Source organism: Dryobates pubescens, chromosome 13 (assembly GCF_014839835.1).
Source record: "Dryobates pubescens isolate bDryPub1 chromosome 13, bDryPub1.pri, whole genome shotgun sequence".
Lineage (NCBI taxonomy): Eukaryota > Metazoa > Chordata > Aves > Piciformes > Picidae > Dryobates > Dryobates pubescens.
In genome coordinates this window covers 10504905-10714669 of record NC_071624.1, presented here as the reverse complement: position 1 = coordinate 10714669, position 209765 = coordinate 10504905, and the positions used below count along the sequence as shown (strand labels likewise).

Below are 209765 nucleotides of genomic sequence, written 5' to 3'. Positions count from 1 at the left end.
AGTTTCCTAGTGACTGGGGGGCTCAGTGCTCACAGGGCCTGTGTGGGATGCTTTAGCCCCTAAGAAACATAGTATTTGGTAAGGGGTTTCAAATGATTAGCATGGCAGGCTGCAATGCCTCGCACTGCACCGAAGATGCGCACATCGCTCTGGACATCAGGTCACCCTTTGACAAAGCTGCTGAGGAACCACACACATTGCCCAGCATGACCAGGTGGGGAGGTGACCAGAACGATGCAGGAGATTTCCCCTCCACTTGTGTTGGAAAAAAATATTTCAGATCAAGGCAGGTTAAAACCCAAACAGAAAGTGAAGCTAGCAAGAACGTTAATGTGATGGATAGGATTTCAACAGCGCTGGTTTAGTATCTTCAATTAGGGGTTTTTTAATTAGTATTATTTTGGGGGGGGGGGGGAAAGGTGGAGTATTTTTTCCCTTGGGGAAAAAGAAAAGAAGGAAGAAAAGAAAAAAAGAAAAAGAGTCAGGGATTTTCTCCTTCAAATTTTCTGTAATGGGGGACAGGCCAACACAAGTTACAGCTGCATGAAGTTCAACCCCTGTTATCAAACTCTGCAGGTTACGATTGCGAGCTGCTGTTTTTTGTCTAGATAACAGAAACAGTTGTTCTTTGGAGGCAAAGAAATTTCCTTTCTTTGAGCCCTGCTGGGAAGGAAAGAAACTTCATTCCCCATGTGCCCACTGCAGCCACAGCCTTCTCTTTCTTTTTATTTTTTAAAACAAATTAATTCCCCCAGGAATTGCTTCCCAAACTCTACACCCATGTCTTCAGTCTGCAAGGTCAGTTTCTACAGCTGGCTCCAACAGCCACTGCAATTCCCTGCCCTCTTCCCAATTAACTCTATATATTTTAGTTTTATTTTTTAAATAAGGGGCAAAAAAAAATATTGATAATAAAAATGTGATTGGAAACTGTTGTGATCTCCAAAAAAAATGGAGAAATGAAGTAAAACATTCCTGTCAGGAATCACGGGAACTCATTTCCTTAGAACAGAGCTCTGTGTGTTTGGATGCACTGCATGGGCAGTAAAGTCTTCAGGTCCTTCTGCTTAGCCAAGGTAAACCAAAAGATCTTGGAGGTCTTTACACAGCAGACAAGTGGTGAAGTTGCTGCTGCTTTGGGGGTGCCAGCTCCAGGAGCGCCTGGACAGTCACAGCTACCTGTGTCAAACCCTTCTCTTCTAAAATATGTAGAGGCAAACATAATTGCTCCTGAATGGGGAACAAAACAAAGACAGAAACAAAATGGATGAAAAACACTCAACTGAAAACAAAACAAAACAAAAAAAAAACTTAAGCAAAAGGTGACTGAAATATGAAATGTTATGGACAGCCAGCACACACACAGGTATGAAATGAAAACTCCTGCTTGTGACTAAAGAACCGTGAACATGACTGCTCAAAGGAGGAGGCCTTGGGGTAATCCTCCTGCTTCTTTGTGAGAAAATCACACAAGAGTTTGAGAAAGGACTGTGGGAGAGATGGGGAAGAGCCAACTGTCCTCTGCCCACACTGCAATGGCAGCAGTTTGTGAAACCACGAGCAGATGAACTTAGGGAAGGGGAAAGCTTTGCTTCAATACGATGAAGCTGCTACAACACTGAGAAGGAGAGGAACCAAGGCTTCCTTTCCCAAACACAGCTGCCTTTTTGAGGAGTCCTCATGCAGCAAGCCTGCTTCACTATGTAATGAGGCAAGACCTGCTTTAAAGCCAAGAATGCAATACTAGTGTGTGCTATGGAAACTGTGTAACAAGCCTAAGAGAACACACCAGGCTTAGAAGCAATTCTCATCTCAGGAGACACGCTGCCTAGCTGAAGTCCTTCTGTCTGTACATATTCATTACAAAAAGTCCTTGGAAGGCACAATAAAGCAGAAAGCTGTTTTATGGAAGAAAAGGGGGAAAAAAAACCCAACCCAAGTCTTGCTTCTAAGTATGGCTGAAATAACCTGGATCAGACATGTAGGAAATGTCATTTCTGCTGTCCAAGGCAATGAGAAATCGACAGTGTGTTTGTAGGCAAGTGAACATCCTGTGTGATGTGCGAGTCTCTGCTGCCTCTTTACCTTCCAGAAGCACCCCTGCTCAGCAGGCTACCTCAGAACCAGGCTAAGGAGTAAGAGTAACACGCAAGATGCAAAAAGAGGTTTCAAAGTGTTTATTAATAATTGTGCTATTCTCAGATTAAGATGGATTTAAAGCCTCATCCTACGTAAGTCCTTGGCACATCCTGGCCATCCTCACTCCACATCAGTCAGGATACATGTCCAACAGTTCCCTGGGTCTGTACAAAAGAACCCAAGTCTGTCCCTCCTAAAGAACTACATGTTTTTCACATGTTATTTCCACAGCAACCTGTATTTCTCCACTCTTTGAACCTTTACTGATTGCTGATGTTAAAGAACTCCTTCAGCATAAACAGTGGCAGCCAATGCTCCTCCCGCAAAGCTCAGAGCGGGGAGAAAACCAATGAACCCAGCCTGAAAAATGCTCCCAGCAAGCCATCTGATCAGGCTGAGCTATACATTATTCTTCCAGCAAGTTTGTTCCTTTGAAAGAAGTGTGCTTTTGGAGAAAACCCTTGTAAACTTGAGCAAATATGCCTTATCTTTTTTTCTTATGTATGCATACAGATAAGGGGCAAAGCTTTGGAATGACTCCATACCACAGTCATGACAAACAACATTGACAGACTGGAAGGCACTGTTAGTGTAAAACCCCTTGCAGCTTTTATCACAGTGTTCATTAGAAGAGATTAAGAAACATAGGAACTGAGTTCATTTTAGTCCATACCAGTAAGCAGTGCAAAAAAAAAAAACCACCAAAGCTTCTTCAAAAATAAAGCCATCTACCCTAGCCAAAGGTCCCCTCTTTCCTTGATCATGCTGTGTGTGATCTGGAAAGAGAGCATGAGCTCCTCTACTTGCTCCTTTGTCACTCACTTTCAGTTCCAAGAACTCGTGAGATCCATGTACACGTAACACATTTTTACTGGTAGTGACCACATTCACAACTAAACTCCTGTGTGTCTTAAACTGTGCTTCAGAGCTGTGCCCAGGTTGAGGCTGGAATGCTAACACCACTCCAGCCTGGCTCCCAAGCCATGCACTGTATTTTCAGATACAACAGAAAGATACTGAAAACACGTTTGGAACAGATGTTTGATTTAACACTTACCTGTCACTGGTCTCTGAGCAGAGTTCCTGAACTGATCTACACTCTGAGGAGACATGGTCTTTTGCACATCTTATGGGGAGTGTCCTGAAGTTCAGAGGTGTCCCTGAGACATTAAAGCATTAAAGCACCAGGATGCTTTTCCTGGGGAGGGAAAAGCTTTGAAGCTTATGGAAGACTACCTGAGTTTAGTGAAACAGTGAAGAGTGATCATGCAGCCAGGACTTAGGCTCTGAAATTCTTTAGCATCTGACAGTATCCTTAAGATTTTTTTGTCTTCTGTGCAGAAAACTGCTTTCAAAGCTGTTGAAGGGCTCAATTTCTCAGAAAATTTCCTGCTTTATCTGTTATGAAGCTCAAGGAGCTCAGGATTCACTGACAGTGATTTTAAAGAGCCTGACTCAAAGTAATACACCAGAGTCTACAAGCAGGAGAAATCAAATACTCTCAGAAGCAGGACAAGGGACTGAGGGTAAGAAGATAAATATCAGTTATGAAGTCCTGTAGACAAAACTTACCAGACCATGTCTCCTAAGACTGTGAGATCTCATCAAGAACACTGACAATGAAAACAAAACCACTTTGCAGTGTTTAACATTTTTCATCAGATAATCCTTAAGCATTTTACCAATGTGGGTGCAATTCCCACCGTACAGAAGAGGAAACTGAGGCACAACCTGACCAGGCAGTTTTCCCAGCACTGTATTCATACACCTGTGTGTCCTAATCCCAGTCCCTTGCTCTAGCCCACACTCAGCACTTCCTCCCTTCTAGAAGCATGATAGCTGCTACATATGACACAGCAAATACAAATGTGAATCATGTCACAGATAGTCGTGTGGCTGCACCCATGTGTTTGCTCATCGTACTTGTCACCTCTGTTCCATCAGTGGGAAAGAAATCACTTCATACACACAGTCTTGTAAAAACCAAACTCCTTTCCCAAGCACCAGAGTGATGGAGGGAGGAAGTGGCACCACTATCCTTCCGCTAGAGAAAAAAGACCCAGCGATAGAACATACAGAGCGTTAGCATTAGAGTACAGTAAAACACCACAAAGCCCCAGAGCTGAATGGAAAGGGAGACAAGACTGGATTCTTCTGAATCTGTCCCCAGGGAAAGAAGAGTCTCAACTGTTCTTTTAACGCTGAGGTTTAGCTGAAGAATGTCAGAAGGGGAACAAAGATTGTCCTGTCCAGAATGTGTGAGCAGGAAGGGAAAACAGACAGAAAAAAAAAGGTCAGTCAGTTAGCCATAGCAACATCCATGAAGCAGTCAGTCATCAGACATCTCAGATAAAACCTACATGCTCCAGAAGTGTTGTCTCACAGCTGGTTAATTCTCACAGAGGAATTTGCAAGACTCCCATTGCACAAAACTCACTTAATGCAAATGTTTAGTGAGGTGCCTGTCACCTGTACAGCTTAAACGTGTAACAGTCTCTGTTGTGAAAGACACAGCAGTTTACACATGCCTTAGTGAAAAACATTTCTCTCCAGAGGAAATGAAGAGGTTTCTGAGATGCTGCTGGCACTGACTACTCACCAAAGCTAAGTCTGCACATATATCTTAGTTAAGGAAAACAGTAGACAAGGGATTATTTATGTATAACCGATGCTTGAATGCAGTATCCTGCAGAAACATCTATTACTAATTACAAGTTTAAATGCTCTGTAAGTACTCCCACTGTGCATATTTTCCCTCCCTTTCACACAGGCAACTGCTGTAAATCAGTGAAATCTAGATGCACATATCAGTCTGTCCAACTGTTGGGTGCTTTTGATCCAAGGGCTTTAACTAGCCAAGTCCTACAGAAAGAGCTGTTCCATTGTGGTGCCTGTACCTGGTGTTTTCTAAAAGCAGCCTTCCTCTTAGCAGGTATGTCTACATAGATCCATACTTTCAGAAAGCCTTTTATTTCTGTAACTAGAATTGAAATGAAAAGAAATATCTGCAAGCATCTTTTCAAGAAAAATATACTAGGCTGCCATGCCATTCTTGCCTGCCATGCCATTCTTGCCTGCAGGTATCTCACGCTCACATCTCAGTAGGTATGTAATGGAGACACGTGAGAACAACTTTGGAGGTCAGGTGGGGTTATTCCACTAAGTTTTCCCAGAGCCACTGTCCTTGTGGCTCTTTCACATTAAAGTAACAGATATGAGAAAACCAAGAGGGTCCTGGACAGTAGGTGTAGTAAATGTAGCAGAGTGAGGCTACAAGGGACTTAAATCTTGAGTGGCTTTTTTGTTTGGATGCTTTTAAACATGAATCCTTTCAGTGATCTGGACCTGTACTGCAGTCCCATAACAATCACATCTGCACATTTGAGGGAGCTATAACTAGGAAGGCTGGGATGGAATTGAACAGTCTCAAGCTGCGCCAGGGGAGGTTTAGACTCGAGGTGAGGAGAAAGTTCTTCACCGAGCGAGTCGTTCGTCATTGGAATGTGCTGCCCAGGGAGGCGGTGGAGTCACCATCCCTGGAGGTGTTCATGAGGGGACTGGACGTGGCACTTGGTGCCATGGTCTAGTCATGAGGTCTGTGGTGACAGGTTGGACTAGATGATCCTCGAGGTCTCTTCCAACCTTAGTTATACTATGTACTGTGAACAGTTTTGCCCCACCAAAATGATACTGTGCAGTTCAGCAGAGGGTTAAAGGCTGAAAAAACAATGACCTGTAACTCCCTACCACCTTCTAAGACAATTCACTGCTGAGTCATGAAACTGGCAGGCAGCTCAACAGCTCTGCTACCCTAAAATCCCAGTGCTTCAAATGCCTGCAAGTGAAGTTACCTAAACCACCAAAAAATAACTGCATGACTGACTCAGGAACATTGCTTTTAGAGAGAGCTGGGAAAGGAGTCACCAGGTCTACCTTTCCCTTTCACAACACAAAAGAAAGAAAACAGCACCTACAACAGAAACACTGATGCTTAGCAGTGTGAGAAACCAAATCAATTAATGCACTAGAAGAAAAATTAAGAAAAACATGACACATATCAAAACTATTTGTACTGACACAGCTGCTGAGTAAGACAAAGTAGAAAGGACAGGACAGCATAAAAGTGCAACTGGACTCAGAGGGACTATTTTTTAATGTTCCCACTTCCTGGCTCTTCTGCAGGTTTCACAAGAGGACAAGGAATACCAGAAAAAGATAGACTCTACCACTGGTACATAACAAAGGAATTAGGATCTATGCAAAGATAGCTACCATGAGAGAAAGGCCACAAGTACTGTGAATTGTTGGTAAGGCAGTAAAGACATTCATGTAAGAGAATCATTCTGAAAGAACGTGAAAAGCTTTGGGATAAAAATAACACATGCAAAAGGCCATCCAAATTTTAACCACTTTTTAGCTGCCAAATATCTAATATCGAGAAGATGTAATTGTTTGTATAGAATAGCTTGCAATTACAAAGGCAAGACTCAAACTGCAAGAGCTGTTATGAATTTGAGGCTCAACAATAAACGAATCAGACCTCTGATAAACTACCTCTGACTTCATTTTGCTCTGGAAGACAATGCAAGGTCACGTCTGATCTGCAAGACACAGCTTATACCTGAACCTTCTAAGCATTTAATCATCTGGTTTTCAGCCAGTCTTTCAAAGAGGGTTTCATTTGCTGCAGCATCATACAAAACTGCACCTGAAACATGGTATCAGGGTAGCTGAAATACGTACCTGAGGCACTCCAATCCTTCTGCAGGCTTCCAAGAAGTTCTCCACGTTCCGTCTGCACTTTGCCATCGTAAGCTTAGGCTGCAAGGAAGCAAAGGAGACAGGCACAGTGTGTTCTTAACTGGCAGGATTTTAAAAGATTATTAGATTTTTTTTTTTTAAATTTAGACAGTTTTTTAGAAATAAAATGTCTTTGCCAAATAACACATTAGACTGCTACAAGCTTGTCTAACTGAAAGCAGGCTCTGGTAGAGTTTGCTCTTTATAAAAGCAAGCACAAATTTCAAAGCCGTGTCACGAAAAGCTGAATGTTTTCAAGAAAAGGCAGTACTAAGCTGGGTGATATTTACCTACAAGGTGTTATATAAAACCAGCCAGCACTTTAGTGACTGCAGTATGGCCACAACAACAAAAAGAAGGTATGTTTTGAACAAAACACACATGCACGGCTGCCACGCTGCGATTTCAGAGCAATTCTGTGATACGAAGTAATGTGCAGTCTGTTCTGGATTACTGATCCATAACTGTGTAAACATCAAACCATATTTCAATTAGCAAAAAGAGAGGGGGGAAAAAAGGAAAAAAAGAAAGGTCAGATGAAACCAGACAAAAATGGGAGAAAACTGAAGCTTGCTGCTTGCAAGCCTCTTGTAGACGTGTCTGACGTAGCTGTTTGAACGGCACTCGGTGGCATCTTTTTCAAGCAAGCTTTTTTCCTACAGTTAGCTTTTACACCTCTACACAGACAGACACCACAGCACAGGCTCTGTCTTGGTCCTGTCCTAAAGACTGAGAGAACTGGGGCTGTGTAGTCCTGAGAAGGTTGAGAGGGGATCTTATTAATGTCTATAAATATCTGAAGGGTGGGTGTCAAGTCTCTTCCTGGGGGTGCCCAGTAAGAGGACAAGGAACAACAGGTCCAGGCTGGCACACAGGAAGTTCCACCTCAGCATGAGGAGAAACTTTAACAGGCTCTCCAGAGAGGTTGTGGAATCTCCTTCTCTGGAGACTTTCAAACCCCACCTGGATGCATTCCTGTGTGCCCTGCCCTAAGTGATCCTGCTGTGGCAGCAGGTGGTACTAGATGATCTCTAGAGGTTCCTTTCAAGCCCTAACACACTATGAATCTTGAGGCTTATTCTTTTCTGGTTAGAGACTCAAGTTTCTGCTCCTCTGAACAAGCTACCCACAGCAGTGGGTAGCAGCTTTTATGGGTTCAGAATTTTTCTGTAAGGTTTGAAGCTTCTTCTGCTCTGTCCCTGCAATGTGCCATATTTCCCTACCAAGACAGCAGGTTAAAAAAGACTAGTGCTGAGTTCTTTCTAGCAAAGGAAAGAGGGAATATAAAGATGATCTTGTGACTGAAAGAGTTGGGGCTGTTCAGTCTGGAGAAGAGAAGGCTCCGAGGTGACCTAATTGTGGCCTTCCAGTATCTGAAGGGGGCCTACAAGAAGGCTGGGGAGGGACTTCTCAGGATATCAGGTAGTGATAGGACTAGCGGGAATGGAATGAAGCTGAAGCTGGAGGTGGGGAGATTCAGACTGGACGTGAAGAGGAAGTTCTTCACCGTGAGAGTGGTGAAGCCCTAGAATGGGTTGCCCCGGGAGGTGGTTGAGGCCCCGTCCCTGGAGGTGTTTAAGACCAGGCTGGATGAGGCTCTGGCCAGCCTGATCTAGTGTGGGGTGTCCCTGCCCATGGCAGGGGGTTTGGAACTAGATGATCCTTGTGGTCCCTTCCAACCCTGACTGATACTATGATACTATGACTGAGGGACGACATGACGACTCTTCTGCTCCTGGAGCTGTGCAGCTAAGGGCTGCCTCTTCCTTGGGATTTATATGACAACATCCTGATTTAATTCCTAACACAGAACATTCAACAGTACACAGATCCAGGCCACTGAAAGGACATTCTCAATGATGTAAGACTACTGAATAGCAGCTGTGGGTCTTTTCCCTTCACCATTCTACAGCCTGCCTGAAAAGCTGGCACAGCCAGTTAAGCTGTTCTCAAAATAATGAAGAGATCTGCCAGTTCACAGCAAGCCCAAGGGAGAAGAACCCACAATGTTAGAGTAGGCAGCCCTCTAAGTGCCAGTTGAAATTCCAACCAACACCGACTGCTTCCAAAATAAGGCAAAGAAAACTCAACATAAATGTTTCAATCCCTTCTCCCAGGAAAAATCTTCATTTTTTCCTCTACCCTTATACAATTTAAAGGTGCATCACAAGCAAGCTGCCTGCTGATAAGACTTCAAGGAGATGACTCTAAATATTTTTGCTGAACTTTCTAACTTTCACAAATGCAGGTTAGATCTTTCAGTACTTCACAGTTCTTGAATTTTCTCTAATTCTGTGCTTTCCCTACAGGATATGCAGTAATGCACCCTGAACCAGACCACCTTCAGTGCTTTCCAGAAACACTTCAGTTAGGCAGGGTCAGAGAAACAGCTTCAGACATTTTCAGAATTCTCTGGGAATTTCCTTCCTTGCTCTGAACAGTCCCCAGATACAACCACCCTTGTTCCTGTTATCACAGAGGTGTGACTGGATTTGTTTTGTTCCGCCAGATGCTGCTCTCCAAGTAGCTCAAGTGTGCTTTGCTACAATTCCTGAGCAGAAGAATTTGCAGGGCTGTGAAGTGGATGGGAATTAACTTGGCTTCCCTGACTGTTTCCAGTAGTGTATGTGTAGTGGCATCCTAAACATTGTGGAGAATGCTGTTTTTCACTACTATCTGTTTTCCTGAACTTCTAAGGTATTTTGATCTTTTGAAGCGTGCTGTTTAATTTCTCATGCTGAATTGTCCTCTTAGCCTACTTTTCAAGTTAACACAGGCAAGACTGGAAAATGCTAACATTTTCTTACAATCTGTGGTTAAAACCAGCTTCACTGAAATGAAACAAACCCAAGCATCATTTCCTTTCATGACATTATAGACCTTTTCCAGGCAGAACAGCTGGCCAGTTTTTGTCATGTACATTCACAGGGGAGACCGCTGAATTGAGCGCTTGTCTGGACTGCAGGACTTTGTTGGGTGTAAATTGGGACACCTATAAAATGCTATCAATTATTGCATACTTACAACAGCAGGTGAGGGGACATGAATGCTGGGAACAGACCGAGGACGCACATGATTAGCTAAATGGCACAGAACAACACCATCGGTGAGAGCGGCTCCAAGGTCACTGGGCAGTGACACTTTCAACCGGGATTCGATATTCTGCAGACAAATGAACATGGACACACCAAACATAAGAGCTGGCTTCCTCCAGCTGTTCCATTCTGTAGAACATTTTTCTAAGAGGCAGAGAGCTTGTATCACAACTCTGTTCAGCCTCATGGCATGGCCAAACAGCTTTTGGAGTCACATCAAGGAAAGCTCTGCACAGTACTGTGGGCCAAGGCTGACCACACTCCAGGAGCAACTGAGTTCAGTGATGAACAGTTTGCATTGTACAGCACAGGGGACTAGGAACAGTATTCCTAATCTTACATACCCTCAGAGAATGGTTGAGACACAGCAAGTGAAAATAATTGTCTTTGTGGGTTGGAGGACAACAGAGTTAACAGAAGACAAGACAACATTTTTGCCTGCAAAGAAAAACCTGAACTACTTGGCACAGTTTTTAATAAATGAGGTAGTTAGCCTCTGTGCAAGAGAATGAAAATTGAATTCAGGCTTTTAACCTTATTTCAAACACCAAGTTCTTATGCTGAATCTAAATTGTTTTTCTTGGTAATTGATTAAAAAAAAAAGAGATTTAGGCTTAGCTGGGGAAGAGAACAAGAGAGACTACACACAAAGCATTCTGAGATAAGAGAAGAGAAGCTACTCAAACAGCACTGAGTTTTGAGTTGGTTTAGGGTAACTTTCTCCTTTGCCAAAATTTACAAAGAGAAGGAATTCTCTCTGTCCATCTGAGTTATACTTGTGGCTTTTAAAAGCAGTTTTAACAAGTAGGAGCTCTTATTTCTTGGTAAAGTTCAAACAATCAATTAGAACACCTCAAGGAAACCCTTCACACTCTCCAGAAACAAGTCTGGAGCAAAGCAGTGCAGTACCTTAATGCCATGTGGCATTTTCAATGTTGATTATTGTCATTGTACCTGGGGCACAAACCAGGAGCGTGGTGGCCCTGAACAGACAAAAAGCACAAGCATAAGGAATATTTGTATCTCAGATGTTCTGCAGTATAGAATAGAGTTAACCAGGCTGGAAAAGATCATCAAGTCCAACCTATCAATAGATGGATCCAGAGCACACAAGGGAGCCATGCTGTCAGCATGACTGGCAGTAGTCTCTGTACTCCATCTGCTTTTCTGTGGGCTTTACAGCAAAGAGGAGTTTTTAAAAAGAGATTAAAAGGAAGCTAGGGAGGCAGCTTGCCAGGGAGGCCCTTGCAAGTGTGGAGGCTGATAAGGACAAAAGGAAGCACAAAATAATTTTAAAAGCAGGTATCACCAGTCACTTGGAAGCAAGAGCCAGCACAGTTTATTTTACAGAACTGGAAGCTGATCTTATCCACTACAAAACCCAAAGTGAACACCACCGTATCCCTCTGAAAGAAAGAATCACTTAGACTGTGCAACTTTTGGTCAATTGTGCACCATAATGGTTCAGTGAAACTGGCCCAAAACACAAGGAGAGACTTAGCAGGGTGCATTTATTAAGATGTCCAGGTGCTGGCTCCCAGCAGCACTTACCTTACGCAGCTGCTCTATTAGCTCCAGCTCCTCCTCTCGCTGTTTGGAGTTCTGTCTTACTCTAGGGTCTGCAGAATCATTAGCAGGAGACAAGGCACGGGTAGAAGATGAAGTAACAGCTGAAAAAGGAGCAGGAAGGAAGGAAGGAAAATCACTAAGCATGGTTTGACTGATTGTCCTTCACTGCTGAGCTACACAAGGACACACAGGGTTCCAGAATGGGCACAGTGCATGCCTTCTCACTAATCTTTCTTTCATTTGATGATTAATCCAATTAACGATCTACTAGTCTAAGTGAGGTGTCCTGTAACACATTTTCCTTCCTGTTTGGATTCTGTTCTTTGTTGGATAATAACCAGTCACAAAGGAGGACCAAGTTTTGCCAGATGAATATGTTAGAACAGTTCAGTGTTCCCACAGAAACTGGAGTTTTGTTAGCTGCTCCTGTCCAAGTATCAAGATGCCCTCATCAGCTGTTGAAGGCTTTTGTGGCATTTCCTCACTATCTTTTCCAGGTTTTCTTTTGGAAGTGCAAATTTCCACATTTCCACAAGAAAGACAAAAGAAGAGCTGACAGCTCTAAATAACAAATTGGGTATTCTCAAACTATTTAATGCCATCTACCTACATGGGGAACTCTAAAAGTAATTTGATGATAATGAGCTGAAGTAACAGAATGGTGCAAAACCTAGGAAAGCAGAGGTTAATATAACACAGAAAAACTAGCTGATGACTGAGCTATAAAACCTACCTTTCTTTGCTTCATCCCTGACAGCTGCTGCTCGGAAAAGGAAACTCTCAGGTCGCTGGGAAGGGTTTCTATAGGAAGGCGGGGCTGCATGGCCAGGATATGAAGGGGAAAGGTGGACTAAACAAATGTGGAAAGGCACAGGAAAGGAAAGGAGGAAGGAAATGGTTAGAGTTTAAACAGGAAATGGGTTCAGCAATGTGATAATTAAAAAGAACAAACCAAAAATTTTAACATAATAATGACAAAATGAATTACAGCCATGCATGACAAAAGCGCAGAGCAGGAAAAGGCACTTCCAAGGACACTTGCATGCAAAGCACATTCCACATACCAACTCCAGCAACTGTTCTGACTGTTGCTGAATGCATCTGTGTGCCAAAGCCTGTAGGGAAGGCCTAAGCCAGCTAAACCCTAGCTCTGCCTGAAGACATGCTTCACTCGTGTTGTCGCTTGCCTGACGTGTTTCTACGGGGCCCCAAACAACTGGGGGAATTCTCAAACACACAAGAGATGGGAACATGTGCTCCCTTTTCTTCATTGTACAAAATAAGCAAGCAGGCATTTTGATCTTCCTTTTCAGAAACTTCTTCCTTTCCCTGTTACCTGTCTGAGTGGTAGGTGAGCCAGGGGAGATGGTAGATCTGTCATCACTCTGTGGACAAAGAAAGCAGAAAAGTGTAAATGGTCCCAGTCTGGAAAAGCTGTGACTATGTTCTAATTTGCTGTGTTCTAGAGAAAGGCTTCATCCATCTAAATGTGTTTCAGAAAAAAACAGAAATGTGAAGACAGACAGAATGCTGGTCCCCAAGCCTCATCTCTGCAGAAAGTGAGTTTTTCTTCTGCAGAAATGACAAATGGTGGGATTGAAATTATTTTTTGAAAGAAAAAGAATGATGAAGCTGCACTGACTGTGCAGTGACAGATCTCTGCTTACTCTGCCTCCCAACCATAACTTCCAAAGTATTCTTTGCAAAGAGGACAGAAAAACAGACATGGAAATAACATGCAGGACTTGCATTACAGCAGCACTGGTAAGGATACACCACCTCTTTGACACCTGTGCTAATGCAATGCTGCTGTTCACCAAATGTCACTGTCCCCAGAGAAACCCACTGTGCTTACAGAGAGTAGTAATTTCTTGTAATGAATGCATCCAGTATAGCAGTTTCCAGAGGAGGAAGAAACATAGGGTATCTGTATTCAAAAGGAAGCTGGTAAAGAATACAACAAGAGCACTTTTGATGAACTTGGTCAAGAGCAAATGATCTTGCACGGAAAAAGCAACATCAAAGACAACCAAGAAACCCTTGGAGCAGAGGCTGATTACCATGTTTCGATAGCTGAGGCCACCTGTAGACACAGCCTAAAGCTAAGATGAGGTAATATCTACTACAGTTTAATCAGGTAAATTGGATTCATACCCTACCTGAACTTTTGCTTAGAAGCTGACAGACTAACACCTGTTAAAACAGATGTGTGGATCCAAGAGTTTTTTGTTGCTTTACTGGTGAATGATAATAGCAAGAGATACCTTGACAGGACTGAAGGTAGAGGCATTAGGCAGGGTAGTAGCAGAGCTTTCTTGATTCAACCCTGAGAGTGACTAAAGGCAGAAAGAAAAAAAAAAGAAAGGGAAAAGAAGGCAGAAGCAGTATTAGCAAATAGCTGACAGCTCATGCACAAAGGTGGAATGCAGTAGACAAGGTAAAAAGGAAGAGGTGATCATGATCACATTCTCAGAGACACTCAACAGGCAACAGACTTGCTGAATTACAGCTAAAGCCTTCCTGTCCTCCTAAACTTTTCAGCTAATGAGCTTGGGAGGTGAATTTTTCCTTTTACACACAACACAATGACACCAAAAGCAGAATTAAGAACAAAGTGAGGTAGAAGCTTCTTTAGTAACAACCAATGTAACACCCAATGTAACAACTACACCATCAAGACAAAAGGAAATTTTACCCAACAACAGTTCATTCTGAGCCACCATTCAGAAAAAATTAACTTTTATTTTACTCTTTCACCTATCTTGTGTATTTTTAGTAAGTTATTTTCCTATCAACTATGTGAAATCAAAGAAACCCACAGCTTTGTATCTGCCACAAATACCTAATGCTGGTCCCTGTGAATTATGCACAAAGGTGCACAAACCTGGGGTAGGTGTCAGTGTGAAGTTTTAGGGTGCTGTCATAAATAAAATGCAGCCAATGTCAATTATAACCAATATCATAAACCACCCAAATAAACAACTTTTCATGCCCACAGAACAGGAGCTTCAGCATGCCAACCTGTTGCTGACAGGTGGATCTAGAAGGCTAAATAAAAACACTACCATTTGAGGACTGAGTGGCTCAAGAATGAAACTATCACTTTCTGAAAACCACATTCAAACAGCAAAGTGACAGTTCAGCACAGGAAAAGAACACCAAATGACACCTAGAAAACTCTACAGATGTGGATGACACACTTGGGAGTGTTAGTATATAAGATGATTCGCCATTGTTCTGCCACTTCAGAACAGGACAGCCAGGAAGGGCTATAAAGGACAGAAAGGCAGGCCTTAAATACAAATATCTTAAGGTGTTACACAGATGTAACAGCTGATCCTCAAGACAGCCTATTTCTCCACAGCAAGGTAGAGCAAAATAAAAAAGAGGGAGTTTCTTTTTTGGTTGTTTTAAAGAGTTTAAAGATATCACTTAATCAAAACATTAGCTAGTATATGAGCACAGTAAAATAAATCAGAAGTAGGTGGTCTGTAAAATTAGCATAACTATTTATTCCTGTATCAAAAGAGCAAGACAGCCTTGACACAGACTAACAAGAAGTCGTCACAATCCACGTACCCAGCAGTGGGCGAAGGGAGGGGGAACACGGCACACCACAGTGTAGGACAATCACAACAGCAGCACACTGCATGCTCTTCACCTGTTTGCGAGTCCCTGGCCTTCTCTTAATGGTATTGGTGTTACTGTCAATCTCAAACACAAACAGAGGCTCAAAGCCATTCTGTCAGGGACAGCAAGGAGAGAGAGGGAAGAAAGGAAGAAGTAAGGCAAAGACTGTAAGAAAAGGTAGCCACGATAAAAAAGGAGCCAGGATTCTGCAGTTGAGACTTAAAACACCCTACTGCACGTGCTGCACTTGGCCTCTGGGCTAGCACTGAAGTCCGAGATGTCTCCCTGTGCCAGAGACAGGGACTGCCAAACCAGAGTCCAGCCAGAACTCTGCACAAACCAAATAAGGATATTTTAAGCAAATATGATTATTAAATATTTGAATACACAAATGTATGCCAACAGTCTGGGAGAGAACTTCTGGGTACAAGATAGCATAATTCAAGTCCTGATTACTTTACCCATACCATTATTATTTGTAACACACTGGAGCCTCAAAGCCTTAACTCAAAATATTTCAGAGATCCCTTGTGCTAACACTAACACGATGGCCTCAAGCCATGTTTGAGGACAGAACAAGAGAACACGAGGCAATGAAAGGAGCACAAGGCAACAATGACACAAAGGTTATGAAAGGAAGAGGTCACACCAGCTGCCTGATGCTTAGCAAATATGTCACAGGCTTCACAAGAGGGAAAGTGAGCAGCAGCTTGGAGGAATTATTATTTTTTTCATTTTCTGCCTTCCATAGTACTCACTTCGTAAGGGGCAGCATGGGAGAAAACAGTAAGATATTTGGGGGAAAATGTGATTCATAAGCAATCACATCTGAAATCATTAGCCAAATATTAAGCCTTGACACTATCTCAACAAGTAATCTGAATTTTGATGAACAGCATCACCCTTCTGAGAACAGCAAGCAGGATACGACCAATATAAAACTTGGGAGGTATACAGCACATCTTCTCAGAGGGGCCACTGATTACATTTCTCCAGCAATGTTTTGGTTAGTCTGGCTGTTACAAGTCAACAGAGAGAAATGCACCACAGCCAGAAATGGAATACTGCAGGCAAACTCCACTTTGCATCTAATCCCAGGTATGTAGTAGAAACATACAGCTAAATAGATCTATTAACATTCACAGAAAGAACGGGCAGTTATTTTGTGAGTTAGACTGTCCTGAGATTGTTTACAAACAAAAGGAAGCAGAGTAACCTGCGCAATGTGAATGCCTTTTAAACCGTGATAAAAGACAACAAGGGGAAGACCAAAAGAATTATGGAGGTTAACACCACAGATTTTTTTGTTCAAGCAGTAACAATACTACAGGAACATAGTACAATAAAAGCAAGCTCACTTGCTGTCTAACTATGCATTAGATTTACTCCTTTAAAAAATATTTTCTCTAGATTCAAGTGGAAAAACATTGTTTGGAGCAAAATAAAAGTGAGTGTTCTGCTTAGAGAGCTCTGACCTAATGAGGAAACTGCTGAATGAAAGGGTTTTTTTCACTCTACCTTTTTACCTCTATTGAATAGAATAGAATAGACCAGGTTGGAACAGACCTTCAAGATCATCACGTCCAACCCATCAACCAATCCAACACCACCTAAACAACTAAACCATGGCACCAAGCACCCCATCAAGTCTCCTCCTGAACACCTCCAATGATGGTGACTCCACCACCTCCCCAGGCAGCCCATTCCAATGGGCAATCACTCTCTCTGTATAGAACTTCTTCCTAACATCCAGCCTAAACCTCCCCTGGCGCAACCTGAGACTGTGTCCTCTTGTTCTGGTGCTGGCTGCCTGAGAGAAGAGACCAACATCTGCCTGTCTACAACCTCCCTTCAGGTAGTTGTAGAAAGCAATAAGGTCACCCCTGAGTCTCCTCTTCTCCAGGCTAAGCAACCCCAGCTCCCTCAGTCTCTCCTCGTAGGGCTTGTGCTCCAAATCCCTCACCAACTTCATTGCCCTTCTCTGGACACGCTCCAGCAAGTCAACATCCTTCCTAAACTGAGGGGCCCAGAACTGGACACAGTAATCAAGATGTGGCCTAACCAGTGCAGTGTACAGGGGGAGAATGACCTCCCTGATCCTGCTGGCCACACGGTTCCTGATGCAGGCCAGGATGCCATTGGCCCTCTTAGCTGTCTGGGCACACTGCATGCTCATGTTCAGCCTACCATTGACCAGCACCCCCAGGTCCCTCTCTGCCTGGCCGCTCTCCAGCCACTCTGACCCCAGCCTGTAGCACTGCAAGGGGTTGTTGTGGCCAATGTGCAGAACCCAGCACTTGGATGTGTTCAATCTCATGCAGTTGGATTCTGCCCATCTGTCCAGCCTGTCATATTCTCCTCTCTTGTCACAAGTGTTACTCTCAGGCCATAAAGCTAGAATAATCAGTGGGAAAACTAGAACTTGTTTTTTTTAAACTAACCTATTTGCAAGATCCAGTGTACAAAAGCTTTGAAGGCATGATGTGCACTACTGCATGTAGTCTTTAAGCGGAGAGAGAAAGAGAGAGGAAACTATGTAAGTGGAAAGTGTGTATTAAAAACTGCTATTAATGAAAAGAAAGGCAGAGAAGAAACTATGTAAGTGGAAACTGTGTGCTAAAAACTGCTATTAATAAAAAGAATTTTGACATGAAATGCCTCTGGACTTTGGTGGATGAAAAGTCACCTGCAGAAATTATGGCTTTGACATTTAGCTAGGTCTAAGGAGAAGGAAAATGTCACATGAAATGCAAGAGGATATAAAAAGGCAGCAGTAATTTCAACTCATATGATAGACCTTTCTTTCAAAGCAAACTAATAAACATTTCCTTATTGTTGAGCAAGTTTTTGCTGTACAAAACATGTTTGTGGAAACTAAAGTGCTACAAATGCACGAGCTTAATGTTTCAGTTGAAATAATTGCCAGAAACAGCTGTTCTGGCATATGTCATCATTAGACACAGTGTGTATTTCCACTACCATGTAGTGCTGCAAATCATACTTCAGCAGTTTGAAAAACAAAACCCCACAGTATTTCATATACTATAGTTTAGTGTTGCTGGAAAATAGCAAGGAATCAAAAGAAACATGAAGAGAGAAACGATTGCTTTCAAATCTAGTTCAGTCCTCCTCTACCAGCCTGGCCACTTTTTTGTGAAGTGCAAAGATGCAACGTGGTTGAAGACACAAAGGAAACCAACAGTGATGGAAGCCAGTTTCAAGATAGTTTCTGAAAATTCTGTCAGGTAAGGCAACATTCTATGTATTGATTTACAACACAAGTCACAGGATCACCCAACCCAACAGAAGAGGAGGGCTGCTTAAAGGTATCTTCATAATACATTTCAAAGATGAAATCACTGAGTATCAGAGCTCACTACTATTCTCCTGTTTCTCATTATCTAAATATGAAAGCACATTTCAATATGCTAATTGATTGTGATTTCTCTAAACACTAAATCTGTACTGTAACAAGCTTTCCTTCTCTCCCACATATTGCTAGTCATGTGAAAGCAAGAAAACCAAAAGGTCTGAATAAAGAGACAGGAGGTATCATGATCAACATGTTCTGGAGAGAGACATTCTAAACACAGAGCACTGCCTAAATAAAATTTAAGCAGCTGTGGAAGCACATATATTAAGAAAATACATCCCAGGCATGCAATCATGCAACAGCAGGCAAACCAAGTGTGTTTTTCTTTATAAACATGGATTATTGCATTATTTATATTATTTAACTATGCTACATGGCTAAGATGCCATCAGGGAAGAAATAGCATAAAACATGAATTAAGTATTTTAATGTTTTTATTCTTGCTAAGTGTTCAAAATAATTACTTTTAAGACAGCTTCATCAATGAGCACTAGAAAGGCATGAGGAGTATTTAATGAATTGTAATATTCACATGTAGAGCAATTTCTGCCTGAGCTGTGATAGAGTAACCAAGATAGTAAGCATTTCTAACCAGCATGTGCAGGACACAGACAAGTTAATGCAGAAGGCTGTACTCAATACATGAAATTGCTTACTTGACACTGAAGAGCACATCAATTAAGAAGCAAGCTGAAGAGAGAAGAAATCAAAGCAGAACAACTAGGGCTGACATTTTAATTTTGGAAGCTGTTCTTTACTCTCAGTTCTTTTCTTCTGCTCTCAGCAAAAGCTAAGCTTGGATTGTTTTGTGGAAAGCCATCGCTATAATATTAACAAATGGCTGACAGTACAACTACTAACATACTGCTGAAGTTCACAGCTAAGCCTCTTTTCAAAGAAGGTGGTCATGTTTTATGCTATTTAGATTAGCTCCAGAAGAGTTGGTCTAATCTGAGACAATCACAGCATGTTATTTCTACGCTCTAGAGTCTGCCACATAAAAAGGCCGTTGCGTGCAGGATCTTACCACTAACAAGGCACTATCATCAGTATGCTGAGACCTTCTGGATGGAAAGGGACACTGGGAGGTGGGAGAGATGGAGTAATGTCAGAAACACACAGAATGTCAGAAACACACAGTATGTGAACAGACAGACATTTTGGAACATGTACTGCTTGTTTATAGCATTGTGAGGCTTTTTTGTTTGAAACCCCATAATGTAACCGTAGGACTATATAGCCACATGACCCATGGATTACAGTGCATTTGTATTACTTAAGGAAACAATTACTCTGCTTTCTGCTCTGTCTCAAGCAAATACAGACAACTATGTATTCACTTTTCTTACTGTGGTAGAACAAAGGATCCTTTAAAAGCATAAATTAAGAACAGAAGGACATTAAGAAAGAAAAGGAGCAAAAACTATTTCAATTACCCCATCTTTCAGTAATTTTGTAGCAAAAAAAAAAAAGCTAGCTGGAAAATGCTGCTAGAGAACTATTTATATTCATTATATCATTAAAAGTTTTGATCCGATTAACACTGCCAAGCGAATTATCTTTCCCTGGAGGAAAGTGGGGATGGGCATGCAGTGGAAGAGCTATTACTATGCAGAAATCCGATGCAGAGAGTGAACAGATGTCACTGGCTCAGCTCTGTATGTTCTAGAACACTAAGCCTTCTAATGATTGGTGTTCCCTACTGACTTACTGGGTTTGATTATAAAAACTACACCGCAATAAAACTGTTAAGGATTACTTTCCCGATGGCCCTCAAAATTCTCATGCTTGATTTTTCTGGGAAAACTGGTGAGCTAGTGGTAGGAAACTTGGAGAAAACTGATCAGTGAAGGATGATTACAATGCAGTACCTTGTCTGAATACTCCTGTTTGAAAGTAAACTGTAACTGCTCACAAGGAGCATTTTAAAAACAGAATATGAAATGTATTTTCTGTATAGAACATAGAAAACATACAACAGACAATAAAACACCAAACTCAGACAGGCAGGCTACACGAACAGAAGGAAATATTTGACTGGTCCCACAAGCATAAAAATCCTACACCAAGGCTTAATAATTCAGTGTGAAAAAGCTACATAATAACCCAGACCTGAAGAATTCTCCACAATCAGGAAAGTATCTCTGGTGGTTAAGAGCTAAGCATTCACGTGCTGTCATCTCTAGTCATACTCCTATGAGACTCTTACCTCACTATCCAGAGGACTTTGCTTCTGAGGACTTAAGGATGCTTTTTGCTATAGGGAAAGAAAGAAAAAGGAAAGATCTATTTAAAAGAATGTGACAGAGAAACAAAAGCTCCAGAAAAACCTGCATGATTTAGAAGTGTTTTAAAAGACAAGTCTGATTTTTTAAATAAAGCATGCATTGGGGAAATTGCAAATTTCCACCCAGGTGAAACTTCATTGATATGATTAGTAAAAAAACCCCAACTTTTATTCCATACAAAACCAACCAAACAACATTAAAATTGGTTTTGCTTATTAAAGACGCATAATAAACCCAAGGGAGGAATTTCACTGCTGAGAGTAAAGCGCTTATGAATAACAAAGGCAACAGAATAAAAAGACCAAAAAACAACACATGCAAAACCAAACCCCCAAAGGGCTCATTAATGAACAAAATGCATCCTGAAATCTTTAACTGAAAGTCTGAGCTGAATCTTTAATACAAACATCTTTTCTACAAAATGTAGCCAGGGGCCTGAGATCAGGCTTTTCATCAGCACCAACTAATTTCAGGCAGCTAAAAATCTTCTTCTAAACTAACTATATACATTACATAAATAAATGCAATAAAGCAATCTCTTCCTCTATGTAGACCACCCTAATCCCAAAATACTAACTGCAGCATTTCTTAAATTTGTGTAGGTCACAGTAAACAGTAAAATAAATTTAAGTCAACCAGCACATAAACAAGATTGCACACTAAGCAAGCAGACTACTTTGCAGTTCGTATTTTGTTTATAGGCAGTGAAAGAGCAAGCAGAGACACAGTGCCCACAGAGTTTCTGACACACTATAAATCTGCACTTGTGCTTTATCTGGAAGTAAATTTATGCACCATAAAAAACACCAAAATGCTGCCTCCTCTGCCAAATCTATCTTCAAACTTAAATTGCCTCTATGCCATCTCCAATAAAGACCCCTTCTTTTTCATACCAATCCCATCACCCTGATGCAAATAAATAGTTGAGAGAATGAGGTGGACTATTTACAGTAAAAACAGGGGGTCTTTGAAACAATCATATTTTGGGTAAATCTCTTCCATGTTCCCCCCCCCAGTTCCAGTTTTGCCTGTTAAGATACAGCACCAACCTAAATGTTACTTCTCTATTTCCTTTGTAAAGTGCCGCGCATGCCCAGGAGTGTAATGCACAACTGTTAGTGATTTTGGCAATTAAATTTCTTTAAGGGATTCAGAAAATAAGAAATACCAAGTAGGCACTAAAAGGAGGTACCTTAACAAAGTCAAGGACAGCTTCTCTCTGAATCTGTTTTGTCCTCATCCTCTCCTCCTCGTACTGAAGTGCTGCTAGCTGGGCCTCCCGACGGGTACGCTCGATGTGCTTGCGGTGCAGCTCGGAATCTGTATTAGGCACCTGGAACAAAGAGTGCACCAGGCTGTGAAGACAGAGCTACACAGGGTAAGCCAGATGGATTCTGAGAAACAATCCATGTCTTACAGCTAACATTAGTTTGGTTTCGTGTCAAACTCATCCAAAAGAAAAAAAATAGTTGAGTTCAATGTATTACCTGACTGTGGTGACTTGACAGAGAGAGAAAGTAAGGTGAATCGGCCAGGGGTCTGACAAATGGAGAAACAGAGATTTGGTTAAGATTCAAAGTATACTTAAATGTTCATACATGAGTTGTTAGCGACATACTAATCTCATCAAATCAGAAGAGGAACTGTTTAGTAAGCAAAGCTGTTAAACCAACTGCTGTGATAACAATTTAACTCATTTTACTGGATAGATTCCCTGCATTTTTATCTCTTCTGAAGTGTGATAGTATTTTTCTACAGCTCAGGATGTACCAATGGGATTGTATGTTTGGCCTATTACACTGACATACTCAGTACTTTATACTTGTTCTGTAAGAGCTAGTTAAGTAACCAATGCAGGAACTTTTCAGATGATCCCCATTTAGAGGGCCAATTGGCTACTATGGTTATGTGGGGGAGGAATAAATAAAATAAGTCAGTAGAAACTATAAATTTCTTTTCCCTACCTCTCTGTCCTGTCCACATAACTCCTTAGTACTTGGTGATGCTCTCTGTCCTGCACCAAATTTAGAGTTTCAGGTCTTCGTAATTCCTCAGTATCCCTGCGGGTAAACACCAGGTGGAAGGGGAATTCGCCACTGAAACTACTGTCAGATGAATTCTCCTCTAGATTACAACTGCTTCTTCTAAGAATAAATGTCTAGACAATTAGCTTCTGTTAACCACAAAGGCAAAATGTAGGATGACTGAAGAAATCATGTGATGATTCCAAATCAGATCATAACTACTGCAGTTCTTAATGAAATAAATATAACTTGCTCAAATATAACTTGCAGTGATTTCAAAATACACAAAGATGTAATCTCTCTTTGAAGACTATATTCTGATTACTGTAGGGCTTATTCTGCTCTGGAAAGAGAAGAATTATTTCTAAACATTAGCACTTTCTGACACATTCAGAACAAACCTGCTCACTTCACCTATTAAGTGAAGACCTCCTAGCCATCACCAACAAGCCCATTACACAGAGTCACAAGGTACATGTTCATCATATCAGCAGCAGAAACTCTGCAGTCAGTTCTTTGCTAGAAGACAGCTGCTAGCACTGAAACAATTCCCAAGGTCCACAGTTCACAGTACATTCCCTGCCATGTTGCTGTCTAGAAAGGAAGTTGATGGAAATGGAGTAGCTGATTCTTGACAGCTTAAACTTTGCAACCTTTGCTCTTTGGGGCAGCTACGGAATAGAGACACACTATGTGCCAGTCCTGTTGCTTGTGGGTAGACTTACTACCTATTCTGCACAGAGAAGCTTAAGAGATGTGGGGACCTTCACACCTACACTACAGGTCTCTTCTGTTACTTAAAGGAGCACTGATGCACATGACAAATCCATTACTGTGCATTATGGACAGGACTGGACTCATCTGAGAGTACCAAGAAGTATATTCAGACCAGAGGACATGCAGCTTTGTAACATCAGGAATGCACCACGGTCTGTTCAGAGGCACAAACTGTATTTAGAGAACTGAATCAACTAATCTAAGCACTCTGGAGATGAAGTCTGCATTACATCCAGCTCTAAGAGTTTTAATGGCTTCAGCATGCTGCAGAAAAAAACAAAGAGGCTGCCTGCCAAGGCATTTGCAGAGGATTATTGTGGAAGCAGTTTACAGCTTGTGGTTGCCACAAATGAAATATTTGACTAATACAAGCCTAAAATATAAAAACCCCTACTCATTGTCATATGGCTGTTTGTTACAAAATTTTGAAGGCAGTAAGAATATGACCTGGTTTTAGTGCCTCATTAAGGATTTCATTCTGCTGCAGCGTAACATGAACAAGGTACAATTAGATTATTGATTAACTACCTCCACATGAAGATCCACTGCCATCCTTAAGTTAAATTTTGAAAGCACTGGACACCTTGCTGAACTACAATTTCCTTTATCACCCAAATCTGTCTATATAAACAGCAACTTTCTCCTGGCTAATGAGCATTCTCTTATTTCCTTCAGACATGTCATGGAATCTGGTGTTTGTAAAGTCTAATTATTTCCACGTTGCCCACAAATGCTCAAATAGAAAAACAAAACCAAGAACACCCTCTTTATCTGGGGAGAACACGTTAGACTGCTGCACTCTTTTATGCTTTACCTGTAGACACTACAGGATAAGGAATGCTGAAATATGCTGAAGGAGTTACCCTCCTGATATATATGTATCAGTACAGCTACTGTATCTGCATGTTTACTGCACATTTCAAAATACCTGTCAAAAGGTTGCTGTAACTTGGGAAAAACATTCAATATCTAATTTTCTCTTTCAGTACTATTTCAGAATGTCATCAAGAATGACTTTCTACTGACAGAACAAGTAATGACATACAACAGCTAGCAGTTGTCTGTCTTCTTTTTTCTTTTTTAAACATTCCTAGTACAATGGAGCTGGTTTTCTGCTGAGTCCTTGCACATTCCCTTTCACTCCACAGAACACTGAAATGCTTCAGTGACATACTAAGGGCAAGTGTTGAGAGGACAGAGCCAGGCTCTTCTCGGTGATGTCCAGTGGGTAGGACAAGGGGCAATGGGTGGAGCCTAGGAGGTTCCACATGAACAGAAGGAAAACTTTTTTCTCTGTGAGGGTGACAAAACACTGGAACAGACTTCCCAGAGAGGTTGTGGAGTCTCTTTCTCTGATGGCATTCAAAACCTGCCTGGATGATTTCTGTGTAACCTACTCTAGGTGATCCTGCTCTGGCAGAGGGCTTGGACTGGATGATCTTCCAAGCCCTACCATTCTGTGATTCTGTAATTTTGATTTTAATTCCATTAACAAGCAGCTATCCATGTACTTATCTTCCATGCTTTTAACTTGACACCCAAAAGTCTTTTCTCAAACCTAACCACCTCATTTGTATTCTGACACATATTTTAGGGATAAGCATTCCCTCTGATAAGCCCAGTGATCACCACAGAGTACAGACACAGCTCCAAAAGTCTACTCTGTTCAACTAAGCAATCTCTTTCTGTCATTGACTCCCATTATTTCCCTTCCTCCCCTCATGTAAGCTCATAGTTATGGTAGAGAAAAAGACATTTTAAATTACACTCTCACAGAAGTACAGTCACCAAGAATATGACCTTACAGCACATCAGACACTCCATAGTAACTTTCTTCATACTTCTAAACCTGCACTACACTTATCCCTTCTGTCCATTGTGTAATATAGCTTAAGTCAGCTATTTAATGAATACACAAATTAACAGTGAAAAGCAGATACTAAATCCATTTAAAAAAACTTCACTGTGGCAGATTTCTTCAACCAACCAGTTGAAAGCTGAGCACTGGCCTAGAAGAGCCACGTCTTTTTGTCACTGTCATTATTAGAACACAAACTGCTAATCTGCAGCAGTAATTCCTTTATAGAGTGCCATGCACATTTCTGGTGAAGCTACAGAAAAATGTCTTTTTCTAAATACATCCAGTAAAAATCTGCTCTGCATTCATCATGAAACTGGATAAAACTACCATGACTGCAAATTCTTACCTGTTTTGATGCAAATATCGTTTTGCATCCTCTGTTCTCTGAGCTTCTCTGTTGGACACAGGCTTCACTGGTGAGCTCTAAGCAAAATAACAGAGAAAATGCATTTATTACCTTATTCAGAAAACTGTACATTAATGTCAAAGAATGTCTTTGTAGAGCAACATTTGTAATGGCTGGTATTCAAAATACCTGACAGAGAACCAAAGAACACAACTCGGGGACGTCCATTTCCAACTAGGCAAGCACACTGTTATTTTTACCTCCAATTTAAACAAACTTCAGTTTCAAGATTAAATATGCCTACTCACATACTGTTAAGAACGGTGCAGAGAAGTCCATGTAGGCAGAAAATAATTAATGTCACTTAGAAGACATGTAGAGTTAAGCTCCAAAGAACGTATACACAAGTGTACAGCAACATAGTCTGGATTCACAGACATAGAAGATACAATAGCTGATGGTCTTTTGTGATGCCCTAAACACAGGTGACAGAGGGACTAAGAAAGCAAGACATGGGATGAATGAGAACAGCTTAAGACTTTAATTTGAGCTATGAAATCATTTATCCCATTGGGAACAGAGACATATTGCCCTTGGCATTATGTAAAACTCACTGACATCCATCAATGTCAGAAAATGGAAACCTTTTAAGATTAACTTGCCAATTTTCACTCGTGCCTGTGTGCACATTGCTATATGGCAGACAGTTAGCCTTCCTGAGTAGCAGACAGAGTGTTTGGGATTGCCTTTTTAAAGAAACTGCTGCTCCAGTTAAAAGCAAACAGTTTAATTACCAGGACTAGATAGCTTTTTTGGATGTTGATTAATGAGTCCTTGGGTTGCACTGCTAACAGTTGCCTTTTCTGAGCTTTGTTTTGGTATCTGTGCTGCAGGCAGCATCAGCTTTTGTGATTTGATATTGAACTTACGGGGTCTGCAAAAGGAACGCACCTCTTGGGTATCTGTGGCACTGATTTCAAACACAGTAAAAGGCAAGATAAAGGGGACAAAATCAGGACCAGGCTCCTACACAAATGCTGATGATCCACTTTTAAAAAATTTCTTCATGAAAAATTACAGTAACGTTCCTGGAGTCACTGCCCTTCTGTGCCTGGACATCATTTGGATACACTAAGCAATTAATAAAAGCCACTATCATGAAGATAGTATATGCTAAGCTTGCCTTATTCAATTTTGTGGGTGTTTTGGTGGTTAAGCAACAGGACAATGTCCAGAGTTACATCTGCTTCTAGACAGAAGAAACAAAGCTGTCCAGAGAACTTTCTAACCTGTCTAGCAATAATTTTACTTACTGTTCATGCAACCATATACTTTTCATGCCAGGTTTATCTGAAACTATGGATGGCAGGTTTTGCTCACAGCACTGTCTATATACATATACAAGTCTGTACCTAGAGCTCCAGAGCCTTGCTGCACAGGAAGAGAGAAAGAAATCCTTCTGAGCAAAGCGCAGGCTTCCTGAGGAGTCTGAATATTTAAATTAACTTAAACCTAAAGGGATGCTTGAGACATTGAGTTTAATGACAAATAACTTGTAACCAACACGAACAGCCAAATCAGGTGACTTGCAAAATTTCTGTACTAAATCTTTAGGCTGGTGGCAATTAACATTTTTCCCTTGAGAAAGGCAGTATACATTCAGTACTATCAAATAAATGCCAACAAATTTCTAGATATCACCAATTACCAGCTGGAAGCACCAACTTTGATGTTTTTTTGAAGACAGAACTCCTCTGGGAAGAAAAAGATAAAATTATCCTCATATAAGCCTAAAGCACAAGTGTGCAAGAACCCATGACAGGAAAAGAGTCATCCACATATCCTAAAGGGCAGTTGGGAGCAACTTAACCCTCCAGCCCCAACAAAAGCACAACACTGTGCTCTTCCTCTTCAGATTTTTTTTTTTTAAGAAATAAAGAAATCCCAACAAAGCAGCATTAATTTCATCACAAACACTCTCCTGGGGTGTATGAACGTAACTAATGTAAGTAAAAGCACCACCTCATTAGAGATTCGCCGCTGGTCAATATATGCCATGAACTGTGAGCTGAGGCTGTCTGAGTCCATGCACTTGGGTTGCCTCACCTCTTCCTCCTCCTCTTCTGTGGCACAGCTATCAATATAGTCGATCTGATCGAGATCGTGTTCCACTTGACACACATACACAAAGAGAACACCCATAATTAGATAACCTCCAGGAGCGGAAAGAGCTCAACAAACAAAGTAATGTCAGGCACTGAGGCTCGATTGCTCTTCTTCCATCTGGGAAAGCTCAAGACTAAAAGCTCTTGAATTTTGCCAGGCTCACTGACATTCATTAAAAATCAGATTTTGAAATGATAAAAAATTATGCTTTTTTAAAAACAATGAGAAACATGTATCAAGCATGTAGTTTTATATTGCTGGCTGCAGACACTTACTCAGTGCCTGAAAAAGTACAGCAAACATCTTACTTCCCCCCCCTGTCCCCCAATACCAAAAGCTATCAAAATCTGTCAGCTACAAAGACTGTACAATGATTTGTGTACATTGAGTAATTTCTTTTGGTTCTAGAGTTCACTTGTCAGAAAAATTAGAATGGATATGACAAGATACTTCTACTGTTTTTACTACTGCAACAAAACAGGGCAGGATGTCTAAATCATCTGGATTTCAATGCAATAAATATAAGAAGTGTATGTGAAAATAATGAAGGACAGAACAGAAAGGAACAAAATCCCTCTAAGACAATATAAAAGCATCTGCAATTCTCTTTTAAAAAGAGGAATGAAAAAAAAAGACATGAGAGCAAGAAATGGCACAGTTTGGCTAGCATTGATTTTCCCTTGTGTGGGTGATGTTATGTAGGGCAATTCTTCCACTTGTCACTGCTCTGCCCAGGGATTCTGAGTGTCATGACATTGAGCAAACTGCCCTGGTGAAAAATGCTCTGCTGGGCATGCTCCTTTTTTGAGCCCTAGAGCTTTCTTTCTCTCCCAAAACTTGCTCCAGACTCTCTTGCAGACATTCTTTTTCTACTCCCCCACCCCTTTCCTGCTTGTCTAAAACAGAGCTCTCTTTGCTTCACCACACAATCTAGCAACTGTTACTGGCAAAACCACCTCCTCTGCTACCACAACCATCCAAAACAGCATTCCTATGTACTTTGGCTTCATTAAATCTTCATCTTAGTTTCCAATCTTAAAAAAATCCTCACAAACCAAACAAAACCAAAAAACCCTCCTTCTTTCCAGTCTTCCTTATTAAACTTAAATGATAATAATACAGTATAGGGTGAAAGACATTAGTATCACTGTAAAGACAGCGCATTACTGACAGCCACATACTATGGCTTGTGTCCCTCTCGGATACTCCCACTCATGAACTGACTGTGCTCCATCTTAAAAGACTGGTAAGGCAGTTTGAAATCTCTGGTGTACAAAACCCAAAGAACAAAATAAAGTTAGTCTTGGAAGAGGAGCTGGCAGCACTACCTGTTATTAAGGTTTCCCAGAGCTTACCATGACACAATGTCTTCAATTCTTCTAACTGTGCCTGAATGTAACTGTTTAACCTGATTTTTTTTTTGTCCAGTAGTGTGTAAAAGAGTCTGAGTCAATAAAAAAAATCTCAGATATTTCTAGAAGGTAGAATGAAGCAAAATATTGTGGCATGGATGAATAAGACCAAGAAGGTATCAGAAGATGAAGAGAGGGAGAAAGAGGGAAAAGAGAAGAAAAAGTCAAAGTTGGGAACAGAAGATTAAAAGTAGCTGGAAAGAATAATGCTCAGATAGGTAATATGAATTGTAGACATCAGGGGAAATAGAAAACAGGGAGCAACAGAGAAAGAAAAAAACCTAAAATATATGGGGATGAGATCTAATAATTAGTGCAGAAAGAAGCAGGAATGACTGAAAAGAAAACAAACCTGGAAGAATGCTAAAACTGGAACATACAAACAAAAGAGACAGTAGCAGTAGCAAATTATTGTAAATTAAATGGAGAAGCACTGTAGACAGATCAAGAAACATGGAAAGTGCTATCATCTCTTGAACAAATATGAGGGTGCTACTGAAAGACTGCAGGACACTCAACAGAGAAACTGCAAGAACAGCAATGTCACTGAAAAATACCAGTGCCTCCTAGATGATTTGCACATTGAGATCAAAATCCAAGAGTACTGAAAAAGGCACTTTGGCTACTTGGAAATATGATAAATTGCTCATCCTGTTCCAATGGCAGTCAGCACAGAGCACTGAATTTATTACTGCTGTAAATTTCCCCAGCAGCTCAAACACCAAAATTCCATGCACCAAAATTCAAGATTCCAAAACACCTTTTAAAGCAGTTGGACTTTAACAGAGCACATACACAGAGGATGACATCCTAAATAATCCTAATTCAGATGCTATCTGATTTTGCCTTGTAGCATCCTGAACGCAACAGTGCTTTTACACTGTTTGACACAACGCTGGGTTTGTGCAGTTTGACCCAGATCTTTCTCTTTAGGCAACCTGCTTCTTATAGGAAATATTCTGGCAATGTAATACTGATGCCAACAAATATTGTTAGCCAAAGATCACTATTTACCTCCCCCATTAGTTACAACTGTGCTCCCTCGGTTTTCCTGATACTGGCTCTCTCTTCGCAGTCTCTGTTCTTTAGTGATCTCTGCCACACGTAAAGGAAGATCTGAGAACTCATCTGTTGGCTTTCAAAAACAAACAGTGAAGTTGAGTAACATTTGTCTTCAAAAGATCATCTTGTAAGCTACTACCTCTTGATTTCTGGTTTTACTTTAGTTGCCCTGGTTTGCATCTACAAAACATGAACTTAAAGCAAAATACAGCTATAGTGTGTTGTTCTAAAAGAATACGTATTTAAGCTTTCTTACAACAATCAACAGCTTGCCTACAGTTCTCTCTGCAGTATCTACAAGGGCTCAAAACCATTCCAGAATAGAAGCTCCTAGGACTCTCACAAAACCTACCTAGGAATGCAAATGGCCATACAGAGCATAGCTCACTGAAACACTTTAGGTTTTGGCTACTGCCTTGTTCCAAGAGGGAAAAGGAGTTTCTCCCCAGGAAGAGCAAGTGACAGTCTCCTTGCTGAGAGAGCCCATTTTCCTGCTTCCAAATGGCAAACAGATTTTAGCATTTGAAACAAGCCAGGAGGAAAGATGACAAAAATTTCCATCTCATTTTTGAAGCTTAATTTTCATGTTCAGATTTATTCTACTGAAACAAGTACTCATGAGTAATTGCAGTTGACTCAACACTGCAATAAGATACAGCTAGAAGCCTTTTTAAAATTGAGGAACCTCATCTTTTTCAACTTTTATGCTCCAGCAAATTAAGATCATGCACTGTTTTATGCTTCTCACTATTTCTAACTTTCCAACCCATATAAAATCAAACTTTTCTTCAATAAAGCAGCAAATGATTTTGGCACAATGCAACCTGTATATGCATTGAACATGTCACCTACTGAATATGCTTCCAGATATTTACTTATTAGTTCTGTTTCCTGCACAATAAAGCTCCTCAAAAATAAAGCTGCAGCACTTACTTCGTTCCCTGACCATCTTTTGTCTCCACTGTCCACGCTATTGAAGCCAGAATCAAGCGCTCCGTAGGGACGGCCAGAATAGAGTTCCTCATGGCTGTGAAACACAGAGTTTTAGTTACTCTAACACCACCAAAAGCTTCCCAGCTACTACAGAACAAAAGCTACCAAACACAGTTGCAGCATGTTCACAAGGTCAGCGTATCAGAAAGCATCATACTGCACTGGCACATGCTTACAACCACACTTGTCAGTCAGTTGCCCACCTGCCACCACCCAGTGCTGAGAGCTAACCTGCTGCAAAGTATATATCTTGAAATATTTCCCAAGCAGAAATTATGACCAAAAAAACCCCCAAACCAACCAACCAACCCACCTGCAAAGTGGTCTCTTCACTGCTTAGTAAGTCAAACTTTCATTTTCTGCTGCTCATTTGTTTTGGTTCAAAAACCCTGTCCCACAAACTTTTTTGTAAGTAAGGATAAACCTACACAAAAGTACTAAAAATATAGACAATAGCTCTACACAAAAGTAAGCAGAATGCATCACACAACCATCTTCTACCTCACAGTTACCTAAGAAACTGTGCAGTAAGGTGGACAGTATTTCAAATGCTTCATAATATCATAAATATAGAGGCACAGTTTCCATCTACAGAGCCTGATTTTTTTAATGACATGTCTAGACAAAGGTTTTAGGTATGTGCCTAGTGCTACAATACACAACCAAACAGGCACACAGCTCTAACCTTCTGGGCCTAGAATGTATGTAATTCAGCAGTAGAGCCATCACAGTACAGCCATCACAGATGTCAAGCCTGGCAACTGTTGCAGATATCTACAGTAAAAGAGACAATGGGACTTGTCTGATCCACTGCAGATGGCATTTCACAATGGCTCAACTGTCCTGCTGGCACTCGATGCCCCAGGGAGAACTGCAACAGTAATTACTACATAATACACAAGGAAGAATGAGTTTCAGGAAGCTAATTGCTTCACCCCATTACAACTGCATTGCAGGTCATTTTCTTGCTAGTACTGTGCTCAAGTTGTTGGGTCTTCTGAAATCCCTCTTTTGGCAAATATTTATTTTCAGTTTACTCATTATTATAATCATAACTGACTCAGCACCACGTGTGTGCACAGGACTTTGTAGAAGAGTGACAGGTTATTATCCTGGGCACTTTTGTTTTTCAGATGTACATAAACCAGCAAAAAATAAGAGGAAGGATGGAAGGCTACAGATGAGAAACATGAGGCTATACAGCTGCTTCTATGCAGATGTACAACACAAGATAAGCTCTTCTATTGGCATGGAGTTTTGATTAACTCAGAAGAATTCCATCTTTATGGCCCTGCATTTGAACAGCAAGATCATCTGTGGAAAGAAAATCCAACTCTGTTCTTTTGGGTGGGGAAGAAAAGGGAATCACTATGAAATTGTCCAGTGCAGTTAGCTAGCTGTTGACTTCAATCAGTGACAATAAAACCACACTTACACTAACAGTTCACAGGACTTAAATACTGGATTTAAAACAGGTCAGAGAAAAGAAGAATCTACAGTGTAATTCCACTGTAATTGTATCAGTATTTTTTGGAATCTCCTGAGAACCCTGGAGACATTCAGTGCTGATGAAAAATCACTCAGTCCCTCATGCAAATTCTTCTTCATGAATCTGATTCATGATTGTGAGGCCCTTTGATTTGTGTTTTATTGCTGCTAAGACAGCACTACATCCTTGAGCAATTTACTCCTCCACACCATATTACCACCTTCCAAGCTGACTGAAGTAATTTTCACATGTATTTAGTTTTGTACTTCACTGGCTCCTTTTTTTTTTGCATCATGTAACAGAAATAAATCTTAACTTCTGCTTTTCTCCAGAATCATAATTTAGCAGCTGATAGGGCTGCCTGCTCCAACATTTGTGTTACAAAGCAAAGCGATAGTGCCAAATGAAAGCTTGCCAAAAATAACAGCTTATTAATGGGGTGGAGATCAGCATTTACACCTGTGGTTTGAGGACAGCAGTTAGAAAATTCTGTACAAAAGGTTAAAAATGACAGCAAGGATATACTTCAGTATGTGTGTGGAAAACATTAAGAGATGTTATATACTGAATACCTGTTAACAACATGAGAGTGTGCCCCTGTGCGACGAAGACACCAACGCTCTCTTCTTACTGCACATCAACTAACCCTGACTGCCTTTAATAGCATACTGCCCAAGTTTTCTTCTGAACACCTCCTTGCTTCTTATGCAGTGGTACTTTGTTAGAATGCACCATCAGACAACACAAAGGATATTCCTTCAAAGCCACCTCCACCAATGCACTGACTAAAGAACAATCTCAGGATCTACTTTGTTTAGAAGACTCAGGCAACTGACAAAATTTTCATGAACATCACCAAAGCTGTTCCAAACTTACCATGATCCAAATCCCATGGGTCTCCTGTCATAATCAGGCAAGTCTGGAGCTATCTTGCATGCTTCTATGTTCAGGTATTTAAATATATGAATTTTTCCTTTTATACATATCTTAAAAAATAAAAGCAAGCATAATTTGACAATGTGTTTTCAAGGTACTCTGCAGGCATTTACATTGAGAATAATAAATGAGCACATTTATATCAGCTAATGTGTTTTTTCTTCTAATCTCACTGCACTTTGTAGAAACAGCTACAGTGGAGCATCACAGGATGCCTGTGATAGACAGATGGAAGCTGTCCTCCCAGTACATCTGGTCTGCATGCATCTTTGTCAGCTGGATGCTGAAATTTCCTCATGCAAACAAGACATAAGCATTTACAAGTGCTAGAATTTATACCCTTGGCATCCAAACTGATGCATCCCACCCATGCCCAGCTTTCAATGGCAGTGGCAGACTGCCAAAGCAAGCTCAAATTTGAAGTGAATGAAGCCAGTAACAGCTGCCTTTGCTTTCAAAAGGGAGGCAAAACTGCACTGAAACTACAGGTCTTGGCAAGTGCCATTCTTGAATCAGAAGCTGCACACAGTACAACCTGTAAAACTCAAAGGCTTATATACCCAGGTTAAGAATCAAGTTAGTCACTAACCACACTGCAATTTCTAGCTCAAAGGCCAACCTGAGCACTCTTCTGCAAGGTAAACCAGCACACAGTACCACAGATACCTCAGTCAAAATTTTGACATTGAAGAGGCACAGAATCAGTCTTGCCTAACAGAGCTTCCTCCCTCCAACACTGAGACAACTGTTGAGATAACATTAGTACAATGCTAATGGTGGAATTTTTATTAACACCCCATAGGCAAGATCACCAATACAGTAACCTAAGAGAAGGAAAAGGGTTTTTTTCCCTAGCTATGTTGTATATTTAACACTTTTAGACAATACAATTAAAGATCTTAAATAAAGTTTGCAAGATACTCCTATAGCTTCTAACTTCATTCTGCTCTCTTTAGGTGAGCTGGTCACCCAAATTCCTAGCTGCATTTACCTGTGCAGGGGGTGACTGGAGAGGGTTGTTCTCTAACATGATGGTCTGCAGATGTCTGAGGTTCCTATAACAAACTGGTATTGTTGTTATTTTGTTGCAGGAGAAATCTAATCGAATCAAAGGCAACTCAGCAAGCTCTGCAGAGAAACACACCATTTACAAGATTAAAAGAGTGCAAAAGAAAAAAAGGGCAAGAGTATAAAAAAAATACATGCTTCTAGTTCTCAGGTGAAGAAAAAAGGCACTGAAAGTGCTTGAAGTTTGTGCTGCTATAACTGACAGCCTTTATCTCACCTTCAGGTAAACGCACCAAATTATTTCTTCTGACATTTAGGTCTCTCAAGGATTCCAAATTGCCAATCTGTGGAGGTATTGTCTGTATTTCATTACAGCTCACATCCTATAAAGCAAGAGTTCAAGAATGAGTTATCACTAACTGGGAAGTCTCCGTTAACTAAAATATACAGCACTTCATTTAGGAACTGAAAGAAAAAAGACAACTATTTATGCAACACCTCAGACCCTTGCATTCATTAAATCTCACTGCTAAGATGAAGCACAATTCTCAGTTTAAATACAAGAGCAAACAAAGCCTTTAAAAGATTAAGTATTCAGATATAGGAGTTTATTTCACATTACCTCCATCAAATTATTCCATATTATTTAAGACAGGGCAACTTGCTACGTAAAAAAGGGTTTTGCCAGAAACTAACACACCAAGAGCTCTAATCCCACCCAGCCTTCCTTTCAAAAACAGCTAAGGCTCTTAGCTAAACTGACATGGATCATTTACTCTCCCATGCAAAGCATCTTTCCCTCACACAAACTTTTTAAAAAAGATGACTATTTCAAACTCTTTTTATAGAATCATAGAATCAATAAGGTTGGAAAAGACCTCAGAGATCATCAAGTCTAACCTATCACCCAACACCTCATGACTAACTAAACCATAGCTTCAAGGGCCACATCCAATCCCTTTTTGAACACCTTCAGGGACAGTGACTCCACCACCTCCCTGGGCAGCACATTCCAATGGCAAATAACTCTTTCTGTGAAGAACTTTCTCTTCACCTTGAGCCTAAACTTCCCCTGGTGCAGCTTGAGACTGTGTCCTCTTGTTCTGGTGCTGGTTGCCTGGGAGAAGAGACCAACCCCATCCTGGCTACAACCTCCCTTCAGGTAGTTGTAGAGAGCAATAAGGTCTCCCCTGAGCCTCCTCTTCTCCAGGCTAAACAACCCCAGCTCCCTCAGCCTCTCCTCACAGGGCTTGTGCTCGAGACCTCTCACCACCCTCGTTGCCCTTCTCTGGAGTTCAAGAGTCTCAATGTCCTTCTTAAATTGAGGGGCCCAGAACTGGACACAGGACTCAAGGTGTGGCCTAGCCAGTGCAGAGTACAGGGCCAGAATTACTTCCCTGCTCCTGCTGGCCACACTATTTCTGATGCAGGCCAGGATGCCATTGGCCTTCTTGGCCACCTGGGCACACTGCTGGCTCATGTTCAGCCAGGTGTCAACCAGTACCCCCAGGTCTCTTTCTACCTGGCAGCTCTCCAACCACTCTGTCCCCAGCCTGCAGCACTGCATGGGGTTGTTGTGACCAAAGTGCAGCACCAGGCACTTGGACTTGTTGAATGTCATCATGTTGAACTCTGCCCATCTGTCCAGCCTGTCAAGATCCCTCTGGAGAGCCCTTCTCCCTCTAACAGATCAACTCCTGCTCCCAACTTGGTGTCATCTGCAAATTTACTAATGGTGGACTCAAGGCCCTCATCCAGATCACCAATAAAGATACTGACTAGGATTGGGCCCAGCACTGATCCCTGGGGGACACCACTAGTGACTCGCCTCCAGCTGGATGTGGCACCATTCACCACCACTCTCTGGGCTCAGCCCTCCAGCCAGTTCCTAACCCAGCTCAGAATGCTGCTGTCCAAGCCATGGGCTGACAGCTTGGCCAGGAGTTTGCTGTGGGGAATGGTGTCAAAGGCCTTGCTGAAGTCCAGGTAGACTACATCCACAGGCCTCCCCACATCCACTAGTTGGGTCACCTGATCATAGGAGGAGCTCATGTTGGTCAGGCAAGACCTGCTCTTCCTAAATCCATGTTGGCTAGGCTGATCCCTTGGCTGCCCTGCAGGTGTGCTGTGATTGTCCCCGAGAGGATCTTCTCCATAATCTTTCCTGGCACTGAAGACAGGCCTGTAGTTTGCAGGTTCATCCATCTGACCCTTCTTGTGGATAGGCATCACACTGGCCAGTTTCCAGTCATCTGGGACCTCTCTGGTGAGCCAGGACTGTTGCATGGTTTAGTTGATTAGGCGGGTTGGATGATAGGTTGGACACAATGATCTTGAAGGTCTGTTCCAACCTGGTTTATTCTATTCTATTCTATCTGTAAATGATGGAGAGTGGCTTGGTCAGCTCATGTGCCATCTCTCTCAGTACCCTAGGCTGGATCCCATCTGGTCCCATGGACTTGTGAGCATCAAAATGGCTCAGCAAGTCCCCAACTACTTCCTCATGAATTTCAGTTCAGGAGGCCAGTTATCCTGAAGTCCTCCTCCCTTACTGTTGAAAATGGAGGCACCTCATCCTGCTCCATAGCACCTCTATACAAAGTCAAAATATAGCTGGGGGAAATATTATAGCAGATAGTCTTCCTCAAGCTAAGAAGAGATTTAAAGAACTTGCCATTGCATGCAAGTCACTGGTTTACAATCACAAAGTTCTTAGCAGCATGAAAACCCAGATGTTCATCTTGCACATGCCCAGATAGCATCCTAATTACTGCATTATTTTGATCAGAAGCACCTCCAAACCTATTAAGCATATCAATTAAAAATTCAAGACTGAACAGGAATAGTTAAGAAGTCAGTGTATACTCACAAGCTCTGTCAGCTGTCTGAGCTGTCCAATTTCTTCAGGTATTGAAACCAACTTGTTATTACTTGCTATCAAGACTTTCAGTGGTAGACTGCAGAGGTGTACTGGCAACGTTGAAAGCTGGTTTCGACTTTATGGAAAGAGAAATACCCCAACATCATCAGAACCCTAGCGAGAAGTCATCTCACATTTCAACACAATGAAAGATGTACAGAAAGCACTCTCCATTTAGATGATTAACTCAGTTTTCACATAATTACTATAAAAGTAGTTCCATGGAGTCACTCTTCATTACTTGCTTTATGTATTTGTGTGTGAACAAACTCTGAATATCAAGTACCAAGCTTCGTCAGATACTTTCAAACTCATTGGAGGGGAGTATGGTAGTTTCAGTTTCTTTCAGGTGCTTCTGGTAACTGGCCACTCTCTGTCACCATGACTATGTCTGAACAGAGAGGAAAAGCCTTTCTGATGGTGCAGGTCAGCACAGACAAAATGCCACAAGTTACTGCTTACTGAAAATGTACAGTATATTTCTAAGTGAAGTCATGAGGATCAAGAATCTTGGCATGATGGACCTTACTATTCCAAAATCCAGTCTTAGACATCTGATAATTAACTACTTTAAAGCAAAAATGAGATCCTAGGACTGGACTGTAATCTCAGATAAGAATAACCAGGCAGGATGAGGATGGATTGTAAACCAGAAAGATTCTCTTTAGGAATAAAACACAACAAGGAGCAGTGAGTAGATAATTAGAAAGTTCTTAGGATCTTTAAAAAAGCCTTAATCATATATTGACATTCAGCAAAATATACTGCTATAGTTTTTCATGACTGAAATCCAAATTTCCCTGCTATGAAAGCAAGAGGGGAAAAAAACCCAAGAGCTCTGAACCAACAGAGCAGGTTTTAAAGGATAATAATTGGACTGCACCCACTAGAGATCATAGCAATAGGAAACTCATACCTGATTCACATCCCATTCCTGCAATTCTCACCAGCAATACAAAAAGAAAATAAAGAAACACAACCCTACTAAACTGGCAAAAGTATAACAGCAGAAGGAAACAGCCTGAAGTTTTTCTTGATTAATATCTTCGCTGATCTGCAGTGAGGAACTTTCCACACCTCTTCAAAGCTCTTCTACAAATGGAGGATGCTGTTCACAGTTAAATTTCAACAACAGGCTCGATTGCAGCAATTAGCTGGCAGAGCAGTGTTAATGCCTGAGAAGGATATTTGAAAGCCACCAGTACACTGGTACATGAAATTCTGTAAGCCTTATTCAGCTGTTGAGAGCTGAATTGAAAAGACTGTACAAAAACTCCATCATCTGTTTCAGTCCATATGCCTGCATTTCACATGAGAGCTACTGGAATTTATTTTAGGATTCCTTTAAGATGGAATTAGCTTTCTTCTTCATACTTCACTTCTAGAAGCTGCTTCTTAATTCTTCCTTGATCCACCCAAGTGGGAAAGACTGGTTCAGGCTGCTTTGATCCAATGTCACAGAACATAGCAGCATGGTAATCACACCCCATGTTAGAATTACTTAAAGATGCATCAAAATTTATAAACCTAGGCTAGTGATGCTAAAGCAAAGTTTCTGAGACAATCATTACCTGATATTTAGAAATGTTAAAGACTGCAAGTTCAAAACTGCCTCTGGGATATATCGAATGCAGTTCTGGTACAAATTAAGACTCTCAAGGGAGACGAAGTGACATGCTTCTGCTGGGAGCTCTGACAGTCTGTTCCGTGACAAATCTGAAGGGAGGGAAAAAAAGAAACACTCAGTAAAGCTATCTTAAAACTTCACAAGGGCAAGTATTGTCTGCTTATTTGCTGTCACACAGTGGGAACAGTTGGACAGGAATCAAGTTTCATCATTTTGAAGTGACACAAAAAAATAAATCGGCGTTTTGAAATCTTACAGCCACAATGAGAAAAAGAGAGCTAGATGCTACACTCCTTTCAGAGTCACACTTTCATATTCCCAACTCTTTTCTGCTTAGAGAAAACTAGTTTGTGATGCTCAAAGCCCAGCTTCAAATCTGTGTTCTAAGACCATCTTTAGATTATGGAGTTAGTACTGGGTGGGCAGTGTGGTAATGAAAAGAAATGAGAAACACTTCTCTCCCAGCCTCTAAGGTACTCTCTGCTACATGGAAATCCCAGCTCCTAATTTCTGTGTAAAATATACACACACATTTATAGGTAATTTTTCCAAGAGGGGAAACATGAGGCACACACCTTTGACAAGCCTTCTATACTTTAGCCAAAGCATTCCTTCCTGCAGAGAGATTCCAGATCAAGCCTGTAGCCTCAACCAGGCAACGGAAGGATTTTCAATAGTCTTCCCAGCTGCAGACAAATGCTCTGCCTGCTGCTAGCAGTAAGTTTTACTGCTTCTTTGTGACCCTGTATTTCTTGCAAGAAAAAGTTTAACCAAAACAACTATCAAATGTCTGTATTTGAAGAATCAATATTTTCCTTAGCCGGCCGCAATCCAACTATCAGTATAAACCATCCATCAGTACTATGCTCCTTCAAGAGTAAAAGTTGCCTTGTGATAGATAATGCAGTTGCAAAGGGCTCTTTTTTTTTCTTTAAAGGTCAAGGAAAGCTCTTGCTTATAAATGCTAAGGGACTGTTCTCACTAACAGCTCCTTCTTCCTAACAGACTCAACTCTCGCTTCTGGCAGGAGTTATGCTCACATCAGGAGTACTTTGTGTCAGCGGAGAGTTCCTATAGAGACACTGCCTGCTTAATAAACCGAAGCTTCGCTTTCCCATGAAGAGAGGGCAGTCACTAACTGTAAAAGCCCATCCGACCTGAACTGGTGTCATGAATTACTGAAAACAAAAAATAATTTAATTGCTGTCTTCTTTGTTTGGAATCTCAATGACTCCTCATCAGCTTAAGAGGATAAAAGCCCCCACTGAAAAGCATACACAATAAACTGACATAGTAATTTCTGTATCTTAATTCCATGAAGGAGCCATCCAATACAGATTACAATTTAAAGCTGCCAATGCAGACAGGCTTTGTGTCTCAACTTGCCTCTCCTCCCTTCCCCTCTTGTTGTTGTCTTTTAAAAGGGAGGTTTCTCCATAGTAGTTAAGTCCTTCATAGAGATACCCCGCCTACCACAGCTCCAATGCATGCTGGAGCTGACTCTAGCTCTACCTCAACGCTTAGAACACGGCATGAGCTACTACAGATATGGAACCAGTAATTTAGAATCTTGAGTTCAAAGAATTTCTGTGAAAAGCTTTGCAGAGAAAAATCACAGAATCACAGAACGTTAAAGGCTGGAAGGGACCTTGAAAGATCACAAACTCAGTTAAGCCTTTCTGATTTCACTTGAACATCATCCAAGTCCAACCCCCCTGCCAGAGCAGGATCACCTATACCAGATCACACAGGAACACATCCAAGCGGAACACATCCAAGCAGGTTTTGGATACCTCTAGAGAGGGAGACTCCACAACCCCCCTAGCCAGCCTCCAGATGCATTGTAATGTACAAGTGGGAAGGAACTGCATTATGCAATTCACAGGCATGACTGAAGCTAACCATAGCAGAGGCTATGGTGGACACTACAATGTTCAGCAGATAATTCAAGGTGCACACAGCTAATAAAAGACCCCATAAAAATCATGGGAACTTCTAATCCATGGACACAAAAAGGAAGCAAGGAACATAACAACATTCCTTCTCTGTTCAGCAATAAGTATTAATTAAGAATTAGTAAAAAATGGCACACTAAGTGCTTCTTTCCAGCTTGCATCAGGCTCAAGCATGACTTCAGCTTAAACTTAACCAAACTGGATTTTGAAAACCAACACTAAATGTTTCTTATCAGCTCTAACAGTGGGAGCTAAACCTACAAAAGAATAGAAGTTGTCAGCATTGTCTGCATTGAGTATGTAGAATTGTTTCATTGCCTTATGACAGAAAACAGTTCCAGATCTCTGCCCTTCCTATTTTTTGTGAGACTTTTCCCCCCACCACTCTTTTTCTTTTCTCCAAAGTAAACCCTGCATCTACAGATTGCTAAAAGCAATTTTCATAAATATTGTGATGTTACCACACACTAATCCACATAAAACATAAGATAAATGCATGAAATGCAAAGAATCCATCCATTGTGATGGATCCCACTTTCTGTGACTGCCAACCCTGAAGTTTTCTTACCTCTGTTGCTTGTCCCAGGCTCTTTGTATTGTCAGTTTGTGGGAAACTGATCAGAATACATTTGTTCTGATCACCTCACCACACAGCCCCACAAACCCTATGCCAGAAATAGGGAAAACTGAGGATGCAGGCAGCAGAGTCCCTTGTTCTGATGGCGGGGATCAGTTTTGCTAAGCGGAAATACCTAATGATTGGGATTGATCAGAACCTGCAGATAATAAAGGAGTCTATGTCATTGTGTATGTCTTGCAGAGTCACAAAATGCACTATCCCAGGAACTCCATGCAATGGACACTTAGTTTGCAGAAGCCATGTCTCGTAATACACTACTTTGTCTACTGCAGTAGGTTTAAACACGATAATAGTGCTAGAACTACGCAACAATGCCATGTCCAAAACTGCAACATTCCCTCCTTTGCCAACATTGTTCTAAAATGTCACAGGAGAAGAGCTTTTTCCAAACAAGCATATACTGCCACAACACAAATGATGCATCCCACAAACCTCTAATAACCTCAGGCAATTATAGTATTTGTAATCACTGAAGTGATCTGTGATACAGTTTGCCACAAGGTTTCACAGTACAGTAGCACGTCAACATGTAGGAAAGGCAGAAGAATGCAAATTGTGACAAGAGAAAAGCAAGGGCACACACTAGCATCCTTCAACACACATCTTGACTCCTCCTTCACACAGCTGTGCTGGCAAAGCCTGTTTGAACACTACACATTCTAAGAAAGTGGGGTGGGTTGAAATTCCCTCCCCCACCCCCCCAACATTAACTTTGCCAGACCAGCCCAGCTGGAAGGTTTTTCCTCTTTACACGCAGTAGTGATTTATTTACATTTGGCTACTTTTCTGCTCAAGATCTGTGAAATTTTTTAAAGGCATAGCTGAAAACTACCCCACAAAGAAATAGGCTTCCCAAGTAAACAGACATTTTTCTGGCAGAAGAGTCACAAAGAAAAAAAAGTTTCTTTCAAATCTTCCTTGGAAAGGCTTTAAGCATAAACATGAGAAATCTCAGTTGCTTTTTGTTTCACTTTATCTCACCAAAGAACACTTCAAAACCTGGTGTTTACATACTGTGCAGACCATAAGGCATGGAATAGTCAAGAACTTTACATATTCTGAGCAATGGTTTAGTGTTTCTAAAGACTGATTTCCTGCAAAATAACTTTAAAACTAAAATACACTTGTTTAAACAACAAATGAGCTCACAGCACGATAGAAGAGAAATACCAAAGCTGGGCAGGAGCAACCACTGAATTTTTCCACACTTTCCTCAACTGACAGTGATTCTTTAAAACCTGGCGTTTCTGTTTAGCAGTAGAAAGTCAGTGGAAAGCAGATTAAATCAGTTGTGATGCTGCAGTATAGTCTCTTAAATCATTCACAGTGGATCTAACTAATTACAAATGTGGCTATTAAGTTTGCAGCATTTTTACTCCCATGATGGCCATGAGAATGCCATCCTAGAGATGGCATCCATGACTTCATGTGCTTGAATGTAAAGCTAGGAGGGAGGGCCTGCCAGGACCATAACAAAGGCAGGAGCTAGAAAAAAAAGACTAAGCTACACTGTAAAGCAAGAACACCTTAAGATTTCGACAGAAGCACTATATGGTAAAATACAATGTGAATTCTGAACCTGCAAATTAACTTCTTCAGGTTACATGAAAGCCCTGCCCCAATCCTCTGCAAACCTCCAACAAGTATTTCAATCTCCAGGATCCCCAAGAGTTGGTGACATTTTCGATTTTGGCCAAATTCTTGGGAACCTTCACCTACTCTGGACAGTGGTCCTCAAACAAGATCAGAACTGGGGCAGAGAGTACAGCAGTCATTCTATGAAACAATTCAACAACTCCATCCTCCTCCCCACATTCTTCCCCAAAAACATCTGAATGAAAGTAACAGCTCTAAAACAAACAAGGAAAGAAAAGAGCACTACAGTGACTGGGTTCTGTATCTACACAGATGCCACCTCACACTCTGATGCTTTTCCAAAATCAGAGTGAGGTAAAGGAATGAAAATGAAAATATTTTATTGAAACTATCTTGCCAATGAAGACCTCAGTGATATTCTGCTATCACATGCACTTTAACAACCAGAAAAAGGTGTTGCAGTGCAGATTATTGTGCAGACTAAAATTTGTACAAAGTCTTCTGCGTGTCAGAAAACAATGATAAAATGTTGCAGAGATATGAAACTTCCATTTTTTTTTACCACTATTATAGTGTTAACCAAGAAGCAATTGAGAACTGTCAAATCAAGCAAAAAGTAATCAAGACGATGCAATTATTACTTTAATAGATGCCTGTGCATACCCTTGCTGCTTGACACACCATTCACTGCAAACAGGAGACAACTGATTCTCCCCCAAAAGCACAGTGCATTTTCTCTATGAATAAGAAGGGTGAAATATAGCTATAATAATTTGAACTAAGATTGACTTGCTTGTGTTCACATTTCTGGGGTTGAAATTACTGTTAACAGAAACCTGCTTTAAAAAAAGGCTCTCTCAGCCTTACTAAAAATGGATGTGTTTCCTTGAGAGCAAGATCGTGGAATTTTGGCAAAGGGGAAGTGTTCTTTGGAACTAAGCTCTTTGTGAAAGATAAAAAAAGCCAACAGTTCAAATACAAAATGAAGTCTCAGAGCGGAGTCAGCTCACTGACCTTTTCCAACTTAATTGGGATTCTGCTCAGAGAGCCAGCAAACCCAACGGTAAATGCGACTCGAGAACACACTGCGTTTCAAACTGCATCATTTGGCATGAAATGTAAACCCTTCCTGCTCAAAGAGGAACGTTCCTCTAACACCAAATATTAGCAGGGCTGCGTTCACACATCTTTAAACTTCAGCTGGTACACAAATTGTCCCCAAAGGGAAGTCCCTGATGCATAAAGATGCACCCATTTAAGTTATGGGGTACTCGAACCTACCACATACGCTATAAAGAGAGGGAACTGCAGCTCAACTGTTGCTGGCACTCAAAGCAGCTGCACAGTGGTGAATTCCCATTCATCATGAGATGCTAATATGATCAGTCCCTTAATCCTGTTGCGATGGGGATACGGCTTCTGCTCTCATTCCAATTAACTATGACAATGAAAGCCAGCTCTAGGCCTGGACTGTGCTACAAAATTTTGTTGATAAAAATCTGCTCTTTTTCCACCAGAGACCTGCATGTGTTCCCCACACACTTTTAATTAATTTTATTTCTTCTTAAATCAAAACCAGCAAAAGCCTAGATTTCTGGCTGCCTATTCAAACCCAAATGTCAGCAACCACCGTAACACCCGCTGGCAAAACACTAACGCAAGAGAGACTGTGGCACTGTGTCAGCAGCTGTAAACTGTGGGCTCCCACCCATGATGTCTGCTATAACAATCCAGTTGCAGCTGTCTGACATCAGCCACCAACGTACTGCAGTGATGCAACAGTACTGGTATCTCTGATGTGAATTCTGATGGTGACAGTGGCTGCTATATACTGCCCTCAACCAGTGCAAGAAAACATTCTGCTTTCCCTAAAACTCCGAAGCAGGCAGTGTAATTCAAAAGCATATTCACTATTTTCTGCTTATACCTGACAAATCCAAGACACAATAGCTTGCAGCTTACAGACAAAAGTGTATTTTCATGTAGATAATTCAATAAGATATTTGTGTGTCCAGGAGGCTGACAGCCAATACAGTGACAGAAGGCAAAAGGCAGCATGAACTGCTGCTGTAAGAGGACGAGTGCAGCTGTTCAAGGAGAAATACGTTACATACCTGGAACTGTGTAAACAGACTTTTCTTTTTTCATATACACATCTTAAAGATCAGAAGCAAGCTCCACAGTTTCACAGTGATAAGAACAAAACCACAATTACACTGAAGATTATCCTTGAAATAGCTGATGTAATCTGGCAGATATGGAAAGTGGCTTACAGGAGCTACTCATTTGCAACTCCTGCTCAGGGAGAGTCAGGCTGCTCCCTGGAAATTAACTGCTTAGGTTACAGGCACCCTTCAGATAACATCATTAAACAGACCTTTAGAGGAACTCCATGCCATTGGATTACTCAGTTAAGACATTTAGCACCAACTCTATTAGAACAATTACTCACTTTTCCAAGAGTATTTGAAGCACATTGTTATAAACCTTCACTGTGATTTTTGTTAGCTGTTCATTCTGCTAGCCAAATAAATTCATGCTCATTGATCCCGCTTTTAAGCAGCAGTTTGTTTCACCCTCCAAAAACTTCAGAGATTGAAACAAAAAAATCTGAGAAGAGCAATGCTGATATTTAGGAAATATGCTCACAAATCTACTAAAAGAAAATTAATAAAATGAAAGCATATAACTAAGCAGATGTGCTACTGGTGTCACTGTAATGACTCTTCTTGTACCAGAACACATCACAGAAGATTGCCTCTGTGAATAATTCTGATGCTGTTTGGTCTCTGTATGCAGTACTTGGGAATGTTTCATTTCCAAGCACTGAAACCATTGGTGTCCTCAGAGCTTCACTTCACACCTGGAGGATTTCCTGACATAGAAGGGGTCATTCTACCTCTTCCTGCCTGCTGTGATAGAACACTACCACTTTTGTCATACACTAATTTAAAACAAACCTCAGAAGTGTCATCTCCTGAATCATCTTCTACTTGCTAGTCCTGTCTAACCTCTATTTTTCCCAACTATTTACCCACATATCTAAGATAACTTGATAGGTTTATAAGAAGTGTAAGGTGAAAGAGGTGGCATTTACTGACCTGAGATGAGGCTGCTCCCTTTTTGTTTTACCTAGGTAATGCACTCTGCTGATGCGATAGCACGGCTGCCCAAGCTGGCACACTTGACTAACAGGCATGATGAAGACTGTTTTCACCTACATTACTTTTGCAGCCCTGTCATGAAATACATCCCCCCAGTTTCTAGTTTCAATTTCCAGTATTTCATGGCCAAACCTAATTTTTCTCCATGTGATCTGTCCTTGACACGCTTACGGCATTTCAATTCTCAGCACACCCATTCTTGACATGTACAATCACATTCCTCCTTAGCAGCAGCACTAGCAGCATCAAATTGTCTTTCAACCATTTCCATGGACTAGCATTCTGTAACCAAGAATCTCCAACCTGCTGGTTTTGCAACATGAATGGGCTGTGATTTCTGCAGTTACAGAGGAAGAGGCAAAGATCAGTGGTTTCTTTCAAATGTCAGCTTAGTGGTGCTGTGCCTGGAACGCAGACCTGCTTACTGCCAATGCCTGCCTCACCAACCTGAGACTGTAACTGCACAGCACACAAAACAAACAGAAAGCTTACACTCTGCTCTGCAATCAGCCCTCTAGACTTCCTGCCTTGTGTGATGAAGACAAGGTTTGCAGTATGCTTTTAACCCAAACTACTTCAGCCTGTCCCTTGTAAAACCTGTTTCAAACCATTCTCAAATCATGGTCAGACTTCAGATGTGTGGATCACAGGTTCACACACACTATTTCTTCTGGCCACACTTTTATTTTAGAGCATTTTTTAATACAAAGTTTCCTGCCAAAGTTTAAAAAACAAAACAAAACAAAAAAAAAACCAACCAAGAAAAAGCCACAAACTCCTTGCCTGAAGCAATTTTAATGAAGCAATTGAACTATTTTAATGAAGCAATTTAACTATGGCCAAAGCATTTACCTTTTCCTTCAACACTTAGACTATCAAATGAAACCTGGCAAGTCACACAAGGGAGTTTTGCAGAATCTGCCTTCCAAATTATTTGAATGACACTAAGTTTTTTCAGCAGGCAGTTGTCCCTTCAGTTCTTCTCCATTAACACATCATGTAAACCCAAGGAATGAATCAAGCAAAACACTCTGAGTGTTTTACTTGGTCTCTGCAACATTCATTCTTCTCTGTTAAGACTAGCAAAAAAATCTATGTATAAAGACCTGCAAGAACTTTAATTACACTATATAATAAAACTCAGTCATACCTGGGATCAAAGAGGAAAACTGAAGATTCTAAGCACCAACTCCCATTCTCCCTCTCTTTTTTTTCCCCTCTTTCCACATGATTTTAATGCATATATGCTGTGGTTTAGCCTTCTCTTTTACACATGAATGAACACCTCACAGGTGCCACCATAAACTAAACACAGATGAATTTTTCAGTCCTGTACTTCATGTCAGCTGCTGTACAGTCCCTGACAAAAAATGCACATTCCCAACAAAAGCACAATTTTCTCACAGGAGCAGATCATAAGGGTACCACATGGAGACGAGAAACACTCTAATCAGACTAATAATTTGGAATACAGTGACACTTCCTCTGAACATATAATTTCATTTTCCTTTTGCAAGGAATAATATTGCTTGTTTAATAAAATTTAAAACCCACCCCAAAACAGTGGGAACTGCACAAACACCACTATACAGTTGGTTTCGTGTAATAACTGGAGAATAGGCAAGAGTGACAAGTTCCAGTCATTGCAAGGAACTGAGAACTAATATTCTTTCTATTCCAGTTGCTTTTCCTCTAGTTGACAGTAGGAAAATCAGAAGCCTAAATGAACCAAGTTTATGCTGAGTGTCATTTATTCATTTTTCAGTGTAGACCTTGGCTTCACAGTCAGCCACCCTAAGCCAGTGAAGAGAACAACTGCTTACTGGCCATGTGTTATCCCCTTCCCTTGCACCAGCACCCCTGCTTGCACAGCCACACACAGCCAGTAAGGTCTCGTTACTGAGAATAAACCCTGCAAAAAAACCCCAAAGCCACAAATAGTTTTCAGCCCTTCTGAAGCATGATCTGATTCATGCTGCAGTTGTATAATCTGTAACATCAATGTAAGGGTGAGGATGAGAATGTGTGACTGCTTGTGCAGAGAAGTGAACCATGACTTTTTAAAAGCAGATGGGATTTGGACTAGCTGGTTAATAATAACTGTGAAACTGCACTTTTTTTTTGGTTTCTTAACACACACACACACTTGCAATAAAACACCAAGTTCTTTTCAGAGAAGCAAATACAGGGTTGCAATCAGGGATTTATTCCCAAGTTTTGCTCATTACAGATGTGTACCTGCGTACAAAGCATGAATGCTGTGAGGATGGCACACAGTGGTGCAAAACAAGCTCTTCAGGAATGAGATGAAACCACCCTTCAGATGAGCAGAGAGCAACATTCAGTGGCTTGCAGCCGAAAGAAGTCAGATGATCTACCAGCTGGGCCGTATGACGGGTCAGTAAACAACTAGACAGGCTATGGACAGAATACAAACTTCAACTCATGTGCTGCTACAGCAGAGATGATGCAGACTGGAACGATTAATCTATGTTTAAAAATAAGGATTCATTCTAACTCCTTCCTTTTAACCTTTGGGATTAAAGAAATTTTTAAGTATGCTCTGCTTCCAATTTCTGGTAGATACCACCACAGCCCCTCCAGCCTCCTCCCCAGTCTCATCTCTTCCAGCAATTTCATACCCTTTCCTCACTAAACTTAAGCATCCAGCCAAAAGCATAAACGTGATTCTTTTTCAAACAGCTCCAAAACAAAGTCAAACAAACTGAAGTAAGTGAAAGTTGGAGAAGCAGCGTTGCAAGAGAACTCCAGCTCACCATGTCCGGTTAAATTGGGGAAGTTCAGTCCCTCACTGACAAGCTGCATTGTGCATTCTTCTGGGTTTTTATGCAATACATACACATAATATTTATCTCCAGGGAAAGCAGCCTTTGGACTACACCTACAAAGTCAGTAAGGCAGTATGTACCCCATCATTGACAAACCTGGTTGAAGGAGGCTATTTTGATTTGACCTAAACCTACTTTGTGTTGACTTAAAAAAGAGTCAAATCATATCAGAGCATGAAACCTCTACTTCTAGTCTTTTATATTAGTTTAACCAAGAGTGTTTAAAATTACATCTGATAGCTTTGGAGATACATCCCCTGGGATCCAACTCCACTGGTGTAAAGTTATCCCCTCCATTGGATACTCCTCAACAGCCCTTTGCTGTAAGCCACTGATTTTGCAATGCTTTTGTGAGCATTTCCCAACTCACATCAGGCAAAAAAAATGCACTCAAGTTAGATCACATGATTTCTAAAGTTGTTCAAACCACTCTTGCAAGTTTTGCCTGAAGCTAACTTGAGGAGGATTTACATGAGCTGCATCTCTAGGGCAGTGACTTCCTTTGGCAGCTCAGTTTCCTTAAAGTAGCTGCTCTCTGCACACTGACAAACAAGTTGCAGCCTTGGCTTTACAAAAAGATTCAGAAAAAGGCAGGGAGGAAGGGACAAAACTACCTCTGATAGGAAATCTTTAATCAGGATTTTCTAAGCAGACATTATTTCTAATTGAATCAGAGCAAAGTCCTCACTATTTGAGCATTCTGTTTTCTCCTAGCATTAAGCACCCACCTCAACTAAAATAAGAGAGACAAAGCTCATTCTGTAAAAGTTTTTCTGCAACACCACCATTTAGAATTATTACATGGTTCAGATTTGCTGCTTTTATTCAGGCCCTCAGTCCCAACATACACAACATGAGATTTACTTCTCCTAGCTGTTTTTATTTCTAAAACATCTGCTTTTCTCAGTGCCCATGCTCAGCATCATGGAGAATGAATACTGGTATAAAAGGGCATACTCCCACCAAAAGCATTAGTACTTTACACTATTTTTGCTTCCCATAAGCCTGAGCTGGTCTTGTCCCATATTATTCCGGAAAGATCTATTTCCCTTCCACAGATTCTCTTCCTCAATCAGGAAACAATTTCTCATTTTCTTTTACGTCTCCTCACTTCCCTATGAATACTTCAAGACAACTGATAACTTAAGACTGGAGTGCAACTTCTCACTTTCAGAGTGGCACAACTAACTTTGTTGTCACTTCATGACTTACAGCAACTTTTTCTTAGGGATCAGGATCAGCACCGAGGAGAGGTGAATTTATGCACAGACATAGGAATGAGTGTGGCAAAGGGCTGCAACTTCTTCATCCTGCTGTGACAGTGTCTCCTGAAAATACACTCAAGCTTCATTAAACTACAGTTGAAGACATCCCTTTGCAGGCTCAAGCTAGAATACTGAATCCAAAAGTCAAGTCACTTAATATTGCATGCTTTTTCATCTTGATTTTAATTGAAAAGCTTGCTACTGTCATTGTAAAACTTGTCCTCACAAAATGGTAAGCTGTATTAAAAAATATACTTCAGCACAGGCCACAATGCAAGCTGCCACCTCTAGAAGAGGGTTGAGTTAGTGCTGTACTGTGAAGACAGAGAAGGCTCCATGTGCTGTGTGGTGACTCTTCCTTAATTCTGCAAGTTTAAAGAAATGTTTTTTTTCTCATGGTCCAGAGACTGGCCAATAAACACTCAGAGGGCTTTGAAGTCTTCAAACCCATTACCAACTCTTTCAATTCAATTTCTCTCACCTTGAGCACTTTATGTACACCTACTGTGATCTTAAACCACCCTCAACAATCTGTTCATGGCTATCAAGAGTTCTACCTGAAGAGACTATCAGTGAGGAAGACTGCATGTTACTGTCACTTTGCTTAATGCTCTGCTCTGGCTTTCATCTGCACCAGTGAAAGATCTGATATATTGCTGATATATTCAGCAACTACAATGGCTCTGCAACTAAGCCATTGCTTCGGGAAGGAGACCAGGCACAGAAAAAAGGCAGGAATAGATCAAGTCATGAGGGCTGGAAATGTGAAATAGAACCAACAAAGACTTTGTGTTTCCATCATTCATTTACTTATTTTAAAGAAAAAGCTAGCAAAGACTTAATTCATCTTAATATTGTACATAAAGTTTTCCAAGTCTTTTCACATATTTCACCTTGTGTAACAGCTACAATTTACCTGGTATCACATTAGTTTTACATATTCTCCTTCATTCATTTCACTGCTCAAAATATATTACCTCACTCCCCTTTTCTTCCACAGACTGCTTAAGTAGAACGATATATTAAAGGCAGCAAGGACACACCAAAAACATTTCAGCTGTGAGTACATTTCAGAAGGTCTTAAGTGTGGTGTTAGAAACAAACCAGCTCAAACCAGAACTGAACATTAAAAGCTCCTAAAAAGCAAAGTGTGTAATTTCTCATAAAAAGCTAATTACTTTCAGAGGAAGGCAAGCACCTCTATAAAATTTCATGCCTGTAATTACTGCATTTCTCTGAGGCTCTTAACAGAGTGCCTCCATATTTACAGCACTTACAGACAGCTTCACCAGACTACACAGTAAGGTCACCAAGGATGTCTCATACCATCGCAGACAGTAATCTGTCTTCAGCGGAATGGTACTTTATTGAAGAGAAAAGTCAATAAAGTCTGACAGTCAAATGTCCTATACTCTTTTAACAACTCCTTGAGGCCATCTCTCATGCTGACATCATCCTTAACAAAAAAAACTCTGTTACACTTTACACAAGCAGCTCTGCAATTTTCAATGGGACGATTATTGCCAAAATTCTAGAAGAAGAGCTGGAGTCTTACCAAGTCATCTGAGCAGGACAAGGCATTTTAGCATCAAGAAATAAAACAACAGTATAGGGTATGCATGGAAAATATCCCATATCAGACACAGAAAACAGCCAAATGGGAAGATAAATTACAGCAATTGCCAAAACATGTTCATAATATGAAATAATTTTTGAATTATAGGAAATAAATTTTGAAACTGGAAACCGTAAGTCACCTTCAGTCAAGAATACACCATGCAGACATTAGCAGGGATCAAGGACTCCAGTTCTGTGTCCAGTTCTGGGCCCCTCAGTTTAGGAAGGACATCGAGACACTTGAACGTGTCCAGAGAAGGGCAACAAGGCTGGTGAGAGGCCTTGAGCACAAGCCCTATGAGGAGAGGCTGAGGGAGCTGGGATTGTTTAGCCTGGAGAAGAGAAGGATCAGAGGTGACCTCATTGCCCTCTACAACTACCTGAAAGGTGGTTGTAGACAGGAGGGGGTTGGTCTCTTCTCCCAGGCAACCAGCACCAGAACAAGGGGACACAGTCTCAAGTTGTGCCAGGGGAGGTTTAGACTCGAGGTGAGGAAAAAGTTCTTCACTGAGCGAGTCATTTGTCATTGGAATGGGCTGCCCAGGGAGGTGGTGGAGTCGCCGTCCCTGGAGGTGTTCAAGGGGAGATTGGACGTGGCACTTGGTGCCATGATCTAGTTGTGAGGTCTGTTGGAACAGGTTGGACTTGATGATCCTTGGGGTCTCTTCCAACCTTAGTTACTGTGATACTGTGATAACAGGAGGTCACAATTTCATGCATCTTCACTTTTCAAAAAGCTAAGCTTGCTAAAACCTAGTAGAATAGCTATCAAAATGATTGTTACATTCTCAAATTCATATTTGAGATTAATTGCTTTAAAAAAAACACAACCCAAAACATTATGAAACCCTGGCAGCAAATACACAAAAGAAAATCCAAACTAATCTGACTACAACTGAGAATAGGTGTTTGGTTTTTTTTTTTTCCAAAACCATACCAAGCCTATCCCTATTCAGTAAAATGCTTAAGTCAAGGTTTAACAGTAAACATTGCTCTTAAGAAGGCACGATTGAAATTAATCTCAACATGCAGTAGTCACTTTGAAAGTCTTTAGCTGGTTGGCTCTGTGCCTCCTGCTCCTGAAAAACATTAGTTTTGTGCATGTGACAACTCCATCTATACCACATGGAGGAGGACAAAACTATTTTTTTTGCCTTGCTAGAATAATTGACAAACACTGAGCTACAGAAGAAAAGCTGTGTGGTGACTGCCTACACTGCACACCAGTGACAATTCTACTTCCAGAGATCTCCATTATTCCATCTTCTAATGCATATTTTAACTGCTAATAGTTTTAAAGCTCTCCATACACATGAAACCATATTAACAAACAAACAAACAGGTTCATTTGCAGATGTGCAAAAAATCCAAATGGGAAAATCTCAAAGTTGCAGAGAAACTGCTTCACACATGGACACAAACATGACACTCGAAATGTATGAAGGAACACCACGCTCCCCAGCAACAAGACACCCAGCCTTCTGCCCACTGCTTATGAAATACTTGACTGTCATCCAGCAGAGCAGGGTTTCATTTTACAGGACTGCTTCACCAAGTCAGCAGAGAGGGGAAGTGTGCAGTAAATTAACTCATCCCCACAAACCTTCCGGATGAAGTTTCTTCACATAGAAAAGCGATTACCCAACTAAACAAGTTAACCTAACAAAAGTCTAAATCAAAGTCATGGTTTCATTTTAAAACAAAAGACATTTTAAAAAGCTTTGAAAACGGAGCTAGAACTATTGTCAGGTTCTAAGTCCAAGTGCAAACCTTTGGGTCTGTTATATTTTCCCTTTAAAAATTATGAACATTGTTAAAAATAGACATTTAGTAGTTGTTCAAACCATTTATCTTTCCCAAAGCCTCATGAGGATAACAGGCTTGGGCATAGAAGATGGACAACAGTCTTCCATTTCAGTGAAAGAGCAGATTCCAACCTAAGCCACTCTATGATAAAGTAGTAGTTCCTAGAACTTTCAGAAGTCTGCATAGAGGAGTGAGGAGGTATGAGCGAAGGGCTTTGACGCAGCAAGGGTTCTGGATTGCTCAAGAGTCCTGAAATTACACATTTGATTTTTCACTGAACAGCAAAGAATAAGCCAATGAATCAAATACAGCAAAATGGAAACTTTACCCAATTGGCCCTGATATGTACATTTTAAAAGATGTTATCAAAATGGCAGAACACGACAAGATTAATTTAGCTTCGGTATAAATATGCAACTGGTGAAAAAGAAGCAGTAAGGATAGGAAAATGTGAGTCAAGCAGGATATTTAAAGTTTACATAAAAAGAAAAGTAATGATAAAGCACTAACCATCATGATGGTACTCAATAGCTCTCTTGCCTTCAAAGTAATATTGATCTCATTACAAAATGATGAAGATAATCTCTCCCAATATAACTAGAAGCACAGAAATGCATCTATACTTCTAACATAAAATAAAACTCTTCAGGCTCCTATTAAGCAAGAAAGAGAAACTTAAGAAGTCTCACCATAAAATATATTTGAACATAAAACTATTTTAGTTTATATTTTACCTCATAATATTTAACATTCTTTCCAAACAAGAATTCCCCCATTTCTATTAAACTACAACTACAGCCAAATAAGGAACAGAGAGCAGACCTGTGACATCACAGAAAAGCAGAGTAAGACAGCAAGAGTGGCAGCAATTGTAAGACAGGATGCCATAAACTGATCACAAATTTGGTAAATGAAAATTTGTCACTGGAGTTTGACATTCCCGGAAAAAGTCAACACCAACAACACAGCACCAACAACACTCTTAGAATCATAGAATCAATAAGGTTGGAAAAGACCTCAGAGATCATCAAGTCCAACCTGTCAGCCAACACCTCCTGACTAATTAAACCATGGCTTCAAGTGTCACATCCAATCCCCTCTTGAACACCTCCAAGGATGGTGTCCCAGCAGCAACATCCCTAAGTATCTATTGTCCACTATATGAAACTTGAGGGCTTTGGAAGAAACAAGCAAAACAAAGCATCCACCACAGCAAACAACATAGGTGGAGATCTCTTTACAACCATCAGCATCCTCCTAAGGTGTGGAGGGAGCTTCTCTGCCACTCAGTTCTTGGCTTTTGCATCCTTGTGCTGATGTGGCAGTGGCCCACACGAGCTTCTACACAGCTCAGCATCAGGACAGTGCTGAACAAGCAGATCCTGATGCCCCCCCACCATTTATCACATTATCTGTGCAAGTCAGGTCAGTCTGAAGCCCCTGGCTGCAGGCCCTGAGGACTCTTCTTTCCCAAAAGCTACACAAAACTTGTGTCACCTGGAAAGTAACATAAAGAAAAACACTCAAATAGCTGGAGTGAAATAAAGCTTATTACAGTGAAGTGATACTGGTGCTAGAAATGGGGAGCAAAATGCAAGTTATGTTTCCAATTTAATATGCACACACATTTGTATTGGACTTGTGTTCTTTAATCTTATTTCTCATCACGGAAGATGCTACCTGCCAGAGTCAGGCTGACTCTGGTTTATGAATCAAGCTCTCCAGGATACCACAAACTAGTTTTGCTTATCAAAAAGGATGTCACCAGCTTTCTAATTGTTAACTACCCCAGCTCCTCCTAAGTAACATCATCACTGCACAACATGCAATTTAGTAAGATTAAATAATGTAGTGACATAACTTTAAATCAAGTGGCATAGAAATAAAATACAAAGGTATATGAAAAAAAAAACACTTTCAACAAATTGTCTATTAAAAAAAACCCCTCCTTAAACAAGTTGTTGTCCTTATGGCAAGATAAAACCTGAAATGACATTCAACTCAATTCTTCCAAGTAAGGTGGGTGGTTTATGATTTCTTTTGTTTTCCTCCTCTCTTTGTAGAGAGCAAACTGCCTTTTCTTGCTTTAAAATTACAGGAGTTTGCCTGAGAAGTAAAACACCACATTCCATAAATGCCTATGACACAAGCATGTATTACTGTGTAAACAGCAAGGAAGCAGGATGTACCAAACAAATTAGAGAAAGTAAGATGTGAAGTGATGGGAAACTCAGTAGTAAAAGGATTTAAGGTCAAACTCGGAGAATCAAATGGAAATAGAATAGGCTAATCTAAATAGCATGATTTAGGTATGAACATTTTTTCTTCTCATATGACCAAAAACCAGACACCAGTGTTCAGCAGACTGAAACATCCCTAGCTGCAAAAAAATCAGAAGCATAAACTGCTTCTCCAGAAGTGAAGTGCCAGCCATGTCAGCATGCAGACAGATCCTCTCTGCCTCTGGTACTGCATTGCATCAGTGCTATGAAGACAAAATCCTCATAATTCTAACTCAGGTCTTCTTGTTTGGTTGGTTTTATAATCCCCAACAACTGTCAACTGTCAGGTACATTTCTCTTTACCATACTGAGAAAGCCCCAGAGACATACTGTAGTCATTCTCAGGAAGAGGAAATCCCTTCCCCAAAACAGAGGGGACACCACCTCATTCAAGTTATCCCACAATCTGCTCTTATGGCTTGCAATGCTGCTTCTACAACACCCTTCTATTTCCATTCATTAGGTATTCAACATGGTTAAGAGGTGAAGATAACTGCATCATATGGAAAGGGCACTGTCAGGTATGAAAAAAATCATCCTATTTCTGTCTGTAAATCCAGTTAGATAGAAATAATAACAGCAGTTATTAAAACCACAAAACTATTGTTTTCCATTGAAATACTGTGACTTTGGAAGGCACTCTGCCAACAATTGCATTACTGGTGGAAACAGGGAAACAGGTATTTTTGCCCCCCCCTTTTTTTTTAATCACATCCAAAGAGGAAAAATCTGGTTCAAGAACAATGAATAAGAAATAAATAATATTTTGGCTTTATTTAACTCTAAAAAGTTATGTAAATAGTTGTCATGAGTTGAGTTGAGAATCTGCTGCTATTATTTAATTCAAAACCATCCTGCCCCAAGCCAGCTTCAAAACGGAAGTGCTGACTGGAACAAAGTATTATGGGGCCTGAAGTTCAGATTGCAACATGGGAGGCTTGCTGTTTCAGTTGCTGCTTCTGGGTCCCAGATTTTGGGTGTTGGGTGTCTTTTCCTTGGGGCTGGTGGCAGAACAGGTGGGTGTTGGCTAGTTCACTGGTTTTCTGCTTTATGCCTCTGCTTTTCTGCATTTTGCTGGGCTTTTTCTGCAAACAGGCTAAGCCAATTGTGCATTACCTCATTTACAGTAAACTTTATCTCAACCCAGAGGGGTTTTCTTGGTGCATTACTTACCCTCACTTCTGTGTTGAAGGGAAACTGAAGGGTTAACCCCTTACAGTTGGCTAGTTTCAAAACAACATGTTATTGAAATGGAACTTCCACAGACTTACTTCTTAACCACTTTCTGAAGCAGCACTACAGGGACTGTGAATAGAAGTTTTATTGCAGGACCATTGACACAGAGAACATTAGAAGACACAGTTCCCATTTTAGGATGTATTTATGAAAGCAGAGATGGCAGATGGTTAAAAGATTACATCTGCATCGCTCAGTTACATAACTCACACCAAACTCATGTGCACTAGAAATATGCAGAGGGGAAAGCCCACCACTTCTCTTGTGCCTTCCCTCTTCCAGGTGCTGTGTACTCTCTAACTACCAGCAGTGAACACAACTCACCTGTTCCCTAGCACTAACTTGAATAGAATGTTATGGTGCAGAAAAAAGTTAAACTCAAGAAAAACATATGGAGCATGTTAATTTCATAAGGCAGAGAGATTTCTGGCAAGGAAATCTCAGTTCTAAGATTTATTTTATTAGTACTCAAATACTTTGGTCTAGAAGAAATTCTATGAACTGGAAGAGATTTCTGCATTCCTGTGCTTTGAAAAAAGAAAGTGTTTTCAAGGAGAAAAGAAACTACCAAGACAGATTGAACAGTATCAGGGTGAGGGGTAGTCCCCATGAAAATTACCTTGACCATGTTCAGAATGAAAAGTTCATATTAAATCACCAGTGAAGGGTACTAACAATGAAGCTTCCAGGCTTTCCTTCTCACACTATAACTTCTAATGGTAATTGTCACAAATTTCTGACATACAGGCAGCCCTGAATGATGGGGACGTGATTTGCACAGCAGAACTGAGCCATGCAGTGTATGATACCTGAGTACTTTGACACATTTATAGTTCAAACCATCAGTCTGCTGTTTTAGCAGAGATGGGTGCCAAAGATAATCTTTTTTTCACCCTGCTAAGCGCAAATCTACCCATCCCTTGGCAAGTCAGCAGAACCAAGGGAAGTGGCAGATATTTTATGGCTCATAACCACATTCAGCTGTGTCCCTCTATAACAACATTAATTTCATAGCTGAGCTCAGAGCCAATATAATGCCAAGCACCTAACAGTCCTCCTATTATTGTCCTCAATGACTCTCTCACTCCTGGAAAACAGTGTGTATGACACCAACTGAAAAAACAGCTCAAGTCTTGGTCTGTGACTGATCCTAGAAGTTATACATGAGGCCATCAATAACAACGAATTCTCAGGCAGTTTAAATTACTACCTGTCTCATTATCACCCTAAAATTAATGTTCTCCTTAGATTTAAAAGGAATCTTCTACCATATGCTGACATCAGTTATTCCTCCTTTTAATCATGCTAACAACTTGGATGAGATGACAGGGCATGGCACTGAAAGAAGCATTTGAGACAGAGGGCAAGATTAACCAGGAAAGAAGAAAAGGTTAAGATATGGAGCTGGGACGAAGGAGATAAGGCTTGGGGGCAGAAGAGACAGAACTGAGATAACATATTGCTGGGGATGAGACATGTGATGTGAACACAGGAAGAAACCCCAACCTGGTAGACCACAGCCCCCTCAAGAACATGAAGCACAGAACCCAAGACCTGCATGTCTCACATTCCCTCTGCCCTCAAACATCTGTACAACTCAGAGGCAGAGCATCCCACTCTACAGACAGGTCCCAGGGAATGACAACCTACTGCTATCTTATTAGCTCAAGTGAGGGACCTGATGGGCATGAAGATCTGAACTGTGCTAATGAGTCATATGGATACCAACGTGATTCCACTTAACTAAATCTAGAAATTCACCCCAAATTTAGAATCTGTGTTAGGAAAGTAATCTGGAAAAGGCACTGACCTTCTGTACAAAGAAAACTCAGTTAAAGAGTAACACTTAATCACATGGGCAGTACTCTTTAATCAATGATGCCCACGTAACTTTCTTTGTTTCCTGTACATATCTACTGCCCACAGGTCTTTAAGAACTACACAGCATTTTTCATTCCTCTTCAAGATTTTTCTGTTTAGATAGATTTTTCTTCAGGCAAGATGAAGTTACTGGAAGAATCAGAACCAATCACAGTAACAGCCTTATGCAAGAAACTTGCTGAAAAAAACATTAGGCAAAAAGCAGAGAATTAGAGAAAGGGAAAAAGAGCTGAGCAACCTGAAAGCTGGTGAACTATGCTTTGGAAAAAGATATTGCAGCCTGTCAGTGATACATATTTCCTTTGTAATAGTAAGCAAAATGTTCTAAAATAATTTCCCCAAAGGTAGTAATTAGTCACATATTTAATTTTTTCTAGATGTTAACCTTGATTCCCAGTACTCCTGAGGAGTCACCAAAGCAACTGAACTTACTAAGACCTGCATTTAAATTGATGAAACAAATTCAATGTGTAATATCTTGGCTGCCTAGAATTTCAGGCTCTAATTGTTTTGGTACCCCAAAGTAACAAATGCTTTCAAACTTTGTATGATTCCAAGCTTCATATATATAAAATGCAGTAACATTACCTTGCTTCACTTCAGAGATTACATGAAAAATGGTGTTTGAAACCTTTCCAATAGTAAGGAGCAATACTCAAAAGCCCATGGCAACAATAACCCATTTCTGTATTCAGAGCTAAGTTGCAACAATAAGCAGAATAAAGAGACTAAAATTCACATGGGTCATTGAACACTGGGGGAGGGGGGAGCTACTGAATAGATGCTTGCTAATCCCACTGCCCTCTGCACAGAGCAGACTATGGTTAAACCCCAGCAGTCAACACCTGGGGTGCACAGCAAGTTGGGTTTTTCAGGCATATCCTCATTTTGGAGTGCACATTTATAGAAGATTACCACTGTAAATTATTTAAGCTTTCAAATCAGCAACATTAACAGCTAGGAAACAACAAAGATTGTCTGGGCTCTGTTAGTGAGAGCTGTAGTGTACAGTGTAGAATTAGAAGTAAGGCTGAAGTGTAAAGGCTGAAGTATAAGACTAGTGGGGCAGTTCTGAGGACTTCCAAGTGAAAACCAAAGCCTTCTTCCTGCATATATAGAAAAGTACCAACTTCAAACAATTCTACAAAGAAAAGACCACAAGTTACTACCCTTGGTGTCTACTCTATAATACAGAGAACCAAAGCAGCGTTTTAGACTCTTATCAGTGCATTGCAGTTAACTGCCAAGACACCTTTAACAGGAATGGGTTTTCAGCCCTCCAGTTTGCAGAGGGGGGCACAGCAGCTAAAGAAGATAGCAGAGCACATAGCCCATGACTTCAGTTAAAGACACAACTCCAATCTATTCAACTAATATCACTACTATCCAATGTTTGACTAACATCATGAGATGCAAGCCTCATTAGCTATTAAAGAATCCCTGAACTGAGTTACACCCTTTTTGTTAGCTACTATTTAATTTTTAACACATGCTATACAATTTGCAGTGTTTGTTGTAACCAATTCTTTACTGCTGCTGCTTCTACTGAAGAAATTAATTGTCTGCTACATGCCAAAGCTAAACTGAAACCATCAGCTTAAAATTACTTGCATAAAATGAAGTATTTTGCCAAATTAAAGCACAAGATCCAAATGTGTTGGCAGTAAAGCTTCACTGAATGCAAGGCAGCTCTACAAGACATACTTGGAAAAAACCCCAGCTCCTAGGCTCACTCACTCAAAGCCTACATACAACATGGTTTTACAGAAAATAATTAGTAAATTCACAAACAGGTCAGTGGTAAAAGGTTACAAAACAGAGTTAAGGTGGGATTGCACAATTGATGCAACTCAATTTAAGTGTACATATCTGCCAAAACAGAGCCTCTCATTCTCATCACCCCATACAGTCTTTCTACCCTGAGTGCTGGCACTCACACCTACATGAAAAGTGTAGCGAGCTGTCCAAGGATTTGATCCAGCTAGTTGCTGGCTGTTTTCAGACAGACAAGTATGAAACAGCTTGCTGGAAGGCAATATGACTGCTGGTGTTGACTGCGCAGCACGAGATGAAGACAGAACTTCCCCTTTTGGCGTCAGCATAGAACTTAGACCCCATTAGGCTGTGTATTTACAACTGACTTCAGGGAGTGCTGAACCAGTAACAAATTGGCCACCTGCAAGCACAGGTATAGCCACAGAAGAAGAGGGCTGGAAACATCATGAGAGAAACAAAGACAGTTCTTTTTTTCCTACAGCCTGACCACATGGCTCAATATATTCAGCCATCAATCCCTCTCCTCTTCACTTTTTATGTAGTTACAGTTATGTCTAAAAATATAACTAAGACTGTGCATGTAGTCAGGACAGTATTGAAAAAAAACCCAGTCTGGTCATGATGATGGAAGTGGAAGACTGATAGGGAAGTAACTAGCAACACATGCAACACTTTTAAGAGTATACTGGTAGTAGAGCTTTGATTGTGGGACCTTTTTTTTGTGGTGGTTGTTGTTTTAAAAGATTAACTTGCTAAACAAAGGCATTTTAAATGTCACCTATTACTTCTACTGCAACATGGATTAGAGACTATAAGCTCAGTCTTCACTTTCTCAGCTGTTATAAAACATTAGGCAAAAAGATTGTGACAGGAACTGTTTAGCATTACTGCAGACCTCTGTCTCCAAAACTCAACCCAACCCATTCAACAAAAACTATGAACTATGACAGTTTACAGTTCTCCACATTTTGAGGGTAACAAAAAAAAAGCAAGACAATTGATCTCTATTCACCACTTGCCAAAGCATCACTCTCAGATAATTCCATTAGCCTCAATTGAAAATTGCCAGTATTTATGCACAGAGCATGTGAGATCAAGGCTAGTAACCAAAACATAACAAGAAACAAAAAAAAGAGGGAGGAACAATCAAATTATAGAGGGACTGACACAAGCAAGAGCTCAGACCAAAAAAATGCCATTGAATGGAACAAGCTAGAGTTTGGGGAAAGATTCTCATCCCTAACCCTTCTCCTCACCCCTACAACTACCAGAAACTCTGATAAACAAAGTGTTGGGGTTTAACACTGAAGCTTTAGATAATCTAAGTATCAACACCACAAACTCCTTCTGACAAACAGTCTGTGATATGAACAAAGAACAATCCCATTTCTTTCCAAATTATCTTAAGGATGATAACAAAACTACTTTTAAGACAGGGTAACACAGAAGTTATTTTTTCAAAGTGTTGTTTAATTTCAGGGTGACTTGGGATTCTGCTGTTGTGGTTTTCATTACAAATGTTTGTAATATATGGCCACCACTGTATGAACCATAGTGTACTTCAAGCTGTTTTTACATTTCATCAGGTAATACCAACTAAAAGAAAAGAAAAATACCTGTGAGAGCTCTTACTGCAGAACACTCATTGTCACTGTAGTCCTTCTAAAGGCATGCAAGGCTTTAGTATACAGAAATTTTATTAACAGATTTTACTATTTCTGCAGAGAGCTGCTATGAACAAAACTACAGAAATACCTTATTGGCAAAGTCATTCAGAAGAAGGTAACAGACATTTTTTCCTTCATTTTCAGAGTCTTGCTATCCTTTGTCATTATTAATATATTCAAGAAACAAGACATAGTATGGAGCATGTAATTATCTTACCAGCTGATTTCCATACAACAACCATTTCTTTTATTGCACAAACCCACACAGTCCTTTAAAAAGGGAGCCAGTGAGTGGTTTAGGTAGTTAGAGCTGTCACAGAGAGAGGGTTTGACAAATAACTTTTCTGCTCGGTGTATGCTTAAGGCCACTGGGAGGGCTGTCAAATAATGACATCAGAGTCTACGTTAACACTGGCAAAACGCAACTATGCTTCCTTTCATACTGAACTCATTTCATAGACTTTCCTTTTCCTATTGCCTGGTTGAGAACAAGATTGGAATGAACAAATGGGTTGTAATTCAACCAGGGAAAAATGGAGATGGATAATGCAGGTTAAACGAAAGAGTATGAAAACAAGAAAGGGTGAACCACATCCTTTCTTTGCTAATGCAGAAACTTGCTCATTCATTATCAATGAACTTAGTAAGCTTGAGTCACTTCCTAAAATTCCATTAAGTTCTAAGGGATGAGCATAAAGAATAACTGCTTTTCCCTCTTTCAGTATCTGAGTTGTTACTACACTGCATTTCTTGTACATGAGCCATCCTGCACACATGACAAAGTTACAGAGACTACTGCATCACACACTGTGGGGAGCTGCTTTCCTCCTAATCCATTCCAAAGCTCTCAAGCATAGGCTGTTCACATCTCCAATTTGATTTTATATTGATTTTATATTATGTGATCTTCATTCCATTCAAACTACAAAATAACCAGAAACTTGTTTTTACTTCAGGGCCTGCTGAAGTTAGTTGTTCAGTTCTGAGAATAACCTTGAACAATGATCTTGGTTTAAAAAGCCACCTGTGGGTCTTCACCAGCCAGAAAGCAGCAGCGCTCACAGGCCCCTGGGGCTCTGACATTAGTAGAGAATTCCTTTTACAGTGAAAAGTGTAATTACTGAGGCACATGATCAATGAGGAACTTAATTTTTTTCCAATAACACCTAACAGAAATGTATTAACATCCAAAATCAAAATGCAGCAATGGTTTGGTTTTAGGTAGTCCTGTGAGAAGCAGGGAGTTGACTCAATAATCTTGATGTGTCCTTTCCAAATTGAGATATTCTATGAGCTGTTTATCAAATATCATTCCAAAAGGTACCCTTGACAGAAACTTGGCTCTGATGGTTGTTTAGTGAGTCGTTAAGAAAGGTACCTAGACGCTGTTACAGCTTGAGCAGCAGGGTTTGTATTACTGTCAACTGTGAACCCCTAAAAGAACCAAAGAAATGGGATCTTCCCATTGATGTAATGCTTGAAAACGTACTTATGGGTGACATCTACTTAAAAAGACTCCCCACTCACTCATCATCAACCTCAAAATGTGCCGAGAGCACCCAACCAAACCAACAGCCTCAAGCTGCGCCAGGGGAGGTTTAGGCTGGATGTTAGGAAGAAATTCTTCATAGAGAGAGCGACTGGCCATTGGAATGGGCTGCCCAGGGAGGTGGTGGAGTTGCCATCACTGGAGGTGTTTAGGAGGACACTTGATGGGGTGCTTGGTGCCATGGTTTAATATTGGATGATGGACACTATGATCTCGAAGGTCTCTTCCAACCTGGTTTATTCTATTCTATTCTAACTTGATTAAGCAACTAATCTCCAAGGCCCTGATCCTACTGACCTGCTTTGCTGGCTCATCTGTGTTAACCACAGCTTCCAGGCAAGGCCACTGACTCTGTTAAGGCTTAAGGCTACCCTAGGCGCTGGGTGTCTAGCACCATAGTTACACAAACAAGGAATGTGATTCACTCCCACCTCTTCAGCACTGATGCAGTTACAGCGACACGCAATTATTTTTATTACTGCAAGAATAAGAATGAGCTATACCAGTATAGCATGATTCACACTAGAAAAGTGTCTATTCTGGTGCATGAAAAGGAGTGAGATCTGCATACCCTCTTTTTTTTTTTAAGTCTCACAGTTTGGGAGTAATTCCAAATGGATTTTTTAATGAAACTCCACACATACATGCCCCACCTGAGGTGATCTGAGTCTCTGCAGCACAGTTTGCACGAAGGCACTTGAAGTCTACAGTCAAGCAGGTTTATTTAAGGTGTTTAAATGTTTATAACACCTAACACATTTAGATGTTATACCACATTACATGTGTCTACCCCATACAAAAGAATTGGAAGCTCCACAAGAAAGGAAACTTACGTAGGGAAAGAAGTGGATTAAATTTGTAGTTGAGCACTTAGCTAAAAAGTATGGGTCAGAAATACATAGTTTTGTTTCTTCCCCCCCGCCCCAACTGCCCAGCCTTATTCAAAACAAAAAGTCATAGAAAAGATCACCCTAAAAGCAGGCAAAGGACGAAGTAATTCACAGCAGCCTTTGAAACAGAAGATTTAAACAGAATGTGTGGGTGTCCCAAATAAGCTTTGCTTCTTACAACTTAAGAACAGTTCTATCTTTTTTTTTTCCCCCTGAGGTTCATTGTGATGATAAATGCACAAAAGTGTATGGCATGCACTGCCACCTATTAGCATTTAATGCTTCTTGAACAACTACAATGCAAATATTCATCACAATAGATGGGAACCTTGGCGGAAACAAGAATTCCCACAAATTGTTTAAGAGTACAGTATATGAATAGTATCATAAACAAAAAGCCCAAATCCCTCACAAATGTGTATGCTGCATTTGCTTTCAGATTAGCCCACCACACATTCATTGTGCAACTGAATTTGAACAAACAAACAAGAAAATCATACCCTAATGAGAAGTGTTTTCTATTTATGGAGGTGTTTGAGACAAAGCACATTTGTCTCAAGCTTTGCTTAGTGTTTTTGTGTACTAGTGACAGATTTCTGAGTAAGTAGAACGTCACAGGACAGCATAAGGTTAGACAATTTTAAAGAAGGTTCCATTTGGAATCATTTAACTAAGAGTGTATCAACACACTTACTAACAAACAGGGTCACTTTTTTTAAAGTGATATTTGGAGTTCATTTCTAAGCTACAGTTGAACACAGAACACTAGAAAAATCTAAATGACTGCACAGGAAGTAATCAAAGCTCCAAACAAAGGGCATGCTGGCACCTTTTAAAAATTACTTTTACTTGACCTACACAACTAGACAGTCAAAACAAACATTACCTAAATTTGCTCTATATAATACATTAAGAAAGCTTCCACATCCTGTACAGGCTCTCATCATTTCCCACGTCTCATCCAGTCAATACAGTAATCTGTAAACATGCTTCACAGCAGTGTTTTTGCTTATGACTGAAGTGCTTACAGGACAAGCATACATTTTCAGTCTACTCCCGTGAAGATGTATTTGAGGGGCAGAGGGAAAAAAACAGCCCTACTGATTCCTATTCCTTGTGAAGTGTTTCTTAAAAATTCTTAAGGTTTTTATCCACGGAATACGGGGGGGGGGGGGGGGGGGGGGGCGGTAAAGACAAGAGACATAGTTCTGTTCACAGTACCTTTCCTATCTTGCTGACAGGCAGCCTCTTCTGACAGGCTGCCAGAAATTACAGTAATAAAAGCATAATAAGCACAATCACTAAGTTGGTTTCAGCGTGTGCACACCTGACAGCCCTTTGTGGAAAGATGGTTTCCTCTGTCGACAGCACAAGATGAGAGGCGGTGAGGGTGCATGCATACACACTCACACCAGAACAAGAACAAGCCTGGCTAAAAACCACATCATTGAGCAGCAGTACCGAGAAAAGCCTCATAACTCTTTTTAAAACAGCCTCCAAGAAGGGACACATCTCTACAGTGGATACGACGAAGAAACAAAACAAACCTACAAATCAAAAGATCTAATCGGCCAGACTCAGGACGGGCAGAGGAAGGAGGAGTACCCTGCAGCAGCTCCTCCATCCTGCCTCGCAGCCGCGGAGAGGAAGGGCGGAGAGCGAAGGGAGGAGGCGAAAGCTCCAAGCAGAAACGGCCCAAGCGAAGAAACAGGCCAAGCATCGCCTCTGGTGAAGAGAAATCCCCCTCTACACCCACACAAACACTCCTCGATAGTAATACAGGGGACCTCCCAAACATGCACTGAGGAATTTCCTCCACTTCGCGCACCCAGCTTCAATTTGCTGAAGAGACAGCAAATCGATCACTTAGCAGGGGTCCTGCTGTCCTCCCCTCCTACCGCCGCTTCCAGCACCCCCGGGAGGGGGAGGACAGGCAGCCCCCCCAGGCCGTCTCTGATGGGGAGCTGCCAGACCCCGTCACAGCAGCCAGCCCCAGCCTCGAGGCGGTGGTGAGGGCAGGGCAAGGCGTTTCCCCGACTCCCCTTCCCCGCTGTCTCGCGCAACCCCCGCTCAACGCCGCGACCCTCACCGGCCTGGGTGGTGTCGCTGAGGTCGTGGTTGGCGGCGCTGGCCCGCGGGTAGTCGCGAAGCTTCCTGCCGCTCAAACTGAGGGTTCCGCTGGCCGCCGCTTCTTCTAAGGCTCGGTCTAAGGAACGGCTCCACGAACCCGGGCCTGACGGACCGGGTGGTGGAGGACAAGCCGCTGCATTCCCCGCCGGCATCACAGCAGAGCCGCCCTCCGGCGCCCCTAGCACCGCGGCCGCCATTTCCCCCCCTCCGCAGCAGCCCGCCGCTGCCGCTCGTCCGGCTTAGGCACCACCGCGCAGGCGCAGGGAAGCCCGGGGCTGGCAGGGAGCGCGCCTGCGCTAGCCTTGACAGGCCGCGCACTGCGCATGCGCTTCCGCCCTCCTGCGGGCACAGAGCGCCCCGAAACATCCTACTTTTGAGTCTCATTTCAACACCTGCCTGGGCTAATCCGGCGTGCAAGGGCGCCCGCCTCCCATGAACATGGCCATTAATGCCTGTACACCGTCTGAAATGCAGAGAAACTGTAGTTCACTCGCTAGAGTGGGATGCTGGACTGGCTGCTCAGTGTTGCTGTGTGCATGTCAGACCCGCTCCAGCAACAAACGACGGAGACCACGCACAGAACTGGGAAAGCAGCAGATCCTCCTCACTTTCTTCCTCCATCAGTCCCTAAAAGGTCGCACTCTTTACAACGTCCGCATAAACTCCAGTCTTGCACCGATCCACTGCTGCTGCTAGAGCTGCGGCGTGTCCGAGCACTGCCTGAAGCTGGCCACCCTACAGCCATGAGCTAGTAGCAAAGAACTAAGGCTGCAGGTGCCACAATACTCCCCATACTGAACACCTTATCAAATAGATTTACACTCTGTTTTTTTCCTGCACCACCAATTAACAGTGCCTCCTGCCAGCACCACACAGGAAAACACAACCACAATCATTTATCAGGGCTTTCAAGCCAATCCTGTAACACAAGGTTTAGCTTGCAGCGGCTTCTCACTAGCAACACACGTCACAGCCACAAGAAAACCATTGCTTGGGCTCACAGCAAGGGATCTGGTACTATAATCACACAAACCACTAAATTAGACAGTGTTACAGAAATTAATGGCTAACACATTTAAATGCAAGTGACCTTATACAGTGCTGCTTGAAGGGGTGCTTCATTTTCAGGACAGTAAGACAAGCAAAGAATACAAACCCTCTTTAGTCTGCTTGTTGATATATTATTCAGAACATTTAATAATTTAATCATTAAGAACCTCTTAAAGGGTATAAAGAAAATAACCACACAACCAAAATCCTGCCCAGGTGGTTATCACATGAACAAGACACTATGAAACCTTTAACTTTTTATTAAAAAAAAAAAAATTAACAGCTTCAGAATAGATCAAATGTACTAACTTCTCCAAAAAATACCAAAAGGTACAGTGTAAAGCATCTTCTCATTAAATACAAACTAGCATTTTTTTGATGCATTGCATCAATGTTTTGCATCTATGTTGATGCAAAAGAAATTTTTTTTGTTTTTCTTTTTCTTTTTGTTGCATCCTGGCACATGGAAAATGTATACACTGAAACAGGATGACTGACAACACTACCTACTCAAATCCTAACAGTGGGACATCTTTTTCCCCCCAAAAAAATTTCTCCTAGTAATTAAGAAAACAAACCACCTTAACATCATTATGGTCAGATTGCTTCTGCTAAGGTATATTTTTCAACATTAAAAATAATGGTTTAAGTACTATAGTTTAAAACTGCTATACAAACAAAAGCCCTTCTACTGTCCAATGCTCTTCAAAGTTGAAGTTCCCATGTAAATGCTAGTTAACTTGGAATTTAAGATAAAAATGGAAGGAAACCATCTCTGTAACAAGTCAAATGTAAATTCTTCAAGAACAATAAAAGGAAGTAAATCCACTTCAAATACCATAAACGTTTCTGGATGCAGCAAGGCAATCATTCTTTTACCTGACTGTACATAAATTTCATTGCTAAAGAACAGTGCAAGTTCCAATTCCTGGTCTGGAAGCAATTCTGAACAGGTGCCTCAGTTTCAGCAAGCCTATAAATCCAGATTAAGGATGCCCCAGTTATTACCAACCTGCAGATTCCAATGCACAAAAATAAGTGACTATATGCTCCTGCTTAATGCTTTATGCTGGCAAACTAAGGCCTTTCCTCTAGCAATGGTCACCAGTTTCAGCCAATGCCAAGATGTTTAACCACTGCTGACTAGCATCACATTTTACCTCTCTTTGGTATACACAAACAAGTGTCATTAGATTGCTTGCCTCTGGCTGTTGTTGAGATCCAGAGGAAACTCTGTGGGGCAAAGTATGCAAGATGAAGATCCTGTGTCTGGGAGGGTAAGGGACTCTACCATGCCAGTGACTTCCTTGTGAACTGTTGTATTTATTCCTATGAAACTATTCAAAAATGTTAAGTTATTGCATTAAGTTTGTGAAAAAAATTCAAGAAAGATGATAAAAGTCTATGAAAAATCAGCAGTGACATACTCCATTTACAGAGGAGGAAGATGAACTTGAGATATCTGCAACATAAATGACTCTCATACTGCCTGTGCAGCTGTCCTCCCAATATGATCTGGACCACTTTTAAGGATAAGAGTAGAATAGTCTCCCATCCCAATTATGTATTTGGGGGTCTCAGCTAACAGCTTTATTTGAGAAAGCAAGGATGCAAAACACTTAAGTTTTTGAGAGAGGAAAAAAAAAATAAAATGGACCTTCAAAAGCACGAAGAAGTTACAACCAATGCTCCCATGAAAAATGCCACTACGTGATTACCAATGTACCCGTGGACTGAGGCTCTGTGCCAACTGCAGTCCAAAGGAAAGTTTGTAGGCGGTCCCTAAAAACCCTAGAAAGGGGTTTGTAATGAAACACACAACCTCTACCATAACAGAGAAGAAAAGAACAGGTACTGAACACTCCTAAACAAGGAACCTCCAACTTTTAAAACTCCTATTTGTGTTTGTGTTGCCAGATGACTCAAAACTCAGTATTTGTCATCAGCTGGGCCACAGATTCTTTTCCAACCTGGTGATGGTGCCAGTCCAGCAGATTACTTTCCCCACTATTCCCTCTCTCTGGGCAACATCTTTTACCATTCAAAGTGAAAGTAACAAAGACAGATAGCTTTGCCACCATCTTAGCAAGAAGTCTTGAAAAATTTCAGTGATGGATGTTGTATTCCTCTGCCCACTTGTATCTCAGTTTCTCAGGTAGTTAGGAATGGTGCTCAAGTCCATCTGTCAGGCTACCCCACTGTTACAAAACGGCTTCCTTTGTTCTGGGCCAGCGCTGTTCTTTGCTCCTTCAGGATCCCAAAACGTTCGTTCAATGTCATCCCTGTCTGAAAAAGAAAGTAGTTTCACCACAGATGTAAAAGATGTCAGGTTAATTTAACTAAAATGAAATAATGGAGACAAGGATAATTTTTTCTTCTCTCTGTATCATCACTTGACTTCCTAACTGCTTCCCTGGGATTTTTTTTAAGGCAGCGGTCTAACTACATTTCCTAATTTCCCACACCATTTGAAAATCAGATTGGCCTCTACATCATGAGCCAGCATTTCTCAGAATGCAGTAAGAACACATGGTACACAATGTCAAGATTGGTAATCTGCACAAAATATTGCACGTTAACTGAGAACAGACTGAAAAAGGGAACTTTCGTTACGCTCATTTCCCCATAGAACTTCAACAGAAGCAGCACTTTAACTGTGTTAATGCAGAATGCTTTCTACTCCATCCAGCCAAGGAAGTAGACTGGAGCCCAAAAGTTCAGTTAATTTCACAACATAGTAGCAGACTATTTTTGATATACTGCTTACTCACAGAAGGACCAAATCCAGACTGATGCAGTGAGTCCATGTAGTTTTCTACAGCTGGCACAGCAGCTAACTCTTTCACCTTGTAAGAACTCCCTCAATTCCTGCACCACGTTGCCTGCTTCCAAACTTGTGAAAAATTACTCATCTTTCAAGCCTTTACATCATCACATTTGACTTTTTTCCCCCAGATGCATAACAAAAGTTGCCTTATTGATTTAATTGCCAGGGTTCCATGTAGGTTACACCACCGAAAGAAGCTCATCTCTGCATTACGCACAGTTGCTGATTCAAGCACAGCAGGAAGACCAGAAGGCTTTTAGAAATCTTAGACATTTAAAATTCCATTTAAAGCATGTGGGCACACAGGACATGAACTAGAGGAACAGGAACAGTGAGTCTAGTTACTTGCTTGAAGTTACACAGCAAGTTAGAGAAAGAACTGGAAGTAGAAACAAGTAGTAGTCACTAGTTCCCTCTTTCTGTCACTAGTGAGTATAGAAGGAAAGTGGTTGGTCACTGACTTTCATGTGGTTTGAAATTACCTCCACCTTAAGGAAAGAAAATGCATTTACCTGTTTTCCAACACTATTAATATCAAACTGCAATGGAACTCCTTTGGGAATCTTCTTCTCTTCAGGTTGGTCCCTCTTCATCAGAAATGGTGGCACGGGAGTACGAGTTAATCGCAATTTCTGGGAACTGTGAAAGAACAAATGTTACAAAGGACACAGTGAATACATGGTTTATGCAGTAAATCCTTAATGCTGATAGAGGTATGGACTTTTAATCAAGCCATTTGATCATGCTGGATGAATAGCTAGAGGGCACAAACTCAAGAAGGTAAAAGTCAGGCAGAACTACAGAAGGGTAGCGTTGGTTACTGCTATCAGTTAACGTGTCCTAACAGGAAGCAATCTTACCTCTCAATCCTACTGACAAATGCATAATTTGCAGTTAATTACTTCTATACATACAAAATGTAAAAATTGGTACAGATAAAATGCTACTAATGGAAAAAGCTACACAAAAGACTTTTAAAATAAAATACCTCATGAAACAACTGTACTATCAACCTCCCAAAGACCAATAGAGCAATGCTCTCTTCAAGCACAACTCTCTCAGTATCTGAGTGATTTGCCATTGGAATGGGCTGCCCAGGGAGGTGGAGTCACCATCACTGGAAGTGTTTAAAGTAAGACTGGATGAGGCACTTAGTGCCATGGTTTAGTTGATTAGATGGTGTTGGGTGATAGGTTGAACTGGATGATCTCAAAGGTCTTTTCCAATCTGGTTAATTCTGTATTCTTTAGGAATCTGGGAGGAGCTATCACCACCTCAACATTCATTCACTTTCATTCAGACAGGTGAGGAAAACAGCTGCAATATTGTCTGATTTGGAAGAGAGAGAACGGGAAAATCTTTCAGTCCACCAGTCAGCTCTCTAAACCATATCAAACTCCTGACAGGGATATACCTTGTGAAATCCAGCTGTAAATATGATTCAGACGTAATTCAGAAACACTCAGGGGACAGATTAAAAGGTTTTCAGGAGAAGCTGTGACCTTGAGGGCACTTGAAATATTACCTGCAAGCATCTTGGCTAAATGCCTCAGAACAGTGATTTCAGCTACATTAAAAACCATTTCAGAACTTTTTTTGAAAACTCACATGGGGGTTATGATTGCTCCTGGGTTATCAATGGACACGGTCAGAATCCCTCCGCTTGTGGTGGAAGTTCGCCATCTAGTTTGAAAACACACAAATCATAAAAGCACTCCAGACATTTAAGTCAGGGTACCTCTAAAAGTCTGTCAAAAAGACACTGGCTAGTAAAGAATGGACAACCTTTCAGAATACTGGCCAGTAAGAAGAGCACATGCAGTTAATCTACAAGAAGCCTGGCTATTGATTCTGGTGTCTTTTACATTATCTAAACCTACTCAGGTGAGCACTAGATCACATGTTGGTAAGGTGCTCCAGGACTACAGCACGGAGTCAAATGTTTACTTTTAAAAACAGTTTCCTTGCCACAGATGGGGCCAAAATGGTTCTCACAGCGTATCAGAGATGACAGCACACGGGTCTGTCACATACTCTGCTTACTCAGCTTGTTGTGTTACCAACAAGCTACCTTGTGACCTGCCTTGCTTATTTCCAAACTGCCTCACAGACAAAATGGAAGTCACATCAAGAGCTCAGGAGAACATCGGCACTTGAATTTTTCTTCCAGTCTATGCAGTATTCATGAGTGGTAGAGATCAGTCTGATCCTCTCAAGTTACTACCTTCCCCTAATTCCTGCAAGCATCTTATGCAAATGAACTTCTCTTGGTTAAATCAAAAAATACTTTAGGACATAACTGAGAATAGGGGGAAGATGACTGTCTCTCAGTTAACATGCCTCAATTCAACAGGCATAGTCAGGAAGCCATACTAAAACCAGAATCATCTGAGTAACTAGCCTGCAGTATTCCAAATTAAATACTTACTGGCGAGTTCTCTTTACTGTCTGGTTATCAAGATCATCTGCTGACTGCACTTGGGCCTGCACCTGAAAAGACACCAACACAGACAGTGGATTTGAATACTGTTTCAATTTCCGTTGTAGCAGCTGGAAATAGAGAAGTTCAAACCCAGAAGTTTAAAGCTGTTTGTACACTCTGCACAAATAGCATTGTACTTTCAGATTGACTTCAAAGATAACTATCCTATTACATTTTTAAGACATTGGAAAGAAATTATTTTAAGGACAAAAAACCTGTCCATTTCAGTAACTTAACCAATAAAGAGATGGAAACATTTTAGAGGATTATGTCAGCAAACATGCTCTTTACTGAGACAGACTAAAAATATTACCAGGCCAGCAAGAAAAAAAAATGGCCAGTACCTAATCTGATCATTGCTAACATACATAATATTCAACATCACCAAGTCCCACCACTGTTTTAAAGGACTTTGGCTTTCTTGTTCTTCCTCCTGTCTGTAACTGCAATCCAGGTGGATGGAAGACAGCAACTACCTACAGTCACTCTGACGGCAGATGTAGAATGAAGGCATGAATGAAAACTGAGAACACCACTACCATTCACTGCACACTCTCTATACTATTGATCTTACTCAAAATAACTAAAAAAATTAAAAATAAATCCATAATTAGCTAAAAGAAATAACTCCAAAATTACTAGGAAAACAAACCTCAAAGAACAAAAACCAAACCATAATCTTATTCTGAACCCTGTTTCTGCACTGCGCAGCAATCAGAAGTTGGCTTTGAGTATAGAAGAGTACTTTCCAACATCTATTTTTCACAGAAGACTGGCTAGCTTGCAATTACCCTCAAACACCCTGACAAGCTCCCTGCTGCTCAGAACAGCCCAGACACACTGAAAGAGGAAGGTACAGTAACTGAAGAGGACAAGTACATTTCCCTGGAAGAACCTGTGCCCACTTCCCAGCCCACCTGAAGTTTCTACTCAGATCAGACATTCAAAACCAATTCATTAATATCAGTGTTACAGGTTAGCTTACAACGTGTGGCACAGCTTTGCTGTCATTTTCTTACCTTCAGGCCCCTTCTAAACAGGAAAGTTGCTTGACGAGTGTCTTTCTGCTGATTTAGCTTGTTTCCAATTCTGGCAAAAGCAGATGGCACATTATTCCTGTAATATTTATTAAAATATAGTTATCAAAGGCTCTGCAGACAACATCTGGGAAAGAAAGGTGCCCAAGACATCCCTAAGGACATTGGCAGTGCTGCCTCTGAGGCTGATCACTTTGGTTACAATGAGCTTCTCATCTACTAGGAACAAAACACTACTCCTAAGTGGACATGGATGACTAGCACTCCCATGGCACAGGGTTATTAATTCTGGTTTTTTACTTTTCTCGGTATCCTTCAGCACTTAAATGTTGCTGATTAGACGAAAAGGAGCAGTCCTGATATGTATAAAGAATTTTTGCTTACAGTTTCCATAGCAGAGTCACACAGTGAAAATCTTCATTGTGTGGGTTAGTTAAGATGCCGTTCACAACAAGCAAGTTAATTTCAGCATATACAGAACATGCAATAGCTTCCACGAGACTGCAGATGGCGCCAGCTCCCACAATGTACTTCGTTTAGAAAGTTCACTAAACCAGGGCGGTCACTTCAAAGCATGTTGGTCACCTCCACATAAGCTGCCTTTGTTTTGAATGAAGGCAGAATACCAGGTGTTCACAGACAAAGGTACTTCTTGAGTGCTCTACGAGGTAATAAATATCTGGCTTTGTATCAAGACCATGTTTATCTCATGCTTGGCTTCCAGATTAAAGGAACTCCATAAACAATGGTCTCAACCATTTTACTGTGGCCAGTAGCTACTGTCTAATCCTGGCTCAGCCCTGTCAAACAAGACTCACTATGGAAAGCTGTCAAGAAGAGTTCAGAAAGCAAGAGCTGGTATTTTACCTTCTGTTTAGTGGGGCAGGCCTCCTGAGGGCTGGAGCTTGTTTTCTCTGCATTTCAGATTGCCTCTGCAGGTTTGTTTTCTTTTTCAAAACTGGGTAATTCCTCTGTGCATTCTTAAAACAGAACAAATATTTATAGCATAGAGCTACACTGTACACAGACTAACACTTCTCCTTCAATTTCCATTTACAAACTGCATGTAGAATATATTTGGCTTTGCCTACCTTTCACAGCCTAGCATAATTTGAAAACACCTTCTACACTCCTATATCCCCTTGTTATGAGGAAAACAAAACCAACCAACCAACCAGCAGAGTTTAGCACTTACTTTTTGATTGCTGCACCTCCCTAAAACTGACAGAATGCACGCTCCAGGCCTTTAAAATAACTCCTCTTCACAAATCAGAAAGCAATCCCCATTCTGCAATACCAAATGAGATGGAGCAGACAGCAATGCACTGGAGGAGAGTGGAAGAGGAGGGCTGCTGATGGGAGTTAGGAGGTTTGCAAAAACTTCCATTTCTGTAACAGGCACATGCTTAACACCTGCATGTCAGCTGAATCACTGGCTTGTAAGGAAGAAATGGAAAGGCAAGAACTCCTGGTAACTGCGCTTTTTTTTGTAATACCACAGCAACCACCTCCATACTTGCACAGAATATACTTCTGTACTTCAATTTTCATGACTGACAACCCAATTAAGTGTTAAAAAACCTTTCAAACCTAGTCCTTAGCCACCCCCCTAGAAACAAATGAGAACACAGATAACACATCCCCAATTTAATAAAAGGCTGTACCAGATGTCTCCATTTTCTATTCTGGTAGCATTGCTCTGAAACCATCATGTGTCACTTTTTTAACCTGTTCTTACATGAACCACTAGAATTGCATCACTTACCTTCTCACTCAGTGGCTGTCTGTTCAGAGGGCTAATTCCTTTGTGTGAACCCACTGCTTTCTTGGCTGCCAAGCCAGTTATAACTCCATAAGGATGCTTCTTCCCTGCTACCTTCTTTCTGCGTCCCAAACGATTTTTACCATAACCTGCAACAAGCACAAAGAGTTCAACAGTTTTCATTGATTTGAGATGGTATGCAGGCCACACACGTTATTTGGCTGCACACTTCAAGCCTTAGAGTAGAAGCTATCATCAGAGTTCAAGACAATCTGGTCATTCAATGCAATGACCACCAGAGGCAGAACAAGAGGGCAACAAATCTGGGGAGGGGTTTGGAGCACAAGCCCTCTGAGGAGAGGCTGAGGGAGCTGGAGTTGCTTAGCCTGGAGAGGAGAAGGCTCAGGGCAGACCTTATTGCTGTCTACAACTACCTGAAGGGAGGTTGTAGCCAGGTGGGGGTTGGTCTCTTCTCCCAGGCAACCAGCACCAGAACAAGAGGACACAGTCTCAAGCTGCACCAGGGGAGGTTTAGGCTGGATGTCAGGAAGAAGTTCTTCACAGAAAAAGTGGTTGGCCATTGGAATGTGCTGCCCAGGGAGGTGGTGGAGTCCCCATTACTGGAGGTGTTCAGGAAGACACTGGATGGGGTGCTTGGTGCCATGGTTTAGATGATTAGTGTTGGATGATGGGTTGGACGCAATGATCTCAAAGGTCTCTTCCAACCTGGTTTATTCTATTCTATTCAGCTATTTTAGAAGGTCTAGCCCAAGTCCTAGTACTAGAACATAATCAGCTTCTCCCACAAATTGGTTTTACTCTAGTTCATTGCACTAATTTCTGTTGAAAATTTGTCATTTGACATGTCTACTAGGACAACGTCAGAGTCATTCTGGCATAGCATGACTACCAAATTAGTCCAAAATGGAACTTCATCAAGTGCTGAATAATAAAAAAGCAAAACAAACCAAACAATACCTGCTCCCTGCTCATTCAGCAAACTTTAAATTACCAACCTAATTCACAGAAATGAAAAAGGCAACTTCAAAGCTTACTTATTCAGATCAGTGGTTCCCAAGATATGACTTAAGGAAAAGGAACCTAGCAACTGTCCCACAAAACTGTATTAAACAGCATATGAATCACATTTAGAAGTGTTTTCAATTAGAAGTCTGCATGGCAGTCTGGATGTAACTGAGAACTGAAAGCAGCCTTTGAATATAAAAGGCTTGGAGTCTGAGGTCTGTAGTATAAACATCTCAAATCTCCAGTTACAAGGGTTTGGGTAGCCCAGTCTGGAGCCATTTAGCTTTGTGCTATGAATATACACCATGCTTCTGTTTTACCCTCAAGAATCATTCCCTCTAGAATCTCAGGCTGAAAGATAAACTTAAGACTAAAGACTGAGCTCTACAGCAGCAGACACATCTGGTTTTGACGTATCCAACTTCACAGCATTGATAATAAACCTGTGCGTCTTCATGAGGCAGGAGCCATCACATGAGGAAAGCCATCCATCACAACCCAGCTTAGATAAATCTGCCATGGAGAAACTCCTACATATCCATGTTTTGTGTATGGTTAGCAAATGCTCTTCTTTTCAAATAGAAAAGCTGAGAAAAGCAGTTACTTAGGCTGAAAGAGACCTCACAAGCCCTCTGGCCCAACCCATGCACAAATAAAGGACACCCTCAAAGCTAGCTCAGGCTGCACAGGGTTTTGTGAAGTGACATTCTGTTTATCACCAAGGACAACTTTTATTTAAATGAACAAAGTTCTTCTCTCTGTTTCTCCCTGCAAAAGCTACAAAGATCCCAGCTCAAGCTCCTCGCTTCTTTACAGAGAGTTTGGCAGCCACTTCTAAACCCACAAGGGATTGAATGCTGTTGATCATCTGTGGTTTCCATAGCTGACCACATACAACAGAGGATCTGCCACTTACCAGAGTAACTTCAATGACAATAAAGCAACAATAAATATATTGGTCACAAGCTACTAGTAACTAAAATTCTCAGAACTATTTAATGATACCTTATGCCAAAAAAAAACCCAACATAAAGAAGTTTGTGTGGACTTGTATAGGAGGGAGCAGTTAAAGCTATTCAGAATGTTTCAACATGTCAGGAAACTGGCAATTTTGCAAAAAAACTGGTTGCTTTTCCTAGAAGTGGAACCACGAGGAGGGAAAGTTCCAAGAGAGAGAAGGAACTGCCAAAACAATTCCATGTAGAGTGTGTAATTACCTGCAGCTTAAGGTCCTCCTAAAATTTTAAATTCTAATACTTGTTTCTTATGTGCCCTTTAGATCATAAACAACTGCTGTCATAAACAGAATCCTACCTGTTTGATAACCTACTACTTAAATTCACTTACTCTTCACCTGCACAAATATTCTCACACTTGAACTGACTGGTGTATTTCCCTGCACTGTCACCATTTTACTGAGGATGTACCAGTAACACTGTCATGCTGGTACAGAGGGAGAAACTCATCTGAGCCCTGGGCAACATGATCCCCAAAGACATTTGTGCCTAAGATACTACAACAAACATTAACCAAGACAAAGACAAAATGGGGATCACTGTGAATACAACACGTGTATTTGTTTTAAATGAATGCTGCCAAACAAGAAATTGCCTGTACAAACTTAAACACCTCTTCAGCTTGTATTGAGGTGGGAAGCTTTCTGCTTAGAGAGTATTTTCCTGTATTTTGATCATCCAGTGCTAAAAATGTATTTTTCAAAACCAAATGTAAGCAAAACCAGCCTATACTTCCATGAAGTGCTGGTTATATACTGGACTAAAACCTGGAAACCATTTCAGAATGTGACTCCCATTCATCAAGAAAAACCTAAGAGATACTCAGGGGGTCTACAGTAAAGTACCTGCTGTGCATTTCTTTCTTCACTCTCTGCCTACATAGTTTTCCCCCCTTCTGCGTTCCATCGTGAAAGCATTGCCTTAAGAAAGCTGACATGGTACTTCTTTTGCACCCCAAGCTCTTAACAAGAAAAGCCAACTCAGACACAGCCCTATCTATACATACCAGAGCCAGCAGTACAATCTGTAGTAATGGCTATTCTGGGAAGGCCTATTAGGAGAACTCGGCCTAGGAAATATAAATACGCTGCCTCTTTTGCTCAGAGCGCTGACCCCCTGGCATGGCCCCCACACTTCCTACTGCACAGGCTTTGCCATGAGGACTCCTTCCATCTGTGTCTGAGAAGGAACAAAATATCCACACAATTTCCAAAACTGAAGAAAACCAGAAAGTAAGCAAATCCTTTCTTGAGACAGAGTCCTTCCAGCACCTAAGCTCCCTGTTGGCCAAACACATCAATTACTTTCACACACTGCACCAGAAACAAACCCAAGCATACATGGAGCACATAGAAATGAAGTCTAATCAAAACTGCATTTCAGCTAAAGGAACAAACAAACAAAAGGCACAACCCACATGATGTTTGGCATACAGACCTTTCTGCTGCTGGATTCCCCACTTGGCACCTGGTGTCCTGAACTGTCGAGTTCGATTCTGCTGAAGTCCCCTTTTCATTTTGGGGGAATACTGTTTTCTCTCTTCTTTCTTGTTCAGTTTAATTATATCATCTGTAAGAAGAAAACAGAATTTCACACACTGCAGATATATTCTTGTTCTGAAGGAAAAAACCTGGCAGCTTGAAGTGTTGGGAAACAGACCAGTTAATCTTGCAAAGCTACCAAAGACAAGCTAAGATTCCAGAAACATTATTGCCATAAAACACCCAATCCCTGTAAGTCTTACAACACTTTATAATATAATGCCCTAGCAGAAGAGAAGCAGTTGCATAAATCCAGAAAATCCAAGAGGCTTGAAAGATGTCATTTAGCTCAGCACTAAATTTTAAATGGAATGCTTCCATTAGTCTGTGTATACCATTAAAGGTAATTCCATCTCACTCCTAGACTTTGTAGATTCTAGACAAAGCATAATTTCAAGTCTTGGTCCTTCTGTCCTAACCTAAGAAAAATCACATTGAGAACTCAGCCTATAGGTTCACCAAGGCTGAGATAATAGAAAAAATTTTAAAAGGAAGACTCTTCTCCCCAGCTACCTGCAATCCAAAGCAATCACCTTATTTATGACCCAGGGAAACAAGGCTGAACAAATTATTAATTGGTTTAAGAATATCTGTAAGGTAATAAACTGATGAAAATTGAACAGCAGGTCTGTCAGGTGCAAATCATCCCACACCATTTTGATTTCCTTCACTGATGTGGCAGCTGGCTCAGGAGGTAAGAGTAAAGCAACAGATGTGGCAGGCTTTCATTTGGCTGTTAGCTTGTTTACAAAAACACCATAAGGGAGAATGTCAGATTATGTTTATGACATCTACATCTTGAAAGCACAACTGATAAAAACCATATGTTTCAACAGGGTGCTACCACAAATGTGGACATCCATTTAAGAGAGTTCAAATGGACTTGGACAGGGTAGAACAGAGAAAACAAGCAACAACAAAATAAACTTTAAAAAAAAGCACAACATTGTTATCCAGTGTTTTATATGCTGCTGAAGTAAAGCTAAATAAGCTTATTTTGCTATGACACAGATCACTCAGGGTTTGACTTCTACAGAATCTTCTTTACTAAAGGGATCATTCCTAGAGAAAGGGTTCCCAAATGATCCTTGTCACATGACAAAAGAAACCAAGGCCACTTCAAAATGGTACACAGCTCTAAAATAGCAGAAATGATCACTACCAACAGCAGTACTCAACCAGGAGCATTATCTGAATGCAGAACATGCAATTACGTGTAATGGCTTCTTCCACTCCTACGTGCCTGTGGCACAAACCCACCAGGTTTAGAGAGCACAGATCCTTGCTTCACAGTTCATCTGATCCATCTCAAATCCCATTTTTTTGCAAGTTACTTGTTGCTGCACAAAGGGTTACAAGATTGTAGCTGAAGAGCTTAAGTTTCAGCTATTCTTTTATTGGGAGAAAGGAAGGTTATCTGGGACTTTATGCACTTGGTTAGCTGAGACACACTGAAGCATTCTCCTATCTTGCCTAAGACCAGAGATCAAACCAATGAACAAAATAGCAAAATAATCTGGGAACTTTACCAAACTGAAAGCTTAGCTTCAGGTGAGTTGCACATAACACATTAGTAACAAAAATAAGTGTAATCTTTATTACTACATGAGAAAATACTCAACATTAACACCTAGATCTTAAGATTTCGTAAATGATGTTGTGTCACTTAGATATATCTATACCTCTCACAACAGATGTGGGATTGGAGATGTGGGATCTCTGTCGACATCAGACCACACAGCTTTGACCTGGGAACAGTAGCTGTGGAGAACTCATGCAAGTTACCCTTGCACCTAAACAAGTTGAGGGACACTCCCACTCTCAGCAGCTTCTTAAACAATACATCACCATGACACCGCAACAGTTCTTAGCAAGCTGCTTTGGTCAACTTCCAGAACACCTAGTAGTGGCTAACCAGAAGATTAATTTGGCCAAGAAACATTAGAGTCTATGAAAATACAACTAGTCACTCAGAATCATTAACTCTATTAATCTTGGTAACCTTGGAAACAAAGATTCAGTGTGCTAAAGCAAAAATAGATGTATAGGTTTAGAAGAATGCTGCAAAGCTAGAGTCCACATCCAGACAAACTCTAAATGCTATTTCACAACTTATCTCCTTTGCCAAAACAAAGACCACCACTGGATTATTTACAGAAAGGAAAAAGGAATAAATTCTATTATTTCAAAGTGGTCTACAAAGGCCAAGTCTACAGTCAACATCCTAGTTCATATAATGATAAAGCTTTTTGAAGCAAGTCTCCTGATAGTACCTACCTATCATGTTCTGGTAGGATCACAGAGCAGTCTTGGAGTGTACAAAACCAGTTTGTTTTGTTTTCTTTTTTAAACTAAACTGGAAGATGCACTTAAGGAATGTACCAAATATGTCCTCAGCTGGTAAGTGGTCTCTATGTAGAGGACCAGAAAGAGAACTGATTGGAGACACCCCTTTGAGAGATACGTATATATAGAGAGAGAGAGCGTGGATGTCGTCAGATACACTTCAGACACAGCTCTGCAGATCTGTAATGAGGCTGTGCAACTCCCCAACACACACAACCAATAGGAAGATAGGAAAGAGATAAGATTGTCACAGGAAACTACGTGGTGGAGACGGCATCACGCTTGATCTGACTGGTGAAAGTACTGCAGAGAAGTTACAAAGGCGACTTACCATTACCAGCTTCCAAATCTCGTATGAGGAAAGGCAAGGCCGGCTGTGCAGCAGCCAAACCACTTCTACTCTTGCAATTACAAGCCATGGGACGCTCCCCAAGGTCCACACAGCAAAAGGCCCAGGCACTGACTGATGCTAAACGCAGGCAGCGCTCCGGTCTTCGGCCTGTCCGGACACCCAGATGAACAAAGGGGACCCTCCCCGCTAAACTCGGGTCCTCCCTAGTCAAGGGCAGCACATCCCCAGCCCAAGCCCCTAGGAGTCCAGCTGCTCCCGGGGACACAGCCAGGCCTCGCCTCCCGTCGGCATCAGGACGGCCCCACAGGGCCGCCGCGCTCCGGCCCTCCTACCCTGGATCGACTTGGCGCACACTGTCCCCTACGGCCCTATGGGTTCCGCTCGCGCAGGGGCCCGGCAAAGCACATTGGTTCCTTCCGCCCCTCCCCCGCTACCGCTTGGTTCAGCCCGCGCCCCTCTACCCTTTCCCCCACAACGGCGGGCCCGAGGCGCTCCCCTCACCGAGGGACATGTCGATCTTCTCCAGGCTGTCGCTGCTGCCGTTGCGGGCTCCCGATGCGACCGAGGAGCCCGAAGGCGGGGCCGCAGCCCCGAAGGCGCCCATAGCTCCCCGCAGGACCACCGCTGCCTCCCCTCAGCGAGCCGACCCACGGGCTGCACGCATGCGCAAAATGCGGCTGCGCACGCGTCGCAGCGTTCCACCGCCCCTGCGCTCGCACCGGGCTCATGCGCAGCAGCCACTCCCCGGACGCCTGCGCTGAAACGCTGCCGCCCCTCTCCTATCCCCCCGCCCGGAAGCTGGCGCGCCGCCCTCTGCTGGATGGGAGGAGCAGGTACAGCGCGGGTGGGTGGGGGGCGTCCCGGCGCTAGCCCTCTCCCCTGTTTCCCCGTGTCGCGTTTGGAACCGTCGCTCCCGGTGCCTGCACGGCTGCAGCGGCAGACAGGGTGCCGCGGGGCCCACCCTTGAGGCACAGAATTCTAGAATGTTTTGGGGTGGAAGGGACCTTTAAAGGCTACGTAGGCCAGCCCCTCTGCACTGCGCGGGGACATCTTCAGCCAGGTCGCTTATAGCCCGAGCCTGAGTTTCCAGGAATGGGGAACCTACCACCTTTCTGGGCAACCTGTGCCAATGTTTCACCACCCCCACTGTAAAAAGTTTCTTCCTTCTGTCTAGTGTAAATCTTGCTATTTACCCTTGTCCTGTGGCAACAGACCCTGGTAAAACATCTGTCCCCATCCTTTTCATAGAAACCTTTACTGAAAGGGCTCCCTGGAGCTTTCTCCAACCTGAACCCCAATTCTCTCAGGCTTTCCTCATAGGAGAGGTGAGGGCCTCCCTGCCACCTTGATCTGGGCACTGGGGATGAGCTGGGGAGTGGCAGGGGGTGCTGCAAAGCCAGGCTGCGGGTGATGGCAGGTGCAGCACGGCCGGGGGCTTGGGGCATCGTTGTGCCACAGGGTGTGAGGTCATGGGCTGCATGGGGAGCTGGTGAAGTGCTGAGATGTCGCAGGGTAGCGGAAGGGTGTTTGGCTCACGAGGTGCATTCGTCTGTGACTCCAGGGCAATTAAGAGAAACAGCCTGTTCTGGAAACAGCCAAACCGACACAGGCTGGTTTCTAGCAGAATTATGTTTCCAAATGTCACATGGCAGGGTTCAACACAGGTTAGGCTTAAAATTACTGCTTCAAGACAGAACAGTGTGACTACTGACATTCTGTTTTGTTTGGGTACTTTCCAGAGTTGTTATCTTCTCCAGCTTTTGGTCAGAATCACAGGATTCAGAAAGGAAAATAATTTGGGTTTTGAACAGGGAATCTGGTGAAGCCTTTTTTTACCTGTGTATTTGCAGTCCTTGGAGCTGTTGGTGGGTCAGCAGTACACCCATACTTAGTGGTTAGCTGTCTGATGCTAAGAAAATCATGAAAAGGCTGGGGTCTCCCTGGTTTTTTTTCACAGCAGCACCTCCTCTTTTTTATTGGCACTCTGTTTATTAAAATTTAAGAGTGGTATTTATTCTTTGAGATCTCTAGATCTTGCTCATAGTTGGTTCAAATTGGTCAGTGACTTCCAGGGTTTGTAAAGGAAGAAGCAGATGGGCAGACAATGTAATCACAGAGCCTGGGCTCCCTTCAGAACCCAGGCAGCAAATGCTGAGGAAAATCCAGATTGATTTGTCCTGCTCATTGGGTATTACAGTCCACGTGTCCTTGAGTGTCCTTCAGGAGCTGTACTGAGGCTGCCATTTGAAAGCTGACTTATCTCACCCTTGGCTTTCAGCAGGCTTTACAACATGACCAAAGGACAACTTGTTTGAGAGTTTGACAGGGAGCACCGAACCAAGACTCCAGGGACTATGTTGCAAATGCCCTTGGGCAGGAATAGATAATTCCATACACACGACCTTACATACAATCTTTTCCTTGCAGTAGGAATGCTCCCACATTTCACTAACTGCCCACATACACCATGTGCTTGTTTGCTAAAACAGATACTCTGGCGCCTGTGATACCCTAAGCACTCGGTACCCAGCTCACTCCTCACATCTGCAGTCCCTGGCATGGTTCTGTCCTGCGCACCTGCACCTCAGTACTGTTCAGGCCTTTGCCCCGTCACCTCAGAACTGCAGATCTTTCTGGGACAAAGAAGCAAGAATGGGAGGAGAGACTTAAGGCTTTCTGGCCTCTGTCCTGTCCTGTACTACAGTCTGCTGATGAGGCTTTGTTCTCTCCATTTACACTTTTCATGCATCTCCTCCCTGTTAAAATAAGGCAAATAACATGCTTCTGGGTGTTCCTCTTGCTGCTCTCTACTGTCTAGAAGGGAATGGCTCAGTTATTGCCATAGGACACCTCCACCTAGGGAGAGACATTCCCTTCAAGCAGGAAGAGCTCATGACTGCAGTGTTGGAGGCTGAATTCCACTCTGTTTTCTTCTCTGTGTTGTCCATGTGTAGTGTAAGTTCAGAAATGGAGTCCTGGAGACACAGGTATGATAATGTAACTTGAGATTCTGAAAGTCAGGCTGCATTTCTAAAGTGAAGCTGGTATCACCAGATTACCAATACTGATAATGGAGATGTCAAAAGATGTTTGTTTTTTCTTTTTTAAACATTACACCAGATTCCTGTGATGTCACAGGGTACAGCTCCATCTGGTGACTCTGTCACACTGATAAACAAATGTTCTGTTTCTCCAAAACAAATATGCTAAGTGTAAAGGTGGCAGATGCTGCCTGCTCTCACGACAGGTGGAAATCAGACAAAACCCTGATTGTTCCACATCCATGGGTTGTGTTTATTATCCAAACAGGACACCAGCTGTCTGCTGCTCAGCACAACCAGGCAAGGAGTATTTTACTTCTGTGTTCAAAATGGCTGAAATGCTGCAGGGATCATATAAATCACCACACATGCAAACATCAGCTCTTGGTTTCCTGTCTGTCTGTTAGGCTTGGTTCAGCATTTATCCAGTATAACTGCAGTGGCAGTTATATAGCATTAGTACTTTAACTGTATAAAGTACTGCATGACTGTTGGGTTTATTGCTTTAAGAATAGCAGCATAGAACCCTATTCCCCCAAATGCTGCTTTAGTACTGCACTCACACATGGAAAGTGTCAAGGTCAAGGAGTATATCTTCATGTGTGCAGCACCAGTGAGCAGCATATATTTGTCACTAACAGTCACAGGAAGTTTCCACTGTGCAAACAACTACCTTTGATTTCTGAAGCAACAAGCATCTCTGGAGAGATATCTGGGTTTTGTCTCCTATAATAACTTGTCACTGACTGTTCTCAGTCTGATGACAGCAGCATCACTTTTTCCAAGTTTCATTTAACTGCTTTTAAGTGGAACATACATACTATTCTGTAATATTTTTCACATCTTCCTTAGTCTGGGCAATGGAACAGAAACCTCTTTCCACTGCTCTGCCTCTGCTGGTATGTTCAGTGCATGAGTTGTTTCTCAGGGACATCCTGTTTGCTTGTTTTCCTTTTCATCACAATTTGCTCATCACCTCCAATGCACATTTGGCAAGGGGTTATCTCAGCAATTACTGCGGTTTTACACTGTGGTGCAGCTAAGCCTCAGTGCAAACACTTTACTCAGAGGGCTTACAGTAATCCAGTTGGCAACTCAACTGTTGCACACTGAGAACAGTGCATTGCTGAGGGGTCCTACAATAGTCAGAGACATGCTCTTGTGTGTATGTACCTACAAGGGTGTGTCATGGGTTGAGGCTGGGCTAGTCACTAAATGCATGACAAATGATCTCAATTAACCTCTCTTCTCTTCTCAGAAGGGTAAGGGAAAAGAAATAAGGAAGAGAGAAGCTTGTGGGCTAGAAAAAAAAGGGTAAAACAGCAACAACAAAAATGTAAGAAAATTGTGTAAGATATGAAGATTGGTACAAAACCAATAGTGAAATCCCCTGATGATGATGCCACCACCAATGCTGTGGGCAGGCACTGGGGAAGCCCCTGACTGTATGGAAAACAAACTGGATTCAGGAACTCAGGGTTTGGGATTGAAGGTAGAGGAACAGCCAGCAGTGTGCCCAGGTGGCCAAGCTGGCCAATGGCATCCTGGCCTGTATTAGGAATAGTGTGGCCAGCAGGAGCAGGGAGGTCATTGTGCCCCTGTACTCTGCATTGGTTAGGCCACACCTTGAGTACTGTGTCCAGTTCTGGGCCCCTCAGTTTAAGAAGAACATCGAGACACTTGAACATGTCCAGAGAAGGGCAACAAGGCTGGGGAGAGGCCTTGAGCACAGCCCTATGAGGAGAGGCTGAGGGAGCTGGGGTTGCTTAGCCTGGAGAAGAGAAGGATCAGGGGTGACCTCATTGCCCTCTACAACTACCTGAAAGGTGGTTGTAGCCAGGAAGGGGTTGGTCTCTTCTCCCAGGCAACCAGCACCAGAACAAGGGGACACAGTCTCAAGCTGTGCCAGGGGAGGTTTAGACTCAAAGTGAGGAAAAAGTTCTGCACTGAGCGAGTCATTAGTCATTGGAATGTGCTGCCCAGGGAGGTGGTGGAGTCACCATCCCTGGAGGTGTTCAAGAGGAGACTGGACGTGGCACTTGGTGCCATGGTCTAGTCATGAGGTCTGTGGAGACAGGTTGGACTTCATGATCCTTGGGGTCTCTTCCAGCCTTAGCTATACTGTGATACTGTGATACTGTAACAGAGTCCTCCTTGGGCCCTGCCCATTGAAGAGGGCTTGACCCTTTATATGAAGTATGATGTACATGGAATGGAATTGGATGGAATAGAGTATCTTATCTTATTGGTCATGTTTGGGTCAGCTGTCCCCACTGCTCCTCCCCACAGGTGTGACTTTTTTTACTTACGACCTTTCACTTCCAGCACTCCAACATCGTACACAAGGTTTAGCAGTGACCTTGGGTTTATAGCTTTTCTGCATACCAATCCTTGGTAGTAACTACAGCCATCAAGCGTTTATCACTTTTAGAAGCAGACACTGTCTACAAATATACGCTGCTGCAGTCACTTACAAGAGACCGAGCTGAAAAGCACAATCACTGAACAGAGAATTTGTTCTGTTCCAGCTCAAACAAGGACAGGGCGATGGCGGGCTTGAGGCTGCAACAACGGGGCCCTCCTCACCCAGCCCCGCTGTCTGACGAGAAACCTTACCTAGTAATGCAGCCAGGCATTTCGCCTCCAAGAGGGCAACTGCGCTGTGCAAAGGCGGAGAGCGCGGAGCCCCAGGACGGGCACCCGGTGCCCGTGCGGTGCACGCCGGGATCTGTGGTTCGTCCGCGGCCGCCCAGCATGTGCAGGCAGCCGCAGAGCACGCCGGGAGTTGTAGTTGGCGGCGGCGGGGAGGGCCCTCGGCCCCACGTGACGGTGGGGTGGTGGCAGCGGGCGGTGGCGGCGGTGGCGGGGCCGCGCGCGCCCCGGGATGGAGGTCGGGCCCCGCGACGGGCGCGCGGAAAGCAGGTGGGGCGGCGAACGGGGGCCTGGCACGGCGCGGAGGGGGTGTGGGTGTACCGGGGGACGGGGCCCGCCTGGGCACGGCGGTGCGCGGTGGGCACGGCACGCAGCGCTGCGGGGGAGGATGTGTGCCCTGGCACCGGCGGCGAGACACGCGTGGGGCAGGGCGCTGTGTCTGCACAGGGGGATGCACGCGTGGGATAGCGAGGTGTCTGGGGAGGGACACGGCAGCGAGCACGGAATGCGAGTGCAAGGACACGGGTGGCAGCAGTGCTGGGGTGCGCTGGGGATGCCGGGATGGCCATGTGCTGCGTGGGTGGGTGTGGGAGCGGGTGTGCCCACTCATTACCCGAGCACAGCTACATGGTACCTGGGGTTGATCTGGGAGGAAGCAAACCCCCGCGTGCCAGTGGGGATCAATGCTTGCAGAGCACACCACCAGCTGCCATCCCTTTGGTCCCTCGTGGGGAGGAAGCTCGTGGTGAGCATGGCAATGAGAGCGGCATGTGGCCATCGCCCACCTGGGGCCAGTGCATCACTCTGCTTTCCCTGCCCTTGGACGAGTGTCTTGGCCACTGGAGTGGGGGTGACAGCCACAGACGTGTGTCTGCAGTACCTGGTGCTCGGTCTTCTCTATGGTGGACAGCAACTCTCCGTCTGCTGTGGCCAAGACAGCAGCTCCAAGCCTGCACCTTGCATACGTTATGCTTAAGGCCAAAGACACCCTGCCTGGACACTGCTGCCATTCTGGTGGTTTTTCTGCTTTTGGATGATGCCTGCCTACTATTCTTCTGGTGGTTGGCAGCATTGTACCTCCTAGGTGCTGAAAAGAAATCTTCAGCTTCTCTTAGTTTCTGCAGGCAAGGCCCTGTGCCTGCACGTGGCTGGTGGTGAGAATGGCTGTGCTGTGGTGGCCTTGCCTGCGTGGTCTTCATTTGTGCTTTAGGCCTGGTTTTCCTTGCTAGCACTTATGAAAGCAGCAGAGGTTGTTCCCTGGAGCTGTTTTGATGATGAGTCCTGTTTACTTCAGGTTTTTGCATGTCCTCAGCGTCTGCTTTGTGCTTCAGTTTTACCCTGGCACACACAAGTGCAGGGTGGATGTTGGATGGAAACTAGAGTGTTGGCTGTGGAGGAGGGAGCAGCTGGAACTTGATATGGGAGAGAAGCATTCCTTATCTTAGAGGCTCAGATAGCTGCTCTTATTCCTGCTGGGCAATGTCAGCTGAGCAAATGTTACCGGTGCTTTTAAAGCTATAGTGCAAGTTTGGGGTGTCTTTTGATCTACATGGTGGGAGCTGTTCTCCCTCTTTAGCTAATGCTTCAGACCCAGCAGTTTCAGAAAAGCAGAAGGAATGGGCTGCATTCACATCTTTTTCCAGAATCATCTTTGCATTTTCTTGCCTTTGCAAGTGCAAGTCCTGCAGTACCAGACTCTACCATCCTGTGACTAATAAGGCTGACATGCTCCCCCAGGAATGAGAAAGACATCATCCTCCCCAGGTGCTGACACAGGAAGGGGCTTGCTTGTTCTCCTGGCTGTCACTGATGCATTGGGGAGGATCCTGGCAGGGGTCCTGCACAGCCTTGTTGTCCTTTGTGCAAACGGACATTTAAATTCCCATTTTAATTCCCAGCGAGGTGCCACTTTGCTATAGGTTGTGCCCATAACTGATAGTGGTAGGTAGAGGTCACTGGATCCATCTTCCCAAGGATCATGGGAAACCTAGAAGCAAAGGTTATTTTGCTGAAGTCCATCCTTCTGCTGGCACAGGAGACGAAAATGAGGATCTTGTGCTGGGGTTTGCTGTCTGTCTTCCTAAGCAGCAGGTCTGAAATGCATCTGGGAGCACTGGCTGTAACACCAGCGTCGATTGAGCCCTGTCAGGAAGGTCAGGGCCCTTGTTCTGCCGGGCAGAGCGTGGGGCTTCTGGCTCCTCGGCACAGCAGGAGGGTGGTGTGGAGGACACAGCAGTTCCAAGGTGAGCAGAGAGGCTGTTGGCCAGCCAGGACAGGTTAACCAAAAGGTCTCAGCTCTGACACCAGCAAGGCTTCCAGGGACAGCAGGACAAGAGGAGGGTCCCTAAGGGGAACCTGTGCTGAGAGAGGTGTAGGAAGGTTAGCAGCTAGTCCCAGGGAGGTGAGCTTCTTTGGGGGTCTGCTCTGTCTGTTGCTGCCTCTGGCTACCTGTGTGCTTATTGCAGACAAGTCTTGTGCAGACTGAAGCCCAGTGGACACTATCATGGGTCTACAGGTTGTGGTCTTATGCTTGTGGGAGGCTTTGCAAGGAGGAGCAGGTAAAACTATCTGCCATGCTGGGAGAAGGCTGAAAACCTGTTTTCTTCCTCATCCTTTGCCAGTGCAGAGCAAGAGTGCTCCAGCAAGCAGCAGCTCTGAGCTGCATTTACCGGGGAAGCCTTTTGTGATTGTGCCCTTTGGTTTATACTGGTACAAGCCACTCTGTGTTTTATTTTCCTAGCCAGCCTGCTCAGTTCTCCCTGCCCAGGCTCTGCAGGGCTGACCTTTTAGGCTGGCAGAGCTCTTTTGACTTCCTCTGCCTCATCAGCCACTCCCCATGACTGCAGATGCATTATATGAAGCCTGCCTTTCTTTTAATCCCTTTTCCCAGCAGTGCTGAGCCTGCTGGAGGAGCAGGCAGAGAGGAGCTCAGGGAAGGAGCTGCTGGTTGTCTGGGAGACCCAGGAACAGCGAGGCGGGAGCAGGCTGTGCGCAGCAGCAGGTTACGCAGTGCCTTCGGAATCTGCAGGAGGAACTGACTGGCATCATGGGGATGTCCTTGGAGGTGTGATGGAAGTCCTTCCACGACCTCAGCATCCTCAGCTCGACCTCTTTAATGTGCTAAGAAGGATCGAGACTCCTGCAGGTAGAGGACAGGATTCAAGACGCCATTTCTAGCCGGATGCCTCCTGCGCAGCGCAGGGAGGCACACATCAGATGTTTGCAAGAAAGATGAGCTGCCTTTTTTTCTTTCATTCTTTCTTTCTCAATACTACCTAAGTGTGTGATTCTGTTTTGGAAAGTAACTAGGGCTTGGTTTTATTTTAAATGAAGAAGTTCACCTGAGTCAGCAGCATGGCTCCCTGCCTCTGCTGTGAGTCACCTTTGCTGACTTGGACCAAGAGAAGTTCCTGCCCTTGCTGGCATGGAGGGGCTGAGAAAGCCTTGGGAGAGCAAGTGTTGTTTTCTTTTCATTGTCAGCAGCAGCAGCATTAAGCCATTCCTTGCTCCAAGGCTGGGTTTAGTCTTTTATCACTCCAGTGCAAGAGGTTCAGTTATATTTGGGACAGTTCCTAACAGCAGGTTGATGTTGCTGCACCTGAAGATAGATTCTGGGGTGCTGAAGCAAGGAGACCATGCAGTGAGTTTATGGAACTGGTGGTTAAAATTAGGGACTGCATCAGAAGCTGTCTTTAAGGAGGAAGGGGGATGCAGATGAATTCTCTGATCTACTTCACCAGTGATGGCCTCTGCAAACAACCTTGGCCCTCCTGGCTGGGGGAACCAGATCTACTAGAGCAGGAGAGCAGAAGCACATGTGCTTCTTGCAGGGGAAGCTCCGCTCATGTACTGTGACCTCTATGAGGCACATTGCTCCCTTTGCCCTTCCTGTAACTTGAGGTGTTTTTGTGATGTGATATGAATTTGCCTTTCCCCATGTCAGGCTTTCTTTAGCATTAGCAAAGGAGAATTCTCTTTATTCAGGAAAAAACAAGTACATTTCTCAACACTGCTCTGAACACCTGCTGAAACAGGGAACTTGAGAGCAGCTGGGACTTATGCTTTCTCCATCCCTCCTGGCAGCCCAAGCTTTGGCTCTGTCAATGGGAAGGGAGCAAACCTTGCTGATAGTTCAGGGTTAAGCCATGAACCTAGGCAAAGCTGAAATGTGGTTGGCTGTGCTCTCCTGAGTTCCCTGCCAACTGCATGGGTCTTAATTTCTTCAGCCTTGTGTCACTGTATGCTCATCAGTGGGCACCATGTTCCAGCCCAGAAACAGCTGGGGTTTGGGTGCCAGTAGGATCATCATTGTCTTACAGGGATTTGATTGACTTTTGTTTGCTTCTGCATCACATCTGCAAATTGTGCTGCTCATTCCCTATGTGCTTCTGAGTTCCAGATTTTAATATTTTGAGTTATTTTATTTGAGGATTGATTAACCTTCGTTTCCCTGTGTTAGGAGGCAGCTGTAATGCCAATCCGTTGGATCACAGATTCCTGCCTCTGGGGAGATGCACAACTCCTTCAGTGTGACAGTTCATTTGGAAGGGCACATCTGTGGCTGTCCTACCCCACATCCTTGTGTGCATCACCTGCTTTTATAGCATAAAACAACATGGGAGGGAGCTCCCCTGACTCAGTGACTTGGAAGATCAATGGCGTGGCTGAACTTTCACTTGCATTTCCTAACTCTGTTAGAAATAGCTTAGGGAGGAGCTGCTGGAGTTTTGAGCTCAGTGGTTGCAGATGCTCTTTGGTCAAGGACTGGTGGTGATGATCCCCAGATAACATGGCTCTGGCTGACTGCTGCCACAGTCCACATCCATGGATGCCCAGAGTGGTGTCACCAGTCCCTGATGCAAGGTCCCAGTGACAGAAAAAGCCTGTAAATTCAGAAGAGCTGGATCAGTTTCTGTGTCTCCCCAAGTCATATCTTCTGGAAGCTGCCTTTGATTCCTGTCTGTGCTTCCTTCAGTCTCTCCTGAGATCAAGTCCTGATTGCATGTTAGTCTAAGTATGTCATAAACATGTATGTACTTCCCTATGCAGCTCTGGTTTAGAGCTCCTGTGCTGTCAGGGTGACAGGCTTTACTGGTGGGATGGGTTGGCTTCTGTGTGGTTTAAGCTTAGGTGGGCACTGAAAGCGGTGACGTTACCCCAGGGAGACCTCACAAAGGGAGTGGATGGGCAGCTTGAAGTAGGGCTGATATTTGATGATCTGCTTGTTCAATCCATTTTGGTTATAGCAAACAAATCTCAAAAAGAGAGTATTGGCAAGAAAAGCTTGGCTCTAAATGCCAAGATCATGTTAGTTTTTAGTGTCCTTCTCTGTGCTGCAGAAGTGTGCAGCTCATCCACAAGGCATGAAGATGAAGCAGCTTTAAAAAGTACTAGTTGTTTGATAATTTTTTCCCCTTTTTTAAACTTTTCCTTTCTTTTTTTTTAGCTGTGGGAGTGATTATCAGCTGAAAAACTGTGGCTTGTTCTTGCTAGTTGAAAGGCTGGACTTCCATTCTAGGCTGTCACCTCAGGTGCTTTTGTTACAAACCCTGCAGTGATGGAGGTTTTTGGTTTTACACCCCAAAATAAACCTTGCAACATTCCTTTTGCATGTGAAGGAGTGGCTCCAATCTGAATACATGTTTCTGACAGCTGCAGTTCTGCTGGCAGTGCTGTCAAGCAGCTTAGCTGCGGACCTCAGTCATCCAAAGCTTCCTTCCCCAAAATTGCTTTTGCTTGGGCAGATGACATTCTCTCTGCACTGTCAATCCCACTTGATGGCAGGTAATGGTGGTTTCTTGCTGTGTGCAGGGTAGCTGAGGGGGATGACATTGATGAGAAATGCTGTGCAAGCTCTGGAGTACAGCTGCAGTTTGCATTTAGCTCATGTCTGCTTTTGCAAGAAAGACAGCTTGTGCCTGCAGCAGCTGCAGAGAGCAGCTGTACAGACAAGAGCTGCAGACTAAGCTACCAGCCTTGGGGTGGAGCCACCTCTGCAGCTTGACAGTGCTGAGGTGCTCGATGTGGTGGGCACTGCTTGAGGAATGTGTCTCCCTGTAAATGCAGGTGCAGTGTGGTAGACATCATGCCTTTTGTATGTGGTGGACACATTGCCTTACAGATGCTGTGCTCCTGGTGGGCTGCTGCTCTGAGCAGTCTCTGATGGAGCATGAGAGTGAAGCAAGCAAGAGGCCAGCTGTCCTCCAGCTTTATAAACAAGTGGTATATTGCAGGAACTATCAGTCTTTGTTCTGGCTGTCTCCTGAGGCCACACTGGTGTTGCCTACCAGTCATCAGAATAACCATTACTGTATGGCCTCATTCATGTCCACAAACCATGCATGGTAGACCACAGGGAGGTGTAAAGTCCTTAGCTCACCGTTGCTAGCTTCTGGACTACCAAAGATTTCAGCCTGACCAGGGTTTCCTTGGAGAGTGCAACACCACAGTGGTGTTGTGCAGCTCCTCTTGCTGCATATCTGATATAACTTGTTGTGTTCTTCTGCAGGAAGGAGCATTGGAAGCTGCTGGGCAACCTGAAGACCACAGTGGAAGGTTTGGTGTCCACCAGCAACCCAAATGTCTGGTCCAAGTATGGTGGCTTGGAACGGCTCTGCAGAGACATGCACAGCATCCTCTACCACGGGCTCATCCATGATAAGGTAGGACTCTGTCCTGCCAGCACTGTTGCTTGTCTGGAGCAGCATTGGTGCCTGTCACGAGCTGGTAGTGTGGTCCTGCTGCATCTTGCTTCAGTGCTCATAGCATGGAGTGGGCACAGTGCTTGTAGCAGTGTGGGAAATGATCGAAGCAGGGACTGAGCTTGCCTGACAAGGGCTGTGGTTGTCAGAGGGTGTTTTCTTTCTGTCTCATCCACTTTCAGGGTGGCTTGGCTAAGTACCTGTACCCCTGTGCTGAGGCTGGCCTCGCTCTCCTTTCTTCTTGCTGCAGCCAAGTGACTGATTTGCATTTGCAATGAGTCAGCCTCGTATTGTTTGCCCTTGGAGAAGTCCCCAGCAAGCTCTGGCAAGAGGAACCTTGCGTCTTTGCAGTTTCTGGTTAGCTGTGTTAGTAACAGGAGCTGGCAGCCAAATCCATGCTCTGTGTGAATGGGATATCTCTTTCCAGGCTCTCATTGTGCTTTGCAATAGCTCACCCAGCCATTCATCCTTCCATGCCTGCCTGGAAGAATTTTTCTCTCCCACTTGTGTTTGGAGCCCTGAAGATCTCCCGTTCAGCTTGCAATTACCAGCACGATTAATTCACAGGGGAAAGCTGAAGCATGTCTGCAGGGTGTGCCTGGGGCCAAGCTTCCCATTGGTGGCTCTGCCACTCAGAGAGAGATGCAGAGGAACCCCAGGCAGCTTGCTTGGGCCAGCTGGATCTAGGAGCAGGCTTATAAGCCTCCAGGAAACCCCAGGCTTGCAGCTTATCCCATCAGGGTGCTTTGCTCTTTGGATCTGTTGAGTTTGCAGTCAGCATTCATTACGGTGCTGCTCTGTTCCTGCTAGTCCTCAGTGGTATGAGCCAGAGACCTTCTTTGGAAGATCCACAGAGGAAGAACCTACCTTTTATATGTGAGGAGTGCTGTGCTCCCTTCTGGTAGTCATGCTATCAATAGGCTTCAGGAGGTGAGATTTAAATGATTTCTCTTTGTCTATTGATAAGAGTTCATGCCAGACCTGCAAAGCCAGGACCATGTATTGCTTTCCTCCGTGCTTCCACTATAGGCAAAGGCAGCTCTTTCAATTAGAAATGTCTCTACTACTTGGGCACATGTGACACCAACTGAGCAGTAAAAGCTGCAAAGAAAGGCCTGTGAAAATGCAGCTTCCTATGAACAGTTTTCTCATAGTTGCTCCAGTGAAACACTTTCTTTTACTTACTATTTTCTTACCATCTTTTTGTCCTGCAACTGGGAATAAATAAACAAAATTGTAGAATCATAGAATCAATAAGGTTGGAAAAGACCTCAGAGATCATCAAGTCCAACCTGTCACCCAAGACCTCATGACTACTAAACCATGGCATCAAGTGCCATGTCCAACCCCCTCTTGAACACCTCCAGGGACAGTGACTCCACCACCTCCCTGGGCAGCACATTCCAATGGCTAACAACTCTCTCAGTGAAGAACTTTCTCCTCACCTCGAGCCTCAACCTCCCTGGTGCAGTTTGAGACCGTGTCCTCTTGTTCTGGTGCTGGGAGAAGAGACCAACCCCCTCCTGGCTACAACCACCCTTCAGGTAGTTGTAGAGAGCAATAAGGTCTGCCCTGAGCCTCTTCTTCTCCTTGCTAAACAATCCCAGCTCCCTCAGCCTCTCCTCATAGGGCTTGTGCTCGAGGCCTCTCCCCAGCCTCATTGCTCTTAAAAGTTAGGAAAAAATCATATGCAGGTGTTAAGAGAATTAGGGTAAGATGTTTTTAAACTTTTGAATTAATTTTATTGATTTGTCTAGAAAACTCCAATTCAATCTAGAGGACTGAAACTGCCAGGGTAGTTCTCTAGTTTTAAAAAAGTCAAACCACCATCCCCCCACCCCAAACAAGTAAACCACAAAACAGAACCCATTCCTCTGATGCTTGTGAAAGAGGAAACACAGATGGAAGAAAAAAACCAATCAGTCTTTTGGTCAAGAGAGACATTTTTGGGCTGTGCTTACACCCAGTAGTGTGGTGAGGGAAACAACAACTCTGCTGCAGTTAGTTTTTAACAGGAAGAATAACTAAGAGCAAAATAAATCATTGTCTGAGTAATGCTGAGGCAAGAAGCTGGTAGAGATGCAGTGCCAAATCTCTTACCTGGGGCATGCAGCTGTGCTGGGGCCCTTGGTGCTGGCTTGCATCAGTAGACAGCAATGGTTGCTGGGTTTGGTGGGATGTGTTTGCACGTTGCCCTTTGTGTCCCCTCACTGAGGTCTGACTCTGCAATGCTGAAACATCAGGACTCTCCTTCAGATCCTGGCTCCAGCAGGGAAGGAAATGGTGACGTGGGAACTTGGTCAACCTTGAACTTGGCAGACCTGCAGTTGGTCTTTAGGTTCCTTATTGCACTGCAGCAAGGATGTGAGACCTTCATGCTTTGTGTCCTGTCCCAAGACCTCTGCTGTCTTTGCAGTGTGGGATCCTAGCTGGTGGAAGAAGAAAAGCTCAGGGAGTGTGTTATCTGGACACTTGTAGGCTGACCACAACTGAGAGGTCACTGTGGGAGAGGCAGGAAACAATTTATCTACATCATTTCAGTGTTTTTTGCGAAGGTCCTGTGATCTACCAATCTGTGTTGTACACTTGCTTTGTTTCTCTTCTATAAAGCAGTGCTGCTCTTCCTGTGTCTGCTTTCTGGCCCATCTTGCCAGGTTTAGGGGTTGCCTTCTTGTAGTGAGGGGCTAATGGGGGGTGTTGTCACTGAACTGGGGCTTGAGTGGTGGTATCTAACTGTGTGTGTCCTGCACAGGTGTGCTGCAGACAGAAGGATTATTGGCAGTTTGTGAAGGACATTTGCTGGCTGAGTCCTGGCTCTGCTCATCACCTGGAGAAGGTAGGTTCCAGTGGGGTGGCCTTGGGTGCCCAGTGGGGAGAGGAGAAGGCAGCTGGGCTGCAAGCCTCACTGGTGGGATGGTGTCACCTTGGCTGTTAGCCTGCCATAGATAAAGCAGCTCTATGGCTCACGGTGGCTGAAGCAGTCATGTGTTTGTGTACAAGTCACATCCTGGGAGCTCAGCATGGCCTGGGCTGAGACAATTGGCTGCTTATTTCTTACAGTTTTCAGCTCAGCTGGCATCACCAAGGGAACCAGCACAAGCAGCCCTTGTGTGTGCACAGGGTGATTCATGTGTCTGTGTAAATTTCTCTAAGTCTGGGCTGTCCCATTTCTGGGTTGTGCCTTGACCATGCATTTGGTTCTTCCATTCCTGGCTCGTGCTAACTGCTGGCACACAGGATCACTCCTGGTCATCCACTGCCCTGTGCTCATCTGTGGGCCCTGCCACGGGTGGGTGCAAGGGCCTGACCCCTGGTGGTTCCTCCATCCAGCCTGATGCTGCAGGGAGACAAGGTGTGACTCCTGCAGCAGCTCAGGCGTTGCTGTAACCTTCCCCAGTAAATGTGTCAGCAAGAACATGACCATCACTGTCGGGGTCAGGTTGGGTTTGGGAGTGTGGGGTCCCTCTGGGTCAGGGGTGAGGCACGTGGGCAGGAAAGCATGCAGGAGAAATTCAGAGTGTTGGTGGCTGACAGAGGACTTTGGTTGCTGGTTGACCTTTGAAGTGTTGTTCCTGCCTGGTGCTTTGGCCTCCCTGGTGGCTGGGCAGCTGCTGGGATGTATCCTGCTGCTGCTGCTGCTGGTGACGGTCAGAAGAAAGCTGCCAGGGGTAACCAAAGCTGTGCAGCGGAACAATCCCTGCTCTCCTGCTTGCCTCTGTGTGCCCTAACCTGTGCCTGGTGTCCCTTTCCAGTTCATCAGCCTGCAGGAGAGCAGACAGCCTGACCCAGAGGGCCCAGGGGACCAGGCCATCGCACAGCTGTGGCTGCAGCACAGCTTGCAGTGCCACTGCCTGTCAGTGCAGCTGAGACCACTCCTGGGGAACCGGCAATACATCAAGAAATTCTACTCAGGTAAAGAGAAATGGGCCCTTTCCTTCTGGTAGGAAATACCTAGCTGGTGGCATTTTCAAGCCACATGTGAGTGAGGGGAGCCAGCAGTAAATGTGGTTTGCATGTGAGCAACTAGTGCTGTCAGACCGTGCAGGTGAGAGGGACCCCCCTGAGCAGAGGTTTTCTCTCCCCAGACACTGCCTTCCTGCTCAGTGACGCCCACGTCACAGCCATGCTGCAGTGCCTGGAGGCTGTTGAGCAGAACAACCCCAGGCTTCTGGCTCAGATCGACACCTCCATGGTGAGTTGTGACTCCAGCTTTACATCTGCCTCTCCCCAGACACTGACTGGCTGCAGCTGCTTCTGTGAGGTCTCATTCAGGGCATGTGGAACTCTTGGACAAGGAGCTGGACATGAACTAGCCAAAGAAGTTCCAAGAGGGGAGGCGAGTGGTGAACTGGTCCCTACACTGCCTCTGTGAGCCTGGCAGGGCTCAGGGTAGGGGAGGTGACTCTGTGGAGCCTGTAGTGGGATGGCTTCATTCTGGCAGGCATTTAGGAATTGAATATGAGGACCTGAGGACCAGTTCCACGTAAGAGGCACCTCTAAAGCCCTCTCTTAACAGTCCAAGGCTTCAGGGCCAGGAAGCAGGGCTGCCTGGTTGTGATGGGCAGTCATGGTCAGAGTGGACAAGTAGTACCCCAGGACACCTGCCTGCCTGCTTCTGCTGGTGATGCTAATGAACACCCATGCAGCCCCACACTATATGCCTCCTCCCCAGAAGAAGGGAACAGCTGCACAGAGCTCCTCAGAGAAGAGCAATTAATGAGGCTTTGCTAAATGGGGTCTGTGTTCTTTCAGCTGGCTGGCACGTCACTACCATCCCTGTGTGCCTCAGATCTTCCTGCTGGGACAAGAGAGATGTGTGACCACAACACTGAAGGATATGAGAGCCATCTGCCTGGGGTGCTGGGCTGCCAGGATCGTTCCATTGAGAGCCTGGTAATTTCTCCATGAGCCTGCTGTGTAGCTGTGAACAGAGAGCTGCATCCCTTCTGCAGGTGCTCCCTGTTCTCCTGCCCCTAGAGCTGCTGCATCTTTTGCTGGCTGGTGGCCAGGCACTTGCAGGTCCATTTCATTCTGTTCTCCTTTGACACTTAGCCCCATAAATGCTGATTTATTAATGATGCCGCCTCTCTTCAGCTTACCAGGAAGAATGATGGTCCAGCACTAGTGACCAAGAGCCAGAGCCTGACTGCCCTCCCTGCATCTCCATATGTCACTGCTGCAGGCTGTACACAGCAGCGCTGTTTTGGATCCTTCTCCAGCCTCCACCATCTAGCCTGCTCTGGCCTCTCAGGTAATGAGGGTGGGCTGAGAAGCTCAAGATAGACCCAGAAAAGACTGCCTTTTTCCCCCCTGCTTTTGGATTCAGTGTTAATGGGTGTCAAAAAATGTCTGCTGGTGATGGGAGGGAGATCTCTGGCCTTTGCCCATGGTGGGAGGAGACATGCCAGTGTGAAGCCACAAGCTTACTACTATAGTCTGGTCTGCTTCTACCAAGGTATGTGACAACCTGCTTCTGCCTTTGTCCAGACAGGAGACCAGCAAGTTCCTCTGTCAGTTCCAGTGCCAGCCAGCCCCAGGACTGCTGTCCATCCAGCCAGACCTCCTCCTTCAGTGAGGGCAGGTCCCCTCTGGAGCAGCCTGGCTCTGTCAACCACTTCCACATTCCTTCACCCAAAGACCCCTTCTCTCCAGCCAGTGAGATGAGCTCCAGCACCACCAGCCAGAGCGAGGACACTTGGACAGGGAGCCAGGATGATCCGCAGAGCGACGCCAACGATGGCCCAGAGTACCTGGCCATTGGGAACTTGGGGCGCCGGGGCCGGGCGTGCAGCAGTGCCAGTACCAACAGCACCAAGAGCAGTAGCTCCAAACTCTTCTCCTCCAGCAGCTCCCAGAAGCTGGACTCTGTCTCATCCCTAGGGGAGCAGGGGGCAAGTGGAGGTGAAGGCAGAGGCCTGAGCTTGTTGCGGCGGTCCAGCTTCTCGGAGGGACAGTCGTCGGCTCCGCAGGGCCTTCCCAGGAAGAGCCACGTGCGCTCACACTCCGACACCAACGTGGCCTCGGGGAAGCTGCACGGTAATGGGGCAGCTCTTGAGCCGTGGCTTTGGGGTGTGGGAGTCTTTGGTACTGGGAGGCTGATGCTGGCCACTGCTTTGACTCCATGGATCAGGTCAATGAGGGGAACGGTGGGTGAGCAGTTGGGAAATTTGGTGTAGCCTTAGCTTTCTCTGCTCTGCAGTGGAGGGATGGGCAAACATCTTGCTTCCCAGAATGCCCAGGGCTGCTCTAGTGTTGGTATTGACAGATTGTACCAAAAACCTAGAAAATGGCAGTGATGCTGTGGATTAGCTGTCCTGCTTCCTCTCTAGCCTTGCCTGGCTGGGGCATGGAGTCATGGCAGGGCACTGGGCTGGGGTCATGGTACTGATAATCTGCTGAGTTCTTCTGTGCTCTTGAGTGGGTGAATGCATGTTTTGGGAGCAGTGGGGTATGAGGGGACAACCAGCTTGTGGGAGTCGGCCCCACCAGTGCTGCCTTCATGGGAGAAGTGGAGGTCCCTGCTGAATAGTAACCAGTCTGTTTCTTTTCTCTCCCTTAACGCTGCCCTTCTCCTCCTCTGTCTGCTCAGGAGGCCTCAGGGATATCACCATTATAATAGAAGATCCAGTGGCAGGTTTGGGAGCCAGTGCAACAGCCCTTCATTAGTAATCATTGCATCAAGTTCAGGATTTTCATCAACCCTTTAGTGTCCATTTAGAAAACAAACAAAAAAATTCTTTCTTCTCTATGTCCCAGCTGGTGCTTTGAAGCATAGTCAGGTTTGTGCATGCAACCTGCCTGAAGCTTGTTTTTGGCAGCAGTGGGTCAGACCCAGAAGGGTGTCCCAGTTCCCCTGCATGGTGTTAGGGAGTGCTCATCACCGAGTCTCTGAACTGTGTCCCCTGCCCTTCCCTCTACCCCTCTAATTCAGGAGCCAGGAGAGGTTTTTGTATCACACCTCAAGCAAGTAAGGGCTGGCAGCAGGTGTGGGCTTGAACATCTTATTTTTCTTTTTCATTTAGTACATCTGTGGCACAAGAAAGTTTGATGTTGGCTGAGTTCAGCTGTATGCCAACCAGTTTTGGTTGAACCCACAGCCAGGACTCCTGGGTGCTCTTCTGAGCTTGAGGCAGGTCTCCTCATGAGCAGAAGTGCTGGGGTGCTGTCATTCCTTTCCCTCCTATGCATAAAGAGTCAGCAGCTCAAAAAACTGTGTGGTTCTCTTTTACATCTGTTCAACAGTGGCACTGGATTTGTCGAGCTCACATCTGGGTGATGTGGGCACTCATGCTGGGAAGTCTCCTTCCTGGAGGTGGTGGGCATTCAGACAGATGTGTCCAGCCCCATGTCCTCCTCCAGCACAGGATACTGAGGGCTCACTTTAACCCTTCAGCAGCAGGTTGTGTTGCACATGGCATCCCCCAGGCTGGTGATCACAGGGTGGTTTCTGTGCTGTTTCTCAGCAGGGTTGAGGTAGCTGCAGGATACCCTGTGAGGCTGCAGTAAGTAGCTGTGAGACCCTCTCACCCTGACAGGTCTTTGTCCCTCAGTCAGTAGGGTGGGTTGGTCCCAACCCCCATCCTGTTGGCTGCTGCTTCATATTCTTGGCAGAGAGAAGCTGGGTTTGGTAGGCTCAGGAGGCTCCAGCCATATCAAGGTTGTGGCACAAAGCTAGGAGCAGAGAGGAATAGGAGGCTGAGAGGATGGAGTTGCCCGTCTGTTGTGCTTGGAGTATCAGCTGATGCCTGCTCTGTGTCCACACCTGTATGCTCCTGTTCTGCTCCAGTTGAGTTTTCAGTCTCCTTCATCAGTCCTCTGTCACTCAGCTGCTCTGTCCAGGTGCTCCCTGGGGCTGTGGCTCTCTGTAGAACACCAGTCCTTGTTGATCTGTCAGGTCAGCTCCTGGCAGTCTCTGCCAGCTAAGCCTGGCAGGGAGTTGCACCTCAGTGTGTGGGGGGGGTAGAGCCCTGCCCACAGCTTGTGTAGGTCACCTTGAGCACTGGAGCCCAGACTCCGGGTAGTGTGCGGTGAGCATTTGCTTTTCATTCAGCAGGGGCATGTCCTTTAGTTGCCTCTTTCTGCTGTTAAGGCTGCATTGCAGGGCTGGGAGCCCCACAGATCCCTCAGAGGCTCAGATTTCTTGTTCCCTGACTGGAGCCTGGAGCATAACTCTTCCCTTGGAGGTGCTCCAGCAAGAACAGGCTGGCAGGGGCACTTGTTGGAGCCTGTTGTATCCCACAGATCTGTTAGGGAGTAAAGAGAGGAAGGCCTGAGACTCAACTGCTCTATGACTTTCATGAGCTGCTTTCCCCTTCTCCTCTCCTGCCTGAAATACCCTTCAAGTTTTTCCCCTTCTGGGCTTGTCCTCAGCCATGGCATGGAACGGGAAGATGTCCCTCCTTGCTTTTCATCCATTTGTGCCTGCCTGTGTGATGCTGAGACCCTTTCATTTCATCCTGTGTAATGGCTGGCCACCTCTGGGATACTGATGGGTGCCTGGGGTCATCTTCCCTTCCAGAGTCCCATGGCGATCCGGGTGGAGGGAGAGGGCCAGGGTCTGCTTCCATACAGAGCAGTGAACTGAGCACACCAAGCTCCCTCTACATGGAGTATGGTGAGTACAGCCAGCCTCAGCAGGGATGCTTGCTACTGGGCAAGCTCCTTCATCAGCTGCAGTGGCCTCAGCTTCTGGCATGGGCTTATGGGATGCTGGTTGGGCACTGGCAGGGTTTGTTAGCATGGGGACAGCAGCAGGTCCCTCCCTCATGTTGGTCCCTCCCTCATGTTTGCCTCTTGCTTTTCTAGACTCTGGACAGTATCTCAGCTCGGGAGAAGGGATGTTCAGAAGACCCTCAGAAGGGCAGTCCCTCATCAGCTACCTCTCAGAGCAGGACTTTGGCAGCTGTGCAGACCTGGAGAAGGTGAGAAAGACAGCAGCAGCCTGTGGGTATTGGAGAATGTATTTTACTACAGAGTCAGTGATGCTTTCTTTTGTAGTGAAGATAATCCCATAGTATTTGCTGCTCTAGAGTTGTGCACAGAACTTCAAGGTTGAGCTCCTCAGTGGTGTCTAGTAGCCAGGATCTGCCCATCCAGCAGTTTTGCCACATGTGGGGCTCCTCAGGGGCATGTGCTGACTCCCGAGGTCAATGTCTTACACATCCCCTTCATAGGATGCCACTTGTGTTTTGTGAGCATTCTGGAGCTCAAGAAGGCTTTAGTTTCTAGATCCTCATAGGTCAGGTTTTATGGGGTCAACAGGGATGAAGATCTTTTCTGCCATCTTCCATGAGTAATAAACTCTTCCCTGCAACAGGTAGGGAACAAGATTTTACCAAGTCTTCCTTGTTTCTTCATGGTATGGCCGTGAATACTTTTGCTCTTGCCTTGCAGGAGAATGCCCACTTCAGCATCTCAGAGTCCCTGATTGCTGCCATTGAGCTGATGAAGTGCAACATGATGAGCCGGCAGCTGGAGGAGGAGGAGGAGGACAGTGACAAGGAGATCCAGGAGCTCAAACAGAAGATCCGCATTCGACGCCAGCAGATCCGTACCAGGCACCTGTTCCCTGCCTGCCAGGAGATGGGCTCAGACAGTGGGTGATGTGTTTTGGGCTCATCAGCTAGTGGGATGTGGGGTTTCTGTCTGTTGCCTGTCCTCATTGCATCCTACCTTCTTGCCTGCTCGTGGGAAAACAATCATATTGCTGCCAAGGTGCTGCAGAGGTTTGTGAAAGTGCTGCTCTGGAAGACCCTAACAAGCCTGATGCTGTACATTGGTGACACTTGTGCACTGCTGGGGCTGTGATAGGGAATGTGATTTCATTTTGAGCCCATAGTGGTTTCTGTCCTTCACCTACATCCCTCCCTGCCCTGGCCATACCTGGCTATCAGCATCTCCCTTAGCTATCAGTGACCCTTCAGACCACTTCCATTGATGGGCTGGCTGTGTTGCATTTCTCTCAGGTCTTGTGGCAACAGACAGCGAGTCCCAGTTCAGCTCCCACGGCTCCATGCGGCTCTCTGACTCTGGCTCTGCGGAGGATGTGGAAGAATACGAGATCCGAGGTAGGAGGGGACGGCAAGAAGTGTCAGCTTCTTGCATAGAGACAGACCTCTCCTTTGTGTGCTTGTGTTGAGGTCAGTCCTGCTGAAGAAGAGCATGTCCCTCTGGCCTTCAGGATGGCATTTCCCAAACAAATGGCTGAATTATGAGTGGGAGCAGAGCAACCAGTTTCCCTCATATGGTGGCATGACTTTCTTTTCAAATCCTCTGTAACCCTCTAGCATTCATTGCCTCTGGCTGGTAGGTGGTTTCCTTTTCACTCTCTGGTCCACATAGCAGCTGCTACAATTAGAAAGAGATGGGAGAGCTGCCATCCTACTCTCCTTCTCCCCAGGCAGAGGGAGCCATAGCTCTCACCACTTGACTCTTGAGTGGCAGTGGTGGGCACTGTAATACCTGCAGTCTTTGCTCCTGGCAGTTTGGGTGACTGAGCTTATTGCCCACAGGAGACCTCTGTGGGTCTCTGGCTGTTCCTTCCCTTTAGAGCAATGTTCGTCCTCCAAGGTGGATGACTTACTTCTCAGCAACATTTCCATTTCACTGACTTTAAAAAGAAGATGGAGCAGTCCAGTCTTCAGCTATAAATCTCCTGTCTCTTGATTGGTTACAACAAAGCTCTCCTTGCAGTCCTTGAGGGCTAGATTTTGGTCTCGGCTTTGAAGCCCACAGAGTGGTGTGTGAGTTCAGCTGTGGGCTTCTGTCACACGAGTGCTGCTCTTGTATTATGCCCTTTCTGTTCGGCCTGGCTGAAACACTGAAGCCAACTGTTTTGTCATCACCATGTTATGCAGATGGTAACGATGGATCTAGCCTGATTCAAATGTCCAAGAACGGCCTCTCAGTGTCAATGGCTTCCTTGTTCTCAGGTAGTACCCCACGCTGCTCCCCTGCGTGTGTGTGCAAGGCGTGTGTGTGCATGTGCACACTCCTCTGAAATCTGCCTGACTGGGGAACTGTGAACAGATGTCAGTGAGAAAGGCTGTGGCAGGATGATAGGGCAGGATGCAGCAGGGAGGAGGCAGAGGAGCACTGCTGCGGGCTCCGTCCCTCAGGGTTTTGTCGTGCAGTATTTTGGATAGCGCAAGTGCCTGTCGTGGTGAAGAGCCTATCTTACCTGGGGTAGGGTTTGGCAGGCCGATGGCACAGCTTTGTAGCTCTGTAGCTACTCAAGGCTGAGCCTGTGCTGTCTGAGGGCAGAGTCATCTACAGTGTGGGACCAAGCCTCCAGCCCAGGTGCCTTGGGGAGTATTTTCCTGCTCGGTTTAGCAGAGCTGGCCTCACATAGCTCTGATACAAACCATGGCCAACCCTTCTCTTCCTGCTCAGACTTGACTTGAATCTTTCCAGAAAGCAATCCTGGAGGGAGAAGTAGTGAGAGAAGACAGGGCACAGACAGTTTATTCACCCTGGAGGCCTTGGGCACTGGGATCAGATGCAGCCAGGTCTTGCTTGGTATTTTTATTGTTTACAGTACTACTACATAATCCTTCTGGTCTGCTGTCCATGTTTAAATAACCTTCATGTGCTCCCTGTTTGCTGTAGCAGGGGAACAGCCTGCGTGGGCAGCTGCTGATCTGCCAGGTGTTCAGCATCAGCATGTTGCTCCTGCTGGCCCTTGGAGCTTCCCAGTCAGTCCTGTCATGTCCTGTCTTTACAGCCCAGAGGTTTAATCTGGAGGGCAGGGTGGGGGTGTTCATCCTGGCCTGAAGCTGACATATGGGGGCTTGTGTGATGTCCTTGGGTTTGGGGGCTGCTCACAAGCTTCCTGAGGACTATTCCACCTGGTGACAGCATTGGCAGCTTCAAGGGAGTGTCTGCAGCGAAGGCTGGGGAGCAAGTGGTGGCAGGATCCCACTGCTAGACTCCACAGGAACCTGGTGCCAGATTTGGCTCCCTCTGCCACCCCTGGGACAGTGCCAGTGCCTGAACACGCTGGCTCTGCCTCCCTGTAACACTTGGCCCACACTGTGCTATGTGTGCCCTGCTGGCTGCTGGTGTTGTGGCGTAGGAGCATGCAGCACCTTCCTGCCAGAGCCAAAGGCATATGGTTGATGCCTGGCCAGGGTCTGATGGGTTCTGTGCAAGTTTGTGTAGCTGGTCTGCTTGGGATGGAGGACTCAAGCTCAAGTTGCCTCTCCCAGCCAAGACTGGGTCTGGGGAACTGCAAGCCTGTGCTTGAGGATAGTGTGGTCACTGCAGACTCAATTCCTAGAGCTCCCCAGAGGTACACACCAGGAGACCTGCGGGGCTGAAGGTTGTGGCACTGGCCTCTCTCCTGACCTGACCTGTAGTACTTTTGCCTTGTATGTTCTCCTTCCCTTTTTGGGAGTCTGTCTTCTTTGGAGCAGGGTTTCTGCCTGCTTCTGCCTGCTTTGTACTGCTGGAAGAGGCTCCTGTCCCAAGGTCCTTCCACTGTTGTGATTAATTCCTTGTCAGGGTTTAACCTGCTGGATTGAAAGAAAAACTAAGGTTCCGCTGGGTTTTATCTGGTACCTGAGGCTGGCACCAAGGAAGGATGAGAGGCAGCCTAGGGCTGTTGGGAAGCTGCTGGAGAGGTGGAGGGAGGCTGCTGGCCTGCTCTCTGCATGGATACTGACATGTCTCTGGAGTGCTGGGCTTAGGCTGGCAGCCCTGGCTGTGCAGTCACTGACAGACTGTGGAACAGCAACCCCACCTGATCTTACAGGCTGTGGTCAGGTTGAGAGAAGGGCTCTCCATCCCACTGCTAATCCCCTGCAGCACCTATACTGTATGTAGAGACCTACCAAACCTTCTTGCTAACCTTGCTCTCTGACCCTCCTAGCTTCTGTGTGTCTGTTTCAGGCCATGTCACTGCTAGGTCTTGGTGTGTGACCTCTAAAGCAGCCACTTGTTTCCCCAGGCTCACTGTTTTCACAGCATCCCACCGTGTCCTTCCCTTAGAACTGGCAGGTGGCTTGAGTAGACCTCACCTCTCCTTGGTGCTCTGTGCCACTGGTAGAAGTTACTGCTGTAGTTCACATGCTTTTGAGCAGCTTGATGAGTTTTAAAGTGAAGCTTTGATCCCCTGCCCTGCCCCATCTACCTTGTCTGTTTGTGATTCAGATGCAGACATCAAGAGGAACCCAGACTCCAGCAGGAAGTCCTTTTTCTCCTCGGAGTCCATGTACGTCTTCAACTCGTGGCAAGATATTTTGGTACCAAGTTCCCCTTCCTGCCCAACTCTGTTCTTCCACATGCACCAGCTGCTGCTTTGCACTGGAGTGGACCTCTCTTCCCTTACTTAGTGGGGCACTGAGTCCTAGTCTTAAAGGACAGCAGCACCTGGGATAATGAGAATATTCATGTGAGGTACATATGATATGGTCAGGAGTCAGGAGAGATGCCTACACCTCCTAGTAGGTAAGAGACTGGGGAGACAAGCTGGCACAACCCAGAGCATCTAGACTGGCTGCTGGCTTGCAGCGGGCTCTGAGCCTCCCCTGCCTCCTCCCCTCTCAGCAGAGATGGCCTGTTAGGTTATGTGGTACTGCTACATTTTCTCCAACCCATGCTGCTGGACTGTCACCCGGAGGTGGAATTGCTGGCACACAGCACGGCCCACAGACTGCGCAGTGCAGTCAGCAGCTTAACCCTGAAGTGCTCAGTCCTTTCTCGGTACTGCCCTGGGGCAGGGAGGTGGGGGCAGTGGGGAGGTGAATCACAGCCTGCTCTGTTAATGCTCTAAAAGCAAACCCCTTTTGGGATGCAGGGACGCCCCCTGCTCGTTGAGTGATACAAAGCTGTGTCCATGCTTGGCAGCCTGGGTCTGTTTGTACTAGGAGAGAAGTTATTTCTGGCTCACACAGACACTGTCTCTTGCTTTGCAGCTTCCCCTGCAAACAGGCACATTTGTAAAATCTGTGTTGCCTGCCTTTCTAAACAGTTGCTGTGCCATTAGCTAGCTTTGCCTGGGGGCAGCTGCAAAGACAGAAATCCACCCATTTTAAGCCTGTGCAGAAATAAGGTAGTAGAGCTGAAGGGAGCATCTTTGGTTTACCCTGGGACCAGCACTGGGTTGTGAGGATGAAACAGCTGTGAGACCCAGTACTAACCACTCCATTTGCTGTCTAGATCCCACTCCTTTCTCAATTCCAACTCGGCGGAGGCTGTGGCCATGGGCTTGCTGAAGCAGTTTGAGGGCATGCAGCTCCCAGCTGCCTCTGAATTGGAATGGCTGGTCCCTGAGCATGACGCCCCACAAAAGGTAAGGGTGTGAGTCCCCAGTCACAGATTGCATTTGCTCTTCCCCCAACCCCTGGCTTCTGCCCACTGCCAAGAGGCTTTGCTAGTTCTGGTAATCCTTCTGTGGAGCTGGAGGAGGGGGGTTGTCCAGGCTCTGGAATTGGATGCAGCAGAGCAGGGCTCTGCCACCTCAGCCTTATACAGCAGAGTGCCTCGATTCCTGAGGACATCCCTTGTCCATCCCCTGTTCAGCTGGAGCAGCAGCTTGGTGCCTGGCAGTTTTCCAGAGGGTTGCAGCTGCATGTTCCTGGCAGTCCAGCGAGGTGCATTGCCTTCGGGGTAGCAGGCAGGGAACTGATGTTCTTGCCTGCATCTCCCAGCTCCTGCCCATCCCTGACTCTCTGCCCATCTCTCCTGATGATGGAGAGCATGCTGACATCTACAAGCTGAGGATTCGGGTGCGTGGAAACCTGGAGTGGGCCCCACCGCGACCGCAGATCATCTTCAACGTTCACCCAGCCCCGACGTAAGGACCTGTGCACCTGAGGGCTCCCTGGGGACCTGCCCTTTCCAACTTTTTTCCATCAAAACTAAGGCTGATTATCCTCTCCTTCCCACTGGATTGCTGGGGCTTCTTTGCTCTGAGCCTGGTAAATCTGCAGTGGTCACCATCAACAGCTGGTGCTGTGAGATCAAGCCAGTGCCTGATGCTAGTGCCTTTGGTGTGTACCTGGGCACAACAAGGCTTTTCCCTTTGGGTTTGTTGTCCACACTCAAGTGGCACAGCATGTGGCCACTCTGCCATCCAGACCTGTGCCAGTGCCTGTATTCTGGTGCCAGGTGCCATCAGGGCTGGACTCATGCATGTTTCTTGTCTCTGAGCAGGAGGAAGGTGGCCGTGGCCAAGCAGAATTACCGATGTGCAGGCTGTGGCATCCGAACCGATCCTGGTAAGTGCTGGGACCCTGACCCATAGCTGCAGAGTGGGGAAGACCCTGCAGACAAGTGGGAAGAGATGTAGTAGGTGGGTAGTGGCAGAGCTCAGCTCAGCCTCATAAGGAAATGATGCACTACCTCTGCCAGCTCTGCCTGTGCATTGGTGTGCAATACCCACAGAGGAGCCTTCTTTAGAAGATCATGGGGCAGGTAGAGACAAAGAGCAGGCAGCTTGTCCTTTGGAGAGCATTTCAGACATTGACTCTTCTAAGGCAAAGTCATCTGTTGGGGTCCTAAAGCTCCCACAGGTTCTGCTGTAGTTACAGCTGCAGAAGTTTTTGACCAGCCACCTTTCCTGAATGTGTAGGTAGATGTGGCTGTGTGAAACTGGACCCTGGTCCCAAATGCCTCTGCGGCTGGCAGGAGGCTTGCAGACCCCAGGGGCTGGATTTGGTACCAGAAAGGCAGGCTGGCTCGCATGTTGGAAGTGCTGAGCAGCACTGGGAGTCCAATGCGTTTGGGCAGAGCTTGTGCCTCTAGTGACCTCCCTGTCTGCCTGGCTCTGGCCAGATTACATCAAGCGGCTGCGGTACTGCGAGTACCTGGGGAAGTATTTCTGCCAGTGCTGCCACGAGAACGCGCAGATGGTCATTCCCAGCCGCATCCTGCGCAAGTGGGACTTCAGCAAGTACTGCGTCAGCAACTTCTCCAAAGACCTGCTGAGCAAGATCTGGAGTGACCCCCTCTTCAACGTGCAGGATATTAATCCTGCCCTCTACAGGAAAGTGAAGTCTCTCAACCAAGTGTGGGTAAGACCCTTTCCACGCCTTCCTGAGTGGGGTTTGGGTCAGGAGGGTGAGCTGTGTTCCAGGGAAGCCAGGGAGAAGCAGGTATTTCCGGGTTTGAGGCATACAACCTCAGCACCATGGGTTTCCAGTTATGTCCTGTTCTTTGTCCAGTAACGTAGGAATGTCAAAAGGAATTTCTGCCTGGTGTCCAGCTGGGCTTTGGTTTATCTCCTGGAGCATGTGACAATGGTTGCGCTGGCTTTGCCCTGTGTGGTGCAAACATTTTGGTGGCAAGGGAGCAGCAGCCGTTCCATCAGTGCAGGAAATGGGACAGACCTGCTTGGACAAGGACTGTGCTCTGTGTTCTGATTCTCCTGTCCCCTCTTCCTCTCCAGCTGCTGAGGATCCAGCTTTTCCACATGAAGAACATGTTTAAGACATGCCGGCTAGCTAAAGAGTGAGTCCTGGGCTGTGGGAAGAAGCTGTTTTCTGGTCCTGCATCTGTCCTGTGGCAATTTGCACTGAGGATCTGTGTGGTCTGGGCAATGAGCAACAGGGGCAGAGGGAAATGGAGGAGGAGAGAAAGCAGAAGCAGTGCAGAGATGGGGCTTCAGTGGGGTGCTTTGCTCTGAGCTCTGTTTTCTTTGTCCTTGGCAGTATCCTGGACTCCTTCGATGCAGTGCCTGGCCACTTGACAGAAGATTTGCACCTCTACTCACTGAGTGACCTCAGTGCCACAAAGAAGGGGGACCTGGTGCCTCGCCTGACAGAGCTCCTGAAGGCAGGCAGCCTGCATGTCGAGAAATGCATGGTAAGGCTTTCTCAACTGCCTCCTGCATGGCTCCCCCACCTCGGGAGCAGGCTTTGCTGCACATAAAACTGATGGAAAGTCCTTTGACATGCAGGGCAGCCACCAAATTAACTGCTTCAGTGGTAGCTTCTCCTGCCTGCTCCACAGAATGCCTACCCCACACATCTGGGATGTTTATTACTCCATTTTGGCTCTTCTACACATGCCAATTATGCCTTGCTGTGCTCCATGCTGGCAAGGGGCTGTACCACATCGAGCAGGGCACCACATCCTGCTGTCTCATTCTGCTTTACCTCCTGCCCTACTTGCTAGGGAGATGAGCATTTAGCTGCTTTGTCCCCTCACCTTTTCTCCTTTCAGCTGTGCCAAGCCAAAGGCTTCATCTGTGAGTTCTGCCAGAATGAGAGCGACATCATCTTCCCCTTTGAGCTCAACAAGTGCAGGACATGCGAAGGTGAGATGGAGAGAAACAGGGAGAGGACAGACCCTGGGGCCACCAAGGTCTGCCTGCATTTTGGTATTTGTGCTAGAGAGAGGTACAGAGCCAGAGCTAGCCAGACCAGTATGCCTCTGTGCACAGCCTGTCTGCCACACATTATCTCAGCAGCAGATCAGCATTCTAACTGTGTTTGGTGAGAGCGGCTGGTGTGGAGGAGCATGTAGGTCCCTTCCTGACCACACTGTGTGCTGCTTGTCCTGGCAGCAGCGGGCAGCTGGGTTGTGACTGCAGCAGTTTGGTGTCTGGGAGCCCTGGCTTCCCTTCTACTGTGGCTACAAGACAGGCTGCAGCCTGCATACAGCTCTCTTGCTTCTACTTGGATAGTTGGAGCTGACCTTGTAGAGCAGGGAGGGACAAAGGTTTTGTTTCTGTGCCTGTTCTGCCTGCCAGGAAATCCCCAGGCCCCTTCAAGACTCATCCTTGATAATGACCAGTATTAATGGCCAAGCAGCACTTGTCCCTGCAGCTTGGGACCAACCTATGAACTGGCTTGAAATGGCTCTTGACAGCATGCAAGCCTTGGTTTGGCAGGACCAATGCCAGAAAAAACCTGGTGCAGAGTCATTATTTTCTTGGGGAATGAGGAAAGTTTGGGGAGGGACCTCATGCAGAGCAGGAAACCTCCCACCTGTACTCCCACAGGCTTTGCAAGCCACTGCAGGGACTCTGCAGCATGACTTCCTGCTGATTCCAGGATGGTGCTGGACCCCCACTTCTGGGGCTTGTTCTGCCATGGCATTGGATTGAAATATCTATGTGGACAAGCCCCTGGAGTGCAGTCAGGCATCCTGGGTCAGCCTCTACCAGCTCTCATACATGCTCTCCCCCACAGAGTGCAAAGCCTGCTACCACAAAGCCTGCTTCAGGTCCAGCCACTGTCCCCGCTGTGAGCGGCTGCAGGCCCGGAGGGAGCTGCTGGCCAAGCAGAGCATGGAGTCCTATGTCTCGGACTATGAAGACGAGCTGGAGCAGCCAGAGGTGGTGGCAGCCACATGAGCATGTGGCAGCAGAGGAGCAGATTGTGGCTTTATGTGTGGCCTTTGTCACCAGAGCCTGAGCCACGCAGACTGGAGATGAGAACTGTCGAGAGGCCTGGAGTGCTGTCTCAAAGGGATCTGTTTTCCCCTGCGCAGTAGTGCTGAGCTGGGGAAGGGGCAGCTTCCATCATCCAGGTCTGCTCCAGGTACTGCTCGCACTCCCCAGTGCCTTTGGGGAAAAGTGGCTGCTTCTGCCTCTCCTGCAGGCAAAACAGGGGCCTTTTCCAAGCAGTTGTTCAAGCTGGACCAGGCAGGGCTTTGCTGCCTGTTCCCATTCCCTGCTCCTTGGCAGGGTCCCTTGGGGAGTGGCTGGCACTTTCTGTTCATCAGCTGGATACTGAGGAGCTCTTGCCATGACTGCTTCCTGGAGGTGGAGTTGGCTCTCGAGTCTCCCATACTCTGTCCTGCTGCTGGGGGTTGTGTACATGGAGGGAGGGTAGGGGGGTTGGGGTTGATTGTACATTTAACAGCTTCCTTTCCCAAATCTGTCTTGCAACACTACCAGAGAGCAGTTGGTCTCACCCCAGGAGCAGAGGTGGCAGTGGTGGAAATGCCAGATTCTGCCTCTCCCTCCCATGCCATCCGTGCTGAGCTGCTTTCCTTGCCCTCTGCCTGCAGCCTAGTGCTGCTGGCCTTTTGGCAGAAGGAGATCCCCTGGCCAGAGGATGCAGTAAGTGAGGCTTCCAACCCCTCTTCCACCTTGTGCTGCTGGTAATCCTCTCATGGGGGAAGATGTCCTCTTCTAAGGATGACATGGGACCTCACTCTGGTGGCATCAGGATCCGCCTTGTATGTGGCTGCTTTCTACCTGAGACCTATTGGGATGCAGGTGAAGGCTTAGCCCTCCCACTGCATACCCCGAGCCTCTGTCTCAGTTTGTCCTTTTAGGCTGAGCTTCTGTGGTTTTAATCTGCTGGATTTGATTTTATTTTTTTATTGCAGTTCTTTGTGTTTGTTTTGTTTGTTTGTTTTTTAACTGTGTGTTCCCCTTGCCAAGGAGGTGCTGCTTGAAATGCCTCTTTAGGGGACATGTGCTCTGCTTGGGACCTGTATGAAACCTCCAGGGTTGTCCTGCTCTTGATTATTCACCCATGGATGGAACAGGCGTTTGCCAGGTGTCCCCTGTCACAGCAGGTCTGCTCCCCTTGGGGGAGGGTTCTCTGAGCCAGGCAAAGCATTGATGCTTCCTGGCTGTGGTGCAGTGGGTGGCGAGACAGCTTGCTTGCAATAAGGGAGTGAGAGAAGGGTTTGGCACTGGGGTTGGTCCAGCACAGAGCTGCCTGCCACAACCAGGTCCACAGGGTCAGACCTGGCAGCACAAAGTGAGCTTTGTGCCCTAGGGCTAGTGGTCTGTGAAGGAGGTGCCTCTGTGTCACCAGGGGATACTTTAGCCCATGGCACAGGTGAGTGTTCAGCAACACCTTAGCATGAGTGGGATGTGGGGTGGCAGTGGGGCGTTGGGAAGGAGGATGTGGCCTGCGTAAGTGCGAGAGGGACCCGGGAGCAGAAGGCCAGCTAGGGGCAATGGCTCTTGCAGCACGCTCTGGCTTGAGGCTGGGATGTGACCCCTCATGGGCCATCCTTGTGAGGCTGGCAGGGTTGAGGTGGGGGAGAGGCTGGGAGCATTAGAGGTGGCTGCAGGCCTCACTGATGGGGGCCAGGATGGTGCTCTGCAGCATCTCTTGCCTGCTCTGCAGCATCCTGACAAACCCAGGTCCAGCCTAGGAAATGGGATTTAACTTCCCTCGCACTCCCCTGGGGTTTTTGCTTCCTCTTGTCTTGCTTCTCCTTCTTTTTCCCCAGGATAGCAGCTGCTCTCCTGCTTGCTATCTGCCTGCAAGCTCTGGGGCAGCCAGATGCTGGTCCACCTTGGTCTTGCCACTCCCTAACCCCAAGCCAAGCCCTCCCACTGCGGCCCAGAGCTGCCACCTGCTTCCCTGGAGCTGTCTCCCCATCACACCTCCATCCACCCTGTTTTGTTTGAAGCACTTTAATGTCATGGGACAGCATCTGAGAGGCTGCTCATGTCCCTTTCTAGAAGCACTGAGTACAGAGAAGAGGGAAGGGATTTTGGCTCATTTGTGGTTTCCGTCCTTTGCTGTGGACTTTGTCTGGAAGCAGCAGGACCTGCAAACCCAGCAGAGATCTCCAGGGCAGGGTTCTGCCCAGCACTGACCACTTCAAGGAACACTGGAACTAGCTAAGGCAGTGAGCTCTTTGCAAGGGAGAGCAAGGGGCTGCCCTGGCCACCCCCTGGAGCCCTCCCCACGGGACTGTTGCTCAGCGTAGCAACAAAAATGCCGTCCCTAATAAACTGACTTAATGAGGGGCTTGATTGTGTTATCATTTCAGGTGGGGTAATGCTGTGTACCACCCCATGGGGTCAGTGCTGCAGTACCTGCTGGGCCCTGGGGCAGGGAGCAGGATGCATGAGCTGATGGCAGGGGGCACTGGGGGACAACTTGGGCAACTGGTAATACATTGTCAGTTGTCACTGGGAGTGGGTTATTGTCACCAGCCCTTGACTAATCCATCTGTTTTGTGGCCTCCCACTTTGAACTGCCCCCTGGACTCAGAGCAGGAGATACAAGCCACTGAGTAACACCTGGCCCCTTCCTAAGCCTGCCCTTTGCTGCTGGCAGAGGGGCCCAGGGGCATGGCCTTGGCTTCCCTAGCCCTGCTTGCATCCCTGGTGCAATGAGCCTGGCTCTCCCCTTGTAGCAGCGCTATGCATCACCCCATAAACACCATGGACACAGGAGATATGAACTGCAGACTTTAAAACAGCTGTTGATGGATGCATGTGCAAGTACAGCACAGCACTGGCTCTGCATGGAGTGAAGCAGAGCTGCCTTGCAGGCAGCACAGCAGGACAAGACAGTTTCTGGAGGGGTTTCCCCAGAAAAGTCCTGCTCAGCCTAAATCTAAGCTGTGGTTAGCAGCAGCTATGGTGGCTTAGGCTTACTCCTGAGCATGGTGGTTATAGAAAAGGTTTCTAGCAGGCATGGGCATGCTGAGGGTGGGCTGGGCTTTCACAGTCACCAGCAAATCCATGACAACAGGAGGGTCCTGCATGGCCCTGTTGGGGTCCAGCATCTGCCTCACCAGGGCAGCTTGAGAAGAGGGTGAGGGCAGAGGAAAGAGACCTGCAGAACCCTAGGGCTTGCTGCCATTACAGCGAGCCCTCCAGCAGCGCCCAGGTGATCCCTGGCTGGCATCTAAAGTGCAAGCTGGCACCCTGGCCAAGGCATGTCTTGCACCCAGCTTGGGAGGGCACAAGCAATCTCCAAAGAGGCTGTGCCTGTCACTGGGAGGGTGTGCAGGGGGCGTAGCGACGCTCGAACTGGCCCACGTCAAACTTGCGCTTGCAGCCGGCGTAGTTCATGTATCGGATCTTGCCAAAGACAGCCCGCTCTGCCCAGCCCTGGTCATGTATGCCACAGATGGACCACAGGCAGCCTGCCAAGCATGGGCATGGAGTGTCAGCTCGCCCCCTTGCTCAGAGGCATCCAGAGAGCAAAGTAGGATGGGCTGGAGAATGGGCTGAGTTGTCTGTAATGAGTGCTCCCCCATCCCACTGTGGCTTTGGCCATCAGTGACAGGACACCTCCCCACTCTGTACCCCAGCCCTGCAGCTTACCTACATATCCATTGGGGTCCCTCCCATCCAGCTCATAGCGGTCATTGAGGTAGATGGCAAACTGCAGGGCCTCCTCGGGGGAGCGAGTCCACTCCAGGATCTTCTTGGCCCAGTACATCCGCAGGAAGCCGTGCATCTTGCCCTCTCGGACCATTTGGAGCTGGGGGAAAGGGGACAGCCACAGGGGTCAGTCTCTGCCAGCTCACCTCTGGCCCCCCAGTAGAGGCTCAGCGTTTTGCAAATGAGATATGGTGCACTACCTGGGCAGCGTTCCAGAGTGGGTCATGTGTGGTCCCATGCTCCAGCTCCTCTAATGTGTAGAGAAAAGGCCTCTTGTCTTTGCTGTGGAGCTTCAGTGTAGTTTGTGCCCAGTCATGGGCACCTGTGAGCAAGAGAGGTGAGGAGCAATACTGAGCAACCTGCTCCTACAGAGCCCTGAGGCAGGGTTGGAGAATCAACCGAGGGCACCATGCCCTAGAGGCACAAGACTTGAAGAGAGCATCCACCAGCTCCTGTCCTGCCTCCAAAAGGTACTGAGTGATGGCACATTAGTGCCCCCACAGCCCCTCTCCTAGCAGAAATGGGATTGCCAAGTTGAGGTGACAAGCTGGTCCCCGGGCTGGTCCCCAGTGGTGCCCATTCAATCCAGGACATTACCTTGCACACTGTCGTAGTTCTCATTGTAGTAGCAGAAGTTTTCAGCCAGCTCCCGCCGCACCACAGCCTCCTCCACAAACACATCCACTGACTCCTTGTACTTGTCCCGGTGCTTCTGCACCTCCAAGATGGCTCTCTGGGTGGAAACCTGGCCTGGGGACAGGGGAAGGGCACAAATCAGGCTGCCAGTCCAAGCTACTGTGCTTGGTCCTGCTGCAAAGCAAGAAGCCTGGGATGCTCACCAAAGTGGAACCACGGGGAGAGGTTGCTGAGTGCTGCCTTGTTGGGGTCGTTCCGGTGGGAGCCAAAGGATTCCAGCCTCTCTGTGATGAAGGACTGCAGCACAGCCAGCCCTGCAGCTGTGCCAGGAGTTGCCCACTCCACCTCCTTTACAGTGTGGTCCACCTGCAAGCTGGAATAACAGACCTCCCAAGCGATGGGCTGGGTGGCCACCAAGCTGTGTGAGTGCATTTGCAGATGCTTTGCAGCCAGGGCTGCCCTGAGTGTTATGGCCCCAACCAGTGAGTCCCCAGCTCATGCCAGCCTTCTCTTAACCAGCCCTGCATAGCAGAGATGTGGGGATTGAATGAAGTGGGAACCTCCCTTCCCCAGGGCAACCCTACCTCCACACCACCTGCATATGACCTTAGACAGGATACTGTCCCTATGCCCTGCCAGCTGTGAAACTCTCTGGGTCTGCTGACAAGTGGGTGTGGAGGTGTCTCCTGCTGGTACCTGTGCCAAGCAGGAGGAGGTATATGGATGACGAATGATGGGAGGGAACTCGGTGAGGAACTCGGGGAGTTGAGCGTGGATCTTGCCCCGGATGGTCCTGGCGCTGTACTCCTGCTTGGGGGAAGCAACCCAGCAGGGCACGATGTTGTGGGCATCAACCTAAGAAGTAAAGCCGTGGAGGGTATGAGCAAGGAGAAGCAAACCGTCCCAATGACATGGCACTCGTGCTGCCTGTTCAGGTCACTACAGCACACCTCTGCAGACATGAAACACAGGAGACAAATTTCCCCCATGTCTCATCAGCCAGAGTTTTCCCTACCCAGAGTGTGAGCACCCACCTGGGCAAATGGCACATCTTCTGGCAACCTCTCTCTGACATCCTCCACCCACTGCCGAGGAAGGCGGAGCGGGCAGAAGTCTGTCACCAGCCCACCCACGCCATGCTCCACCACAAAAGTGGGCAGCACATCCTTGGCATAGCCCAGCAGCAAGTGGAAGGGGATGTTCAGCTCTGCACACTCCTGTGGCAAGGGGGAAAAAGTTATGGGATGGTTCATGCCTCAGCAGTCCACATCCCACCTCCATGTGCTGAAGAGATGGATGTGCTCCCTCCCTTCTCCCAGAGCTCTGTTCCACCCACTGTGGACATCCATGCAGCAGCTGTACCTTGGCCACCTCCTGCAGGCCCCTCAGCATGAAACTGTAGTGGCGGATGGTGGCATCCAGGAATTTGGGCACCAGGCAGAAGCAGACATGCAGGGGCAGCTCCTGTTTGAGAGCCAGGCGCTGGGCATAGAGGAAAGCCCAGTTATCTGGGGAGAAAGCACACGGGGCAGAGCTGGCAGGGGATGCTTTGCTGAAGGGGTGGAGATGGAGTTTCACAAAAGGAATACCCCACAGAGCCCCCCGCAGAGGAGAGAGCAGTCCCAGGGCCCACCATGGGAAGGGACCGAGGCTTCTGCCATCCGTGGAAGCTCTGCTTCCTGGCCCACTCCACCAGCTGGTTCACACCTTGCACACGCTGGTCCCGGGACATCCAGTAAAGGATGCAGTGGGCATTCTCCTTCAGATCCGAGCCCTGCGAGACCAGGCGAACCCGCTTTTTGTTGTACTTGAATTCTCGCACGGACGGGGCCACCCTCCTCCGGGCCTCCTGCACCGCCCCATCTTCCTCCTTCCTCCAAGACACGAGTGGAGCCCTCGCGGGCTCGGCCTTGCGCTTCCCGAGCCCCCGCTTCATCCTCAGGACAGCCCGGAGCAGCTGTAAGGGGAAACCAGACCCTGCTGAGCTCCCGGAGCCCTGCCCATCCCAGTCTCCGGTCACTCCAGATACCAGGGGATGCGGGTACCCTGCTGGCTCTGGTCCCTGGGCCGCTCCTGGTCCCCGATTCCCAGTCCTCTCCTGAAGCCTGGGGGATGCCGCTACCCTGTCCGCCGTGGTCCTCGGTCCTCTCCCAGTGCGTGGGGATGCCAGCGCCGTCCCCAGCCCTTACCCAGCAGCCACGCGTCTCTTTCCCGCTGTTACACAAGCTGGGGGTGTGGCCGGGAGGGGGCCTCCCCAAAAGGGGCGCGGTTCCAGCACCCGACACCGCCCCCTCCGCAAGAGGTCTGGGCTGCGCTCAGGGCGAAACACCGGCTCCAGGGAGGGGTGGCAGTGCCCGCCCATGCCACCCCTCCCTGCCTCCTGGAACGAGGAAGAGTCTTCCGACACTTTCAGCCGTCACTCGGCAGCCTAACTCCCCACTGGCATCATTCCCTCGCCCCGTGTCCCCGGGTGCAGGGCCCTCCCCAGGTGGGCAGTGGAGGTGCTGGCTCTGGACATGGCTGGGCAGAGAGGAGCTGGGCTGCTCCTTCCTCTGCTGCTGCTGAGCCTTGACGTGCTGGATCTCGCGCTGGGTAAGGGCTAAGCAGAATGTGGTGCTGTTCATGTGGTGCTGTTCATGTGGTGGGTGGGGAGTGGGGAGCATCCCCAGGGTGGTGGGTGGCCCTGGAGTGGCTTCACCCATAGACTGTGGGTGCTGTTCACTCTCTTGACATCTCAGCCCTTTCCCATTGAACAAACAAGGTTGCTCTTTGCAACACAGGAGTGGCAAGATTGGCTTTATTTCTTTTGCCTCTCACTTGTGTCTTCATCTGAACAGAGAAGTCCTGGGTCTCAGCTGGACCCTCTTGCTAAACTTTAGTCACTGCTGGGCTCATTGCCTTTGCTATGACCTGCCTAGCAGCACCAAATGGCCCTGCCCGGACGGCAGTATCGCCAGGATGTTGTGTGCCTGAAAAACTGTGAATGATACCCTAATGTTGGCAGTTGACACTGCAAGAGCAGTGTTGAGTTGAACACGGGGAATAAACCTGAGGCTTGCACCTCCTGCAAATCTCAGGTACAGCAATGGGTCCCCTCCTTCTGCATGACTGCACATTTCTAAAGACATGCCCCTGAGCTGGGATTTGTACCTCTCTGGCCCTGCTCTGTGGGGCTGGTTCTTCTGCTCCCATTACTTGCACCCAGTGCTATCAGTTCCTGACTGTCTACAGCAGAGAGGTTTGTGTAAACTGCTGCTGCTGTGGTTCCAGCCCACCTCATGGTGACCAGTTACCCTCTCATGACCACCAGTTCCTTCAAGGCTCTTCCCTTCAGTCAGGTTTGTCTGACTTCCTCCAGGTATGGATGAAGGACTTAGCACTGGTGCCTGTGGCAATTTCTGCCCTGAGACAGGTGCCCATAGCTTTTTCCTGCTTTATCATGGTGGGGGATTTACATGCCCTGCCTTGCTGGTGATCACGTTGCCATTTGTGGTATCCAGGTGTTTGATGTATTCAGGGTGGTGAATCCCCACGGCTGATGGTCCATGGCTCATGCATAGCTCCAGGAGGTCATAGTGGTAGTGCTGTGCTGTCCTGTGCCCAGCTCAGCCATGGTCTCAGCCTTTTACTGCCCTTCCTTGCACACCTTATTCCTCCACCTCTTTGCAAGGACCACCACCACAGATGTAACAGTGACTATTACCCCAACTCTCCCTACCTCCTCTGCATTCACAGAGACCACAACACTGCTGCCTACCAGTGACTCCACCATCACAGCCACCGTTCCTCCCTTCAGCTCTGAAACCTTCACTCCAGAGGTGCCAATGGATGCTAGGGCTGCCACACCTCGGGGGAGAAGCCCAGCTGCCTCCATCACTCCAACCCCACAGGCAATGGGCAGCCCAGCCCACAGCACCTCTGGGTCTCCTGCCAACACCACGGTGGAGCCTAAGCTCACCCCAACAGGGCTGGGGCTCACCACCGGCACCCCAGCTCCAACTTTCATGGCCATGACAACCAACTGTGCTGCTGAGACGACCATCGTCACGTCTGTGGGGACAAGCACGGCCCTGTCTCTCAGCTCTTCTGGAGTGGAAATTAACCCGCTGACTGCCCCCACCTCTGCTTCTACTCCCCGGCCCTCGGTGGGCACCCCGCTTGGCACCAGCACGTCACCAGGGCCCAGCAGCTCCTCTTCTCCCACTGCTGCGGCACCGACCGCCGCTTCAGACGAGCCCTCCGCGACCCCGCCGAACACCGTAACAAACACGGAGGTACCCGGGAGGTACCCTGCATCCAGCCAGCCGGCCGAGACCAGCCCTGGTGCCGCCACCCCGGCAGCCCCCGAGACCACCGCGGGTGAGTGCAGCTCCCGTGCCCAAGCCGGGCGGGGACGGCGGCACCAAGAACCGGGCACGGAGAGGAAAGTGGGGAGGTATAGGAGGCGGGCGGGGTCTGGGGAAAGACTGGCAGCCGGGGGGGCAGGGCGAAGGAATCAGCAGCCGGGCCGGTGTGGCTGTACCCCAGGAATGTGGCTGTACCGTCGCTGTCCCCTGCCTGTGTGGCTGTATCCCAGGAGCGTGGCTGTACCTCGGGAGTGTGACTGCACCCCAGCTGTACCCTGGCTGTTGCCTGATTATGTGGCTGTACCCCACCAGTGCAACTGTACCCCAGGAATGTGACTAGCCTGGCTGTTCCCTGACTATATGACTGTCGCCCAGCAGTGTGACTGTACCCTAGGAACATGACTGTACCTCAGCAGTACTACCAGACAGCTCTGCTCCAGCAGTGCCCCTCCCTGGATGCTTGTGCCCCAGCAGTGTGACTATATCCTGGTGGTGTTTCCTGGACTTTTTACCCTAGGGCTACAATTGTACCCTGGCAATGTCCTTCTGCATATACCTGTAGCTGACACTGAAACTGTACCCTGACCCTGTGCCCCTGCCATGCATATACCCCCTGGCAGTGCCCCTGGTGTCCAGGTATGGTGGTACAGAAGCTGTAACCTGACAAAGTACCAGTACCCTGGCCTAATGCTGACAGTGTGAGAGTATCCCGGCAGAGTGCCTGTACCTCAGTGATGCCCTCCCCACATCTGTGCCCTGGCAGTGTCCCAGTGTCCCTGTGCAGCAGCAGGGTGGCTGTGCCCTGACAGTCCTCCAGCATGCCAACCCGCCTGTACCCTGGCCCAGTGCCTGCAAGCACCTCCGACTGGTCTTGACCCTGACCCCAAGACGAAGGAAGTGGCTCTGACTGTCAGCAGCATGCTTCATCCGTGACATGCTGTAACGTGGGGAAGTGATGCCTGTACAGACAGCCCAGGGGACAAACCCCGGGCTTGGAGCACGCCCTTCCTGAGCGCTGCCGATTCTCTCCCAGTTCCCCGCGCTCGGAGCAGGCTGTTGTCTCCTGAAGGCGTTGGTGCCGCAAGCCACCACCGAACGTCATCCCGTGGCAGGGTGCAGGGGTCCCTGGCAGCCTGGCTGCTTTCCTGGGCAATTTTTGCATTGTCACTGTCCCCTTGGCAGACAGAGGACCTTCTCTGCAGCCGTGGTGGCTCTGCCTGCTGCCTGTGGGGCCAGACGTGCAGTTGATGCCTGCTCGGTATCGTGCCCATCCCTGGGAGCATCTGTGTGGGGTAGAAACCCCTACTCCACTGCCAACACTTGGGGAGTAGAAGGACCCACCTGGATGCTCCTCCTCTGCTGGGTGAAGGTGACCTGGAAGCCCCAGTACTGGGGCTGCGGTGAGTGCTCGCAGCGCTGCCTGCCAGAGAGGCATCAGCTCCCACTTGCCTGGACATGGCTGGGCAGAGAGGAAGGCTACCTCTGCTCCTGCTACTGCTGACCCTTGCTGTGCCACACTTCATGCTGGGTAAGGGCTGAGTGGGATGCGATGGTCTCTGTGGGGTGGGTGGTGAGTAAGGAGTATTGTTCCCCCAGGTGCTGGGGTTCACCACCTGCAAGGGGCAGCTGTGGGGTGTAGAGAGTGAAGTGCTGTGAATGCTGTTTGCTACACAGGAAGGAGAGCTGGGCTTCCAGCTCCTCCTTTGTGTGAGGATGAGGACCTTCAGTGCAGACACCCACCTGGGCATGGGCTGGGATCAGACCTTTGTCCTTCCTCACATTATTATTTAACCAGCTGCTATTTAACCATCATCTCTGGGAGGGGGTGCCTCCTGGGGTCTTTGGGAGTTTCTAGTAAGGATGGCTGAAAGCAGCTAGTTGCTCATGGCTTGTTTCTCCATCCCCATGTGGGCAGGGCTTCATACTCACTTGGTTTGTATTGGGATCACCAAGGAATCCAGCCTGGCTTCTCAAAGCCGGAGCCTCAGAGGCACCCCTTGGCAAAGGCCCAGGCAGACAGGCTGCTTTGTGCATCTTTTTGGAGAGGGTCACAGATGCCCAGGCTTCCCCAGGGACAGCAGGCTGCCAGGCACAGAGGGTGTGCAAGCAGAGGACAGGCCCCCTGCTTCCTTCAACACCACCACCCCCATCCCGCCCTGAGCTTTCATGGGTCACTGCACGTCTCTAACTGACGCTGATCTGCAAGCTGGGATTCGTTCCTCACCGCCCCCCTCTGTGGGGCTGGCTCTCCCATTCCCATTCTTTACACCCAGCGCTATCAGTTCCTGACTATCTGCAGCAGAGAGGTTTGTGTAAACTGTTGCTGCTGCAGTTCCAGCCCGTCTCTCGGTCACCAGTTCCCGTCTCACGGTCACCAGTTCCTGCAAGGCTCTTCCTGTCAGTCGAGTCTGTCTGACTTCCTCCAGGGATGAGTGAAGGTGGTAGAACAAGTCTTAGTGCTGGCGCCTACAGGAGTTTCTGCCCTGAGACCAGCCGTGCCCACAGCTTGTTCCTGCTTTGTCAGGCTAGGGATTTATGTGCCCTGCCTTGCTCTGATGCTCGTTCAGAGATCCACATGTTTGATCCCTGCAGGATGGGGAACTGCACAAGAAAGAAACTGGCTTGCTGGAATGTGTCCAGAGAGGGGCAACAATGCTGGCAAAAGGTCTGGAGAACAGGTCTTACGAGGAGTGGCTGAGGGAACTGGGGTTGTTTAGTCTGGAGAAAAGGAGGCTGAGAGGAGACCTTATTGCTCTCTACAGCTACCTGAAAGGAGGTGGGGGTCAGTCTCTTCATCCCCAGAAACTAGTGATAGGACAAGAGGAAATGGGCTCAAGTTGCACCAGGTGAAGCCTAGACTGGATATTAGGAAAATTTTCTGTACTGATAGAGTGGCCAGGCATTGAAACAGGCTGCCCAGGGAAATGGTGGAGTCACCATCCCTGGAGGTGTTAAAAACACATGTAGACATGGCACTTCAGAGCACGGTTTAGTGGGCATGGTGGTGTTGGGTTGATGTTTGGACTTGATGATCTTAGAGGTCTTTTCCAGCCTTAACGATTCTATGACACTCCATGGCTGAAATATAGCTCTGAGTCCCTCAGGGAAGTCGTGCTGGTGGTGTTGCTGTGCTGTCCCCAGCACAGCCATGGTCTTAACCTTCCACTGCCAGCCTATGTGCACCTTATTGTCCAAGCTCTTTACAGGGACCACCGCCACATACATGACTGCAACCATGTCCTTGACTCACTCTACCTCCCCAACACCCATAGAGACCTCAACACTGCTGCCCACCACTGACTCTACCACCACAGCCATTGTCCCCTCCTCCAGACACGGAACAGGAGGCTCCAACTTGATGAGATCCAGCACATCCATAGGGAATGACAACACCTCACCTCCTATGCCTCCTTCCATCACACCAGCACTGACAGCTGCTTCAGCTGAGCCTTTGACAACCCCATCAGACACAACAGAGGACCCCAATACCAGCATGACACTCCCCAGGAGCAGCCCCACTTCTGGCCAGACAGCAGGGACCATGGCCAAGAGCACTCCTGTGATCTCCACCCCGACCCTAGGGACTACTCTGGGCACCATGACAGACCCTGTGACTCCCAGTGCAGCCACAGGTGAGTACAGCCATGAGGTGTCAAGAGGGCAGGGGCATGGCCAGGATAACAAACCCCCATGGGAATGCTGAGCTGTTGTTGGGTGGCTTTGTATAGGTGGCTTCATGTAGGTGTCTTCATTTAAACTCAGTCTGTCCCCAGCTGTAGCAGCAGCCTCCTCCATCTTTCTGCAGACAATGCTAACATAATGTTGCTTTGCCCAGGCACAGATCCCTCTTCCCCAGCCATCAACTCAACCCAGACCACAGAATTTACCCTCAGCAACCCTACAGACCTGCCAGTGACACTGCCTGTTTGCCCTACCATCACATCCAACACCAGTAAGTGCAGTGCCCCAGAGACATTTCCACCCCCCCATGCACTGGTGGCTTTGGGCTTCCAGGGGCCAGTGCAGGGGATCTTGAAGCCCCACTGCTTTTGCTGTGCTTTCAATGTGGGGGCATTTATGCTCCGTGGGACATGTGGTTTGCTGTACAGGTGGAGGGTTTTTCTCCTGAGAGTGCAGGGTGTCCATGACATGATTAACTTGGGACAGATCCTGTGTCTGTTCCAGCTATCCTGGGTGCAGGATCCACCCAAGCCTTTGGTGCAGCCCAAGATTCAAGGACAATAACCAGACACACGTTATTTGTCCCTAGGTGCATCTCACCTCTTTCTGTCGCTACGGATCAATGTCCCCCTGGACCTGGGGAACACCACGGTGCAGGAGCTGGTGTTGTCCAAGGTGAGGTGTGCCAGAAGAGGGTGCCACTTTGCATCTGCCAGCCACAGTCCAGCCAGATGGGGCAAGGCTCCAAGAGTCAGTGGGAGCGGAACAACTGGGTCTTGCACTGAATGTCACTTGGAGCCCCTTCAGATGAAGGGGAGAGCCTCCTTTAGAAGTAGTCTGGGATCGGGCCCCTCCTAGGTGGGGAGCAAGGGTAGGAGACCCTCTCTGACATGGTTTGATGATTGTCCTCTCCCTCCAGCTCCGCCAGGACCTGCAGACAGCATTCCCATGTGCTGGCTTGACGGTGGAGTGGCGAGGGCAGAGGAGGACCTGACTGCTGCTGCTTGCCCAGCTGGCACTGATGTGGACTGGCAAGCCTTCAGTTACAGCTCCTTACTCCATGGCAGTACAGCCCTTTGGGGTAACCTGTACAGCTTCCCCTTGAACCTGGGATCCCCTGTCCTTCACTGCGCACCCCCAGAGGAGCCCAAGTGGTCCCTGTGGGCTTGTGTGCCCCTGCCCCTTCCCACAGCCTGTCTGTAGAGCCTGAGTCGTCCCAGCACCCTGCCCTGCAGCAGACCTGACTCACACAGTGGGACTCTCCCACTAGTACTGCTATAAGACTGGGAGGACAGGGACCTTGCAGTGCTGGGCTTTTACCACTGGGACTGAGCTGGTTCAGCCATGAAAGTCACCCTGGGGACTGAGGATGAGAGACCTGGATCCCTCAGTTCTGTTGTGCCCAGGGCATTCAGGGGCTCGGTGATAGTGACCTCCAAAGAACTGCAACCCAGGGAAGCTATGAATGTCTTTAAGAGATGCTCCATGGCAAAAATGGGTGGCTCTGGGAAGGACACAGGAGAGGAAGAGTCCCCCTCTCCCATCTGAGCCCTATGCTGGGACCAGGCGAGCTCCTGAGCCCTACAGTGCAGAAGGTGACACCAGAGCCCAACACACCAGCTCTCCCTGGCTCATCTGCAGTGCTGCTGACAAAGGAGCACACCCGTGCAAGCATGGGCTGGGCAGCGAAGGGCAATCCCACGTTTTCTGTGGCAAAGATGATTTCTGTCCAAGCTGCCTTCCCTGGTTTTCATCTAGCAGAGGTTACCAGCCAGGAACACCAGCTGAGTCCCAAAACCTTCACAGCTCAGAGACAGGCTCAGAACTGTCCCCTCTTGGCAGGGGCTGCTGAAGATACCCTGGAGGACAGCTCGGCACCCCAACAGGCTGAGGGTCCCCCATTTGGTGCCCTCTGCCCCGTGACACCCCACAGCTGCCGGGGCAGCTGCGTGCACCGTGAGGCCGTGGCAATCCCGTAGGCTGTGCTCCTTCCCTGTGTTTTTCCAGTCCCGAGCTAAAGAGGCGGCCGCCAGCGTCTGTCCCCCTGCAGCAAAGTCATTTATTAACTGATTAATTAGCCAGATAAAATCCAACCGAAGCAATTATTAGCCTAAGCAAGTCACCTCTCTGGGAGATTGAAAACTGAAATAATTAGCAAAATAGCTGCGTCGCTTGTTGGGTTATTTGTGACTAATCCCTGCTCCTCGCTGGCAGCCTGTGCTGTCTGGTCTTGGGGAGGGCTGTGAAGGGCTGCATGGGGCTGTGGCCAAACCTCCTGGTCTCCCCCAGTTGTCACCCGTCTGGGAAGGAGCCAGCAGCAGACAGGACGAGGAAAGACACTCTGTGATCACCCAGCTGCCTGCTGGCTTGCAGGGGCTGGGAAAAGCTGGGCTGGGGGTGGGAAAAGCTGGGCTGGGGCTGGAAGCTGAGCCCGGGCTGCTCATAAGGATGCTCCACTTGGGACATCGCTTGCATCCCAGGGCTGCTCCTTTGCTAGGATGCTGCCTGGGTTTTGGGGGCTTGTTGGAGCTGTTGGCACCAAGAAAGGTCCCTTACCACCTGTACAGGGAGCTGGGGAGCAAGGCAAAGCCTGCTGGAAGGGGTCCCTATGCCGGATGCCTGGTGATACACTGGGAAAGATGTCCTTGTGCTCTGCCTACGCTGTGGAGCCAGGCCAAGAGTCCTCCCACGCTGCATCCCACTGAGCTGCTTTCTCCGGCTGTTGAATCCATAACTTCAGGCCCTGGGACATGGCCAGGGGCCAAGGCTGGGGTAATGGAGCCAAAATGCGTCACAAAGGGAGGAAAAGGTCCTGAAGTGCCGGGATGAAAAGGTGACCGGGGCACTTGCTGTCCCCTTGCCGGCACAGCTGCCTTCCACCGTGGTTGTAGGGCAACAGGGGAAGGAGATGCTTCAGTCCATCTGAGCTATCATGGTCCCAGCCTGGGAGGGAGAAGGACATGGTGGGGGGATGTGGCTTCTATGGGCATAATGGGTGCTGCCCAGGCTTTGGGGAAACGGAGTTCTGACAGGCTCCTGACACTGCCCATGCTCTCTGTGCCTGCCATCCTTCACAACGCTCACCATCACCTCATCCCATGTTTGCTCACCTGCCACAGACCCCTGGCCAGAAAACACTTGGAAGGTTGAATCCAAGTCCCACTGCTTTCCCATCCCTGAAATAATTTCTCATCCTCTTCACTATAACTCATTCCTGTCTACCAGCATTGTCCAGAGAGCAGACCCTGTTCCCAGGACTGTTAACTTCAGAGGGCCCATCATGAGCTGCTTCTCGAGTCCCTTGTGACTCAGGTGTTCCTTCCACTTTCACCCCTGCCAGTGGCCATAGCCTGGCTCCTGCTTTCCTGCAGCAGAGTGTTGCAACACACCCATCTTGCCAACTCATCCAGAACGTATGGGGTTGATGGATAACCTGGTTCCCTGCCACCACCACTCCTGAGCCCTCTCCAAATGCCCTTGCCAGGAGGCCAGAACGGTGTCAGTAGGAGATGCTGGGATCTCTGCAGGACTGGAACACCCAGCCCATTAATTCCAGGAAAGCTGATAAGGCACCATTCTTGGCCATGCTGTGCTGGATGGTGCAAAGCCCCTGGGTGCTGAGATTCATGGCATCACCCCTGTCTGCAGGCTCCTGAGGGGCTCTGATGTCTCTATGAGGCTTTCATCACTGATAACTGCAGAGATTACTGCAAGTGATAATTATCCTTGCAGGAGCTGGAGGCTTGCCAGGACCTTGGTCTCAGGTATAGCTGGTGCAGGAAGATCAAGGAAAAGCCCTTTCCCAGCATAAAAATAGGGCATGATCGGCAAGAGATGATACCCACAGGAGCTGCAGGCTTTCCTGGGAGGGAGTGCTGATACAAGAGCAGAGGGACAAACTCGGTTTGTCAGCCTCGTGACAATGCTGGAGCAGCAGCAGGGAAACAGGGCTTTGGGGGACAGCATTGGCAGGAGGCACAGGCAGGATGGTCTCCAGTAGGGCACGGCCAGGACCCGGGCTGGAACCTGTGTTATTTTCCCCCATCCCGAGAAGCATGTTTGTAACATCCCCTGTGGTTCCCACCGTGTTTTGCACCTCAAACACCACCCGGAGCAGCTCTCTCCAGCGTCAGCACATATTCCCGGTCCGGGTGGCTTTCCACAGCGATACGGCATCGTCAGCACAGGCGGGAATGACTCTCCCACGGCAAGTTTACACCCCTGTAATCCTCCATCTGCCCAGGTGCGGCTGCCGCTCAGGTGGTCTCTGGCTGGGTGATCTGATCGCGATCTGCAGCGCTGCTTGATCGGCCCCTGACGCACCGGCCGCCCCCAGCTTCGCCCCCACGCTGCCATTCCCAGAGCGCAGGCGTTCGTTTGTTCCGGACGAGCAACCCTCACCCCTGCTTTACTGCCCCTGCCCTGTGCCTGCCGGGGGTAATGCGTGGGCTTACAGAATGGGGTTTCATTGGCCGTGACTTGGTCTCCCGTGGCATGTTCCCTGTCGTTGCTGCCTAGCTGGTGGGTCAGGGTGTCACTCGGTGTGCCCTGCCACTGCCACCTGCCAAATGGAGGCCAGCTCCGGTGGGACATTGTGTACTGCTTGACACCCCTAATAACACTTTACAGGAGTCACCTGAGGGCATTTGTGGTTAAGAAGCATTTAATTGATTGCAAACCCCTGTAGTGGTGGAGGTTTGCATAATGTTGCTCTCGGGGGGGAGCTGGCAGCAGTTTTCAAGGGGAGTGGGAATTGCTACTCCAGGGGAAGGGGGAAAGTTTGAGGAGATCCAGGTGAAGTTCCCATGGAGGTGAAGTGACCCATGGAATCCCCACAGCAGGAGAGGGGGTCTAGGGCTGCATCTTCTTCTGTTCCGTGCTCTGGGGATGCTGGTCTCACCTTGCAGAGGAGCTTCCTTGTCCCATTCATCCCTTCCCAGCACACCAGCACTGCTGTGTCTATACAGAGCTGCAGGTTTAAAACTCCACTGGGGCATGCTGGGTTTCTGGATGGGGATCCCCAGTGCTTACAGTTGCAGCTGAGTGCTGGGGAGCTCAGCTGACACCCCAGGGCCTGCCCCCAGTCATACCTCTCCCTGTTTTATAACCTGTCTGTCTCCTGGGGAGGTCTTGAACTAAGTGGGGCTTGTGTTTTGCCTTGCCCCAGGCTGACACACAGCTCAGCCACTGATTTTAGTGCCTATGATGTCCTCACAGGCATGGTGGCACCAGCTGGCATTGCCCCATCATCACTACCCACTGCTCAGTGGCCTCCTCCCCTCCATGGGAAGCAGGTCTTGTGGGGTCTGTGGCTGCCATGAGGAACAGGTCCCATGGGAACTACGAGGGAGGCTGCTGTGGGTAGGAGGTCTTGTGAGGTCCGTGGGGTGGCTGCCATGCCGCTGTTACTAGTGCCATGCACTATTCAGGGATCAGTTTTGCCAGCCTGCGGTTCAGGATGCTGCGCTGGTCTGTGCCCAGGTCCCTGGGGGTAGTGAGCCTCTGCAGGGTGGCCTCTGGGTAACTATCAACTCATGCCCCAGGTGAACAGGACATCCAGGCAGGGGGAGGGCTGGGCACAAAGGAAACGGTGACAGGGACATTGGAGGAAAGCACCCGAGGCGGGAGGGGACAACGGCTGCAACCTGCCTCCTTTGGCCTATAAATAGGAGGGAGTAGGAGCAGGATTGCACCTGTAGGACTCCAGCTCTGCAGGAGTGGCAGGCAGGGACGGAGGGAGCAGCTGCTTGCTGCTCTGGCTTCCCTTTGAGCTTTCCAGTACTCTGCCTGCGTGGAGGCCTGAGGCATGGGGAGCAGAGGATGGACGCTTTCCACCTTCGTGGGATGCTGCATATGGATCCTACACGGTATGTCCAATATTTTTCTGCTAGCACATGTGCTGCCCAAGCTCTTGCAGGGCACAGCAGGCACACTTGGGGGATGCTCTTCCTTCGTGGCTGCACTGGAAACTCCTCCTATGACTAGTCCTTGCAGTACAGTGCAACCAAAGAGCTAGAAAAGTGTTTTACAGGACAGGCATCTGCTTGAGGAGCTGGCTTTAGGTGTGGACCTGTGGGAGAGGTGAGAGCCCAGCCTGGCAGCCTCCATACCCCTCCAGTAAGGGATTTGAGAGAAACCAGCTTGCAGAGCAGGGCTCCAGGGATGCTCCCATCCCTCCCATGTCCTGGGGAAGAGCAAACACCAGCGCTCTGTGTTGGGGCCCCTCTTGCACAAACTTTCCGTGAATGGGAGCTGTTGGGTAGCTGGTGCTTCCTGCTCCACATGGAAGAGTGAAGATAAAATATGGATTTGCTGGGGTGGAGTGTGCCAAACTAACCTGGGGGATTTGACAGATGCACTTTGTTTTCCCTGAGATGAGGAGGGAAGCAGCTGAGCTCCTCCGGCTAAGGGGGGTTGTGCAAAGAGCTTGTTTCAGCTGGGGAAGATGGTGAGGAAGCAGCCTTGCCAGAAAGGGGAGCGGGAGGCTGGAGGAGGATGGACCCCTTGAGGACTGGTCTGGCATAGGAGATGATGTTTATTAATGACTCCAGCACAAGCTATCCACAAGCTAACGATCTGGCGAGGCTGGAGGCACCTCTGCTGCTGGGAAATCTGTCTGCTTGGCAGGGGGAACCTGATGAACCAGAGAACCAGGATGGGAAGCAGACTGGGGCTGCCAGTCTGCGGTGAAACCCTGCTGGGTCTTGCCTTCAGGGTGCCCTTCATCTCCCTTAATTGCAGCCACCTAAAGCCAAGTGTCAGCAGATCTGCCTGGCTCCTCCTGGAGCCAGCAATGGTGGCTTGGTCTCCCTAGAGTCTCTCCTAAAAATAAGCCTGGGTGAAACATCACCTGTGGGTGCCAGTGGGTGTTGGGAGAAAAGCCTGGGATGTGGAGTGGTGTTTTCTTCTTTCAGACAACCTCCTGGATGTGGGGCAGGATTTTGGAAGCAGGAGGAGGGAGCCATAAGCAGGGCTTGATCCTAACAGCTCTTGAGTACTCCCTCCACGGTCAGGGAATCCCCAGTGCCTGCACGCAGCCAGAGGCAAGCAGAACAGGGCAGGAGCCGGCAAGATCCCAGCCCAGTTGAGGTTTAAGGAACCCACTTTAACTGTGGTGTGTCAGAAACTGTTTGCAGTCAGGAAATGTTTTGCTAAGCCCTGGCTGTCCTGTCTGCCACAGGCTTTTGGGTAAAGTGTATTTAAATGCCTCTTAGACACTCAAGAGGTGACAAAACACAAGAACCCCCCTAGGCTCTGCAGAAGCTACTGCGCTCAGGGCTGTCCTTGCAAAGAGGGCTGAGGGCTGTCCTCAGGCAGCAGCATTTCACAGATGCCCCTGGGGCTATGAACTAGGTTCACTGGGCCTCAGCTCTTCCCAGTGGCCATGCAGTACCATCCCCAACTGCAGCAGCTGCCTTTGCCTCCATGCTAGCACCAGCATCTCTCCCTGACCTGTGATGAGTTGTGTTCTTTCTCAGCCATGGCTGCTCAGCAGTAGGAGATGTGCCGTGCCACGCGGACTGCTGGCTCCTGCACTCAGTGTAACGCTTTGCTTCTTTGTGCTTCTCTGCAGGGCTTGGGGCTGCTGCTGTCCCTGTCACTACTGAGGGACCATTTGATGAAGGGACAGCTTCTTCTGTCACAGCAGAGAGTGAGTGGCCTGCTGCTCTGGTGATGGGCACTGTGGAGACAACCACTGCAGCAGCAGATGCTGAGACAGCTGAGAGCATCCTTGCTGGGAGCCTGTCAAGCCCATCCTCCCCTCCTGGTGCTGAGCTGAATGCCTTGGTGACAGTGACAAGCAAGCATGGCACCACAGCACCGACCTTGACAAATGTGACCAAGCCTCTTAACACTTCTCAGGATATTGAAAGGGATTCTGCTGCTCCTGCTGCAGCCGTGACCACTCCTGCTGTCTCCACGCAGCACCTCACTGCTACCCCAGATGCAGACCTTGACATAATAGGAGCCACTCCCAGTTCCCCACTGGGGACCACCCCTTTGTTTGCAGATGTGAAGGAGGACGTCCTCACAGCTGTGACTAGGGAAGGAGCAGAAGATCAGGACCTCACCACCAGCACAATGTCTTTCCCCACCACACCTGCTTGGGTGGCACAGCCAACTGCTGGCAGCCCCGTGGATGCTGGTGTCACTGTGTTGCCAAGCCAAGAGCTGACCCCAGCCATAGGAGCAGTTGAGGAAGGTGTAGCTCTGCCAGTGGATATCCACAGTGATGCCAGTGCCAGCTCCTTGAACCCCAGCCCTGGTGCCGGGGGGCTGCTTACAACCCAGCAGGATGGGGTGGTGAGCAGTGCCATGAGCCTCACCCCAGAGCCAACAGGAGAAAGCGGTCTGGCTGCTGAGGAAAGTCCCTTGGCTTCGGTGTCTGAAAATGTAGGAAGTGCAGTAAATGATGAATTCAGCACAGCCAGCTCATCCCACCTGCCTCTGGAGAGCCCAACAGTGTCAGGAACAGTGGGAAACCCAGGGGAGCACTCCCTCCTCCCTGGGCAGGTAGTGCTGAGCCCAGCTGCTTCCCTGGTACCGTCCAGCAGTGGTGATGTGAATGGACAGGATGCTCCTGGGGTGTCATCAGAGCCTCCTGCTTCAGCCCTGTCACCTGCAGTCAGCGAAGCACCCACAGCACCCGAGGCAACAGAAGATATGGCCACCTCACTGCTGGCCCCAGAGGTTCCCACTGAAGCACAGAGTGGCACAAGTCCTCTAGTCCCAGCCACTGCACTGCCCAGAGGTGATATGGGGGCTGTGGGTCTGGCCCAACCATCCCTGCAGCCTAGCTCATGGCAGATCCCTGCTGGAGAGCAACAACTGCTGCCATCTTCCACAGACACTCCCAGTGCTCCTGAGGCTATATACCCACCCTCAGGGGCTGGGGCCGATATCCTGCCTGCTGTTGATGGCACAGAGACACCAGCAAACCCTGACCTCGGTGCTGCACCAGGAGCAGCAGTGTCTCCATCTCTCCAGGGGTCACAGCCATGGGGGACAGCAGCTGGTGCTTCCCAGGGAGTCAGTGAACCTGACACAGACTTGAGTTCACCTTCAGATGCCTCCACTCCATCATCTTTTGCACCTGAGGGTCTGGCATGGCCCACCGCTGGGGTCCAGGGTCAGGAGGCCGAGGGTGCAGGGGACACAGCGCAGGCAGAAGGTTCAGGGAATGGCAATCTCTATGCAGATACCCAGAGTGACACAAGCCCTTCAGCCACTGGTGCTCAGCAGGATGCTGCTAACACTGGAGAACTTCCAGCTGGAGGAACAGGACCTTTGGTGAATGCTGAACTGTCCCCTCCATCAGCTCCTGGGGATGTAGCAGGAGCAACATCAGGACTGGGACAAGTGTCTCCACCTGGTCTTGCACCTCCCAGTGCTGCTGGGCTGGAGGCTGATCTTTCAGGTGTTGAAGGGCCAGGGAACCTGCCTGGTGCGTCTGCCAGTGCTCCTGGGTCTGCTTATCCACCCTCAGGGGCTGTGTCTGGGCCAGAGACACCAGCAAGCCCTGCCCTTGGTGCTGCACCAGGAGCAGCAGTGTCTTCATCTCTCCCGGGGTCACAGCCGTGGGGGACAGCAGCTGATGCTTCCCAGGGAGTCAGTGAACCTGACACAGACTTGAGTTCACCTTCAGATGCCTCCACTCCATCATCTTTTGCACCTGAGGGTCTGGCATGGCCCACCGCTGGGGTCCAGGGTCAGGAGGCCGAGGGTGCAGGGGACACAGCACAGGCAGAAGGTCCAGGGAATGGCAATCTCTATGCAGATACCCCGAGTGACACAAGCCCTTCAGCCACTGGTGCTCAGCAGGATGCTGCTAACACTGGAGAACTTCCAGCTGGAGGAACAGGACCTTTGGTGAATGCTGAACTGTCCCCTCCATCAGCTCCTGGGGATGTAGCAGGAGCAACATCAGGACTGGGACAAGTGTCTCCACCTGGTCTTGCATCTCCCAGTGCTGCTGGGCTGGAGGCTGATCTTTCAGGTGCTGAAGGGCCAGGGAACCTGCCTGGTGCGTCTGCCAGTGCTCCTGGGTCTGCTTATCCACCCTCAGGGGCTGTGTCCGGGCCAGAGACACCAGCAAGCCCTGACCTTGGTGCTGCACCAGGAGCATCTGTATCTCCAACCCCCGGGGGATCACAGCTATGGGAGACAGCAGCTGATGATCTTCAAGGAGCAGGTCTCCCTGGAGCTAATGGACCAGGCAGTGGCTCAGCAGCTTATGGATCAGCAGGAGTCCCATCATCTACCCTTGAGGACCAGCTTGATGCAAGCTTGGGACTGCCAGCGGCAGAGGGGCATGAAGACAGCACTGCAGAGCAGGCATTGGGAGGAGCAGGCAGTGGGATGAGGTTTGAGCCATCCCTGAGCCCCACTGCAGGCAGTGGGATTGCACCTGGGATGGATCAGCTACCTGGCACAGGTTCCTCGTCTGGTCCTGCCTCTCCCAGTAGCATGGTTGCATCATCCTCCCTTCCGAAGCCAGACAGTTCCAGTACCCTCACAGGAGTGGGCAGTGCTCCTGGAGCTCTGCAGCCTTCCCTGGGTGCTGAGCCTGGCGTCCCTCCTGCTGCAGGAGAAGGGGCAGGTGAAGTGCATGGTGATGGAGGGTCCCTGGGACAGTCCCAGGCTACTGCTGGACAGGAAGTGGATGTTTCAGGAGCCCTTGATGGAGAAAGGGGAGTTGTGCTGCAGTCTGGATCTTCTTCCACATCTACGGAGGGGTCTTCAACATCTGGGACAGTTGGTGACACTATTAATGGAGCACGCATTCCTGGAGCTAGTGGAGCTGGCAGTGGCTTGAGCACAAGCTTGGAGGCTGCTGGCCCTGAGCAGTCCCTTGTGTCAGCCCCCGGCATCCAGAGTGGTGCCGATCTTGGACTTTCTGATGCAAAACCGAGCCAAGACAATGTAGTGGAGCTGCCTGGAGGAGCCTCAGCTGATGGGAGACCTTCCCCTGGGGCCAGCCTGGGAGAAAGCACAGGAGCCATCATTCAGATCTCATCAGGAACGAATGTGAATGCCTCCCCTCAGGAGAGGCAGCCCCTGGTGCCGGTGGCTCCAGATGGCAGCAGTGTCTCTGACAGCACAGCCTCCTCACTGCCAGCTTCTCTACTTCCTGGGCGTGGGCTGAGCTCAGGGCTCGAATCCAACGGGAACCCCTACTCTTCCCCCAGCATCCAGAGTGGGAGCAGGTCCCTGGTGCCAGGGGCACCGGGTGGGTTGGCAGGAGATGCTGGAGGTGCTCAGACATGGTCTCTTGAAGACGAGGTGGCCTCAGGAATGCCAGCACATTCAGGAGACACGTTCCCCTACATCCCCATGTCCCCCAACACTGCCCCAGTGCTGCCTTCTGCTCCACAGAGAGACACTGCTGCAGCTGGGACATCTGCCAGCCCTGGGCTTCCCGCTCCGCTCTTGGCACGTGAGTCCATAGCACAGTCCTCTGCAGAGGGAAGGGGAGAGCTGGGGGCTGCTGTGCTGGGGGAACCTGCCCTGCCTCTGGCTCCTCACCAGCTGGGAAGCCCTGGAGTCCCCTCCAGGGATCCTAATAGCCCTGTGCCAGTGGAAGCGAGTGCTGTGCTCCCTGGAGCAACAGGGGGGCAAGGGGACATGGTTCAGCTCCTTCCCAGCACCACTGGAACTGGGGCAAGCACGGAGACTCCCAGTCGCTCTACGCTGCCAGGGGGCTCAGGGCTCCCTGGCCTTCCTGCCACCAGGATCACTGCTGGCAGCCCAGAATCAAAGACCTCAGGGCCAAGACCTGCTGGTGCCTTGTCACCCACTGCCCTGCAGCCATTCTTGGGCAGAGAGCTGACTACCATCCTGCCAAAGGGAGCCCCTGCCACAGATGGGTCAAGCCCCACCGTACCCTTCCTAGGCCAGGGGGAAGCACAGGGGAAGTCCCCAACCACTGCACGCCCAGTTGTGTCCTGCAGCCCAGCCACTGCCAGCCCAGCCCTGCCAGCCCAGCTCCCCGGGGTCAGGGAAGTGTTCACCAGGCCAGGACCAGCCACTGTCATCTCCCATGCATCGTCCCCCATGTTTCCAGCTCCACCAAGAGGGCCAGTGGCCGCTCCAACCCCGCTGCCCAGTCCCACAGGTATGTGAATGTCATGTGGTAGCCTGGGCAGGAGGAGCATATCTGACCTCCTTCCTGATGGATCATCCTGGGTGACCTTCAGTGCCCAGAGACTGAGGGGGCAATGTGGGGCCAGGACCCACGGGGGTGATGCTTAATGAGGAGCTCCTGCATATGAGCTTGCTATTTTTTTTGGCAGGCTGAGCCTCTCCAAATGCATTGTTTTATTTAACAGACAGAAATAGGGAGCTGGAGATGGTAAACATCTCTAGACAGAGCTGTGGGTGTTGAATTCCCTGCTGTCCTCCTACCACAGTCCTGTACTAGGTTCTTCCCATTCTAAGAGCAGCCCTTCACTGTGGTGCCCCAACAAGGCTGGAGCAGGAGGGGCCAGTGACTACAAAGACCATCACAATGGGTTTAGGGCAGCTATGTGCATGTCAGGCAGTGAAAGGGGTGGGAGAAAGCTCCTGCAAGGGAGGGTGACGTGCAGGATGTCTCAGGTGGCTGTTGACAGCGTCTCCCCTCCCCGGCCTCCTGCTGCCCAGGCTGTGTGAAAGAATCATTTCAGCCCTTTGAGTTTTTGGCACAGACCAAAGGCTTTGTTGTAAGTGGGCTTGGGGGTTTGGTGTTTTTTGTTTTCCAGCTGCAGCTGTGCCCCTGTATGGGTACGGAGCGAGGGAGAATGATCAAGAGTACGTGGAGAGGAGGGTGGATTTTCATTCTCCCCTTTTCAAGCCTGAGACTGGATTCCCCTTGGGGAAAACCCTGCGCGACTCTCTCTACGTGAGTCTACCTCGGCTTGACTTCCCGCTGGGCACGTGGCTGTGCCCCCAAACCCTGGGGGAGGCACTGGGAGCCAGGTGCCTGGGATGGGACCTTTGTGGGGGCAAATCAGGGGGATGCTACTGAGGTCTGTTTGCGAAAAGAAGTGACTACGTGGACATTTCAGTGGTGGCCAGTGGTAGGCTTCATTGGGCATTGCTCAAAGCGGGCTTGCAAATGGAAGGGCTGCCAGACTCACATCAGGGTGTCCCACTGGTCCTGCCCTTGCCTGATGGAAGGATCTCTCTGCTCAGTTTACAGACAATGGACAAATCATTTTCCCGGCCTCAGACAACAACATCCTCACATACCCCAATCCTCCTCCCAATGGCTTCAATGGCCATGAGGAGGTTCCCATGATTGCTGTGTTTTGGGACGATGCTGATTTCTCCAGAGGTGTTGGAACAACGTTTTACCAGGTGAGTGAAACCACCCAGGTGCATGGTTACATGAAACACCTTTTGATGATAGAATAGAATAGAATAGAATTGAATTGGATTAACAAGGTTGGAAAAGACCTTTGATATCATTGAGTCCAATCTATCACCCAACACTATCTAATCAATTAAACCATGGCACCAAGTGCCTCATCCAGGCTCTTCCTAAACACCTTCAGTGATGGTGACTCCGCCACCTCCCTGGGCAGCACATTCCAATGGCAAATCACTCTTTCTGGGAAGAAATTCCTAAGACCCAGCCTAAACCTCCCCTGGCACAGCTTGAGACTGTGTCCTCTTGTTCTGGTGCTGGTTGCCTGGGAAAATCATCACCTATTCTGTAGATGCCCCTTGAGATGTGATTGATGGAGCCCTTGAGAAGTGTTTCTGGGGTAGATCTAAGAGCCATCGGTTCTATGTGTGTCACCTCTCGAGCCCTCCAAATCCAAAGGTCTGAACCTTCAGGCACAACGCTGCATGCATGACTGCAGTCTAGACCTGTCTTCACCCTACTGGGATCTGAGGCAGATGTGGTGTACCCAATCTGCAGGAGTTCCTCACCCTTAACACAGTCAAGCCTCCATTTGTCCGTGATGTGGAAGAGAAGGTTCGGCGGTACCTGAGGTCTTCCTACTCCGCAGCCTGGACCCTGAAGATTACCTGGGAGAAAGCACCTGCCCACACAGCAAGGACAGACACCCGCAGGGTAAGGGGTGATGGAGCTCGGGGGCTTCTTGAGTTGTCAAAGAAAGCAAACACCAAAACCCAAGACCTGTGGGTGATCACCTTGTCTGTGCCTCTAACCAGTTTGGTGGAAAAGGTCAGTCTTGAAGACTTTTGCCAAAAAGAACTGGGCTGTGCCCATGTGTTGGTGGCTTTGGGTTTTTTTTGAGGGGGACATCTTTAACTGAACTCTCCCTGCTCCAAAAATCTTTCTCTTTAATGTGGTAGGGGTTTATTTTACATCAGAAACACTCTTCTTCAGAGGCATAAAACGGAGTGAATTTGAGGCTTTTCATGGAACAACATCAAAGTGCAATCATCACATTTTCCATGCAAAGTGCAAACCAGCCCAGACTGCTTTTGACTTGCACATCGAGACCTCAGCCCTGACATTCTCCAGGGAGCACTGACCCACACTCCTAGTTTTAAACCCAACAGTTTTGCTCAGTTTCTCACTTGTCCACAATGCTTCTCCCTAGACGGTCACATACCAGGCCATCCTGACCACTGATGGCTTCAGGTCCTACATCCTGATGCTGTACCAGGACGGAGGCATGCAATGGGATTACACCAAGCTTGCTGCCACCAATGTGCTCATCGGCTACACCAGGTACAGAAGGCTCAGCACCCAGCCCCTGCCTCCTCCATGAACCAGGCTGTGTCCCACCCCCAACTTTGGCTGATTTGGTCCTTCCCCTCCATGAACCATGGATTCCTCTGCAAGGCTGAAGGCAGCCCAGATGGGGTCTGCGTGCCCACATAGCCTAACACATGGGAGCCTCCAACCCAGTTTTGCCCCATTAGTGGCTGGTTTGTGTTGCAGCACCCTGACCTGACAGGCTGTGCTTGTTGTACGATCCACACATCCCTCTGCGGTCCTGGGCCCACAGGATCCTGGTGCTTTGGGTGGAAGGAGTGGGGAATAGGGGATGTTTAATGAACTTTGTACCAGTCGAGGGAAGGGATTTCCGCTGCCTGTCCGGAGCGGTCGCTTCCTGCCTCCTCGCATTACATCTCGTCCCATGCACGTCTCCAGGGTTCGCTCATTAGCTGCTTGCTGCAGCTGGGTAAGGAAAAGGTGGCTGGGACGGGAAGCGCGGGCGGCACAGGCATGTGTGTGTGCCTGCCTGCACATGATCGCTCCTGGGTTTCTGCTCCATGTTGCCTGTAAAAATACTGGAAACCGTGGAAGCTGCTCTCGGGGATCTGGAGATGTTTGTGAGTTCAGCCCACGATGCAGCAGGAGCAGCACTTCAAACCAACTGCACCCTGCAGAGAGGGAGCAGGAGGCTGGGGGAGCTGCTGCCTTTGTCCTTCTGTCCCTGGAGCTGCAATTTGGATGTAGTGGGGTCCTGCTGTCTCAGGATGAGGGTGCCTGACAGGCTGAGGCAGGGATAACTCCACCTGGGCAGAGTGATCTCTGATTTTCCTTCTTTTCCTCTGCACGCAGTGGGGATGGCTTTTACCGCAATGATGACCTGAGTAAGAGACCTCCAGCAGTTAAATATCGCCCTGATCAGTTCAGGGGCTACAACACAGGTAGTGTCACAGAGCTGGCTGTGTTCATGCAGACCCTCAGGGACTGGTGAAGGGCTGCATGGGGAGGGGATTGTTCCCAGGGTATGAAATCCAACCTGCCACTGTGGCAAGGCTCTCACTGAGTTCACCAAGGCCAGGCTGTTTCCTCCAAGCACATAAAATATTGCCCTTGGGTACCAGCTAGGCCCTGAGGCTGAAACATTCTTGATGTGTTGTCCATAGACACTTCTTACTGCAAAGGCTCTGTTTCAAGGCTTTATTGCTTGGCAAGAGCCTCTTCCCATGTTTTGCTGTTGTTGGGTGGCTCTTAAAGATGGGGTTGCTCATTTGGGGGGAGTCAGTGTGGGCTTAGCTTCCAGCATCAGCATGTCTAGATTCTCACCTCAAGCTGAAACTGGCCCTACAGTTCCCTGGGACAGAGGTGGCAGCTTATGGTTTCTCTCCCTGCTCAGACCTCCGTGGGCTGTGGATTTACAAGCTGGAGAGCCGCGTGGGTGTCAACTACAGGCTGAAGTGCCTGGCATGGACAGGGCGGCAGCAGGAGCCACAGATGTGGAGCCAGGGCCTGCCTGCCTGCCCCTGCTCCCTGCAGCAAGGGCAGCAGGACCCACGCTTCAAGAGCAGCCGCAGAGGCAAGTGGACATGCTGCTTCCCCCCGCTCCTCATCCCTGAGCTGTCCCTCCCCACCTCCTCCGCAAGGCTGCTTGAGGTCCCCTCTGGCCAGGTGGGCACTGAACCCCAAAGAAAATGGGGATGGGTGCTGGCCAGGGAGAGCTGCACCAATGCTCACTGCCACCCTCTTGCAGGCTGGTGGGCTGCCCGCCTCTCCATGCTGCATTCAGCTGCCCCCAACCAGCATGGTGCCAGCGTCCGCTGCCTGTACGACAGCCAGGGTCAGCTCATCGAGGGACGGCAGGAGAGGTACTGGAGGTCCTCCAGGCAGGCCTCCCCTTACCGTGGTAAGTTCAGCTAGCCCTGGCATTCCCCAGCTGAGGCTGGCATCACTGTGGCCTGTAAATAACTTTGATCTCCGTGCCAACCTTTTTCCTGACATGATGCTGGGCCTTGGAAAGAACATGGACTTGCCAAAAGCTGAGGCAAGCACCTTGCCTGCCTGGAGCAAGCCCTTCTCCCTGTCTTCTTCTCTTCAGCTGCTTACTCTCCCTTTTACCTCCAGATCAGGAGCTGAAGTTGTATGACTGGTGCTGTAACCAGGCGGGCAGTGCTCACCTCTGTGCCCGCTACAGCGAGAAGAGGCCAAAGATTGGCTGTGATGGATACCAATCACCTGGCAAGGGTGGGTTTGCAGCCTCTGTGTGTGCCTGGGTGATGCCATCTTGTTGCCCAGAGCTGGGAGGGGAAACATCCCAGCTACTCCATGGTTAAAGCAGCAAGAGCCCTGGACAGGGCTTTGGGGTGCCCACATGCAGGTTGTGCTGTGCTTTGTGGTGGTCCCAGGGGCATCTCCATAACTAGCACCATAGCCTGAGAGGGACAGCACTGGGAGTGGCTGAGGACTGCAGCTAATGTGGTTAGTGATGTAAGCTGCACCAGAACAAGGGGACAGAGTCTCAAGCTGCGCCAGGGGAAGTTTAGGCTCAAGGTGAGGAGAAAGTTCTTCACCGAGAGAGTCATTAGCCATTGGAATGTGCTGCCCAGGGAGGTGGTGGAGTCACCGTCCCTGGAGGTGTTCAAGAGGGGATTGGATGTGGCACTTGGTGCCATGGTCTAGTCATGAGGTCCGTAGTGACAGGTTGGACTTGATGATCTTTGAGGTCTCTTCCAACCTTGGTGATACTGTGATACTGATGTGGGGCTTTCTTACAACCCCCAGCAGGTTCCTCAGAGGAAGCAGAGAGTGACTCGGAGGAGCAAAGAGGTGAGTGGGGCTGGGGAGTCTCCACTCCACCAGCACTTCCCTCTGTCCCTGTCCCTCTGCATGAAAACTCCCCTGGGGCTCCCAGATTGCCCCAGAGAGGAGGTGGCCAGGCAATTCTCATTTTTTCATTGCAGATGGAGAGGACAAGTAACTGAGAGGTTACCCTCCTGCAGCATAGTCTGCATCACAGCTACTCCTTGAGCCTTCTGCTCCTGCTCATCCTCCGTGTCCCCTGCACCCCTCATACAGAGCTCAGTCAGCCAGTGCCTGCAGTTGCCTTCACGGGCACAAGCTCATGCCTCTAACCCAGACTTGTCCCAAGGTGACAGTTGCTTTAGTTGCCCTTCCCCATCTGCAGCTGAGCAGGTGCCTGTGGGCAACTCCTTGCTGCTGGGTACCCCACCATGTCCCTCACCCCTGTCCTCCCTGCATCCTGCTGTGCCTCCCATACCTCCTGGTGAAGCTCCCTCGTATGAAGGGTTTTCACACCTTGTGTGGGTCAGCTGTGGCTGAGCCTCTGAGTGCTGTGGTGCACCAGGCTCACTCTGTTAGCCCATCCTAGCTTGTCCCCCCACTTCAGTCCCTGAGTCATCCATCCCCAGACCACGTACCCGGGAGAAGGGGAGATTCTCTGGATCAAGACAGAGGCTGCTTGATGCCTCTGCTGGGTGTGTGAGGGCAAAACTCAACCCTGTGATCAGAAACATTAGAGGAAAAATCTTTTGTTGTTGTTGTTGCTCGCAAGAGAGCACCTGCCTTTCTTAAAGAAAATCTTTGTCACATCCTGTGTGTTCAATAAAGCCTCTGAGGGGTCTGAGCATCACTGATCTGTGACAGCCATATCTTCTGAACCAGGGTGGGAGGTGCTGGACACTGGCATTGCAGGATGCTTCTGTCCTCCAAGCTGGTGTTGGGCATGTGAGCATCTAGGCTGCAGCTGATCCAGGCTCTGGGGCAGTGAGGCTGGAGTTGGGGTCTGACACATCCTCCTTGCACAGCTTCTTCCCTCAGCATCAGCAAAGGGCAGTGGGATGGTTGTGGGGACTGCAGACCTGGCTGATGTGATCTGAGCTACTGCAAGTGGTGCCTGGGGAGAGCACTTGTGGCTTTTGGGGGGGAATGAGGAGATCAAGCCACAAAAAAACCCTACAACCATCTCTTCTTTGGCCCTGGAGATAGGACCAGCAGAAAGCAGGGGCTTGGAGAATTTGATGACAGGGAAGCAGGGCTGTGCACAAGGACCATGGAGTACAGACAACTTTCTCAGCAGCATGCCATAGTTTTCAGTTTATTCTACTTTGTTCCTAACAGATTACAATAGCTGCATTGCCCCATCTGGGTCTGCTACCAGCAGCTCTGCTGGGTCCTTTGCCATTGCTCTAGGGCAATGGTGCAAGAATGCTCAAGGACTATCCTCGTTGACGCTGCATGTTCTCAGGGGGAGGTGAAACCTTCTTGCTTTGGCCATTCAACACAAGCCCCCACTTTTTCAATCAAAAAATCACCTCCTCCAGAGGGAACCCTCCCATAAAGACCAGACCCCTAAAGGCAGCTACCACTCCCTGCCTCCATGTAGGCACCATTGCTGAAGACCCTGAAAGTGGGCAGTGGGGCTGGCAGCAGCAGCTTCTCTTCCATGAGCTCAGAGGTGCTGGAGCATGACCAATATCAGGCTAGGGCTGCTGGTGGGGCCAGCTTGTAGATCTGATGTGGGGTCTCTGGACCCTTATCTGTAAAGGAGGGACAGAACATGCTGTGATGTGGGTGCTGCAGGGGCTCTGCCCTTTGCTACAAGCCCAGACAGCTGCACAGACTCCAGTGCCATCCAGAGCATCCCTGATGCATTTTTAAGGCACAGCCCAAGCACATCAGTCCCCAGCCCACAGCCCCCCACTCCAACACCCCCATGTGGGCAACAATCCTCAGGCAGACCTGGACTGAGGGGTCGATGGCCTGCAGCCGTGGTTCCCAGTGCCTCTCTGGGAAGTAGGAGTGGATAGGCTCTTCTTGCTCTCCTGCCATTGTCAGAGCTGGAGCAGGCAAGATGAGCAGAACTTGAAGATGACTGGGGTGAAGCAGAAGTGGGTTTGGGGGGAATTGCAGGGATGTACTCACAGGAGAAGGGCCGTGGCCTCCAGAAGGTCTCCTTGGCCCTGGGAGGGAGGGAATAGAAAGGGAATGGCAATGTTACAGGGTGCTGGGAGAGCTGCTGCCAGGTCCTGGCATCCAGGTTGGATGGCAGAGGGGAGCAGTGGCTGAGTGTGTGAGTGAGATGGGGCTGAGGAGCGGAAAGCCCAGCTGTGCACACACAGTTTCTTGCCTTGCCACAAGTGCCAGTGAACACCCAGAGAGCCCTGGCTCTAGTGCTGTCAGAGAGCCAGCAGCAGGGACAAGACACAGCTCCGAGCAGTCCTGGGGTGCTTGGGGCACTGAGCTTCCTCCAAGCATGGATGCCACACTGGGACTAAGGGCTGGGGAAGAGGGAAGAAAATTCTGGTACTCCTAGTCCAGCCTTGCACCTAGTCAGCCACCTGCTAACTCCCTGCTCTGCAGGAGAGCAGTCCAATCCTGCAGTCACCTCTTTCTTGCTCCAAACTAACGTGAATTGCAGTGGAAATAATTTGTGCAGTATTCAAATGAAAATCAAATAGAAAGCCTGTCTGTAACCAAGCACTGGGTGAGATGAGGAAGAAATGCAAATATCTCCTGACACAGGGGAAAAGGGGAAGGTCATGTTTGACACACTCAGGTTATCACACCCACGGAACAGCAGATGATAGAACAGAGTTGCAAGATGCTAAATACCACTCAGCTCAGCCCCTTCCCCAGGGCAGACTCCTCCTGCCTGCAACAGATGAGTCTTATTAGCGGTGGATCTTCCGGAGATGGATTTCCCACCACAGTTTTCCTTCCTGACACCCAGCTTCCTGCGGGGTCTGGCCCGTGGCTCACCTCCAGTACTGGCAGCGGTGCCGGCGGCAGAGGCGCAAGGCCAGGCAGGCGATGGCGAGCAGGAGGCAGAGCAGAGCCAGGGCTCCCAGCAAGATGCCGAGGAAGGCACCGAGGCTGATGGCCAGCGCCTCACATCGTCTGCCAGCCGGGGAGAAGATGGAGAAGGGCAGGCAGCTGCAGAAGGAGAGGGAGAAGTGGCGATGGTGTGGGGAGAGGCAGCCATAAGGGGTGGCCTCGTCCAGCCGCAGTGCCGTTGTTACCTGCACGTGGGCCCCTCAGGCAGGTGCTGGCACCGGCCGCCATGCTGGCAGTAGCCTGTCTTGCAAGGAGAGATGCAGATGAAGCCAACAGTCCTCACGTAGTGGAGCTGGTAGCCCTTGTAACCATACAGGCCACAGTGGAAATAGCGTCTCAGCTCAGTCACTGTCACTGGGGAGGGAAGACACAGGTGTGGCCCCATGCCAGCAGCATCCCTTGCTGCTTTCCCAGGGCTCCAGAGCTGGATCCATGACTGGAGTAGGGGCTATTGTGCACCCACCTCTCCCATGGTTTTACCCAAACTTTAGGGTGAATAAGATGATGGGGACAATGGGGACAGCAGGGTGCTCTTCCTGGGCTTCCCAGCTCTGCACTGGGAGCAACTCACGCTTCACCAGGTCGGTGATGTTGTCTAGGTACAGGTGCTGGAACAGGAGGCGAGCACCTGCCTCCCTCTGCCTCCGCTGCCCATTGAAGGCTCTGGTGATGGCCACTGGCAGCTCCTCGTTCAGGAACTGGATGACAGTGCCACGGCTGTCATAGGTGAACTCAGACACCACCACGAAAGTGAAGCTGTCCTTCTCTGTCCTGTGGAGAAAAGACAGGGCTGCTGACAGAGCCACTGCTGCATCACCTTGTGACTGAGTCTCAGTGTGCCTCAGTTAGGAAGTGGTAAAGAAGAAACGAAGCAGGAGAGAGAAGATGCCATGGAGCTTATCTCTCCAAGGGTTTATCAGCACCAGGGCTGGAGAAACAGCCTCTGGAATGGGGAAAATACCCTTTGCTTCCCAAACCCTGTAGCACCATACTCAGCCCTGCCCTGCCAGCTCCCTGGGCTAGGCATGGGGCTGCTCCACAGCTGACTCACATCTTGGTGACATTGGTGTTGCTCTGGAAAGCTTTTACCTCCAAGGAGTCCAGGATGGTTGAGACCTGTGATGGGGAGAGTATCAGAGTGTTAGGGGAGAGCAAGACAGTACCAGCACAGGGAGAGAAACAAAGGCACCCTGGCCAAGCCCCAAGGCTTGCTCTGGCCTTTTGTTCATGTGCTGGGGACCTGGGATATGGCCACAGCCAGCATCACACAGCTGGCACTGCCTCCCTCCGGCCATGTAGATCTGCTGGATGCCTAGGGATCCCATGGGAAGGGGGGGCATGGACACAAGGGCACCCTAAGCTGCCGTGCTGCCTCGTGTGCACCTCTCCCTGAGCCCATCCCCTCTAGCAATACATACAGCGCTGTCGACTTCCTCAGCTGTGGCATTTTGCAGAGTCCTGACCTGCAGCTGGACGCTTCTCAGCGGGAGATCTGCAGGGTGGGGGAATTCCATAGCAGTGCCTCTGGCATCCCAGAACCAGGGCCAGCAAGGGTGGGATTCCCCCACACTGGGCACAAGCACCCACCTGAGCTGGGCAGTGGCCGAAAATCTCCCCCTGCCACCAGGCAGCGCTGGTCAGTGAAAGCGGGAGGGCAGACGCAGGCAGGGGTGCAGGTGATGGGGTGCAGGAGGCAGCGTCCCCCGTTGCCACAGTAGCCATCAGGGCAGGAGTGGGAGCCACAGGCTGAGCCACAGCCTGGTCCTTTGCCTGTGGCAAAAGGAACCCAGGTCGGGTGGATGAGCTTGGCTGCAGGAGCAGAGCCCCAGCACACTGCTCCATCCTCAGCCTCACTATAAGGCCTTTCTTCCAAGTTTTTGATGTTGGGGTTTTTTTTGTACATTATGACTTAGGTAAGTTTAGATCCTCATGGCAAAGTTCTGCCTTCCCTTATCCTGTCTGGAGCCTTTTGCCCTTGTGAAATCCCAGACTGCTGTATTAGAACAGTAGCAAAGCTCATCACCCCAACCCCACCACAGCCATCTGACAACAGGGTTTGATTTTAGTCTCCATCAGCCTCTGCATGTGCATTTGAACTTTGGGAGGAGATTTTTTTATTCTCAAAGGGGAAAAAAAAAAAAAGTCACACAGGAAAAGTTTCCCTTCCCAGCAGCTTCGTGAGATCTGCAGCCTGGGAGCATGAGCGGCGGCTGGGGTCTGCTCTCTTCTGTTAAGGACAGCAAGGGTTTGGGTGCAGAGCTCAGCCAGCTCCTTCTATTCTCTCCACCTAGTTTGGATCCCACAGGAGCCCTCTTCTGTTGAGGCCTGAGGGGTGATGGGGACAAGGGTCATGTCTGCAGGGTGCCCATACTCACCCTCCTGGTCAGCTGGGCAGGTGCAGGTGTAGCTGCCCACCGTGTTGGTGCAGGTGGCATTCCCTGGGCATGCTGTCCCCTGTGCGCACTCGTCGATATCTGCCAAGGCAATGCAGCATGGCACCAGGAGAAATATCTCAGCCAGGGTCCCATGGGTGCCCTGGGTTCCCTGGGAGCCCTCATCACCTGAGCAGTGCCGCCCATCGCCAGTCAGGCCGGGCGGGCAGGGGCCACAGCCAGCATACGAACTGCAGCTCACGCCAGGGAAGCATCCCTGGGTGCAGGGGTCCAGAGGGTCCTGGCAGAAGGGACCTGAGTAGCCATCCTCACATCTGCAGGCTGCCAGCTGGAAAGGGGATGATGACACTGGTTTAGGGGCCTTGAGGAAGGCAAGTGGACAGAGAGGACAGCTACAGCAGTAGGCATGGGGACAGGCACTGTGTGGCACTGGAGAAGCTTCCCAGCACACTACCTGCAGGGAGGACTGCCCAAGGGTGACGGTGTTGCTGTAGTCACACTCCTGACTCCTGCTGCAGCTGCAAAGGGTGAAGCGGAGCTGGAGGAGGGCAGAGAGGTTGTTGGACCCAACAGCCTCCAGACTGATGGTGAGTGGAGCTGTCCCATGAGGCTCCCACGTCAGGATGCCACTCTCTGCCAAGGGGAGAGGTGGGAGTTAAAGGACATGGCAGAGGAAAGGAGCTCAGCCCATCCCAGCTGCCCCATATCTGCTTCCTTACCTGATATGTTGAGGTCTGATGAGAGGTGGGGGACAAAGAGTGCACCCACCCCCGTGGCATGGTATTGCCTCCTGACCCTTTCTGTCCTGAAGGCTGTGAGAGATGCATCGCCAGTGATGATGGGTGGGAAGGCATCTGAGGAAAGAGCAGCCCAGCACACAGCAAGTTGTTTGCTATGTGGCCTTGGCATCCCCTGGCTCTGAGTCCCTCCTAGTGAGGCTGGGACCCCAGGCAAGCACTGCCACAACTGCCCACCAACCAGGCCATGTTGCACAGCATGGTGGCACCTCCTAGGCTTGGAGACCAGCTAGCTGGGCAATGCAACACAGAGACCCTGATGAGTTCCCTCCTGCCTCACATGGAGCAAGAAAGCCCTGAGAGAGAGCAGGGCACTGTCCAGTTAACCAAGCCACACTCTATCAGAGTTGAGCATCAGCTCCACTTACTAAGTGTTGTCTTCTTCTGCTGGAAGTCAGCTGTAAGTCTCTGGGTGGCCAGGCCCAGGGCCACATCCCCTGTGCTCAGTGAATCATAGATGCATTCCTTGTTGCCACGGCACTGCGAGGCTGCCAGCTGGTATTGGCTTTCGTTCTCCTGCCGCAGCCGAGACAAGAAGATGGGTGTGAAGTTCATTGCCAGAGAGTCCAGAGGCTGAGTAAACAGGCTGTGCTCTCCCACAGCCCCTGCAAGAGAACACACCATGGATACACCCTTGAGTTTCTTGCTCCATGGAGCAGTGAGGAGACCAAAGGACTTCCCCGGCATCACTTCTTTCAATCAAGTGTCTAAATATCTCCATCCAAAGTGTGGCCAGAAAGTGCAGGAGCAGATGTATTGTCGAGGTGAATCCTGAGCCTGGACTTACAGGTCATCCCATAGCTGTAGATCTCCTCCTCGCTGCTGTTCACAGAGATGCTGGTACCATTTGGCATCTGAAAGTCGTCTGTGGGGTCATGGTCCCACACACCTGGTGGAACAACACCAGAGGACTGGAGTTCCCCATGCCGGGGTTGACTTCCTTTCTGGAGCCAGCTGGTGGTTAGTTTAGATCAAGGGGTCCCTGCTCTCATAAGCTTGTTCCCTCAGCATTTTCCAGCCTGCTTTAGGGTGAGAAGGAGACTTTGTGCCCTGGCTCTGTAGCAGTGCCAGAAGTTCTCACCTAGGAGGCCCTTGGTGCTGTTGCGGTACTGACTGGGCAGGCTGCAGACCACGCTGAGGATCCCAAAGGTTGCTGAGATGGAGACAGCAATGGCCCCGTCAAAGACAGCCATGGAGGAGGAGGAGTTGACCAGCAGGATGCCAGGGCTATAGTACACCTCAGCATCCATGTCTGCAAGAGAAAGAGAACATAGTGGGAGAGCTGATGAAAGGCTGGGGTTTAAAATGATGCCCCTGAATTTGGGGAGGAGAGCATTCCTCATCCACCTCCATCGAATCAGAGACAGGGTGCAGGTAGGACACATTTGATGGAGCTCAGAATGGTTGCACTCATGCTAGGTAGGACTGATCCCTGTGGGGTGGGGATACCCTTCATGTTCCAAAATATGTTTAACATTTAGCAGCATGTCCTGCTCACCTTGGGAATAGGAAAACTGGATGGGTTTGTTGTTCAGGAAGACTTGGATGTCATCCTGGCTCCCCAAGGTCCACTCAACCTGCAAATCATGGTGGATATTGCAGTCAGCCCCTCCGCTCATTCCTTCCTGCTGTCCCCCTGTTCTGGGGACACTGGAGCTAAACCACATCCTCCTCCAGCCCCAGCAGATAGGTCCAGCCTCAGGGATCACGTTGGTGTGGCCTTCACCCAAGCAATAAAGCAGTTTTGACAGTTATACAGAGGAGGACAGCAAGCTGTCCCCCCATCACTGCTGGCATGTGGCATGCAGAAGCTCTGCTGCTCAGCAGACCATGGCAATGTGGAAAGCTGTGCTAGTCAGAGCTCCAGGACCTGACTCCCTCCTCATGCTGAAACAGGTGTGGAGATCAGATCTACATGTGCTAGTGTGTCTGGAGGAGGCTGATGGTTAGGGTGAAGGGTGTGCAACGAAGAGGATGGAGCAGACTATGTTCCTGCAAGAGCCCTAGGTCCTTACAATAGACATTAGAGCTGTGTCTTGTTAGTGTTAACCCAACCCACTGCTATTGGCACTATGCTAGGGTTGTGGGAGGTGGCAGGAAGAGGAGAAAGGGTGCTCCTTGGCACCTTTGTAGGTGATGCTCAACCTGCCAGAGCGATCTCTCACATTAGAAGCTCAGACTGAAGCCCAGGTTTTACTCCTACTCACTGTGGTGGTGGTGGAAGAGATGTACTGGGCAGCAAAGGCCACAAAGTTGGTGGCCTGAGCCATGCCAGTTCGGGCTGTGCGGCCATGCAGCACAAAGCTGCTCTGGGCATCACTGGCCAGCAGCAGGACAAAGTCCCCAAGACCGTTGAAAGTGTAGGTGAGTCCATCCAGGGTCACGATGTGGGGATCCCCAAAGGCACCAGCTGGGTCCAAAGAAGGCAGAGCCATTTTGGCAGGAGGAAGAAAAGGAAATGCTGGTGTCACTGCACAGAGGAGAGCAGCCCCTGGTGCTATGCTGGGCTCAGCAGCCCCCACCAGGATGCTGCAAAGTATGATTGATGCATGGGGTTCATGCATGGTTGTGCCACCTATTCAATACTCTGGCAAAGAGGAGGTACAGCCCTGGGGACTCACTGGGAGCGGGTGGCACATATCCCTCGCAGCCAACCCTTGGTCTCTTCTCAGCAAACCTGGTGCAGAACAGAGGCTTCCTCACACGTTGGCAGCACCAGCTGAAGGCCTCCAGTTCCCTGTCTGCAGAGCAAACAGCTGGGGATGTCAGGGTGCCTGCAAGAGCACTTAGTGCCAGTGAGGCAGCTTAGTGAGTGCTCAGTGAGGCAGCACTGGTACTCGCTTACCGGTGGTGGGGTGGATGGGGAGGGTCCATGCTCTCTCCTGCCAGCCTTCAAGCAAGCTCCCATGCTGGTACAGACATCGCACCCCGGCTCCGGCAGGGCTGGGGGATGTGGTACGTAGCATTCTCACAGAGGTGTCTTCCAGGCCTGAAATGGGGGGCAGGGAGGTCACAGCTGCCCTCAGAGCACAAGGGGAACCCTGCCACCTCCTCATTCTATGAGTGGCCCTGGGGGATCAGGCTTGGCACCTCTGCTTCGGCGGTAGCGGGGATCCAGCTCTGCCTGGGGCTGGGAGCAGGGGCACGGTGGCAGCTGGCCGTTCCAGGTGCCTGGGTCTGGCTCTGTGTCCAGCCATGCCAGGCACCGCAGCCGGTAGTTCACCCGGGAGCGCCGGTCTAGCCGATATATCCACAGCCCGCGCAGCCCTGGGGGACGACAGGAGAACAGCACAGCTCGGCAAAGGGCTCACCTCGTGCTGAGGAGCATCCCCTGGGACAGCCGTCCCCGACCACTGACCCCACACGAGGTCTCCAGGCTCCCTCTAGAGCCGGCGTGCCTGTGTCAAACCAGGGCAGAACATGGCACACCCGTGCTCTGCTCTCAGTGGCCAGCCCTTGCCCCGTGGCTTCACTGCCCAGGACAAGTGCAGGGGACATGCTCCAGACACAGAGCACAAGGGCTCCTCTATCCACACCTCCCCAGGAGCTATACCCCGGTGCCTTACCAATGCCAGCACTGCTGTGCTGGTCAGGCCGGTACTTGTCAGCTGGTGGCCTGTGAATCAGCTCGTTGTTTTGGGCATAGCCATCACCGCTGTGTGGAGAGAGATTGGAGGTCACCCTCCCAACACAGCCCTCCTCTGCTCCCCATACAGCAGCCTGGGGGCAACTCCTGTGGTTTGCAGAAGAAATGGGACAGGGCTGCTCCAGGGGTGTGAGCTGGCATCTCCTGAGGATAATGTCTCTGCCAGTCCCACCATGGTGCTGAGAGAAATCCCTGCTGTCCCAAAAAGCAGCCACACATGTGCACAGCACCTGGAGAAGCCAATCAGCACGTTGCCTGCAGCCAGCTTGGTGTAGTTCCATTGCATCCCACTGTCCTGGTAGAGCAACATGGCGAAGGAATGGCTCCCATCAGTGGTGAGGATTGCCTGGTAGGTATTTGTCTGGAGAAACACAAGGTGCCCCCTTAGCACCCTCACAAAGCTTCCCGTGCTCTCCCTGCAGCACAGGCTGAGGCAGAGAGACCCAAAATGCCGACATGAAGCCATGGAAGAACTGCGGCTCAGGCCTACCCCATCCCGAGTCCTCCACTGCTCACCTGAGTGTCATCCCACCGCGATGGGTATGCTGGAGCCTTTTCCCAAGTCACTTTCAAGGTCCATTTTGCTTTGTAGGGGGTTTTCAGGTATTTTTCAATCTGTCCTTCCACATCATGGACAAAGGGGTCTTGGGTAGAGCTGAGGGTGGAGTATTCCTGCCAGTTGGCACGAGAGAGGGTTAAACAGGTGAGCTGGGAACTGGGCTCCCCCCAGGAGAACATCTTTGATGGTCCTGACCTGGTACCAGGTGGTGCCAACCCCTTGGGAGAAATCTGCGTCATCCCAAAAAGCAGCCACCGTCGGCAAAGCCTCCCGGCCACCGAAGCCCTGGGGAGGTGGGTTGGGGTTGGAGGGAACGTAGTTCTCCGTGGGTGGGAAAATGATCTGCCCGTTATCTGTAAACTAATCAAAATGGCTCATTGTTTGCTGATAGCCTAGGCAGCTCCTGGGGGGTTTTTTAGCCTCTGTGGATGAGCACAAACCAGCCATTTCAAAGTGAAAAGAAAAACCAACAACCACAAACCAATATTCAGATTGAATTCGGTCTCTGCTCTGTTTCTGTGTTGGGTTTTTTCTTACCAAAGAAGCTGCACATCCCTCAGTGCTCAGCGAGGGGGCAACTCACATAAAGAACGTCCCGCAGCGACTTCCCGAAGGGGAACCCAATCTCTGGCTTGAGCAGGGGGCAGTTAAAATCCACCTTCCTCTGGACACACTCCTGGTCTCCTTCCTCTGTGCCGAAGGGGTAGAGGGAGGCTGCTGGCACTGACAGAAGCAGAAGATAAATTGGGAAGATGACAAACGCTTCACGTCTGCGCTGTCCTGCCCCTGTGACCGGCACAAACCCACCTGCGTGCTGCCAGGGTGCTGGGCTGGTGCTCTGATGGTTCATAACCCCGTTTTTAACTCACTTTTTAACTTGAGATAGGATGCTCTCAGCTGTCCTATTTCACCTTTCCCCATGAATGTGGCAACCCAATGTGCAGTGCAGATGAGGCAGCCTGAGCTGGGCCATACCCTCAGCCAACACAGTGCTGGGTTCTCTGACTGCTCTTTGCTTTGGAAACAAGAAAATCTACTCACTGAGAAGCCCACGAGTGGGTGGGGGCTCAGGGACAGGATTTCTGTGGCCAGCGGTCGTGTAGGCAGATGTGCTTGGTGCTGTGGTCAGTCCTCTCTGTGTCTCAAAAGTAGGAGCCAGGGTGGTGGCAGGGCTGGCATTCATTGGTAGTCTCCCTGGTATCCTGGTGCCTGTGGCCAGATCTTCCACCTCCTTAGCTGGACTTGCTGATGCTGTGGGTGCCACAGCTGCAATGCTGCCTGCAGTGGCAGCCATAGTGCTGGCTGCAATTCTGGCTGCAGTGCTGCCTGTGGTGACAGCCATGATACCGGCTGCAGAGACAGCTGTGGTGACAGTCATGGTGCTTCCTGCAGGGCTGGCTGTGGTGACTGCCATGGTGCTTCCTGCAGGGCTGGCTGTGGTGCCGGCTGTGGTGACTGCCATGGTGCTTCCTGCAGGGCTGGCTGTGGTGCCGGCTGTGGTGACTGCCATGGTGCTTCCTGCAGGGCTGGCTGTGGTGCCGGCTGTGGTGACTGCCATGGTGCTTCCTGCAGGGCTGGCTGTGGTGCCGGCTGTGGTGACTGCCATGGTGCTTCCTGCAGGGCTGGCTGTGGTGCCGGCTGTGGTGACTGCCATGGTGCTTCCTGCAGGGCTGGCTGTGGTGCTGGCTGTGATGACTGCCATGGTGCTTCCTGCAGGGCTGGCTGTGGTGCTGGCTGTGGTGACTGCCATGGTGCTTCCTGCAGGGCTGGCTGCGGTGCTGCCTGCAGTGATAGCCATGGTGCTCCCAGCAGTGCCAGCCACAGTGCTGGCTGTGGTGCTGCCTGCAGTGATAGCCATGGTGCTCCCAGCAGTGCCAGCCATAGTGCTGGCTGCGGTGCTGCCTGCAGTGGTGGCTGTTCTCTCTGCCCAGGCAGGTGACCCTGTCCACAGCCAGAAGCTGGGAGCTGATGTGCTTGCTGCCTGTCTCATGGCACGGCTGCTGATGGTTGTAGGAGCGGTGTCTGCTGGCAGCTCAGTGTAGGTCTGTCTAGCTGCTGGCTGCCTAGCTGCACTAATGCCAAGCAGGGATGAGGAGGCTGTTGGAGGCTTCTCTGCTGGGCTGTACAGGCTGGGGAGAGGTGAACTAGGCAGTATGGTGGCAGGGCTGGGACCAAGGATGCCCGAGGACTCAGCTGCTGTGTCCACTGAGGTGGTCTGTGCTGCTGGGGATGGGACAGGTTGCCTGCCTCCACCTGCCTTCTGTGTCACAGTGAGGGATGGGACACTGCTGCTGCTGGTGGCCTTCACCATGGCAGATGGCATGGCTGCAGTGGCACCGGTGACCGTGGAGGTCTTCTCGCTGGCTGATGTGACTGGTGGGATAGTGGTGCTGGGGAACACGCTGGCAGGTGGTGTGGTGGCTGTGCTTGTGCCAGCAGGGTTCAAGATGGGCACGTGGGTGCTACCAGTGCTGGCTGACGGTGCTGCACCCTCGGCGCTATGCTCAGAGGGGGTGGTGTCCTCCCATGTGGTGGCACCTCTGGCATCTGACTGGGTTGCAGCTGTAGTCTTCCATGTGCTTGTGTGACCAGCAGCCAGTGAGGTGGCCTCAGCTATGGGCTCATCTTCAATAACTGGGCTGAGAGCTGTTGATTCCAGGGTGTGGGTGGCATGGATGGCCTCAGGGGGTGGCCTCAGAGTGACATGGGGGCTGGGTGGAGAGGAGGCACTGCTGGGAAACACAGAGAGGGGTGTTGTAACCCAGCTGAGACTGGCATCATCTGCTCCCACCGCTGGATGAGGGATGGTGGTTCTGAGGGTGACCGAGAGTGCTTTCACCACTGGGTAGGTGTTCCCAGGGACAGGAGGGGACACAGTGACATCTGGATCAGCAGTGCTGTGGATGAGGCCAGGAGAAAGTGCAATAATTGGCTCCACAGCTGTGGGTGATGCCATGCCCATGACAGCTGCTGCTGTAGGAATTTTGCTGCCCAGGGCAGAGTGTGTTGATGGGATGGCATCACCAGTGTCTGGCTCAGCCCTCCCAGCCATGGATGTGGGCAACCCCAGGGGCACTTCTGCAGCCCTGTTCCCCATGTTGAGGGAGGCTGTGCCCATGTCCAAGGCCATGCCTTTGTCTGTGCCCGCGGTGAAGTCAGCGGTGGGATAGCTGTGGTCCCATGCAGCAGCAGATGAGTGAGCCACAAAACTTGCTGTGGTAGGGGGTGACAGTGGCAAGACTGTCCCCATGGTGGTGTCATCACTGTGGGGGGTACCTGTCACGGCACCCACCCTTACATTCACAACTGGAGCTGAGCCCAGTGCTTCCTGTGTGGTGCTGCCATCTCCTGCTCCCTGGGACCTGCCCTCACCTCCTTCCACAGCTGCACTTTCGGGAGGCAGGGACGTCACTGGCTGTGGTGTCTTCCCCGTGGTGGTACTGGGGAAGGGGCTGGCTATGGTCAGCGCTGGGCTGGTGCCAGCTGTTGCTAGTGGGGCCGAGCGGCTGTTCCTGGGAGCCAGGAGAGGCAAATCGGCTGGGGGCCTGGTTCCAGGAGCATTGGTCCCTTGGGGAGCTGGCTCTGGTGATGGCCTGGTGCTGCCAATCACACGGCTGGGACCTGGCCTTGCTGCGCTGGGACCTGGATTCTCCTCCACGTCCACCTCCAACGCTGTCACCACTGCTTGCCCTGTGGTGCTGCCATCGAGGAGAGGGTCACCTGAAGCATCCACTGGTGGTGGAGTGGCCAGGGACAGTAGGGACATCCCCACTGCTGTCTCATAGGGAATGCTGAATGAGGACACGCTCGGAGCCATCCCTGCAGGGACACTGCCTTCCAGGAGAGGGGGGACATCTGCTTGCGATGCCACAGAGATTCCGGCTGCTGCAGAGCTGGGTGCCTGCGTCTCTGCTCCAGAAGCTGCCTCATATTGTGGTGCAGCCTGGAGCAGTGGGGCTGGTAGAGGTCCAGGGGTAACACCAGTTCCAAAAGGTGCTGAGTCTGCAGTAGGACCAGGCTGACTGTGGCCGGGAGATGCATCAGGCACCGCTGGGGCAGCTTTGGTGTCCCACAGTATTCTGATGGTGGTGCCGCTGGCAAGAGATGCTGTTCCCATTCCTACTTCACTATCTGGGGCACTGCTAACTCGGGAGGATGGATGGGCAGCTGGCTGAGTCGTGATGCCGTACAGACCAGGAGGTGTTGGTGCAGCAGTGGCTTGAGGGGCTCCATCTGGCTTTGCTTCACCAGTCCCTGTGAAGGACAAGGATGTAGCCACACTGGGTCTGGCTGGAGAGGATTTGCCTGCAGCTGTCTCTGCTGTGGTGGCCCCAGGGCCTTCTGAGGTGGTCTGGAGGAGCAGAGACCCCCTGGAGTGCACAAAGAGCCCTGCAGAGGAACCACCAGAACTGTCAGAAGCAGCACGAGAGGACCATCTTGTGATGAGTTCCACAGGGGTGGCCTCGGTCTCCAGGGAAGTAGCGCCTGCTGTGGCTCTGGTGCTGGGCTCACTCCTGACAGACATCAGCTCAGCATTGGAGCTTTCCAGAGCTGGGGATGATGTCGTGCAGTCATGCTCTGCAGTGGTGACATCCATTGCCATAGGTGATGTGCCTGGGGTGAGTGCAGCGGCCTGGGAGTGGGTGACAGTGCTGGCTCCATGCAGCACATCTCCAGAAGTGCCAGAGGCACTGGTGTGGCTGGCAGGAAGCATCTCTCCTGTACCCAGCACAGCAGCAGCAGGGAGCTGGAGTGAAAGGGCTGGAAGAGACTGAGCAGGGGGCACAGGGGGGTCTTGTGAGGCGTTGTAGCTGCCATTGGATAAGGGATGTGTCCCTGGCTCTGTGGCCTCTCTGATGCCAAGGGCAGCAGAAGAAAAGGTGACCTTAGCCAAGGATGCTTTTGAAGGGTCTGCAGACAGCAGTGCTGCCACCCTGGCTCCCTCCATGGCTGTGTAGGGAACACCCTTGGGGAGACCAGCAGTGGGGCTGGCTGAGGCTGTTGCCAGCTTTGCAGGGTTGACTATGTCCTGAGAGATGCTGGCTTCTGTGGATAGAGGTGAGGTGGCCTTGTCCAGATCTGATATGACCTCCTGGGACAGGAGCACAGCAGTTTCACGTGGCTCAGCAGAGCTCTTGCTAATGCTGGGGAGTGAGGTCCCTATGCTGTGTTTGCCCTGAAGAAGTGATGGTACTGTGGTCCACATTGTCCCTAGCATCCTTTCTGCAGTCATAGCATTGCTTAGCTGCGCCAACCCATTGGCATCAGCCAGTTTGCCGGTGACCGGGGAAGATGCTTTTGTCCCTGGCACTGGTTGAGCAGGCAAGACATGAGCCATTGGTGGAGACAGACCTCCTAGTGCTGGGGGGGCACCTCTCAGGGGGCTGACAGCACCCATGGGTGGCTCAGCTGCAGTGTTCTCTTGCACAGGGATGGTTATTCCCAGAACTGGCTCTCCAGGGATGCTGTTCATAGCCACTTTAGACACTTCCACAGCCTGCTTAGGAGTAATGCTGCTGTCTGATGGTGGTCTGCTTGTTCCCACTGAAGTGGGGACACCTGGCACCAAGGACAATGTTGCTGCTCTAGCAGCACCACCTTCTGTGGCAAGACCCATCCCGTGCCCCACTGGCATAAGGGATGGAAGCTGCCCATGCCATGTGGTGGTAGGAGCCAGAGGAATGTTGGCTGGGTGGTCAGCACTGCCTGGAGAGGAGTTCCCAGCCCCTGCCCAGGGGCTGCCTCCAGTTGCCGGATCCCCAGGGAGACCTGCTGTGCTGGGAGGCCCCCCCTGTTCACCATTGATTCTGGCTGGGACCAGCTCTCTTGCCACCACCTGAGACACCAGGCTGCCTGTAGAGTGAGACAAGGTGGCCCCAGCTGGATCAACCCTGCAGTGGCCCCAGCAGGCAGGAACCTGCACATGGCCAGCTGCCCGCCAGCCTTACCTGAACCATGGATGCCCTTGGAGGTGGTGGTCCTGCCGGTGGGAGAGGGAGGCTCCCGCTGGGTGGTCACAGTGGTGAGGAAGGCCTGGCACATGCCCAGGTCCAGAGGCAGCTTATCATTGGTGCTGCCAGCTGTGGGGGATATGCTGTCCAGCTCTGCTGGGGCTGGTACTAGGGCAAGGACCGGTTCCCCCATCTCTGTAGCTTGCGCTGGTGGCAGGGCAGGTAGGTGAGGGTGGCAGGGCAGGTAGATGAGGGTGGCAGGGCAGGTAGGTGAGGGTGGCAGGGCAGGTAGGTGAGGGTACAACAAGAAAAAAAATCACCCCAGTGTGCCCATCACCCTCACCCCTTCTCCCTGCTGTGTGAGGAAGGTGCCCCCAGCCCCTGGGTCAGGTTCCCACCCTGCCACCCACAGCCAGATCAATACCAAGAACAAGACAGGCATCTTATCAATAGGCAATAGACCCCATCTGACCCACAAAACCCCCTGCCACAGTCAGGGGACCATGCCAACATTGTGGCACCAGCAGGGCAAACCCCAGCCAGCCACTCGGGCTGGAACCTGGCATGTTTGAGCACCCAGAGAGTTGTTCTCAGCCCATCACCCAGATAGTATCTGCTGCACAGTCAGCCCAGCAGTGGTGTTGGTGACCCTGGTACTTACCAGGCAGCACCCAGAGTCCCCACAGCATCCAGCTCCAGAGCGGCCACTGGCACCAACACTCCATGGCGTGTCTTTGGTGGCAGGGACACGGCTGCAGCTCTCCCAGGGAAGCAATGCAACAGGGTGGCTGCACCTTGCACCAGTGAGCACTCCCCAGGGTGGGGGGGGATGGGGACACCACGTGTGCTGCCTGGGGCACTGATGGCTCCCTGTCCTCGAAGCCTGCCATGCCGGTGGCCACCTCCCAATCCTAGGGACCCAGTGATACTGAGGGACAGCCCAGTCCTGGGGACCCAGTGGTGATGAGGGATAGCCATTTTGCCATGGGAGACTTTTAAGGCCCTCCCTAGGGTGACCCCATAGTTGAGACCCCAAGATTGGGGTCCCCAATCCTTGGGGAGCACCCAAAGGCATGCAAAGTCACCTGGGCCAAAGGTCTTGAGACAGCACGTAGAGACAAGGGTGCCCACCACCTCTGGGAGGGGTGGGCTGGGCCTGGGCCCTACACCCCCTATTTGCCCCCCCATTTGCTGCCAGGTCCCTGACACACTCGGCTGCTCATCTGATAACCCCCGGCAGAGGCTGGCTTGCTGCCAAGGAGGAAGAAGGAAGGAGCAGCCTCCTGCTGCTGCCTCGGGGTCCTGCGTGTTAACCCAGCCCCAGCCCCACTCCTGGCACTGCCACCCCCAGAACCTGTGTGCAGGGGTTATCTGTGCCATCGATGCAAACGCCCACGCAGGCCCGGCCCAGGGGGCATTGTTCCGCACGGGTGGCAGGGCCAGGCATCACCCTGGGCCTAGCCCAGCTCCAGGATTGCTTAAAGGGGGAAATGAAGTTGGTGAAGGTGTTGTGCCGCCTTCGATTCACTGACTACCACCCTACGTGTGTGCCATGCTGCAGTAGCTGCACCTTAGATGGGGAAACTGAGGCACTGAGGGAGTCCAAAGCACCTGTGCACGTCTGTGCCCACAGCAGCACCGGCACACCTCCCCATCCCCACACTCAGGGAGGGACAGGGGACCAGAGACAAGCAGAACCACAGGGGCACATGGCACAAAGGTTATGTGACCAAGTACCATCCACCGCAGTGCCAGGGGACCAGAGACAAGCAGAGTCCACATCAAGACAACCCCTCCAGCCACACAACTCTGTATGTGTGGCTCTGAGCCACCAGCTGGAAAGCAGAGGGCACCTTGAGTATTAGGTAACACCAACGCTCACGGAGCTGGTGGATTTGGCCACCGAGGTCCTTCCTCACCTGCATGGAGACTCCTTCCTGATGTTGCTGCGAGGTGGCGCCTCAGGCAACCCAGGTAAGGGGCTCTGACACACATTTTGGGGACCTGGGCTGGTTAGGTCTACCACCTAGTACCCCATGGTGCCCAGCCCCTCACCCTCCCCAGCGGCACCTGGCTGCGGCGGCGTGGTGGCATGCGGTTGCACAACGCCCCTCGCGTGGGCTGGAGCACGACGCAGGTCCTGCCACTCCCTGCCCAGGCATGAGTCAGGCAGCAGCTGGGAGCTGAGTCCTAGGGAGCAAGGCGGGGGCCCTGCTGCAGGGGGTTCCTCTGCACAAGGACATTGCCACGGGAAAGCACTGCCCACTTGGAGCTTGCAAAACCATGTCCACCCTTTGAGCTTTGGGCCTGGGAGAAGGACAGCAGCACACAGCTAATGCCAGCAGCCCCAGATGGGGAGGTTTCTGTGCCTCAAAAGACCCTGGGAGCTCTCATCAGCGGGGTTTATAGGTGGCTGTGCCATACAGCTCCCTGGGGATCTCCAGTGCCTGCTGGGCACCACACACAGCCTGCACGTGGGCTACAGCCCTGCAGCAGGTCCTGCGAGTCATGGCTGCTTGCAGGGAGGAACTGGCACCCTAAGAGACAGGGCCTGTCCCTGTGTGCTGGCGAGGATGAACCTGGGAGACAGCCACCAGCACCTTCCTCCTCTCCATAGAATATTTTTTTATATATATATAATATATATTAAAATTACATTTCTCTTTACAAAAACAATTCAAGAAGGGGCCAGGGGACGGAGTCCATTGATGATGCCAGGGTGCAGGCACCTTGGCAAAGTCTGGGGAGCTGGGCAGGCTCCTTTTTGAGGTGTCCCCATCCCCTAAAGAGGGGCTCAGTCCAGAGTCCAGCAGCAGGTTGTGGGTGAAGGTGGGCACCAGGTGCATGGACCCACGGTGAGATGCCTGCTCCTGATCCAATGCAGCTTGCCCCATCCCCGCTGTCACCGCCTGTAAGAAAAGAGGGCATGAACTGAGGAGAGATGATGGTGTCAGCTGGCCAAGAGCAGTGTAGTGTGGAGACACCACTCTCCCCCCAAAAAACCCAACATCTATGCCCCTACTTCTGGCGGGCAGTGCTGAAGGGCTCAAGAAGGTGGGAGCTGGCCTGGGCAAGGTTCCAGTCGAACATCTCCAGCACCCGGTGGCACTCAACACGGGACCTCAGCCCCAGGCAGAAGAGCTGCTCCACCTGCAAAGGGACATGGCATGGTAAGGGCAGTGACAGGGGTGCCACCACTCTCAGGGGAGCCAGGGTTGGGGTATGGGGGCATATGGTACCTTCAGGTACTGGATGGCTCGTTGGACACTCCAGCCATGGTTCTGCAGGGCTGCCTGGCACTCCTCAGTGGTCACACCATGCACTGTATCCTGCACCTGGGAGAAGCTTGTGGTCAGTGCCTGCCACCACCCCTGGGCAGTGGGGAGCCTGCAGCTGCAGCAGGGGCACTGGGGCTCTGTCCCTGTGCCAAGAGATTTTCAGCCTCTCCTTGGCTCACATACAGACTCCTGGTCACCACAAACACAGTCCAGAGAGCCTGGAGGACTGTAGTGACAGCCATGTTCCCACCCTCCTCCTTGGGGTTGTGGATAGGGCTAATCTGGGATAAAAGCGGGGGTGATCCCCATTTTGGAGTTGCAGTGATGCTTATGTCCCTCACCGCATCTGGGCAGCCCTTGTAGCCACCCCCAGGGTCTACCTTAGGGAAACCAAGGCACAGGGTAAGGATGGCTCTTGTGCCCATGGCTACCTTGTCCCTTCTGGCCCGTGGGTACTGGGGATTCTGCTTACCAGCCGGATCCTATCAGTAAAGCGGCAGCCATCTGGCCCATCGTAGACAATCTTCTGAAGGCTGCAGGAGGCTTTCACCAGGCACTTGGGCCCGAGGTTGCTGTTGTTAGAGGAGAAGTTGGCCTTGCAGTCTGGTGGCGGCTGCTGCACCATGGGACGGACGGTGGCTGTGGTGACCAGGCGGGATGCTGGAACCTCCTCAGGACTTTTGGCCTCCTTGAAAAACTTCTCGTACTTGTCCAGGTAGGCAGGACGCTCAGGCAGCAGGTAGTAGTGGGTGCTGCTGACCTTCTGCCCATCCTTCACGATGGGAAGGATGCAAGGTCCCTTAGAGCAATCCTTGCCCTGTGCCTGGATGACCTTGGGGGTGGCATACTTGGGGTCAAGGGCAAAGCTCTGTGTGGTGGGCATTGGCTTTCCTGGTGAGGTGGAAAGGTAAGAGCAGAGGGCGGCACGTTGCTGGGGGGAGCCCACCTGCAGAGCCATGGGGCTGGGTGTTCGGGAGGTGGGCTGTGACAGTGGGTCCCGAGGGGGAATCTGGGGAGGCCGATCTTCCTCGCCCCCTGAGGCTGGAGAAAGCTCCCCCGACCAGCGTCCAGGCTCATTGCGGCGTAGGGGCCGGGGTGGGATGGGGATTCGGGGTGGGATTTGGGGCTTGTCATCCGTGGGGCCAGCTGGTCCCAGGGGGACGTTGAGCCTCTTCATACATTCCTGCTGCAGCTCCTCAAAGAGCTCAGTGGTCTGCGTCAGGCTGGGCTGCTTGGTCTCCTTGGGGGGCAAGAAAAGGTTGTCCTCCAGCGGTGGTGCTCGCTCGCCTTCATCCACAAAGCCGTAGTTGGTCTTGCCCCTTCGACTTGGGGGGCTGGTGATGGAGCAGACCTCAAAGTCATCCTCGTCCTGTGCTACGTCATCATAGGCAGGTGGTGGGGGCAAGGGGCGGGCATCCCAGTCCACCACCGGTGTGGGGTGGAGGGGCCGGGGTAGAGCTCGCGTGGGGCTCTGTGGTGGGGTCTTGTCCAGCAAGGAGAAGGCCTCCATGGCCAGCTTAGCCAACGATGGAGCCGTCAGCTCCCCGACTGGTGATGGGCTACCTTGGGGCACCTCCTCCTCAAAATCAATGAGGGTTACCTCACCACCCCCTGGTCCCTCACTCAGGGGCCGGCTGGGTTGCCGCTCGCCCACTTTGGTGCCTGGTACTCGTGCCGATGGCTTGACTGGCCGCAGACCCTTCCCTGCACCTGGCTTCTTCAAGCAGAGCTTCCGGAGACCCCCGGGCAGACCCTCCTCCTCCTCGCTGACTGGGTCGTAGCAGGGCTCTAGGAGGGCATGGAGAGGGAAGGTGAGTTTCCTGGTGCCTACCCCTGTGGTGCATTCCCAAGCCCTCAAATTGCCCCATCATTTCAGTGACCTTTGCCTGCCCCTTGGTTGCAGTTATGCACACCAGGCACCCTGCCCCTTGCTCCAGGCTGGCCGTTGCTCCAAATTTGTGTCCCCACCAGCCATAGGTGCAAGGGGGGCAGAAGGGGGCAAAAGGATGTAAGAGGGAAAAGGCAGGGGGGAGGAAGGGAGGGTGCACAAAGGAGGACAGCAGCACCTGAAAAAGCCTGACTTACTGGTGAGGAGGACGGTAGGCTGAGGCGGGCGCGGAGGCGGCTGCCCTGCAGGAGAAGAGAGAGCCCAAGAGGAGGGGAGGCAAGAGGTGAGTGAGCAGAGCAAGTGGCAGCTACGGTGCTCCTTAGCAAGATGCATGCATTGCTGAGTCCCCTGTCACTGCAGGGCGCACGGAGGATGCCAATGGGAAGTTCCCACAAGGGGAAATTGCAGCTTTAGGAGGGCTGCAGCACACGCACGATGGCTGAGCTCCCTCCCCATGGCAGCTCTGCTGAGATTCCCTGTACCAGGGAGCCCAGCTGTGGGAGGCTGAGACAGGACAAGGGACGCGGACGAAGGGCATTAGGGCAGAGTCCAGCCAGGCAGAGCCACTGGCCGCCTACACTGCTAGCAGTGGCACATGGCCAGGTGACAACGTGGCCCATCATGCCAGCTCCCCCCAGGTCTGCAAAAAGCAAGTGGCAGTAGAGAGATGGAAAGGAGAGGGTTCAGCCCATCACCCTGGCAGCAGGTCACATACATGGGGGCTTCATGTAGCCCATGGGTAGAGGGAGGGGAAAAGTTGCTCACTTTTAGCCCTGCCTGGAAGCTGGGTTGGTCTGGCAGCACTCGGGTCCACACCTAAAATATCAGGAGGATCCATGGGATTTCCCAGGTACAGCCTGTGGGCAAAAAGGAGGAGAGTACCTGTGGGTCAGCAGGGGCCATGAGGGACCCTCACTCCCACACCATGCCCCTCAGAACACCCCACAGCCCCTCCACCGTGCACTCGACAAGTACCATCCACACAAGCATCAGGGCACTGCACCCCAGAGGCTTCTGATGCTACGGCACAGAGCCCAGCACTGTCCCAGCATCACCCAACCCTCTCCAGCTGTACAGGATGTGCTGTACACAGGAGATTGCAAACAGGGTGTCGTGCCCAGGGTACTTGCGCAGGGTGTGGTGCTTGGGACACCCTCACAGCACCAGAGTGCCACAGCACCATGCTGCACTGTGCCCGGGGCACGGCACTCCGGTACAGCACGCCGGTGGGCCTGGGCGAGCCATCGCAAGCCAAGCATGGGGAGGCAGGCAGCCGGCGCAGCCCGAAGGCCTGGGCGTGTGCCGAGCTTGGTGCGTTCTCGGCAGCCCAGGCAGCATCTACCCAGTATCCATGCCCACGCAGCGGGGCGCGGGAGGCCTGCTGGGGCACGAGCCAGGGCCGCATGCGTGGTGCCTTAGTTTGGCCCTCCAAAGTCTGCTGGCACAGCCAGTGACACAGGGCACCAAGGCGAGGGTCAGGCTGGGGCTGAGGGCACTGGCAGAACTACCCCAGGGCTGGGACGATCAAAAGCAGTGAGGATCATGATCCTAGAAGATGCACTGAGGCTGATGTGGGAGCTGGCTCTACCCAGTGGGAGCTTTCTAGGCTTTGAAATCCTATCCTGCCACCCCCTCCCAGCTCTCCCATGTCTCCCAAGCCCAGCACTGGAGGAGAACTCCCATGCCCCCTGCCCCGAGCCAAAGCACCCACCACTCCTCAACACGTAACACTCGTGCTGAGCACAGCCAGTCTCAGCTAGAGCACTGAGGTGCAGACACCCAACCTCCCCCCTTCAAAGCCAACCAAGGTCTCTCTTGATGGAGTATGGGAGGAGGAAAAAGAAGAGCATTTTGGTGGCTTGTGGGGTTTTTTTTCATATTTTGCTTTTTAAGAGAATTCATGCCATTAAAAGCACAGCGCTGGTCTGCACCCCTGCCATAGCTTCTGTGTGGAGAGGTGCAGGTCTAGTAGCCCTGGGACACCACAAAAGCTTTAATGTGGCCACCTCCAGGGTGGTACTTACTGATGTCCCCCTGTCCTGGAACAGCCACAAGGGGCTGTAGGGCTAGGAGAAGGTGCTCCCCCTTCCCCAGAGCAGCCCCTCAGAAGCACAGCAGACCCCCATGTCCCTGATCCCATTAGTAAGAAGAGGCGAGGAAGTTAGTACAGCCATGAAACTCTACCCAGTCTCCAGTACAGCAGAGGGGAAGAGATGCTTCAAGGGGGTGGGGGGCAACCAAGCCACAGCTCACTCCCATGCCTGGCAGACAGCAGGAAAGGCAGGGAGCAGGCAGGGGATGTAGAGAAGACAGAAAGTTTTCTTACTCATCAATTTTATCAGGAAACCCCCAGCAGTGCTGTGGGTTGGTATCTCCATGGCCTGTGTGGATGAAGCTGTTTTTAAGCGGCTGGCTGATGTCGTGGGCCGACAGCCCTGCCACCGAGGTCACCGTGTTTCGGGGGAACTGGCCCACTTTTAGGGTCCGCTTATTCTGACCCCGCCACCAGTAATTCTCAGCCCTAAGGAATAAAAAGGACCTCATTACCGGTGAGGGGATGGGAAAGGGACACGCGCCTGCCCCGGTGACAGGGGAGGAGGTGAGATGACTTGCCCAAGGCCACGCAGGCAGGCAGTGGCACAACAGGGAAAGGAACCCAGGTGCCCAGGATCCCAACCCTACACCACAGCATGCTCTGCCTCCCACCCTACACGGCCCCTGCACAGGCAGGTGGCAGGCATTGTGGGTGGTAGGGAACAAAGCTCTCCATTTGCACCCAAAAAGATGAGCCACTTCGTCCTCCTCCTCACAGCTGCTCCAGATTATGCAGGAGCCTTGGGGTGATGCCTGCATTGAGCTGCTCATTGCTGGTCCCACAGCGGGACTGTGTGGGATGGCACAAGAGACATGCGTGGTGTCTCTTGATGAACATTCAAAAACATCCCAGTCCCCCAGAGGAAACTGGAAGGGAAAGGGGGCATGGTGGGGGACTGGGAGTCTCCCTTACTCACATACACTTCCTAAATTCCTAAGTTGCTGGTGAGCCCAGTGCAAGCTGGTGTGGACAGTGGGAGATGGGCAGGCAAGCTGCAAAACCTCCTGTTGCCATGTGGCCAGGATGCCAGTCCTCTGGGGAGCCCAGTGCACCCCAGGAACCAGTCACGAGTTGCCTGCCTGCCCCAGGATGTGGCCACCTGCAGGGTGAGACAAGGCAGTCACCCAGCCAAGGGGATCCAGGGCAGGCAGGGGGACAGGGATGAGCACCCAAAGAAGGACCTGCACCCAGCCTGTGCCAAACCAAAGTGGGGGCTATGACTGTGAACCTAACCCCCATCCCTGCTCCCACCATGTCGTCCTCCTCCCCACTTCGGGGCCTCCCATATCCCGCAGGCAGGGCAGGCACCAGCGGGGGGCGGCAGGCAGTGTGTGGTGCCAGGCTGGCGAGGCTGGCACGGGCCCCACGGTTTCCTGGAGTCACCTGTGAGTCACCCCCGGCCACCAGCTCAGCCCTTTTCCTGTTTACCTTCCCTGCTCGCTGCCAGCCTGCCGCCTTGCAGGGACCCCTCGGCAGAGCCCAGCCGGTACTCGCCACTCTCCCTCGCCCACGGAAGAGCTGGGTGAGGGGCAGGACGGTCCTGCCCACCGGGAGGCCCTTCTGCTTGCCCTCCCTGCACCCTGACACCTCCGCATGCCTCCGCAGGGATGCTGCGGCCGGGCTGGCCCCTCTGCTTCTCTCATTGACCAGCCACATCCCACCAGATCCGGGCTCGGACCCCCGACACAGACCCGCTCAGGCTCTGCCCTGGCATCCACCCCGAAAGCCCCCGCCTCCCACGGCCGGCTGCGTCCCCGAGGGGCTTTCAGGTAGGTCCCTGCCCCTGCCCACACGCACGTACGCAAGCCCAGCACCACCGAAGGACAGGCAGGGGCTTGAAAAAGGGTGGGGGGTGTTTACCGTGCCCCGGGCAGCCTCGGCGGGGCCGGATGCAGCCTCTGGGAGGAGCCCCCCTCCTCACCCCCCCAGTTCCCTGCCCAAGCAGCCCCGCCGGCAGCGAGATGCGGGGCAGCTGCCCCGCGGGGAAACTGAGGCATGGGGAGGGTAGTCTCCCGTCTGGTAGCACCGGCAGCCGCTGACGCTCCTGCCAACCCCCGGCTACAAAGCCCGGCCTCAGCATCCCCCAAAACGTGCCCACCGTGGGGGCCACCGTGGAAACGGAGGCAGGGGAAGTTGCATCCCTGCTCCACCGCGCTCCCAGCCCTCCCCGACCCATCGGCACCCCCCAGCACGGCCACGTCTTCCCTTGTCGCGCTCCGAACCCCCCGTCCTGCGGTTCACCTGAGACCGGTAGCGGGGCGGGAGGGGCGCGGGAAGAGAACCCCCGGCCCGGCCGTGATGCGGCGACGGGGCCGATGCAGACGCACTGGCGCGGCCGCGCCGCCCTCCGCAGCTCCTTCCCTCCCTCCTTCCCTCCCTCCGCCGACGCCGCTTCCCTTCCCCTCCCCTCCCCTCCCCTCCCTGCAATTAAACCGCCAGACCCTGGGCAAGAGTCATCCCTGACGGCGGCTGCGGCGGCCCGGGAGAAAGCCGGTCCCTGCAGACACACAAATCCGGCCTGATTCACCTCCGGGCCGTGACTAACCCCGGGGACCCGGCCCCTGCACGGGGGAAACGGGATGAGGAAAGGACAGAGCCCGTGTCTCATTCTCCCGAGGCCACTGGGGAGCAGGGCAGCCTCCTGTGTGCCAGAGGGGCAAAGGGACACCGAGCTTCTTTAAAGACCCCGTTGTTCCCGTTGGAGGGGGATGGAGACGTGGGAACCAAAGGTGTTCTCAGGTCCCAAGGGCAGCAGAGAGAGGTGGTTATGCCTTCGAGTGGCTGGCAGGGACCGAGAAGCCAAGCCTACAACGCAGAGGGTGACAGGTCATGTCACCGTGGTGCTGGTGGCACGTCCCCACCAGTATCAGCAGGGAGTGGCCCTGGGGCAAGGCCAGGGCAAACCCAGAAGCACAGCGGGGTGAGTCAGCAGGGGTGGGTGGTGCAGGCAGGGCCACACTGCCCGCAGGCACGCCTGTGTCCCTGTGTTCCCCCTCTCACACCTGGGTAGCCCCCCGGTGCTGTGCTGGGGGTGCAAAGCCCCCTTCCCCATCCCTGTTCTGCCAGTAAGCACACTCTTTCTGTTCATGGGGTCCCCTGAACCCACACGGGCTGACAGCTAGTCCATGCCCCACTCCAACACCTGCCGCCCCCCTCTGTGCAATACCTGCCCTCGATGACCGTGATGATGTCGTTCATCTGGATGTGCAGCTTGTCAGGCTCCTCGAAGTCCTGCAGTGCCCTCATGTCTGTGGGCTGAGCCTGGGGGGAAGGGGTGGGGTGAGGACAGGGGTCACAGCCCCCTTACATGGATTCCTGCCCTTTTTATGCCAAGCCCAGCCCCATGCAGGGCAGAGCCCCCAAAGCAGGCAAGAGACAGCATCATCACTCCTAGGCCTTCCTCAGCTGTGACACCCCTAGGGAAGGTGGCACCTGGGGTCCTCCTGCTGTGACGCTGTCACAGCCTGTTCTTCCCAGCCTGCAGGGTTGCCTAGCCTGAGCCTCTCAAGCTTCTCTTCCCTCAGTGGTGTCCTCAGCTCTGGTCACACTGAAGGAGAGCTGGTGGGAAGGGTTGCAGAGGTCCCTGTCCCCCTCCCTGCTCACCCACCTCCACCAAGAAGTCCCGCAGGGCCACGAAAGTAGGTCGGTCCTCGGGCTTGTGCGCCCAGCACTGCAGCATGACGTTGTAGACATCCTGGGGACAGTCCTCAGGTCGTGGCAGACGCTCACCCTCTTTATCTATCTTGTGCAGGATCTGTGGCACAGCAAGTGCTGTCAGGGGGGCCCAGGTCCCCTCTAGGACTGTCAGGGTAATGGTGTCGGGGAGCAAGTCTTTGCTGTGCACCCACCTGGCTGCCATTAAGACCAATCCAAGGCTCCTGCCCATAAGTGAACATCTCCCAAAGGGTCACCCCAAACATCCAGGTATCACTGGCATGAGAGAAGGTGCGTGTTTTCAGGCTCTCAGGAGCACACCTGTGATGGGAAGAATATAAGCATCAGGAAATCATGGGTGCTCCAGTCCCAGGTCCCCTGCTTCCCAGGGCTCACCAGGCAAAGGGGACCTTGCGATGCTCCTGCATCACGTAGTGGTCGTCATTTTTGGGCAAGGCTCGCATCAGTCCAAAGTCCCCAATCTTGACCAGATCATTTGAGGCCAATAGGATGTTGCGGGCAGCCAGGTCACGGTGGATGAAGCGCTTGGACTCCAGGTAGGCCATGCCCTTGGCCACCTGGATGGCATACTGGCAGAGGGTGGAGATGAGGAAATGGCCCTGGTTCTTCCGCAGGCGGTCCAGGAGGGAGCCCAGAGGGGCCAGCTCCGTCACCTGAGCCATGCATGAGAAGAGGACAGCAGATTGATCAGGCTAGGTCTCATCTTGGTCAGGCTGGTGTCCCACCTTCTTATGCTCCACTAGGGATGCCAGTGGAGGTCTTGGGGTACAGACTCAGCCCAGCATTGCTTGCCCCATCATGTAGGACCCCCACCCCCAGGGCATCACTGGGTTCAGTTCCATCCCCCTACTCACCATTTTCATGGGGTGGGAGAGCACCACACCATAGAGGCGGATGAGGTTCCTGTGGTCCAGGGAGTGCATGGCATTCACCTCCCGGATGAAGTCATCTAGTGCCTCCGGCTGGCTCAGCACATCTGTCTTGAGGCACTTCACCGCCACATTCAGCTACGGCCAAAGCGGGGATGAGCCCCAGAGTGTCTTCTCCCGGGGTGGTCCCACTGCCCATCTCCCTCCCTCCATGAGCAGCCCCTCACCGTCCTGCCAGCAGGTGTGCACCACTCGCCGCGACGCACGACGCCGAAGGAGCCATCGCCCAGCTTCTCAAAGAGGGAGAGGTCTCGCTCCCGCACCAGGCAGGTGAGGGAGTGCTGGCCCCCTGTTTCAAGGGGTGGTGGCGTGGGGGGCTTGCGGAAGGTGCTCTGGGGCTGAGGTGCCATGTCCGACTCGGGGCGCTTCCCGCTGAACACCTGCGGGATGTGGCAGCAGGTGAGAAGCGAGCACAGAGATGCTCCAAGCCCTTGGAACTGTGAGTGAGCAGCATCAGAATGAACCCCTGCCTGGGGAGCGTGATGACTCCTAACTAGTGACTACCCAGGGCAGGCTGGCTGCGGGAGAAGGCTCTGCCACTCTAGCTGCCTGCACACTGAGCTGTGATTTATATGAAGGAAAGGGGTCATGCCTCTCACAGCAGTCCCAAAGCAGCTCCACAGCAGCTCCAGCAAACTAGGCCAATAGCCAGAGGGCCCTGGGCACTCCTTGGCCAGGCTGTGGCCACACAATGTGCCTGGGCATGAAGCCAAGAGAAATCTCCAGCTTGGGCAAAGTGTGGTGATGCATCCTTGCAGCAACACAATATGAGCTGCTACCACTGCCAGCACAGAGGAGGCATGGATGGGCTCTCCCTTCCTCTCTCACAGCTGGGACCAGTGATGCGCCTGGACTACTGATGTGCCCCACTGGATGAAGTCCATCCCAGCCTTGACAGAGAGGACCCATGCAGGGGACATGGGGCCTGGGCTCAGCATGTGCCTGGGGTGGGAGGTGGCATTTCTGTGCCCAGTGGAAGGCAGAGTAGCCTTCTATTAAAAGCCTGTCCCTGTCCCCAACCCAGCCCAGCCAAGACACTCAGAGGAGAAGCCACAACCAGCACCTATCTGGCAAGTGCCTTGCTCTTTTGGGGGTACATGGTGCTCAGGGGTGCCAAGGTGGCAGCAGCACCAGGTTTGGATGGGATGGCATCAGGGGCATACGTAAGTATCCCAAGCTCCCTGGTTCTGCCACTAGCCTGTGCCCACATAGGTGACTGGGGCAAGATGCAAAGGTTCTGTGGCTTGTTGGCTGCATTTCATGGCAAAGAGGCAAATAACACAAAGAAAACGAGTTTCCCAAATGCCAGGGCAGCAGGGCTGTCCTCTGCCATGAAGTGACCCACGAATCCATAGAAGACTGGGGTGCATGGCCAAGCAGCAGACAGGGTATGAGTGGCAGGGACTTCTGCCCATCTGCCTGCCAGCCCCTGGGGACTGGTGACATGAGAGCCAGGCACCAGGGAAAAGTGTGAGATAGGTCCAGTTCCTCCTGCCTGCCTCAGTTTCCCTGCTACATCTGCCCCTCTCCCATCTCTACCTTGCTCATCCAGGATTTCCTCTTGCACATGGCCTTCCTCCGCTTCACTGCTTCCCATAGCCTCCGCTGGCCTGCAGGACACAGGGACACAGGGATTGTCACCAACCCAGCACACAGTGGGGGTTCCCTCCAGGCTCATGGACTGCATGCTTCTCTGGACTCCCTAGAAGACACTGTGCAGCCAGACTGGAGATATAGGGGGAGGTCTGGGGATGTGTGTGAAGGGGGGATGTACGTACCAGGGCGTCCCATGCCAATCTTCTCCAGATCCTCATTTTTGACATACTCAAAATGGGAAAGGCGGGTGACATTGAGCTCGTCCCGGATGCGAAGGAAGTACTGCTGCAGCTGCAGCTCAGTGAGCAGCTCCAGCAGCCAGTCCGTCCCCTCCTCCGCCTGCATGCTACAGCTCAGCCTCTGCTGGGACATTGTGCTGGGTTAGGGGGGACCCTCTGCTCCCTGCTGCCCCCACCCCGCCGGAGGAGTCGCCCACAGAGGCTGAGTGGAAGATGTGGTGCTGCCCGGGTAGGGTATGAGGGATGCTAGCAGGACTCATCTCCTGAGCCTGTCCCCAGCTCCCTGGGTGGGGCAGGATAAGTACCCTGTCATGAGGACCCCCAAGAACAGGCAGGGAGTCTTGCTCTGCCTTGCCAGGCTGACAGAAACACCAACCCACCCTTCTGTTCCAGCATAGCCCATTCTGAGGCAACAGTGCCAGACGCAGAGGAAGAAGCAGAGCCACAGGGCATGAGATGGACATGGCCAGCAGAAGTTCCCAGCCAAGAGGCACCCAACAGTCTGACACTGCAGCTGCACAAGGGCCACCCCATATCTGGCCCCATGCCTGCCAGGCTGCCTTTGCCCAGTTGGAGGGACTGACTTGGGAGAGGATAGCTGCTTCAGCACCACCACTCTATCATCCCAGCACACCTGGCTGGTCTACTGCACAGATCCACAGCAGGCATCCTTTGGCACAGGTGGTGGCACCTCCCTTGCTGGTCAGCCACCAGGGAGGGGCCTGACAGCGACATCAGGGTCTCCATAGGCTCCTGGTGCCCCGGGGTGGAGGCACAGGACAGCTCAACACTGCTGACAACACTCCTAGCTCTGTGAGAGCAGGAAGAGGGAGGGAATGGGGCCAGGGCTTACCTACAGTTCCCCCTGACCCTCTTAAACATGTCTCTCTACCACGCCCCATCCCTGCTCCCTGTCCCAGCCCTCGACTGTCATTGCCACTTTTCCTGGAAGGGACACGGCTCTGCCTCCCGCTGCCGAGAGCTGAAGGGAAGGTGGGAACCCTGATCCTGGCCCCACAACGGGGCAGGCCCCTCCATCCTCTCCTCTCCCCAAGGAAACGACGTGGCCCCCAGCGTCTTCGCCCCCCGCACTCAAGTCCCTTGTCACCACACCACAGCCCTCAGCACTGGGCTAAAAATACGGCGGGTGCGGCCAGCAGCTGGGCACGGGGGCGCAGGGGGGCATGCGGGGCGAGAGCAACCGCCGGCTTCTGGCGTGTGCCCGCAGCTGACCGGGGACGACCGGTCCCTTCTCTGCAGGCTACGGGGACAGGGCTGATGACAGCCAGCGTAGGGTCTGCCCGAGGCTGGGGTCGGCACTTACTCGGTAGAGGCGGAAGCGGGTGAGGAAGGGGAAGGATCGGTGCAAAGCCTGGAAGCGTCGCATCCTGCCTGGCTGCCCGCCGCGGCCCCTGGCACCGCTGATGTCCCTTTCCCAGTGCTGACGTCCCACGACAGAGCCCGCTCAGTGCAGTCGGGGCACCCGCAGCCCCATCAGCTTGGCTACAGAGATGCCCCCCCGGGCCCGGCTGCCCCACATACCCCCGGGAGCAGGCAGCAGAGCTTGGGGCGTCCGTCGGCCGGACACAGGCTGCGGCTCTCCCCCTCCTTCCGTCCGGCTCTCAACACTCCCGGCCGGCCCTCCCCTTCCCCAGCGCAACGGGGCGGGGGCCGGCAGGGCTGGAGGTTACCCACCCTGGCTGGAGCTGTTTCTTGGGGACCTACGGCCGGCAGCGGGACTCGGTCCCGGCTGGCTGCCTGCGCAGCGCTCCCCGGGAGGGGTTATTTTCGGCTGGGGCTGGGACGCACGCCCAGGGGGCCGGGCTCCCATCAATGTGCCGCTTTCTCCCTTGTTCGGCGGGCGCCGGCAGCTGGGAGCCTGGACCCTCGCTCCCATTTCCATGGAAACTCGCCCCGGCCTTGGGAAACGCTCCCGGGCCTCAGTTTCCCCCCCAGGAAGCGGGAAGGGAGGGAGGGAGGGAGAGGAAACATCCGGCTCTCCGCTCCCCAACCGAGGCCGCAGGCACGATGCCAGGGGAATGGGCACTGCGGGGGGAGCGTCTGGCTCAGCACAAGCACCCGCTGCCCAGCTGCCAGCTCCCGCAGGACTCTGCCATGGGGTGCCACCAGCACCCTGGGGCTCGGTCCCCTTCCTTGGCAGGGCTGGCACCCAAAACCAGCGCTGTTGACCGCCCATGGGCTCCCCAGGGAGAACAGCTGGCCGCGCCGGCAGTCGCGGCGTGAGAGAGGAAAGACCCGCAGCAACCTTTTGCTACGGCCCCCGCCAGCACGCCCCCCCTTAAACTGCAGCCACCGCTGCGCTGAGGGGGCAGCTGGAAGGAGGTTAAGCACATCCCCAGGTGCAGAGGAGCCTCCCCTTGTGGCTTCCACCCCCGAGATCCCAGCTGGCACCCAGCAGCACAAGCACCCGGCACAACAAGCCCATTGACTGGGAACACCCGGGCATGGTGCCCTCGGCACCAACCTCTGCCACGCGCCAGCTTCCCCCTCTCTGGGCCAGGGGACAGTGGGGATGCAGGGGGTTCCCTGCCCTGCGGTGGTGCATCATCCTGCTCAGCTGATACTAGCACCCGCCAGGGGTGGTGTGCTGCCTCCTGCACCCCAGATTACCTTCTAAACCCCAGGGGAGGCTGCCCAGCTCAACACCTGCACTGGGAGCACTGGTCTCCAAACGGGAGCAGGGAGATCCAGGCTTGTCCATTGTGCAGGGGAGAGCTCAGTGCCTCCATTTCCCCTTCCATGATAGACCCACAGGTACAAGGTGTAACACCACAACCTTGTCTCCAAGATGGGCAAGCAGAGTCCTGACAGGGAACCCCCCCCATTCTGGGAGGGGTCACAGTTCCCCGCCCAGCCCCCACGACACGGCAGGTGACAAAGACCCCCAACTGCCCCAGCCGTGTGCTCCAGCGTCACGCACATCCAACCCCGCAAGCCCCAGGGATGCACCCAACATGCACCCAGGCTCATGCACGGGCAGTGACGACTCTCACGTGCACCCTGGGACCACACAGGCTCAGCCTCCAGCACCCCGCGCACCTCCCGCCACCTGCATAACCACAGCCGCCCACCAGGCGCACGTCACTTTCCGCGCACCCCCGCAGCTACCGCCCCGCCTGGCCGCACGTGCGCAAACACACTGGCGCCGCACAGCCGGCGGCACCCACTGGCCCCACGCAGCCGGCGGCACCCACTGGCCCACTCCCCTGCCTCCACCTGACGCACACCTGGTGCCGCCTGAACCACTCTGCACCCGCGGCTGCCCTCCCCTGGCGTGGCTTGCCTCCACACTTGCTTAGCATCATGCACGGCCATGCGCACCCACCCGAGCTGGCACACAGATGGCCAAACGGTCCTCAGTTATTGACAATAATACCCCAACAGTAGCCCTACATCCTGACGCAGCTGCACCCTCCACATGTACCTACATGCTCCTTATCCCCTCCAAACCGAGCCCCACCCACAGCCTGACAACTCCACATGCAGATGGCAACCTGCATCCTGCCACCATCCTGTGCTGGACACTGCGTCCCTCCCAGAGCTATGCTGGGCCCAGCTGAGCCACTCTGCCACACTGTTCCTCTATGCCTCAAGTGCCCCATCAGAAAAGAACAGGCAGTCCCACTCCCATGGGTTGGGACCAGAGTGCAGCTTCTGCAGGGGTTGCCATCCCCACAACACACCAGATGCCACAGGGTAACTGAGTGCTGGGAGAGGAGGGATGCCATGCACGGACCCCCCCAGCCCCATGCCAGCCACTGACCTGTGCCCCACAGCAGGACCCTGTCCCTCCTGGAGACAGTCTGGCCGGGTACCCCCTACCACTTCCCCCCACCTGCTCTCCCCGCACTGACCCGCCGGCATGGCATGCTCGGGGCGATGTCCAGCCGGGGGGATGGCATGGGATGCCCGCTGCCTGCTCGCAGGGCCCGCTGCCCGGTGCTGTCCGAGAAGCTGTGGGGCAGAGGGGGAAGCATCTCCTCCTCCTCCTCGGCGCTGCTCAGGCGCTGGTAGTCGCATCGCTCGCTCATGGCTGGGGCGGCGGTGGCGGCTGCGGCGCGGTGACGAGCGAGGGGCTCTGCGGAGCCGCCCGCGCCTGCCTGGGGGTGGCGAGGGTTGGAGCCCGGCTCGGGATCACATGGCAGAAAGTTGCTGCAGTTCCGGAAAACAGCAAGAGGGTGAAGGTGACCGCGACGGTGATGGAAGGGACGGGGGAATGGAGGGATGCAGAGGAGATGGGGAAAAGAGAAGCGGGGGGAGGGGAGGCAGCCGCTCGAGCGCCCATCCTCACCCCAATCCCAGCCTGGCATGGCTGTCTTCCTCCTGGTTCAGCAGCCCAACTGCTTGCCCGCTGTCCCCGCGCCGGCACCCGAGCCGAGAGGCGGTGGCATCGCTGCCAACCCCAGCGCCGCGCTCGCAGCTCCCTTCTCCCCCCACCCCATCACGGTGCTGCCCGTCAGCGGGGATGCGGAGCAGGCAGCCGGGTGGAGGAGGAGGAGGGGGGAGCATGGTTCAGCAGCCAGGGCTCTGTGGAATGTCGGGCGAGTGAGGAGGCACCGTACCCCCCTTCTGGGCACCTGTAGAGGGGTGGGGGGTGCTACGGGGCTGACAGCATCCCCAGCATCCCTCCTGCTTCCCCGCGCCGCAGAGGGGGATGGGATGCGCTGGGAAGATGGCTGCTGTTCCGCAGCGGCCCGGCCAGCGCTGGCGCAGGCACAGCAGAACCGGGAGAGCAGCCAGTCCCCAGCGGGCGCTGCCGGGATGAGAGTCGAGGTGGGCACACCAGGAGAACGCTTTCCAGGATTAATCCTTGGCCCCCACCTCCTCACAGGGACCTGCGGGTCTCCTAGACCTCTCCCAGGCACTGCATCAGGCACAGCCACCAGCAGGGGCAGGTGGCACTTGGGAGCCATCTTTCCAGATGGGGAACCCCTAAGCTGCACATCGGGACTGGCCCATATCCCAACACTGCCCGGCCACTGCCCCTCTCTGACCCCTCCCCGGGTCAGAGCTATAAACAGGGTGAAATCAGGGTGGGATCCTGCAGCCCCGTGGGACCTGCCTGTCATTAGCACACGGCACACCCCCAGGGACCAAGCGGTCCCTCGTGCCAATGTCACAGGGCGTGATATCCCATTCTGAGCCCCACAAGTGCCCCTGTGATTCCCCCTGCTACTCCCCCACACCTACACCCCTTCATCCTCCAAGATACTGCTGGCGGGGGGTAACAAGAAGTGACACCAGACTGTCACCGTGCCAGGGCAGGGGGGTACAAGCTCATCCTGCCCTTTCCCCCGCATGTCCTTGCCCCCTGGAGAAACACCCGTAATCCTGGGGAGCACCTGCCTCAGTTTGGGGGACACAGGGGCCCTGGCAGGGTCAGCCCCTCAATGGCTCCTCCTGCCATACCACAGAGGTGAGCTCAGCCGTGGAGCTGAGGCGGGTCAAGCCTGCGGCGTGGGAGCAGCAGGCCACCCCCGCACATGGCCTGCCGGCGTCACCGCGCTGGCATGCCGCAGGATGGTGACTGATGCACGTGCTATGCCACCTTCCCTCTGGCCCTGGCCGCCCCGTGCTTGACCGAAACCCTTGCCAGCCTGACCAGCAAGAGATGCTCTGGGCTCCCCAAGCTGAGCAGGGACACCTCCTGACCCTACAGACAAGGGCACAGATTTGGGTCACCCTTCCACGTGTCGGGTCCCTCCTGCTCAGCCTAAGGCTCATCTGAAATCCAAATGAAGAGGTCCCCTCTAGGGGGGCCATGCCGCCCAACCCATCCGCCTACAATTCCTTTTCCGGGGGGGCGGGAGGGGGCGCTCCCACCACAATGACAGCTGCTGGATGCGGCATGCTGTACCCTGCTCCCTCAGGCGCTGAGACTCACACTGACCACAGGGTGTCCCTCCCCTCCACGGGGATGATGAATCTCCCCAGCCCTCTGGGACAGCACGCTTGCCCCCGCATCCCTCCCAACAAACCTGAGGCCCGAGGCCACAGCATCCCCCGTGCTCTGTGCCCATCGCCCTGCACAGAGGGCCCAAGGAAATGCTGGGTCCCCCAAACAAGCTCCCAGAGTAGGATAGGGCCCCCCACTCACCTTCAGCACATCACCCTGTTTGCTGTCACAGCCAGCCTGCCACCTTCCTGGTGGCCGTGTCACCTGGAAGTGATCTCACCAGCCACAGCAGCACCCCAGGCTGGTTCACTCAGCCCTGGCAGGGCCCCGGGGGTGGCCCCAAATTGTGACACACTCTCCGGCGCAGGCACCATGGCGCAGGCACGCAGGCACACACATACCCATGCGTACAAACACACCCTGCTCCCATTAGAGACAGGTCTGCCAGCTGCATCTTGCCTACCCCCAGGATGCTGCCACCATTCAGCTCCCTGGGGACCATCACAGGCCCTCACTGGATTGCACCACCCCACATCCCTCCCTGCCCTCCAGGACCTCATACCAGTGGATGTTTTGCCTCCCTCGGTGCTGGCACCTGGTGCAGCTTGCTTGGCTGGCTTGGGCAAGATGGAGGTCTTGGGGGGCCAGCATGGAGGACTGGTGACCCCTGTGGCAGGGGTGGCCGGGGAGGCCGAGGTGCTGGGTTCCTCCTGAGTGCCACCTCCGGACTCACAGAGCCTGGCGCCATGGCCTGATCCTGCCCACCAGCATGGAGCATCCCCCAGTCTGCACCCCTGTGCGCAGCAGTGGCTGCCTGGGGAGAAAAGATGCAGCCGAGTGGGCCCCCCCCCAACCCTGACAGAGCCTGGCGCAACCCCAATCCCCTCCCTAAGCCTCTTTCCTCTGCTAAATCCCCTCTGCAGGTCAAGCCAGGGTGGGCTGAGCCCATCTTACGCCTCCCAGCTTCCTGGCACAGATGGGACAAGCAGGCATTGCCAACCCCATAAGCAATTCCCACCTCAGTCTTGAGCTTTCACACCAAGGTAGGGTCACAAGCAGGCAAAGCAACACCTCTCAGCACCTGCAGTATTCTGTGCACCCTTGGCTCTGTGCCCAAGTGCCACGGAGGGCAGCAAGCTTGGTGTCACTGAGCCTTGTGTTGGTGAGCCAAGGGACAGTGACCCTGCCCCAGTACAAGTCTGATTTGCACCTGTTGTCCCCCACACTTGTCTCACCTGGGCCGTGGTGGCAGTGCTGCGGGGTCGTATTGCAGCGCAATAGGCAGTGTGCGAGGGGGCACGGCATCAGGGCTCAGCCATGGGGCTGGCAGAGCAGTGGTGACACCAGCTGCGCGGTTCCCCTGGGGCAAAGTGGGAGGGAGAGGTCAGATGGGCCCCATAGCCCAGCACCTATCTGCCCACCCTGGACCCTTCAGAATCCCTGGGCGCTAAGGGGTGGAACGCCTCCCTGCGGTGAGGGCCCTTACCCTGCCTAGGCAGCTGAAAGTGCCTCTGTGGAGCTGCCTTGCTACCTCCTTGGAGCATAGGTGGGCTTTGCCCTTGAACTGCCAAGGAACAGGGTCCCCATCACATGCACTGAGCTGTGGGTCCAACTGCCCCCTCTACCATAGAGGTGCTGCCAGCAGTACCACCATCCCCACACCACTGCAAGATGTGCCATTAGTTGCAGCCGGCACAAGTTTGCCAGGTCTCAAGCTAGACAAGCATAAAGTCACATCTGCATCACAACATCTTTCCTCTGCATTAGCAGCAGGGAAGGTGGGACTCTCAGAGCTGGAAGGGGGTGGAAGTAAAGGCTTAACCAGCCGCCACCCCCTACCACATCCCCAGCACCAGATCAGAGCAGTGTCCTGGACAGACCGTCCAACATCTGCTCACCATTATGACTAATTGTCAATAGGCTCATTAGCCAGGCTGCAACATGGGTAGTGCCCTCCCTGGGATTCCTCAGCAGGGGACTGAAGCAAGACTTTCTTCTGAAAGGCTTTCTGTCCTAGCATGGGCTGTGTGTGGTAGGGCTGCATACAAGCCGGTACTGCTCCCCAGGATGCTTTGCCCCAGCTGGCTACCACTCCTCACAGGCATGGCTGGAGTCAAAACCCAGGTGCTCTGGGGCAGGACGGAGCCTCTCGTGGGGCAAACCAAAGTACAAATTAAGGTCTGGTTTGCAGGGTAGCTGGGACAGGGCTCGGCTACAAACCCACATCGGTTTCTGGTCATGAAAGGGCTGCTCCTCTACCTATGAAGAGCCCCCATTTCCCCCCAGGGGAGGTTGAGTCACAGCAGGCCTGCAGGCTGACAGCTGCCTGAGGAGGAAGAGAAGGAGGAAGGCATCACCAGCTCCCCCCACCCCCAAGCCATACCCACAATACCCTGCCGGCAGGGCTGGCCCACACCCTGCACTAAGGAATACCGGGCTAACGAGGCCCAGGTAGCTCCAGGGGCTAGTAACAGGTTGCACAGCCTGCACAGCCCCCATCCCACACCCCTGGGCCTTGGCACAGCAGGGCAAGGGTGTAGAGGCTGCTTTTGCCCCACTCCCTGTGGGAAGCAGTGGGCATGGGGCTGGCAGCAGGACCAGGGTGGGGAACTAAGGGAGGGCCTGCAGCACCCAGCGGCTTTCCTAGACCCTTATCCCAAAGAGGGGCTTGGCAGTACAGACTTGTTCAGAGACAGCCCTCCGGGCAGCTCCTGGGTTTAAGTAGAGTTTTGCATGGCCTGGTGCTGAAAAACTTTGTTCAAGGGCTTTGTCTAGAGAAAGCTCAGCGAAGGGCTGAGCAAGGGGGCAGGGGGGGGGGGGGGAAGTACAGACACGCACAACCCTCAAGGCCCACAGGACTCGATGAGGGAGGACCCACACCTTGTGGGGCAGTGAGCCAATACCAGAACCCAGCACTGGGGCACCCTGGGAACACTGTGCCAAGTGGGCCCCAAAAAGGTGAATGCGTGGGGAAGCACCAGCGTCAGGCTCTGCCCCAGCCTGCCCTGCCCAGATAGCCCTGCCCCAGCAGCTCTGTGGGCAGAGACGCTGCCCCAGCCTGGGCTTCTTCAGCCGCCTACAACCCCATCCTCAGCAGCTGCTTGCAGAGCAGACAAGTGGTTTGACTGTGCTGGGAAAAGCCAAGCTGTCACTTGAGCTGTCAGTTACCATCTTACCAAGTTTATCTTAAAGTTTTTATTAAAACAACAACAACAATAACAACCACCCAGCAAAGAACATAAAGCACCCAGAGGGTCCTGAGCAGTCAGAAAAACCTGCCACAACAGGGCCGGACACAGCTGTGGTGCTGCCTGCCGAGCTGGTGGGCAGACTCCCCTGTACCTCGCTGCTGCTCCAGGTTTCAGCAGCAGCACAACACCCCAAGGCGGGGAGGACAAGGCACCTCTGTTCAGTGCCGGAGCTCCCACGAACCCGCGGAAGAGGAAGAGCAGAGCAAAGCCGCCTCTTCTCTAGGAACAAAAACAAAATCTTCCCCCGCCTTCCGCTGCGGTTTGGGAGGGTTCAATGGCACCGGGCACCCACTGGCACCAGACCCCACTGCCTGCTCCACCCTAGCAGACTGGGGCTCAGCAGTCCTATAGGTCTTGGGCACGATGGCTGCATTAGCAGCCTGCAGTGCTGCAGGGAACAGTGCCAGTAGCACCCAGCGAGGCGCAGCGGGCACACGCAGCTGCCGACCCGGGCAGTGCCGCAGTGCCAAACCCATAAGTTCCCCTCCCGTTCTCTGCATCACACAGGGTCGCGTCTCGCCCCTTACCTCTGTGCTCACCGCTACTGCCACCGCATCCTGTGCTGGGTCTGCAGCCTCACCGCAGGGAGAAGACGGGCACGGCGGTGCTCCGGGCAGCCGGCATGCCCGGCAGGATGCGTGAACCCTCCCGTGCGCCGGGGCGGGGTGCGCTGATCGACGCTGGCGGCGGCCAGGTGGGAACACCGGCGGGACAGCAGACACCGGATCCGGGCTCACACCCGGGCAGCCTTCCTGCGGCTCTGGCGCTGCGCCGGGGTCCGTGGGCCAGGGGTGCTGCCAGGGTGCTCCTGCTCCCCCGGATAGAGCTCGCCCTCCTCCTGCACCCCGCCCTGGGCCTCCCCCTCCTCCTGCCGGCCTCGCCTCACCCACCAGCGAGCGCGGGCCGGGGGAGACAGCTCCCGCCGGCCCCCGCCCCGCTCCTGCTGCGCCCGGCGACTCAGGCCCTGCTCCTGCCCGACTTTGGGGCCGTGCTCTTGCACCCCCCGCACCGCACCCCGCGCCCGCCGCGCAGGCTGCGCCCCGGGGCTGCCCCCCGCTTCCCCTGCCGCCGCTTCCTCCGCGTCCCGCGCCCGCCGCCGCGCACGGGCCGCCCCTCGCTCCCGGGGCCGCCGCGGCTCCACGCTCTGCTTAGGGCTGCCGGCGGCAGTGACCGGCCTGGGCCGCTCACCCCACTCCTGCAGGCCCGTCCGCTCCCCCAGCGGTACCCAGTGCCACCGGCCCGGCCCCCTACCGCCCCCTGCCTCCCCACCGTCACCGGCCACCAGCTCCTGGCCCCGGGGCAGCAGCCCCAGCCCCGCCTCCTGCACCCCCTGAGTGAAGCCTCCTTGCTCCTGCACCCCTGGAGCCACCCCGCCGCCCTCCGGTACCCCTGGGCTCAGCCCCCCGCCTTCCGCCACCCCCAGGACCCCGCTTGCCCCCTGTCCCCGGATGGTGCACGCGGTCTTGGCTTCGCACTCCGGGGGAGTCCCCTAGGGGGCCGCCCCGAGCCCCCTCCGCCGCGCCGCGGGAGCTGCAGCCTCAGCCCAGGCACGCCGCCGCCCCACTCTATACCCTCCTGCCGCCGGCGCGAGCTCCCGGGGCGGCGCGCGCCGGTCCGCCCCCCCGGCCTCACTCTTAAAGGCGCCGCGTCTCTGATTTACGTAACGGCGAAGGGGGTGCGGACGGACCGACCGGTGAGGAGTGGGCTGCGAGGATGGACAGACGAACTCACCCGCAGCAGCGCCACGCCCCAGGACTCCGACGGGGACACCGGACGCGATCCACCCTGCACAGCCCTGCCAGGGAGCTGCCCGAAGTCTTGCCCCCCGGTACATGGGGAGGACCTGCACTCTCCGTCACCGCTGTCCCGGCGGATCTGGCTTCGGCTGGCTGCAGCAGAGCCCCACGCCGCCCCAGCCCGGCCTCTCAGCCACTGCACTGAGAGGAGGAGCCCCGCCAGGTTTGGGCAGGGAGATGCGGGAAACGACGTGCTTCCAACAAGTAAATCATCCCTGGTGGAAGAGGAGGGAGCAGAGCTATGACGGGACAACCTGCAAGGACCGAGCAGGGCTGCTGGACAAGATGCCTCCCATCCCAAATAGTGGGTGGATCTTCATGTGATGCGGTGCTTGTCGAGCAGGAGGTGAGATGGGCACCAGGGTCAGGGGAAAGCCCATTGTACTTAAAACTCTGAAGCCCCAGACCAGCGCAATCTCAGGCTGGAGACGCAGCCTTTGCCTGCACCGAGCTTGCTGAGACTCCAAGCAGTAACCAAGTCCCCATATGCACCCTGACTCAGGAGCGCTCCAGGGGCTGATGAGTGATAAGGATGAAGCAGGGGCCATTATGGCTTCCAGAGACAGATGTAGCTACCCAAAATCCTGCCCAGCCAGCTCCTTTCTCACCAGCTGAGGGAAGGAAGGTATTCTATCCTCCTTCTGACATCCACCTCAACACTGCAGGCTCTGTAGGGTCAAAGCAGTAACTGAGAGGCAGGAGACAGGACCTGTCCCTGAAAGGAGAAGGATGGCCAGAGGGCTTGGAGATCTTGCTCCTTCACCTCCTTGACAGAGTCCTCATCCCCGTTGCATACAGTGAGAAAAGACTCTTAAGGCACATAGTGAAATTAGGACTTGCTGTTGCACACCAAGGTGGTAGTGGAGCTGTCAGTTACCAGCCCCGAGAGGGCAGGAGAGCAACCTCCCTCCGGATGCCCCTACAGGAGCACGGCTTTGTAAGAACTGAGGAGAGGCACAGAGTATTCAAGCTTTAAAACTTTATTCAAGCAGACAGCAGGTAACCCAGAAAGAGTTTAGCACCCCACACCAGTCAGATGCCACCACTGAGTGAGGCATCCCAACATCCAAGTAGGCAGAATTGTGGTGCCAGGCCAGGAGACAGGCTTTGTCTTTCTCTGCTGGCTACAAAGCATATGATCTGACATCAAGATGCATGCAAACACTTCAGTGAGGACTCCCAGACAGCACCTCTTAAATGCCATCCAGAGAAGTGTCACCAGGAAACAGTAACACAGAGCTGTACACTTGCCTTGAACAGTGGGGTAGTTTAGGAAGAGCAAGCCTGGGCACTGAGCATCAGGAGAGATGGAAGACAATTCAACCCTTCAAGTCAGTGAGCACTGAGCTCAGTAACTGGACTTGGGGCTTGCCCTCACCTCTTTCTTATGGAGGCCATAATCTCTTCTCCAGCTGAACATTATTTCCCTCAAGGGCTGTGGCTGCAGAGTACAGGGCTGGCACTAGCCAGCTGCTTTTTGAAGACAAGCAGCTCTGTGCAGGTCTCATAGAGCAGCAGTGTTCAGCTTCAGGGCAGGGAACTGAGAGGCACCATGAGAAAGGTGCCACTGCTTTCCCCCTCTCAACACAACACCCAGGAAGCAAGCTTCCAGTGAGAGGTAGGGAGCAAGCAGCTTCCCCTGCATGCACCCCTGCAACAGCCCCATGCCAAGGCCATCCAGCTTCAGTACACAGAGCCATCCAGAGCCAGGACCAGCGCCCTCCAGACAGTCAGCCCCAAGCCCCACATTCACCTTTAATTCCCCAAGTCTTTGTAACGGATTTGAATTAAGTTTACTAAATCACAGAGCACACAGTCTAACTAGCCTAAATTCCACTACACATTCAAGCACCAGTCCCATGACTGGAGGCAGGAAGCCACTCAAGACAGCACAGCCATTTGAAACAATACAGCCTATAGAGAAGGTAGAGTCTAGGGAGTACATAATAACAGACTGAAGTTTGTATCTGCATCACCACAGGAGAGTGGAAAAGAAAATAGGACTGCAGGAAATTGATCCATGTTAGATACTAACCATCAAGCTTCACAGATGACATTGCATGGTAAGCATAGAACAATTATGGGAAACACTGTCCCCGATAATTACGTACACCCATAGTGCAACATATGGAGGTCACTGCCTCCGATATAACACCGTGGTAGGCAAAAACTACCTTGTTCTTTACACATTATGGAAGACACTGCCCCCGATAATGTCAGTTAGGTTTCATGATACATAAGGTACTGGAAGTTTGCAGGAAGCTGCCATTTAAAAACTGGGCCAATGCCTAATCTGAAGGTATGAGAGGTTTGTTGTGTGTCTGTCGTCCAGGTGGAGCCAGGGCTACACAGCAAGCCCCTCCACCAGGAGCAGGGAGAAAGCTGTGCTCTTCAAGCACAGAGCATCCAGAAAGATGGCAGAGAGAGGGTCCAAAGCCTACAGAGGGGCATGGACACCCCAGAGAAGCCAAATTTCTAGGAGCCGAGTTTTCACCCAGGTTTTCAGCATTTGAAAGATCACTTAGGAGAGCAACCCAGAGACTTGCTACCAAGTTTACACTTTCAAGTTTCTTCCAGAGGGGTGTTTTTGCCTCAGAAAGCTTAATTGCTAGTTTTTGGATTTATTTTTTTGTTTGAGGGGCCTGTTTAGATTATTTTAAATGCAAAGTTCCAGTATCATGTTTGACTGTAATAGCAGATGCTGCTTTATTCAAAAACGACAGTATAACTGTCATAATTATGGAAGGCACTGCTTCCGATAATTATCTTCTATAAAAAAAACCACCATTTATAGTGAACCCTGTCACTGATAAATAAACAAATAAATAAATATCTCAGTGCCAAACAAGCGCCATCCTGCAAAATGGCATCAGTCAAATACAGGGTTTGGCCAGCAAGAGACTCGGATTTCACAGAAGGCCCCAGAGCAGCAAGGTCTGAAGTGCCGGCCTAGAGCGACTTCTCAATGCCACAGGACTCACTGAGGTGCCATTGAAGGATACAAACAGGGGTACTAGATAGTCTTTGGGTCATTTTCCCTGGGTACTGAGACCTGCCATGGCAGAAGGAAGCCTCCAAGATGTTGCTGGGACCCTGCTGTTGAGTGGAGGCAGGCTGGGCACTTCAGAGCTTGCTGATAATCCAGCACTTGTGGGCTATTACTAGGTTGTTTTATTTTTGAACTACAGGCTGGTCTCTGCAGCTCCCTGCCAGAGAAGGGATCCTCATTAGAAGCATTACAGAGGGATTTACTCCCTGTTTTGTCACTAGGTTTTGGCGGGGGGGGGGGGGCAACAATTAAAGATGTAAATAGGTGGAGGTACCTCCCCACTCAAGGTACCAGTTCAGGAGTCACCCAAGTTGTTAGTTCTCAAGTACACTGGAGAGCAAACCCCACAAGCAGCTGTAGACAACTGATTTGGACTGTGGGCAGATGGGAGCCTGGTCAGAGGACATTTTATGGTCATCTTAGTACCTGCTTTAAAATGGCCTTCTGTGAATTTGTCAAGATGAGATTTAAATTTTATGCTCAACTTTGGTCAAAAAGGATTTGTTGCCAGAAAATCTACAGAAAAATCTCATGTTAGGGAGTGGGTTTCCCTAATCCTGTACCTTAGCCAGGAGCTTATCATATCTAGAATTCGTTGTCTGTATTCCAGATATCACCTGCTAAGGCATTGGCAGCCCCTTTAATGGTCCAGGTCACCAGGGCCAGCTGCTCTTTCAGCATGTTCACATCCATGTTGCCCTTGCTGGATTCCAGCAGATGCAGGTTGTCCAGCAGACTCTGCAGGGTGTGGGAGCCTTTGCCAAAGAAGATGTGGCGAAAGGGAACATCTTTGGGTGACAGGTACGGGGAGAGGAAGTCATACTCCACCTGGTGTAGAGGTGCAAATTTCAGGTTATACTCTTACCTCCTAAGTTTTCTTTTCCTAAGCTGCTCCATCAGGATCCCCCAACCTCTGATCTCCACCCAGCCCTTTCCTGCAGCAGCTCTGCGAGGGCCAAACCCTCTCCCAACAGCAAGTGCAGAAGTCAGTTGTGCTGACACTAAGCAAATGGGAAGATACTGGCCTTCACAGTGCCTGTGGCTACTAAGGAAGTGGCCTGACAGTCTCTTCCTACATGAGGAAAGAAAAGCCATCTGTAGAAACCTACCTTCATGATCCTGTCATTCAGGACTCTGCGGATGATCCTGTTTTCCCTGTCACTGCTTGCAATGTCTCTTCTCAGTGCATCTGTAGCTCGCTTGAAGTCACCACGGGCGTAAAACAGCCAGTTCAAGGTCAGACCCAGTGCCTGTGAGGGAGGAGCTGTTAGCAAACCTGATTTTCTTCTTTCACTGCTCTCTTACCAAGAGAAAGTGTTGGTGTTTTTTTGCCAGTTTAACCAAGTAGCAGAGCAAGTTCCTGGCAGGCTCCTCTGAGGTCACTGAGCTCAGTGACGTTTCCCCCCACCCAGCATGTCTTGTAAACTTTCAGCAGAGGTGTAAATGAGATGCAAAGCTGCTGTGCATGATAACCAGATGAGAAACCATCCACATCCATTTCCTCAAGAGCTCACCACAGTTAGATTAGCTAAATATGTCTGCCACAGCTGCACTGCCCTGCACTGCTCGGTAAGGAACATTGATTCTGCTCACATCTTGCTGCACTGTCACACCCAGAGGGGAAAGATGTCCATCCTGTTGTGTCCAATGGCAGCAGAGCCTTATTAGCACATGGCCCCATAACAGTGTACAGGAATTTGGTACACTTGGAGCCTCTCTTACCTTCACTTTCTCATCATAGGGCAAAACCTTCCTCTGGAATGCTAGCAATTCGTCATTATATCTCTCAAAATCCAGGAAGAGCTCATGATCATGGGTCAGTCTGAGTGCTATTTGTCCAGCAAATTCTGCAGCTGCACGCATAAGCCCATACAAATTGCTGATCTCCTTCAGGTTCTCCACAGTGTCCTTAGTAGTGTCCAAGAAGGGATACTCCTGATCTTTCTGCAAGAAAGCAGGCACCGAAATTAGGTAAGAATGCTTCTCCAGCTAGGATTTTGCACCTCCCATTAGTTTTCTTGCTACATGCTACCTCTCTGTGCTGCTAGCAGTGAGACTTGAGCAGTAAAACTTCACTGCACAGGGGAAGGGAAAGGAGCTCCTGCATCTTGTCTGTCAGTCCCCAGCAATCAGCAGGATGCTCTGCTAGCTTGTTAGACCCAAAGACATGCAGACCTTTTCCCCCACCAGAGCTCCCTGCAGAAGTACAGGCATGCAAAATCCAGCACCCAGTTCAGCATGTGCTGGCAGCACCCTCCAACCCTTCCTGGTAGGATAACTCAAGGATTTTTAAGGAACAAGTCTGACAGGAATAAAATCCAAGCACTCATAAGCTGAGGAAGCTGTTCGTCAGAACAGCCCCTGCTGCACACCTGCAGTAACAGTGCAAGCTGCTAGGCTGTGGCTGGTTTTGCCCTCCCCAAGCTGCAGCAGCAGCCTTGAACAGTGAGTTAGTACTTGCTCTGGCCAACAGTACTGCTTCCCCAGCATGCTCTGCTTGCTGACCAGCAGGCTGTAGCACAGTCACTGAAGCAGCAACAGCTTGACACTTTAATACTTTTAGCTTCTGAATCACTGACATCTGAACCTCCAGAAGAGGAAGCATCCCCTCTTCCAACAACTGTTCAGGACTTTGGAACAGAGACTGTAGACTAGCCATGCTCCCTGAGCAGTCTTCACAGCAAGTACTGCCCACAGCCACCAGGTCTAGAAGCTACACCCCCTCTGCTAAAGGGGCTCTTGCATGGACAATGAACTTGGTATCTTCCCCTCTGCTCTGTCATCCTGAAAAGGAGATATTCTTACTGAACTTCCCATGGAGTGAGCACACCAGGCAGGCAGACAGACAACACTTACACTGCAGAAACAAAAGGAAACTACTGGGATTCCAGAGTATGCCAGGAAAGGGAATGCTTCGTTGTTCAGACCAGGGGGAACACTGCAAAAGACAATAAATATCAAGCAGTGACCAATTGCTTTGGACATCCCAGAAGAACAGCTGCAAGCCCTAGAGTTGAAACTGAGCCAAATGGCCTCAGACTGGCTTCAGGAAGGAGTCCCAGCTGAGCACCCATCGAGGCTGCTCACCCATTTCCAGCACTTGAACTTTCTTGAAGACTGTTCCTGTGCTACAGAACAGTGCCTGGGATGCTTGGAGCAGCACTAAGCACAGCTGGTGCTGTACTGTTCATGCTTGCCTGATCTCATTGCAGCAGGCAGAGCCCACCCCAGAAAGCAGCATGACAACAGCAGAAGCATTGTTTGTTGTTCTGTGGGCATTTGCTTTCCCAAAGAGCAAGATGGCAATACTTACACTGTTTTTACCCAGTCAGAGCCAACTTTGTCAAACAGACTTCTCTGAACATTCATTGGATCCTTCACCTGCAGAGAGAGAAGTGTCACTGCACGGATTGGACCTCTGCTTAGACTTCCAGGTCCATCCTGGAGCTTGCATTGCTGTGCAGATGGCATAGTCAGGTGTGCTCTCCTGACCTTTCTCCACACAGCCATAGTTCACACAGGACAGGTGTTCACCTCCCAATGAACTGTGGCATTTGCTGATTTTGGATTTTGATGCATGAACTGACATTTCCAGAGCACAACAGACTTCAGACAGGACCCTCCAGAGTATCTCAACCCTTTCTATGATTCTCCTAAATGGGGCATTCTCCTCAGAAGATGTAAGGTGGGGAAAGTTACCCAAGCACAACTTGGATATTTTCAGTTCCTCCAAACCAGGCACCCCGATTAGCCCAAGACCCTTCAAACTCACCCCTTTCATTATTCTCTCCAGCAATGTGTACAGCAATGGGCTAGCAGAAATCTTCATGTGGCTGGAGCCTACAAAAAAGAAAGGATGTTTCATATGCTGGCACAACTACTGCCAGAGCTGCTTAGTTCTGTCCTGAGGAACAGCTGATCTACAGCTACTGGCTAAAGGATCTTCAGACAGTCTGCTGAAACCTAACAGAGCTGCTGCCTCCTGGCTCAAGCTCCAGCAGCCTCCCAACCTTAAAGACAAGAGATGAATAACTGGAGCCATACCAGTCCTCAACCAAATATCCAGCATCAATCTCTGGCACAGCCCCTATTTCTGAAGGTTAAGGGATGTCTGTCAAGCTATTCTGGTCGCATTCAGATTCAAGACACTTAAGAGCAGCAAGTTACCTAGGACTGCAGCATCCAAGTTAATGTAAGTGAAGGCTTTGGCATGTAGTATGGCAGAGTATCCCTAGAACAAAACAAGCATTTTAAAGATGAGCAGTAGCAGTACATCACCAGGATGTTTAATGCACAGGAACTCTCAACTGTGCAGTCATCACACAGAAGTCTATCAGACCCAAATACCTCCAGCCATTCAGTAGCACCCACAGCTCCGAAGTCTCCTGCACTCCAGCTAGCAAAGATGATGCTGCGCCTTGGTTTGTAGCCATCTGCAAAGAGAGAGACTGAGATGTCTGCCCTTCCCCCATGGAGATGTACATTAGCACTGAGGGCTTGCAATGATGAATTGCCTGCTCCTCAGACAGAGATGAAGCAGTCTGGATGCTGCAGAAAAATGTGCTCACCAGTGGCTGCGTAGAAACTGTACCCTACCCTTTAGCAAAAACATGTTGTCTGCATTTCCCCTCCATTCTGTTTAGCTGTCCAAGCCTAAAAGTAACCCTGGAGACAAGAGCACTCACACAAAGTGCCACCATGCAGCCCCTGCTACCCCAGTGTTTCCCCACTTCCAGGCCTGACTGTTCAGTAGACAGCTCAAATTTGAGATTTGCATTGTGCACTATCCAAGGACATTCTTGCACTGAAAGCCATACCAGACACAAGCAGGCAGTGCCTTGGAAACAAGTCCTCACTGCAGCGAGGATGTCTGTATCAGAGAAGTAACAGTTTCCCCAGGAAGCTTTGTCAGATCCCTTATGTCTTACCCAAAGGATTATTCTGCAACTGGGCTCTCTCTCTCCAATGTTAGCAGAGCTAAACCTGCATCACCTCCCACCTCCACACTTCTGTAAAGAAGTATTAACCTTTTTTCACCATTTCTGAGATCACACGGGCAAGTTCCAACAGTATGGCAGTTCCAACGCCAGCCTTGGCCGCCCCCGGGCCCCAGGAGTCTCTCTGGGCTCCGATCACAACGTAACGATCTACAAAGGAGACATCAAGGGTTGAGCTGCAAGCTTTGGGTTGCAAATACCATTCATCACCAAAGCAGCTTTGAGCTTCTCTATCAGGAACACAGTATGGAGTCTGACCCTTGAATCTGGTACACTGCTTGCTTTCATTTCGGCTTTCCCAGGCAGCACAGTTCAGCCTTTCCCTTGCCCTTTAGGGAAGGGTCTTGGTTCTGCTCAGGAAGTGGTTGTCTCTGTCTGGGAGCAGCTGCTATGTTCTGATGATCACGGAAGAGGAAGGGTTCCCCTCAAGACTGAGCCACAAGGCAGCTGCTGTTACCTGGTTCTTCAAATCCCTTGATAGCACCAAAGATGTTCAGAATCTTCCTGTCCACCATAACGTTGTTCACAGTCAGTTTCACTTTGATCTCACTTTTCGACATCACCTTACATCCCATGACCTCACTTTTCCAATCCTGAAAACAGTCCTGTCCATCCATTTTCCTGAGGGAAAAAGAGAGATCCTTTGAACTCATTATTCAGCTCTGACCTCATTTAGCTACCCTGCAAAAGAAGCAAGCCTGCAACTGCAGGTGCAGCCCTTTTCAGGGCCTCCTCAGAAAACAGCTTGCAGTCCTCCACCACTAAGGTGGGGTGCAGAGGCCAAGCAGAACCCAGGATTAGATTTTTCAGTCTTGGAGAGTCAAGACATGGATACAAGCACCAGTTCTCCAGTCAGTTCCAGAAAGCATTCCCTGCGATGCATAGCAGAGACCAGCAGAGAGCTCCCTGTGCTCACAGCACCTCAAAACCATTCCTTACAAGACAGCCACAGCAGCCTAGCCTGAAGCCAGAAGCAGCAGTTACCCAAACAGCTGGCGCACTGCACTGCTAGAGGTGGTCTGAACAACAATATGAGGTAGTCCAGAAGACTCCACTGGTGGGAACTGGGTGTGGTTGAAGGAAGGAAAGCCTGGGGTGAAAGGGTCTCCAGTTCCCAGGTGAGCCTGCAAATAGCAAGAGGAGTCCGTAAGTCTCAGAATAGTCCAAGTTTTCTTCTACACAAGAACATGAAGCACTGCTGAAGTCTGCAGTGAGAAAGGTTCACAAAAGCAACAAACAGGGGCCAGCTGCACACTCACATGTCCAAAGGGGACAAGATCATCTGCCTTCTTGTAATCAAAGGGATCCAGGTACATCAAGGCACCAATTGCTCCAGCCTCTTCAGCATTTGCAACCTGGAGCAAAGACAACATTAACTGTGCATTTGTACTGCAAGTAAGTGGAGTTAAGGCAAGTACATGGAGCAATGGTGTGAAAGGTGGTACTCTTCAACAGTCAACTCCACAACAGATTTTAAGAGCTGACAGATACTCAAGGAAGCTGAACACCAGCAGGTTAGTGCTGCTCCAGGCAGAGAGTCTAACACCCTTCAGAACAGTTAGGACACTCCAGTTAGTGCCTCACTCTATGATTCCTTCAGCTCATAGTTGTTCCCCAGAGTAGCTTAGAAGAAAGATGTTATTTAATTTTGATTACACTCCATCTGTTTTCCCAAGATTAGGTTAGTCTCAAGACAAGATAAGTAGCCACTGGAGGGTCATCTGCACATGGAAAATGGCAGCAGAGGGGCCTAGTCAGGTCCCTGATTAATACACCTACAATCCAGCTGCTTCTGATATGCTACTAGCACAAACACTCCTGCAAGCCTAGGCAGCAGTAAGGAGAGGACTGCAGAACTAGCAAACACCCCTTGCAGAAGCACTTTCCATCTCTGCTTGTGTCCAATGCACGCAGACAGGCAGAAGATGACTGAGGAGAGTCCTATGACCCAGCCTCCCCAGGAGCACTCATCCCGAGGGGCAGCTCTGGGTCAGACCTAGAACAGGCTTGTGTATAGGACTTGGACCTCCTTTAAGCCTTAAGCTATTCAGGTTTACTCAATACAGAGGGAATGTTACAGCAAGGCAGCTGACTGGCTATGCAGTGCCAGCACGTTCATTTGGTCCAGGTGAACACTCAGCAAGGGCCCAAGTGAGACACAGCAGACAAACTTTCAAAGTATCTGGCTGCAACAGCAAGAGGTGCTCTGGAAGCAAGGCTATTCTGCTTCCAGCAGCCCTACTGCTGCTCTTGCAATACCAGCCCTGTGCCCTGCAGCCCCAACTTGCCTCCCTCTGCCTCCCAGCTCCACCACTCTAGATGGCTCTCCCAACAAGACTGCCAGAGGCGAAGAATGCCACCATGGATGGCAACTGGCTCTGTTCAGTCTTGGTGCACGTGCAGGCTTAGTGCAACAAGCAAGACTAGACCTGCAGGAATAGACCTACACACACAAGTATGAAGACATGGCTCTGTGCCTCAGAGAAGGAAGAAGAGCTTCCTGCTGCCAAGTCTGGCCAGGCTTCGGGACACAGACTGCTCACCTTCTCAGCAAGGGTTATTTTCCCAGCTTTGAAGATGGTTATAGTTCCATTCAGTGAAACATCCTGACTCTGTAGCCTCTGAAAATCATCTTTCTCTCCATAGTTCACAAAGATTGGTTTGCCCTGAAACAGAAACACTGGTTATAAATGCAGAAGTCTTATTTCAGCAAGATACTTGGAAGCATCCTAGAGTCACAGTTAACAGTGACTCTCATTAACAGTAGGGAGCTCAAGCTCAGCAGTGTGAAGTCTGATCACGTGTAACATGCCTGTTATGAGCAGCACTTCTGTCAAGGTTCCTGCCTGGATCCCAGCAGAGAAGTTTAAACAAGTTACTACTTCTTCTTGCATAAAACTGCGTGCCCACTCCTTACCCCACTCTCCTCACCACCACCCTCAGCTAACTGCAGAGGGCTTTATACAGTCTGTATCTTGAAGGGACATCTTCTGGACGCTGCTATCTGCTAAGTGTGGCAGTACATTTCCAGGATCTTCTTGGATTCACTTACAGTAACAGAGCCATTCTTGCTGTAAGCCACATACACCTCGGTACTCTCCAGTGGCTCCTCTTTATCGCCTTGCTGAATAGACACTTTGTTGTTGCTAGTGTTAAATATAAAGAGACAGTGTTAGGTTCTTTCTTACATAAACTCCATGTTTTAACTAGCCAGCAATTCTGACCAAGTCAATGCAGAACCTGAGAGAGGCAGACTCATCACAGTACTTTCACACAAGAATCTCTGGGGTTGCTCAGACACACCAACTAAGGCTAACTTCTACGACAAGTAGCAGACAAGACTCTGCTTCCAAGCCTTAGCCCCTTCCTAAGGAACTATGCAAATTCATTTTCTCCCTGACATGAAGGGGCAAGCAAGACATCAGCTGTCAGTCCACGTAAGGTCTGTCGATACCCTCCTGAACTGTTGTAGGAGCCACTGCCAGGTCTGCAACACCTCTCTGGGTGACAAGACACTGTTCAATTCTAGCAGCTTTCGACACAGGCAGTCTGCCCTTCGGCTGAGTTTTTAATCCAGGTTTGCTTACTCTCCGTTTCCTAAGCATGCACACAGAATTTCAGCCTTCAGCAGAAAGTCTGCTCAAGACTATAGGTATTCATGCTGTAAAGAAGAGATGTGCATCTCTAGTAACATACCCTCCTTTGACCTGTAGCCTAATGTAGTGCTCATCATTCCACACTTCATCCATGAGGAAGCTTGTAAACTGGTCATGGATGTTGTGAGCAGTTTGCCCATCTTCATTCTCGCCAGCTTCAAAGGAGTACTTATTTTCTCGTTGCCTGCAGGTAACAGATGTACAGCTTAGGCTACAGCACCTGGTTGCACTGCAGTGCACCAGCCTGCAAACCCAAGTTGGAGGGGCCATTTAAACCCATGTTTAACCACATGCCACCCCACGTTATCTTTATGGCCCTTTTTCTCCAAAGGAGCTCAAGTTCACAGGCTTTGCCTCGCTCCCAGCTGTAGCTAAGCTTTCCTGAACTGTTACCTCAGGTTGGCCTCAAGATTTTTGGATGACAGCTTATTTGACAACAGGTCTCTGAGGTCAGGCCAGTAGAAGACAGGTGGTCCAGGTACCTCTTCTTCCTCAGTTTCATCATCATCAGTTAAGTAAGAAGCAGTAGGGGTCACCTCACACTTGCCACTTCCATCCAGACACCTGCCAGCCTTCTGCATTCGTCCACGGTAACTCAAATAGCCGATCAGAAACCCTACGGACAGAACAGGTACTTCTTCATGCTGCAAAGGTGACTAAACCAGCCCCACACCATACAAATGCATTCAGAGCAGACTCAGGGTTAAGATGCACCTCTGCTCTCACCATTTTTAACCAGCTGGCATTCCCAAGGACAGACAGGAGTATGCAGCCTGACATTTCATCTGAGCTGGCATCTTTTAAGGTATACAGTAAATCTGATCTTGAGTTTGGCAGAGTCCCTTCAGCACTACTTGGAAAGGAGAATGCTTACTTTAGGTCAGTGGCTGTGTTTAAAAACCTTTACAGACAAGAACCAGAGGCCTTACTGATCTGTTGATCCCCATCTCTGGAGAAGCACTAAGAGTTGAGGGAAAACCAGTACACTTGCCTTTTAGCCAAGTCACAGTTCCACTGTCAAACATCACACTGTTGTGTCAATTCTGTACCACAGACCCCAGCTAGACATTCTTAAGAGTTAGTGACAAAAGGCTGCAGCCTGAATCCAGGCTCTTTAATTGTCTCCTGGAACAACATAGATTCAAATGCTAATGGCCTGAGTTATGCTTAATACCAGAATCCACTTCATGTAGTCGCCTCCCACCCTTCCTTACCAATCGAAAGGAGCAGGACAGCCGCGATGATTAGGAAGCAGAAGTTCTTGCCACTCCTCCATCGAGGAGGCATGCTGGCATGCGGGTGCTCTGGTCTCCCCATCTCCCCTCCTCCCTCATCATCAGCAGACAGATTCATCTCCACATGGCTGTTGTCCCCATCCATCTGCCGGGCGATGCTGAAGCGCGTGTACGACATCGACTCGCCATTCAACTGTGTTGAAAAGCAGCCATGTGATGGAAGAGTTCCACACACTGAGTTCCCTACACCAGCCTAGAGTCCTTGCAGCCAGCTTCACCTGTGCTCCAAACCAAAGACAGCTTGTTCATCTGAAACTGCTCCACTGCAATATGAGCATTTGGCTGTCACTAAGTCAGCTGGCTGCTTTGAACTCAGACTCAGGGTCTCCAGAGACTACTTAGCACCTGTTTCCCTGTGCAAGTTCAGAGCCGTGCTGGTCAGAGTCTGGCCTGGAGTCTGTTACAAATATGACACAGTCAATGGCTTCAGCATTTCCCACGTGACCCCACATCGAAGGCTGATTGAAGTAGAAATTTCTGGTCTTAATCAGGAGGGCACTGATCTGACCTGAACACATGCAACTCACACAGAAGGAAACTCTGATCAAGACAAACAAGAGGGAAGGCAACCTTTGAGCCACATCCACTTGGACATGAATACTCTCATCCAGCATGTAGATAATCTTGTATTAAACTGCCCCAGGCATCTCTTAAATTACACTACTAATGAGTATCATAAAGCAGCTAGGCTGAAAAGAGATGACCCATGGGAATCCTTCTACCTCAGCTAAGATGAAAGCTTACACCTTTTGTACCCACCAGCAACTGAACTGAATGACAGGTGCTTATCAGTGCTCAACCAGAGCAGCTTCCAGTCTGAAGCCCAATTTTCTAAACAGTTACAACACACAGTCTGACCACCCTCCAAACAGCAGCCCATGCAGAACACACAGTTAAGCACAGTTTCAGGCACAGCCCGGCACTGAGCAGAACCACTCAGCTTCCATTAGAGCTGCTGAACTTGCCTGCGGCCACAGTTGTGCTGGGAACAGGCAGAAGACTGGCTAAAAGGCCAGAGGATAGTTTCAGGTGCAACAGTCCTGCAGCCCCTCTCCACTGTACTGGAATAGCAGCTGGTGCCAAGTGCCCAAGCCCTGGTAAAAATCTCAGCAGCTCATCCACAGTTCTCTGCTCACTCTCAAACTACAAGTCAGCGGCTAGAGCTAAAGAGATTAGACATCAGCTTGCTTAGGCCAAATTAAGTCAATGTCATTTCAGACCTGCAGTGCCTGCATTCTGGCCCATACTATCTGCAATGAAGCGGCTGCCTGCTCACATTCTGAAAAGGGCAACACCACACAATCCATCCTAGCAGTCTGCCTGCTCAGTTGCTTGACAGGTTGGCTTCCCTCACACTTTGCAGAGGACATGCCTCAGACCCACATATCCTCCACACTTGCTCAGAGGTCAAACCATCACATTCACAGCCTAAGTGCAGGGTCATCTCACAGTTCAGGCTCTCCAGGACCAGCAGGCTTGGTCAAGCAAACTCAGAGCTACCTCGTCCTGTACGGCTGTTTAAACACACAGGTCAAATTCAAAGGCTGGGCTTGTGATTGAATTCCCACCCCTAGAGTAACATAATAGAACACAAGTTGATTGTCTTGATAGGCCTTTAATCAGCTTCCTCAGCAGCACTTCCTCCTGCAACATTGTTCAAGGCCCACACACCACCCCTAGCCTGCTCCCCTCACCCCCTTATCAGTTTCCTGAGAGACCCAAGACATCATAACAGTTAACGGTAACCCTACCAGCACTGAACCACTTAAGCCACGTCCTTATCATGGCCAGCTAGCTACAGCAACACTTGGCTCACAACCCAAACAAGCACCAACACTGCTTTGGCTTCACCATATTTTCCAGTACTGCCACAGATGTTGTTGAATTTCTATTCTCCAGTATCATCAGTCCATCAAGAGACAAATACCACCCAGGGACTGTGTCTTACCCAGTTAGAGATTGCTGCTCTGGCATGCTCCATTGCCTTCCGGAGGATTGTTCACCAACTTGGCCAAAGCCCTACAATTTCAGAACACAGCAAGTCAAGTCAGGCTGTTCCTCTGCTACTACCCATGACATCCAAGTCAGTCATTGCAATTAGCACAAGACTTGCCCGTGAACATGACCTGCATGCTTCTACAAAAGCCACAGTGTTAGTGAACCTACATCAACCATGAATGCAATCTAGAATTGCATATAATCCCTCTATTTCTATTGTGCTCCAGCGATTTGGGGTGCAGGGAAAGCAGTGTGTGTATAAATAAGGAACAGTCCAGCTAATTTCAGCTTAATTTCACAGGTCCTATTAGTAGTAGGCCCACCTCCACTCTGGGAGCACTGGCAAGAGACACTTGCTCGACTGTGGTAATAGATATCACACATCTATCGTTCCTGGGGTCTGTTTTGATGATGGGATGGAGGCAATGGTCTGATTGGTTGTCAGAAGTGGCAAAATGCTGTTAAGGCATAGCAGCACAAACTCCAAACCCATCAAAACTCTTCCAACTGCAAAGTCCCTTCTAGATAGCTATATTTAAGGCGATTCCAGTCTTGAGCAGTCTCCCAGAAGCTTTTATAGTTTGGATTCCTCTAGACAGTAAACTTAGCTGAAAGGTAAAATGTAATGCATATAAATTCAGCATTTCCTCCTGACCAGATGCTTGAAAAAGCTTTTTAAGTTAGTGACTAGACAGTTTGGGTTGAAAGAAGTGTTTGGGTTGGGAGTGTGCAGCTGGAACATGCCCTCCAGCAGCACTGCTAGGAAATGGCTTTGAACTGGTAGCCAGGTGCATGTGGGTCAGCCTTACACCTGGGAGCTCTGCAATACAAGCAGGCTTTATCTGGAGATCAAAGGTTGGTACTAGCCAAACGGTCATTTCACCTTTTGCTTAGGGCAAGAGTACATGGAGATGAATCCCCAGGAGCTTTGAGAAGCCTTCTCCAAGTGACAATCTGAGGCCCAGGTTCCCACATGGCACTCAGAGAAGGCATATGGAAGTCTCCTAAAGCCAAACCCGTTAACTCAGGGGAAGAACCAGCGCTGTGTAAAGGGCCTGCGGGCACAGCAGCTGGCGAGGATGCTCCCGGGGGGAATCCGCAGCCGCTCTGGAAGGCAGGGGCCCATCCCTCTTGCACCAGTGGCGCCGAACACCCCAGGGCTCAAACCGCCTGTCACTCCGCGTCACGGGAAAGAGACACCCTCTCCTCCCGCCGAGCAGACCAGGGGCCGACCAACAACCTCCAACCCCCAGCCCCCCCCCCCCAAATAACGCAAAGAGAAAAAAAAATAAAGCAAGCATTAAATAATAGCATAGGAGTAGCCTCCGGCGAGGGGCTGGGCGGCCCCTGTATCACGGGCTGGGCCCGGCTGCGCGCCGGCAGATAAGCGAAGCGGGCGATAGGCCGCCCACCAAGGGCACGTCTCCCTCTTCCCGGGCCTGCAGCCGCCTCCTCCCTCGGGCTGGCGCCGAGGCTGGCGCCCGGGGTGCCTGCACAAGCCGCTCCGACCCACCTTCCAAGGTCAGCGCAGCCATGGCAGCCTCCGCCAGGGCCACGTGCGCTCCAGCCCGCCCACCCACTCCCAACCGGGACTGGCGCTGCAAGGTCGCTGCAGAGCCTCCGGCGAAGAGCCACCCCACCAACCCCCCCACCCCGCTCTCGACCTCCCGATCGCGGCCACCCCTTCGTTCCCGACAGCCCCACACCCCACTACTCACCCACCGACCCTGCGCTCCCCTCGCCGCGCCCCGGCCCAACTGCTACTGCAGAGCCGCAGCGCCGCGCTACCGAGCCCCGAGCCCCGCCCCGCGACCAATCAGCGCGCCCGGCCCCCTTCCGGGCGCCAGCGCGCCTCCTCTGCCCGCGCCTTGGGCTCACTGCTCGCTGTCGGGGAGGTGGTGGCGCGGTCGGTGTCGGCAGAGCTTCACCTGGGGATGTGGTGATGGGCACTGCCTGGGAAGGGAGAGGGGTTTGGGCACCTTTAGATGTAGAATCCCTTATTTAGGTTGGAAAAGACCTTTATAGAATCATAGACTCGTTAAGGTTGGAAAAGACCTCTAAGATCATCAAGTCTAACTGTCACCCCAACACCGCCACGTCCACCAAACTGTGTCTCAGTGTGCCATGTCTACAGCTTTTTCTAACACCTCCAGACATGGCAACTCCACCACTTCCTTGGGCAGCCTGTTCTAATGCTTAACCAGTCTTTAAATAAATGTTTCCTAATATCCAATCTAGACTTCCCCTGGTGCAGCTTGCTGTTTCCTCTAGTTCTAGCACCAGTGACTTAGGAGAAGAGACCAAACCCCACTTTGTTACAACCTCCTTTCAGGGAGTTGTAGAGAGCAATAAGGTCTCCCCACAGCTTCCTTTTCTCTCAGCTAAACAGCCCCAGTTCCCTCAGCCATTCCTCACAAGACTTGTTCTCCAGACCCTTCACTGGTTTCGTTGCCCTTTTTTGGACACTCCTCGTGTGTTGGCCAGTTGCTGCTGTCCTACCTGAGCAGCTCCTGCTGTGGGGAAGTAATACATGGCAGCTGCATTCATTTTAAATTGCCTTTGAGTGCCCTCAGGACAGCAGAGGAGCTGCTTGTGAAGCAGCATGTGTTTTACTGGGTGGATGCAAGTTCCAACTTCCCCTACCCTAAGGGCTGAAAGCAGAGCAACTGCCTGTTACACAGGGAGGTGAGTTTAACGCTTCTTCATGGGACTTTGAGTACTTTGAGTGAAGAGGGCAGGAAAAATGTTTTCCAACCTGGGTGGCGCAAACCAGAGACAGGAAGTGCTCAGCATCTTCAGGTCTAAGCAAGCCATGCATGCACAGGGCTGCCTTTTTAGATCTGAACAAGCACAGGCACCCAAGGTGCCTTTCCTTCACGTTGTGCTACTCTGCCATTTTATTAGCATGATGAGGAGCACGGAAGGCCTTTATGAGACCCAGTCCCCATAGTGCATAAATGCAAGAAGCACAGAGAGCCTGTGGCAGGCCACTTGCTGCTTTGTGGCTTGCAGAGAAGTTTCTGTGGCCACCCAGGCTGTGCTGCTGAAAGCATCCATTTGGTGGATATGATAGGATTGCCCCAGCTCCTAATTAACTGGTCCTCACCCCAGCCCTCTCCTTGGGGCAAGCAGAGTGACCCCATGCTGCGGTGGGAACGCCCTGGTGTGCACAGCTTAGTCTTTAAAAGCCAGCAGGTGCAAAGCAATGCATTTCTTTGTTTTGTTTCTAAGGAACTTGAAGGAGAAGTAGAACATAAGGTCATTTGTTGAAACCAAGTTCTAGCACGCATCTTTCAGTAGGCTTCATAAGGTGAAACAATGGGTAAAGAAGCAGGGGATTCAGGGTGAAATATACTGTGAAATATACTGAGGAGCATTAAGGGAACCCATAAGCCACCCATGGTCTTGGAAAGCCTGTCTCCAGTTGTCAGTGGGGTGCTGGATTGAAGCTCCACCTTGGCCTGGCACCAGTTGGGGCTGCAAAAGGAATTGCCCCTGCCAGGAACTCTCTCTGCCACAGCTTTCCAAGGACTAAAATGAGCATGATGCTTCCTTTCAGTTAATATAATCAAGACCCTACCTGCATGGACCCTGCAGAACATCTCACCTTCTTCAAGCACTTGCTGACATTTGCTGTCTCCAGAATTGCCCACAGTCATGAGTGGGCCCTGGCTATGACTGCACCCTGCTCTGCCCTGTTTCTCTGGGCTCCAGCATGAATAGAGGTCATGACTTCCAGCCTGGGTCCTTCAGCTCAGGGCACCCTTCAAAGGCATGCTGGAACCAGGGAATGCTTCAAGGTTTAAGTGTGTGTATGTTCTGCAATGTTTTGCTTGTTTGTGCCTTGCTCATTAAAGAAATAAATTGGCAGGCCTAGATTAATGCCTCAAATCCTCTCCCAGGAAAGGACAGGAGCAGAAAGTTTGTAGTTTGGCAGAGCACATGATTGCAAAGAGGATTATGTTTTGTGAAAAGCAATGCATTCCTGGGTTGATGAAGGGGGGATTAACTAGGTCTGCAACTTGATGCAACTGCTTGGAGACAAGCAGTAAAGCAGCTCTCAGGCAAGATGTGCTCATGGACCCAGCAGCTCCATTTGCCAGAGCAGGTTTGAGCCAGGCTCCAGCACTGAGGTTCTGCTTTCTTCACCTCCATCCACCACCAGGATTGGTGATGCCAGTTCTGGATTCTCCAATTATTTCTCAATATCTGCTCCTCAGGAAAGTATAACCCAGGGAAAATAGTCCCAGCTCTGCCCTGGTTGTCATGTTCCACCTAGGCTTCTCACCAAGTCTTCAGCTTCTGGCAGTGCCATTACTAGTGAGTACTGGCTGGGCATGTCATGCCAGGCACAGGGCTGTGTATGCCTTCCAGCCAGCAGAGGAGTTGCTGTGTGCCCTGCTGTGCCGTGACAGATACTTGCGGCAGGTGTTTTCTGTCCTTCTTGCAGTGTGCTTGATTGTGCGCTGAGCAGTTCCCCATTTCTACACCTGTCAGGAAAAAGAGAAGCTGACATGCTAGAAACTCCACCAGCACTGGCAGTGAAACACTTGAAAATGAATGCTCTTCAAATGCAACATGGTACTCGAGAGCAGCTGAGTGTCCTTTACCTTGTGTTGGCTGCAGGTGGGGAGTGGGACTTGACAGGTCACCAGCTGTCAGTGGCTGGTGCCATGTCCCTCTGGCCTGGTACATTGTACTTCACAAAGCAGTGCCTGCACTGTGGGTGATGTTGAGCCCAGGTCCTCAGGCTACCCAGCTTGGCCAAAAGTCTTTGCAAGGAGCAGAGATAATCAAAGCTGGGAAATGGCCAAAGAGGGAAGGGGATGTAGGATCGGTGCCTGCAAATTTCCAAAGCCTCATCCCAGCAAGATGCATGGTCTCTGTGTGAATAATTTTAGTATAGTTCAGGCCCATAAAAGTCAAGAGCAAGGAACCTGGAGATCTCTGTCTGGTTCCCAAAGACCAGAAGCATTTAAACTCTGAAGCTGCCTGCAACACTGTTGTTCAAGCCCCGCTGCTCCATGCCATAGGTATCTGCGGCCTGCGCCAGTGTCTCAATTGCTTCTGCCCACTTTGCTCCCTGCTTGGCCTAGCTTCTGCCTAGCTCAGTGCAGGAACACCCATGCTTGTCCTGACACCTTGCTTTAGCCTAGCTTCCATCATGGTGTTTCTCCTCATTGTATGTAGCTTGGCTCTGGTGTTTTAGGAGGTGTTCCTCTCTGTTTCCCCTGAAGTCCTGGGGGGCTCACGAGTCCTCTGACTCAAACTCAGATGACTCCACATTTATTTGAGCAATATCCCATGATGTGACAGCGTCTCTCCTGCAGGATTAATGTTGAACCATGAGACCAAAATGTGGGAAGGAAAATAAGTTTCACTTCAGTTTTACAGCATGGCTGACCCTCGTGTGATCAGCTGCCTTACCCACACTTTGGGAGGGCAGTTGAAAAGCAGAAGGAAAACAAGAGCTAGGGAGATAAACAGGCTGGAAAGGATGCCCTGAGCTTTGTGAGCAGCTTGTCAACATTGGGAGGTGGCTTGAGCACTTTTATAGCAAGAAATGCTAGGACTAATCTGGAAGGCATGGGAAAGCCAAGAGTTAAGTGCTACAGCATGGTGTTGTCCTGTGAGGCTGGGGCCAAGGGTTGTGGGAGATGCAGTGGCCGAGTGTGGGGGGGAGGTAGTTAAAGGGCTCTTATGGGCTGTGCATTCTGTGAAACAGATGCTGTGAGGCACCCCAGGGTGCAGGGCCAGGCAGACAACAGACACCTGATGAGAAAAGAAAGACTTTGGTCTTTTGCCCTCTCTGTGAGCCACTGCCTCTGCATCACGGCCACAGAGAAAAGTGCCTTTCTAGGAACAGACTTGAGCAGTACACTGGCTGCGCTTCCTGATCAGCTCATGGGCTGCACTGGGATGCAATCAGCTATTACAGGTCCCAGAAGATAGCTGAGAAATACAGCTTTGTTGATATCTTGGAATCATGCTGCAGCCCTGCTCTGGGCTAGCCCTGGGCTAGCAGGCATGGCTCCTGGGAGAGCCTGCCCTCTCTGCTCCCATCTTCCCCAACCAGCAGTGTGATATCCAAGAATTTCACTCCACCATGAGTATTTCCATCCTCTCTAGAGCCCTTGTGGTATTGGCCTTTGCTGCTGCATTTCTCATTTGCCATGCCTGAAAGAGGGGTGAAGTAGTCAGATTTGACCCTTGCAGGTAAAGCCACCATGCAGCCTTGACAGAGGTCACCCCATCCTGCTCACTCCTGGCAATCCAGATGCACATGGACATGCTTGGGAACTCTAATTCTTAAGCCACAGTTCCAGCAGATGCTGCAGTGCAGCCTGAGGAGGGGGAGAGATCCCAGCAGGCACAGACACCTGGGAGAGGATCTGATGTTTCCTGTAGCAAAGGGGCTGTGGAGCAGGCAAGGGGTGGGCTGCATGTGCCAGAAGGTGTTTAAGGGAGTGGAAACACAATGGATAAGACTGAAAGCTGGCCACAGCTCTGTCTTCCTTTCAAAACAGCACTCTTCTGTATTTTTCCTGGGGAAGCACCTGGGTCTGGCCTGGCTCTCCACATTGTCTGCAGCTGGCCTGCTGTTCCTGCCTATCAGCTGGAGAGGAACCAGAAAGCATCAAGCATGTGAGAAACGAACTCACTGCTGAAATTTATAACCAGTTTATCATGAAATAAAGGCAACACAGCGCTGGGCGCAGAGCGAGTTTGCTAGAGGCGCACCTTAACAACACGAGCTGAACTTATATAGACGGCAAACATACATATTCATATCTTAAAACGTACATATTCATCTGTTCCCCAGCACGCTCCCACCCCTCTCCATCAGCACTGAGACAAAACCTGCACTTTTAACCTGGCCAGTCTTTAGATGTGTTGGCGCCTCACCTTTCTCTCCCAATGCCCCACACAATACCATCACCAACCAATCAGCCCAACGACCCAACCCCATGGTCCTTGGGAAAGCCAAATATTAAAGGCACCACAATTTCTCACAAGCACCTGGGGGAGAGAAATGGGGTCAAGGATGATGTGATCCCACATTCCTAGGCATGTTCAGACCTGGTGTATCCCATAGGCCCCCTCCTCAGAGATGTCTGGGTTTGTGGGTTTTTTTGCCTCCCTGCAGTGAAGAGGGTCATCTTCCCCTGCCTATCCCACCACAAAGACCGCACAAGGAGGGATGTGATTGTGGTGGTACTCATTATCCCTGCTCTGCTTGCCAGAGGCTGGCAAGGAGGCCCAGCAGAGAGGCTCACACTTGTACACCGTCTCAGCAGGGTTAAAACAGGCTGACTCTTTCAACAGGGCTCCCTTGCTTTCTGGGATTTTAACCCCAAAGTCCGGGGTACCTCTTTGTGCTCTTTGCGCAACCCGAGCCTGCCTACAGGGGGGAGGGTGGGCAGTTATCCCTGCTCTGTCCCTGCTCAAAATATGCAGGGAGATGAGGCAATTAGCAAGGCCTTAATGTTGCTTCCTGCCCATCCGTTAAAGTCTTTTGGCATGGTTCTGGCCCTCCCCAGGTGCAGCCAAGGGGAAGAGCAGCAGGACGAAGACAAAGACAAATCCTTGGTGTGCACAGGGCTGATAGCGCTGCAGCCAACAGACGAAAGTGTGCAGGCAGCCCTGTAGTGGGCAGCCAGGGCTGGTGGAGATCTAACAGGAGCTGTTGTTGACCTGGAGCCTTTAGTGGTGTGGGGTCATCCCGGCCAAGCTCCTGCTATCTCCGTGACTGCACTGTGGGACTGTGCTGCTTGTCCTTGCTCTGATAGCAGCTCTGCCCGGTGAGCCTGGCTGCTTTTATCTGGCGGTCAGGGCGGCTGTGGCTGCGGCAGGGGGGCTGCGGGCCTGGGTGAGTGTACAAACAAGCTCAGGATGTGAGCACAATAGCAAAGGACGGGCCTTTGAAAAGCAGGGGGATGCAGTGCGACCGCCCCGGGGCACATCAAAGGTCTGGCTGGCTCTGCATCTTCACAAAAAGCCCATGTGTTTGGTGGCTACCCACGGACCTGGCCCCAGCATTGCACCATCACAAGTGGCACAGAGCTTGTGTGGTGGGAAGTGGAAAGGCAGAATATGGCAGGGGAGAGAGAGAGGATCTGGAGCACAGCCCTGAGGGTCTCTGCCTCTAGATCATGGCCCTTCCTGGTGTGTATCTGGAGCACCCCCCGGCTTCTCTGTCCTCCTCCAGTGCACCTCCAGGCAGGCATTTCAGGTCATTTTGCATAGTCCTTTGTGTGCAATTTTGCAAACGCTTTTCTTGAATCAGCAATTGCACAGCTGGGGGATGTTGGGGTTTTTCCCTTCCAGATCTGGTGGTTTGAGTCCTAGAAAGTGAGCAATGCCATCCACTATTTGTGGTGTTTCACTTGAGAAGATCCTGTAACCAGAAGGAAAGTGATTGTTACACAACAGCCTTTGAAAGACAAGCTCGACAGATGGGTGGAGCCATGAAAGAACATGAAGATATGCTGAGAGGGGTCTGCTTTGTATGCATGTGCCTGGCTCGTGGAGGCCTGTCATAACTGCTGTACTTCTCTGTCAGGACCAGTCCTGGAAAAATCCCTCTCTGCTCACTCCTGTGCTCCCAAAAGGACATGGGGAGGGGCTGGAAAGCCCAGGAAAGTTTTGCCTCTGATTTGGTCTGCGGTGTGTGCACACGCTGCTGCCTTTGGCTGAAGGACAGCCAGAGCCTGCTCAGTGAGAAACACCCTCCACGATAAGGACACATGTTGATTCAGGAGATTAGACCTGTCCACCACCATATGTTTTTATAAAGTGCATTTATTGCCAAAAGAGCAGCCCAAAGGACAAAAGAAAAAAAAAAGGTAAAAACAACATAAAGAAGAAGCCAGCACCCTGTACAGCACTGCATGGGAAAAGTGACCCCAGAAGGGCTGGATGAGGGATGCTGCTCCCAGGGAAGTGATTGTACATTGCAGGCACTTGGCCCTGGGCGTCTGGGAGTAGCAGGCTAAGTCAATGCTTCCGTGGGTTTTTGATTGCGGGCTCTGCTTGCCTCCTTGGCTCTTCTGCTTTTGAAACCTTTGTCAGGGTAATTAAACACTCCCAGGCAGGAGCCTTTTGCAAGGCTTTGTCCTGTCACCTGCTGTAAATGCCTTGCTTTAGGGCCAATTAATCTCTCACAGCAATATCCAAAGGCGAGGAGGGGGCTTTAATTGGGGTGGGATTAGCACGGCAGGGCTCAGCAGGGAGAGCTGGAGCTTTCTCCCTACCTGCTAATTGCCCCTTATCTGAGCTGGCAGTGGCTGCGACACCTGCCTGTGGCTGCCTGCATGCCAGCTTTGTGCCATGGGGCCCAGGCGATGCCATGTGCTTTGTATGTTAATTGGCAGAGCGGAGCCTGAGATGTGGTGCTCAAACCGGGGGAGCTCAGTATGGCTCCAGCAGTCAGAAGGCTGGGGATGCTTTTGAAACTCAAGTGCCTGGCACAGCCCTGCTGGGCTCATGCTTTTGCCTTGGGCTCTTGTGCCATCCCAGGGGCTGAGATGAAACCCACGGGCTGCAGCTTGTAGGCAGCCCCTGTCCCCAGGCACAGGCAAGCAGCAGGCACAGTCGGTTTAAATGTGAGCCAGGGTATTGTTTTTTCCTAGGGCATGTGAAACAGCTCAGTGCCTCAAGGGCAAATCTGGGAGATGTGTGCCTGGAGAAGGGCTATGATGCTCCCAGCTCTTGGAAAAAAAGAGATAAACAGCCCCACACCTCAGCTAAATTGCTTCCCATCCATGCTGGCCTGCCTTGGGCCAGCCTCCCAGCCCGGGCAGGCACAGCCCCCCATGTCCCCTTCCAAGGGATGAGGTGCCAAAAGCAAATGTCCATGGTGGGTTGAGCAGAGGCACAAGTT

General features: G+C 49.8%; 9 protein-coding genes across 32 annotated transcripts; 3 read left to right on the top strand and 6 right to left on the bottom strand.

Annotated features, from left to right (window-relative positions):
- Positions 1-465: 465 nt before the first annotated feature.
- On the bottom strand, positions 466-68055 carry LRCH3 (leucine rich repeats and calponin homology domain containing 3). 13 transcript variants are annotated; one of them, XM_054167048.1, is made up of 22 exons: positions 67778-68055; positions 39460-39604; positions 37838-37964; positions 35246-35351; positions 34952-35088; positions 33901-34010; positions 31476-31569; positions 30495-30615; positions 27925-28073; positions 25903-25979; positions 22382-22433; positions 22087-22227; positions 20816-20863; positions 19634-19687; positions 15265-15345; positions 13868-13939; positions 12940-12988; positions 12337-12453; positions 11586-11704; positions 9964-10101; positions 6883-6960; positions 466-1230 (listed from the first exon to the last, which is right to left on the bottom strand). In XM_054167048.1, the coding sequence occupies exons 1-22, from the start codon at positions 68013-68015 to the stop codon at positions 1102-1104; spliced, it is 2382 nt and encodes a 793-aa protein (XP_054023023.1). In that variant the 5' UTR covers positions 68016-68055; the 3' UTR covers positions 466-1101. The 13 variants fall into 13 exon arrangements, 12 of the variants coding, with proteins under 12 accessions (XP_054023023.1, XP_054023028.1, XP_054023030.1 ...); XM_054167046.1 differs by lacking the exon at positions 466-1230 and adding an exon at positions 2837-4384; XM_054167049.1 differs by lacking the exon at positions 466-1230 and adding an exon at positions 2837-4384 and having other exon boundaries at positions 28009-28073.
- A 2462-nt stretch (positions 68056-70517) lies between these two features.
- FYTTD1 (forty-two-three domain containing 1) lies at positions 70518-83913 on the bottom strand. The gene is made up of 9 exons (XM_054166773.1): positions 83759-83913; positions 80456-80587; positions 76980-77125; positions 76082-76194; positions 75197-75293; positions 74124-74185; positions 73304-73378; positions 72208-72334; positions 70518-71154 (listed from the first exon to the last, which is right to left on the bottom strand). Exons 1-9 carry the CDS (start codon positions 83859-83861, stop codon positions 71059-71061), a joined length of 951 nt encoding a protein of 316 aa, XP_054022748.1. The 5' UTR covers positions 83862-83913; the 3' UTR covers positions 70518-71058.
- A 5220-nt stretch (positions 83914-89133) lies between these two features.
- Positions 89134-116321, top strand: RUBCN (rubicon autophagy regulator). Of its 3 annotated transcripts, XM_054166264.1 has the most exons (23): positions 89134-89220; positions 95459-95612; positions 98404-98487; positions 99404-99563; positions 99737-99843; positions 100404-100544; positions 100746-100902; positions 101139-101687; positions 102241-102285; positions 104170-104265; positions 104457-104572; positions 105045-105246; positions 105617-105718; positions 106508-106582; positions 108801-108861; positions 109809-109941; positions 110300-110445; positions 110805-110869; positions 111426-111664; positions 112039-112100; positions 112301-112454; positions 112815-112908; positions 113786-116321. In XM_054166264.1, exons 1-23 carry the CDS (start codon positions 89183-89185, stop codon positions 113947-113949), a joined length of 3144 nt encoding a protein of 1047 aa, XP_054022239.1. In that variant the 5' UTR covers positions 89134-89182; the 3' UTR covers positions 113950-116321. The 3 variants fall into 3 exon arrangements, with proteins under 3 accessions (XP_054022239.1, XP_054022237.1, XP_054022238.1); XM_054166262.1 differs by lacking the exon at positions 106508-106582; XM_054166263.1 differs by lacking the exons at positions 102241-102285; positions 106508-106582.
- Positions 116322-116982: 661 nt separating this feature from the next.
- Positions 116983-120273, bottom strand: LOC104303005 (deoxyribodipyrimidine photo-lyase). Its single transcript, XM_009903579.2, has 9 exons — positions 120034-120273; positions 119689-119834; positions 119361-119543; positions 119023-119181; positions 118530-118728; positions 118288-118440; positions 117891-118012; positions 117631-117790; positions 116983-117449 (listed from the first exon to the last, which is right to left on the bottom strand). The coding sequence occupies exons 1-9, from the start codon at positions 120260-120262 to the stop codon at positions 117295-117297; spliced, it is 1506 nt and encodes a 501-aa protein (XP_009901881.2). The 5' UTR covers positions 120263-120273; the 3' UTR covers positions 116983-117294.
- A 352-nt stretch (positions 120274-120625) lies between these two features.
- Positions 120626-123605, top strand: LOC128897671 (mucin-2-like). The gene is made up of 3 exons (XM_054166567.1): positions 120626-120918; positions 122062-122753; positions 123519-123605. Exons 1-3 carry the CDS (start codon positions 120843-120845, stop codon positions 123603-123605), a joined length of 855 nt encoding a protein of 284 aa, XP_054022542.1. The 5' UTR covers positions 120626-120842.
- An 8554-nt stretch (positions 123606-132159) lies between these two features.
- LOC128897670 (mucin-4-like) lies at positions 132160-143262 on the top strand. Its single transcript, XM_054166565.1, has 8 exons — positions 132160-132220; positions 139094-139233; positions 139527-139691; positions 140260-140415; positions 140912-141042; positions 141883-141971; positions 142424-142603; positions 142778-143262. Exons 1-8 carry the CDS (start codon positions 132160-132162, stop codon positions 142942-142944), a joined length of 1089 nt encoding a protein of 362 aa, XP_054022540.1. The 3' UTR covers positions 142945-143262.
- A 2261-nt stretch (positions 143263-145523) lies between these two features.
- MUC4 (mucin 4, cell surface associated) lies at positions 145524-160416 on the bottom strand. The gene is made up of 29 exons (XM_054166564.1): positions 160221-160416; positions 159528-159582; positions 157645-157784; positions 155314-157548; positions 154856-154995; positions 154468-154632; positions 154230-154385; positions 153944-154074; positions 153634-153722; positions 153158-153334; positions 152913-153056; positions 152689-152808; positions 152275-152477; positions 151566-151644; positions 151149-151319; positions 150855-150956; positions 150436-150672; positions 149990-150124; positions 149725-149903; positions 149439-149598; positions 149253-149351; positions 148465-148647; positions 148296-148369; positions 147929-147993; positions 147449-147648; positions 147063-147231; positions 146803-146976; positions 145783-145915; positions 145524-145580 (listed from the first exon to the last, which is right to left on the bottom strand). Exons 1-29 carry the CDS (start codon positions 160414-160416, stop codon positions 145524-145526), a joined length of 6168 nt encoding a protein of 2055 aa, XP_054022539.1.
- A 2412-nt stretch (positions 160417-162828) lies between these two features.
- On the bottom strand, positions 162829-184966 carry TNK2 (tyrosine kinase non receptor 2). 10 transcript variants are annotated; one of them, XM_054167039.1, is made up of 17 exons: positions 183619-184094; positions 181076-181200; positions 173867-174044; positions 173628-173698; positions 172256-172468; positions 172014-172166; positions 171535-171812; positions 171333-171459; positions 171092-171238; positions 170651-170745; positions 167716-167910; positions 166155-166246; positions 165587-165631; positions 163974-165289; positions 163463-163558; positions 163246-163373; positions 162829-163132 (listed from the first exon to the last, which is right to left on the bottom strand). In XM_054167039.1, the coding sequence occupies exons 3-17, from the start codon at positions 174027-174029 to the stop codon at positions 163126-163128; spliced, it is 3126 nt and encodes a 1041-aa protein (XP_054023014.1). In that variant the 5' UTR covers positions 174030-174044; positions 181076-181200; positions 183619-184094; the 3' UTR covers positions 162829-163125. The 10 variants fall into 10 exon arrangements, with proteins under 10 accessions (XP_054023014.1, XP_054023007.1, XP_054023017.1 ...); XM_054167032.1 differs by lacking the exons at positions 181076-181200; positions 183619-184094 and adding exons at positions 177799-178096; positions 178236-178888; XM_054167042.1 differs by lacking the exons at positions 181076-181200; positions 183619-184094 and adding an exon at positions 184823-184966.
- Positions 184967-188199: 3233 nt separating this feature from the next.
- Positions 188200-199874, bottom strand: TFRC (transferrin receptor). The gene is made up of 18 exons (XM_009903500.2): positions 199833-199874; positions 197804-198017; positions 196983-197205; positions 196630-196773; positions 195986-196079; positions 195477-195599; positions 194193-194288; positions 193918-194057; positions 193391-193554; positions 192964-193083; positions 192284-192369; positions 192104-192167; positions 191709-191776; positions 191250-191317; positions 190793-190874; positions 189659-189880; positions 189046-189186; positions 188200-188764 (listed from the first exon to the last, which is right to left on the bottom strand). Exons 1-18 carry the CDS (start codon positions 199863-199865, stop codon positions 188522-188524), a joined length of 2325 nt encoding a protein of 774 aa, XP_009901802.2. The 5' UTR covers positions 199866-199874; the 3' UTR covers positions 188200-188521.
- Between the last annotated feature and the right edge of the window lie 9891 nt (positions 199875-209765).

Bases quoted from the DNA above. Each gene is read 5' to 3' on its own strand.
- TFRC (XM_009903500.2), bottom strand. From the start codon at position 199,865: ATGGAGCATGCCAGAGCAGCAATCTCTAACTGG. The intron at 197,206-197,803 runs GTAAGGAAGGGT...TTCTGTCCGTAG, and splicing joins TGTCCTGCTCCTTTCGATTG to GGTTTCTGATCGGCTATTTG. The intron at 189,881-190,792 runs GTAAGTGTTGTC...GCTTTCTTGCAG, and splicing joins TTTCCTTTTGTTTCTGCAGT to AAAGATCAGGAGTATCCCTT.
- LOC128897670 (XM_054166565.1), top strand. From the start codon at position 132,160: ATGGGGAGCAGAGGATGGACGCTTTCCACCTTCGTGGGATGCTGCATA. The intron at 132,221-139,093 runs GTATGTCCAATA...TTTGTTTTCCAG, and splicing joins CTGCATATGGATCCTACACG to CTGCAGCTGTGCCCCTGTAT. The intron at 139,234-139,526 runs GTGAGTCTACCT...CTCTCTGCTCAG, and splicing joins CCCTGCGCGACTCTCTCTAC to TTTACAGACAATGGACAAAT.
- LRCH3 (XM_054167046.1), bottom strand. From the start codon at position 68,015: ATGGCGGCCGCGGTGCTAGGGGCGCCGGAGGGCGGCTCTGCTGTGATG. The intron at 34,011-34,951 runs GTAAATGCAGCT...TTATTTTTTAAG, and splicing joins TCCAGTCACCCCCTGCACAG to ATATGTATAAAAGGAAAAAT. The intron at 25,980-27,924 runs GTGGTGCTTTTA...TATTTTGCTTAG, and splicing joins AGCGGCGAATCTCTAATGAG to AGCTCACCAGTGAAGCCTGT.
- FYTTD1 (XM_054166773.1), bottom strand. From the start codon at position 83,861: ATGGGCGCCTTCGGGGCTGCGGCCCCGCCTTCGGGCTCCTCGGTCGCA. The intron at 76,195-76,979 runs GTAAGTGATGCA...TTCTGTTTTAAG, and splicing joins GACAGCCACTGAGTGAGAAG to AATGCACAGAGGAATTACCC. The intron at 71,155-72,207 runs GTAAATGCATTT...TTTCTTTTTCAG, and splicing joins TTAATAGTGTTGGAAAACAG to ACAGGGATGACATTGAACGA.
- LOC104303005 (XM_009903579.2), bottom strand. From the start codon at position 120,262: ATGAAGCGGGGGCTCGGGAAGCGCAAGGCCGAGCCCGCGAGGGCTCCA. The intron at 119,182-119,360 runs GTGGGTGCTCAC...TTTACTTCTTAG, and splicing joins AAGATGTGCCATTTGCCCAG to GTTGATGCCCACAACATCGT. The intron at 118,013-118,287 runs GTAATGTCCTGG...TCTTGCTCACAG, and splicing joins GAACTACGACAGTGTGCAAG to GTGCCCATGACTGGGCACAA.
- RUBCN (XM_054166264.1), top strand. From the start codon at position 89,183: ATGGAGGTCGGGCCCCGCGACGGGCGCGCGGAAAGCAG. The intron at 95,613-98,403 runs GTAGGACTCTGT...TGTCCTGCACAG, and splicing joins ACGGGCTCATCCATGATAAG to GTGTGCTGCAGACAGAAGGA. The intron at 100,903-101,138 runs GTAATGAGGGTG...GCCTTTGTCCAG, and splicing joins AGCCTGCTCTGGCCTCTCAG to ACAGGAGACCAGCAAGTTCC.
- TNK2 (XM_054167032.1), bottom strand. From the start codon at position 178,453: ATGCTCCCCCCTCCTCCTCCTCCACCCGGCTGCCTGCTCCGCATCCCC. The intron at 178,097-178,235 runs GTGAGGATGGGC...CCGGAACTGCAG, and splicing joins CATGCCAGGCTGGGATTGGG to CAACTTTCTGCCATGTGATC. The intron at 165,290-165,586 runs GTAAGTCAGGCT...ATGCCCTCCTAG, and splicing joins GCCTACCGTCCTCCTCACCA to AGCCCTGCTACGACCCAGTC.
- LOC128897671 (XM_054166567.1), top strand. From the start codon at position 120,843: ATGGCTGGGCAGAGAGGAGCTGGGCTGCTCCTTCCTCTGCTGCTGCTG. The intron at 120,919-122,061 runs GTAAGGGCTAAG...CTGCATTCACAG, and splicing joins CGTGCTGGATCTCGCGCTGG to AGACCACAACACTGCTGCCT. The intron at 122,754-123,518 runs GTGGGGAGGTAT...ACCCTGGCCCAG, and splicing joins AACCGGGCACGGAGAGGAAA to TGCCTGCAAGCACCTCCGAC.
- MUC4 (XM_054166564.1), bottom strand. From the start codon at position 160,416: ATGGGGGAACCGGTCCTTGCCCTAGTACCAGCCCCAGCAGAGCTGGAC. The intron at 154,996-155,313 runs GTGAGTAGATTT...TGCTTCTGTCAG, and splicing joins ACCCACTCGTGGGCTTCTCA to TGCCAGCAGCCTCCCTCTAC. The intron at 145,916-146,802 runs GTGAGCCACGGG...GCTTCACCCCAG, and splicing joins CACCGCTGCCAGTACTGGAG to TCATCTTCAAGTTCTGCTCA.